The sequence below is a fragment of the Nyctereutes procyonoides genome, unplaced genomic scaffold, assembly GCF_905146905.1.
Source record: "Nyctereutes procyonoides isolate TBG_1078 unplaced genomic scaffold, NYPRO_anot_genome, whole genome shotgun sequence".
Classification (NCBI taxonomy): domain Eukaryota; kingdom Metazoa; phylum Chordata; class Mammalia; order Carnivora; family Canidae; genus Nyctereutes; species Nyctereutes procyonoides.
In genome coordinates, this window is record NW_026575145.1 from 8,312,814 (window position 1) to 8,601,171 (window position 288,358).

The 288,358-nt window shown below is 36.2% G+C and overlaps 1 long non-coding RNA gene across 1 annotated transcript; it reads right to left on the reverse strand.

The window, feature by feature from the left end:
• Nucleotides 1-5,354: 5,354 nt before the first annotated feature.
• Nucleotides 5,355-238,875, reverse strand: LOC129499498 (uncharacterized). The gene is made up of 3 exons (XR_008662393.1): nt 238,823-238,875; nt 204,843-204,954; nt 5,355-5,539 (listed from the first exon to the last, which is right to left on the reverse strand). It is a non-coding gene; the product is annotated as an uncharacterized LOC129499498 (long non-coding RNA).
• Nucleotides 238,876-288,358: the final 49,483 nt, after the last annotated feature.

The window sequence follows — 288,358 nt, forward strand, 5'->3', positions numbered from 1 at the left end:
AAAAAAATGTCCAGGTACTTTAGGAGAGAAATCATGCCATTCCCATGGGGGCTGAGAAGTAAACTTCAGTTGTGTTTTTTTAAAGATTTTTTAAATTTATCCATTTATTCATAGAGACAGAGAGAGAGAGAGAGGCAGAGACACAGGCAGAGGGAGAAGCAGGTATCATACAGAGAGCCTGATGTGGGACTCGATCCAGGGTCTCCAGGATCACGCCCTGGGCTGCAGGCGGCGCTAAACCGCTGCGCCACCGGGGCTGCCCCAGTTGTGTTTTTAAAATGAGTATTTTTCACTCCAGTTGTTTTGTTATCCAAACAAAACGTATGTATTAACAAAAAGTTAACACAAAGATTTAAGATCATTCCTTGATAACCATGCTATCGCAATATCTGTCTCAGAAAGTATAATGTTAAGCAATTAAAATAATTTATTCACTTATAAGCCACAAGAAGAAATGTGACCTGCCTACTTAACGTCTTTAAATTTCTAGTCTTTTTGACCTTAAAACAAATCATACATTTGTCATGCCCTTAATCAAACACAGATATTCATAATATTCAGGTTAAATGTGAGATTTAGGCCATAGGTTAACTGGAGAAAACTGATTTATTTCATTATTTAAGTGTCTGTACTTAATGAAAACACAATACGCAATGGCTACAAGTATAATAGCTATGTTGATTTTAATTCCACTAGCTGATGATATAGTTAAATATTTGGCTAACAATTTAGACTGCTAGCCAAAAGTAGTTTTTACTATTTTTATTTTAGTAAAATAAACAAAAATAAAAAGACTAGTTATAAGGGTGTGCTTATCACACCCATCTGTTTTTACCCAAGACAACATACTCCTATAGTAAAGACACCATTAAAAGATAATTGGATGATTAAATATGGTGCCATGTCTAACTTAAATAGCAGAAAATTCCAATGCTATCTGTTGAGGAAAACCTCAATTTGACGGATAAAAGCAACATTGTTGCAGAACTGCATTATTTGATCAAACCATGGAAATTGTAATTTTCTTGAATCAGTATGTATTTCCATCAATATTTATGAAGTCATCCAAATGTGCCTCTCAATTGAACCAAATTTTGCATTCATAACAGCCTCTCACAAAAGACCTTGGTCAGCAATAATACAATACTATATGCCTCATAATTTAAAGGCATTAATTTAAAAGAACTATAGTTCATAACATAGAAAGTATACTAACTAAACCAGCATAACCTAGAGAGTCATATCATGAATAATTATTTAGATATTCAGGGGTTAAAGCACAGAATATATGGAAGGAAGAAACAAGCTGAAAGTATATTCCATCTAAAGCCATTGGGAAAAGTACAGATATAATTTCTACCACCTCATAAGTTATCTTGTTTACATGCCATGAAACCCACCAGACACATATTTAAAAAGTCTAGTGACTTAAGTACAGCAATAACCACAACACCAGTTATCATAAATTTTAGGAGAAAGATGAATCTGATGATAACATATTAACATTGGATTAAAATACCCCGCAAAATATTTTTTTCATAAAGTCCTTTGCCAAATGTTTGGTATAGCTGGCTACTAGACAAAATTGCTTTATCACAAAGGAAATACTATAGACTTTACATACCTAATACATCCAGAGTCCATTCACTTCTCACTATTTCACTGATACCACCCTGAAACCATCACCATCTTTTACCTATATATAACCCTTCCCTAGCTCTCCTGTTTTAGTCTTATGCATCAGAGAATAGCAGTAACCATGGAATTCTATAAAAAACAACAAAAAAGGCTATTGTCAATAGAGCAGCCAAAATGATCCTTTGAAAGGCAAGTAAGATCAGTTTACTCCTTTGATTAAAACCTACAAATGAATCCTTTCTTACTGTTAATGAGTCAGACAAGGCCCTACAAAACCTACCTGCCCTTCTTTTTTTTTATTACTCTGCTTACATCCACAATCTCTTCCCGGATCCTGACACATGCTGGAGATGGACCTATCTTGAGCACTTATCTTTTCTTCAGCCTGGAATGCTCTCTCCTCATGTACCCACTTGGCTAACTCCTTCTCCCCTGTATATTTATTGACCTCACTTTCTCAGTGAAGTCCCCTGCACTATTTAATATAGCAAACTACCCAGCCCCAAGCCTCTTCTTCCCACTACACTCTTGATCTTATTTATTCCATTTTAGTTTTTCCATAGCATTTATCATCTTTTATAAAAGTATGTATTGTGCTAATTTCTTGTTCCATCTCTTAAATGTTAGCTTCTCAAGAGTACATACTAGGGACGCCTGGGTGGCTCGGCAGTTAAGCATGTCTTTCTTCAGCTCAGGGCAAGCGTGATCCTGGAGTACCAGGATCGGGTCTCGAGTCAGGCCCCCTGCATAGAGCCTGCTTCTCTCTGCCTATGTCTCTGCCTCTCTCTTTCTGTGTCTCTCAAGGATAAATAAATAAAATCATTTAAAAAAGAGCACATACTAACACATAAGATAAAGTTTTTAATTTTCTGAAATGTCCTTCATCATGATGATTTGTAACTCTTGATTTAACAAAAAAACATATGTAACCCTGTATTAAACATTCCTTCTCTGGAGCATTCTTTTCTTTGTGAAGGTTATGTATCCCGGGCAGCTATCCTTATTTGGACTGAAATAAAACTCTTTTTCTTTTCGTTTCTTTTCCTTTTCTTTCCTTCTTTTTCTTATTTTTTTAAAAGAAATTCTAAGGGGTTTCTTAATTTCATGTCAACCCATGTTTCTCTCAGGATATAGAACCATTTGATACAACTTCCCCAGAACTATCTCATTACCATTTCAGCAAAATTCCTCACAAATATAGGCTAGATTCACGAAGTACAAAGTTTATTAAAAGACCATCATAGCTAGAATGAAACATACCAATATATCAACAAGAACATTTTTAATCTTTTTCCCTCTGTATTTTGTATATTCTGAATTTTTTTTAAAGATTTAATTTATTTATTCATGAGAGACACACACAGAGAGAGACAGAGACATAGGCAGGGGGAGAAGCAGGCCCCTCACAGGGAGCCTGATGTGGGATTCAATCCCAGATTCTAGGATCACGCTGGGAGCCAAAGGTAGACATGCTCAACTGCTGAGCCACCCAGGCATCCCTGGTTCCTATTCTAAAATTTATACACTGAGCATATATTTTTCTTATTTTCTTAGGAAAAAAATTAATTGTAAGATGTAACTACAGGGAGAGAATGGCTTTGTGCATTCTGAAGAGTTCCAGGGTTCAAAATGGTGTTCTTTTAGTTCATTGTTGCTGGTTCCTGGTTCTTTAAGCTCCCGAAGTTATAAGTAGCAATAATTTAGAACATAGCTAGCCCTGACTACTTTCAGCAACAAAAATAACTAGTCCCTAGAAATCCTGTTCAACTCCTCCCAATATATGGCTGCTCATTGTGGCAACCTTGCCTCATCCCAGTCCTAGGCCAAACTACCCTGGGAATTGAAACAAAAAGAAAAGGCTTTAAAGCAAATTTGATATTTAAATAGTGTTTTAATCTATCTTTTTTTACCTTAACTTGCTAATTAAAAAGAAAGTTAAACTTAAAATATTATCCTAATTTTTTTTAGAAATTGTCCTAATTTTAGGCTATTAATTATGCTAGTAGAAAATTCATGAATAATTTTAGTTCATATCACTAAAAATTAATTTGCTCTACAACGGCAAGATAAGGATCAAGAATAAAAACTTGTGATTCTGTGAATCATTTATAATTTTTCTGAGGTAATATTAGCATATATTGCTCCCATTTCAAATAAGGTACTGTTTTTTACTGTAGAATCCCACTTAAGTCATGTGTAAGGCACAGAGAGGGCATTCAGTTAGTGTGCTTCAAAAAAAAAATTCTGATTAAAAGCAAAACAGCCAAAAAAAAAAAAAAAAAAGATACCCCAGATTTATCATGACTCTTTTGGCAAGAGACAAAGATCAAGCTGGATATGTGTAGCAGAAGCTCTGAAAAACATCAATGTGAGCATCCATACTACTGGCCCTCACCACAGGTACACTATGCTAGGCTTGCAGGAGATGTTTTAACATGAAGGGCACTGGGTCGATCCCTCGTGCTCAGAGACCTTCAAGTACTGGCAGGTGGCATTTCTCATATACAAAAACACTGTAACACAAGAGTGCACTTCTACAGTGAGAAGGATCGGCTTTCAGAGTCAATGTTACCTCTGCTTCCCTTGCCATGAATAATCATTAATGATTCTGAGGAACTCTCAGCAGGTTTGCAGGTGTGCCTGTGTGCTAGTCAGAGTGTTATATAATCAAAAAGCTGGAAAGGACCCTCAGGACTCCCTAATACTGTGCTACATTTTAGAAAATGAGACCCAGGGAGAGTAAGTATCCTGTTCCTCAAACATTCTGTACAGAGATTCATTATCAATGTATTAAGGTAGTCTGCCTTTTAAAAGAATATTATATGTGATTTTTTTGTGATTGAAAAATGTTAACAAACCCCACCTAGATGCATGTATGATTTTCTCAAAAGCACTTCAACTTCAATATGATAATACCGACTCCAAAATCAATGCATATACTTGAAAACTAAGATTATTCCTTGCTTTTCTAAACTGCCTTGTGGATGTGAAAGCCTACATTATTAATCAATTTGAGAGAATACTCTTATTTTTATATCAAGGAAAATCCCCTCCTTTGAAACATTCATCTTTCTTATTTTAGAGTTCAACTTCAGTTTACAAACAGGTAAGAAGCATTTGTAAACACAGTACCAAGTCTATTCAGTATACGAACTAGAATGCCACAGACTGGCCAACTTTGAATTTAGCAATGAATAAAGTGGTGTGAAAAGAGAAAATTGACATTTTTTTCTCAACTTGTTTTTGCTGGTGATCAAAACTAACATGGGGGCAGTTATCATCTTTCCTAGAGCAAAAACAGACATATCATATACACATAAAATAATAACATATAACATAATAATGAAAACAATGAAACATCTTTCTAATGAACCACAGAATGGAGGATAAAGAGTATATAAGCTTTGCAAAAAAGATAGACTTGGGCTCCAGCACTTATTAGATGTGTGACCCTGTGGAATGTAGTTAACCTCTCACATAACATTTCCTTATCTGTAAACTGACAAGGATAATAAGAATATGACAAAGATGGTCATTTCAAGTGAGATCATATTTCTAAAGTCATTGACCCAAAGAAAGTGTTTAATGTATGCTAGATATTCTTCCTACACATCCCCAAGGATAGGGACACTTTATCTCAGTTCAAAAAGAAAACCTGCATTTGTGTTATATATAGAGTTTTACTGAGATAATATCCACACCATATAGTTCACTTTTTAAAAAGATTTAATTTATTTATTCATGAGAGACACACAGAAAGAGGTAGAGACATAGGCAGAGGGAGAAGCAGGCTCCACGTAAGCAGCTGGATGCAGGACTCAATCCCAGGACTCCAGGACCACGTCCCGAGCTGAAGGCAGATGCTCAACCGCTGAGCCACCAGGCATCCCATACAGTTCACCTTTTAAAAAAAAAAAAAGTGTATATTTCAGTGGGTTTTAGTATATTCACAGAATTGTGAATCATTACCCCAAAGAGAAATTCCATACCCATCAGCAGCAGTCACTCCAGTGCTCTTTCCCCACTTGCCAAGCCAAGGCATCAACTAATCTTTCTGGACATTTACATATCAGTGGAATTATGTATAATGTGCCATCTTTCGTTGTCTTTTTTTGTTAGCTTCTTTCACATAACATGTTTTCAAAGTTCACCCATGCTATAGCATGTTTATTGCTAAATACTATTCTACTGTATCGACGATATACTACATTTTAATTATCCACTCATTAGTTGGAAACGAGTTATTTACACTTGGGGTAATATGAATAATGTTGCTCTGAACATCAGTGTACAGGGCTTCATACTGACAGAGTAAAGTTTGTAGATCTAATCATGGTAACTTTAAGTTTTCCATTTGGAAGAACTGTCAAACAGTTCACCAAGGTGCTGCACCATTAACAATTTCAGCAGCAATATGGGAGGGTACTAATTTCTCCATACTCTTACAATAACAAGTGCTGTTATTGCCTATTACAGTTTTTAATTTTAATTTTAGCTACCATTAATGATGGTGGTTCTAATTTGTATTACTCTAATAATTAATGATGAACATCTTTTCACGTGCTTATAGGTAGGTCACTTCTGTATCTTCTTTGGAGAAATATCTATTCCAAATATTTGCCCATCTTTGAGTTGTCTGGTTTTGAATTTTAAGAATTTTATCCTCTTGACATATACTTTTAAATCAGACATTTGATTTGCAAATATTTTCTCTCATTCTGTACATTGCCTTTCCACTTTTTCTTGATGGTGTTTTCTGAAGCATAGAAGTTTCGTTAATTTTGGTAGAGTTCAATTTATTTTTTGGTCTCTTATGTAATTTTTTTAAATTGGATTATAGTTGACATATAATATTGCCTCTTGTGCTTTTGACTTCATATCTAACAAACTACTGTCTAACCCAAGGTCATGAAGAATTACTCCTGTGTTTCTCCTAAGAGCTATACAGGCTGTTAAATGTATGACTTTGATTTATTTTGAGTCAATATTTTTTACGGTGTGATATAGGGTCCAAGTCCATTTTTTCACATATAAAAATCTAGTTGCCCCAGCACCATTTGTTAAAAACACTATTATGTTCACACTAAATTGTCCTGGCACTCTTTATAAATCAATTGACAAAGCTAAGAAGCTATTCCTGCAGTCTATATTCTATTCCATTTATCTATCCTTGTGCCAGTGAACACACTGTTTTCATTACTGTAGCTTTATAGAAAGGTTTGAAATTGGGAAATGTGAATGCTCCAACTTGGTTCTTTTGTAATATGTTTTGATCTGGGTTCTTTGAATTTTCATATGACTATTAGGGCCATTTTTCAAAAAAGGCAGGTAGGATTTTGATAGAGATTACATCTACTCTGTAGATCAATTTAAGGAATATTATCATCTTAAAACAACAATAAGTTTTCTGATCTGTGAACATAGATTGCATTTTAAGTCAGTTTGAGTAGTTTGTGTCTTCCTAGGATTTTTTTTCTTTTCACAAAGGTTATATGGTTTGTGGCATAGTCGCTCACAATGTTTTCTTATAAATCTCTTCAAATGTGTAGATGTCAGTGGTGATACCCACTTTCACTCCTGACTCTGGTAATGAATCTAGCTCCTTATTGTTTATCCTAGCTAATGACTTGTCAATTTTGTTGATCTTTTCAAGGACCAAATATTTGACTTCTGGATTCTCAATTTTGCCTTTCAATTTCCATTTATTTCTCCTTTAATCTGTAGTATTTCCTTCCTTCTACTTACCTATGGGTTGAGTTTGTTCTTTATATACTGATAGATATCTTTTATGTTTAAGTAAAGTTATATTGTTGTTCAAGTCTTCGTTTCCCTGTTGTTAGCTGTTAATCTTATGGAAGATATCTTGAAAAATCATTTTTTTCTTCCTGCTTTCCAGACTCTTCTCTTTGCCTTTAGTTTTCTACAGTTTGACTATAATGTATCCAGTTGTGAATATCTGTGTTTATTTTACTCGGATTTTCTTGAGCTCCTTAAATATGTAGATTTATAGCTTTCGACAAATTTGGGAAGATTTCAGCCATAATTTTTTCAAGTATTCTTCCTGCCCCTTTTCTTTTCTTCCATTATATGCATATTGGTATTTTTAATGGTGTCCCATGGGTCTCTGAGGCTCTGATTTTTTTCTTCATTCAATTTTTTGGTTACCTAGACGGGATATATTCTCAAATAACCTATCTTTAAGTTCACTGATACTTTCTTCTGCCAATTTAAATTTGTTCTTGGGTACTTCTAGTGAATAGGATTCTAGTGAATGTCTACCGCGTTTATTGTACTTTTTTAAGTACTAAAATTAATACTAAAATACTAAATTAATGCTTACCATTACATTTTAATACTGCAATTTCTATTTGGTATTTTTATAATTTCTGTTGCATTATTATTTTTTTGCAAGACATCATTGTCATACTTTAATTTTTTAAGACATGGTTTCTTTTAGTTCTCTAAACTTATTCATAAGCTTAAAGTTCCAGTTCTGTTAAGTTCATCATTTGGGCTTCCTCATAAAGAGTTTCCATTGATTGATTTTTCCCCCTTTGTATGGATATCTCCTTGTTTCTCTCCTTGCCTGATAATGTTTTTGCCAAAAATGGGTGTTATAATATTATAATGTGGTAACTTTAAAAATGAGATTCCTCCTTACCAACTATTTATTTTCATTGTTACTTGTCGTTTTTTTTTTGTAATAATAATTATTGTTTGCTTGGAACCTTCCTGGACTAATTCTTTATAGTCTTTGTGTGTGTGTTTGTGTGTGTGTGTGTGTGTGTGTGTGTGTAACCACTGATGTCTTTGATTAGCTTAATGGAAAGCTAAAGATTAGATAGAGATTTCCTTAAATACCTTGAACCAGTAAACTCTTACCTTTTGCTGATGGTCTCACTGTGTGTATCAGAGCAAAACTCCAATGCTTTGAAATTTGCAACTCTACCTTAGCCTTTGCTTCCACCTTGTGCAGAACTTTATATTCATCCAGAGATGAGAAATCAGTGCTATTTCAGATCTCTCCAGGGCATGGTTACGGCTCTCACATGCATGTGGACTTTAAGATCACCTGTAATTTCAAGCTTCTAAAAGCCCCCAATGAACATTCTGTGACCCTAATTTTTCATTTAGGTTTTACATTCAGACTCTTGTTTTGGTCAACTGGTATTTTTTCAGATAGCTGGAACACTAAATAATTGATACTGATGACTTCTTGATGGACTCCAAGGGAAAGAGCTTCTCCCACTGAGTGAATTCAGAGTCATATTGAATATAAAACAATTCTGTGAAGGGCTTTCCCAGGGATTTGTTAGGTCAAATTATTAACAATTCTCTTGGGCACCTGGGTGATTCAGTCAATTAAGCATCTGCCTTCAGCTCAGATCATGATCCCAGGGTCCTGGAATCGAGTCCCACATCGGGACTGAGCAGAGAGCCTGTTTCTCCCTTCCCCTCTACCCTTCCCCCGTCATGCTCTCTCTCTCTATCTCTCTCTATCTCTCATACACACACACACACACACACACACTCTCAAATAAATAAAATCCTAAAAAAAAAATTCTCTTGGAACAAGGCATGTGAGAGATATTCAACCCCATTTTTCCTCTTTCTAATATCTCTAAGTTGCTAGATTTCACAGCTATTGTGGCTACAAGGTTACTGGTTTTCAAAAATACCATGGTGCTAGGGAAAAGAGAATGAGAACAGAAAAACTTACAAGGCCACAGATATTGCTGTTCTTACCACACTCAGTAATTTTTCTTGTATGAACACCTTCCAGATCACTGCAATCTTTAATTCTGAGAGTTCTGAAAACCCATTGATTTTCATTTTTTGGGGGGGTGGAGGCAGTGCTCTCGTTGCTTTTACAAAAAAATAGATTTTCAGAGGTCTGTGTTCCACCATGACGGAAATGCCTTTCTGCATTTTTTAAAAGTTGAGAATATTTCATTAAAACAACAACACTCTAAACTCTCCCTCCACAAAAAAAAAAAAAGGAAAGTGTCAACCTCATTCATTTGAAACTGTTTCTATAGAAAGAATGTTTTCACTGTAATACCACAGATTCTAAGTATAGTAGCCACCCAGGTATTTTGAATCAGCCAGCTCTAGATTATAATCCTGTTCCTGTCGCTTAACTTGCTTTGTGAACATTAAACTTCTTAAATCCCTCCAGCCTTTGTTTATAATAATGCCTACTCATAAGGGTCACTGTGTGCATTAAGTGTAATTACACATATAAAAGGACCAGGACCTAATAGACTTCAATAAGTAATAATTCCTGTCCCTCTTCCATTCCTTTCTAAAATGTTCATTTACTAAAAGAATGGCCTATATTACTTGATTCTTTAGTGTAATAATGCCATCTGCTGGAAATGTCAACATGATGATCAGCAAAGAAAATAAATCTTCTTAACAAAGAAACATTATTATGCTCAACTGATGTTCTATTATTTCTGACTTACTGAAAAATACTGACATTTCCTTGCTATATATTTTTCTGGTATATTTATTTTTAAGGATGCTTCAGACCTCCCCACACACAAACATTATTAAGGTGGCTTACACTTACAGCAATTCCTATTTTTTAGGATCTTGAGGGAGAAAATTACTAGAAGAAAACAATTACAGTAAGTTAACATTTTTTTACTAGTAAATTTTCCTAAGAATGGTGATGTGTTTTCAAATGTTTGTTATAAGTCTGTGACTATAGCCATAAATGTGGATTTTTAAAAAATCATATAGGGGCCTACATAACATAAAAAAAAACCTATTAGATCTCAATTTCTTATTTTGCAAGAAAGTGACTCAAAGATTATTATTGCAAGAAGTAAATATAAGTATAAAGTAATATAAATAGTAATTAAACTAGAATTGTAAGAAGTAAACCAGCCCTTGAAAACTTTCTAATTGCAGAACAATAAATAAATAAATTAAATCACAGCACATACTTACAGAATATCCTAGTCAATAATCAAGTCCTCAAAAATACTTAATACATGAAAATCATTGTGATTTATTATATTTAGAATAATTGAATTATAAAATGATTACTACCACTTGATCAAAATTTCATACAGAGAATAAACAAATTACAGGTAGGTTGGTAGGCCTAAATGTTTACCAAAATGTTGACAGTTTTATAACTTCACTGTGAGATTTATTTTTTTATGTGTCTAGAAACATAATTTTTGAGATTTTCTACAATGAATGGCATTTTATCACAAGAATTTGTTTTTTGCTTATAGAGACATATCCATCTGATCTTTTTTCTTGAAATGTTCTGTGGGTATAGTTGGTAAAATTTTACTTAATTACCTTTAAAACATTCTTCTAGTTTCCTGGAGTTTTCTTGGATGAGAGATAATGATTCTTTAATCAGTCTTTCTTTGATTTGCAGCAACCCAAGATTTAATCTGACAGAAAAGAGAGACAGAGACAGAGAAAAGGGAAGAAAGAAGGAAGGAAGGAAGGAAGGAAGGAAGGAAGGAAGGAAGGAAGGAAGGAAGGAAGGAGAGAAAGAAGAGGGAGAGAAAGAAAGATCTGTAAAAGCTCAGAGTTACTGTAGAGGTTTTGCATAGTTAAGTGCTGTCCATCAAGTAATGCTACAATTTTCAAGCTCCTGATTTTTATGTACTGGAATGACTGACACACCACCTAAACACAATATAAAAAACAAGGAATGCCTAACAATGCTCAACATAATGACATAAAGATGCATTTTCTCCCATTTGTTGAAGGGTGGTTCTATGAGATTACAGACAAAGTGACGAAAATGTTCCTATTAGTAACAGGGATTTTGGTTTTACCACTTGTATTTGTGCATATGTGTGTAACCCATTGGATACTGAAAGACAATAGAGGGAATAAGTATATTTTACTGGGGGGAATCCTCCAAGGAATTGTTTTGGGTGGCTAGATTCCAGCTTCACAGCCTGCTGGGAAATTTTTATGTCCTATAACAGGAGCAAGGAGTGGGGCTTCCTAAAAGGATATGGGGACTAACATGCAGAAGTGTTGAAGAATGAAACACTTTGAAGTGGTCCTGAAGAGTAAAGCTGTGAGGTACATTTGTGAGATCTGAAATAAATTTCACCTTGTTCTCTTGCCATGGTTTAGGAGTACCATGGTATTTCAAAGTTGATTTAAAATATATTTCTCTGTCTCCCACACAGTAACTTCTCATAAATATATAAATTCCTCAGTAAAGCCTGTTACACCTAATCTAGACTTTGTAAATTGTAAATTAGAATTAGAAAAGATAGAGTAGAGGCTTTGCCACATTCATTTCATTAAGCCCTAAAGTAACAGCATCATGAGAGAAAAATAGTAGTAAAGAAATTGTAAGAAGTTTCCAGCACTAATGCAGGTTTTTAGCCTAGGTCAGATCAAAGGATAGCTTAGAGCTGACTTAGAACTGGACACATGCAAGTTTTTTCCTCTGGATATCCTAGTGAGAAGTCATCTTTGAAGGGGCTAGAGTAGGAGAGAGGCATGTTAACATCAGGATCACACATACACATTTGCAGGCCAAGTGATCATTTGAAATTCAGTTCAACAGAAACATATTGAATTTCTTCAAATGGTAAAAAGCACTGTGTTTGTAAATGAGAAAATTCCTATCTGAGTTGAAAGATAGGTCAAACAAGCCCTTTGATATAAAACACCCAGATTATATCAGAGGCATAAAGCTGAAAAGAAATTACGGAACCTAATTTCAATTTGGGCAGCCAAAATTTTTGACTTTGTTTTATTACTGCTTTCATGGTCATTAAGAACTCATGGTGATCACCCTTATTATAAGATTTCCAAATTAACTTATTTAACTATCACAAAGAAATGGGTTATTATTTCCACTCAACAGAAGGAAACAGGGATCAGAGAGATTAATAAACATGACCTTAACTGCAAAGCTTGTAAATGACAGAAGTAGAGTTCTAAAACAGGTCTGCATGACTCCAGATTTTCAAAAATTTATCAAAGCTTTGTTTCTTGTATTTACTAAGTCAGTGGGACACACTTCAGATGTGAGAAGAAAATAGGTAAATTGTCTTTAAATTTCTCTACTGTAAATCAGGGACAAAGGGAAAGATGGCATTCTACAACATTTCCTTTCCAGTCTATTATTTGATGTCATATACTATGTATATATCCTGAGGAAATATCTATATTCCTGAGAGTATAGATAGGTGCCACAGAGAGAGCCAAAATATAAGCCAACCCTACAAATTCCTCAGGAGCCACTCAAAAACATTATAGGTACTATAAATGAGTACTCATTTAGGTAAATAAAAATAATATTTAAAAATTTGCAAGTAAAGAACAAGCATAACTGCTAAGTAGATGTTGCAGACAAAAAGAAGGGCAGAAGTCCAAAGGAAGGAGGTGTTAACATAGCTGAGTCAGAGAGGAAATTTAGATGTGGAATAAATTGTTAAGTAGAAAGGGCAAGAGGGAGTAGAGAAGATGAGAACTTGCAGATGGGCATATTTATCATAAACAAAGGAACCATAAGAAAGCTATATTAACGTAATAGACCAGGGAGGAAACTATCCTTGTGTCTATGTACAAGAGGCCTTAAATTGTCAACAGAATAAATGATAAATATGTTGCCAAGAACTCAGGTCTCAACTTCTTGAATACTCAACATGTAGTTTAATCCTACTCCCACTGAGGAAGAAAATATCTAGCTGGAGTAAAAACGAAACAAACAAAAATCTTTGTTGTTGCAGACCCTACTCCCAATAATGTTGAACAGATAACTTGAAGAACATTAGTTTTACGGGATGCTAAATTATTAACCTGCCCTAGGAAGTTCAGTAATCATCTTATATGGGGAAACTAAATGTTCCATTCAGCCTGGCCTGGGAGAAGGAATAAATAGATACAGCTAGAACAAAGTATTGAGTTTAGAATCAATTTGTAAATGTTCTTTTATAACAGACTACTATTTTTAAGCCAACATTCTTTACCTGTACATATCGGCCCAGTTATTCAGAAATAGACTTCCAAAGTATTGTCTACAGGTGTCTCCATTTTGCCTTATGTTTACTTCTCAGTCCATTCCACTCGGGCCCTCAAACAACATGGAATGACTCCTATTAAGATAGATCACCAAAGTCTTCAATGTTGCCAAATTAATGGACCCATTTTTCTGTCATTTTATTTCTTAGCAAAATGTAAGAGTTAGCAGCTCCTTCCGTCTTGAAACACTGCTCATTTGGTTTTAGGGAAAACACACTGGTTGTCCTCCTTCCACTTTGGCTACCTCTATTCAGTCTTCCTTACTAGCTAGCTCCTCTGTCCATACTAGACATCCAAATGATAAGAGTTCTTCAAGATGCTGCATAAGTGTTCTTTTCTCCCTATAAATACTCTGTCTGGCTAATCTTTCCCATGGCTTAAATGGTCCACATGCAAACTGTCTCTCCTATTTACATCTCTAGCTTAAATCTGTTCTTTTCACTCTTGTCTCTTTTATCTGATACTTTGACATCTTTATTTGGATTCTCACCAGAGGCCAAATGTAGTCTATCCAATATCAAATTCTTGATTTTAACTCAAAATTTGTTTCTTACCTACTCTTCCTCTGTCAGTGAATGGTAAACTAAGAACCTAAAAGCCTTTATTCTCCCCTCTCCCTCACCATTCAAATTCCTGTCAATTCTATCACTAGTAATTCCTGTTAATTCTGCCTCCAAATTATATCTTGTCTTTGTTAATTTCCACCTCCACAGCCACTGCTATCGTCCGAGACATCATCTTCCTCATGGAATGTCTCCCAACCAGTTTCCTGTTCCTTCTGCCATTCTCTTCTACTCTATTCTACTCAGAGCAGCACATTAAACTCTTAAAAAAATGTAAATCAAATCTTAACATCTGCTTAATACCTTGCAGTGTTTCTTATTATAACTGGAATGAAATCCAAAGGTTTTACATGCCTTGATTTGTGATTGATTCTTCCCTTAGACTGCTCTTTCTGTTTACCACAAACCAGTCACACTGGCCTTTCTATGTCTAGAACAGGCCAACCTGTGTGTCCAGGACGCTTTTCTCAAGAGTATCTAAATGGCTGGCTGCTTCTCCTCCTACTGGTTTTGACTTAAACTTTATCAGCTCAGAGAGCCCTTTATTGACCAAGGAGAGTCCTATTTCCACATTGTCACCACCATTTTTTGTGAGAACATATGACTTGTTTGCTTCATAGTACTTTGTGTCAAGTTTCACATTCATAACTTCTAATTGGTTCGATTTCCTAACCTCTTATTTCTTAGAAATGATTACTCCTTTATCTCTTAGGAATCTCACCATGTATATTTTATTTTCAGTCTGTTTTCTCTTTTTAAACATTTTGTTCCCCAAGTCCATCTTCATTCCCTGCTCCACCACCAAACAACCATTCTAATGCTTTAGATATGTATCTTATTAATTGCGTATATCCTTTTAAATATGCTGTGCTATTTTGTGGGCATCGATGTGTAATCAATATAAATGCTACTGGTTTGTAGATTTCATTCCACTTCTTGCTGTTTTTACTCAGCTACATGTTTTAGAACTTGAATTATGTTGTTCTCTGTCCATCAAGCCATTGTCCTAAGTGCTACACTCTATACTCTAGACTATTGTATTTGATCTATTTGTTGCCTCATGACAACAAATATGCCACTACCACTAATAAGCCTGCAACAAATATATTTGCACACATGCTTTATGGAATTGTACCTCTGGAGTAAAAAGTCTAAGAATTCATGGGCCATAGGAAACGTCATCATTTAATGTCACTGAGTGCTGCAAAATTGCCCTCTAGGATGCCTGCTCCAATCCACATTCCCACAAGGGTTCCCATAGTCCCATGCCCTAAATGATACTAGGTATTCATTCTGTTTTCCTTTTTTTTTTTTCTCCTGCTGATAAGTATAAAGGGACATTTCGTTGTTTTTTAATTTGTAATTTTGCAGGTACCACATGTTTGAATATCTCTTCTTTATTTGTTGGCTACACATGGAATTTCCTTTTTATTTCTAATCATTATCCATTTTTCTACTGAATTTCATAAACAGGAATGGAACTTTCTTTTAATTGTTTTCTTAGGCCAAGATCTTTTTTTTTTTAATTGGAGTTCAATTTGCCAACATATAGCATAACATCCAGTGCTCATCCAACTAAGTGCCCCACCCAGGGTCTGCCACCCAGTCACCCCCACCCCACACCCACCTCCCTTTCCACCACCCCTTGTTCGTTTCCCAGAGTTAGGAGTCTCTCATGTTCTGTCTCCCTTTCTGAAATTTCCCACTCATTTTTTCACCTTTCCCCTTTATTCCCTTTCACTATTTTTTATATTCCCCAAATGAATGAGACCATATAATGTTTGTCCTTCTCTGATTGACTTACTTCACTCAGCATAATACCCTCCAGTTCCATCCACGTTGAAGCAAATGGTGGGTATTTGTCATTTCTAATGGCTGAGTAATATTCCATTGTATACATAAACCACATCTTCTTTATCCATTCATCTTTCGATGGGCACCGAGGCTCCTTCCACAGTTTGGCTATTGTGGACATTGCAGCTAGAAACATCGGGGTGCAGGTGTCCCGGTGTTCCACTGCATCTGTATCTTTGGGGTAAATCCCCAGCAGTGCAATTGCTGGGTCGTAGGGCAGATCTATTTTTAACTCTTTGAGGAACCTCCACACAGTTTTCCCGAGTAGCTGGGCCAGTTCACATTCCCACCAACAGTGCAAGAGGGTTCCCTTTTCTCCGCATCCTCTCCACGTTTGTGGTTTCCTGCCTTGTTAATTTTCCCCATTCTCACTGGTGTGAGGTGGTATCTCATTGTGGTTTTGATTTGTATTTCCCTGATGGCAAGTGATGCAGAGCATTTTTTCATGTGCTTGTTGGCCATGTCTATGTCTTCCTCTGTGAGATTTCTCTTCATGTCTTTTGCCCATTTCATGATTGGATTGTTTGTTTCTGAGTTTAATAAGTTCTTTATAGATCTTGGATACTAGTTCTTCATCTGGTACGTCATTTGTAAATATCTTCTCCCATTGTGTAGGTTGTCTTTTAGTTTTGTTGACTGCTTCTTTTGCTGGGCAAAAGCTTCTTATCTTGATGAAGTCCCAATAGTTCACTTTTGCTTTTGTTTCGCTTGTCTTCATGGATGTATCTTGCAAGAAGTTACTGTGGCCAAGTTCAAAAGGGTGTTGCCTGTGCTCTCCTCTAGGATTTTGATGGAATCTTGTCTCACATTTAGATCCTTCATCCATTTTGAGTTTATTTTTGTGTATGGTGTAAGAGAGTGGTCCAGTTTCATTCTTCTGCATGTGGATGTCCAATTTTCCCAGCACCATTTATTGAAGAGACTGTCTTTTTTCCAGTGGATAGTCTTTCCTCCTTTGTTGAATATTAGTTGACCATAAAGTTCAGGGTCCACTTCTGGGTTCTCTATTCTGCTCCATTGATCTATGTGTCTGTTTTTGTGCCAGTACCACACTGTCTTGATGACCACAGCTTTGTAGTACAATCTGAAATCTGGCATTGTGATGCCCCCAGCTATGGTTTCCTTTTTTAATATTCCCCTGACCTTTTGGGGTCTTTTCTGATTCCACACAAATCTTAAGATAATTTGTTCCAACTCTCTGAAGAAAGTCCATGGCATTTTGATAGGGATTGCATTGAATGTGTGAATTGCCCTGGGTAACATTGACATTTTCACAATATTAATTCTGCCAATCCATGAGCATGGAATATTTTTCCATCTCTTAGTGTCTTCCTCAATTTCTTTCAGAAGTGTTCTATAGTTTTTAGGGTATAGATCCTTTACCTCTTTGGTTAGGTTTATTCCTAGGTATCTTATGCTTTTGGGTGCAATTGTAAATGGGATTGACTCCTTAATTTCTCTTTCTTCAGTCTCATTGTTAGTGTATAGAAATGCCACTGACTTCTGGGCATTGATTTTGTATCCTGCCACACTGCCAAATTGCTGTATGAGTTCTAGCAATCTTGGGGTGGACTGGAGTCTTTTGGGTTTTCTACATACAATATCATGTCATCTGCAAAGAGGGAGAGTTTGACTTCTTTGCCAATTTGAATGCCTTTTATTTACTTATTTATTTATTTTTGTTGTTTGTTGTCTGATTGCTGAGGCTAGGACTTCCAATACTATGTTGAATAGCAGTGGTGAGAGTGGACATCCCTGTCTTGTTCCTGATCTTAGGGGAAAGGCTCCCAGTGCTTCCCCACTGAGAATGATATTTGCTGTGGGCTTTGGTAGATGGCTTTTAAGATGCTTAGGAATGTTCCCTCTATCCCTACACTTTGAAGCGTTTTGATCAGGAATGGATGCTGTATTTTGTCAAATGCTTTCTCTGTATCTAATGAGAGGATCATATCGTTCTTATTTTTTCTCTTGCTGATATGATCAATCACATTGATTGCTTTATGTGTGTTGAATCAGCCTTGCATCCCGGGGATAAATCCCACTTGGTCATGGTGAATAATCTTCTTAATGTACTGTTGGATCCTATTGGCTAGTATCTTGTTGAGAATTATTGCATCCATGTTCATCAGGGATATTGGTCTATAATTCTCCTTTTTGGTAGGGTCTTTGTCTGGTTTGGGAATTAAGGTGATGCTGGCCTCATAGAACCAGTTTGGAAGTATTCCATCTCTTTCTATCTTTCCAAACAGCTTTAGTAGAATAGGTATGGTTTCTTCTTTAAACGTTTGATAGAATTCCCCTGGGAAGCCATCTGGCCCTGGACTTTTGTGTCTTGGGAGGTTCTTGATGACTGCTTCAATTTCCTCCCTGGTTATTGGCCTGTTCAGGTTTTCTATTTCTTCCTGTTCCAGTTTTGGTAGTTTGTGGTTTTCCAGAAATGAGTCCATTTCTTCTGGGTTGCCTAATTTATTGGCATATAGCTGCTCATAATATGTTTTTAAAATCGTTTGTATTTTTTTGGTGTTGGTGGTGATCTCTCCTTTCCCATTCATGATTTTATTAATTTGAATCTTTTCTCTCTTCTTTTTAATAAGGATAGGCCAAGGTTTTCTACTTTTACTCTATAATTCACTTTTTCACATTGATTTTTATTACTTTTTTGGGGGGCGGGCTGTGAACTCATTTTTCAAAGAGAACTTTCCTGAATGTGTCCTAAGGTTTGGTGGCTCACCACAAAGTTTGGCTGCACCGGTTCTTCACAGAGAAGACATCTGAGGTACCATCCTTAGATTACTGTTGAAGCTTCTACCTGTTTTACTCCACATGATTGTTTCACAGTATTCAGTCCAAGGAGAATTCACTTTCTCGTTTTGAAAAGTGGCTAAGTATCAGTTAACTTTATAAGAATATTTTTACTATCATTTCTCTGGGTATAAGAGTTTGAGCTGTACTCTTACCCATATCTTATAGCTGGCCTTATTTTTAGAAAATCTTTTCTTGTTGGCTTGTTTACTTGTGCATTATCAGTCTCTCACCTAGTAAATTATTAGCTCTGTGAAGGCAGAAATTATATATGTTTCACACGACACATCTTTGTATTATTAGTACCTAAAACCATGATTGCCCTGTAGTTACTAGCAATACATTTCTGAATAAAAATATGAATAAAACATGCAGACAAGCATCTCCTCCAGAGTGAGGGACTCAATGAATGTTAACTCCTTTATTTTTCCTTCTCCCTAATACACAATAAAATCACTGCAACAGTGTATAGAATATATTAGAGGCTTGAGAAACAAAACTAAGGGCAAGAAAACCAAAGTTCAGGGAAGTATACAAACAAGCCAGCAAATGTTTATAATAGAGCATGGTAAGCTTATAATGAAGAAACCACAGGATACAATGGGATCAGGGAAAGCAAAGTCTTATAACATGAGCAGCTAATGAGGAGAAAGTCTGTGGAAGAAAAACTCAACATGTACCAAAAAAGAAGTATCTAGATCCCTTTTCTTTTGTTCTATTCTAATAACATAGGGCATATCTGAGACTGTATTTTATCTAGATTTCTTGACTTTCTATTGGTCTCTATTCCAACCTCTCTTCCCATATCCTCGCTATACTGCACTGACCATACATATCCTTTGTAACTAGTTTATCCTCTAACCACTTCAACTCTCTCTACTTTTCTACCTCCAGGATTCACTTGACTCTTTATATCTTACCACCACCCCCCTTGTCTATGCTTCACCTCCAATGTTTTATGCTTCATAAAGAGAACAGATATTTGGTTTACTTTTGATAATAAACATACTTCAAATTGCTATCTTTGAAAATACTAATAATCTGACTTCAAATTCTCACTTACTAGTGTGATGACTTCACAAAAAAAAAAAAACCAACCCAAAAACAAAAATTCCAGACACTGATGTCAAATTAATACTAAAAACTTTTTAAAAAATCCAACAAGACACAATTTATTTTACAACTCTTTAAATGAATTAATTCTTATAAAGGACCATTGCCAAATGGCCTTTCATAACAACGGATAAAACATGTGAGAACATAGCATAAAAATACTTGTAGGTGTCTCTAATAATTTTTTTCCTATAAAGTTGTATAATGAAACACAAGCTCTGCTAATTTCATTAGGGATCTATTAAGCTAGCAGGACTCTAATATACATATGGAATAATTGTCTTCATCAACAGCAGGAGGACAATTTACCCAAAGAAGAAAACATTTAGATGGCACAATTAAGTTATATTTCTTCCCCTTTTATTCCAGATAAATTAAAAGATAAGCATTAATGTTATTTATGGTTTTCAGAGTTCTCTGTTATTTTCTTTTTTTGCCTAGTTTTACTATCACTTATTGTCAAGCTCCCTCTATATATCAGACACTCTCAGTTACCTACCTGACAGTCATTTCCCCTTTCCTCCTTCTTAATGAACAATGGTCCCTGCTCAAAGGCCAGAAGTGCAGCCTGAATAATCTAGTCAATTGTGGTAGTTCCATTCCCCATTGGCATGGGCACATGTGATTTTGTCCAATGAGACAGAAAAGTAAATCTACTGAAAGGCTTCTGGAAGAAGTTTCCATGGTCAGAAAAAGAGACAAGAAGAAGTCCCCACTTCTGCTGTGGTGGATATCATTGTATCTCCATGTGATACCTGGGACTGTAGCAACCATCTTGTAACCACGTGGGAAAGAAGCCACAATAATGAAAACAGCAGAAACAAGAGAGAAGGAAATTGGGTCCTTGACAACTTCACTATATCCCCTAATTAACCAATTCTGGAGCATTCCTATTCCACATGGCAAAAAAAAAAAAAATGTCTTATGTTCAAACTTTTTTAGAATTGGGGTTTTTCTGTTATATATACCAGAAAACATTCCAATGAAATAATATAGTCTAAATAAATTTTTTTTCATCATAAATTTTGTAGGACATAGTTTGTATAGAATGGTTATATATCAAACTGCTTAGTATTTATTTAATAGAGGGAACTCAACACCATGATGAAACTTCTATAACTAAATTATTTTACTATTTATCATGAACCAATCCAAACCAAAATCATCAGACAGAGGTATAAACTTGTCTTCCAAATACTGATATTACAATATTGAAATGTTTCAACTTTAGTAACTACAGATAAAATAATGATGTGAAGTTGTAACAAGTTAAGGATTTCTAGAGTCAAAAATTATTTCCTTTCAAAAATGAAAACAAATATTTCTGTATTTACATTATATACAAAATGTATAGGTGACATATAAAATGTAGAACATATTTTTCACTAGTCTCAGATAAGAAGCAATGGACTTTAGTAGTCAGGCTAACGGATCTGAACCCATTCCACATTCCCTAAAGTTGCTATTGATTGGCCTTTGAGCCCAAACAGATCAAATTCTAGGGATTCATGGAAAGAAAATTGAGTAGCAAAGACAGTTGCTCTTTGAAATTCTCACTTGTTCTCTGTACTGCTTATAACCAAAAAATGTCACAGCTATGATTATTGTCATTTATAAGGTAATCATGAAAGAGCAGCACTATTATGACAACATATGGGATTCTGAGTTACTGGCAGAAAATCCTTCAGAGAAGTAAATCCATAAGTAGAGATCTAAGTGAGAGTTAGCAATGCTGTGCCACCAACTATGTGAACTTGGTCACATTCCCTTACATCTCTGATCTTCTAGTAAAATAAAAACCTTTGCAGTCCATCTCCACTCTCACATTTCATCACCATTATCTCACAACCACAGAGAGAGGATTTTTAATTTATCCTAGGAACTGGGCTAAGTATTTCATGTTCTAGGTCTCATTTAATCAACCCAATAGTTCTATGAGGCAAGTATTTTTCCCTCATTGTAAAAATTAGAAAACTGAAGCTCAGAGAGGTTAAGTGATTTGCTTAGCACAAAAGTTGGATTGTTTATAATTTCCTATTCCAGATTGTTTACTTCTAGTCAACAACAAACAACTAAGTATAGAACAGGTCTGAAATATTATGATGCACCCCTGGTGTGGTATTTAGCTCTCAAAATTACAGACACCTGAACTATGTCAATTATCTTAAAAAAAAGAAATTTATTATGTCATGTTTGTCAGTTTTAAGTGTAAAGTGGTAAGATCAATTTTCAATTTTAAATATAATTTTAATCAATATATATCATGTTTGCTTATCTGAAGATAAATATCCTTGTGAATTTTTTCATCATATATTAAATATACATCTGACTTCCTATACAGCTCACTGTAATTCTATGTGTTGCTCTTTATGGTCAATAACAAAAAGAAACTTTGAAATAATATATCATTTGATTTTCTGACTTTTTAAGTTTCTAGTTCACTTAACAGTTGGACATCCAACACATATATCATTTTATTTTGAAAAATGAGAGTCTGCTGTAGACACCACCCACTTGCCATTGTAATAGATAGAATTACTGATTATATATACCCTTTTCAAAAGAAAGAGGATACACAATTGCCTCCCATGAATGTGATAGCAAAATGGCAGTTACAATTGGCACCTAGAAAAACAATACATAATTGCCATCCACTAAAGTAACAGAGAGGGAGGGAGGGGGACAGAGAGAGATTATAGGCACAATAGTCAAAGCAATAGAGAGCATAAACAGCCCCTAGTCCTTATTCTGAGAGGATGAGAAAGAAGGCAATTTACACTCAGAAGTACCATCTCAGGAGAAATCTTTTGTTGAAGGATGACTCATTTTATGCCTTTTACAAGTTCGTTTTGCTCAGTCTCCAGGAGAAACAGGAAAAGGTGAATATAAAATTGAAAAGCAAAAGGGGTTTTAGCCAGTCCACAGACACCAGGAGAACAGATGATGATGACTTCACTGGTGACAATTATAAATGACTTTATATACACTGAAGTTTTGGAAAGCAAGACACGAAATTGATATTTCCCTTGGAAGTTTACTTTTTCCTAGGAAATGAGATTTATACCCATAGTCAGTTATTAAAGGTTGGTATGAACTACAAAATAAAAATAGTCCGATGATACAGGTGCTAGGCTACTAGTTATTTCAATGTATAGATTTTAAGGTACTTTCATCTTCACATTTCTCACTAATGTTTGTGTTTAATATTAAGTTTCATCAAGCATATAATTCTTTCCTCCAAATTTATCAATACTTGAGAAAGAAAAACAGGAGAGCCGATGATTCTATTTTTACTAATAGAAATTTATGCCAATAAAAATGTGAGCTCTTAGAGACAGAGATTATGGCTGATTCCTACACCACTGATTGACAACTATAGGCCTGGTAGGGCTGGGTTTATGTAGATATTCTAATAAAAGCAAATAAATACCCACATTTGCTGTGCTTGTTCCTATTTGTGGAAAGTGAAAAAACACACACACAGACTTCTTAATCCCTGGAACACAAAACCCAGCCAAGGCATGAGCAGAATTAGTATTAGTGCCAAAGCCATAGAAAATTTAATCACATATGTGCTATCTCAGCAGCATAATCCATAAGGATGCAGTCTGCACAATTTGCAAAAGCATGAATTGTGTTGTAAGGGAACAATGTTTTTTATAAATTACAGTAATCTGATGTTTGTGGCAGGGCTGGTAGATTGAAAAGGTAGCAAAAGCCCACAAAGAGATAGTAATGTTTCTTTTTTACAAAGAAACTCCATAAAATGAAAGAGACTGTGGTGTGATACATGAAATTCTTAATACTCCAATGACAACTCCTATTATAATTAAACAAGTATCTTTGACACATTCTTATTCTGCCTTTACTTCATGTGTTTACAAAAAACAAACAAATGGGCTGACAGTTCACTCTTATTGAAAATAAAGCTCTTTGTATACCTAAAAATAAAGACAAACAAGAGCAAATTAAGTAAGATTTACAAAGCATTTAATTTTTAAGGTTTTCATCCTATATTCTGATATTTATTTTATGGAAAAGGCCTGGTGCCAGAATCGGAAAATATAATATTCAATACCATATACATATTCAAGACCCCAAAGGAATTGATAATCTCCCCAGTGAATCAGTTTAAATGGAAACGATAATCCTCACCAACATTTATAGGTACAAGTATGTCCCTCTTACCTAATCATCATAATAGACCTTTAAAGAGAATTTTTTTAATTTTATGTATTTATTCATGAGAGATAGAGAGAGACAGAGACACAGGCAGAGGGAGAAGAAGTGTCTCTGTGGGGAGCCTGATGTGGTACTCTATCCCAGGACCCAGGATCATGCCCTGAGCTGAAGGCAGACACTCAACCACTGTGCCATCCAGGCGTCCCAATAGAGATTGTTACTACTATTTGAAAATAAGGAACTAAGGTGAAAATAAATTAATCAGCTTTCCCAAGATGACAACAAGTAGCAAATTATGAAACAGATACTAACTTAATTTTTCTGGTTACAAAACTCATCAAATATCTACAGATCATGTGTTTTCAAAGCAACCCATTTAGGGAATTAAAAACAGATCCTAGGAGTGTTAAAACCAATCGGGCAAATGCAGCATTTCCCAACATGATCATGCAGCATCATTAGCGTCTATAAACCAATGTGTTGACTGGAAAATCAGAGTAGATTAATGACATCACATCTTTGTCATTTATGACATGATATAATAGTTTATAGTTTTCATGATATAATAGTTTTCAGTCCTTAGTGAAAATAAAAGCAGTAGCCATATATCTAAGTATTTTTATATTATAAAAGCATTATCTAAGACATGAACATTATCTAAGACATGAACAAGACATTATGATTTTGAATGTTCCTTAAGACTCAATTCCTTCTACCTAGAGAAAAAGTTTTAACCCTGAACAATTATCATCCTTTAATCAGACACTAAAGACTGAGTTATACAATGTTTCTCTCTGTACTTGGCTACCTAGAAGCTAAGAATGAAGAGCTTTTCCTCAACTGTGACAGCTTCTTCACTTCAAATTTTCTAGTAAAATATTTTCTTCCTATTATGAGATTATGAGGTTGTGATGAGCAAATAGGATATTCATTCATCTTCACTAGGCTTCCCTTCTATCCCCACTGGTTAAATACTGTGCTGGGAAATACTGTGCTCTCCCAAATTCTGACTTATTAGTTTGGAGTGGATGCTGAGAAGTGTGAAAATGCTTCCAGGTGAGTCTAATGTTCAGCCAGGACATAGAATTATTAACAGAGCCCTCTCATATCAATAATTAAACAAAATGCCCAGGATTTCTGTAGGAATAGTTTCAGCTGAGAACAAAACATCAGAAGCCCACTATGTTGCTAACCATCTTTTCTTGGGGCTTATGAAAACAAAGTGTTCCAGCAAATTCTAAAGATCAGTCTCCACATCACCATCCTTTTATATAAAGGGACTAACAGCATAAGGGACACTGCCTTTTATAGAAGGTGAATGTAGAGCATTACCAACTGCTTGTAATACTCATCTTGCTATGGAGAAAAAAAAAAGGGTCATTCAATTCATTCCTTCAGTGAAGGGCACCGTTCCCTACTGCTATGTTGTAAGTGGTACATTTTTCTTGATTTGCTAAGTCATTTGCTGAGTCATGAAAGCTGCCAGGAGAGGTAAAAGCAAGTAAAGCTTAGAGCAGGCATGGCTAAGATTTATGAGAATCTCTTCAATCAAGAGGAAGTAGAAAGGGTGCTCAACAGTGCATAAGGACCCTAGAAGCAAGAGGTCTCATCTTTCTAATCTTTGGTAGCAAGACAATTTACTATGGACAATTGACTGTGTACAACAAAGCTGAGCAGAGCCTCCAAAGGATCAATAACTATACTGCAGCTAAGAATCAGAACAGACTCTGGTCACTCAGAGAATCAATAATCAGGCTCACACAAGTGCAGTGGTGACCAACAGGAAATGAATAGCAAGCTTACCTCCTACTGATTTGTGGTCACATGTGTGTAGATATTTCCAGCCTCACACACAGTCACAATCTAGGCATACATCCTCAGTCCAGGGCAGGAATGGGAAAGCAGGCCCTGGAGCAAAGAGGAAGTATGGGAAAATAACCTTGCAGGTTTACACCCTCAGGAAACTTCCTCTTAAATCTATCCAGACTATGTTGAACTTGAGAAGGATCTTATAAACTGGGAAGTGGCGAAGATTTGGCTTAAAAAAAAAATATAGGATTGAGCTAATATTTAAACTGGACCAACACATAAGCCATCTTCTTAACAAAGACTAGGTGACTCAAGGCCAAGTATAGTTCATGGAGAGTTTCAAATAAGAAGGCTTCACTTTTGCACATATCTAAGGGATGATTATTCAACCAAGCTTCTTCACAACTATTCTCCTTTGCCATTTGTGCTTGCTAAAAGATAAACTGAGGCAAATAAAATTTTGAGTTTATTTGAGCAAAAATTGATTTGAATCAGGCAACGTCCAAACTAGCTGACAGAAAGGAGCTCTGAGGAGCTGTACAAAATGAAAAACTTGATCAGCAGAAAGGACATGTCATACTGACAAAAAAGTAGGTTGATTATTGCAAAGTTATTTTCCTTTAGGAGATGGCAGAGGTCTATCAGGCAGATGACTGAACTAGTGCTATCAAGTGATTTCTGATTTACTAGTTTAAGACTCCATTTCTGAGAGAGTCACAATTGTAATTAAGTCATTGTTTGGTGATGTGGGCCACACCATTTGAAGCCTATTGTCTTGTTTCTAACCTGCTTCAATATTTTGAACTCTTTTCTCATTATTCGTGTTTTTGGGAGTTTGGATTTATGATTTGGATGATTTTTTTTATTACCTTTTAACTGAAAGCTGACTTCAGAAGGTCATGATATATAACATTCTAACATTTATTTTGATTAGTAATGATTAATATGGTGTATGATCAAAAAGCATCTATCGAACACAGCAGTCTATTTACTACAAAGTTATGCTATTCTACAATAACTTGGGATCTTGTGTATAGAAGACACTGTTTACCTTCAAAGTTCTTGAGTTATTGCACTCTTTAGTCAAGGACTCATTCTCTGCATTTAGACAAATATGTATTCAAATACATATCCTACATCAAACTAGCTGTGTGCTTTTGGGTAAGATGTTTAACTTAAGATTCAGTTTCTTCATCTTTAATCAGAAAACTAATAAGCACCTAATTTTTAGGTGGTGGTAAAGATCATACATGATAGTAAATGTGAGAAGTCTAGCCTTCTGGACAGTAATAAGTGCAGTAATATTTATAAGTAATAAATATTATTTATTTATAAGTAATAAATGTGAGTTACTATTATTTCTGCCATTTGAGGCAGCAATAATCCAAAATGAGAGAACATAGGTTTTAAAAATCTGTATGACAAGCTTTGACAGTAGAGAATATAAAATCTAAAACATAAGACAGAAAAATACTGGGTCCCTAAGTCCATACTATAGTTCCCTAAATCTTGTGAGCTAGTGTAGATCACCTAATGTCTCTCTGTCTTTGGTCCTAGTCTGCAAACTAGGGTTGAAGTTAGAGACTATCGTGAGGATTAAATATCACAAAATCTACAAAGTGACTACCAAGATGCGTGGCACATAGTAGGTGCTCAGAGCATGATAGCTACAATTTTTACCTATCAGAGAAGGTCTCTTTCCCCAAAAGGTAGGAGGAAAAGGGCTATAGTATATCTGGATTAAAATGTAAATGTGAGGTCTTAATTATTTAAATGTTCAGGGGAAGTCAATTATATTTCCATTAAAATGCAAATGTACATTTGAATTCCTGCAGGGATACATTACAAAGAGGAATGGGCTGTAGAGAGCAGGGAGAGGAGCAGTGGGATCCCCATGACCAGATGATATGAATGAGTACAAAGAGTAGGGGTGGGTGCTGAACTAAGCTAATGAGTTTTTCAAGAAATTAAAAAGAGAGAGAAGTAGAAGCTAGCAAGGATGTGCTCCAACAACTTGGGAATTGACAAGGGCTAGAGAGACAGAGAAAAGTTAGTCCTTCTACAGGCAATTAGCTCCTCTGGGAATGCCTGAAGATATTGGCTGACTTGGAGGGAATGCCAAGAAGTCAGCCTGGTTGTCACCACCAATCCAAAGGGGTCAGTTGCAACCATGACCTTTATGGCTTTGGCTCCTCAGACAAAGAAAGCAGGTTGAAGGTAATACACTATTAGTTTCTTAGGGACACCATAACAAATTACCGAAAACTTAGAGACTTAAGACAACAGAAATTTGTTCTGTCACAGTTCTGGAGATGAGAAGTCCAAAATTAAGGTGTCAACAGGGTTGCACTGTCTCTAGAGGCTCTAGGGGAGAAGCCCAACAGCTTTCCTTTATTTTATCCTATCTCTGTTCCTTTCAGTACAGACTGGCAATGTGTCTACTGAAATAAGATTCTTATAAACATGGTGGCTCTCCTATGTATATCAGCAGGATTCATGTTATTAGACAAGGAAACACAGATGTTTCCTAGAAAACTCCATTTCTATTTGCAATGTGAATCCATGAGCAACACATGTAATCTCTTCAGCAAAAGGTGGTCCAGCTATACTTTTGGCTTTTCTCCAGAGCATGCTTTCCTAACAGTAAATCTCCTAATATTAGCATTTTTTACAATCTGGATAGGCTTCAAATTTCTCAAGTCACCAAGTGCTGGTTGCTTTTGCCATAACAGTTTCTTCCTCAATTTATCTCTTTCCTCTTGCATGTCACTGTAATCAGAAAAAAGAAAACAGACCATACCTTCAACACTACTTAGAGATCTCCTCAGCTAATTGGCCAAGGCCTTCGCTTATAAGCCCTATTTTGCCTCCTTCTATAGAACACAATTCAGCCAAGTTTTCTTCCAGCTATATAAGATCACTTTTCCTCCCATTTAAAATAATGTGTTGTGGGGCACCTGAGTAGCTCAGTGGTTGAGCGTCAGCTTTTGGCTCAGGTCGTGATCCTGAGGTCCTGGGATCCAGTCCTGCATCAGGCTCCCCGTAGGAAGCCTGCTTCTCCCTCTGCCTATGTCTCTGCCTCTCTCTTGTGTCTCTCATGAATAAATAAATAAAATCTTTAAAAAATAAAATAACATGTTCCCCATGTCCTCACCAAAAACACTTTTAACATTTATATTTCTATCAGCATTCTGCTCATGACAATATATGTATTCTCTAGGGAAATGTTCTCATTCATGGTCCTTACTTCCTTTTGAGCACTCACTGGAATCTAGGTTTGTTTTTGTTTGTTTGTTTGTTTGTTTGTTTTCTGTTATGTGCCTGAAAATTCTCCCAACCTCTACCATTTAATTTTAAGCCCTCATCCACACTTTTAGGCATCTGTTACACCAGCACCAAACTTCCCAGTAACAAAATCTGTATTTGTTTCCTATGGGTGCTACAACAAATTATCACAAAGTTGGTAGGTTAAAGTAATAGAATTTTATTCCTTCACAGTTCTAGATGCCAAAAGTCCCAAATCAAGGTGTCAGCAAGGACATGCCCCCTCTGGAAACTCTATGGGAGAACACACCATTGTCTTGTCCAGCTTCTGGAGACTATCAACAATCCCTGGCTTCCTTACCTTGAGGCCACATTACTTCTATCTCTGCATCTATCTTCACAGGCCTCCTGTTCTCTGAGCCAAATATTCCCTGTGTGTCTGCAGTAAATATCTTTATATACTTAAAGTGCGCGGATGGGATTACCCGGAAAAAGCACAACCCTAAGGGCCAGGTTGTAGGAGTTAAAAAAGAAGGAGGATTTATAAATGAAAAGGAAATAATAACAGCAAACACCAAGATAGGACCGAGAAGCAGAAAAGAGTGCTTGTGCTTTACTGTATCCTATCTTCATTTGATCATCGTAGCACCAGAGACCAGTTGTACACTTCAGCCAACATGGATGTCCAATATGTGGACATCAGGAAATGGTGATGAGGAAAAGAAGGCCACAAAAAAGCAAGACTGAAATGTGGAAAGGTCTAGAACTTGGAGGAATGCATGTAATGGGACAATGTATCCCCTAGGTTCATGCCTTGGAATGGTGGAAGAAAAAAAAAAGAAGAAGAAAAGAAAAGTAATAGGAGATATTCAAAAAGCTAAAGAAAGGGAGCCCACCCAGTTTGGCATGATTTCCTCTTTTCATCACAGCATCTTCTGTTCCTAGCTGAGCAACTTTGCAAATTTTCAATTAAAACTCTCTGAACTAGAATAGAACTATGCCCAAACATTACCTGCCCCATGAAATCCCTACCTTCTGGCAGATTGCTGTACTACTCAGGTTCTCGAGGTACTACTGCTCTCCAGGGTTTCCAAAATCAGATTTTTGTCATTCTTACACTACTTATACTTACTGAAACTGATGATGTGTTTCTTTACTGAAAGTAGAGAATATTATTTTCTGAAGAAGAAAACCAATTAACTCTAAGAATTAACAAGAAAATTAATACCTAAATGACCTTGAATCTTATAAATAAGTGTCTTTTTAAATAAAAGAAACAGTTTTCTCCTAGGTCCCTGAAATTTCAGTCTAGTATAGGTTTTTATGGTCAATTTATAAAGCTACTAAAATAGAATTTACCGAGAAAGCAATAGAACACAAACTCAATTAAGGTAACACAGTCATCTCCCTTAGTATGTAAAGCAAGTACATCAAAAGGCAACTCTACAGCAAGATGTAGGAGAAAGGTCATATCTTCCGAAAGCTAAATTAAGATAAATTTCAAAAGCTCTTTCTTTAACACCTTGCTAAGGAAAATTGCATTTCTTTCTACTATATTTACTAAAGTTGCTGTGCTTCCTGCCTTTAATGACCAACCTCTTTGACCAGGCTCTGCTGAAATCTCATAAAGATGAACTTCAATTACAAGCACAGCACAGTGCCAAGGTTACATAAGCTTACTGCAAACAGCTGTTCAGGGTCCAATGTTTAGATGAGGAAGCCACCTCTCTACTTAGTTCTGTTTCAGAACTACCCTTGAATGAATGGAGCAAGGGATATTATTTTTTTAACATTTTTCTTTTCATCATCTATATATATTTTTACAATGCATACAGAAAGAAGATCAAAAGAGCCGAGGCTTCTTCTAGTCTGTTTGAATTACCCTGAGTACATTGAATGACCTTGACTAACTGATTTTTAATGTTTCTGCTGGCTTAGCACAAAATGGGTGCTTTCTCTCTATAGAAACAGTACGGTAGCAACTGAGGAAAAGTGAATGGGTCTGCTGGCAGGTATTTATTTATTTAAAAATATAACAAGATTCATCAGTTTTCAAGCATCATATGTGCAGTGCAAGATTAAGGTAGATATTATAGAAGTAATGATGCCAAAAAGCCTTATACTTAAAAAACAAGCAAGCAAACACCTGAGCCACTAATTGATATACCTCGAGATTGTCAAGTACTTGCTATCAGTTTAAATATGCTGGGGTATTCAAATATCACTTGCCTGTTGCTGACCTGATATTTCAAACTTAATCTCCCTTATCACTATGGCTCTATGCCATCAGTCCCTGGAATGCAGATCTTCTTATGCCAAACTTTTACATTAATTTCTTCACATTGTGGTTTTTAAAGCCATTCAAGTAAAAAAAAAAATAACAGCACAAAGCTATCACCAATGAAAGAGTAGTAACAAATATACTTGACCTGTGAACTGCACAGGTTCCCCCTTACAGGCAGATATTTTACAGTACTGTAAATGTGTTTTTTCTTCCTTACTATTTTTTTTTTAAGTAGGCTTCATGCCCAGAGCTTGAACTCATGACTCTAATATCAGGGCCTGAGCTGAGAACAAGAGTTGGATGGTTAACCAACTGAGCTACCCAGGTACCCCTTCCTTATGATTTTCTTAATAACATGTTCTTTTCTCTAGCTTCCTTTATTTTTTTTCTAGCTTCCTTTATTATAAGGATACAATATATAATGCATGTAACATACAAAATATATATTGTCAACTGGTTATGTTATTAGTAGGCTTCTGGTCAACAGTAGGCCATGAGTAGTTACGTTTTTGGGGATTTAAATAGATTTTTGACTGCACAGATGGTCAACACTCTTAACCCCCATATTGTTCAAGGTCAATTTAAACAATGGTTAGGTATTAAGACACTTAGAATATCCATTTTAAAATGTCCTTAGATATCATTTTGAAATATCCTTTTTATCACAACTAAATTTTCTATTAATCTGTAGCAGGTTAGATTTTCAATGGGTCCTGTTGCCACTTTGTCTTCTCATATCAACCCATGTCCCTTCTGGTGCTACTTCCCTTGAACATCACTCTAAACATACAAAAACACAGTTGAGGTGTTTTTAGAAAGTGCTCCTTTGCTATTAAAAAAAACAAAGACAAAAACAAAACAAAACAAAACAAAAATACCCAGTTTCTCCAAATATATGTATTTTAATAGAGTGTTGACTAAATTGATACATTAGAGTTATGCCATTGTCTGCCAAAATAAAACTCCATTTTAGTGAATAGATACTGAAAAGTAAAGGGCTGAACTTAGTAGGGAAGAGTGTTTTTGTACCCTTGTCCTTTTAACTTCCCTGCTCTGAAGTATTTGAGAATTTTTTTAGGCTATTGTGAAGTTAAGCTTTGCTTTTAGCTGGAATTTTGGAGATTCTGAAATGGAGAAGGTTGAAGAAACATGTAGGCTCACCATTACTTGATGGTAGAACACAATATTATGGAAACATCATAATGCTCAGCTTATCTTAACTCTTCATTCTTCCTTCCTGCAATTGGCTTAAAATTGGTACCAGCATTTTCAGTAAAGAGTAGGACTATTCACACAGCCAGAAATCAAAGAATTTGCTTTTTACAACTGTCTTCAGAGTAATTTTTGTTACCCAGTAACAAGAGGAATTTCCTTGACTAGTCAGAGAACATGGCCACATTTTATTCTCAGTAATTAAGACTCTAATGATAACATTTATATTTCCAAAGCAATCTTACACTCAAAGCAGATTTATCCAAACTCCAAATTAGATTTCAATAGCTCAAAAGAATATACCCTTTGAATTCACATTTAATCATGAGATTGTATATGTTTAATCAACTTGTAAGCAACAATGAAGTACGGAGTAGTACTCCTGAACTCTATAATTTGTACTCTGAAGATCAACTTGACAATAATTACAAAGGTTGACCAACTAGCTTTTGTAAACTTTGTGGAGATAAAGATAATATCTAACAAATCTGGCCTTTAACAAATTGCTGAGCCAAACAGCTAAGAGTTTTATCTTTCCCCCTACAGCAGAAATCATTGTATTCCCATGTTTCTTCAGTGTCTACACAACAAAATATCTACTGTGGCTTCCTACAAAGTCACATACTGTTTCTATAAGGGCTAAAGATTTTTCAGAGCAGCCCCAGGGAAAGCAATGGTACCATAATCCACTTAATTCTCCTGAAGTCACAACCTAAGAGTCCTCATGTCTTCTTAATTAATGTGTTTACCTCTTTTACTTACTATCTGGATAAAATATAAATTCCTTACAAAAAAAAAAAACTAAACTGCAAATCTGAAATATACAATGTCAAGAGTTATTGGTTTCTAAGTATTTAATGTCTTCTAATATGTTATAAATGTGGACAAGAGAAAAATAGAAAATTAATTACATTTCCATTATACAAGTCTCTGAAATAATATTCAGCATATAAATAAAACAAGCATGAGGCAAAATAAATTACTATAAAAGAGAATTAGAATAATTTATTTTCTAAGCAAGCCATGGAAGATGTGGAATACTGAAAACAGGTATGTTTTGGACCAGACAGCATGACTAGGCAATTCCATATCTGTGATTTAATGTCAATAGAGATTTTTTAAATTCCATACTTCACTGAGATTTTAAATGTATAAATATATCAACCAAAGAAAGAACCAGAATGCATAACCTCTTATTTAAAAGAAGATGCATTTTGCACAAAGACATTTTATGCTTCCCTAAGAAATATCCATTTAATTCTCATTTAAAAATAATGTTTCCTGTATTAAACAGTAAGGCAGTGTTGTAATTAACTATGAGCCCAAAGTAGGAAAATAGTATAGAAGGGGTATCTGGTGAAAATAACCAGCTTGTCTTCCAAATTCAAGCAAAGGTCTTAACATGAGAGATAATCTCATTTTTCTAAGATCCTTTTGGGAAATGTTAAAAGAAGGTTGAGCCATCCAATGATGACCAAATTAATTCCAATCTTAACATGATAGTCACTAAAGAAAAAAAGAAAATATGAAAGAAACATGCTGAAAGTGCCATTCAAAAGAGAAAGTACATAATTTCATCTTCATTATAAGAATCTCAGATTAGCTCAGAGGAAACATCTTAAGTCTATAAACCTCTAATGGTTATGAGAAATAAAATTTCTTCTCAAAATTTAACAATACATTAACTTGCCTTTTCCAATTTACTTGAACTACCTCATTATTATTCTAATTTTATTTTACTCCAATCATTTGCACTTGATTGGAGAAGCCTTATGGTACAAAGAAAGGAGTAATCATTAGAAATGGAGGAGTTATTCTTAAATTTAGGATTCTTAAAGTTTCACAGAAAAAATGCATATTCAAAGTTTTGTCATACCTTTATAGGCCAACTGCATAATGCCTCATATACATTTCATCAAAATATAAGCATTTAATGGTATGTGTCAAAACAAATTTCTTCAGCTTGGAGTTAGTTAAAATCTTCATCAAAATCACAATGATGCCACCATGTGGCAAAAAGTGTGATCTCTTAAAACTTGACATTCTGTGTAGCGTATCTAAAAGCCACATTAAGAAAATTCACAGTTTAAAGGCCAGATTTAATGAGTGATATTCTGTTATTTCTAAGAGTTTGCTGTGTACTTTTGGCTCATTTATGACTTCTTCATTCTTATGACTTCTTCATTCTCAAGTCTTTTCTGAATTCGTTTACAATGTCTATTCTGATTCATTCAACATTTATTGAACACTCTACTCTAGAAACATAGAAATTCATAGGACAAACATTGTCTCTACCTTCACTGTCCTTAGAGACTCACAACATTTTCACCAAATTTGCTGATGTATAACTCAATTTAAAAATATATTTTAAAGCTATAAAATCCAGTTCTGTGAAAGATTAATGTATCAAAATCATCTTTGCACTCATTTCCAACATTCATATATATGAGAAAGCGCTTCTAATTGTAACCTGCAGCCTCCTGGACAAGTGCATAGCAGTTCTTTAGTCAATACTAAAGAAACACTGTGTCTTTTTTTGTGTTACGATTAGGCAATTAAAGATGCACTGAATAATGTGCTTTTTAAAAATGGTCTGTTGCCACCTAAATGATATTTCAAAGTGGTATCGATTTCAGGAGAGTAGCAAAAAGAGGTCATTTTAGCAAAGGAAATTCTACCATAAGTGGATCTCAATGAACAGGCACCTATTATCCTACATATCAAAGTAACCAATTTGGACACTCAATGAATCTTTTTCATTAAAGTGATTCAAAACTCTACTATTATTAGAGTGGCATTATAGGAAACTCTAAATACCATCATCAATCAAACAAAGTTCAGTAAAATGGCAGCAACAAAACAGAATCAAAGGATCAAGCCACAACAGATTTCACCTTGAAACTCATGACCTTGAGACACATGGGTGGAATCTTCCTCGCCAACCAATTCTTGAAAACCTTTTTCAAGATAATTCAATTTCAAGTTAATACCCCTTCAATAAATGGTTAGAGAAGAAGCCAAAAAATCATTACATGACAATCACAAAATTAAATGCTCCAACTAAACACAAAGATACTAGGACAAGAAACTTACATTTAATTTTCTAAGTACTCTTAGATTATAGGAAAACTTGTCTTCCATTGGACTCAAGGGACCATGTATTTTAGGAGGCTGGGAGGGGATGTTAGAGAAAAAAGAAATCCGTAAACAACTGGGGCTTTACCAAATCTATATACAAGTTATGCAAATAAGAAATATATGTGGATATATATATAAATATATATAATATATTTGTATAATCTATTATGCAAATAATGAAGCAATCTCCTTTCTTTTTCACTTTTTTGCATCAGTATTACAACTGTTCTTTAAGTCATCCAGGATTAAAACCAGGAAGTTAGCCCTGATTTCTGCTTCTTTACCATCTAAACCATTTGTTCTGAGTTTGTTTGAATTTACCCTGGAATTGCTTGAGGAGTAGTTTATAAAAGCATAAGCTATGAAGCCACAAAACCCAGGTTCAAATTTTATTCTCACTGCTTTTTCCTATGTAACTTGGGTAACTCATTTATGAAATGAGGACAGGAGGGGCGCCTGGGTGGTGAAGTTGGTGAAGGGGCTCACTCTTGATTTCCACTATGGTTATGATCTCAGGGTTGTGAGACCCAGCCCCATGTGAGGTTCTGCGCTCAGCATGGAGTTTGCTTGAGATTCTTCTTCTCCCCCTCCTACTCATTCTCGCATGCTTTCTAAAATAAATAAATCCTTAAAAAAGAAAGAAAGAAAGAAAGAAAGAAAGAAAGAAAGAAAGAAAGAAAGAAAGAAAGAAAGAAAAAGAAAGGATAAGGGTATTTACCTCATAAAATTGTGAGGATTCAATGAGTGAACATGAGAGAAGTGCTCAGAACAATGTTCACCACAAGATAAGATGTATAGAGACACTGGCTCTGATGATTATCCCGTATAGAGACACTGGCTCTGATGATTATCCCATAGGTTTCTTGTCCTTAGTCTTAGTTACATCCCCCAGGTCCAGCCTTCATTCACCTCATATTTTTAATTGTTTGCCATTCCTTCTTCTCTAAGCCCAGTATATTCTTCTTCCATTAGATCCTGAGTGGTCACTGGTGCCAGGTGATTCTAGCTAAATTATTACTTTTTGCCATTTTACTCAAATCTCTTGATGGTATCAAATAGTGCTTAATTTTACAAACTGTCTATCACCTTATTAGTATTTGGTGAAATCCAACTTAGCCTTTCATGCAGTAATTGCAACATGAAGAAAAGTTCAAAGAAGAATCTTCAGAAAACTTTTATCAAACTATATAGGCCACTTTCCCCTCCTCTCATAAGGAAATCCCAGGGATAGCACTTCTTATTCAATTCATATTTTTTTTCTTCTTTTAGAGAGAGAAAGAGCATGTGTCACATGCAAGAGTGGGCAGGGGGGCAGGGAGGGAGGAAAAGGGAGAGAATCTTAAGCAGGCTCCACATTGAGTGTGGAGCCCAACATGGGGCTAGATCTCACTACCCTGAGATCATAACCTGAGCCAAAATCAAGAGTCAGAAGCTTAACAAACTGAGCCACCCAGGTACCTGCAAGTTATAATTTTTAATTAATATTTATGTCAAAGTTTTCCTGTGTGTGTTTTCTCTCTCCCCATCAAAGTCTGTAAATTCTTTTGTGGCATAACCATTTGCTTTTGCAACTCTTCCCACAATTAGCTGAGTCCTAAGTAAATAAAAGACCTAGAATTTGTTGAGCATGTAGCAAAATGGAAGGTTGAATAATGCTAATAAATATCAAGTTGGAAGTGCAAGGTTAAATTTTTTGATAATCAACTAATTAATGCTCCTTTTCTCCTGGTAGTTTTCTGCTTCTGCTTCCTTACTCTTGTCTTCATGTACAGAGAATTGAAAAACTGCTTGATAGTTTTTCTAGATTTTATTTTCCAGAAAACTTAGATTCTATGAGAATTTAGATGTTTCCGGAATTTGGAATGTAGATATATCTGGAATGCAGAAGAATATTTATTTTGTACAAAACAAACATAGGTGAGACATTCCCAACACTACCGGACTCAAAGAAACATTCCTACCTCTTGTGAGAGAAAGGAGGTAGAAAGATAAAAAAGATCAATATGACCATTGGTCCACAACAAGAGCTTTTTGCTGAAATAGCCAAGGGGGACCTCAAGGCTAGACACATGAGAGGAAATGACTGTATGAATCATAGGTGGATGGAACCACTGACACATTCACAGTGTTCTTTGTTCCAGAATCTGCATAGAAGTCACAGAGATAGTGACTGAAACCAAAGGGCCAAAGTAAGACAGTAATAGTAACTTGGGTAGATACAGAATTTTATGATCAAAGAATGTCTTTCCACAGTCTTGGCACAGCTAATGCCTTTTAGACTCTAATGAGCAAGGAATGAAAATCTGGAGTAGGAGATCTTCTATCCTTGTAGAAAAGACTGTGGTTAGATTTCAGGGTTGTTGGTTTTTTGTTTTTTTTTTTTTAATGAAATTATATTTCTTCCACCTCTGAATTTCGGAGCTGAAATTCAATCCTACTCTATAAGATTTATAGGTGTGGTTCTGAACAAGTTTATGTTCTATCATTATTTATAATGACATTATGTAAATGACAAGCAACATCTCATTTGATTCCCCAGAAAACTATGAAGAAATTGTCATTTTGCCATTTTACAAATGAAGGAACAGTGTCGAGAAATTAAGTAACATACCCATCATTATTTACAAATGGCAGAGCTTGAATTCAAACCTGTTTTACTTCAAAATCTAAGCTCTTCACCATCATCCCTCCATACATCAGATTCCATTATCAGTTATTGATAAAAATTTCCCGATTGTTCACCTATCCACATACATTAGTTCTTACCCTTTATGCATAGTCTCCTTTTATGGGACTACCAAGAATGTTATTAGTGAATTTGTGCCTGGGAGATAGAATTTTCTGGTGTAAAGCTATAGTCAAAAAGGTATCATTCTAAACACCCATGTAAGTGTGTTCCAAAGAATTTTATATAAACAGCAGGCTTCAAATGGATCCTTAGGTTGATACAATTCTAAAACGCTATCAAAAAATAATGTTTTAAATTACTAAAGACAAAAATCATTTTATATAGAACTGTGCACTAAAAAACTACCATACAATTTACCCTTTATGATAATGTCATGGGGAGGGGTATTATCCACAGCTTGTATGGATACCAGGAAATGAGGTTCAGATGAAGATCAGAGAAGATAAACAAAAACCTATATTAGTACTATATTTCAGCAGAATTTTAAAATAGCTATAATTAATACAGGTACTTAGTATCTAAGTAACAAATATTTTAGTATGGTGAGTGGAAAAAATGTATCAAGCATGGGTCCACTGAATGCTTCTTTTCCAATGCTTCAAAAAAGTAAAATAGACCTAGAACATTTGGACATTATTAAATCATAAAAGTTACTTAGCAAATCCTAAAGAGTTGGTTTTAGTCTCACTTTTGCATATTCTCTATATTGTTATCACAGAACCTCTTAGTACAGGCGAAACAGGCCAGGGAGTGGCATTCCACAATTGAGATTACTTTTACCTTTTCCCACAGGCCAACTGTAATTTTTAAGGGTTAATTCATAGAAAAAAAGAAGGTATGCTACTTTACCTCTCCTTACCTCAGCAAATGACTACCTGAAGTATTCAAGGAGAAGGCATTGTTTTAACTGTAAATCAATTCAAATTAAATCCCTTGTACTCTCAAAGGAGCTTCACAGAATCAGGTCAAATGGCCCAATAATTAATTAGCCCCTCCTTCATGAGGCTGGAATTTCCAAGTATAATATCCTTAAATTTTATTTCATTTTCTTCTAAAATACTGTCTATGATGGGTACGTTATTGCCCTTTTACAGATGCAAAAATTACCATTCTTCATGTTGTAACAAGAATCATCTTACCCTAACTTTCAGGTACAGTGAGTATTTAGAAAACATCCACGGTACCTCACACGGAGAAGATTCTCAATAAATATTTATCAGTGAAAAGAACAGTGATTGGCCCTTTTCTCTCCTCTAGAGCCACAGAATAAACTTACTGTTTTACATAATAATCTCTAAGTAATTGAGGAACTCACTCTAAATCTTTACCTCCTTTTTCAAGTCTGGTTAGATTTCATTGGGAAATGATCCTCAGCACTTCAAAGTTAAAAATGGCTAAAATCAACAATATAGGAAACAACAAATGTTGGCAAGGATGCAGAGAAAGGGGAACACTCTTACACTGTTGGTGGGAAAGCAAACTAGTACAGCCACTCTGGAAAACAGTATGGAGGTTCCTCAAGAAGTTAAAAATAGAGCTACCCTATGACCCAGCAATTGCACTACTGGGTGTTTACCCCAAAGATACAAATGTAGTGATCCAAAGGGGTACCATTGTTCATAGTATCAATGTCCACAATAGCTAAATTGTGGAAGGAACTGAAATGTCCATCGACAGATGAATGGATAAAGAGGATGTGTTATATGTATACAATGGAATATTACTCAGCCATCAGGGTGAATATCTACCATTTACTTCAACATGAATGGAACAGAGGGTATTATGCTGACCAAAATAAGCCAATCAGAGAAACACAATTATCATATGGTTTCTTGTGTGGAACATAAGTGGAAGGGATATAGTATTATACTGCATATACAATCTATAAATAAGATTATAAGATGCATACATTATCTAATTTATCTAAATTAAGTATTCATCTCAGTGTTGACAAAAAAAAATTTTAATGACTAAAAGTCAGATTCCAAATTATGGTAACTTCTAACCTTCTAGTATCTTTAATTGATAATGAATATATCAAATCAGATCATTTTTCAAACTAAAAGCAAAACTTAGAATTAAGATATTGATTTTATAAATAAAAGCAGGGCCCACAGAAGCTCACTGACAGCAAGTATTATAAATACTTAGTAACAAAACTGGAATTTAAGTTCAAGTCTCCTGACCACCTGGCCATTAATATTCCTGCTCGGATATTAAATAATCATTAGAACACAAATATATTTGCAGAATAAAATTTGGTAAATTGGAAATGTGGCATACCAGATGACTAGCTGCAAAAGAAATGACTGACTGAAAACTAAGTTATTTATTCATCCCACTTAATGCCAAAATCATGGAAACAGCAGATAGTATAATGTGGCATTTACAGCAATCATCTCTAAAAAGTCCTCATTTGTCTTACCAGAGTGAGATGAAGCACTTTACACAATTGCACTGTAGGAAGAAAAGAATTTCTCACCTGCAGATTGTAACACAAGGACAGTGATAACAGAGAAGATATTTTGTGAACATCTGTAAGAGGAAAATATTCAGTAGCAGTGCATTAATCAATATCAATTGGATATGGTGAGCCAGTAATGCATACTTTATTTAACCACTTAACATTTGACTCCAACCACACAGATTCTTACTGTTAAATAAACTTGGAACACTGCACAGCTCATAAATATAATATTCCCTTGCATGTGCAATAGACTGTTTAAAGTTAATACATTTGCACGCAACAATCCTTTACATTTTGCTATTGCTTGTTACAAGCCAATTTCATGGCATCCATATTCAGCAGTTAAAAGGGAGAACAAAATATGGGCAATTCTAATATCACTCAAGACAATCAAGCAAATGTCAATGCTTATTTGTAAGTGAGAAGAGGGGAAATTTGCTTGAACTTCTGATTGTGTAATTTACAGTTTGAGGTGCAAAGAAGGGGCCATGTTCACATCCCTGGATGCAAGGCTCCAGCACCAAAATAACTATAAACCCCAAGTGTCTCCTTTTTTTACATCCAGGGATTCCCATGTACCACAGATTTACTACAGTGTGCAAGTGTGTGTGGAGCTGGGGGGTGGGGAAGACAGTTGAATAGTGATGAAGATGTGGGCAAGCCATGGAGAAGTGAGGCAGTCTAGTACACTGCATGTATTTAAGGGGAATGAATGGCTGCTAAATAGAAGTCTGTGTTTTGAGTTACATTTAAAAGATGACTGCTCAACAAAGCACTCTACTACAGAAGTAAAGACAATCAGGTTCCATTCTCTCCCAATCAATGGAAAAGACTCTTAAAATACTTGACCCTTGGGGTAAAAACATATGATTTCTGGATTAGGCTACCCTATGTGAAATTGCCCCAAAGTAGAGATCAGAACAAGTTTCTGTTTCTAGACTGCATGTTTGGTGAAGAAATTGTACTCTGGAACTGAGCCACTGTGGGGTAAAATCATGGAGAAGCAGCAGAGGTTGATCTTTCTCCCAGTGAAGCAGGGGTTGTGGAGAAACAGTACTGCTCTTGCTAATGAAACTAACTCTAAAATCTCTATGACCCAAAGATTGAGCTCAAGTATCCCATTCTTGCTGCTACAGAGTAACAGCAGTTCTTCAGGGGTGATCACAGTCATTAGCATAGTTTGCCAATATTTCTGCTGCCTTCTTGAGTGCACGGCCAAATTGCATTTCCTGGCCCCTTGTAGTTTGGAGGCACTACCCGACTACTTTTGATTAGAGGGTTGGGAGCAGAAAGGACACATATCAGTTCTAGGGAAGCACATTTAATTGCAAGCATTGACACCTTTAGAGCTCTCTTTCTTCCAAGATGATCCTAATGACAGGGAGCATAAAGACATATAGGGAGAAAAAGGGTGGGGGGATTATTTTACTGCTTTGAGACAGAGACTGTTTGTTACTTTCATGTGGCTTAGCTTTACTTACTAATGCAGAAAGCATTTTTTTCTATAGTAAGGTTCCATACTTTAGGATCCCTGCACCCCAGAAGGCTAGTTCTTTCAATTTGCACACTCAGCCACTTCTAGACTCAAGGCAACATTTAGGGCACTGAGTTAGACTAACTTTTTAGCATCCTGCACCTCACACACTTATGGCCCCTACTCTCCCTCATCTCAATTCCAACTCAGAGTCAAGACCACCTCATTAACTTTGTCAGGACTAGGTCCAACCTTTCTCATGCTCACAATGACATCATTAGGAACACTATTGTGCTCCTTTATGTTGGGACTTGTTTGGAGCCTTACCCCTTCTCAGATCCCTAATAACACATGGAAGAGCCAGTGTCCATGGTCTAAAAAAAGTCTCTTCCCCTACCCCCAAGGGTAAAGTTCCTGCCATACATATACTGGCATGACTAAAAGAGATCTGCTCCATGGAAAGGTTTTAATAGTTTAACCATCTTTGTTTTCTATATACAAGAGCAATTCCTGGGGAATCCCTGGGTGGCTCAGCGGTTTAGCACCTGCCTTCGGTCCAGGGTATGGTCCTGGAGTCCTGGGATCGGGTCCCACTTCGGGCTCCCTGCATGGAGCCTGCTTCTCCCTCTGCCTGTGTTCCTGCCTCTCTCTCTCTCTCTCTGTTTGTGTGTGTGTCTCTCATGAATAAATAGATAGTATCTTAAAAAAAAAAAAAAGAGCAGTTCCTTTTGTTCAAGAAGGATAAGTTTAATCTATGATAGAATACCTTACTGCACTTTTGAGTACATTTGACCCTGCCTTTTTTCTGGTTCATTTCCACACACAACTTTCAACCTAATCTTCACTAGACGGCCAAAGATATGAAAGTCTTTTGTGTATATATGCATACATGTGCATATGTGTTTTCTGATTCATAGTCTTTCCTACACAATGATACTGTTTGTGGTTCCAAAAATAAAAAAGGTTCTAGAAACTGAATATTTTTGCAACTCATGAGGTGACAAAAACCTGACATGAACTGATATAAGGCTATTTACTGTCTTTAGCTCTGTGTGAATATTCATGATCACTGCAGATATTGTAATTAATCTAGTTACAGACACCACTGGGAACATTATGTAATATACAGTTATAAACCACATTACCATTCAGAAATCTGAAATACACCTGGTCCTGACAGTTCCACATAATAGATTGTGGACCTGTATTTCCTGTGCCAGCTCTCAGCCTTCAGGCTACTTTCATGTCAATAGCAGCTCTCTACTAGAGACCCCTACTAAATCTGACTACATTTGCATAGACACACTCTATAACTTTGACCTTTAAAATTCCAGAGGATAATTAACCTACTCTTTCTGGGCCCTGATAGATCCATTCCATGATCAGAAGGGTTCAAATGGTATGGGATGGTAGCCAGAATGATGGCCCCCAATGATGGCCCCATTCTAATACCTAGAACCTGCAAATATGTACCCTCAATGGCAAAAGAGACTTTAAATATGTGATTAAGTAAAGGATTCTAAAGGATTATCCTGCTTCATCCATTGGGTCCAATGTAATAACAAAGGTCCTTATGAGAAGCAGCCAAGAGTCAGAGAATGAGATCTGATGGTAAAAGCAGAGGTCAGGGAATGCCTGAGAGAGAGAACTATTTAAAGATGCTACACTGCCGGCTTTAAAGATGTGGAAGAACCCACAAGCCAAGGAATGTAGGCAGCCTCTGAAAACTGGAAAAGGCAAGAAAATACATCCTCTCCTAGAACCTTCAGAAGGAATGCAGACTGGTAGACATCTTCATTTTAACCCAGTAATTCCAATTTCAGACTACTGACCTCCAGAACTCTAAGAGGATAAATTATGTTGTTTTAGGCCACTAAGTTTATATATTTATTATAGCAACAGAAAAATAATACAGTGGAAAGGCAGTTAGGATAGAAATACTAACATTAACCACCAATCTGCAGCCAGCCTAAGTCAGTGACAGACTTTTCCCTTACACCATGAAAAAAAAAAATATTTCTCCCCAAAACTTGGATTCCCTTTTCTGGATTTGAAGGGTTAGAAAAGCAATATACTACAAAGGAGGGGCTGGGTGACTCCATCAGTTAAGTGTTTTGCTGCTGATTTCAGCTCAGGTCATGATCTCAGAGTTGTGAGATCAAGCCCCAAGTCAAGTTCTGTGCTAACCATGGAGCCTGCTTAAGATTCTCTTTCTCCCTCTCCTTCCGTGCCTCCCCTCCAGTTCTCTCAAAAATAAATAAACAAACAAACAAACAAAAAAATAAGAAATTAAAATAATAAATATATATATCACAAAATATATGTGATATTTTCCTTCATCATTTATGTATATTCTTTGATTGTCACACGGAAAAAAAAAAACAAACTATTGAAAAACTTTAAAATCAAGGTTTGTAAGAAAAAAAGTACTTTAAATTTTACTGTTTAATCATATATCAAGTAGAATTATATTAGAACATGAAACCATAAATATGTTATAGGAAATACAAAATAAAGATACTTTAAAAGCATCTTCTAATAATTAAGTGGTATAGAGTTGTCTTATGTAATACTTTCCTGAGTACAAAAATAAAAACACAGTTTGTTCCTTTTGCTTTAAACTCTTCCCTAATTCTGAGGATATTAGTATTTAAACAGTATAATTTACCTAATAATAGTTTCATCCAGGAGGTTAAAGGTGTCAAAATTATATGAGCATTCACGTGTGTCTCACTGTGCCAGAACCACTGCTTTGTTTCAACTCCCAGTTTCTAAAAATATCTGCTAAAGGAAAAAGCTGACTTCTCAGAATTATAATGGTTGGTAAGAAACCATTTTCCCAGAATTAAAAAGCAGTTTTATTTTTTTCAATCACACATAGATTTTAAACAATTGTCTTTAAAAACTATACAAGGGGAGAATGATTTTGTAAGTACAATTCACCTTAATCCTCCACCTTTCCTTTCTTTCACAACTCAGTTTATAAGTGGTGATTAGAGGGGAATTGTCTTCTTTATTAAAAATAAAATAGAACCCCATGCCTAGGGAGCAAAAGCAATGAGATGCACAGGTCACACATTTTACCTGTCCCTTGGTATTCCTTCTGTGGTTTCCTTTCAGCACTGACAAACCCAGCTGATGCCTCAAAGAGATGCTTTATGAGATGCTATCTTAGTTTCTAGGGCTGCTATAACAAAGTACCACAGAATGGGTGGCTTAAACACAAGAAATTTCTCAGTTCTGGAGGTTAGAAGTACAAGAGCAAGGTGTCAGCAAATAGGGTTTCTTCTGAGATTTCTTTCCTTGGCTTGCAAATGGCTTCTGGTACTCTGTGTCTTCACATGGTCTTTCCTCTGTTTGCACACATTCTTGAGTCCTTGGTGTCTTGTGGGTCCAAATTTCCTCTTCTTAGAAGGACACTAGTTGGATTAATTAGGTCCCACTCTAATGGCCTCATTTTAACTCAGTTCCCTTTGTATAGGACCCATTTCCAAGTCATACTCTGAGATGTTAGGAATTAGGGCTTTGACACAGGAATTTGGAGAGGAGGCATACACTTCAGTGCCCAATAGATGCTGAGGTGGAAAGGGGAGGAAATAACGAAAAAAGTTCAGAAAAATTTAAGTTATGGACATCGTTGAATTCTGCTTTAGCTTCCTCACTCTTAAAACCTTGTACATTTCATACTTCTGATCCAAAGAAAAGAGAACATCCAGATCTTTGTCTCAGTGGGCTAGTTCAGAACCACTGCTCCATACATTTCCTACTTCCCAGATCCCAGGCTGCCTCGTGTGGAGGATACTTCTAGGACACAGTAGCCTCTTTGGCTGTGGTGATGCCTCATTGGTCCAAGAGTCTAACTCTGACGCTGTCCTATTCTTTTTTAAGCTGTTTGTCTGAAGGAAAAGCCTCTCTCCTAAGTGAACAGCAGGGAGCCTTATGAGGGCCTTATCTCAGGGTAGGGCTAAGCCCAGTCTGTGGAGGGATAGGTCAGATCAAAATCCCAGATTTTATGAAAAAAATCCCTTAATCATACAATAAAACTATATATATATATATCAAAGGAACTATACAAGTACAGATAAGAGTAAGAGCAAGGTAGGAGTTTGATTATCACAACAAAAATTCAACATGTAGACAGTGCAACATTATATTTGTATTACTTTCAAATATTATTTCATATCATAAGTAAATGATGTAAAAACTAAAATTTGAAAATATCATGTGATTTAGTTATGGTATTTCTTTACAACATCAAAATAACCAAAACACCAATATCAAACAAGGTCTTTTGATTTTCTTTTCTCTTTTGCCCATTCCCAAGAAAAAAATATATTTAATCCCAAAGATTTTCCTAAAGCATCAAGTATAAAATGATAAATATAGTAAGCAAATTTCCATAGGCATTAAGGTTTATTTCTAAAAATCCCATATATTCAATACAAGGATTAATATGGATTTCTAGAATCAGGGGGACATCTAGGTGAGACCTCACAAATATGTCTAGATCTTATGACTTTCACAATGATAGATGTTTCTCTTATACTCAGCTTATGCGATATTATTACTGAATATCCAGAGCTGGAAAGCAACTTAATTATTCCATTTCAATCTGTAACGAGTGTGAAAATCTCTGCTATGGAATCCCTGACACATTTAATTCAGCTGCTTCCTGAATGTCACCAATACTGGACAGCTTGTTCATTCATAAGCAACCCATAGCATCACTAGAAGGGAAATAAAAATAAGAAAAAAAAATTATTGAACACTTACTATGTCTAGAGTGGATTTCAAGCAGGTGTCACTTTTGCAACATAAAATATGTATGTGATGGCAACATGGCACACGATTTAGAGAAATAAGGATTTTCAAGTCCAATCAGGAGACTAATATCATAGCATAAGTGATGATGAAGGTTTGAACTAAGCACATGAACAGCAGGGATGAAAAATGTGGAGTGGAAGTTACAGACAACTCAAATGGAATTAGCAGCACTTGGTAGGGTTACATTCAAGCACAGAAAAACTGAGCTGAAATAAAATGTTATTTCCAAAAATATCTGCATGGCAGAGGAGTTGCTCTAGCCTTACTATACTAACTCCAACCCAGAGAACACATTAACAACAATGGCAGTAAATACAATAGTTAACATTTATTAAATGTCTATTATGTGCCAAGCACTCTTCTAAGTACTTTAGATGTATTTTTTAATTGAATCCTCACAACTACCTTGTGAGATAGGTCTATTATTATGCCATTTTATGCCAAGGCAACTGACATACAGAGTTAAATAACTTTTGAGATTACTATTGAAATTAAGTGGCAATTCAAGATTTAAAGCCAGGGAGTCTAAACATAGAGTCCAAGCCATAATTCAGCTCAGGTCCACAGCAAAGGGGGCTATTTCACACAGAAATAGGGACAAAAAATAAAAATCCAACGAAGAGTGGATCATTAACTTTCTCATCCCTCCCCCACCCCCATATTCTTCTTCTTTCTAGTTCATTGCCTATCAGGACACAGAAAGACAGCTATCTTATGCATCTGAATGACTACATTTATCTCTAAGGACATTTCTTTAGGAATGAATGTCTCAAAAGAAACATTACTGTTTATTTTCATTAGAATGCAGCAGGCATAAGTTGACTATATGGTGTGAAGGTTTTTAATAACATTCAAAGGTAGGTGCTACCACTGAAATGAAAATTTAAAAAAATAAAGTATTGTCAGACATTAAAATTGAAGTAGATGGATTTCCAGTCTCCCTACTGTTAACAATTTATTCATTATGATTTAAGATATTTAGCTTCAGGACTTAAAGGTACACTCTATTAAAGAGACTGCACTTATTCTAAGCAGCAGATCTATTGTTTATGGAGTACTTCATAAAAGTAAAATTTCTTAAAATATAAATAATCTTATAGATTATTAATTGTACTCTGGCTATGCAGTAAACAAAGAAGGGAGCAGTTTTATCAAGGGTTCATGCAAAATGACAGAGAATGAGAGGAGAGACATGCACCAGGTGACTGGAATTAGCACCTTAGGCTGAGAAAGGAACTTTACAATGTCATCTACAATGTTCTTGGCCAACATCTCTTCCTGCCCATGCTTTAACATCTGATTAGGAATTTATCATCCCATTGGAGTAAAGTGCCTACAGGTGACAGAGCCTTCAGGCAGGCCTAACTTCCCCAGTACACTACTCACTTTTGAGCTGATTGTTCAACAAAGATTTACTAGATACTTATAAAAATATTAGGAATGCATATGGAAGAAAATCATGCTCCTTACTTGTTTTCTACTGAGGATGAAACAGATTTATAATGTGGCATGGAAAGTGCCATCCTAAATCCACGTAGAAACTGCTGCGGCACTGCAACAACAATTGTACAAAGTCCTCTCAGTGCAGTGGGATAATATTTGAAACTTTTTCTTCATCTCCTTGTTTATTGATTCTAATCAAAAGGGCTTGGCCTTAGGGCAGGCCAACAACTTGGGTGGGTGGAACTTAGGAATGCTTTTTAAGTCAAAGCAGAGATGATAGCAGAGGTTTCCCAATTTATCTCTAAGAAAAGCCAAGATCTTTCCCCAAAGTAACTGAACTTTCACTTCATTCCCACCATTTAAACTCCCTTTCATCTATCTCTCTATGACTGATAAAGGAAAATCCTGAATGAAAGCTGGCTATGAATATAAAAACTGGGATTTCATAGAATATGGAGATAAACTTCAGGATTGAAAAACATTATAAGCCATAGATGTTGTTCCTGTGTCTTGGCAAAGAGTCTGGATCATAGACAAGATTCAGGAATGAACAAGTTTTATTTAGCAGATTCAGGCAATAGACAGTCTACTACTAAAGATGCCTTGCCATGTGCTATCATGTAAAAAGTAAAATATTTGAAGTCAGATGAGCTGGACTTTAATCCCAGATCTACTTACTATTTATATGATCTTGAGCTATGTTTTTAAAATCTATCCAAGCCCCAAGTTTTATTCTCTATTATAAAATAATATTATCAAGCCAGTATATGTTTCAAGATTAAAATAAAATATAATATGGGAGTACCTGAGTAGCTCAGTCACTTAAGCATCTGTCTGCCTTCTGCTGAGGTCATGATCCCAGGGTCCTGGGATGCAGCCCCATGTCGGGTTCCCCCTCAGCAGTGAGTCTGCTTCTCCCTCTACCCTCTGCTCATGCTGTCTCACATGCTCTTTCTTTCTCTCAAATAAATAAAATCTTTCTAAAAAACTAAATTAAATATATTTATATATATGTAAAGTTTCTGACACTAAAGTGGCAAATCAAACTTTTTTCCCAACCACCTACCTCCCCTTGCTGAAATTGTGAAAGATTTTACTTTCCTTTGCATTAAATGACTCCTCATCCCACAAAAATAATTCTTTATCCCAGTAAATTACAATCCCCAGCACACAACAAGGACCATGCAATCCCATGAAAACATACCACTATCCAGACATTCATGCTACAATGAGGATTTACAAAACTTGAGTCATGGTCCTCTGCTTTTAGAGGTCCAAATTCTGATTACCAGGCCCTCCTCCAGTAAACATCAGCACTAAAAATCAGGCCTCTGGTCACTACTTTAGAATTTTAGATCCAACAGCACACATCAGGCTGACGCGAACCCCAGAGAGATTTCGTCCTTATTCATTTCCACTACACATTCCTCTTGGAAAACTCATAACCAGCTAAGTGCACCTTGCTTCAGAGTCCTAATATCCTTACTCATCATACAAGCAGTCCCCTCCAGCAGTATCCACGTCCACAAAACACTCTGGGCTCTCTCCCCATCCCCTTGACTCAACTTCCCATTTTTCTTCCTTTCAAAACTTTCTTCCTTACACTTTGGAGGGCTCATTCTATGGTCAGCGTTACATTTCACTGAATGTTGCTTTCACCTTCTGGGCTAATATGCAACCTACAAGGTTTTCCTTCCCATCAGCACTCCTAAATGAAAGCTACTCCTTCCATATCCATGTCCCTGTGTTTGGGAGATGATTGCAGAGGCTCCTTTATTTCCATCTGGGCTCCTAAGCAGACCTACACCAGGTGGGGAGAGAGCTATTTAAACTGGCAAGTCTCATTTTCATCAATTGCAAACTAGAAATAATAGTAACGCTGTTACAATTAAATAAGGTAATGTACATGATGTACTTTGAACAATGGGTGATAGTAAGCCTTCAAAAAACTAAGGTTATTACTTTAATCATCTGCATCATGCATAATTACCATCTAATCTTTAATTGCTTTTAAAAAGTACAATCTTAGCATAGATGCAGTATATTTGTAGATATCTGAATTCTCCATGGAGAATACTTAACCAGTAGTAAAAATGGAAACCATTTAATTTCCTGATAAAATCCACAGGAATCTTTAGGAAGTTCCACCATATTTTCTCAAAACATTGTAAACTTTATTCGTGAAAGAGGGAAGGAGGAAAATATTATAAGAGAATACATGTGGGGGGTGGAAAAGCTAGAACTCCCTTTCTGGGAGTTCATGAATACAGGTAAGTTTATCTGTACTTTATAAGGCCAAGAAGCAAGTATATTAGCAAACTGATGGCAAGTATGCCTTGCACTTTGATTTATATTCTGAGCTACAATCTGCACATGAAAAGAATCAACCGTGGAGCAGTAATACCAGCAGCATGCAGAACACAGTGAGTACCTCAAGAACAAGTGAGCAAACAAAAACAGCAGCCTGAGAACAGTTAGGTTTTGTTTGTTTCCATAATCATCCCAAGCCATCAGCATCCACCCAAAGGCCATGCATATAGCCTCTACCATGTTTGCATGTGGGTATTTTCTCCAAACCCAACATTTTATAAGTAATTTTTATCTAATATAACTATTTCTTTGATCATAATAGTATTCATCATGCTCAAATAGATGGAACTCTAAAAATAAGTTAGCAAAAAACCTGCCAGAACATCTTTTGCAGAAGAAAACTTCATTAAAGCGAAACAGCTAAAATATCATTTAACTTAAACTGGATCTGGAAAACCCAAGTCAATGAAATGAATTCACCGAAACTATGAGGTAAACTAAGTGGAAAGACAAGACATAAATGGTTGTCATCGGCTTGTTTATTCAATAGCATTCAATAGAAAAACACCAAAGGAAATTGTATTATTTAAAAACATTAACAGCAAAACTTGTGCAATTTCATATTCAGTGTTAAGTTTTTATTGATTATGCATCTTCATTTGGTTTCAATTTTTTAAAATTTTCAACTAACTAGGTTATAAGCATCTTGAAGATAAGGACTTAGTTTTCCTTAACACTAGGCACAGTACAAACAAAAAAAACCCCACATACATTTTAAAAAAGTATTCCCTTCTCCGATTGCCTTACTTCACTCAGCCGAATACCCTCCAGAAACAGCCACGTTGAAGCAATTGAGTGCCGGGCACTGAGGGGGGCACTTGACAGGATGAGCACTGGTGTTATACTGTATTTTGGCAAATCGAACTCCAATAAAAAAATATACATGTTAAAAAAAAAAAAGCATTCCCTTCCTTTATTTCATACAATCAATAGAGGAGAAAAAAAAAGTTGGCAGGAATGTGAGGGGGAAGATACAATACATGTGACTATTCATAGAGATTCACATGGTTACAATGCATTATAACGTACTGAAAAGTCTAACAACCCAGAAAAACCCTCCCTTTTAACCTAAGCAAACTGAGATGGTTGGTCAGCTATAATGAGATATATATTATTATTCAGCACTATTAACTTGCTGACCTATCTCTTTATAGGCTCTTGATTACCCTTTAAGTATCTATTTTTGTGATTTTCTTTGCTTTAAATTAAAATTTTGTGAAAATTCTAATATTCTGAAAAAGGATAATTGTAGTTGTGTTCAACCTCTGATAGAATTCTGCTTTGTCCAAAATGTCCAATTTATTTCAGATCATGCACTGATTTTTTTTTTAAGATTTTACTTATTTATTCATGAGAGACACACACAGAGAGAGAGAGAGAGAGAGAAAGAGAGGCAGAGACATATGTAGAGGGAGAAGCAGTCTTCATGCAGGGAGCCCAATGTGGGACTCCATCCCGGGACTCTGGGATCATGCCCTGAGCCCAAGGCAGACACTCAACCGCTGAGCCACTCAGGCATCCTTCATGCACTGATTATAAATAGACTTCTCTGATCCCATTATTTTGCTCTGCAGAATTTTGGAGCTCTGAAGAGGAAACTAATAAGTCCCATCATTATTTTGAGATGAATTTAAGTCTTTATATAACATGAGATAGGTTTCAAGAATATACCAAGATCTGCCTTTCCAAAAAACACTTCACATGCCAAGGTACTCATTTCCAAAATGGCATTAACCATCACATTTGAAAAAATGGATCTACTACCAAAGCTTCTCTAGCCAGTAGTGGAGCTGGAGGAGTTGACTATCCCTGTAATAGTTGACAGTAATGAGGCCAGAACAAATGTTTGATCAACCAAGTATGCAAGCAGTATTTATTCTCCTGTTGTTACAAAATTACATAGAACATATGGTCTCTGCCTATATATATATATATATATAAATATATATATATATTTATATATATATTTTTTTTTTTTTGCTAATTTCGATGTTGTAACTTGACCATTCAATTACTTCAAGTACCATTCATCAACTTTAAGAATTTTTGGTAGCTTAGATATAAATCATTAAAATATAAGAAAGTGCCCAATTTTGAAGCACTTCATCCACTATATTCAAAATTGAATGTCTGCCAGTTCTCTGATCATTCTCTCCCAAAGGGTACTGGAAAAAATTGGTCAGGTTCAAAGTCCTAGGCATCTTGAGAGTTGGGTTTCCAACCTCTAAGTGTAATGTTTTATCATCTGCCAATATTCTGCCCTTTAACTATGCCAATAAAATGATCTTTGCAAGTTATAAGAGATGAAATTCAGAAGCTCCAGTGACTTGGACAAGAAATTATGACCAAGAAGCATCCTATAATTAGCATAAACTTTAAATTTATCATGTTAGTAATTGATCAATATAAATGTTTAAGAATGCATGATCTAAATCTGATTACTTGGGTTGGAATCTTGCTTTTATTACTATCTCTGTGACACTGAAAAGTTAAGAAAAATAAGGTATAGAGAGTTTAATTATCTATAAGATAGGGATAATAACAGCACCTATCTAGTGCTTATGAAGGATAATTGAGCTAATATAAAACTCTTATAATAAACAATATATAGTAAGCTCTCAGTGTTTTATTTTTTGTTATTATTTCTATGGAATAATATTTTGCGTTTTCGATTAGATTATATTTTTCTTAGTAAAAAAGAGTAGATTTATTACAAATATTATTTAAAATGAAAAAAATCTTTAGAAAAATATGAATTTTAGATACAATAAGGATTAAATACACATATGACAATTACCTTATGGTATATACTGGAAATTAGAAAAAAAAATTTGCCACATTGACATAAAAAAGCTAGTACAGTTAATGAGCTTAAAGTTAAAAGATTTTATTTTTTTAAGTTAAAAGATTTTAGAATTCCACCATGAGTAGACATTTAATTTACAGAAAGAATTGACAAATCAATTTAAAATTCATTTTCTCACCCTTACAGAGAAATTATTCATGTTTTTAATAAAATTTCCAATTCAGAATCAGTCCTGCTAAAACACGCAAATAAACAAAGACACATCAGCATATCAAACAGCATTTTTAAGTTCAGATATGTGCCAAGGATCCACCTACTGAATAGGCTTTATACATTATACTGAACAGTTTTGATTACCACTTTTTCCTACAAAATATAATTGCTTTCTACAGTGGTATAAAACTGTGAAAATATCTTCTGGGTAAAAATTACTGGGAAGATTGTTTGGCAAATGTTCTTGTGAAAAAAAATTTCTCATGGGCTTTTTACAAAAACACATGGGTTGACTGGTCCTTTTCTCCAAAAAGCAAATACATGAGCTAATCACATGGTAGGATTTATTGGGTAAATAAGCACATTTGTATTTTAATAAAGTCTTTTAGAAATAGCAAGAGGACTAACTAAAGAGGAGCTAAACTAAAATCTTTTACCCCTGATGTTTTGGGCAGGTGAACTGCGATTGAGAAGTCAAGAATGAAGCCACATGCTAAACAAATGATAATAAAAAATTATTAGAAAAATTCATATTAATAAGTATTAATACCCAGGGATAATGTTAAAGACTTTGAGAGTAAATCTCTCTCATACACACTCTCTCTTTGCTAATTGTGATAAGATGCTACAAAAAAAAAAAAGTATTCAATGGTTTATAGCCACAGGAATGTATTCCCAAAATCATATGTATGAGGGTCAACTGTGGTTCTGCTGACTTGGATTCTCAGCTGCCTGGAAATTCCTGCTTAGGCTATGGGTTGGAATCTATATATTTTCAATCTAAGGTACAGACTGATAACCTAGCACTACCTGGGGATCTTATGAGGGATTGGTAGAGTACAACATGGAGCAAACACTTTAAAAGCCTCGTCTTGTACCTGTCTGCTAAGCTCTGAGAGACCCCGAAATAACTCATATAACCATACCCAACATAAGTGGGGCAGTTATGAGTTTTTGGTAGCTTTGATATAAATCGTTAAAATATAAGAAAGTGTCCAATTTTGAAGCACTTCATCCACTATATTCAAAATTGAATGTCTGCCAGTTCTCTGATCATTCCCTCCCAAAAGGTACTGGAAAAAATTGGTCAGGTTCAAACATACTCAATTCCCATTTGGCTGGGTTCCTGACTCCCTACCTGGATCTTGCCAGTCCCCCTTACTGGCCTTGTCCATGAATTTCATATCTTTGAAAATTTTCTGGATATTTTTGGAATCATGGTATTAACTTCTGCCCTAAGTCACACATTCTGTAGCCTCATCTTTTTGATAGTGACAATAGCCTGGTTCAAAACCAAGTCTCCTCTATAAATTGCCAAATTTAATATTATGATTCCATTTGATGTCACTTCTGGAAGGGCTAGCCTCAGAGTTATATTATGACAAGCCTCTTCTCCTCCCTTGCTATTTATCTTCTCTCATTAGGTCTGCTGCTTATCCCCCAGAATATACTGGGATTGAAACCTTCAGGTCTAAGAAACAATTACAAATTTTATACAATGTACACCTGGAAATCTACCACTTTCTTAGGCACCTTCTTAGTCAAACTTTCCATTTCACATCTCTTACATGCACCTAGTTTAGTAAAGAATTACTCTTCTTATGGCTAATTTAAAAACTTATCTTTGCAATATTTGGATTAAGGTGAGTAGGGAAGGAGCTGAGAGAATCTAGGTTTTAAGCCACTGGCCCAAGATCATGAAATAAATCAAAAGAAAGATAAAGTGACGCTAAGTTGTTTCCAGTCTCATTCCATTGAGCCTCTGACTCTCCCTGCAACTCTAGTTGGTTTGATATAGTTAAAACCTGGGAAGTTACTTCTTTTTCCCTCAGATATCATTTTCTTAGCATATCCATGAATTAGAAGAGATTAAAGACCCATTTATCAACTTTTTAATCATCTAATAAAATGTGCAGTCTTTAACATGAATCTGATCATACTCATTAATGTGCACTGAAATGAATAAAACTAAGTATTTAATCTTAGACTCTTCTTTCCCCTAACAAGAATTTTCATCTTCACTGACTTGTTTCCACAAATACAACAAATGCCTCATGCCTGCAAAGATTCTCTAATTTTTAAAAAGATTAATCATTAGATATAAAAGTCCAGGCTTTGATATATTTCATCTGTTAATTTACTCATGCAACAACTACTGGCTGAGCACTTTTTTTTTTAATAAGCCAGTGCTGGACACTATGGTTATATTATCAAACACAGAGCTATGGTTTTTAGGTTTATAAGCAGAATCTCATCTATTATAGAATATATCCTCAGCATTGATACAATTTTGAAAGGCTTAGAATATTACTATGTTTGTAACATTTTAACCTCTAGAAATTCTATTTGTCTCCTACTGTTTTATTAACATTCAATATTTCACATAGATATTCTGCTATTGCCCTGGTCAAATTTTATTTCAACTGTATTAGGTAAAAAGCAATTCATTTCACTTCTTACCACTGTCTTCTTATCTAAGTATTATCTTTACCTAAAAATCCATTAAAAAGCTAAATTAAAGATCTTTTAATAAAGCTATGTGGAGAAAAATATTTTCATAAACACATTAGTCACAATATCCTACTCTTAAATGCTTAAACCTACTTTTTTACCCATGGAAGAACAGAAATTCTTATGGCTACTGCCCTCCTTAAATTTTAAAAATTTATATACATGTAAAATTTATGTGTGTATAAAATAATAGTTTTTGAAAACTACTATTCCTTTGGAATTCACTAAAATTCAATATGTGGCATATTAGGAACAAATATGAAAATCAAATGATGATTTCAACCTACAAATCTTTTGGAACAAAAACATTTGACATGGATCACTTTTTTCCTCCATTTATTTTCTATCTTTATATAAAATAAACACTATGACTTCAGAGTCTTATATTTCTCCCTTAAAATAAATAATATTTTTCATAACACTTAAATTTGCTAATATCAAATTCATAAACACTTGTAAAATAGATAATTGCATTATAAACTATAGAAACATCTCTCTTAGTCTTACTTTCATTAGGTTCCTAAAGTAAACATTCAATGCTGCTACATCCTGAATTATTATATAATATGAAGTCAAATCATAAGAAATTGTTTATATTTGACCAGTTTTGATCTACAAAAAGGGCAATTTTCATGTTTCAGCCTAAGAGTTGTTCATTTGTCTGGACCTCTTCCTAGAATATGAGTTCCTCATGACCAGAGACTATATTCCTAAAGAACACCATTTACATAAGTTATATGTGCATAAGTGTCTTCCTATACCTGAAGTATATAGATTTTGCTCAAGCATTCTTTTTACACCCTGAAGAAACTGTCAGTGCTCCTTATAAGATTATAACTATCCAGAATGGGTCACTCTAGCCCTTTCAGGTTGCTCTTATAAGATCCTTGCAAGGAATGACAAGAAAATATGTGAAATCCTGAATGCAATTCCTAGCACATAGTAAGTATACAAAATATTTGTAGCTATTATTAATATTACTGCTAAAATAGGGGCAGGTAGGGGGCACCTGGGTGCCTCAATCAGTTAAGCGTCTGCCTTTGGTTCAGGTCATAATCTTAAGGTCTTGGGATAGAGCCCCACATTGGGCTCTCTGCTCAGTGGGGAGTCTGCTTCTCCCTCTCCCTCTTCCTCTCCCTCTTCCTCTCCCTCTCTCTCTCTCTCTCAAATAAACAAAATCTTTAAAAAATAAAATAAAAAATAAAATAGAGGAATGTACAAAGTATAAGATACAACTTATATGGCATTCTACCAGGAATAATGAGAATAAATCAGCTAAGGCTTCCAGGACATATCTCAAAAGACTGGATGATGGTTTCCACAGATACATGGAGGTGAAGATTAGTGTGGTAGAGCCATGGAAACTAGCTAATATGGCTGGAATCCAGGGAGGGGCTCTGTAGATGATGTTGAAAGGTTCAGTTTAGATTTTAAAGTAGCCAATCTTATTGATATAACTACATTCAAAACTTTCAACATTTAGAAACTTCTCAGTGCATGTAGAAAGAAACATCAACATATCTTGTGTATATATTCCTTCTCTTTAATAAACACAGTTTGTGTTAGGATCCATTGAACTACTCTCATTCTTTTGACTCAGCACCATATGCTTCCATAGATATTTCATACATTGGTCTTTCAAGATTTCAAATGCATTTGTTAATATTCCTATAAAATTTTAAATTTTATAGGAATATTAACATAGGAATGCAGTATAGGAATAGGAATTAACATAGGAATGCAGTATAAATTTTGGGCTACACAAAAAATATAATTCAAGGTTACATTTCCAGTCAACATTTATACATCTCATATTATTATGCCACTTCTGTTGATGTCCTCTAAAGGGTGAAGAACTAAAGACAAATTATTTCTGAAAAGGACCCTTCAAATCATCAGCACTTTGCTTGTCTTATTTCTTTTTAAAAAAATAAGGTAAAAAGAGAATTTTCTTCTTTGAATGAACTTCACAATACTTACTATGTATCAAGGACTGTGCCAAGCAAATTTTATAAATAATCTTACCAAACTCACATACTCACATACTCAATTTGTGAGGTATCATTATCCATTTTACAGATGCAGAAACTTTGGGCTAACAAGTTAGACAATTTGCCTAAAGTCTAACTGTAAGTAGAAGAGCCAAATTTAATCATGAGTATGTCTGATTCTAGAATCTGGGCTTGACCAATTGATGCCTGCAATCAGCTGGCAACTCTGTTATCAATCTATACATATACCATAGCTAAAATTTACTTAAACAAAAGTAGTTAAGAGATCTAAAAATTGAAGTTGTGTTTTTAAACATGCCATAATTCTTCATTTACCTGATTAGAAAAATAACAGATAACTTCAGGCCACAGAAAATGCTAAATGTTTTACTATTCCATTTAACTGTCATTCTCATTTTACAGATAAATGAAAAATCAGAGACTTTAAGTAACATGGTCAGTGAGCAGCAAAGCCAGGATTTAAATTTTGGCCACTTTATTATTGTTTCCTACCCCAAAACTACACTATATAGCCTCTTATGAGAGAAGCATACTTACCATCTGCATGTCTTCTCATGTGTAAAATTATACAGTACTATATTATAGTTTTATTTACACATAGCTAAAATTTTGTTTGACATCATGTATACAGATCTTCCTCCACTTGTAATAGGGTTATGTCACAATAAACTCAACAGAAGTTGAAAATATCCTAACTCAAAAATGTATTTAAGGCACACCTACTGACATCATAGCTTACTCAGCCCTAGTCGACCTTAAATATGCTCAGAAAATTAACAGTAGGAGTAAGGGAGATGGCAGCAGAATAGGAGGGCCCTAAATTCAGCTTATTCCATGAAATACAACTAAGAAACTATGAAATCAAACTATATACCTTAGAAATTGACCTGAAGACTACAGAACAAACTGCACAATTAAAGGTTGAGAAGGGACTACATCAAACAAGACAGAAGTGTAGAGATATGCTCTGGGAGAAAAATTCATCATAGCAGCTACTGTGGAAAGGGAGCTGTGGTAGCAAACAATGTATAAGATAGACTAGCACACCAGGGAGTGCATGAGAACAATGACTCCCCATTGTCCAATTGACTCAAAAAGTGAGAGGGGCTGAACTCTGAGTTCTTGCAACCAGGAAGGCTTAAAGCCTGGAGTTCTAAAGGTCAGTGGGATTGGCTCAATGAGAGCCCAGAGGCATTGGGGAAGCTCCTGGAGAGAAGTCAGGACAAAGCCTGAGGACATACAGCATAGAAATAGCAATCTGAAGAGCATCCAGGGCACACAGTGGGGACATTAATCACTCTTCTGAGAGCACTTCCCTGAGAGATAGTGTTCAAAGAAACACCTCTCCAGGAACCAAAGATGCTGGCCAACCCATTTCCCTCCCCACCCTTTAGAATAAACACAGAGCCTACTGTGGGAACCAGTGCAGCACTAACACTGATTGACTTGCTTTCACCAAGCCCTGCCCTCCTACACCCCATTGGAAGTGCCCTTCCCAGTTACCTTGCCTCAGTCCCAGCACAGTGGGCTCCCTCCCTTAGAAGATTAGCCCAAACCCCTGCTCACACTGTCTCCCAACTTGGGAGTTTTGTAGAGCCTCAGTTCTGGAGGCAGTGGTAACAAGTCTCAGTTCACAAGCAGACCAGATCATACCTAGTTAAAAAGTGCTACATTCAGGACAGGGACTAAACACTGCCCACAAGGGGTAAAAAGAGTCTTTACAGACAGCTAACCTGAAGGATACAGCAGCCAGTATAAAACAGGAGAGCATATGTAGCACACATTAGAAACACTCCCTGAAGTGTTAGGCCCTGGGGTACAGGGTACACCACACAGCAGGGCACTACAGGACCTCTTCTTCAAAAGGCCATTACCCTCACAGACAGAAATAGGTGACATTTCTAACACCTAGAAGCAGGCACATAGACTTAAACAAGATGAAAAGACCGAGGAATTTGTGCCAAGTCAAAGAACAGCACAAGGTCATGGGTAGAGATCTAAGTGAAACAGATATAACATGTCCAATAGAAAATTTAAAGTAATAATCATAAAGATGCCTACTGGACTTGAGAAAACAGTGGAAAACAATCATTTACCAAACATTTAAAGAAGAGTTAATACCTATTCTTCTCAAAATTCCAAAAAAATAGGAAAAGAAGGAAAACTTCCAAATCTACTCTATGAGTCTAGCATTACCCTGATACCAAAACCAGATAAAGACACCACAAAAAAAGGGAACTGCAGGCCAGTATCTCTGATGAATATGGATGCAAAAATCCTCAACAAAATGCCTGCAGACCGAATTTAGCAATACATTTTTAAAAATAATTCACTACAATCAAGTGGGATTTATTCTTTGGTTGCAAGGGTAGTTTGAAAATAGCAAATCAATCAACACAATATACCACATTAATAAAAGAAAGGATAAGAACTATATGAGTCTTCCAATAAATGCAGAGAAAGCATTTGACAAAAAGTACAACTTCCATTCATGATAAAAACTCTCCACAATAGGTTTAGAGGGAACATACCTCAAAATAATAAAGGCCATTTATAAAAATAAATAAATAAATAAATAAATAAATAAATAAATACACACAGCTAACATCATCCTTAATGGGGAAAAACTGGGAACTTTTCCTCTAAGGCCAGGAGTGAGACAAGGATGCCCACTCTCACTACTTTTATTCAACATCGTACGGAAGTCCTAACTTCAGCAATCGGACAACAAAAAGAAATAAAAGGCATCCAAATCAGCAAGGAAGAAGTCAAACGTTCATTATTTGCAGATGATATAATACTATAGATAGAAAACCCTGAAGACTATACCAAAATACTGCTAGAACTGATTCAAATTCAGTAAAACTGTAGGATACAAAATCAATGTCCAGAAATCTGTTGCATTTTTATATACCAAAAATGAAGCAGCAGAAAGAAATTAAGAAAAAAAAATCCCAATTACAGTTGCACTAAAAAATAATGAGGTACCTAGGAACAAATTCAACCAAAAAAGTAAAAGATCTGTACTCTGAAAACTGTAAAATACTGATGAAAGAAATAGAAGATGACACAAAGAAATGGAGAAACATTCCATGCTCATGGATTGGAAGAACAAATATTGTTAAAATGTCTGTACTATCCAAAGCAATCTACAGGCTTAATGCAATCTCTATCAAAATACCAAGAGCATTTTTCATAGTTCCAGAACAAAAAAATCCTGAAATTTGTATGCAACTACAGAACATCCTGAATAGCCAAAGCAATTTTGAAAAAGAAAAGCAAAGTTGGAGGGATCACAATTCTAGGCTTCAAGCTATACTACAAAGCTGTAGCAATCAGTAAAGTATGGTACTGGCCAAAAATAGAACACAGACCAACAGAACAGAATACAAAACCCAGAAATAAACTCACAATTATACGATCAATCTTTGACAAAACAGGAAAGAATATGTAATGGGAAAGGGAAATCTCTTGAACAAATGGTGTTGAGAACACTGGGCAGCAACATGCAAAAGAATGCAACTGGACCACTTTCTCATACCATACACAAAAATAAAATCAAAATGAATTAAAGACCTAAATGTGACACTTGAAACCATAAAAATCCTAGAAGAGAACACAAGCAGCGACTTTGACCTCAGTCATAGCAACTTTTTCTAGGCGGTTCCTGGAGGCAAGGGAAATAAAAAGATTTTACATAGCAAAAGAAACAATCAACAAAATTAAAAGGCAACTTACTGAATGGAAGAAGACATTTGCAAGTGATATATTTGATAAAGTGTTAGTATCCAAAATATGTAAAGAACTTATACAACTCATCAGCTTCAAAAATGAATAATCCAATTAAAAATGGGCAAAAGACATGAACAGACATTTCTCCAAAGAAGACATAGAGATGGCCAACAGACACATGAAGATGCTCACCATCACTCATCATCAAGAAAATGCAAATCAAAACTACAATGAGATATCACCTCACACCTTTTAGGTCGGCTAAAATCAACAACACAAAATATACGTGTTGACAAAACTGTGGAGGAAAAGGGACCCTCTTACGCTGTGAGAATGCAAAGTGGTATAGCCACTGTAGAAAACAGTATGGAGCTTCTTCAAAAAGTTAAAAAAAAAACTATCCTAAGATCCAGCAATTGGGGTTCTGGATATTTACCCAAGGAATACAAAAGCAATAATTCTAAGGGATACATGCAACCCTGTGTTTATAGCAGCATTATTTGTAGTTGCCAAGATATGAAAGTAGCTCAAGTGTCAATCAACTGATGAATAAAGGAGGTGATATGTATTCATATATGATAGAATATTTATTGTCATAAAAAAAGAATGAAATCTTGCCATTTGCAACAACATGGATGGAGCTAGAGAATACAATGCTAAGAGAAATAAGTCAGAGAAAGACAAGCAACATGATTTCACTCATATGTGGAATTTAAGAAACAAACAATCATGGGAGAGGGAGAGAGGAAAATCAAGAAACACACTCTTACCTATAGAGAACTGATGGTTACCAGGGTGGAGGTGGTTGGGAGGATGGGTAAAAATGGTGACAAGGATTAAAGGGTGCACCTGTGATCAGCACCAGGTAATGTTTTAAATTGTTGAATTACTATATTGTATGCCTGAAACTAATATAACATTATATGTTAACTGGAATTAAAATAAAACTTAACATTAGCCTATGATTGAGCAAATCATCTAACACAAAGCCTCTTTTATAATAAAGTGTTGAATATCTCATGTAACTTATTGAATATTGTACAAAACTGAACAATTGTATGGGTATCTAATGGCTGCAATAGGTTGTTTAGCCCCACAGCTGACTGGGAGCTGTAAGCTCTCCACCATTGCTCAACATCACAGGAGAATACTCCTACTTCAGATCACTAACCTAGGAAAATATCAAAATTCAAAGCTTGAAGTATGGTTTCTACTGCATGTGTATTGCTTTCACATCTTTGTATAGTTGAAAAATCCTGGGTAGAACCATCATAAACTGGGGACTGTCCATATATTAGCTGACAAAGGCATGTGTCTTGAAGATTCATCCTTAAGTAATTATATTTTTACTTTTTTCTATTTCTGTATTTGTGTAATATTTTAATAAGAGGCAGGGGGGGGAAGGAATGAAGGAAATGTTTTTATTATCAAAGTGTTTCTTCCAGTTACCAGCTTTCCTCTTCACAAACTACATAAATAAGGACATTTTAATACCCTAATTAATATCCATTTTTAACTCTATGCCATGTTTTTATTACCATCCTCTCATTAAAAATCTAATGAACATTAGCATACTGACAAGGATAATAAATGCCAACAATTCATATCCGGTTATTAAAGCTAATGGTTTTCCCATTGGAACATAATATATGTTTCAGCCTCTTTTGCCAAAAGCTCAATGATACTTTTATCTCTAGTCAACCAATTGCACATTTAATTTAATACCTATTAAATGCAAAGAGCAACCCAGAAATTACATTAGAATTGTTACCCAAGCCATCAGGAGCCAGTAACTAGAAAGTGAAGTTTAGGTAAAGGACTAATGCTAGTTGCAGAATGGAAATAATAAGTAAATTCCTGCCTCAGCAAAGTGGCTTCTTTGAGCAGAAAAAATAAAAATATGACAGACTCTAAGCCTAACAGCAGGACAAATGTAACTGCTTCTCACACAAAGCTGAGAGAAGTATCATTTTAAACATTTTTGTTTCTAAGAACCTTTCTAATGCAAAAATCTTACCTCTGAATTCTATTTTGTTTGGCTTTCCAGCAACTACATTTTTTTTCTTTTTGTTATACTAGTTCTCTGAATTGCTAATTTAGCATGTTGTTTCAAAAGAAAGGGAATTTTTTTTAAATAAAATTAATTAGAAAAGCTACAGAAATTGATCTGGACCCATAGGAAAGACTTTCTACCTGAAAAGCTTGTTGGACATGATATTAAGAAGTGTCAAAGAGGGATCCCTGGGTGGCACAGCGGTTTAGCGCCTGCCTTTGGCCCAGGGCGCGATCCTGGAGACCCGAGATCGAATCCCACGTCAGGCTCCCGGTGCATGGAGCCTGCTTCTCCCTCTGCCTGTGTCTCTGCCTCTCTCTCTCTCTGTGTGTGACTATCATAAATAAATTAAAAAAAATTAAAAAAAAAGTGTCAAAGAGTGTATTGCTTACTGACATAGACATATTGCCTGTCTAAAAAGTGAATTACCACTAAATCTAGACAATGCCACATGCCCACTTAAATATTGTGATATAGTCATGGGTTGGCACTTACACATTATTGCACAAAATATAAAATGAATTGATATACCTTTCTTCAAAATATTTTGTTTTCTTTGAAATGAGCAGTTTCATGATTGATAAAACCTAGATGTCCTTTTTGGATTCAGTCTAGAAATGTCAAGGAAATTTCAAATTTTTTTTCCAAATATTTGAATTGTCTCCTCACTTTACAAATCAATATATAAAGCATTAGAACATAAATTCAGGAAAACCTAAGACTTGTTTTTATTTCTACAAAATTAATACATTTAGAGACAAATCATTTTCATCATAAGCACAAGATATTAACAAAAGATAAGATTGCTAAGAGTTGAGGTGAGTAAACTTGCAGGTGACGGTTATTGGAAGAGATGGTCATCCTTAGACACCTTGCCTGTTGACACATCTTCCTGGGTATGCCAAGGCCCAGACCACTCTTCTACCCAATCCATTACTCAAGGTTGTTATGTACCTGTTTGCTCAAAAGCAGAAGTAATGTCTTCTCTCCACAGCTCTGACAAAGAACAGATTAACTTACTCTTGGTATAAACGTAGTGGATTGCCCAAGCTCAGTATTCCTCAACTGCAACACAAGCCTATTATGTGTAGTTCATCTATAGCTCCCATGGAACTTCCACAGAAGAGCACCCAATATAAATATAATGATGCTCATGTGCCATGAGAATGAGTAATAACAAATTTGGTCTCTGACCCAGGAGTCTCTTACCTTCAGTCAGCAGCTATGAAACATTAACAACCTAACTTCCTAACTTTTAAAGAGGGAAAAATCTAATCCAAGATCTGACAAAGGTTACTTAAGGCAAAGCTAATTAAACTCCCTAAGCATTAATTTCCCCATATGTAAAAAAGGAGACATGATAATGCCAATCTTGAGTTTTTAAGAGTAATATTTTACCTGTAAGGTCTTTAGTACAAAAAAAAAAAATGCTCAGTAGATGTTTGCTTTTGCTTAAGTATTGCCACACAAAAGAGTATTTAAACCATGTCAAAAGAAGGGTTAGTTTATTCTAGGCATTTACTTTTTCCATACTTATTCAAGTGCAACTTGCAATCCTAAGAAAGTTTTTATAGAAATCTAATACTGAAGGGTACCTGGATGACACAGTTGGTTAAGCTGTCAACTTAACAGCTCTTGGTTTGGGCTCAAGTCATAATCTCAAAGTCATGAGATCAAGTCCTGAGTTGGGCTCTGTGCTCAGCATGGAGTCTGCCTGGGATTCTCTCTCTCTCATTCTCTTCTTCTGTCCCTCTCATACCTGCATGTTTCTCTCCCTCTCAAATAAAATCTATAAAAAAAATCTAATATTGAATCACATTACACAATTATATTGAACTCTATTTGATCTCATTATAGCATTTCTTTAATAGATAGCTACATTCCACTTTAATTTTATTAAAAATATTTTTAAATGTGTTATCTATACTCATAAATTCTATCAGCATGCAGTTTTCTATTCTGTAACATTTTATAAAATAAATTGGAGATTTTCCATTATTTATATATATTTTAAAAGAATTTGACAAAGACTGTAATTCTCTCTTTAAAATATGTATTGGAACTCTAAATCTTTCTGAGATGTGTGCTTTTATTGGGGGGAGATAGTTCTCTCACAGATATCTTCATTCCTTTCACTATTGTTGCTATTAGTTTAGATTCCTGTGGGGACAGAATTTGTCAGTAGTTTCACCCACATTCCTTTCTTACTTCTACTTACAGAGGCTAACAAGTTGACATATTTGCCTTCTATCCTCTCTTATAGTTCATTGAGGCCATGTTGTCCCAATTATGTGTGAGGCCTGAAAAAGAAAGGCCAATGATTGTTATGATGTACTGAAGATAGCTAGAGGAGAATCTCCTCTCTCAACACATCTTTATCTATTCTTATTACTGGCCCACTACAGTAGATCCAGCCTTGCATGCCTACTTTTATTGCCAGTGTAAACAACACCCTCTCCTCAAAATCCTCAGCCTTTGGTTTGTTAACTGCTTCCCCACCATTCTCTTAGCTTTCGCTAGTCTGACTTTAGTGGTTTCACGGCACTCTGAGGGAAGCCCACTTACTTTGCCTGGTTCTTTCCTTTACCTCAGTTGAATCATAGATGAAATGGTACCTCCTTCTGTCCAAGCCTATCTTTGCTATGCTTTCCACAATTTCTTCAAAATCATTTCTCTGTTAAAGCACTGATAGCTCACATATCCACACACACATGCATACACATGTGTACACATACATAATTTTGATCATTTCAGTGAGATTAGGGGAAATAGTTCCAAAGAATTAGACTAAAACAAATTTGTCCATCTTATATTCTGGAGGACCAAGAGAATTTAACTCAAAAAGGTTAAGAAAGATTAAAGAGGTCAATGGTAACCTGGGGTATAGAGAAAACTGCTAGAAAACTATTATAGTGATTCACATAAGGCAACTGCTATGAAACTGAGGAGCTCTCTCATGAGAAAAATACAAGGTGGATAAAGTGACAGGATCCATTATAGGAATGGATTGGATATAGGGAAAGATGAAGAAAGAAATTAAAAGATTAAGATTTCAGTCCTGGGATCCCTGGGTGGTGCAGTCGTTTGGCACCTGCCTTTGGCCCAGGGCGCGATCCTGGAGACCCAGGATCGAATCCCACGTCGGGCTCCCGGTGCATGGAGCCTGCTTCTCCCTCTGCCTGTGTCTCTGCCTCTCTCTCTTTCTCTCTCTCTATCATAAATAAATAAAAATTAAAAAAAAAAGATTTCAGTCCTATGGGACACTGGAGAAAAAAAGGCAAATATGTGGCAGAGGAGGGAAGTCTCAAGTATAAAATACAAGGTAAATAGTGAAGACTTTAAAGTTTGATATGAAGACAGAATTTTAAAAGAGAAAATACCCTATTTGTGGATAGAGATTGAGGACCAAATTTTGACCTAGTTTTACAGACCTGAGAGCAAGCACCAACCCAGATGTGTTCTCTGAAGCCCCCAGAACAGATGGCTTTTCTAGGAGAAGTGAAAGGAAAGGGACATGGGACCAAGATCTGAGTTCTCAGTTGCAATCATAAGAAAGAAGGTGAAGCAAAAAATTTAGACCATTTCAAGTACTGGTTTGTACCTTTCTTTTAATATTCTTTAAAGATTTATTTATTCATGAGAGACACAGAAGAGAGGCAGAGACATAGGCAGAGGGAGAAGCAGGCACTCTGCTTCTATATTAAATATAATTGTGAATATAGCTATTCATAAAAACTTCATAAAATTTCAAGATTTTAGTGATATTTCCATTGTTAACCAATATTATATATGTTATATATCAACTGAAATTTTCATCTATTATTTCCAGTTCCATAATATTCATAAAAAGTAATAAAAATGTAAAGCAGAGCTTTCTATTACCTACAATGTAGATTACCTACTTCAACATGTAATATGTATTATTATCTGGTTTGTGATACTTCGGCCAATTTTCAACCTAATTTTCGATGTTTCTCACCAATTCATTTTAATCCACTTAGTAAATAAAATTTCACAGGATAATCTACCATATACTTTACTGAAAATCAATTCTCCCAAATGCTTTTTCTTTTTTATTCAACAATCTTCATATTTTGTCATCCAAATAACTTAGTTTAAATGTTAATTTATGCTCTCTAGCCTTTTTATCTCAAGTCTTTTAACACTAAGAGGTAGTAAGCACAAGATTATTTTAAATATGATAATGTTCTAACAAAGAAGAAATCAGAGAGAAGTAATAAAACTTTAAAAATAGCATAAGGAAAAAATAGTGAAAATTAGCAAAATAGTTTAAAGAAAACAAGAGTAGAAATTGAAACAGGAAAATATTTAAGTAAGTAGCAAAAATGGATTATTTTATTAATCCAAAATGATAATATATTAAGTACATACCAGAGAATTCTGGTTTGGGTGGTTGTGTTCAAAGGCCCAATATATTTGTAAAATCTGTCTTCAGCAAGAAAAAAACAGAGAAAAGAACATGGCATCAGAGCTGCTAAAGCATTCTAAGATTATACCGCTAAATCCAGTGCATTGGATTAAACTGCTATGCTTGAAACCTTAAAATCAAGTTACTGCACCTCATAGCAACAGGTTCAAAAGACATCATTCAGCAGGGAAACAAAAATAAATCTCACCAAAGGCAGCCTGAGATTAAAGTAAAGGTATTAAAAAAGCAAGAAATACAATTCTACCAGCCAGGGGGAGGAAAAGATGCCTCCTGAAACAAGGGGAAAAACATACCAGTTGTACTTAAGCAAAAGAAAACAAAACAAAAATGTAAGTTTTACATCAGTAACATGGGAAGTTGTTTTTTGTTTGTTTTAATAAAATTAGATGGATATTTGCTGTTGCGGAGATCTTAGGGAAGTAGATCTATAAGCAAACAGAATATGCTGAAGATACATGATCACCTACACCCCTAATTCTACAGGCCTTTGAAATGTATGTAGCCATTAGAGGGTACCAAAAGTTGATTTTGTTTTCTCATAGCATAGTACTGAGAATGTGCTCAGCACTGGGCTCTCAGACTGGGCCATAATGATGCCGGTTGTGAGTATGGAATCCAGAGAAGAAAACAGTTAAGCAATACTGTTGTATAATAATGTGAATGTGATACAAGGTGTCAGGGAAGTCACCAGAAGGGATGCCTCCTCCAGAGGCAAGAGGCTGAAAGGCTTTTTGATCAGGAAGCTAAGTCTTCAATTTTTTGATCAGGAAGCTAAGGCTCTCAATTTTTTGATAGTTAGAAGATAGCCAAGCAAAAAGGAGGTATTAGTCAAGAAAGAAGGTACAATCCATCAGTGTCCAGAAGTGAGGGAACACAGAGAAGGCTCAAGGAAATAAAAGGAGTTCAGCATTTCCAGGAAGTAGATGTTATTAGGGAGTAGCAAAGAAAGTCCTCTGGAAAATAGCATTCCTGGGTTTTGGTTTGAGGATTTTTCAGGCTATAATAGTCATCAGTTTTGAAGAAATGATAAATGCACTTTTTTTTGATAATGGGATCTTAGCATATATCCTGAAAACAGATATCCATGTCAACCTGAAAATATATGATTCTGACAAAAATAAAGCATTAATCTTTTTTTAATGAGCAAAATGGCTATAAGCATTGTTAATCAGAGAGACTCCAAGTCTCCCTGCAAAAAATTACCCATGCAAGTTCCATCAGAGAACCAGAGAGTGAGAAGTTTATTTTGTAAATTTGAAATTGGGGAGAAACTGCATAACTTAAATTTGATTTGAATTTGTTATGCAAAAAGATATCAAAAAAATATCATATGGATAGACAAAGGTGCCACAGCAAAGAAAACCAAAAAGAGTAGAGACCTAGATAATAGAAGTGGAGAAAAGGTCCGGGGGGCGGAGGGTACAGTGGGAAGCATCAAGAGAGAGAATATATGAATATGTTCTTTGGATTAGTATTAATAATGGGTTATTCATCAGTTAACAAATGTAGATCAGATCATCATTAGCTCATCTTCTGTACTTTTACTATGCCCAAAGTGCTTTCCCTTTACAGTCTAATTTTTAAAGTAACTCTCTGAGTTAACATCCCAGTTTTATAAACAAGTAAAATGAGACTTAAAGAATTTATAAAACAAGCCTCAAATGCCTGGGTGTTTTCCAACACCTAAACCTATATAAGGTACTCATCCCTGCTGGAAGAGACTATATCACTGAAAAGAGAGACTAATGACATTATCTTAAGATCTGGCCTAAATACTTCTCTAAAACATACCACAGAAGGAAGAGAGCATGACTTTTTTTATAAATCTTTTGGGGACATCCTTGACGGATTGGTGCAGTTTAGCATTCTTTGCTAAGACAAGCAAAGACCTGGATTTAATTCTTGCTCAATCCAATTGTCTTCACAGTTCACAGATTCTAACACTGGTCAGCTGTCTTGTACATACATACTGATATTCATGAGGGAAGGTAGGTAAAGAGTGAATGCAAATAAGCAGTTTCTTCATTTCAGTTCAAAGTCCAGAGGGAGGCCAAAAGCCTCCTTCTGTATAGAGAATTAACTCCGGTGATCATGGGCACCAGCCCCCTGCAGACTCAGAATCCAAGTCTCTCATTCTCAATATACTCCCAAAAATCTGATTCAACTAATGTTGGTGTAGCCCAAGCACTGATAATTTTTAAATCTCCTAATCATGCTAAAATGCATCCAGGATGGAGAGCCACTGAATCAAGCCAATCAAGATAATTCCATTTCCATGTGGCCAGTGATTTCTTCAGGAGCGGGCATGAGACTCAATACTGGCCAATGAAATAGGAGGGAGATATTTTGGATGAACTCTGGAAAAATGTCCCTAGCTTTTACAAATAGAAACCAAAGAAAGATGTATTTCTTCTTTTGGACTTTATCATGCCTGAAATTAATACATGGAGCTATAGCAAACATCTTGGGGTTCCAAAAAAAATAACTAGAAGATAAAAATGTTGAAGAGGGGCACCTGAGTGGCTCAGTGGTTGAGCCTCTGCCTTTGGCTCAGGTCATGCTCCCAGGATCCTGGGATAGAGTTCTGTATCAGGCTCTCCATGGAGAGCCTGCTTCTCCTTCTGTCTATGTCTCTGCCTCTCTCTGTCTCTCATGAATAAATAAATAAAATCTTTTTTAAAAAATGTTGAGGACAAGAAAATGAAAACACTAAAAGAAACAAGGTCCTGGTGATATTATTAATGTTTGGGATCCATCTTGCCTCTGGACTTCTAATCATGAAATATAATAGATTCCCTTACTGTTTTAACCCTATTTGAGTCAGGGTAGCTATTACTTGTCCCAAAAATCATTACCAATCTTGCACATGATACTGATGATTATATATCATATTTAAGTGACCAAATAAACCTGAGAGTATATTAAAAAGTTACCTCAGTTTTTAATATTATTGCTCAAGATTAGTTATATCATTGTTACCAACATTTTGCAGATCATCAAGTCTAAAAATAGAGACAAACCATTTTTTTCTGAGTTTATTCCACTATACCCATCTAGTCTAGCTCAATTCCTAATACAATAATAGCTACAAATAGTTCCAAGAACCTAACAATAAGTAATCTTGTATCTTCTTCATTCATTTATTCAGATAGTCAACAAACACCATTTTTTAAAAAGATTTTATTTATTTATTCATGAGTGACAGAGAGAGAGAGAGAGAGAGAGAGGCAGAGACACAGGCAGAGGGAGAAGCAGGCTCCACGCAGGGAGCCCAACGTGGGACTCGATCCCAGAACTCCAGGATCACACCCTGGGCCGAAGGCAGCACCAAACCACTGAGCCACCCAGGGATTCCCAAACACCATTTTTTTTTAGAGACCAGATGCCATGCTTCTGTTAGGGTACATAGATTTTAAAACAGGATACCTGCTCTTGCAAAGTTTACACTTGCAAAGAGATATATTAATAAGTAATTATAATATCATGTGATTAATTTATCATAGGAATTAAAAACAAGTTTTACAAAAGAGCCAAGGCAGGTTTGCAAGCACACACAATGAGACTTATTAATTCTTACTTTTATTAAATCTCCAAATATCTCTGCTTATAAACAACTTCAATTACTCCTAAGAAAATAGGAAAACATAAGTTAAAAAGTGAAAACTCAGTGGCCAAGACAAATAAAGGGCAAAAATGAAATATCTCAATTGTAGAGTTAGAGGAGTCTAATTTCAAAACAATATAAAAGTACTGAAATGTTAACAGGGATTTTTTTCAAACATCAGGGGAAGTTGTTCTCAAAACTGAATATTTTACATGACTATTTCATTTGAAGCAGAAGGGCACTAATGAAATTGCCTTTTCAGAAAGTCATAAATAAAAGCAAAATACCCCTATATCCTTAGGTATCAATTTTCCACCTCAATCATCTCTGTTTTGCTAGAAAACTAGCATTGCCCTATAGTGCTTCCCATTCTCCAGTAATCTTGATTTTGCATAATATGACTTCAGAAACAACTGTCAAAAGTACAACTGATTTGATTACATCTAGATTTCTAAGTCCAACTAAGCAAGAATTCTATAGAAAAAGTACATTTTATAAAGCTTCAATGTTTTCTTCTATTTTTCTTCTTACTTATAATATGAAAAATATTGGCTATGGGAAAGAAATAATAGACTGTATTTGGCTTTCAGATGTAGGTGCTCTTTGTTACAATTTTAGATCCTAATACATGAATCCCAAAATCCTCTTGTCAGTTCATGAAAATATTTGATCAGACAATTGAGCCTGAGCAATAAAATGGCTTACGTATTTTAACAGCAGTTAATATCCCAATATCCTGCTCAATTTTATAGTTTTATATGTTTTAAAAAAATAGTATCTTGAGTATGAATATATTTTGTTACTTTAACCTCAAAAAATAATAATTTTAACTTAAATTGATTGGTTGCCATTTCAAAAATTATGTTGTATTTGCAAAACATATATTTTGCCTGAGTATGTGTCCTAGAGTAAATTTGATTATTTAATGTTTTCTGATATTCATCCAGGGGAAAAAAATGGTTAGAGAATTTGATTCTCTAACTACAAATTCTTTTACTAACTACAAATTCTTTTACTGCAATCCTTCTCTTCCTGAAATCATAATTCTGAACCTTTAGAAAGACCAAAGAGGATTTATAACTTGGGCCTGATAAGAATGATTTGCCAATTATCCCAGCCTATCTTCTGAGTACCCGGATTGATATGCAGGTCTTGAGGAATCTAGCAAGGCTACAAACTAGACTATTGAAGTTGTCCTAAATTTCTTTTATCTGGAAGATTCAATTAGGTTTATGACAAATCCATTAAATGCAGGAAATAAACTCCATTCTGAGACTGTCAAAAAAGGAACAGAGGATAAGCTAGTTCAGGGAGCCTTGGGCATGCCTGACACTAGTCTGATTTCATTGTCAGGTGACGGTCCCAGGAGTTGTATGGACTCAACCACTGATTGACAGCTCATTGGTAGATGGATCTTGCCATGTGGGAATAGTAGAATACTAGAGCTCCAGGGATGATAGGTAGAACTCTAACATCAATTCACTACTTATTTTACATAGTTATGTGTATTTTCAACTCTACAAACTAAGGATTACCTAGTAGCTTCCTTTATACTGCACAGAGACTATGTGTGCTATTAACTTTCATGACAGACAATAGGATTTGCTCTGTATTTGTCTTAAAGACACTTGATGTCAACTAATTCATGATTTAAAAGCTTTTGACATTCAATTTTTAATAAATATTTTCCCATGAAACTAATGTTTTGATATATTTCATGTTGTTTTTAAAAATTCTATTTAGTAGCCCGTGCAACTTTATCTTTGGTAAATAAACCATCTTATATACAGAACTAATTTTTGAAGTACTAAAAACAGCTCAAACTTTACCTTTCCAAACACACCCCCCCACACACACACCATTCTGTTGTCAAGAAGTCCCAAGAGTTCAGAATAAGAATCTTCAAATATTCACTGAAACTGGCCAAAGAGTACTTTCCCCCTTTATATTGTTTATGTATTCATAGCTGTATAGAAAATTTATGCCAAAAAATCAAAGTAGTTTTATACTTTATTACATCTCTTTCTAGTATCTTATGAATTGGTAGAACTACTTTCCAGTAAAAGAATTATGTTGAAAACATAGTCTTAAGGCTTAGATTTTTCAGTAAATACTCTCCTCCACCCCAACCCCCTCTCATAACCCAAGCAGAGAGGAGATTCCTAGTAATTTTCAGTACATTTCACTGCTGGGATCTTAGTCCCACTCTCTCTTCAGCCCCAGGCCTTGTGTCTTGTCCTCCCCACCAGAGCAGCATAGCCCTAGCTCATGCATTCTGCTCTGGGTTTCATTTCCCTCTTCATTTCTGACAGCTTAGGATTTTTCTCTCTTTCTTGCATGCCCAGCTATGAATTTTAGGACATTTTTTAGAATATTTTATTCAGCATTTCTAGGCCACAAATTTGGAAGATCTTTGCATTATTTTTGTTATCTTGATTTCAAACAAGAAAAGCCCTTGATATTTTACCATGTTTGTGCATCACTTCCACAATCAAAAAAATGATGTTTTAAAAGGAACATGCTTCAATGTATTGCCTAATAGTTTCCCATTTAAACTTGAACTTAGATTTTTTTGAAAAAAAAAAACAGAAAAGCCAAATATTTCATTATTTAATATTAAAAAGCATCAATATTTTTCAAATCTACATAATAACCCAGAAACAATGTAAAAATAAAAAAAAACATTTATCAATAGACTGATTTCTCAGTTCTAATAGTCCATCTAACTCCCTGATGCTATAATTCTTCTGATTCTACTGCTAAGGTCACATAGCTCTCACTTGTCCTACCAAACCTCTTCCCATTCTTGGGGATTTGTTTCTCAAGTGAAGATCTTGGCTCTGGCAAATTTCAACACTCGTCCCTCTGGCCTTCTCCCCTAAATTCCCATATCTCACTGCATAGTCTAATTCCTATGGCCATGAGCTTGGTAAGAGTCCAAGATATGCTTCTGGATTATGGTCTCTATGATTAGGTCATACATCTGCCATCAGATGTCCCAGATACAATACTCCATCCCAATCTCTGTGTCCACTGATGGCTCTTTTTAACCTACTCATGCTGGACTGTTATTTCTTTTTTTCTCTCCAAAGTTTTATTTAAATTCCAGCTACTTAACACTTAGTGTAATATTGGTTTCAGGCATACAATGTATTGATTCATCACTTATGTACAACACCCAATGTTTATCATAACAAGTGCCCTCCTTAATACCCATCACACATTTAGCCCATCTCCCACCCACCTACCTCCATTAACCATCTCCCACCCACCTACCTCTCCCACCCACCTACCTCCATTAACCCTACTTGTTCAATATCATTAAGAGCATCTTTATGATTCACTTTCCACTCTTTTTTACTCTTCACCTATGTTAATGTTTTGTTTCCTAAATTTCACATAGTCATGCTTGGATCAGCAGCACATATACTAAATTCCACATAGGAGTGAAATAATATGGTATGCGTCTTTCTCTGACTTATTTTGCTTAGCATAACACACTCTAGCTCCATCCACATTGTTGCTAATAGCAACAATTCCTTCTTTTTGATGGCTGAGTAATATTACTACATATCTCCTATATATACCATCTCTTCCTTTTATTTATTTATTTATTTATTTATTTATTTATTTATTTATTTATTATTTTTTTGTACATTTTTTATTGGAGTTCAATTTGCTAACATATAGCATAACACCCAGTGCTCATCCTGTCAACTGCCCCCCTCCGGGCCCATCACCCAGTTACCCCAATCCCCCGCCCACCTCCCTTTCTACTACCCCTTGTTTGTTTCCCAGAGTTAGGAATCTCTCAAGTTCTGTCACCCTCACTGATATTTCCCAATCATTTCCTCTCCTTTCCCCTTTATTCCCTTTCACTATTTTTTATACTCCTCAAATGAATGAGACCATATAATGTTTGTCCTTCTCTGATTGACTTACTTCACTCAGCATAATACCCTCCAGTTCCACCCACTTTGAAGCAAATGGTGGGTATTTGTCGTTTCTAATGGCTGAGTAAAGTTCCATTGTATACATATACCACATCTTCTTTATCCATTCATCTTTTGATGTACAATGAGCCTCCTTCCACAGTTTGGCTATTGTGGACACTGCTGCTATGAACATTGGGGTACAGGTGTCCCAGTGTTCCATTGCATCTGTATCTTTGGGGTAAATCCCCAACAGTGCAATTGCTGGGTCCTGGGCAGTTCTATTTTTAACTCTTTGAGGAACCTCCACACAGTTTTCCAGAGTGGCTGCACCAGTTCACATTCCCACCAACAGTGCAAGAGGGTTCCCCTTTCTCCACATCCTCTCCAACATTTGTTGTTTCCTGCCTTGTTAATTTTCCCCATTCTCACTGGTGTGAGGTGGTATCTTATTGTGGTTTTGATTTGTATTTCCCTGATGACAAAGGGATGCAGAGCATTTTCTCATATGCTTGTTGGCCATGTCTATGTCTTTCTCTGTGAAATTTCTGTTCATGTCTTTTGCCCATTTCATAATTGGGTTATCTGTTTCTTTGCTGTTCAGTTTAATAAGTTCTTTATACATTTTGGATGCTAGCCTTTTATCTGATAGGTCATTTGCAAATATGTTCTCCCATTGTGTAGGTTGTCTTTTAGTTTTATTGACTGTTTATTTTGCTGTGCAGAAGCTTTTTATCTTGATTAAGTACCAATAATTTATTTTTGCTTTTGTTTCCCTTGCCTTCATAGATGTATCTTGCAAGAAGTTGCTGTGGCCAAGTTCAAAAAGGGTGTTGCCTGTGTTATCTTCTAGGATCTTGATGGATTCTTGTCTCACATTTATATCTTCATCCATTTTGAGTTTATCTTTGTGTCTGGTGTAAGAGAATGGTCTAGTTTCATTCTCCTGCATGTGGCTGTCCAATTTTCCCAGCACCATTTATTGAAGAGACTGTCCTTTTTCCAGTGGATAATCTTTCCTGCTTTGTTGAGTATTAGTTGACCTTAGAGTTGAGGGCCCATTTCTGGATTCTCTATTCTGTTGCATTGATCTATGTGTATGTTTTTGTGCCAGTACCACACTGTCTTGATGATCACAGCTTTGTAGTACAACCTGAAATCTGGCATTGTGATGCCCCCAGCTATGGTTTCCTTTTTTAATATTCCCCTGGCTATTCGGGGTCTTTTCTGATTCCATAAAAATCTTAAGATGATTTGTTCCACTCTCTGAAGAAAGTCCATGGTATTTTGATAGGGATTGCATTGAATGTGTGAATTGCCCTGGGTAATATTGACATTTTCACAATGTTAGTTCTTCCAATCCATGACCATGGGATATTTTTCCATCTCTTTGTGTCTTCCTCAATTTATTTCAGAAGTGTTCTATGGTTTTTAGGGTATAGATCCTTTACCTCTTTGGTTAGGTTTATTCCTAGGTATCTTATGCTTTTGAGTACAACTGTAAATGGGATTGACTCCTTAATTTCTCTTTTTTCAGTCTCATTGTTAGTGTATGGAAATGCCACTGATTTCTGGGCATTGATTTTGTATCCTGCCACCCTGCTGAATTGCTCTATGAGTTCTAGCAATCTTGAAGTGGAGTTTTTTGGGTTTTCTATGTACAGTATCATGTCCTCTGCGAAGAGGGAGAGTTTGACTTCTTCTTTGCCAATTTGAATGCCTTTTATTTCTTTTTTGTTGCCTGATTGCTGAGGCTGGGACTTCTAATACTATGTTGAATAGCAGTGGTGAGAGTGGACATCCCTGTCTTGTTCCTGATCTTAGGGGAAAGGCTGTCAGTGTTTCCCCATTGAGAATGATATTTGCTGTGGGCTTTGGTAGATGGCTTTTAAGATGCTGAGGAATGTTCCCTCTATCCCTACACTCTGAAGAGTTTTGATCAGGAATGGATGCTATATTTTGTCAAATGCTTTCTCTGCATCTATTGAGAGGATCATAAGGTCCTTGTTATTTCTCTTGTTGATATGATCTATCATGTTGATTGCTTTAGGAGTGTTGAACCAGCCTTGCATCCCAGGGATAAATCCTACTTGGGCTGGGTGAGTAATCTTCTTAATGTACTGTTGGATCCTATTGGCTAGTATCTTGTTGAGAATTTTTGCATCCATGTTCATCAGGGATACTGGTCTATAATTCTCCTTTTTGGTGGGGTCTTTGTCTGGTTTTGGAATTAAGGTGATGCTGGCCTCATATAATGAGTTTGGAAGTATTCCATCCCTTTCTATTTCAGAACAGCTTTAGTAGAATAGTAGTGTTATTAGTAGAATAGAATCTTTAGTAGAATAGAATTTTTCTTCTTTAAACGTTTGATAGAATTCCCCTGGGAAGCCATCTGGCCCTGGACTTTTGTGTCTTGGGAGGTTTTTAATGACTGCTTCCATTTCCTCCCTGGTTATTGGCCTGTTCAGGTTTTCTATTTCTTCTTGTTCCAGTTTTGGTAGTTTGTGGTTTTCCAGAAATGCGTCCATTTCTTCTAGATTGCCTAATTTATTGGCGTATAGCTGCTCATAATACGTTTTTTAAATCGTTTGTATTTCCTTGGTATTGGTTGTGATCTCTCCTTTTTCATTCATGATTTTATTAATTTGAGTCTTATCTCTTTTGTTTATAATAAGGCTGGCTAATGGTTTATCTATCTTTATTAATTCTTTCAAAGAATCAACACCTGGTTTTGTTGATCTGTTCTACAGTTCTTCTGGTCTCTCTTTCATTGAGTTCTGCTCGAATCTTTATTAATGCTTTTCTTCTGCTTGGTGTAGGTTTTATTCACTGTTCTTTCTCCAGTTCCTTTAGGTGCAAGGTTAGCTTGTGTATTTGGGTTTTTTCCAGTTTTTTGAGGGATGCTTGTATTGGGATGTATTTCCCTCTCAGGACTGCTTTTGCTGTATCCCAAAGATTTTGAACAGTTGTATCTTCATTCTCATTAGTTTCCATGAATCTTTTAAATTCTTCCATAATTTCCTGGTTGACCCTTTCATCTTTTAGCAAGATGGTCTTTAACCTCCACATGTTTGAATTTCTTCCAAATTTCTTCTTGTGATTGAGTTCTAGTTTCAAAGCATTATGGTCTGAAAATATGCAAGGGACAATCCCAGTCTTTTGGTATCAGTTAAGATCTGATTTGTGACCCAGTATGTGGTCTATTCTGGAGAAAGCTCCATGTGAACTTGAGAAGAATGTGTATTCAGTTGCGTTTGGATGTAAAGTTCTGTAAATATCTGTGAAATCCATCTTGTCCCGTGTATCATTTAAAGCTCTTGTTTTATTGGAGATGTTGGTGTTTAGAAGATGTCATTTGTAGAAAGCACCGTATTGACATCTCCTACTATAAGTGTATTGTTATCTAAGTATGTCTTAACTTTGGTTATTAATTGATTGATATACTTGGCAGCTCCCACATTCGGGGCATAAATATTCATGATTGTTAGGTCCTCTTGTTGGATAGATCCTTTAAGTATGATATAGCGTCCTTCTTCATCTCTCACTACAGTTTTTGGGATAAACTTTAATTTATCTCATATGAAGATTGCTACCCCCGCTTTCTTTTGAGGACCATTTGATTGGTAAATGGTTCTCCAACTTTTTATTTTCAGGCTGTAGTTGTCCTTATGTCTAAAATGAGTCTCTTGTAGACAGCAAAGAGATGGGTCCTGCTTTTTTATCCAGTCTGAAACCCTGTGTCTTTTGATGGGATCATTTAGACCATTCACGTTCAGAGTTACTATTGAAAGATATGAATTTAGTGTCATCATAATACCTATTCAGTCCCTGTTTTTGTGGATCATTTCTTTGGACTTCCTCTTTCTTTTACAGTGTCCCCCTTAATATTTCTTGCAGAGCTGGTTTAGTGGTCACATATTCTTTAAGTTTCTGCCTATTTTGGAAGCTCTTTATCTCTCCTATTCTGAATGAGAGCCTTGCTGGATAAAGTATTCTTGGCTGCAGGTTCTTCTCATTTAGGACTCTGAATATATCTTGCCATCCCTTTCTGGCCTGCCAGGTCTCTATGGAGAGGTCTGCTGTTAATCTAATATTCTCCCCCCCCCCCCGCATAACTTAGGGATCTCTTGTCTCTCACTGCTTTAAGGATTTTCTCTTTATCTTTGGAATTTGCAAGTTTCACCATTAAACGTCAAGGTATTGAACGGTTTTTATTTATTTTAGGGGAAAGGAATCTCTCTCTCTCTCTCTCTCTCTCTCTCTCTCTCTCTCTGGATCTGAATGCCTGTTTCCCTCCCCAAGTTAGGGAAATTCTCAGCTATGATTTTTTCAAATACACTTTCTTCTCCTCTGTCCCTTTCGGTGCCCTCTGGAACCCCAATTAAATGTAGATTTTTCCTTCTGAGGCTGCCATTTATTTCCCTTAACCTTTCCTCATGGTCTTTTAATTGTTTTTCTCTTTTTTCCTCAGCTTCCTTCCTTGCCATAACTTGTCTTCTATGTTACTCACTCTTTCTTCTACCTCATTAACCCTCATTGTTAGCATCTCCAGTTTGGATTGCATCTCATTTAATTGATTTTTAATTTCGGCCTGATTAGATCTAGATTCTGCAGTCATGAAGTCTTTTGAATCCTTTATGCTTTGTTCCAGAGCCACCGTAGCTTTTATAATTGTGCTTCTGAATTGGCTTTCTGACATCAAAGTGTAATCCAAATTCTGTAACTCTGTGGGAGAGAGTACTGTTTCTGATTCTTTCTTTTTTGGTGAATTCTTCTTTCTAGTAATTTTGCTCAGTGCAGAGTGGCTAAAAATGAGTTGTACTAGAAAAAAGGAAGAAAAAAAAAGAAAAAAGAAACAAACCAACAAACAAAAAAACAAGGCAGGGTATCCTCTTCTGGGGGAGAGGCCTGCTGTGCTGATTCTCAGGTGTGTGGACCTGGGGACCTGCCCCGCCCCCTGCCAGGTGCACGGCTCAGTGGGAACTGTTTACCCCATGAGGCCTCTTCTCTCTGGTGGCCCTGCTCCGTCTCAGGCATAGGGTTACACCAAGAGGAACAGCCCCACTGGCAGCGGCCAGCTCTCTAGGACTGGAGTCAGCTACCGCAGTAACTACCACAGCTCGCAGTCTGCACTGGCCTGGATGCTCCCGGGGGTGGAGGGTACTGATCTGTAGAGCTTGGGAGCGCCTGGCAGCAGAAGTGTCCTCGCTGTCCTGTGCCCTCCCCGCCTCCACTTGTCCTGGGGGTAGTGCAGAACCCTGGGCTGTGTTCCCCAGCGTCCTGGGATCTGGAGCCTGCACCACTGGAATTGCGTTCCCAGGGCCCGCAGGCCCCCCCCCCCCATCGGGAGCTGCCACCTGAGCTGCTCCCAAGGCCCCGCTGGGCTCCCGCTCCAGCCCTTTACCAGGCTGGGCCTGCGGTGTGGGTGCACTCCTCCCGGGGTGCACTTTCTCTGTTAGTGACCCCGGGAACCTGGAGGCTCCATTGCCCCTCCTGGGATCCTGCCCGAGTTCCCTACCAGTGCCTTTCCCTCCGGGAAGAATCCGGTGCAGATTTTTAAAGTTCCTGCTTCTCTGGGACTGGGCTTTCCTCTCCTGGAGGCTTTTGCCGCCTGGCCTTAGCCCAGATCCTCGCCGGGGTCCCCTCCCCCACCGGATTCTTTTTTATTTTATTTTATTTTATTTTATTTTATTTTATTTTATTTTATTTTATTTTATTTTATTTATTTTTTTCCATCTTCCTACCTTGTTAGAAGCGCAAACTCTTCTCTCTGTAGTGTTCCAGCTGTTCTCTCTTTAAATCTCTGGCTGAATTCTTAGGTTTTCAGGATGATTTGAAAGTTATCTAGGTAAATTCATGGGGACAGGTGACTTGGGGACCCTACCCTTGCGCCATCTTGCCCCACTTCCTCTATGCCACCTCTTCTTTATCCATTCACCATCAGTGGACATTGAGGCTCTCTCCATAGTTTGGCTCTTGTTGATAATGCTGCTATAAACATCAGGGTGCATATATCCCTTTGATTCTAAAGTTTTGTATCCTTTGGGTAAATTCCTAGTAGTGCAATTGCTGGATTATAGAGGAGTTCTATTTTCAACTTTTTGAGGAACCTCCATAATGTTATTTCTGAAGTGATACTTAGGTATAGGCTATCAAGGTCTCATCCCTAGAGAGTCTGGCATGCCTCACATAGAAGACCAGCCTATATGCATAGCCTATTTGGTCTGTCTCAGCTGATGAGCTACACAGCCCAAGCAATGACATCTACTTCCTCAAGCAAACATCATCATATCACATCATGCAAGGCACAACTTCTGAATCTGAAATAAACTGACATTTCAAAGCTGGCATTGCTCTACAAATATACTTCATAATAAAGCAAAAGGACACTGCAAAAGCGAAAGGCAATTTTCTCTAACCAAAGGGAAGAATTTCATCTCACTGATACAACTGCTGACGTCTTAAATTATTAACACAAAGAAAAATGAGAGAATGATGATTTGATCAAGACTCTGCCCTTTGCTGGCCATAAAATATCAAAATTTAACTTCACAGAGTCTCAGTTTCATTACCTACCTAAGATTCAGCTGGGAAAAATTGTTAAATAAGATAATGCATGTGAAAATAGATATATAAAAGTTAATGTATCAAATTAAAGTAAAGTATGTCATCATTGACACAATTATTACTAGACCTCTTGGTCAGGGAAGAAAATTGATGAAAGATATGCAGTATTTGCTTCAAGAATTTAAAAAGTTTACAAGAGTCAACAAAGAATAATCTTACCCCTTTAATTATGGACAGAAAAATTCTATGTATTTTTTAAAATTAGATAAAATAGGAAAGAGTTCATAAACCAGAGATTTTTTTATCTAATGTTCACCCAAAATTAGATTAACTTTAGCCCAAAATGTACATTTCTTCTCTATATATTTTCAAACTATCCTCAGCATAAGGTGTGAAATGTTGGATGGTTAAAATGGGTGATACTCTACGATTAGTTCACATTGTAGAATGAATGATTGGATGATGTCTTATAGATGATTTGACCCATCAACCCAAATTAACTTTAAAATCTTTCTGCAGTTTCAAAGGGGTCTTTAGTCTGAACTTGAGCATAGTAAGAGGAAACTCATCCCTGTGACAAAGCCAGTCCATGTATTCATTAGTTTGAAATGGATTGCATCATCCCAAAACTTCTACCATAAAAAATTAATCTAATGGAGGGGAGGGAATGGGGAAACAATTGGATAACAAAACAAGTAATAACATACACTTTTAAACTATACACATATGTTCATGAAAACAACCCATCTAAGTGTTGCAGAAGCTCAGGAAAGTGATATCATGATGGGATTACATAAACAATGAATATCTTCATTTGAAGACTCAAAGTGCTACAAATGTGTTACTTTAAAGCAGAACTGAATGTACAGGACATTAAAAAAATAATTTTCATTGAATCAAAAAATTAGCAGTTTAAAGACAAAACAAATCTAAGCCTTCCCCCTATTGGTTTGTTTCCCCATGTCTCCTTGTCTCCAAGATAAATATCCTATAATTTCAAATATTCTCTTCGTGGTATGGTTTTGATTTCTTATACTATTTCGGTCATTATTCTTTGAATTCTTTGAACACAATCCAAATTATCTCTGTCATTTAAAGTGTGGTGCTCAACAACAAAACAAAAACAGTTCAAAAGTGGTGTAACTAGTAACCTTTGTATTTTCAATCCTAGGTGGCAACATACTTTTGTTCATGAAGTCCAGGGTTGTGTTATTGCTATTTGTGACTACATATTCCTAACTCATGTTGAGCTTTCTGATAATTAAAACTCCTTAATCTTTTTCATATATACATACAGCACCTGTTCATTTGAGTTTGGGGATATGTACACAGGTCCTTAAACATATTCCTGATAATCCTTTACTTTGACAAATGTCCTGTCTTAAAATAACATGGATACTAGGATTGAAGGGGGAGGGGTGGGAAGGTATGTGTTGCTATCTGCCATCAGTCAAGATCCTGTCATACAATATCTATTTTCTGTCACCTAGCTTATTCCATTAGCAAGTTTGAGGATTTAGATCCCTATATCCATATCCAACTAGTTAACAACAATTAACATTTTGAGCTTTAACCATGTGTCGGTAGCTTGATAACTGCTTTACATCATCTATCCACTTAATCTTCACAAGCACCCAGTGAGGCAGATACTATTATTATTGCCATTTTAAAGATGAAGAAACTGTGGCTTATTCAGTTACTTTCCCAAGGTCATACTCCAAAAGTAGCAGACAGGATGTGAGTTTAGTCTAGCCCTAATCATTGTTAACTATATTATACCACAGTGCCTCTGTCATTAAAAAGTGAATATGATAGACTCAAGGACAGAATCCTAAGACATGCCTTTATGAAAACTGCCTAGTGACACTGATGCACTAAATAATCCTCTTTGGAGCTAGTCTTTCAAATATTCACCTAGTATCATTAGCACTTAGCTAATCATTTGCCATCTCTACACGAAGATATCTTGTAAGACTTGACCAATGTCTTACTTTAGCCCAAATATACTATTTTGTGCATTCCTCTGATTTACTAATCTAATAACACCCTCAAAGAAGAGAGTTGGATTACTTTGATAAGATCTCTTCTTAATAAACATACTTGCCTCTAGAGATCATGGCTTCCTTTGCCAGCTATTCACCAACTGTTTCTTTAAGTATATATTCTAAAATCTTACCTATGATCATTTACTTGCTCAGACTACAGTTTATAGGAAATTTCTTTTCCCTTAAGAAGCCTTGCAATGAAAAATTTTGAAGAGAGCAGAAAACCTTACCAGTCTGTTTCAAATTTGTTGTGCTTTAAAGCACAAGGTGACTGGGAGTGTAGCTAATCTTCTGTCAGCAGTACATAAAATATGTGTTTTGAAGTAATAAAAAGATGGCAATGAAAACTATAAAGTTCACGTTTGTAAAATAAAGTAATGAAAAGTAAATTATTCCTCCATCTGAAGTAAATTCATGTAATTCCTTTCTATAAAACCTATGCTTGAAAGTAAGTGCTTATGGCACATTCAAGCTATTGATTTCTGCAAGTTGATAATTTCTACTAGTGGTATACAATCCCTAGATGGCTGGTAAAACATCTGTCAGCCTGTGTCATGTTCCAGAAAGTCAGTCAGTGGGTCAATAAAATTTGTGAGTGTCTTTGGTGTGGAGACCATTCTAGAAGAAGCAGTAGGGAAATGTAAAGAAATGTATAAATTGATTAAGGGACCAATGAATCTCAATGACAGTTCTCTGGATAAGAAAATAGAAAGTACAATTTAGAGCAATTTAATGTTCCTCTTGGAACAGACACCAACTTTTCCCAAAATCACAAGTTAGCTTAAATCTATATAGTCTCACTTACATTTTTCCTGGTAATGGAAAAACATGTTTTAAAAGATGTCATATTTTACTGTAGTGATATATCCCATACCTTTTGGGTTTTAAGCTCTTTCTGAAGGCATAAGGATGTTTACTGAATTACTGAGGGAGTGGCAAGATGTCTGCAGAATCACCCTTTGTGTCATTCTAGCAGAGAAGAGAGTGTGGGAAGTACACCCAGGGGAATACACCAGGCACTCATCTCAAAAGCCAACATAGAAAGATTAAGAAAGGCCACTCTTAAGTAAAAGTTTGGTAGCAGGATTCTGAGAGCCCAGGGGATCATAATCATATTTGAAGGTAACTCTCAGCAAACACAGAAACAAAGATTAAGAACTGGGCTGAACAGCCTTGAGAAGGAAAAACTTGATGTGAGTCATCAAAACCTTATTGGTAAAGTTATTTCAACACAGCTTTTAGTTTTCTTCATTAAAAAAAAATCTTCCAGATATAACATAAGGCAGCTACTAAATGATATCACTATTAATACTCTGGGTCCTAACATAATGTTGCTGGCTTAAGGTTACTTTTGTTTCTCACTGTGGGAATTACAGGCCCCAAAACAAGATAAGATCATTGAAATATCAAGGTTATTTTAACTCTTGCACCTCATATGCTTATTACATAGAACCTTGATAATATCTAATTGATTAATCAGCAGATAATAATATATTTTCATATTCTAACTCTGTTTTATGGGACCATTTCAAGATCTCCCAGAATGTACTCAAATGCACTTGATCCTAGACCAAGAACTATGGATACAGAATCTCCAACAGTAGAGCCTAGGAATCTAAGTTTGAAACTCTCTGTTGTCAGACTAGGCTCTGCTATTTACTTGCCCTGTGACCTTGGGCAAGTCTCATTACTTCTCTAAGCCTCAGCTCCCTCAGTCACACAGCAGTGTGTAGAGTAGTGCCTCCCCCTAAGGTTGCTGGGAAGATTGCATGAGATCATGCTCAAAAAGCACACAGCATGATGCCTGAATCTCCTTAATGCAAAGGGAATGAGAGAGTTATAATTAGCAAATGCCAAATGGAGTTAATGACAAAAGACAGATCACTTCAATTTCCCCCCTCCTCCATAAATAATCACTAATAACAATCATTAACAGTTAGACATTTTTATTAAATATTAACCATGTGCTAAACAGAGTCCAGAATAGTAACATTACATATGCCACATATTCACAATAAACTCAGCATTGGATCTATTGTACAGAAGAAAGCCTCTCAAGTCTTCATAGTTAGAGAATGTCAGAGCTGTTCTTTTCACCCAGACATGTGGTTCAAAGCCAATGGCCTGCCTCTGAATCCCAAAGATGTGTTTGTATCCCAAACTTTTCCTATGTAATAAATATCCTATGTATTTAAAATAAAGAACATTTTCCTTCTGAAGCAGAAAAAGATTTCCTTACAACTCTCAAGGGTAAGATTTTTGAGTGTGTGACAACGAATATTAAAACCTTGATTATTTTTTCAACTCTTATTTAAAGTCCATGAGAACATCCTGAATAAGAAGTTCACTGGCAAGGCTGTCTTGATTAAGATCTCATAGATAGATCTTACCCTCAAATCTGTTGTGCTTTAAAGCATGAGGTAACTGGGAGTGTAGCTAATTTTGTGTCAGCAGTACGTAAATGTGTGTTTTGAAGTAATAAAAAGATGGCAAAAACACTTTCTCCAGATAAAAATACTTGTTAACAACTGAAATTCATTATCTGAGAATTTTCCTCTCTGGCTATTTTTACAAACAAGATCATTTTAGGTCAATAGTATTTATTGAGCACCTGTTAAATGGATATGTCTGGAAGGGCATATTTGTTCAGTACTTTGTAATTAGATTGCAGTCCTGGTGATCCAGAAAAAAAGGAAAGGAAGCTTTCCCACCCAAAAACTTTTCTTTTCTTCTTTTTTTTTTTTTAATTTAAATTTTAGGTAGTTAACATATAGTGCAATATTGGTTTCTGGAGTAGAATTAGGGGATTCCTTGCTTATATACAACCCCAGTGCTCATCATAACAAGTGCCCTCCTTAATAACCATCATCCATCTATCCCATCCCCTACCCACTTTCCACCATTAACACTCAGTTTGTTCTCTATTGTTATGATTTTCTTCCCTCTCTCTTTTTACATCCTTCATCTGTTTTGTTTCTTAAGTTCCACATAGGAGTGAAATCATATATTTGTCTTTTTCTGACTTATTTCACTTAGCATAATACACACTAATTTCCACCCATGTTGTTGTAAATGGCAAGATTCCATTCTTTATGGCTGAGTAATATTCCATTGTATACATATAACATCTCTTCTTTATCCATTCATCAGTAGATGGACATTTGGACTCTCTCCATAGTTTGGCTAAGTTGATAATGCTACTATAAGTATCAGGTGCACATATCCCTTCAAAACTGTATTTATATATCTTTTAGGTAAATACCTAGGAATACAATTACTGGACATTAAGGTAGTTCTATTTTTAACATTTTAAGGAACCTCCATACTGTTCTCCAGACTGGCTGCACCAGTTTGCATTCCCACCAATAGTGTCAGAGGGTTCCCCTTTCTCTGCATCCTTGTCAACACCTATTGTTGCCTGTGTTAATTTTAGCAGTATCTTATTGTGATTTTGATTTGTATTTCCCTGATGATGAGTGATGTTAAGCATCATTTCATGTGTCTGTTAGCCATCTGGATGTCTTTTTTGGAAAAGTGTCTTCTGCCAATTTCTTAATTGGGTTGTTTGTTTTTTGAGTGTTGAGTTTGTAAGTTCTTTGTAGATTTGGGTTACTAAACCTTTATCAGATATGTTGCTTGCAAATATCTTCTCCCATTCCTTTTAGTTTTGCTGATTGCTTCCTTTGCTGTGCAGAATCTTTTATCTTGGTGAAGTTCTAATAGTTCATTTTTGCTTTTGTTTCCCTTGCCTCCAGAGACATGTCTAGCAAGAAGATGCTATGGCTGAGGTCAAAGAGTTGCTACCTGGATTCTCCTCTAGGATTTTGATGGATTCCTGCCTCACATGTAGGTCTTTCATCCACTTTGAATTTATTTTTGTGTATGATGTAAGAAAGTAGTCCAGTTTCATTCTTCTGCATGTTGCTCTCCAGTTTTCCCAACACCATTTGTTGAATGACTATCTTCTTTCCGTTGGATATTCTTTCCTGCTTAATTAGTGGAAGATTAGTGGATCATGTAATTGTGAGTTAATTTCTGGGTTCTCTATTCCGTTCCATTGATCTATGTGTCAGTTTTTGTGCCAGTACTATACTGTCCCAATGACTACAGTTTTGTAATATAGCTTGAAATCTGAAATTGTAATCCTCCAGTTTTGTTTTTCTTTTTCATAATTGCTTTGGCTATTCAAGGTCTTTTGTGGTTCCATACAAATTTTAGCATTGTTTGTTCTAGCTCTGTGAAAAATGCTGGTGGTATTTTGATGGAGCTTGCATTAAATGGGTAAAATGCTTTGGTAGTATAGACATTTTAAGAAAGTTTGTTCTTTTAATCCATGAGCATGGAATGCTTATCCATTTCTTTGTGTCCTCTTTAATTTCTTTCATAAGTGTTCTTGAGTTTTCAGAGTACAGATCTCTTATCTCTTTAGTTAGATTTATTCCTAGGTATCTTATTGTTTTGGGTGTAATTGCAAATGGGATTGTTTCCTTGATTTCCTTTTCTAATGCTTTATTTTTGGTGTATATAACAGATTTCTGCACATAGACTTTATATCCTGCAACTTTGCTGAATTCATGTATGGATTCCAGTAATTATTTGGTGGAGTGTTTGGGGGTTTTCTATATAGAGTTATGTCATCTGCAAATAGTGAAAGTAAGGTAATGCTGGCTTCATAGAATGAGTTTGGAAGTTTTCCTTACATTTCTATTTTTTGGAACTGTTTAAGAATAGCTATCAACTCTTCTTTAAATGTCTGGTAGAACTCCCCTGGGAAGCCATCTGGCCCTGCATTTTTGTTTGCTGATAGTTTTTTGATCACTGATTCAATTTCTTTGTTGGTTATGGGTCTGTCCAAATTTTCCATTTCTTCCTGTTTCAGTCTTGGGAGTTTTAAGGTTCTAGGAATTTGTCCATTTCTTCCAGGTTACCCAATTTGTTGGCATATAATTTTTCATGATATTCTCTTATAATTGTTTTCCTTTGGTGTTTTGATTTCTCCTCTATCATTTGTGATTTTATTTATTTGGCTCCTTTCTTGTTTCTTTTTGATAAGTCTGGCTAGGGGTTTCTCAATTTTATTAATTCTTTCGAAGAACCAGCTCTTAGTTTCATTAATGTGTTCTATTTTTTGCTTGTTTATTTCTATATCATTTACTTCTGCTTTAATCTTTATTATTTCCCTCCTTCTGCTGGCTTTTTTCTAGCTCTTCTAGGTGCAAGGTTAGGTTGTATATTTGACATTTTTTCTTTTTTTCTTTTTTTTTTCTTATGATAGTCACACACAGATAGAGAGAGAGAGGCAGAGACACAGGCAGAGGGAGAAGCAGGCGCCATGCACCGGGAGCCCGACGTGGGACTGGGCCAAAGGCAGGCGCCAAACCGCTGCGCCACCCAGGGATCCCGAGATTATTTCTTGTTTATTTTTTTTAACATTGATTGATTGATTGATTGATGATAGACAGAGAGAGAGAGAGAGAGAGAGAGGCAGAGACACAGGAGGAGGGAGAAGCAGACTCCATGCCGGGAGCCCAATGGGACTCCATCCCAGGACTCCGGGATTGTGCGCCCTGGGCCAACGGCAGGCGCCAAACCGCTGAGCCACCCAGGGATCCCGGTTTCTTGTTGCTTGAGATAGGCCTGCACTGCAGTATACTTCCCTCTTTAGGACTGCTTTTTCTACATCCCAAAGGTTTTAGACTGTTGTGTTTTCATTTTCATTTGCTTTCATGTGTTTTATTATTCTTTAATTTCCTGGTTAACTCATTCATTCTTTAGTAGGATGTTCTTTAACCTCCATGTATTTGAGGTCTTTCCAAATTCTTTCTTGTGGTTGACTTCCAGTTTCATAACATTGTGGTCTGAAAATCTTGATCATCTTGTACTTGTTGAGGGATGACTTCTGACCCAGTGTGTGATCTTTTTTTTTTTTTAATTTTTTTTTATTTATTTATGATAGTCACAGAGAGAGAGAGAGAGAGAGAGAGAGAGAGAGAGGCAGAGACACAGGCAGAGGGAGAAGCAGGCTCCATGCACCGGGAGCCCGATGTGGGATTCGATCCTGGATCTCCAGGATCGCGCCCTGGGCCAAAGGCAGGCGCTAAACCGCTGTGCCACTCAGGGATCCCCCAGTGTGTGATCTATTCTGGAAAATGTTTTATGTGCACTTGAAAAGAATGTGTATTCTGTTGCTTTAGGATGAAATGTTCTGACTATATCTGTTTAGTCTATCTGGTCCAGTGTGTCATTAAAAGCCATTGTTTTCTTGTTGATTTTCTGCTTGGAAGATATGTCCATTGCTGTAAGTGGGGTTTTAAAGTCCCCTACTATAATTGTATTATCATCAATGAGTTTATGTTTGTTATATTTGGGGTCTCCCAAGTTGGGGCATAAATATTTACAATTGTTAGATCTTCTTGATAGATCTCATTATAATATAATTCCCTTCTTCATCTTTTGTTACAGTCATTGTTTTAAAATCTTAGTTTGTCTACTATAAGTATGGCTACTCTGGTTTTCTTTAGATGTCAATTAGCATGACATATGGTTCTCCATTCCTTCACTTTCAATCTGCAGCTGTCTTTAGGTCTAAAGTGAATCTCTTGTAGGAAGCATATAGACAGATCTTGTTTTTTTAATCCATTCTGATATCTTGTGTCTTTTGATTAATGCATTTAATCTATTTACATTCAGAGTGATTATTGAGAGTTATGAATTTAGTGCCATTCTGTTACTTGTAGAGTTGGTGTTTCTGGTGATGTTCTTTGGCCCTTTGTAGTTTTTGTTGCTTTGGTCTTTACTCAGAATCCCTCTTAAAATTTCTTGCAGTGCTAATTTAGTGGTCATGAATTGATTTGAGTTTTTGTTTGTCCTTCTATTCTGCAACCACTTTCTAGCCTTGCTATATAAAGAATTCCTGGCTGCATATTTTTCCCATTCATCATGTTGAACATTTTCTTCCTCTCCTTTCTGGTCTACCAAGTCTCTGTGGACAGATCTGCTGTGAACCTGATCTGTCTTCTCTTATAGGTTAAGGACCCCAGTTTCCATCTGAATCCTGCATTGATCCTGCCCATGTCTGAGCCTTTTTATCTCAGGCACATGACCCAGTTTCAAACCAAATTTCTGGGATGAGATGCCCACAGTAGGGACCCGCACTGTTGCTCTGGGGAGGGTGTCAGCAACCATCCAGGCTCATCCCAGGAAACCAGTCACATGACCATCATGGCATAGTTTGCAGTTTATAGCAGAAAGCCAGCACAAAGACCCACTCACTGTTCCTTGCCGGTTTCCCAGCTCCTGTGCCTAGGAGCAGCACTGCACCTTGGTATCACCCATTTTTCTGTGACCCAGGGGATCCTCAGACCACCTTCTTACTCCTAGGATTCTTAGCCTCTTTGCCACCTGAGCACCTCTAATCCAGGCACACCCCCCAAAGTAGCAAATTTAAACATTCAGATTTTGCACTCTGAGGTTTCTGATACTTTATGGTGGCCTCCATAAGCAGGGTCCCTCCCTGCCACCTCATCCACAGCTATATGTCACTCAAGTGAACTTCAGCGCCTCCTACTTTCCAAAAAGTGATCACTTTTCTACTTGTAGACTTACAGTTTTTATTCTCACAGAACTCTGGATTGATTTCTTGGGTGTTCAAAATAATTTGATAACTATCTAGCTGTGTTCAAGGGACAAGGCAAGTTCTGGGTCCTCCTACTTCTCTGCCATCTTAAATCCTCCTCTTCAACTTAACATTTCTTGATATAACTTTATATTGAGTCCAATAGTCTATATTTTTGTGATTTGTTGACATTTTCTCCTTTTCATCCAGGAGGTAGTAAGAAATTCCCACTTCACAATTTTCTGGTGTTTTGTAGCATTTAGACTCAGTCAATACCTTTTTTATTACTACTTTTAATAAGCTTTTTAAAATTTATTTTTGCTTTAAGATTCAAAATATCTGAAAAACAATACAGTGAAATGTCTTAAGGTGAATCATTTCCTGTCATTTCAGATTTGAATCACCTCTATATGCATTTAAAAGGCTCTAGATATTTTACCCAGCTTCTAATCCTTTTTTTGGTCATAAAAATTCTGGTTAAATAATTCTGTGGGTAAAGTGAAGTTCCACATTGTTTCTTCCATTAGCTTCACTGGTTCCAAAAAAATACTGAATACTTAATAGGGTTGGAATTAGCTAGAATGCATGAAATGACTTCAAGGACATTACTCAGCGATGGGCCTCCAGGTGGGAATATCAGTAGGCAGCATAACTTTGCAGGGACATAAGTTGACTGAAGATGGCACAGAAAAATTCAGAATGAAAGTTGACACCACTTCCCTTTGCTACATCTCCTTTATCCAGCTTTCCTCACTGGGCACAATGCAGTAGTCAGAACCTTTTCTCAATGAAGACACAGCTTAAAAACAGGGCTGAGAGTGCTGCCTGATAGACCTGCTGTTCTGGAAGCCTGAGGTTTCCTTTTTAGCTTTCAATTTCTTTCATATCAGATAGGAACACTGAAGCAACATTCTAATGAGAGCTGTAGCACCTAAGATTAGTGGTTTAAAAGAAAAAGAAAAAGAAAAAAAAAAAAAAAAGGAGCTTGCATTTCAACTCCTGACCTGACAAATCTCATTTGCAAAACAAGTGAAACTAAGAGGACACAGAGAGCCTCACTGGTCAGAGACAGCATTCCACACGTGACATTATTCTAGTTTACAGCCTGACAGTCCATGAAAGGCTTATTAACAAGTCAACAAACTAACCCTCAGTAATCAGTTAATGTTCTGAAGATACTTCTGCTAATAAGGCTTGCTGTGAAAAACACAAGGTATTTTACTAACTCAAATTTTAATTATTCATGCTATAAATATTCATTGAGGGACCCTAAACAGTATGAGAGAGTGAATTGTGTGAAGCACTGCAGGGCAAGACAACCTCATAGTGAAAGATAGTCATAAACCTGGCCTCACAGAACTTCCAGTTTTATGTGAAAGACAAATCATCACTACAAGTTACAAGAATAATATATGAGTTTTATTATAGGGAAGTAAGAATAAGAGACTATAAGAACATATTAGAAGGATCTAATTTTTGTCTTAGGATCAAGGAAAGCTCCCCCAAGGGTGTGAATGAGCTAATCCCTGTGGGATAAGTAGAGATTACCCAATGTGTCAGATATTCTTATGCACAATTTCAGATTCTCTCAATCTTACCCAGCTCTTATTTCAGCTACCATAGAGATGCAGCTTTTGGCAATCTCTGACCAATTTCATGTAGTCGCAACCCAAACTGCTTCACCTCAACCCTGAATGTCTCAACTCCCACACCAGGGCTTCCTTGCTGATCCCTCAGAACTTACTCTGTGACTATATACATGCAGCCTGACGTGCAGGGGATTTAACAGCACATAAGGTGAAACTCTGACCAGTGAAAAAGGAAGGATCATGGATAAAGCCTTCCCTATTCCCCAAACCAATGGACTATCCAGGGAGAATTAGGCTTCTCTGAGTGCTGTCTAGTCTTAGCACTACTTAGCAACAAATTCCCTGAAGAGAAATGGAGAGAAACTTTATTTCACTTCTTTGTTTGGCTCTCCCTCCTTCCTTCTCTGTTTTACCCTGGTCCTCCCTAACTTCTGTTCCCTGGGAGGAGGCTCTCTAGTAAAAGTGTAGCTCAAGAGTCTTTGTTTTAGACTCATTTTCAGGGGAACTTAGGCAAAAAAAAAAAAAAAAATCCCTGATAGAGGAATTACATTCTAGACAGGGAACTGCAAGTATAAAACCCAGAGTTCTAAGAGCCTCTAATTAAAAATTGTTGGAACAAAGAGTAGGGGATGAAAAAGGTGAATAAGGAACTAGCTGAGGAGCCAGATAAAGGAAGAGTTGTTATGTTGGTTTAAAGATGATAGGCATACACTATCCAATATGGTACTACTCTTTAGTGGTTATTGAGTACTTGAAATTTTGGTTAGTCCAAACTGACATGAGTTGTTGTATGTGTAAAATACACACTGGATTTTAAAGACAGCATAATTTTTTAATATCTTAATTTTTGAAAAATTACGATTTTTATCAAAATGGTAACAGATTTTATTTAATCCATTATATCTAAAATATTAACATTTTATGTGGATTTTTGGGTTTGTTTTTGTTTTGATATTTTTTTAAATGTAGCCACTATGAACTTTAAGTTACATATATGGCTCTCATTTCTACTGGACAGTACTGGTTTCAACTTTATCTTAGGGACAATGGGATACCACAGATAGTTTTAAGCAGGGTAGTAACAATGAGATTTGTCTTTGTGGAATAGTACTCTGGCTGTAGCACAGGGAATGGATTTGGGAAAAATCTAGATTCAGAGACTAGTGAGAAGAATGCAAAGTAATTCAGAAGAGGGAGGGAGGGAAGAAGAGAGAGAGGGAAGGAAGGAAAGAAAGATGGAAGGAAAGAAAATAAATTTTGTTCTGAATTAGATGTGGTGGCAGTGAGATTAAATAGATTCAGGAAACAGATTTAACAGGGCTTGATGAAAGACTGGATACAGAGGTGAAAGAAATGTCAAGGATTTCACTGTGGGTTTGTGCAATTGGATTGATGGTATGACATTTATAGAATTATGGAATGGTGAAAGAGAGAAAAGCTAGGAATGAGTTCATATTTGGAAATTTATTTTGAGATGACTAGGGGACACCAAATGAAGATGTTCAGTAGGCAGATTATACATGTCTGGAGGGAGCTCCAAAGACTATCCTAAACTAGAGATCTCATCTTGGGAATTATTTATATTGTAATTGAAACCATGGGAGTAGATAGATTATGGGGGGGGGGATGCCACTTTCTCATAAGAACTGAAACCTGACTGACCGTGAAGATAATATTTTTCCTTTGTAGTGACTTCAAGGAGAGGCTGTTTATTCTCATACATCTCTTATTCCTTGAGGTCCAACAGTGATTCAGAATCATCCATGTGCCTTATATTCACTTCTAGATGAAAACTTTTATTAAAATTTCTGCCCTTTTGAGACTCACATTTTTTTTTATTATAACATGCTCCAGCCTTCCTCTTTGCTGTCATCTAACTCACCTCCTAGACCTTCTCCTCACTTACTGAAGAGTATTCATTTAGGCCTTATCTAGCAATCTTCACTTCCATCCCAACTCTTATGCTGGAAGATTTTAAAGGACAGCACAATGATCACTTGGTTTCTTGACCACCTCATCTTTAATGGCATTTCAGCAGCTCATTCTCATAAATTAACCATGAATCTGGTTATTACCTGTAAAATCATGAATTCAAGTATTTTACTTTCCAACTACAGTTCTTTACATTTCTCTTTGCACAGCTACCTCTCCCCTTGTTCATAATAGTACTTCTTTCTTGATCTGCTTACTTCATTTTTCACTCCTTCCTTATCTTGCTTAAATGCCATCATTTCAATACCCTAGCCTCAACTTTTTATTCTTTCCTCAAACCTGTCTAGTGAAACTCCACACCTGCATGAACCTAAATATGTGTCTTTTCCTCCCTGCCCCCAGAGACCTGTGTACTACTGGCAAAAACCACTGAACTGATGACAAGGCAAACTGATGGCTCTGTAAATCCATGGCCTCAACTCACCTGAGCCCTCAACACTGCCTTTAAATAGGACTACCTTCCTTAGGTAACATTTTCCCCATTGTCCTAGAGATATTTCAACTCTCTCTAGTGTCTCAAAATCCCAAGTTTCTCTACCTCTTTCAGATGATCTCTTGTTCTTCCTCACAGAGAAAATACAGCCATATAGACACTCTGTCAACTTCACATCATAAAACAAAATCCAAGAGCATTCACACACAGTGACCTGGAGAGGGAGAGGATCTGTTCCTCCCTGATAAAACCCACCACTGACCCTGCTCCGGCAAATTATGTATCCTTGCTCCTCCAACCTTTTTCAGAACTTACAAATACTTGCTTTGATATTTTCTATCTGCCATGTGTATCTCTCTAATGAACCCATTAGGAGCCTTTAAGCATCCTTTAGCTCCTTGTATCTAAAAGCAAAACAAAAACCTTCCTATTAATTCTCAAATAATCATCTTAAATTTCTTCATTTTTAATTTGAAAAAGCATCTTAACTGTTCAGAGTTGCTGTATCCATGTCTTCTATTAATTTTTAGCCCACAACCTGGCTTATGTCCTGAATACTCTAAAACCCAGTATGAACACTTGCTGCCCTCCACATGGGTATGTTATTTTCAAACTTGAGATCCTTTGATCTGATTGCTTTTGACATTATGTTCATTTTAATCATATTGTGCTTTTCACTAAATGTATGACTAATTTTTTATCACCTCTTTAATTTTTACTTATTTAATGATTAGCAGGCAGTACAGGGTTATCCACGTCCAAAGGAAACAAGGTTAAATGCATTTTTCCCAGTGATGCAATTTCCCCCACCAGTCTCCTGTACTTCATCTCCAGGTGAAACCCTGAATGATGTCAGCCAATTAAAGAGATGCCAGTTAAATTAAAAACCACTGAGCTGAGTAACTTGGAAGAACCAGAAAATAAATCCATCTTTCCCAGAATAGTAGTAACCCTCCTAGCCTACGGGCAAATCAAGCCTTTATTTTCTCTGGTTTCAACAGCTCTTTATGATGACAGTTATCTTTAACTAGTCTTTAATTTGCCAGCCATTTAACATTAACCCACGACCTAAGAGAAAGAAGCAGTAGAAAATTTTCCTAAGTAGAAGATCTCCCCGGAAAAAAAACCCCTTTGTTAAATAGCTCTAAAACTCTCATTGTTAAGTTGAAGTATAATAGAGTCACTTTTTCTAGATTTCCTTTGTCAACAGCCCTCTACAGTGTAATACCATATGCTATGAATTGATCTCTCATTCTGCTATAAGGAACTGCCCTACCGAAGATACTAATCCATCTTAAAATACTACCGCCATTCCTCTTTGGTGACTCTTAAATTAAGGTTATGTTGAGAATCAACTAAGTTCTGTAGGGTTTTTTTTCTTTTTAATAAATGTAAACATTTTTTTTATTTTTATTTATTTATGATAGTCACATAGAATGAGAGAGCGAGAGGCAGAGACACAGGCAGAGGGAGAAGCAGGCGCCAGGCACCGGGAGCCGGACGTGGGATTCGATCCCGGGTCTCCAGGATCGCGCCCTGGGCCAAAGGCAGGCGCCAAACCGCTGCGCCACCCAGGGATCCCAATGTAAGCATTTTTTTAAGTTTTTGTTTTGTTTTGTTATCTCTACATCCAATGTGTGGCTCAAACTCACTACCCCAAAATCAAGAGTTGCATGCTTTTCTGACTGAGCCAGCCAGGCACCCTTCCTAAGGAACTTTCTAAACTGTTCATAAGTAGTCCCCACATCTAAATATTTTATTTCATTGAGTCTTCAAGTCTGAGTTATATGTATTCTGCACAGCTTCCCAAGGGATTTTGTTATAAATGCTAGAAATTTTCATTTGAATGCTTCAGGTATGCAAGGTACAGTGAAAATCTTTATATATATTGTCTTATTTATTCTTCACAGAAACTTTGCGACTGATGATGTTGATTTATTATGCAAGATGCATTTTCCACCCTTATTTTCAAGCAAAGCTCATTTTGTACAAGTATTCACCCACCTCCAGAGCCATCTAGTAGGGTTCTTACTAATCTTACTGATAGTAATGGGATTTCCTTTCCCTAAATAGTGATTGAGGCTATAAACCAATGGGAGATGTAGTTCTAATCCATAGGGGTGAGAGAAAATCAGCTAAGAGTCTTGAGGTGAATGGGTCTCTACCCTTAAGAAAGAAACAAATATGGGTGGTTTATTCTTTGTTGGGAGGTAGGTTATCATGTCTACCTATAATTCCCATAACAGCTATAGCCATAGTGAGGTAAGGAGAAAAGCTTACCTAAAGGCAAAACTGACAAAAATAAGGATGGCAGAATGGGAAAAAAATGTGTTATTAACTAGGTTCTTAGTTTCAACCAATGAACCAACTCTGGCTGATTTAAAGACCAAGATAATTTGCCAAAATCATTCAGAGTCTGGAAAATTAGGCTCAAAGCTATACAACTAGCAACAAAATGCCACATCCTAAAGCAAAACTGGTGCAGTTAATAAACTGCTGTTGCTGTCACCAAGAACCTCTTGCAGTTAACCACCACTGCCAGCCTGAGCCCTCCCTTTGCAACTGCTATCATCTGCTTCTGTTACTGATTCTAAAGAATGGCATAGTGCATCTACTTGGCAAAGTCTAGGGCTTGGGCCTGAAGCCCAGCAAAAAGAAATGTTTAGAAGGAAAGTAACTGTAACTTTCACTTTGATATGATGAGGTAGGTTCTGCCTCCATTAAGAACACATAAGGTGCTAAATTCCTCAAAACACAGCAAAAAGGTTCAGATGCTAGGAAGCTAAAAAAGATTGCCTACTACAAGTGAAAGAAGCTGGCTCCTACTAGATGTTTTTAAATTACAACAGAAGAGGTCATTATACCATTCTATTCTTACGTACATTCAAAAGTTTGTAAAAATGGAAATACATAAATCCATGGAAACTAACCAACTGTTGATCCTATTATCTTATGTGTTGGTTTCTCATCACTGCTATACCAAATTACCACAAATTTAGTGGTTTAGAACAACGCAAACTTTTTATCTTATAGTTCTGGAGGTCAGAAGTTCTAAAATCAAGGTGTCAGCATTCCTTCTGCAGCCTCTAGGGGAGAATCCATTTCCAGTTTGTAGAGACTGCCTTGTATTCTCTGGCTCATATTCCAATTCCTGCCATGGCATGGCTCTGTCCTTCATTCCCACTGTCATATCTTCTTCTTAAATGCCAACCTTCCTGATGCCCTGTTCTGAGAACTTTGTGATTACATTGGGCCCACATGGATAATTCAGGCTAATCTTACCATCTCAAGATTATTAACCTAATCACATCTGCAAAGTCTCTTTTACTATATAACAAATTCACAGATTCTGAAGATTAGTACTGGACATCTTTAGGGTCCATTATTCAGCCTACTGTATGTGGTAATACTACTTACTGTATCATTCTTACCTAAATCAACATCTCATTTGAGAATCTGGATCCTCTAACAATCCTGCTTTTTCAATTTCACGTGGTCCCATAACATTACCAGTTGAGAACAGACAACACACTCAAATTGGAAAATTTGAGCAAAGTTTAACAAAGGGACTGCTTATGTAGGTGTGTCAAGGGGTAGATAACTATAAGACTGAACATAATGCCCAAAGGACTAGTACAGCAGGTTGTTGCTGACTCTTAGACTCAAAGGTGATCAGTTATCAGCCCCAGAGCAAAGACACGCAATGGGAGAGCTATTGGCAGGAGGTATCCTGATGGTGAGTGATGCCACTAGTGCCTTAATCTAATTAGCCAAGGGAAAGACTTTGGGGCCCTTAGCCCCAGGAGACCTAGATACTAGAAAACATCACAGACTTAGGTTCTCTTTCTCATTGGCCATTTGTCTTATTTAGTGTCGACTTTTGGATCTTCCTCTCTTAGGTGACCTGAGGGGTGACCAGAGGGGTGTCAGCAGTCTCCTAATACCACATTTCATCTTTCTAAGTTCCACATCATTCTACCTTATCTTCTATGGGAAAAACACTAATGAAATCCTTAAAAGAGACAGAGAGTACAACAGGTAGATAGTAGGTCTCGTAGTTTGAATATAATGAATGTGTATTACATAATATTATTCAAAACCCATCACTGATAACCTCATTCTGGCTTATCTAGAAATTGAAGAAATTTGGAGCAAGAAGAAAGCAAATACATCATGCTGTCAATGCACTAGTTTAGACCTAGATAACCAGTGACCAAGAGTGCACAGAACACTTTTAGAAGTGATTTCTAAACCCCTTTCCCCCTAGAATGGCTTCTTCAAGTGAAATATTAAGCAAATCAAGATAAAGAGCTCTAGATTGAAGTAACAGAGCCCTAGCTAAACATTGCCTTTCTCTAGCCCATCATGTTCTGACCACTGACTCGGAGTCAGATTTTCAAGTAGACTTATTTGCTTTCCAGAAATCTCCCATCATAAGCTGTGAACACCTTAAAATTTAAAAAGCAAATTATAATCACATGGCTTTGTTTAGACTACTTTGCTATTTGCTTATTGCTGTCTTTCTAATTTGTTTATTAAATCAATATGAGCTAGGAGCAAACAGACTTTTCTCTAGGTAAAAATAAACTACTTTTGTGGTATAATAAAGAAGCTAATCATGACTTGTTTTCCTCAATGCAGTCTATAATTTGCTCAGATTAATGAGGGAACACTTAGAAATTGATTATAAAAAACACATAATTAGCAACATGTGAAAAAGGACATCAATTTATTCGCAATATATAACAATATGTTCTTCTAAATAAATAATCTGAATACATTATATCATGGAATAAATATATTTAATAAATAAGTAATTTCTTAAACTATAAAACAGAAAACATCACAATTACATACAATAAGAAGATGCACAAACCTGACATAACTAAAATGGTTTCACAATTTGTTAATCTCCTGTATTTTTGATAGGTGTGTTGAATCTCAACACTTATTTTTCTTCCCTCTTTCAGAATTTTGAGGGGAACATAGAGAGCCTTTATTCCTACTTCCTCATATATATATATATGCTCCTACATTCACTCTATGGTTACAGAAATACAAATTATTTTTTTACAAAGAAGGAAGAGCTTTCATTTAACAAATATTTATTTTGTAAAATATCGTTAGCCAGACATTAATAGTCCTGAAGATTAAAAAACTAATAAGACATGATTCTTGCTCTACTATTACAAAAATTCAATTAAAGAGATCAGGTTATGAAGGCACTTCAGCAACAGCTTTGGGTATAGATGGATTTAAACCCACATGTCTTAAGTTGGGAAATTATAAAAGATCTTCCCTTATTTCCATAACATTCCTATTAGATTTACTTCATAAGAGACCTATATATCATACATATAGATTCTACTAATGTTAAGAATTTTTGTTCCTCTAGGGAATATCAAGGAAATTTTTTTCATTAATCCTCATAACTAGTATGTGAATTAGTTTCACATTTGGAAGTAAACAAATGGAGTAAAAACACCTAAGGGATCTAAACTCACACAGCTAATAGCATAGCTAGGTCTCCAAAGAAATGTTATGAGTCCCATGGTGCCCATGCATTTCACCAACACACCTGTTCAAGATAGACCTGCATGTGGACATCCAGAGGAGCCATGTAAGTCCATCAAGAAGTCTTAAATTTAAAACTAGGTGATGTTTACTTTATGGTTTAGACTTCCTACGTTTACTCTGTTCTTGAGATATGAATAAGCAGATTTCTTTTCAATGGTCTATTTAAGAGGCTTTCATGATATACAAATTCTGGTAGTTTCAGGACAGTTATAAGATATGACTTTCCAGAAAATGTTTTGATTTTGGTTTTTAAGAAAGCCATTTACTTTAATGGGAGTTTTATGGGAGACTAGACCTTTCTGTACCATGTATTTGTTAAGTCTAGTGCCTAGAACACCGGTATTCACTGAATGAGTAGATAAAACTCCAAATAATGACTCAAAGATGGAGAAACAAAGGTAATTACAAAAAGGAGGGGAGTAGTTAAATGAATATAAACTACTAGATGTTTACTGAGGCAGATGATAATCTAGCAATCCATAAACTTCCTGTATGCGTAGAGCAAATCAAACATTTTTGCACTGCAGAAAATAAAATTGTCAAGTCCAAAATAAGTGGCTATTGATAAAAATATATGCTCTTGAATGGTATCAAGTTATGATAGTTCTGGAGATAAAAATATACATTTAAAATAGGGCTCCTTGAAGAAGTAGTTGAAACTAGGGCAGGGGCAAGGAAAAATAAAAAATGAGCCTAGAGAACCTTGTGATACTTGAACATAAAGAAATGATTAAAGGCGAGGGAGGGGATGGAGGGAGTGAGGAAACCTCAGAAAGCTATGAGAGCTGATCTGAAAGATCACAATGGCTGAAGTTGGAACAATTTGAGCAAAACTTTAAATAATGATAATACTGAATTCTTTTTTTTTATGATGGTCAATTTAATAATGAGATATCAATACATTTGTCAAATTCTAAGCACATGTTACACCTCTCTGATGATAGATAATAACTGACAGTTGTGGAAATTTAATTTCTCTGGAAATCAAAGGTTGTGTGTTCAAATTTTGAACACATACTAGCTCTGTGACTATGGGCCAACAGCATGTTTCTAAGTTTCTTCACAAAATTGCAATAATTATACAAACTGTATATTCCTCTCAAGGTTGTTTTGAGAAATAAATGATAAAATGATATCTGAAGTTACTTGGCAAAACTAAAAACATCTTTTGGTATGAAATCTTAGAGAGAGTGATATTGTATAGCACATGTGATATGTAATAATTAGGAAATATTACACTATGCTTTAGAATCAAATCCATGTATTTTATTTGGCTTCATTAATAAAATTTGTGCATTTTTATAAAGTGAAAAGTATCTGCCAATAAAAAATGGTGAAAAAAATCCCATGGAATTTGAAATAGACAGTTCTAGAATTTACATTTTTTTCCTTATCAGTAATTTAATAGCTAAGCTTGCATTTTCTTATATGTGAAATATGAGGAGGAGGAGCAACTGAAACTCCTGGTGGATAGCGTTAAAATACATAAAGTAGCAGAACTTCTAGCCCATTGGATGGATTCAGCAGATTTCAGTTATTATTATTTGCCTAGTGAATAAAATTTGATAATACTGAATTCTAACCCAAAGAATGAGTAGTCACAAGTCCAAATTGATATAAATGAATAAATAAATGGACAACTATCACTTAACTATTCCAATTAATAAATGTAGAAGAAACAAGAATTAAAACCCCACCATTACAATACCACAGTAAAAACTGTTGCAGGCAAGATCCACTGATGAATGCTGAAATTAGATGGTGAAAGATTAAGGAGAAGCATGATATTTGCATAGCCTTAAAGTATCTCACCACAAATACTTATCAAAAAGTAAAATATACTGACTTTATAGTGGAGAAACCTAGTAGACACCACCTTAATCAAGTGATCAAGGTTAACTCCCCAATAATAAGACATATAAATATCATGTATCCCCTGATATGATGCCCTGATAAGGGTATTTTATTTTTGTGCCATTCTTCCCAATATCCATAACCTCCACCTAACCAGAGAATACATCTGAGAAATCCAATTGAGGCACACCCTACAAAGGACCCATCCAGTATTCTTCTAAAGTGCCAAGGTTATGAAAAAATAAGGAAAGACAGAAACTGTCACAGATCAAAAGCAACTAGAAAGTTATGACAACTAAATGCAATATAGGATCCTGGACAATACTGACACAGAATAAATACATAAGTGGAAAAACAGGAAATCCAAATATAGCCTATAATTTACTTAGTAGTATATCAATTTGTTATTTTGATTAACATACCATTTATATTCAACATTAATATTAGGAGAAACTTGTCAAAGGGCAAGTGGAAAATCTGTTTTATCTGTGAAACTGTTAAGTCTAGAATTGTTCAAAATAAAAAGTTCTAAAAAAATAATGGCATGAAGGACCTAATTTAGATAGAATGGTTAAAGAAGGAAAGACCTCCCCTAGAAAATTATATTTACACAGACATGAAGCATGAGAAAGTATGACCTTCTCTAAGCTAAACTACCCATAATGGAATATTTCTTTTGTAATTCCAAAAAAATAATTTGTATGCATATTTGACATTAACATTTTAAGTTTCAGAGAATTATTCCAATAATTGTATTAAGATTATAGTGACAATTTGATTAGAAATAATACATTTAGAAAGCTAAAATTATTATGTGTGTGAATAAGATAAATACTTAAGAAATGTAAAAACTTTGGGAACTGTTTTCTTAGCTATATATTCAATCATATATTTGAAAACCATGTATTACTTTATCTTAAATTCTGGTAACAAGTAGCAGGCATATCACAGTAATTTCAAAACTTAGGAAATACAAGAAAAGGAGACAAACTCCTCTCTACTGTTCTCTTATCACAGCCTATTCCAAGTCATTTCCTCATTATTCTCTTGGTTCTTTCCATAATACTATCTTTAAAAAACAAACAAACAATTTTTTCCTAGTACAATAGGACAAACAAATTCAGACAGCTATTGATTAGAAAGCACATGCTATAGTCAGATTATCTAGGGATAAAGTTTGATAACAGTGGAAGTGATTTGGAAGATAAACCAGTCCAGTGGTTCTTAACCCCATGGATCTAACACCTCATTTTATATCAACTATTTAGTAATGGCCCCTTTATTATCTTGAAATGAAATTCAAAAATAATATAACCAACCTACATAGTTTTAAAAGGGTGAGTATTATTCCATACTGTAATGAAATTGAGAATGACAAGGAAATTTAAAATGAATTATGCATTCCAAAGTGTAGATGCTTGAGTACAACTCTACTAGGAAACCCAGCAAAAGTAGTCAGATGCAAACTCTGCATTAATCACTGGGACTGCCACTGCTACAAATGCAAACTGACATAACAGTTATCAGCAACTCAGACTCCATGAGGAGTATTCTGTAGGAACATCATTTCCTTGATGTCATGAACAACTCTCTGAAAATCCCAAAGAAAACGAATGAAAATTCTATCCCAATATACACATAATGAATCCAGTAAAATATAACACCTGTTAGCTTTTGTATTTATATTTCTTAAAACCAAACAAAAAATAATTCATTATAAATATACAATAATTTTATAGGCTCAGGAAATTATAAACAGGTTTTATTTACCTATATGAACGTAATGAGACATTGAAAAGTCATACTGGATACAGGACAATTTTTTGTTGTGCAAGATCCCTTTACGCATTTCAGAATATTAGGTATTTTGGTTTTCCATACAATAAATGTGAGATGAGTTCCCTCAATCATTCTGACAATTAACAACATCCCCATGGATTTCCAAAATATCCCTAGGACATTAAAACCACTGATACAGACCAGCATTCATTTAACACACAAGGAAATAGAGGCTTAGAGCTTGTACTTTCTCATTATTACAAAGCTAAAGCTCAAACTAATGCTGGAATGACATAAGTCTCTTCTTACTGTGCTGTGCTGCATCTCTTCTACTCATTTGGTTCTTGGTATTCAAAATATGCAAATTAGAACTTCCCATGCTCTATCAACACTAAATAACAAAACTGCTTCCTCTCTTGAAAACACTGGTTATCTTCTCCTTTGAGATCCTTTAGCTGCAAGAGCCAAAGGCATCTTTTCTAGCATTCCCTGCGAATCAGGCCCACTCTCCTATTCTTTCCTTCCTATACATCAACCCCATGCCAAGCCTGCTAAAATACTCAGGGATCCTCAACTCAACCCAACTCAACTCAACCCCCTAAGAAGTTAGGATTGTTTTATATCAAATATCTTTAAACACTGTATGTGGCCTTTTCTCTACTACAAGACAAACAGGTCAAGAACTCAGGGTTTCTGATAACATTCCCTGAGCCCTGTGGTCTTGCAATCCTTCATTCAACACAATGCAGTTTAGTTCTAAATCTGAGGGAAAGTTGAAAAGAGGAGGATGTAGGAGGAGCTGTGCAGATTGCCTCATAGCTAATAATAACGCAAGTTGAAATATCACTTCTGCCACTAATTTGAATTTGGTTTTAATGTTCAACTATCTCAAGCACTCTGTACACACTGCATTTTTGATAATTGGTAAGACCATAATGAATGAAGTAATTAGTTCTCCAACTAACCTCATATTGATAGAAATATTTCCCAAAGAACAGGCTTTTGTTACACCAAACCTTTTAAAAATGGACTATTGCTGGACAAGAAAAGCTATTATGCATATCAGTTTCTTTCTACCACTTTTTGGTATTAAGTCACAGTCCTTTATGCATAAAGGAATAGATTCTAGGAAAATGATTTTAATGTTAGCGTTTATTAGCATTCTTTGTATTCTAGCATTCTGTCAATGCTAATAACGCTAAACAACCTGTCAAAATGAAAAGGGCCTTCATCCCAAATGATTCTGTAGACTACTCAGATAAATTAGAAACAAATCCTATTCCACACAAGATAATTAAAAATATCTAATCTAAGGTTCATGAGGTTATTTCTGAAATAATGTCTCATGTGAAATGTAATATGTTTCCCAGAAATATTTTTGCTATATTTAAAACCCATCAAAGTTATAACTTTAGAGATTCCAGTTAAATGACTCTTAAAATTGGAATTCACTTTTTGTTAAGAATATTCAGTGAAAATATTCAAAAAGGTATTTGGTTCAAAGAATGAATGCTTCAGAAGGTATTACAGAGTAAGAAATGAGAAAATTAATTCCCTTTGAAATATAGACTTTGAACAAAACAATGAACAGAAGACCAGATTCTAGCTTTTGGGCTATCTGTACATTTACTAATCTGAAAATTAGGAGAAAATGCTTTTTAAATATTTATTTTTATTTATTATATCTATATCAATATCTATATGACATCTATACCTATATGAGAGAGAGAGAGAGAGAGAGAGAGAGAGAGCACCCACACACACAAGCAGGGGGTGGAGAAGAAGCAGCAAACTCCCCGCTGACCAAAAAGCCTGATATGGAACTGGACCTAGGACTCTGAGATTATGACCTGAGCCAAATGCAGACACTTAACTGACTAAGCCACCCATGTGCCCTGAGAAAATGCTTTTTACACATAATACATTCTTTTTTCCTTCATTTTTTTGTGTGCATCCACTCTACACATATACATACACATACACACACAGACACCCCCAAAACAAGCTTAGTATGAGCTAAATCCATTTCTTTATCTCTAAAACAAAGATTCATTACATGATTTTCCTACTGGATAGAAGTATCATCTAGGAATTTAAGAAAGCTACACTTGGCTACATTCAGCTCTATTCCAGAATTAGGTGAGCAAGGCACAGCAATCTGAGCTCCACCTCCACTAAGGACTTGAGCTTTCTTCTGTATTCTCATCTACATCCACCACAGCAGTAGCCCTCCAGTCATCAACTGGGATTCGTTTTATAGCCTCTGAATGCAAGCTTCTTCTACCATGCCTCCCTCCCAAGGAACTGGAAAGACAAATGAGACATATCTCCTTCCCACATGAAATCCTAACAGCATAGGGCAGAATTCCATCTGTTTAGTGGAGTTTATTATTTAATTACTATGGTGGGCTTTGAGGAAAAATAAGTAGGGTTAGCAAAACAACAATGACTTTAAGCTAACAGAAACTTATATCCTTGTTTATGTCCAGCTTTTACTCTTTAATATGTTTTTACAAACTGACATGTAAATCAGCCAAATTTTATTATAATCATCTGAAATGAATGTTTTCTTATGGTTTACCATGAACACATTATGATGCCACTGCTACAACTGTTTATCTGATATCACCTTGGGTGAAACCCCAGGAACAGCTTTCATCCTATAGTCCAGCCTATCTGTGTTGCTCAACAGAATGAATGTCTGCCTTTCCTCTACTGAAACTATCTCACCATCCCAATGTGCTTGCCACCCAGTGTGTCTTTGCACTACTGATGAACTCCAGGAAGCATCATAATATGATGCTCTCGTCCAAAGGTTGATCTGTTACCTATTACTTGATTCTCTAAAGCATCATTTGGCAGAGTTCTTTACATACCATGCTTGCAGATATTCTGCTAATGAAACTCACCCTCATGTAAAATATCAGAATTAGAAAGCCCAACCACTAATTTTATTAATTAGTTATGAATACAAAATTGTGCTGAGGCGCATACAAACTATGAAATTCCCAACTCAGCTGATTAGAAAGATGTTATCCTTTAAAACAAGAAAAAGAAATACCCATAAAGCAGCACTTAGAACAGAAAGCATAATTGGCTTGCTTAACTAGAAAATAGATGTCACTGTAATCAGGAAAATACATGGTTTTTTTTTTAAGACAAATAAAGTATAACATGTATTTCCTGAAAAGTGATTTTTTTAAACCTATACTGCTGAACTGTATTCTGTTGTTATATAAGCCTTTGTATATCAACTCTGTGTCAAGTAACTGTAACGATGCAAATCAGTTAATGAAGCTTCAAAAAAATTGATCTGGGAATATCATAGGGAAAAAAAAGCTGTTTTTCATCTACTTAAGCAACTCAGTAACTGTATCTTGATTACCACCTCAATGTTAGTACAGTATTTCCCCCAGAATCTGACTAGCCTGGAGGTCTTTAGGTAAACACATGAAATTTTTCATTGTTGCGATCAAAATTTTATAGGGGAGCTAATAACAGAAATTTCAACTCTGCGTTTTAATGAAAAAGATGCCCTAGTTTACCAAAATAAGACACAAATTAGAAGAAAGAGATGCCAATCTGATGTCTTTTGGTGAAAACCAGCAGGTTGCAATAGTAGTACTTCACATACCTACTGTTCTACAGATTTAAGGTGAGAAATCATGGCAACATATTCTTCTAAAGTTTGTGTGTTTGGTTGGTTGCTTTTTTGACCTGCCCACCTCATCACTCTAAGGTAAGAGATCATGTAGTCATAGCCACTTTTAATCTTTGGTTTGTGTATTTTCTGTTTTATAACATTCCCATCACATACTCTAACTCTTTACGTTTTTGGTTCTCTAAATTCTGCCAGTGTTCCTTTCTTAGGAGTTGAGGAATTAAAGACAATAGCCAATAATAGGTTTGAGCAGCTTCCCATGAGACACTCATTTAAAAAAAAAAAGTTTCATAGGTTCTTAAAAATCTCAGGAATGAAATGAAATTTAAGCTTATTCAATCCAGGCACTCTAATAATCCTCACTATGCAGCTAACCTCAAAACATCTGCAGTGGCATAGCTCATGACTTTTTAATCACAGCCCATCCAATTTTCAGCTGATTCTGACTACCAAAGCAAAATTTGATTCCCAAATCTCCTACCCAGTGAACTTAACACTACACTTGAGAACTCCCCCTAAAGGGGTAGGGGAGGTCAGCCTTTTCTTTCTCATCAGGTTTGAATTTTAAGTATTCAAAGACAGCAAATATTATGTATATTTAATCTTATCATTAAGCTAAGTGTCCATTTCCTTTCGTTTTTTCTGTTATGATTTCAAGTGCCTACATGTGAACACCCACTTCTTTGGGGACCAAGAGAGACTTAGAGTCTGGACTGGACCAGGGGATGGTAACGACCCTAAATGGCTCTATGTAGGACAGCTCTAAGCCAAATCCTTTTAGGAGAACTAAGAAGCTAAGTCTGTTATAACCAATATCAATGACAACTCTCAAATCACAGGAGGGTTAATAAGAACAGCCAAACATAAGAATAGATTGGAGATACCCAAGAGGAGGATGTGGAATGCATTCACGTGTTGGTGGTTCATCTTTATCAAGCAGCTGTGTGGGCATGTGAAGGACTACATCAAAACCTGCACACAACAATAAAAGGTACACATCCCGGGGCATTCTCATAAGGTAATAAAAGTCCCTTTCACTGTCAATGGCCCAATATCATAAGGGTAACAAATATATAACTGTTTAGACTGCAAGAAGATATAAAGCATGATAGCACATGAACACAATATTAATCATTTAAATGGCTTATTAAGTTATAATTTATCTTCTGAGACAATGTAAAAATTGCAAAATTTTAAACAAAAACTTAGAATAAACTAGAACACACTCCATAGAGAAAAGCAGCTCTCCCTCAGACTGTGCCATTAGCAACTTTGTAATAGCCCAAACTGGAAACAACCCAGAAGGCCATAAACAGGAATGGATCAACCAACTGGTAAAACTGTACAATATAATACTACACAGGAGGGGGAAAATAAACTAATGTGGTTGAATCTCAAAAATGTGTCTAGTAAAAAAAAAAAAGAAGAGTATATACTGTATGATTCCAATTATAGGAAATTGCAGAAAAGGCAGAATTATAGTATGAAAAGGTGGATCACTTGTCAAGTTCAGGGTTAGGAAGGTGAATTAACTTCACCGGGGCATGAAGGGACTTTTGGGGGTGACAGAAGTATTCTATATATTGATTATGATGGAGGTCATAAGTGAGTCTATGTGTCAAAACTCACTGAACTGTACACTTAAAATAAGTGCATTTTATCATCTAAATTGTATATCATTAAAATTGATTTTTTTAAAAAAGCTATCAGAAAACCAGCTAGATAACTCTTAAACTCCTTGCCCATTCAGGGTATAAAAGGCCAAGGGTGAAGATAGCTCTCTCTATCAAAAAAAGTAGTAAAAAAATGTTGAATTCTGTGAACCCTAATCATCCTTAAAAAAAAAAAAAATCTAGGGAAGGTATGTCTTTCCTTGCCTTATATCTGGTGAAAAAGCTTCAAAAGGACTACTCAGAAAACCTAATAACTGCTTTTTCAGAATGGAAGAGAAATGGACTTGATGTCAGACTCACACTTGAGAAATCTAAGGCCGAAAACTTTTGATGGCAGAGCAAAGGTAAGGTAGCAAATTAGTGATTTATCCTACCTAAAATGCCATTAGGACAAACTATTCTGTGGCATTTTCTGGGAGCTAAGAGAGCACTACAGTGGGGACATTTTAGGTCTTGTCTAAGAGAGTAGACCAAAAAGATAAAGGGTCCTCAGCAGAAATGTAGCTAGATGTGAAGGGTTGAATTCTCAGGAGCTGAAGAAGTAAGTGGTTAAGAGACAAGATGCACCTTCCCTTGTCAAGGTTACTCTAGATAAGAGGTCTCCACAAAATGGAGAGTCTCTAAAGAACTTTAAGTCCCACAGCAGAGATCATCATACTTAAACACTCACCAAGTTTAGAGAACGTGAGGGCAGTTTTTGTAGTACCAGTGAAGGGAAAACGTTACTGCCCTTCTTTCTTACATCATCATTCACCCTCCATTCCACTCCAATCCCAGAGGAATCCAAAATCATGGTTAATAGGCAGAGAGGGAACCGTAAAACACAAAGACATAAAAAAAGAAAAGAAGCTGTCCAGACAGTCCCTTAATAACTACATGCCTCCAACCAATAGAAAGTTTGAGCTCAGGGGCATTTCTGACTGTAAGTCAAGTGTGCAGTTTTGACAACTGTGTAGAATTAGGTAATTAATTTCTGAGCCAGTACTATTCATGTTAGATATGAATAACCAGAAAAGTTGAGCACCTTCCTGACTTCCTTAAGAGTTGCAGGAAAATAAATATTCCCACCAAGTGAAATTCAAAAGAGAAAGGAAGACAAAAGTAAAATTGGTACTATGGGGGCACATCTGAGTGGCCCAGCCGGTTGAGAATCCAACTCTTGATCTCAGCTCAGGATCTCAATTCAGGTTTTGATCTCAGGGTCATGAGTTCAAGCCCTGCATTGGGCTCCACACTGGGCATGGAGCCCGCTTACCAAAAAAAAAAAAAAGAAAAAAAAGAAAAATTGATACTATAGACTGAACGTTTGTCCTCCCACCCCCTTCATATATTGATAACTAGTCCCTGATGTATTGATATTAGAAGGTAGGGCCTTTGGGATGTAATCAGCTTATGAGGGTAGAGGTCTTGTGAATGGGATTATTGCCTTTATAAAAAAAGCCCCAGATGATCTCTTGCCCCTTCCACCATGTGAGAACACAGTGGCCCATGAACCACACACAAGAATTCACTAGTAAACCTGCAGGCACCTTGATTTTGTAATTCCCAGCTTCCAAAAACATCAGAAATAGACTTCTGTGGTTTATAAAGCTCCTAGGCTACAATGTTCTGTTATAGCAATCCAAATGGACTAAGATAATTGCTTCCTGAATTTTATTCCATGAATTGTTCAAAATAACAGATATGCTGATTAGATAGATACCATGGGTAAGAAAGGCTTGTACTAGGCAGGACCACCATGCAATAGAATTCCAGGAGGGGCTATGCACTGAGACAAAATGTGAAAGCCACCCGTGGAGTTGGTCAGCATAACAGCTCTAATGACAGGAGCTTTGCAGACATGATCTCTCAACAACCTATGAGGGGTTAAACAGCAGACAGCTAAAGCCCTCATTTAACAGCTCACAGAGACTAAGCACTAAGTCTCTCTCTTCTCACTGAAGTATTCTGTCAAATTAGTTTAACCTGACCATATCTACACTCAAAGTCAAAGGCTTTTTGTCTTCTGCACACAATATTCAGTAATTAGTTGTTGAATAAAGCATTAAGTGAATAAGTATAATCAAACATACCTATTTCTAATGCCACCATTGATATAAGGTTTTATAGTTCTTTTTACTTACTACTAAATTTGAGTATAGGATTAGATAAAACATCATATTTGCCATTCATTAAGCACCAATTCTCAACAGTTGTCATTTAAAAAAAAAAGTCTATCCTCATTTTGCTAAGCAAAAAGAAATGAACAGAAATAGAAATGCAGATTTATTCACTCATCAATTATCAAATACTCAACTTTATACTGATCTGTCAGGGCTCAATTCTGTCTACCCAACACACAGTGGCTTAGGCCCAAAGTGAAGATATCGACTTAAATGACTGAAAAGGCCCCGACAAAATAGCTTTGAGTTATGGTTCATTAAAACCACCAGGACCAAGTTACTCTTCCCCTTTTGCCAAATTTTGTTTCTTTTGGCATAGATCCATCCTCAGAGGCCTCTTCTCTTATAGCAGAAACATGGCTACAAAGTGTCCTGTGATACATCCTTTCAAGTTAAAGTCTAGAGGCAAGATAGAGCCTACTTCCTTGATACCATTTGTTTTTAAAGTCCCAGAATTTAGTGCCTTCGGATAAATGGTTAATAAAATAATTTCCCCCACCACATGAGATTCTGACAATTGGTCAGATATCTAGCTCTCCTAGCCAATTGATGACAGTCAAGGGTCGACTATTTTGTTAGGCGTTTCTACAATAAAAGTGATCCTTGATTACTTAGAGGAACTATAAATCAACAAAATAGCTGATGAGATTGCCATGCTTTGGGCTTTCCTGAGTTTAGTGACTCTTATAACTGGTACTTCCTTTGCAGAGACCCTGGAAGCTAAGCTTATGCATTCATTCCAAAGATACTGGCTTGTATAGGGCATTACTTCATCACTTGTACAGTGTAAATCTTGTTTTCTTGCACTGGAGCCATACTGCTATTCTAGACTGCTGCAAGTACTCTTGCAGAGAAAGAATGTCTACTGCCACAGGCAAGCTGTGCTTCCTTTCCTATAACCTTCTGAGTAGTCTAGTAGTTAGGGGTGACATAAGCAAGTGACTTTAAATGTTTAGCTCAAAAGACCCTGATAGGTATTACAGTGCCCATCTCTGAAACAATAACTGTAACAAGGGGAATAGAAATGACTGATTGGAATAACCTCAGATTACATGTCCCAACCCTAGAACAAAGAGATGCTGAGCTGCTTCATCCAATGTACAGGGGCTGCAAGTGAAGTAGGAGTGGTTCCCCTGAAGCCCAGATTTCTTTACCAAAAGAAGAATGAAATGCCCAGCAACCAACCCAGTAAATATTTGCTATGTAATTGACTCCTTCCTCCATACCATATCAAAGCCCATGGGATTCAAATTCTTGCTTCAACCAAATGACAAATAAGTACATGTCAGGAACCTATGATTCAAGTAATCAAAAAAAAAAAGTTGCATGTTTAAAATATCAAATGCTAAAAATCTACAATAAGCCATTGTTGTACCTCTTTTAAATGATAATCTGCAACTGAATTTTGGCCTACTATTAATAGGGAGTTCCAAAGGATTCAGCAATTATCAAAATCCCCTGATGTCTTTGTTAGATATTTTTTTACTGTTTTCCTTCCAAATTGTTTAAAGTGAAAAAATTGAAATTAATTCCCATCCTAGAGACAGTTAAACACAGTTAAAAGCATAAACTCTAAATGAAGAATATACAGGCTTGAAGCCTACTGCCTCTAACTTGTTGATTTTGTGCAAAGTTTAGTTCAATCTATGTTTCTCCTAGGACACCTGGGTGGTTCGGCGGTTGGGCATCTGCCTTCATCTCAGGGTGCGATCTCGGGATCCGGGACTGAGTCCTACATTGGGCTGCCAGGGGCCTGTTTCTCCCTCTGCCTGTGTCTCTGCCTGACTCTCTCTCTCTCTCTCTCTCTCTGTGTGTCTCTCATGAATATACAAAATATTTTTTAAAAAAATCTATGTTTCTCAGTTTGTCAATTTGGAAAATGGAGATGATATCCACCTCAATGGGTAATTTTGAGGAGTAAATAAGTAAAAATATATGTAAAACACAATGACACCTAACACAAAGGAAGAAGAAGCAAGTATTACTCAATATTATTATCCTCATCCCTGAATTTTGATATATGTAATCCACATCTCAACAGGACATTTTTTTCCTACTTTAAGAGAATGACTACATGTAATAAAAAAATTGTGACTTTGGGAGAAATAGGCACCAGGAAAGAAAGCTTTATTTATTCATATTTGAAAAGATGGTTAACTTGTAACACCAGATATACAGATATATGAATCTAGAGAAAGTCAGTTACTTGTACAAATATTCTATGCTCTGAAATTTAAGGACTTGGTCAGAGGGAGGGTCTCAGGTGTCTATCCCTGATAAATAGGTGAGGGATTCAGAAAAACTGGGTCTGCAGATCTGGCCCAGGTCCAATAATTAACCTGAGTTACACAGGATAGGTTCCATGTCATTTCAGGAAACACTACGGGCTTGTTCTATATGCTAGGCAGTGTCCTTAAAATGCTCACCGCCTAGTGTGAGAGAAAGACTCAAAAATTAATGTATGCAATGCAATGTACTAAGTGCTATGTGGGAGCATGCATTGGGTGTTCTTTCCGCAGAGGAAGGAGTTAAAACCTGAGATGCCTTTTAGATTAAATTCACTCCATTCCACTTCAGTAGTTTCTCTGTGCCTGTCTGTAAGAACACATAATGGTGAAATACCAGCCCTTCCCACTTTTCAGACAGGCCCATGTGAGCATCAGTGAGTTAATATACATTAAATCATTGAGCTTTTCTGAAATAAGTTACTGTAGAAAAACCCAAGACACTTCACTGAGATGATCACAGCTTCCTGCAATCTGCTTTTATCTTTATCAAAGGAAACTATTTGAGCACAAACATGGCATTGCCATTATTTCAGAAGCATAAAGAAGGTGAATACCACCCAAATACATAATAGCCCACAAAATGAGAACCTACAATCTATTCTGATAAAAGAGAGACTTTCTAACTTTTTTTCCTAATGCCAACACGAAGACAAAAGAATTGCCTCTGAAGAATTCTGTAAGATCTTCATGTTTTGGAAATGGGAGGAAAATAGGTAATAGGGACAGGAATACAAAAGAATTTTAGAACTGGAAGTGAATTTTAAAGATTATCAAATCCACCCTCTTCATTTCAAGAATACCAACAGAGATTAAGCAGCTCACCTAAATTAATGGAAGACCCAGGAATAGCAATCAAGTCTAAAACTCTTCCTTACTATGGCAAGAAACACCCACAATTATTTTAAGATCTCTCATTATATTGGTAGCCCTGTAGTTTCTGTGGCTCAGATTCATAGCAAGTTAAATAACTCTGTTTCCAAGGCTAGGAATCTACCATTTTTAATGTGGCTTCTGTTAAAAAAAAAATATTCTAAATTTCAAGAATGTTTACTAACAAAACCTCTTTAACACTCTCTTTTTAAGTTTCATTTGTTGTGTGTTAATCATACAGATTTTCTTATGTTCCTTCTGGCTAGTAACTTCTTTATTTTTTTGCTAGTAACTTCTTTATTTTTTTGCTTCTTTATTTTTTACCTTTTACTTTTTTGCTCATTATCCTCAATGTAAATACTGGAAGCCTATTAAATAGTGTCAGCACAAATTCGACATTAAGAATTGTCCTGAGGGAGAGTCGTCATGAAAAATGTCAACATGCTATACATTGTACAATTCCAGATCTACTTTCTAAAACCCATTATACTCTAGAATTTCACCGACTGACATAAAACTTGACTCTTTTTCTCTTAGAAACAAAAGCACCTATGTTTTCTAAGTTACATGATGGTTCACCCCACTAAAAATGTTGAAGAATTTAACTGTTAGAGATGCACAGCTTGAAATGCATCATAAACTAAAACCATCAGAGTATTCACTGCCATATTTTCTTCACCTGCTTTAATGGCAAAAGCTTTTGACATTCGGCAATGTGTTTAGCTGTCTAACGGAAAACAAAAAAATAAAAAACAGGAAAATTCACAAGTCACCTTGCAAAGTTACTTCCCTGAACTTGGACTGAAATTCAGTGAAGGTAACCACAATATAGATCAAATATGTTATTTGGAGGCTATATTTAATTTACCTTCGAGAAAGGATTAATTGTTTTCACTTTAGTAACTTCAAATACTTTTGGTCCATTACCCAGACAGAAAAGTGCTTCTTATATTTACTGCTAGCATTATAATAAATATTTTATTGTGCCCATTACTGAGGCCTATTCCAGTTTACATTGCTGTGGTGCTTACCATCTCTCCAAAATATTTTTACAAGAAGTCTGAACTAAAAAAAAAAAAAAAAAAAAAAAAAAAAAGTCTGAACTAGGGAGGTGGACTGAAGCTGCTGAAATTGGAAACCATCGTTTTTAATGCTTTCATCAAAAAAGGTCATTCCATTTTCTCCACATTTGTTTGAAAGTTTGGCACCAGAAACAGAAAAAGCAAGTAGTAGATAATCCAGAGCTGTAAAGTATCAGCAGAAGAATAACTGAAGTTGGGAAGCCTGGGTGGCTCAGCGGTTTAGCACCGCCTTCAGCCCAGGGCATGATCCTGGAGATCCAGGATCAAGTCCCATGTCGGGCTCCCTGCATGGAACATGCTTCTCCCTCTGCCTGTGTCTCTGTCTCTGTCTCTCTCTCTCTCTCTAAAAGATAAATAAAATCTTAAAAAAAAAAAAAAAAGAATAACTGAAGCAATAGGGGCAAAGGCATTGGGGACACTGGGTTGAGAGAGTAGCTGGGGTGTAGCCAAGAAGGAAAGGTGGTAAAATGCCAAGAAGGAAAACTAAGTGAGGAAAATGTGAGGTGATTGAAGGGTGGCAAAGCCTGATAAAATTTCAGAATATTTAGTCCCAGTAAGGAAGAGAAGTGGAGAAATTTTGGTCAGAGTTTGACATTTCAGAGTTTTAAGGTCTTAATAAAGAAAGAGCACTTCCAGAGGAAGGTAAAGTGGAGAGTTGTAAGAAAGGGGAAGTGACTCAAAAAGGACAAAGGTCACAGAACTGTGAAGCCATGTGTAAGATGATTCCTACTAGAAGCATTCTCATGGATCTCCCACATTTCTGCATATGTAGTGAACTGTGTACTAACTAGTTTTTATTCTGGACTATCTTTTTGAGAACCTTTATAATATGAACAACCTTGGAAGACAGAGATAGTATCTCCCTCTGGAGTAGAGGGCAAGCTTGGTAACTGCCCCTATTAACAGATTCAGGCACCTTAAAGCTCAGGGTTTTTTCCTAAATGCAACCCATGGCATATTCAGGCATCATCTGGTTCTCTTTACTATGTAAATTGGGGAAAATACTGATATTCTGGCTATTACTATTAATAAACAGTCCTTATTTCTGACTCAGTGGTGTCATGTCTTCTACCAGCAACCATGAAACTGTGCTATGTTAACTTGCTAGCTCGCAAGTGACTTAGTATCTCAAACTTTTCTATTCTTGATAGTTTGACAGTGAGGATGGAGTGCTGACAAACACAATTTTTGCAAGACAAAAGATGAGGGCACTTAACAAAATATGAGGGAAATCTATGGGAATTGGTAGCAAGCATGTTCATCAAATTGCATGCTCTGTGGGACAGTCTTCCAATACATTGCTTATGAAGAGGGAGAAATCTGAAAGGAGGTTCAAAGACAGCTGCCTGAATGGTGTCTTGAGTGTTGATGATTCTCCTTTGGGTAGGAGGACTTCCTTGCCAATCAATCAGCAATAGTTTTGGGGCACCTGAGTGGCTCAGGTCATTAAGCAACTGACTCTTCCTTTCAGTCCAGGTCATGATATTGAGCCCTATGACATGCTCCTCGCTCAGCAGGGAGTCTGCCTCAGGATTCTCTCTCTTTCTCTCCCCCTCTGCCCCTCCCCGAACTCATTCTCACATGATCTCTCTCTCTCTCTCTCTCTCCCCCCACTCTCTAAAATAAATAAATAAATTTAAAAATCAGCCTTAGTTCTGCCCCACTGTAACAGCTAGTTTCAAAATTTATACTGGTTCCTTACAAATCCTGAATCTCTTAGGGGCAGTAAGAATGTTGAAAAGATAATCTGGAACAACAGGAACTTGGTGCTTCACTCTTCTTATGTGCCCCAGAGACATATGGAGAGTTCTCTTACAACAATCTCCACTTATTTCCATACTACATTGGCTTCTGTCCCATTACTAGACGACTCTGTCGATCACTAGTGACTGAAACCAAATCCATTCAGTTTAATATAACATTTAATTAAGTCTACTATCAATAGAACTTTAAGCAATATCAATCTTGACCATGGTTCCCCCTCAGGGTCCCAGACTCAGTTAGCTTTAAAAAAGAAGAAAAAAAGAAAAGAAAAGATCTGATAAAACACCAGAATCTGCCTTAGGTAGCTTCCTCCTTAAACCTCTGTCTGCATTGACCTTTCTGCTTGCCCCAAGGCACTAATCCATGTACAGCAGATGTACTCCTACTTACCCAGACTCACCTTTGCCCATAGGAAAAGGTCAAGGGTAATTTTATCCTCTAAAACTACCCAGACTTGTGAGTTCAAGTTGGCCTGAATGCCTTCCAGGGATGTGGTGGTACCATTGGTATCAGCCGAAGGGATCAGAGATACATTTTTTTCTTTATTTCAAGTTTTTATCTAAATTCTAGTTAGTTAACATATATGGTAAAATTGGTTTTGGGTACAGAACTTAGTGATTCATGGGATCAGGGATAAATTTTTTATCAGCTTTATTAACTGGATAACTCAAGTTACAGAGGAAATTTCCCACAACATGGACATAAACAGTTAAGGCAGTTATTCCTCCACAAAGCTCCCCAGTGTAACTAAGTGTACTTTCATTTAAGAGAGACTTCTATGGGGGTGCCTGGGTGGCTCAGTTGTTGAGCGTCTCCCTTTGGCTCAGGGCATAGTCCTGGAGTCCCAGGATCAAGCTCCCTGTGAAGAGCCTGCTTCTCCCTCTGCCTGTGTCTCTGTCTCTCTCTGTGTCTCTTATGAAAAAATAAATAAAATCTTTAAAAAAATAAACAAAAATAAAAGAGAGACTTCTACAGTTGTCTGAGGGCTACATACATGATCCACAAGTGTTTCTTTAAACACTCCTGAGAAGCAGGCCAGTATTTGCTTGTGGAGGAAAGCACCGTTATTAATTAATTTTACTTCTTCTAGAACATCACAGTGTAATCAAAGAATATGTACTCCTTTGTGCAAAGGTTCTTTCACTCAACATGTTTTTGAGATTCATCCATATATCATGTATAAGTGTAGCTTGTTACTTTTTATGTATAATTAGTATTCCATTATAGGATTATATTTCGGTTTATCTAATCTCTTTTCATGGACACTTAGGCTTTTTCCAGTTTCTGGCCATTATAAATACCAATATGTTCATAGTAGCTTTAAAGTCTTTTTGTGAAAGTAAGCTTTGATTTCTCCTGGGTAACCTAGGAGTAGAATTTCCAGGTCATAGGTAGATATCTATTTGTTTTGAAAGAAATCGTCAGACCTTTTCCCAAAGTACTTGTATCATTTGTCTCCTATGAAAGGTGGTAAGAGAATTTGGGTACTCCCCACATCTTTACCAACATTTGGTATTATCAGTCTTTCTATTTTGTAGCCATTCTGGTAATTGTGTAACAATACCTCATTAATATTTGTACTTATCATAAAGCTTGTTTCTTTCAATCTTCACTGGAATGTTTAGTGAATGTAGATAACAACAGCAAAACTAATGGTAAAAAAAGTACTGCTTAAATACATAAGCCCTTCCTCCAAACACCATAATCACACAGGGTATTCAGAGAAGCAAGGTGAGATAAACATCTAGAATCTGGGCAGAATAATGCTCACATCCCAATTTTATGAGTTGGTAACTTGGAGATCTCTTAATATATAAAAACTCCAATTCTCAGTTTTCTGATAAAGTCACAGGGGAAAAATTCATCTAAAAACTATGTAAAACAATAAATAAAGAATTATAGTTAATACATATTATAATATGAGGCAGGAGCCCACTAGCTGTGACCTTGCAAATTTTACTTCACTTTTCAAAGAAGGTTTATCATTTACAAAATTGGAAAATAAGCTCATTCATAGAATTATGTTTGGCATGGTGTCAAGAATATAATAGTATCCAACTTTTCTAGAAAACTTACTATGTACTAGGTTAGTAATTATACATGGATCATTTCATTCAAACCTCACCACAAGTTCCATAAGCTTATGAGTCAGGTACATTATTGTCCATTTTGAAAGGGCTTTGAAAGACTTTGTAACTTGTCTCAGCTTTAAAGTAGCCAGACTCTGGAGACTGAATGTATTGCTTCCACAAAAAAAAAAAAAGAAAAATAAATAAACAAAAGTAAACTTTGTTCATTATTATACTGTCAGTTGCTATCTCCATTACCCTTTTTTTTTTTTCTCTTTCTAATACTTCCAAAAAGCTAGAAAGAGTTTTGAATTCAAAGACTGGCTCTTTGGAAAAAAATCTAATTATATCTATATAAATTATATATAACTTTAATTATCTATATATCTATATAAATTATATATAATTTTAATTATCTATATATATACCTATATATTTCATCCTTACGTATGAAAAAGATTATCCTTTCTGAGAACAAGGTTGTAAATTGTTTTCCACTGCCCCTTAGTAACCAATAGCACATATTTTTGAGATAATGGACTCAAATTATATCAATCCTTGTGTTAAATGTCTAACAACAGTACCTTTACCCTAATAGCTCTGCCAAACACAAAGAAAAAAAACACTGTCAGTAAGATGGATAGTTGAAACAAAAAGTGCACGTTGCTGAGAGCCTGACATAACTTGGCTGGTGGGCATCATGGCAACTTGGGAGTCTCTGTAATTTCATGAGCTGCAAATGGGACAGTTTGGGGCCAGAAGGCCCTGGAGCTACTCCATCCTTAACTGAGCTCCTCATCCTTCCTTTTGGAAATTCATATAAACAGACCATCAGCTCCTTTCCCGTGCCCATTATAACTGGATGAGAATGTCATTTTTACCAGAAGGTACTATCCACCATGTGCACTCATCTATGGAATTTCTCATTATATACCATAAAATTGATCACCAAACAGCACCTAAGAAAGTGAAACAAGGGGGGAAATGTACAATCCATTACAGTGCAAAGTCACCTAATCCCTCAAAAAAGAATTGCCAGTTCACTGCTTGTTCTGTAATCCATCAGCAAGGTCTGCAAACTATTTAAGCTCAGTCATGCACAAATGATTACAGAAAGAGCTATACACAAAATAGGATTTCATATTTAAAAGGCTATTGGGAAGTTATGTCCCAGCTATCTTCCTGCTTTTTGATGAGGAAAACACCCACATGAAACATCAGTCAACAGCTTGAGCCAAATGAAAGAAAACGTGAAATAACCGTTTATAAATGAATGAATCCAAGTGGTTGGAGATGAACAAGTAACTTATTTAAAGTTCCAAGGTCTTTACATATGAGAGTCTGATCATGCTGTGAGCAATGATATGAAAGGATTCACAGAGTGTATATTATCATAGAAATGAAGATGTCACTCCAAGGCTAACCCCATTTGGATTTATTGACAATAGTCTTCAATATACAAGGCTAACGCACTTGAATGCTTTAATTGAGTTAGACCCCTGAAAGCAAAAAAGCACGTGATGAAATACTGAATAGGGGAAACTAATAAAATGAGAAAAGGAGAGCAGCTGCTAACAAATTGTGATCTTTGCCTTGTCTTTTGAGAAAAAAAAATCATACTACTCAACATCAGAAACATCTCTCACTGACTTGAAGCAGGAGTTTGGAAAACATTCACTCATCTATGAGTGGAGTTTCAAGTCAAAGCATATATGGAAAGACACTTGGGAAATATCTTCCAACTCAGCCTCCCTGGCATGAATCACAGGTGGTATCCTCTAGGATGCCTTGCCTTCCAAGATTCAACAGACTCATGCTCTAAGGTTAACAGATAACACCTGCTTTGTTTCATTCACAATGTTCCTTCTATTTCCCATCAAACTCTTAACACACTTCTCCCAGAAGCCTCTGCCAGTGGTCCAGGTCAGCGTTGCCATAGTTCAGATGGTCCAAACTATATCAAAGGAATGAAAAAGTAGTACCTTCTAATGTTGAAACAAAGTGTCAGTGTCTGGGATTAGGTGTAAAAGTCATTTTTAAAAATATATTCTGACACAGATCTACATATATGCTGAGCAACTACCAGTTGTTTATCAATGAAACATTTTCTTAAGTTTCATTGTAGGAATTCTTGTATTGCTCAGAAGCTTTAGGCAACTCTACATGCTACTCCCAGTTATTAGGCTCTCTACATTTTTCCTTTTTAATGGGAAGATCAGATAAGAATTTAAGTTATTACAGGATAAGCAGAATATGTTTCATTAGCTGAAAGACCATTCAGGCTACAAATGATGCCACTTGACTCTGGATTTGGGTTTGGATTCTGCTATCTGTAGGAGTTTGGACAAGTTACCTAAACTTTCTGTGCCTCAGTTCCTCACCTAAAGTAAAAACACCAACTTCACTCTTCTTCATAAAGCAGAACAGTGGTTAGCACATAGAATCCACTTAATAAATCTTAGCTACTATTATTATCACTGTTAGTAGTGTTACTTGGGAAAGAAGGGAAGAAATTTTCAAGAAAATCAGATATGCCACCCAAAAAATTCTTAAAGAGACATGAGAAAAATAGGCCAAAAGTTTTTTGAGGCCATTTCTTGTCCTTCAAGACAGAAGAATACAATTTTCAGGTTTCTGCTCTATTACAAAACTTTAATGTGTAATAAATTCACCCCATGATCTTATTAAAAATGCAGGTTCTGATTTAGTTAGTAGGTCGGGGTGGGGCCTGAGATACTGTATATCTAATGAGCTCCTTGGTGATGCTAATACAGCTGGACTACATTTAGAGTAACAAGGTAGAACAAGGCAAGCTCTCTTCTCTCTCCTTTGCATACCATCATACAACGGTCTTGATCCATTCAAGCTGCTATCACAAAATGCCAGTCAGTGGCTTATAAGCAACAGGAGTGTATTTCTCACAATTCTGAAGTCTTAAAGTCCATGGTCAGGGCACCAGCATGGTCTGGTGAGAGCCCTCGTCCAGGATACCAACTTCTCCTTATAACCTCACATGACAGAAAGGGTGATGGAGTTTTGTGGAGTCTCTTTTATAAAATAAGCACTGCTCTCAGTAATGAAGCCTCCACCCTCATTACTTAACCTCCTCCCAAAGGCCCCACCACCTAAAACCATCACCTTTGGGAGTAGGATTTCAACATATGACTTTGGAGGGAAGAAGGGAAGGTGGGGGGGGGGGAGAAGGGGGACATAAACTTTCAAACCATACATAGCAATTACCCATCATATATATGACAATGACAAAGCTATCTCATCTGTGCCTCAGTTTCCCCAACTATAAACTAAGACCGTAAAAGTACCTAACTCTTAGAGCTATAAGGATTAAGTCAGTTAATCAGTTAATATCAAGTGCACAATACCCTTCCTAATAGTAAGTGCTAAATGTGTTAAGTAATTTTTTAAATTGTGATAGTTTTTAGTAAATAACACCCACTTAGTAAAGTTTAATGGAACACAACCCTACACCAGTTAATATCTTACTCATTGCAAACACTATAGTTTTCCACCCAAAGACTTTTCTTCTAGCTTTTCCAGTGTCTTAGCAACTTACTTTCTAGTATTTTGCTTTAGCTTCCAGATTTCCAAGTTAAAATGCTTTTGAATTTAAAACCTCGGCTCATACAGTCTCATTAGGACAAAGATTTCGGTAAACAGAAGACAGAGAAATCATCCACTATTCCAGGTTCCTAATAATACTGAATATAGTCATGGGCTTTAACTGTGTTCATGACCAAACATTTAAGAGTTCGAGGTAGAGGGGAACCAGGGTGACCGAGTCGGTTAAGTGTCTGCTTTCAGCTCTTGTCATGGAGCCCCTTGTTCAGCTGCCTGCTCAGTGGGAGCCTGCTTTCTGCTTCTGCTTCTCTCTCTCCCTCTCCCTATGCTTGTGTGCATGCTTGCTTTATCAAATAAACAACTTTTTTAAAAAGTTCAAAGTAGAATGAGTCATTTTATAAATGCACAGGACTTCTTCAAAGGTTCTGGTGTATCATCAGGAAAGTCTCCATAGTGGAGCTCCACAGAGAGAGTTATCAAGTTAATCAAATGTGATTGTTTATTTTTCTCTTCCCAAAGCTCATGAAAGATTATTGCCCTTCAACATGTCACTGTATAGTTACCTCCCTTTTTAGGCAGAAACCTTTGGGGATTCTAGAGAACACAGTAAAGACAATACCATTCTGCTTTGCCTACATTTATGAGACTGTACTAATATGTATACTGTATACTCACCCCTATGCAAAATTCTGGAAGACTCTGTATACCTATAAAAGCTGAACATCTTGGCTACATTAAGGGAAGAAAGTCTCCCATTAAGAAGTTTCACAATCCTCTTCATGTTTTAATCCTACAATCTCATCTACCACAAAACCCACACTATGACAAAAGGGACATTATCATGATAATAGCAAAAAGCCATTCTCTTCTCCCATGCCATTTAGGCTTTGGAAGACCAGTTTGCCTTCTTGCTTTGAGTATTTTGTAGCATATATCACTCTTGCATGAATAAAGAACAGTGTCTGGGTTGAGGAAAGCTTTGACATCTTGAATACAATATTATTTCTCCCATTTCTGCCAAAAAGACAACATGTCAGAATATGAGAAAGATAAAGACTAAATATTCTAAGACAGCAGAAAACAGTTTCTCTCTTCTTAGCCCTATTTAACATGGAAATAAAGGATGAGAAAGAATAGTCTAATCTGTAAAAACAAAACAAAACAAAATTCTACTCCAGGCATATTTGACTTCAGACACCTTGATATTTAAGAAATCAGCTCTGGGGGCACCTGAGTGGTACAGTCAATTAAGCATCTGACTCTTCATTTCGGCTTAGGTCATGATGTCAGGGCTAAGGTTAAGCCCCTCAATGGGCTCCTCACTTAGTGTGGAGTCTACTTGGGATTCTCTTTCCGTCTCCCTCTCTTCCTCCCCCTGCTATTTTGCACATGTGCTCTCTCAAATAAATCTTAAAAAAAAAAAAAAAAAGAAAATCAGACTGTCAACTAAACTCAGTATTTTTAAATAAGCTGACTTAAGCCCCACTATATAGTAATCCAGTTTTTGTTCAACTGTTAGAAGTTCTTACTTTTTCTTATGTGCTTTCAGTTTCCTTTATATTGAAACCAACAAAATTACTCTAAGAAATTAAAGCTTCTTTATTTTGTGTGTTTTGCTCAGGGATAAATGAATCTCAAGTACATAGAGCACTGCCTGGCTATAACAAAAAATGAATACCATTTCTGTGTGTGGAAGTAATTGATGGGCTTATAAATATTCAAGAGTGTGAAGATAAAGCACATGGCATATTATGAACACAGAGATGCAACAATATTCTAACTTTGGGCAAAATTGTCCTACAAGTGGCTCCAGGACACATAGGTGCAGGTGATTTCTTACTGGTAAGAGGTATTACATTCAATGGTTCACCTCACCTTTCCTCCTAAGATGCTAGTTAATATCATGTCATAGCATAAGAGTTCTGGAATCACAAGAGGATTGAGTTCTGGCTTTACCACTCACTAACTATGCAATCTTAAGGAAAATAATTACTCTTTAAGACCCAATTTTCTTATTTGCGGTATAGAGATAATGGTAGTTCCTATCTTATAGGATTATCAATGAGGATTATACAAGATGATACAGAACTTTTAGTGCCTACACATACAAACACTGAATATACATTTGTTATAACTAATATTAGCTCCCCAGGAGCTAGATTAGATGGACCCAAATATTTAATGAGGGTCTTTCTATATTTGGACACAAAAATAGGGAAAAGAAAAAGATAGCATCTTCTGAGGTATCATTAAATTATAATTACCTTTTAAATAAGGTTGCTTTTTTTTTTCAACATGCACAACTAAACATAACAAAATAGAACCCATAAACTCAATTATTCCCTGGTGAGAAGCATAAAGATTTTACAGGTGAGGGACACCTGAGTGGGGCACCTGAGTGGCTCAGTGGTTGAGCATCTGCCTTTGGCTCAGGTCATGATCCTGGGGTTCTGGGATCAAGTTCTGCATCACGCTCCCTATAGAGAGCCTGCTTCTCCCTCTGCCTATGTCTCTGCTTCTCTATCTCTCATGAAAAAAAAATTATCTTTAAAAAAAAAAAGACTTTACAGGTGAAATTTTTCCACATGTAAAATAACAGTTATTTTAGACACAGTACAGTCAATACAACATCGGTTACACAACACTGACAATTTTGAATGGTCTCACAAAATTTGTGTCTATGTGGATTATTAACTGTATCATCTTCAGGGTTTTCTACTTGGCATATTTCACAGTCTTATTTCTAGGAGGTTCTCTGTCATACCTTGTCTTTAACTTAAATTCAAAAATTGACTGCAACCATTTTTGTTATTTCAGTATTTCATCCTACATTCTTTATTCAGGCCTATCAAGATATCAAATATGGAAACAAATTTTGATATAATTATCTTTAAACAGGAATGATTCTTGGGATAGTATCTGCTAGTTTAGTAACCTAAATAAAGCCTGAACCATATATCTGTGTGGCTAACCCTCTTCAGCTTTTTTCTAAGCTCCCTCACAAACTTCCCAGTGGACACAGTAAATCTGTGCTCCCCCAGGAAGGAACACTACTGCTACTACTACTTCTCTGGAGGCATTTTCATTTACCAGGAACAACAAAGACCTTGAGGGCAATGCCTCATTTTTGTTGAAAGAGCATACGTTATTTGGCTAAGGGCTACATTGTCAGTAAGTACTGAAGCTGGAATTTGAAAGTAGATTGAACAATTCAAAGACCATACTTTTTTTTTTTTTTACGATAGTCTTACAGAGAGAGAGAGAGGCAGAGACACAGGCAGAGGGAGAAGCAGGCTCCATGCACCGGGAGCCCGACGTGGGACTCGATCCCGGGTCTCCAGGATCGCGCTCTGGGCCAAAGGCAGGCGCCAAACCGCTGCACCACCCAGAGATCCCCAAAGACCATACTTTTAACCAGCATTATATTAAGACAATATTCCAAAATTTTGACTCAAAAAGTCAAATTCAGAGGAAGCTTATGGATACTCCCTTTAAAAACACATTGAAACAAACACATACATATGAATACATACTGTGTGTTTCATTTAATTTTAGGGATGTCTATCTGAATTCCTTTTCTAAGTTTTCAATGAAAAAGTAGCAGTATCTAGATTTACTCTAGATATATTCCAGTTGTCCATGTAGAAAACAAATGACACCTGGCTGTGGAACTTAAGATATAATTGTTATGTGAGAAATACCTGACTTGAAGGCATGAAGTACAAGAATAAAGCCTTATCAATAAGATTACTTCAGCAAAGCCAAAGGTCAAATAAGAGAAACCACCATGTTAGCCCTTGGAAAGTATAGCTTCATTACCTAAGTCCAAAGAGTTGTTTTCCAACTATGACTCCAGAACTGGACATCTAAAAGATAATTTCAAACAAAAATTTTCTCATTCTCCTTGGGGATGAAAATGAAACTGGAAAAATTCTCCTGTATACCTTTTTCAATGACTAAATCTACATATCTCCAAGAAATTCTCCATCCTAAAACCATTGATTCTCAGGGTGGTAAGAGAGGTACATACTCACCCTAGGCTTGAAACAACTCATTTTGTTTATGGAGAAACCAATACTCAAAGGTTCAAGCCCAAGGTCACAACTATATTTCAAAGGTTCAAGCCCAAGGTCACAACTATATTTCAAAGAAGTCCAATGTTTCATATTTTCTCAGTGGTTCACAGCTTCAACAGTTGCTTATACCAAAGCTGTTACAATTCCAGAAAGTATTTAGAAGGGCCACCAGAACAGGTGTGTTTAATCGTCTTTGCCTCTCATGCCTAAATTCACCTCGTTTCCCATTCTCTAAGTTATTTTCTATTAGCTTAATTTACTGAAAGGTGATTTGGGACAAAGAGATAATTAAATCACCTTCTTTCAACCTGGATTAGTTTAATCATGAGCCATAGAGCCTCATTCTCACAAAAACAAAATTCTTAAAGTCAGTGAACATCTAGATAATTTAAAAATAATTATATACTTAAAGTATATAAAGTTGATTATCTGACTACTGACCATCAATAATGAGCAAGCTATTAGATTATGCATATGCCAACATTTCTTTTTCTAACCTGAAGTTCTGTTTAACTATTTCCATTGATTAATATTATTTCATCAGTGGGATATTTAAAAACCTAGCCATTATCTACAGAGAAAGCAGGAAAGAGGAAGGAAGCAGTCAAATGGAAACTAAATACAAGAGTGATTTCTCATGCAGGCAAAGTATTCTAATGTACTAAAAGAACTAAGAGCAGTAACCACTGGCTAAATAAACAATTAGACTTAAAATCTAACTCTCAGGACAGGTAAAAGTTTTCCTCAAATTTTGACAGATCTTGGCTTACAGGGGTTTCTAATCCGTATTTATCAGCTCCACAAATAACACTATTTATTATGATCATTACTTATGTATATAGATAGATTAAAAATTCATAGTCCTATATTTTCACCAACATTTGCAAAATATGTTGTTTGTGAAACTGTACTATGCCTGAGGCAACGTGGGTCACACCATTCCTGACTACCGAATGTCAGCTGTTCACCTGAAACTGGTTTCTAGATTGTTTTTATCACATTGTTTAAAGCTTCAGTTTTTCCAAACTACCTCAGCTGATCCTCATTCCTCCTAATTTTAGGCCTTCCACTTTCTCCACTTCATCTTGCTCCTTCTAATCTATCTTACCTTTTGCTCAAATCTTTCACTGGCTTCCTATTCCCCAGTTAACTCTTGACATACATGTGGTAGTTCTAATAATTAGCTTTTTCAAAAGTATTGTGGTATGGGTACTCCCTTTGTATTTCAAATACTGCCAGAAGTCTTTGTGAGAAAAAGGAACCTATCCATGTTCCATGAAAATTATATGGATATGAGGGAGAGTTAATAAAATTTTGCAAGTTTAGAAGCACTTAATTTGGGGGCAATTGCACATGGTGACTTTGACATAAGATTTATATAGAATAGATTCTGCTGGCCTCAAATGAAATTGAGATTGGGGCCAGATGTATACAACCAAGTCTTTTGCCAGTTACATCAGTTTACCTGGACAGTGATGAGAAACATACCTCTGGAACTGGTAGTTTACCTCTGACCCTGGGCACCAAAAATACATTGTTAACATCTCATAAGGGATTAATTCTTCTGCAATGCCCAAACCTCACTCTTATAGGCTGCCACCATATCAAGGGTATTGTGGGAATGTTATCTTTAGTTTATATATTCCATGCCAGAGTCTACTTTGTTCAAGGTGAACTTTTGAAAGGGGGTTGCACAAGTTCGTACAGAATGACACTGCACATTTCTACTCCACCCCATCACTTGGGCATCCTTTTTTTTTTTTAAGATTTTATTTATTCATGAGAGACACACACACAGAGAGAGGCAGAGTCACAGGCAGGGAGAGGAGCAGGCTCCATGCAGGGAGCCCATTGTAGGACTCAACCCCAACACTCCAGGATCATGCCCTGCACTGAAGGCAGATGCTTAACTGCTGAGCCACTCAGGTGTCCCTCACTTGGACATCCTTATCTACACTTCAGCCATGCTGTGAAATATGCCAAAAACATGAGTCCAGTTCAAAAGACAAATGGACCCAGACATGTTTCTTGCTGAATGCCTATCATACCACCACAAACAGGATTACAAGATTCACTTTACATTTATTGCTGATTGGATGAGATGACACTCTTTGGAATGCCAGAACCTTCCGAAAATGTAGAGAGCCAGAAAACAGCGTCACCTGGCTGAAAGAACTATGAGAAACTCCCCCAGGTAAGAATTCAGAGAAGCTGGAACTTCAGACTAGAGCTTAGCACTCCAAAGCAGAGGAACTTCCTTGCCAGAAAAGACTGATTATAAAGCTAGAGTAATTACCAAAAGTGAAAAAATAGAAATTCTTGGGGCACCTGGGTGGTTTAGTTGGTTAAGCACCTGCTTTTGGCTCAAGTCATGGTCTCAGGATCAAGCCCCATATCAGGCTCCCAGTTCTGGCAGGTGTCTGCTTCTCTCTCTGCCCCTTACCCTGCTTGTGCTCTTGTTCTCCCTCTCTTGCTGTCTTGCTCCCAAATAAATAAAATATTTAAAAACAGAAATTCTTACCATTGCAGGTGAAAACAAAGCTAGAAATTCTGAAAATATACAGAATAAAATGAGGAAGTATGGAACAAAATCAGAAAATTTACAGTAAAAACCTGTTGCCCTAGGGCAGTGAATTGGGCCTTCAACTGTCTGTAAGGGTAAGAGCATCAGACCTCAAAAGATCTGGAACTTCAACCTGTGAGTGGTGACCTCAAGAGGACTAGTAAGAATCATTACTCTTCTAGAAAAGATGGAGGTATAAAACACAACCAACATAGGGATGGGTACGAAGCTTGGCAGTGAAGAGCCTTAAATGAGTTAAGTGCTCATGGGGGCCAATTGGCACAAGGCAGCACATCCAGGCAAAAGGAGAAGGCACAAATAGGATAATGAGAATAGAAAATGGGAAGTGAAGGTCACAAGCTGATCTGCATATGATCTAATGCATCTGAAGTTGCATGAACATAAAAATTTCTATTCTTTCACAGGATTCCAATTCCAAGTGATTCCATCCACCCAGTTATGATTACATACCACATGCTGAAGACTCCCAAAATCTACATGTCAAGCCTGTTTTATGTTTTCTAATTTGTTTATTCAACTGTTATCCAACATTTCCAGCCATATCAGTCATTTCTCTCTGTCATATCAAACTTAGTATTTCTGCAACTAATCTCCTCAACACTTTCACATTGCCCATGTCTAAATGCTCCCTAATGTTAGTTTGGGTCCTCCAAGAAGCAGATGCCACATAAGGATTGGAGATGTAACAGCCTATTGGAGACACCTGTGAAGAAGGGCTAGGTCTGGAGTAGGCAGGGAGACCCTTTAGACCACAGTGTAGTTCTGATATGTGAAAGGAGGGACTGGAGAAAGAATTGAACAGAAAAAAGCCTCATTCTGCAGTGTAGTGCTCATAGTCTTAGCCAGACAAATGACAATTCTTTGAGCAAAAATTACTGGTAGAAGAGTCCCACACTAGACATGAATGGCCCAGTAACAATCCTACCATAGTGACAAGGGATTAGATGCTAGGGGTTTAGCAATCACTTGCTGCAGCCAATCCAAAGGTGTTATGGTTGAAGCTATCAGTCACTACAAACCCTGTAACAAGTTCTCTCACTCCTTATTTTCTCTCTTAGCTCATGCTCCTGCCATCTTTCTAATTTAATAACACTAGGAACCAGTAATCATCTCCTCTCCTACCTCCTAAATTCATTAAATTTGCCTTTTAAGCATTTTCCAAATCCATCTTCTCTTCTCCATCACCCACTCCAATTGTCCCTGCTCAAATTCTCATCCTCTACTGCCTGCACTACTGCAACAAATTCTAATTCCTTTACTCATTTTATGTCCCCTCAAATCCACCCAATACATAGGTCTGCCAGATAAATCTATATACTTAAAAAACATAATCCTTCTATAGCTCCCCATTTCCAAGAAAAACAAATATTCATGCACACTTTTACCAGGATATATAAGATCCCCACAGTACAGGATTTCTACCTTCACTCCAGCATGGTCTCCAGTCTTCATGATCCAGAGACATTAAATGTTTTGTACCTCCATGTCTTTGCTCTAATTTTTCCTTCTGCCTAGTATTCCTCTCATTTGGCTCACTTCTAAGAATGTTAGCTCTTCAAGATTAAGCTCAAGTATAACTTAATCTAATAAACTTTCCTTGACCACACTGGGTTATATGCATACTTTCTAGGCTCACATAGAAACCATGCATTTTCTACATTACATTATAAATATTTGCATCTCAAGCCTCCAAAAGACCAAGTTTCTAAAGGTCACTCACTCACTTTGAAACAAAAGCTTCCAGGTTTCTTATTCATCCATATGTTTCCCACACTTAATATTTAAATAATTTATGAAAGAGAAATAGAAGGAAAGTAAACCCCCCAAAAACTATTGAAATATTCAACATTTCCAAATTTCTCTGTCATATCAAACCAGATCTGTTGAGTACTATAAATTTTTATCTCCTTTAATTATTTCAACACCTCTATAAAGTTAGATACTATATTTCCACTAGAAAATTGAGGCTCAGTGAGGTCAAATAAGGTTCTGAGATTTAACCCAGTCATTTGATTCCAAAGGCTCTTTGCTATTTGCTGCCCTTCATAGTCCAATTTAATTCCAATGACTAAATTCAAGAGTATAGTCAATTCCATGGTATAGTCAAGTCTAATTACACTCAAAGACACTATGTACCATACTGGGAAAAGTAAGGGCTTTAGAATTAATCAGATTTGGATTTGCTACTTACTAGCTATGAATATTGGAAAAAAACTATATAGACTTCATAATATTCAATTGTCTGGGTTATACTTTCAAGATTTTCTTATAGTATAGATTTTGAAAAAGGGATCTTCTTAGAAATTTGGTATTTGGAGGTTTCAAAAATACTGCAAAATGGAAGAATCCTACTGAGTGCATTTGATTCACATAATAAATTAATCATTCCAAGCAGGTTATCTACATATTTCTTGAGAGTATAAGACTTGGAAAACATCTTGGTTCTTGGTGCCCTCTTACGTCTTACAGCAGCCTGTTGCGCAGTGAAAATGTACAGTCTTTTAGCAATTCACGAAGATGGGTAATGAAATCAGAATCCTTGCTGCCCCGTTTGTTTATTACTCTATTCATTGTTTCTGTTGGACAAAGAATTTGAAGCCAACCTATACCTCATTTTAATCCAAATCTTGAAACCTCCAAAATATTAACAGATATTCTAAAGCAATTTAAAAATCAATTTGATGGCAAGTCTACAGTGAAAGAGCAGGCCAGACATGCCCAATTATTCAATTACTGTTCAACAGTGGAGAAGCAGGCTGAGGATACAGACAATTTGTACAGGTGCAGGAGTATTTGTAATGCTCTATTCTGTGGCAGAAATAAAGTGGAGATCTTGATCTTTCTGTGAACATTTCTATCTTAATCTTTTCTGTCCTTTGGTTAAGTAAAAATAAATTATTTACATCTTTTTTAAAGCTTCAGAAGAAAGATAAGTAAAGATTCCTTGAGGATGGTTCATTTACTGTGGTTTTCCTGTTTATAAGATTTGGAAGATTATTTATCCTGAACCCTTACTGGAAGCACTAAACACAAAATTACCCTAAAAGTGTGTGCCTATTTATATATTTAAAAAATTGTCCTTTTAAATACTTTATGTAAAAAAATGTTAACTATTTGCTAAAGTGCTTGAGATGTGGTGATAGAGTGTTCTCTGTGTCTCATTATGGACCCATTTGTGCTATACAGAAAGGTTGTCTTTGGTAAAGAATGGTCGAAATGACAGGACTAAAGTGCTGCTAATGATGAAGAGTGGAGCAATTTTATTTATGTATTTTGGTCAGTATCAATCAAGTTTTAGCTTGACTTGCTACCTTGCAACTGAATATTACATATTATTTCTAAGTAGAACATTTTGTTCAAGAGAAAAGCCTGTCTTATAATTGAAGTTGATAGATATCCCTGAATGCTAAAAGGATTCCAGAATTGACTGCCCAGTGGGCATCAAAAGCTTGAGAACTAGCCATCTGTTCATTGATTAAATCACTTTCCTGCCATAGGTTGATTTATGGACACTGATGTCCAGCTATCCTACAGAGCTATATCTGAATCAGGTGACCATACTCTAATTGACCCTGAACAAATGCTATATTTCTGATCAGCTCATTCATCTCATTAGTTTCAGATTAAAGTGGTTTTCAGACTGAGGAATCACGCTGCCAATAAATGTCACAGTAGTTTGACAAAAGAAAAATTTAATTTGCTGGAATGTATTTCCCTTATTAACATAAAAGAGAGTTACACTTTCAAGATAAATTATTTTCTTATAAGATAGCTTTCAGTGAAAATTTGGGACAGTAGTGCATTTCCCAAGAAAACAATCACAGGCCAATAGATGTAAGCAAGGACAACTAGATAGTTACCACTAAATGAAATCTGTATTTATGTGGCCTAATTATGGAAGTCATTTAGAGTAATAAAACACACTACTGATCATCATCACTAGTCTACTAAGCACCAGGATTACAGGTATATTTTTCTGCTGAAAACATCAATTTTTTTAAAAAACATCAATTTTAAAATTCCACAGTGACAATTTAAAAAATATGGCCCTCTTATGATAGAGTTATGTAAAGTCAAAAACACAATTTATTGAAGCACATAAGTCCAAGATACCTTAACATAAGCAAGACCTTCAAATCATTCACTGAGACAAAATTATCTACTTCTATAAATCAGCTTTATTATATTTAGGCAGTAGCATAATATTTTAGTACCTCTAAGAGGATATTTTATGCAAATAAGAATTGACATTTTTAATTAAACCAAAATTAAAGTAGCATTTGGGCCTAAAATAATAAGCATATTTTGGTGGTTTTTAAAATCTGTTGTCTTTTTATGTTATGGATGGCCAACATTTGCAACTGTATGCTTTCTGGGTACTCAATAAAAAAAGACTGATTTCAATTTGTTACACATTATGTTCCTTTTAAGATGATAGTCACTGAGTCATTGTAATAAATTCAGATGATCATAAATTTCTTCCAGGAATTCTATTTCTTCTATACTGTGGTTTACTTGGAAACTATTTTATAATACAGTACTAATCAATATATCCCATTGTATAAAGAATCAACTACAGAACCCCAATTCCCAAGATCTAATTATTAAGTACATAAAACAAATTTACCAATAAATATACTTGGAAAGCTGCTTGAGAAAAGTACTTTTAATACCGTAAAAAGGACTTAAATTACTATGGGGCACAGAGAAGTATAATGTGGCCTGTGTATAGACTTCTGTGAGTCCATTTGAGATGTACATAGTTTTTACAACTGCTTTCAAAGTGTTATCTGCAACAAGGATCCCTTTTAATCTAAGAGAAATGTAAAATCAGACAACAGCAATATTCTTACACCATGTACAATGCAAACAGCATGTACAGACAGAGGTGCTATGCACAGCACATTCTATTAGTTTGGTGAATATGAAGTCAGAAATTTGAGTAAGCATTCTTAGCCAAACAATCGCCAAGGGCAAAAATGCCATTCCATCTATTATGCCCCCTCTTTCCTTGGCTTTGGGGATACCTAACTCTGATTTGCTTTTTATCTAATTCAAGCTCACCTGAAAGGTATAACAACAAACCCCACCTGTATAAAGCACTATGTTAGCCTCCTACGAAAACTCAAAGAAATATCAAATGTAAGGGTGCCTGGGTGGCTCAGTAGATTGAGATGCTGAGGGATCCCTGGGTGGCGCAGCGGTTTGGCTCCTGCCTTTGGCCCAGGGCGTGATCCTGGAGACCCAGGATCAAATCCCACATCGGGCTCCCGGTGCATGGAGCCTGCTTCTCCCTCTACCTATGTCTCTGCCTCTGTGTGTGTGTGTGTGTGTGACTATCATAAATAAATAAAAATTTAAAAAAAAAAAAAGATTGAGATGCTGACTCTTGATTTTGGCTCATGATCTCAGGATCCTGGGATCAAGCTCCACCCTGGTGTCAGGCTCCTTGCTCAGTGGGGAATCTGCTTCAGGATTATCTCTACCTCTGCCCCTTCCCCCACTCTTTCTCAAATAAATAAATAAATAAATAAATAAATAAATAAATAATCTTTAAAAATAATAATAAAAGAAATATCAATTGTAGTCCCTGAATTTATAATAGAGAGATTTCACTTCCAGCTCCATTTCTGAGGGAAGATTTCACGTGTAAAGAATTAGTAAGACATTTACTCTTTAAAAGTTCAAGCCTCTGGACTGTAAGTTCTCAAATGGCTGCACAAATGAATCATGTGGAGAGTTCCAATAACTACTGAGGCCTAGTCCCTATGCCCAGAAATCCTAACTAATTAATGAAGGGGGTTGGGGAACCTTTAGAAGTTATTTTACTATTCAGACAACTTAAAAAAACAATTGCTCTATGTCCTTCGTTTATTTCAGTGGTTCTCAACCATGGATGATTTTGTTTCCCCCTTGGGGTACATTAGGCAATGCCTGGAGACATTTTTGATTGTCATAACTGGGAGAGTGCTACTTGCATCCATTGAGAGACCAGGAATGCTGACAAACACCCTATAATGCACAAGAGAGCCCCCACAAAGAATTACCAAATCAAAAATATCTAGTGCCATGGCTGAGAAATCCAATTCATTCATTCAAGAAATATGAGCCAAAGAACCAAACTCTATGCCAGACAGGGCTAGGATCTAAGAACTAAGAAATGAAGGACTCAGCCTATGTCCTTCAGAATTATCATCCCCAGCAAGGTCAATGAACCAAACCTAAAACAACAGTACAATGTGAGAACTGGGCTAGAGTTAACTACAAGGGAAATATGTAAAACAATAGAAGTAACACCTATGCTGCCAGGAGGGAGGAAGGAGGCTTCCATAAAAAGAGGGCATTCTCCACCACCATCAGCTGCTGTCAGCGGCTGATAGTGGCTAGACTCAAATATTCTGGGTTCAAATTCAGACTTCATCACACAAACAAGCTGTATCTTTGGATAAGTTACAGAATCCTGCTATGCCTCAGTTTTCTTATCCATAAAATCCAAAAAATAGTACTTATATCAAAATGGTAATTGAATGAGTTACTTACTATACATAAAGAACTTAGAACAATGCCCAATATATAGGGGGTACTTAATACTTTATCATGGTTGTGGTTATTTTTGTTGAAGTTTAGAAGTCAGTCAAGTACAGAAGGTAACTCCAGGCAAAGAGAATATTGGGTGCACAATCAAAGGAAACAATGACATATCATTTTTGGAGAACTATGCAAAGTTCACTACTGCCAGGCATAATGATTAAGTTGGGGCTTACCTAAGTACTGAAGATGGAGAGGTAGGCAAGTGTAGTGAACTAGAGGCAAAAACTCCAGTTTTTGTCCCTCCCTATATCCATACACTTTGCTATATGAATTTGTAGTTCCTTCCACTGGAAATCTATTCCTCTACTTCTTGTATCTGGGCTAACTTTATAACTTACCTTGGCCAAAGTAAGCCAAGAGAAATAGCACCTGGGACCAAGCCTAGGATGCAAAAAGACTGTGAATTTCTACTCCTTCTTCTGGTCTTTTGCTCAACAGCCAAAAAAAAGTTTAAAAAAAAATAGCTCTAGCAAAATAGCTCTAGCTAGCTTTCCAGGTAAGCAAACTCATAGTCTAAGCACTCACACCACCCAAGAGCCACCCACTGGGGGCCTGTCACCTAACCACAGATGCATGACATCTACGTAAAGTAAGCTAAGCCTGAACAAGTTCAGCAAAACACCTCCACTGACCTGTGGACTAGTAGAGAATACATACTTGTTGTTTTAAGTCACTGAATTTTGGGGTTGTATTTGCCACATTCTTATAGCAACAGATAAATGAAATATCCAGACACAGAAATATCTAGATTATAGGATATTGTTAGATGCCACAGCATGGAGTTTGAAGTTTTATTTTGAAGTCAATGAGGAATTACTGACTGACAGAAGGAGACATTTAGGAGGAGTTTAAAGAAAAACTATTCTGGCAGCAATGTGACAGAGGGATCAGAGTAGGGCACACCTGGAGTTGCAACTGGAGATAAAAAGGGTTTGATGTCAGAGTTGACATTGCTTAGTCATTGCTAAATCATAGAATTAAGGGCTATGAAGAAGTTTAGTATTTAATGGAAAAAGTAGATTTTAAAAATTATGATCTATTAAATGTATTACTAGTATCCCCCCCCAAAAAAAAAATTCTAGAAAGCTATTACATTCTCTAAGACCATTTCATGCCCAATTAACCTTGCTTTCATTTTGATAGGATAACTAAAATGGTAAAAGAGTTGATAATAGACCTAATATATTTTAATTCTAGAAGTCAGATGGGCTATCTTTTGGAGATGGTATGGAAACACTTCTTCAGTGAATGGGATGATAACTTCTAACTTCCATTTCAACTTTCCTTTTCTAGGGTTCTATTGGGAAGAAGTAAAGTATTTGGAACTGCAGTGCACTTATTTGTTTATCATAGCTTACCATCACTGCTACCATCAAATTTAGAAGATAACCTTTGGTCTCTGGAACAAGCAGGACATGAATTTACATGAAACCAATGTAAAGTTTTATGTATCTCCATATAGAACAACTCTAAGATTTACAGATAAAATATCATTGACCACAGTTTACAGGAAAGTCAGATTATGTGATTCCCAAGGTTCTTAGTGAACAAATCAGAAAAGAAAACAGAACTAAGGTCTTCAGTGATTTTTCTCCCCATAAATACCCATGCCTACTTCTTGCTCCAATACTCTATACTTGGCCATGAGATTCTTTTAGTTTTAGAAAATAACCACTTAGCCTTTACCTAAATTGTAATGAATGTTTTGTGAGCTCTTTCTATTCTTCAGACAGGTCTTTTTCCATTCCATCTCTATTTTACTGTGCTACCCAGGCCACTTCTCACTTTAATCTTAGATTTTCTCCCTTCTGTTTATAAGTTTCTCCTGCCTTTCTGCCACTCATGCTTGCTCAAATGCTTGCTCAAAATGGGAATCTCCTCCTTTCCTATAAAATCCCCAAACCTAGCATTCAAAGTCAGTTTCTACCTGGAACACAAACCTTAGCCATCTGAATGCCTTTAAAATTTCAGTATGCAATCAGAAATAATTTCTCCACACATTTGGTCTGTTTCAATGCTTCCAAAATGACTACAATAAATCTGTGAATCATGTCTAGAACATCTTTTTTTTCCAGATCATGATTTCTCTTATTGCTTTCAAAGTCTTGGATAATTTACCACCCATCCCCTTCAAACTAGCTGTATCTCTCATGGTAGCAAGCAATACAATTGATACAAGCAATACACCGCTCATTTTTTCCCATGAGGAATGGGTTCCCTTTATGTAGCTCCTCATGGATTAATCTTTTTTAAAGGGTGGAGGTCTTTTAATTTCTTTCTCAAAAGGAATAAAAATTTTAAAATTCAGATTTCACTGTCCTCAAAGTGTTCGCTACTGTGAATTATTATTCTCATTTTATAGCCTACAGAGTAGTTAAAAATAAAATATAATTTTTGCAAGACCCAGAAATAGTCTTTAAGTTAGAATTATAGTAATCAACCTTATTCACAATTACTTGAGATCATGAAAAAGATAGGGATCTATAATATAAAGAAGATAGCTTAGTGCCTGCAAAGTTTTCTTAAGTTTAATTTTTGTTATGAAAGTAATAAATATTCTACATTCACAATACAGAGAAAAGGTAGGAAGGAGAATAAAGATCAAAAAGGCTAATGAAGGAATAACAAGATAGCAGCAGAGTCAGAGGACACTAGGCTTGTGTCTTCCCACAAACACATATTTGATAGATAACAATCAAATCATCCTTAAATGCCCTAGAAATAGACTTGGAGACTGACATTACAAACTCCACAACTAAAGGGAGAGAAAAGGCCACATCAAGGAAGGTAGGAATTGTGGAGACATACTGTAGGGAAGAAATGGATCATGGGTACTGCAGAAGCAAGGGAGCTGTGGTCATGGAAAAGGGAGAGACAGAGACAGAATGAGAGAGAAAGAGAAGCACATTGAGAGGTTTCCCCAAAGTCATTAATTCTTGCAACCAGCAGAGTTTCAAGCCTGGTGTTTTAAAGGTCAGTGGACTTGGCTGGAATGGAGCCCAGAGGGCACATCCTGGCTCCAGGAAAGACAACAAGCAAACAACCCTGGGGAAGACAACATGGAAAGAGCAATTAAAGAATGCCTGGAAAACTGTGTGGAGGTTCCTCAAAGAGTTAAAAATAGACCTGCCCTACAACCCAGCAATTGCACTGCTGGGGATTTACCCCAAAGATGCAGATGCAATGAAACGCCGGGACACCTGCACCCCGATGTTTCTAGCAGCAATGTCCACAAAGCCAAACTGTGGAAGGAGCCTCGGTGTCCATCGAAAGATGAATGGATCAAGAAGATGTGGTTTATGTATACAATGGAATATTACTCAGCCATTAGAAACGACAAATACCCACCATTTGCTTTGACGTGGATGGAACTGGAGGGTATTATGCTGAGTGAAATAAGTCAATCAGAGAAGGACAAACATTACATGGTCTCATTCATTTGGGGAATATAAATAATAGTGAAAGGGAATAGAAGGGAAGGGAGAAGAAATGGGTAGGAAATATCAGAAAGGGAGACAGAACATGAAGACTCCTAACTCTGGGAAACGAACTAGGGGTGGTGGAAGGGGAGGAGGGCGGGGGATGGGTGTGACTGGGTGACGGGCACTGAGGGGGGCACTTGACGGGATGAGCACTGGGTGTTATTCTGTATGTTGGCAAATTGAACACCAATAAAAAATAAATTTATTATAAAAAAAAAAAAAAGAATGCCTGGGACACACAATGGAAGATCCCTGGGAGGCAAAACAGGATAAAAACTGGCTTCATGGAATAATTTTGAATGTTCCCTCTATTCCATTATTGTAAGATTTTGATAAAGATGGCCATTGGGTTTTTTGTTTGTTTGTTTATTTGTTTTTTGTTGTTGTTTTTTTGTCTGTTTGTTTTTGTTGTTGTTGCTGTTTTAATGGTAGAATTCACCAATGAAACCATATGGTCTTGGGCTTTTCTGTGCTGGGCAGTTTTTGATTCCTAATTCAAATTTCATTCTTATTGGTCTAAGAATATTTCCTACTTCTTGGATTCAATATCCATTAGTCAATCTTGATAATTTTCCTAATTTACCTGATTTGTTAATAGATAATTGTTTATGGTAATCTGTCATCATACTATGGATTTCTGTGCTTATCTGCTGTATTATTTTCTCTCCCATTTCTCATTGTGCTTTTTGAGTCTTTTTTTCTTAATGTGGTTAAAACATTGCCAATTTTATTTTTGGAAAAATAGGTCATTACTTCCAATGTTATTTTATTATGTATTCTGGTCTCTATTTCTGATTTTTCTTTTGTTATATCTTTACTAAATTTCAGCTAATCTTTTTTTCTTTTTCTAGTTCCTTATACTGTAATGTTAAGAAAAAAGTTCAGGGAAGCCTGGGTGGCTGAGCTGTTGAGCGCCTGCCTTTGGCCCTGGGTGTGATCCTGGCGTTGCCACATCGGACTCCCTACATGGAACCTGTTTCTCCCTCTGCCTATGTCTCTGCCTCTCTCTCTGTGTCTCCCATGAAAATAAATATTTTTTTAAAAAAGTTCAAATAAACAACTTAATACAAGCATTCATGTCACAAATTCTACTCTAACATTGGCTTTTGCTGTATTCCACAGATTTGGAATATTGTTTTCTTTTTGTTTTGAGACATATTTTGATTTCCCTTTTGATTTCTAATTTGGCCCACTGCTTATACAGTAGTGTGTTTAATATTTACATATTTAATATATAATATTTACATCATAGATTTTCCAGCTTTTTTATTGTTGTCTTTAGTTTTGTACCATTGTGGCTGGAAAATCTACTTGGTAGCATTTCAGTCTTCTTAAATTTGCAATATTTGTTATGTCTCTTTTTATGTATTTGTGAATTAACCAGGGATTCTTCTGTGTATACTTGAACAAAATGTGTATTCTATTTCTCTTGGAATATATTTATATATGTCTTTTAGAAAACTATGTATTCTGAAGTATGAGTCAACTAAAAAAAAAATGTTCTTGTTAAAAAACTACTTTAGGGATGCCTGGGTGGCTCAGTGAGTTAAGTGTCTGCCTTTGGGTCAGGTCATGATCTTGGGGTCCTAGGATTGAGCCCCATATCGGGCTTCCTATTCAGCAGAGTCTGAGAGTCAGAGTCTCCCTCTTCCTCTCCCTTCTCCTCCCTGCCCCTCCACTCTTGTTCTCTCAAAATCTAAAAGATAAACAATTTAAACTGAAGTTACTTGTTTAAAATAAAACATCAGAGGGGAGGTTGGTAGGGGGATAGGGAAAAAGGTGAAGAGGAATAAAAGTACACTCATAATGAGCACTGAGTAATGAAATATAGAATTGTTTGATTACTATATGTACACCTGAAACCAATGTAACACTGGGTTTACTGGAATTAAAGCAAAAACTTAATTTAAAAAATGGCTAATGACAACTACTAACATATTACTACTACAGTTGATCCTAGGATTTAGGGGTGCCAATCCCTGTGCCAAAAACCTGGATACAACTTTTGACCCCCCAAAAAACTTAAATACTCCTAGCCTACTGTGAACCAGAAGCCTTATTGAAAACAGTTAACCCACATTTTGTATGTTTATTATATTCTGTATTCTTACAATAAAGCAACCTAGAGAAAAAACGTGAAGAAAATTGTTAAAGAAAATACATTAACAGTATTGTTAAAAAAAAAATCCATTTGTAGGTGGTATACCTGGCTATCCCCCAGATCTAGCTCTTTCTTCAACTGTGTGGAGCAGCAGACCCAGGGATACCCCTTCCTCTAGCCTCCAGTCACCCTCCAACCTCTTTTCTAGTCACAACTCTAGGAACCATCTTCCAGTCATCCTTTGTCTCTGGGACCAGCCAGCACCACTTTTTCAGCTTAGCTTCTTATTGCCAAATTAACCATGAGTTCCCAAATTAGTTAGAATTATTCTAGCTAGGTGGAGGCTGTTAACCACCTAGTCACAACCTGCCTACAGGCCTCCTACACCTACCTCTCTGGCTTCTATTTCAACTGCAATGATGTGGCTCTTAAGGACACAGGCCACTTCTTCCAAGACTTGGCCAAGGAGTGGCTGAGGGTGCCAGGCATCTATAAGATACAAAAACAATGCTGTGGCCATGCCCTCTTCCAGGGCTTACAGAAGCTATCCCAAGATGAATGGTGCAAAACTGTGGACACCATGGAAGCCACCATGGTCCTGGAGAAGAACCTAAACCAGGCCCTTTTTTGATTTGTATACCCTGGGTTTGCCCATAAAGACCCCCATCTCTGACTTTCTCAGTAATGACTTCTTGGGTAAGGAGGTAAAATTTGTCAAGAAGGCAACTACCTGAGTAACCTCCCCAGGCTAACTGACCACCCCCCTCCCTCTGCCAGGCTAGCTGACCAGGACCCCACCACCCCTACCCCCACTCCCGTCTAGCTAACCACAATGTGACTTCCCCAGCACCCCCAACCCTCCTTCCACCCAGGTTGGGCTGAACAAGTATCTCTTCTAAAGGCATATCCTCAAGCACAACTAGGTGCCTCCAGAGCCCAGCAATCACTAAGGGGCTCCCTCTAGCATCCAGGGCTTCTCTGCCTGGGCTTCTCTGCCTGAGTGCCTACAGCTGCTAGGAAGTTGTTGTTGTTGTTGTTTTTAACTACCTTGGAGCCCTTTCCCAAATGGAAACAATAAAGCTTTCTTTTTTGGGGGTGGGGTGGGGAAGACATGTGTAGGTGAACCTGTGCAGTTCAAATCTGTGGATCAACTATAATCATTTTTCTAGTCTTTTATCAATACATTTGCATAATTGATTGTACTTTATATCTAGAACTTTTTATTAGAACCTTTTACTAAGAATTATAGAATAAGTATTACACCATTTTGAGTATAACTTTATTATAATATAATATTTACAGTGTTCTAGATTTTATACTAAGGGATTCACAAAGTGGTTATTTTGATCATATCCACATTTTAAGGTAATCATCCTAATTTTTAAAAATGTAAGGTAATTGTCCTAATTTTATAAGTAGAGAAACTGGCATCCTGCTGTTTTTAAAATATTTTGTAGAAGTATTAATTAGTGTGCTTACTAGAAATACAAATTAACATACCTCTAGTCAGAGCTTCTGAATCAAAATCTCAAAATATACAAATTCAGTCAGCACCCCAAGTGATTTTTCTGCTTTACTGAAAAGTGAGCACTATTGCCTCTTTGTAATACTGCTAGATTTGCCTCATCTGACTATAACCAATAACATATTTACATCATTCATTTTCTGAGTCACTTACATTGAACCATGCATAGGGGTATTAGAGCAAGTCTAATGCAGGATTAGGTTAGGGAGATCTTCTAAAGGCAGCCATGGGGGAGAAAATGAATTCATTTACTGCTTCCACCTGAGGTATTTATAAGGCAGTGAAACCCTACAGCATTCTTCCTATTATAGCCTCTATTATAATGTCTTTTTTTTTTAAAGATTTTATTAATTTATTCATGAGAGACACAGAGAGTGGCAGAGACACAGGCAGAGGGAGAAACAGGCTCCATGCAGGGAGCCTGATATGGAACTCAATCCGGGGACTCCGGGATCATGCCCTGAGCCAAAGGCAGATGCTCAACTGCTGAGCCACCCAGGCATCCCTATTATAATGCCTTTTATCTCAGCTTCCAAAACAATTTCAAGTTCAGTTGGCTTCCACCTAAGTGCTTTAATTTTTTCTTGTTGGTACAGCTGCCTGTTTTATTTTCATCTTCAGACTTCTCACCAGTCTTTTCACTCACATCTGAATTTCTCAGAAAAGAGGTTATTTCTTTTAGAGATTTAGTAGTTCATGTTTCTGTCCATGACAACATGTTCCTTCTGGAGGTCACCCAGACATGCCCCATACTCCAGTATATGCTACACTGTCCATATATTGTACAGGTGGAGTCTGTATGTCTGAAATTGATTCTATTTTGTAATACATACCATCTGAAAGGAGATGGCACACTTAGCTTAGCACACAAAATAAGTTAGAGGTTTTAATAGATCAAATTCAGACTAATGGCCAATAAATCTCATGATAAGACTGAGGCACTGATTTCAGCTCAGTTTGGAGGTTATTGCCAATTTAATTTACCAAAACACAGCAGGCTATTTCAACTCTTTACACTTTCCTTTTTTCTGTAAGGTTAAGCATGTAATTTCTAAGGACACAACCGAAGGCTTATGATACAGTGCATCAACACTGACAATCAAAGTAATTTATTTTCTGAGCCCTCAAAAGGGTATAAAAGTCCATTATCTATCTGTACTATCAGGAAGCCTGAGGACAACATGATTCTCATTTCTTGGTATGGATGTATGGATTTATTAACAGTTATAAGATATCCTCACAGTCTTGTAACTCAAATATTTTGCTGTAGTATTAATAGGTCTCACTTAGATTTCACCTAAGATATAATGAGCATTTCCAACATGGAAGATAAATTTGTTTTATTCATCTACTTTTTCTGAGAAAGATTTTCTTCCATTATGTTTTTAATCCATGCTTCTATCATATTATTCCTAAAACAGGAATATTATTTAATTCTAGAAAGATTTTTTCTCTGCCATACATATGAATCATATTTTAGCTGTACTATAGCTGACAAATATACTTGCAAAAACACTGCTCCTTTTATACCTCTAATGTTAAAAATTAGAAGTGCTATAATACAAGCATTACAATTTCAAAATAGTTATCAAGTAATTGAGAAGCTTGGACTTGAAAGCAAGTCTACTAGGAGTTCATTTAAGTAATGCTAGATAAATATAAGATCTACTATTACTTTTCAGTATGTTAAAGTTTCTAAATTAAATGGCTTAATGGCCACTTAGTTTATCAAACATAACAATTTGACATTTTCATCAAAATCTGTAATTTATGATCTAGCTAAGTTTGATAAAATAATTTATTCTATAATACATAGTTATCAATTCAAAAGGAGGTAATTTACTATAAGGTGAATTCTTAATTCCTGCTGAGAAAATCTAAGTAATAAATGCCCTTACAAATATTGTCAGACTTGATATATATAGTTATGAGCTTGGCAGTAAAACAAATTAGCAGTCTCTCAGTTCACATCTGCTAACAAGGAGTTTATAGTTCTCAATTTATTTTGCTTTCAAAAAGGAATAACTTATGAGAGACTATATTTACATCCCTATAATTCTTACTTGTGATCATTTTCTCTGGCACATAGAGTTATGTAATAGAATGTAGTTCTTTAGAGCTAAAGACAAAACTAGACAACCAATTCAGTATCCAAAGAGTAATTTAAGGTCCTAAATTTTTACTAGAATAAAACAAATATTCTTCACAACAAATAGGAAAACTGATGATAATAAGCTTAAGTTGACATTTTGTAATAGTCTGTCCTTGGTAAGCTAAGGAAGCATTTTTGGAACTTCAATTTGCAAAAAAAAATAAACACACCTAGTTTTGTGAGGCATTAATGGCAATGCTAAATAACAGAATAAGATAACCACAGCATACTTTACAGTGGTAAAATATTTAGAGAACACTATATGCTATATCCCACACTCAGAATATTAGATTACTAGAGCTCTGAAAGTACTGTAATACTAAATAAAACTTATTGAACTCAATATTTTCTAAACTCATAAGTAGAGCTACTTGTTTTGTCACGTATTCAGTAATAACCTGAGTAAAGTTATTCCATGAAGCAATCTTTTAAAAAATCTGACTTAGGGGTGCCTGTATGGCTCAGTTGGTTAAGTATCTGCTTTCGGCTTGGGTCATAATCCCAGGATCCTGGGATCAAGTCCTGCATCGGGCTTCCTGCTCAACAGAGTCTGCTTCTCCCTCTTCCTCTACCTGCCACTCTGCTTACTTGTGCACATGCTCCCTCTATCAAATAAATAACTTTAAAATAAATTTTAAAAATATGACCTAAAGGTTACACTAATTGGCACACTCAAACTGGACAATTGAGGAGAGTGAGTTTAACAAAGGGACTAATTACAAAGGTGTGGATAAGATTAAGGAAATAAGAGATGCTGAATTTTCCAGGGTCTAGCAATATCATAGGACCATTACCACCCATAGGCCTGAAGGAACACAGGGAAGGAGCAGAGACTAGAACCTAGGGCAGGTTGCTATCTTGTGGAACTGTGGCCTTTGGTAGAAGGATCTATCCAACACAATATGACATAGCAAAAGGGAACCTAGGGGAATAGATACTCTTTTCTCTCTCTGTGATCACCTATCCTTAGTCCCCTTGGCCAAACTCAACCAAAGCCAGAGAGTAAGAGAACACATTAATTCTGTCTATAAAGTTCAACTTCCTAAGACACAGAGCAGGATATAAAAGGATAAATAACAGATCTGGATGGGCAAATATCCAGCACAGTAATATTATATCTGAGATCTATTTAGCATACTTTTCCTCCTAAATATAATATATTAGTTTATTTTTTTCCCAAAGATTATGTTGTTGAAGTATTTGCCTATCAATATTTACTAGTCTTCTACTACAACAGTAAACAAAGACAAGCTCCCAAAGGAGCTGACAGCCAAGAAGGCATGAGAGAAACTATGTAAACTGAAATACAATTTGATTAGGGCTATAATAGAAGTATGATTAAATTGCTGTAAGTTTACAGGGGAAAAAAGTAACTAACTCTGGTTAAGAAAGCCAAAAAGTCACTAGAGAGGAAGTGATATTTGTTTGAACAGAGTCATGAAGCATGAATAGAAGATTTTTCAGGGAGGGTGGCTGGGAAAGTCAGGGAATTCATTTCTAATGGAAGGGACAATAGGTAAAGGCAGAGATGTGTGAAAAGGAAGGCATATTTTATGCAGGGCTTGGTAAGAGGTTCTGAATTGTTGATTATGCAGGGCGTACTATGGAGCTGTGGTTTGTAAAAATAGAAGCACTGATTAGGTGCTTGTCATAATTCTAGGACTCTGGGATTTGTTCTATACTTAAGAATTGTTTTCAGTGTCATTATAAGTAAGAAATTAGAGATTGGTAACCATGAGGGCTACAGATGGGGTGATAATGGCTCTGAACCCCAATTCAAATCTATATATACTTATTCCATCCTTCTGAGGCTATGATACTACTTTGATACTATAAAGAACAACTTTTTTGTTTTTGACTATGATTGCAACATGATCAATTCAGTGTAATTTTAGTATGTGCTATCTGAAATTGTGGTTGTTCCAACAGTATAAGAGAACCTACAAGAAAAGAACAGCCCAAATAGTTGTTAGCAGGCTCACTTTCTGATAAATATCACTGTGGTTGTGCTAGATAGTAACTGGCAAGAGCAAACTATCCAAATTTTGCCTAGATGGTTCACATAAGTCCTGAGTGCCAATTTTCAGAGAAACTTAAATTAATCCTTCCTCCACTGCCTTGTCCAATTAACTGTTCTCCAATTAACTTCAAAACAAAATAAGATTTCCAATAAAAGACTTCAGGGCACAACCTAACTTTGGGTGGCATTTACAAATTACTTCCCCTTCCCTGCTTGATTATCATCAGATCAAACTGTAAATGAACCATTCTGAATTATTGAATGTAATGAACCAAAGAAATAGAAATGTGCCTGTGGGGATAAAAGTTCATTCTCCTGAGGTCTTTCTATATTACTGTCCTGTGTGATGTTTCTCAGATCAATGCCTAAAAGAAAATCTGAAAAAATAGTAGCAAATGCTTTAGTTCTTTGTCTGAAATATGTTTTTTCCTTAGGCTCCTGTTCATCTCTGTCTTGGCCATCAAACAGACTGAAATGCTTTTTGATAATCAATATTAAGAAATGTATACGAGGAGTATCTGGGTGGCTCAATGGTTGAGCATCAGCCTTCAGCTCAGGTTAGGATCTCCAGGTCTTGGGATCAAGTCCCTCATCTGGCTCCCTGCAGGGAGCCTGCTTCTCCCTCTGCCTATTTCTCTCTCTCTCTTTCTCTCTCTCTGTCTCTCATGAGTAAATAAATAAAATCTTAAAAAAAAGAGAGAGAGAGAGAAAGAAATGTATACCAGAGCACCTTTGACACTTAAAGGCTATTTGCGTTATAGCTTTGTTTGCTTAGAAGAGATGATTTTTGCCTAAAAAGCCCTTTCCCAATCCCCATTTCTACCTCGATTCCCCATAGTAAAATCATTTTCTTCATTCTTGGTTTAGGTATTACCTATTCTCCTAGCCCTGTCACCCTCTCCCAACCTGTGTATCTCTGTATTTACCTCAGAGCACTTAACATATCAATACAACAATTATTTACCCATATTTCTCACTCCCTTCTGAGACTGTGACTCCTTAATCTCAAGAACTATTTCTAATATAGCTCCGTAATCCCAGAAAGCAGTAAATGAGTATATGATAAATTGAAGGGACCTTTATCATAAATAGCAACTATTGAAATAATATGCAACTTATTTTTCTAGTCCTAATCATACTGCCAAATTCTAACCCCAAGAAATCAATCAAGAGTAGCACCACTGAAAGAGAACTAGAGTATGAAGCTGAGTTGCCCTAAATCATGTTTCATATTGGAATAAATTTCACCTTAACTCAAAACTAGTATATACATATTGGACCCCAAATTCTCCTCCAGATAGACTTTTAGCTTGCCATCCATTTCAACTGTGGTTCTCATTTTGGCTGCCACATCTCCTTGAACCTTAGAAGTACCTGTACAACCCTAAAGCTCAAAGATCTTTACTTATTTTTAAAACTTAGAACTACCAGTTGGAAGTAAACCAGCTATAGTAAAAACATCTGGACAAAATACAGAAAGGCAATTACCTAAAAACTAAAAGGCCGTAAACAGACTGGAAAAAGATAGTCAAAACTTGAAGTGACCAGTAGCTTCCTGGAGTTCTGCCCCCTTCCTTGCTTCACCTGTTACAGATTGAATTGTGTCCCTCCAAAAAAATATATTGGGACCCTAACCTCTAGTACTTAAATGTGACCTTATTTGGATATAGTGTCCTTCCAGGGATAATCAAGTTACAATGAGGTCATTAGGGTGGTCCCTAATCCAATAGGCCAATATCCTCATAAAAGGAGAAAATTTGATCACAGAGACATGCACACAGGAAGAATGCCATGTGAAGATTGGAATTAAACTGCCACAACCAAGGAGCTACCAGAGGCTAGGAGAGAGACCTAGAACAGATCCCTCCCTAGTGCCAGGAGGAGTATGGCCCTGACAACACCTTGATCTCAGAGGTCTAGCCTTCAGACAAATTTCTATTGTTTAGATCACTCACTTTATGGCAATTTGTTATGGCAGCCCTACAAACTAATATACCATCTTTTCTCTCCTGACGTTGACCTGAGGATGGCCCCAGTTATGGAACTGTTCAGTGAGCACAGACAATAAAAATCCCAAAGAGAATTCTGTCTTCCTGGAAAGAGAACAAGGAAAAGTGAATCCTAGAAGCCAAAGAGTATGTGTGAGTGGTGGGAGAGGATCCTGTGAAGTAGACAGATGGAGATGGGAATGCTCTAATTCTATGATCCAGCACAAGTTCTAGGCTCACCCCTGCAGTTACACGCACAATACAAACCCAGAGGACAGCAAAGGTTATAAGAGCTGAATAATACAAAACATGATCCACTTGCTAAAATTAGCCATGAGTGGCATGCATTGAATTTAATCAAAGCAACATAGTAAGGGCTCTGAAAATAAAGCTGATACTGGAAATCAAACCCACAGGAAGGGAGATAAAATGAATGCTCTAAACTTACTCTGATTGTAGGTTGATTACCTCAAAATTTAAGATGGTTGAGGTAGGGAGGTAGGATTCAACATTATCTGAAGGACCAAGTAACACATGATGTGACATTCAAAACATAATAAAAAGTTACTCAATACATAAATATAACACAATTTGACCAACCCTTATTAGAAAAGACAATCAACTAATTACACTCCCAAAATGACCTAGATGTTGAAATCTTCAGTCCAATGCTTTAAAAGCAGCCATAACTGTGTTTATGAAACGTTACCAGGGAGAAATTTAGAACTTGATAAATGCATGAAAAGTAATGGAAATGCTAAACATTTGGACAATATTCTTCTTTTCTTAAGCTCTTTAAAAGATGAATTTTTGATGAAAACAAAATAAACATTTTCTGGTGGTTTCTCAATGTATATAGCTATAATATGTGTGACAACTCTAAAATACAGGGAGAAGGATAAAGGGACCTATGTGATAACAAGCTTCTATGTTTTATTTAAATAAAATATTAATTCTGTATAGACTTTAAAAGGTTAGTTGTGTGTATTTTGTTTCCTAGTATAACTGATTAAAAATATGGAGCAATATAGCCAAAAGCATATAAATTAAAATGCTATCCTGGAAATATGGAAATAATCCAAAAGGAGGGGAGAAAGGAAGAACAGGAAAATCTGAGAGGGAAGAAATATTAAAATGATGCTTCTAAAGTCCAGCCATATCAATAATTACATTAAATGGAAATGGTCTAAACATTCTAATTAAAAGATAGTGTTGGATGGATTAAAAACATTATATCCACTCCACAAAAAACTCACTTCAAATATGACATTAATAGACTAAAAGTAAAAGAAGGGAAATTGCTACACTAACAGATAAAACCTGGAATGATTATAGTAATAAAAATAGAGTTCAAAATAAAGGAATAAAAAAGACTAGATGAAAAAAGTCCATTCATAAAGATATGATAGGATAAGACAAAAGACATAATTAGCTTAAATGTGTATTACCTAAAAAATGGGCTTCAAGATACATTTATAAAAATTGGATAGAAGTGACTGAAGAAATAAATTCACAAATACATGTAGAGAATCCAGCAATCCTCTCAATAATGAATATAGCAAAAAGAAAAAAAGGATATAGGAGATTTTAGCTATGCTATTCACTAACTTTGCTATAATTAACATTGACATTTTATGGAATGCTTCACCAAACAAGAGCTGAATATGCTGAATATATATTCTTTCCTTCCAAGGGCACAAGAAACATTCATCAAGATAGATTATATAGCATAGGCTATAAAACAAATCTTAACAAATTTGAAGAATTAAAATCCTAGAAAAGGATGTTCTGTAATATAATTAATTAATCTTCAAAATAACACATTTAATAAAATCCAAACAAAAATCTCAGGTAATTTTTTTTTTTTTAGAAATTGACAAATCAAAGACTTACATAAAAAGGCAAAAACATTAGAATAGCCGAAAACCTCTGTAAGAGAACAAAGTTAGAGAATACATACTAATTCAATTCAAAATAACACAAGTCAAGAGAAAGTCTCAATTAAAAACTATTTTGAACTAAATGAAAGTATGACATACTAAAATTCATGGGATATAGCCAAATCAGTGCTTAGAAGAATATTTATAGCATAAATGTTTAATTTAAAAACTTACTGTAGGGATGCCTGGGTGGCTCAGTGGTTGAGCATCTGTCTTTGGCTCAGGGCGTGATCCCAGAGTCTGGAATCAAATTCCGCATCCGGCTCTCCATGAGGAGCCTGCTTCTCCCTCTGCCTCTCTCTTTTTCTCTCTCTCTTTCTCTGTCTCTCATGAATAAATCAATGATTAAAAAATAAAAACTTATTGTAAAGCTATAATAATCAACACTGTCATATTGGCAAAAAGATAGAAGTTTCAGTGTAACAGAATAGTATAGAAATTCACTCACAAAAGGAAGAAAAATTGAATTTTAACAGAAGCACAGAGTAATTCAATAGGAAAAATAACCTTTTCCAAAAACAGGGTGAGAATAAGTCTATAAATGCAAAAAACAAAAAAAAATGAAAACTTAAACCCATCCCTCATATCACATACAAAACAACTCGAAATGCATCATAAACCAAAATTGAAAACTGACAACTATGAAACTTCCAGAAAAACATAGCAGAAATTCTTTGTGATCTCATATTAGGTGAAGTGTTTTTAAATACATTAAAATCATGATTCATAAAAGAAAAAAAGATAAATTTAACTTCATCAAAACCACAAGGTTTGCTCTATCTAAGACACTATCAAGAGAATGAACAGATAAGCCATGAAAGTGGGAGAAAATATTTGCAAATCACATCTGACAAAAGATGTAGAATGTAAGAAACTTCTGAACTCAATTACAAACAAAAAACTGGGCAAAATATTTGAATAGATACTTCCATCAAAAAAATACAGATGGCAAATAAGTACATGAAAAGAAGCTCAACATCATTAGTCATTAAGTAAATGCAAATTAAAACAAGATAAGACTACATACCTACTAGAAAGCTGAAAATTAAAACAACAGCAACAAAATGTTGGTGAGAATGCAGAGTAACTAGAATACTCCTACATTTCCAGTGAAAATGAAGTGGTACATTCACTTTAGAAAACAGTTTGTCAATTTCCTATAAAGTTAAAATATAGTTATATATAATTTAATGACATGGTGATCACACTTCCAGGTATTTACCCAGGAGAAATTAAAACAGTCGTCACATCAAAACTTGTATGCAGAAGTGCATCACAAATTTTTAGAACTTCATGTTTTCCTGATGCCTCAACATCCCCCAAAAAGGCTGGTGAGTACTCTACCCAGGCAACCAGGTACACCAAGATGATTAGGCTGGTCCTTGCTGTTATAAGTTCCCTTTCTTGCCCTCCCCTGGCTATGACCTAGTGGCATTCAGGTGTACCAATGAATTCCCTCATACCTTTGCTGGAAACCTCACCCTGACCCCTAAATAAAGGCACTTGCCCCCAGGTCCTCAACTCTCTCAGGTCCCTACTTGCTTGGCTGAACCCATTCCCTAGAAGTTCCTCCTGTATAACCCCCTGTCTCTCTCTCCTAGGGCCTAGAAGTATAATAAGTCTTTCAATTGGTGAATGTAAATAGCAAAGACGAAAACTGACACAACACCATAGATAAATCTGAAGTATACTAAGCGAGAGAAGCCAGAATCAAAAAAACTTATGCTCTACAATTTCATTTATAGGACATTCTAGACAAAGTAAAACTACACAGACAGAACATATCCCTGCTACTGGGAGCTGAGTTAGGAGGAAGTTTTGACTAAACTGGGGCAGCATGAGGAAATAATTTGGGGTAACAAGACTCCTGTATCTTAATGGTAGTTGTTAAGGACTCAGTCTATTTGTTATAATTTGTAGTACTGTACACCAAAAAAGAATTAAGTTTATTGTATGTTTAGTTTAAAAAATATAAATTTTAAAAAGTATTTTAAAGTTCAGATTTCCAGAGTTTTCTGCTGCTCTTAGAAATTGAGTAAAGTATGAAACTATTAGGATACCAACAATTGATTTCTATAAATATTTATGACCTAAGAGGACAAAAATATATTAAGACCCTTAAATAGGTTTTTATATATTACATTTTAATAGCAAGTAGTCTTTTGTGTGTGTGTGTGTGTGTGTGTTTCTACTGTGTGTGTGTTTCTATTGTTCTTCCCTAACTTAACACCATTTGGTAAGATAAGTGGAAAATTCTAGACCTCCAAAACTCTTGTGTTCTTATCCAAAGACAATAACATAAAAAGGAACTACTGAGATATTATGATCTGTAAAAATATTTGTTTGATCCCTGAAATGACAAAAATATAATTCTCATATATATATATGTGGTCCCTGTCCACAGCTCCTGGTTCACAGCTCCCAAAACCCTTGGAATTTCCTGTGATAAGAGCAGTTACTGAGGTGACCTTTGGACCCCACTCAAAGGCAGAAACTGATTGCCAGGAGAACAGGTTTACAGGGTTGGAACTTTCAGCCCTAGCCCCACCCCTAGAGAGGAGAGATGTCTTGGACTTGATCCATCATGAGTGTGTATGGAAGCCTCCATAAAAAAACAAAAGGAGGGGGTTCAGAGGGTTCCAGGTCGGTGCTCAGAGAGGTGCTGGGGGAGTGGTATGCATAGAAAGGGCATGGAAGCTCCATATCCTTTCCTCATATCTTGCCTCACGTATTCCTTCATCTGGCTGTTGATTCTTATATTACTATGTCCTTTAATAATCTGGTAAAGCAAAGTGTTTCCCCCAATTCTGTGAGCTGTTCCAGCAAATTAATCAAATCTGAGGAAGAGAATGTTGGAACCTCCAGTTTGCAACCAGTTGGTCAAAAGCACAGGTAACAACCTGTGGCTTGCAACTTCTGAGGTTGGAGGTAGAGGGAAGTCTTGTAGGACTGAGCACTTAGCCTGCAATCTAATGCTATCTCCTGATAGTGTCAGAATGTAGTTGAACTATCAGACCCCCAGCTGATGTTTGAGAATTATTTTGTGTTGAGGAGGGAAACCCTCCCCATATTCAGGCTGGAATTAGAAGGAAGAATTTATAGAAGTCCTACTTTATTTCTGAGAGTTCTTTCTGCTTATCCCCATTCATTCAAAAGAATTTCCCAACTGTTAACTTTCTCTTTTCTCCTAATTAGTAATGTTTTAGCAAAAGCACTAAAAAGAGGAATGATGAGTTCTAATTACTTTAGGAAAGAGTCCATTCTCTCTCTTCTACCCTCCTTGACATGAGAAGGACAAAGTAGACAAACAGGTATGTAGACTCCTTGTACAAACAAAAACAAACTTATTTTAAGTCTTATTTTAAAGGTTAAAGGAAAACAACCAATGTTAATTTAAGGTATTAAGTTGTTTGCATTCAACTAAATAGGTTAGGTAAATAGTTGCAAAGTGTTTTTTGTTTTTTTTTTTAAGATTTTTAAAATTTATTTATTCATGAGAGACACACACAGAGAGAGAGAGAGGCAGAGACACAGGCAGAGGGAGAAGCAGGCTCCATGCAGGGAGCCTGACTTGGAAACTTGATCCCAGGTCTCCAGGATCAGGCCCTGGGCTGAAGATGGTGCTAAACTGCTGAGCCACCCATGCTGCCCGCTAAGTGTTTACTACAATAATTGTTTACTATTATGTACTATAATGATCTTATTTGAATAAAAGTATCTCTATTGAGATAGCAAAATTAGGATAATAAATTCAGTTGTGATTCTGGCTCTGATGTTTCCTGGGTCTCTGGTACTTTGATATTGATCTGAAGAGCCTTAAATGTGTTGAGTGAATGTAAATAAGAGAATCACTTGCACTACCTGGGAGTTGAAATAAAAAAGTGTGTTCTATCACATACAGATGAAAAGAAGTTAGCAAATATCTCTTTGTTCATGCAGCAATAAGAATACTGTTATATGCAGAGCTTACAGTTTTTGACTTACTATAAAATTTCTCCATAATGGTAATAGTCCACATAATTCAACAGAAAATAGTCTATATGGTCGACATTTATTAAAAACTTTTTCCATCATTTGTATACAATGATAGTGGTTGATATATAAAATGAGGCTACTCGTACTCAGTAAAACCCTGACATATAGCTATAAATGGTGTCCAACAACAAAAACAAAAAACCCTTAAAAGATAGGCCTCCATCATCACAAAGTTAATGAAGTGAGAGACTTATATAAATCCATCTGATCTGGCTGCAGTTTGGTACCTCTGATAATTTTCTGTTACAATTTAAGTATTAAAGGGGCTTCAAAGATGGAAACAGGGATTCCAAGAATATGGTAGTTTAGGGACCAAGGGAGTAAGGAGTGAATTATAACCTGAGCCAAAAAGAATGGGCCCAGAGAATACTAGGAGATGAACATAGGACCCTAACTTTTTTGCTACTTTTGAGGAAGAGGATTGCTGAATGCCTGAAGTTTCCCCACAGGATTTTATCCTCCTGTCCATGTTTCCCCAACAACCTCCCCACTTCCCACCACCTCCACATAACTTTAGCCTACTGCCTTTGCTGAGATTAGGAGCTAGACAAAGGATTGGTGCCAACTGCCAACTGTTGGTAATACTCAAATTCACATCATTACTGTGTTTTTCACATATTGCTCCAGTTGGAAGACTAAAAGAATGCAAGTTTTTGGAGACACAAATCTGATAATACATAATGCATAGAAGCTATTGTGGAGGACTTAGACTTCCATGTAAGAATGCCAAATTTTAATCTAAGGAAAATCTACTGTGCTGTACTAAGCCCTAGAGAGTTCAAAATCTAGCAGAGGAAAAGATCCTCAAATAAGTACATATATATTTTATTGAATTACAATTGTGACAGTGCTAAAACAGTGTGTAATGCCTGGTTTTCATCCCCTGTCACAAAGTGGATCTTTCTCATGTACAGTCAATCTAAACCTATAAAGCACAAGCAAGGAGGAGAAAATCCTATGGCTTCAGATATTTTCCAACACCTGTCTTATAAAAGCATAAATGTCCCATGGGTTCAATAGTAGGTATTTGAACACTCCTTCAAGGCTTACTTTTATTTGAGAGCAGATTGCTGCTGTTGAGCGACTAGAGTAGGCATATGAAAACAAACTCTCTAGCTCTTATGGACTCCTTCTAAGCTTATTCTTGGAAATGCTTCTCTGCCCCATATAAAATAAAAATGCAGTCTTAGGTTCCAAATAACTTTAGAAATATTGTATTACTCCAATCCTGTTAAGTCTGCTATGATCTAGTTTGAGAGTTCATCTAACCCCTAGACTCAAAAGTAGAAACACCTGCTCCTAAAAAAGAAAGAAAGAAAAAGAAAAAGAAAAAGTCTGACAGCTGGGACTTCATTCGAGTTTCTGAAAGTGTGCCTGAAGCACATGAGCCCTGATACATTGCAGAATATCAATACAGCCATTAAATCCAAGAGCTAAAAATTCCACATAGCAACACAGAAAAGGAATCTTCCTAGAGAATATAAGCTCCACAAATACAGGGCTTTGCTAAATTGCTCCCTGAGTTTTGCAAATAAGGCTCTCCGAACTCCAGAACTTTTTATCATCAGTGACTATCTGTCTTTTCCTTCAGGCATCCAACACACTGAGACAGTGTTACAGTCAACACAACTGTTCAACCAAGGCAAAAGCAGCAATTCAGAGACATACCTAACTAAAGGAAACTGCATTTTTACGCAATTACTCATGATTTTGTAATGGTGTAAGTTTTAATGATATCCATCTTATAGATTTATATTGCTACATGGGGTGTCATTTTGAATTATTGCTAGATTAATAAAACTGCAAGACCAGGTTTAAGTGGAAGGTTTATGAAAAGTGTTTATGACAGGATCAGTCAGGCTTCAGGCAGGATTAAACTTAAACCTTTTACGGTTTGGGATTGAATTGCTTAATGAACCAATCAGCATTTTATTTTCTGCCTTCAGCCTTACATTTTTAAAAATGATTCTCAACCATTAATCATCAGTTTAGACTCCCACCAGTACTAAATGTAAACATGTGTGAATCCTAACCCCTCATGAAGGAAAAAAGATCTCAACCTTGTGTCTCAAAGGAAAAAAGATCTGAGAAAAATATCAGCCTAACTCTTCGAATGTGTTCATGAGATTAGAAGTATCATTTTCTCTGTGACAAACTTTTAGGACCAAATATTCAAGTTTGGTCATGAGAATGTTCATATCCACAAAGATAAAATTTGAGTTGTTGCTAATTGCTCTCTTTAAGACAGATCAAAAGCAATTAGCAGGATATTCCCTAACTGACACTTTTAGATGTTCATTAACTCTTTCTGGCAACTGAAGTATCCAAATGGTAGAATGGAAGAATACTTTTATTGCAAGTATTGGAGGACCTAACAAAAAAATAGTTCTTTTAAAAATAGCATATCAAGGAACTTATTAACCTCTAGAACCCAGAAGAGAGGGGGAGTAAGAATAGTTTTTAAAGATCTTTTAAAGAATAATACATGGGATACGAGAGAACTATAATATAACTTCTGATTGTCTGGATTTGAATAAACAATAGGATAAATAATGTTCTTTTTTTTTTAATAATGTTCTTTAAAATGAGTCCTCTGCCTACAGTCACAATAAAATTGTCTTATGTGAAAATGTTTAGCCTATACCATGGTTGACCAAAGCACTCCTTAAATATTTTAAATGCAATATATAGGAAGTCCTAATTCTCAAACATTAAAATTTTAGAAATACAAAAACAATATCTTGTAATCAATGGGATGTTATATTTGTAGAGCATTTTGGTTTTATAAGTGACTTTACTATACCCTATCATTTTATCTTCACAAAAGGTGAAAGAATTGAATCTCAAGATCAAGTGACATCCAATGGCCCAAAGATAGTAAGTGGCAGAACTAAGATCTGAGTATATTATCTTTGGACTATAAAATTTAGGGGTCGGAGTGTATACTATACTCAATATCCCTTACTATAAAGGGCTTACAGATTTGTTACTGGAAAAGTTATGCTAAGCTTCAGTTGCTAAGTCAGTGAATATGCTCTATCTACGTGGATCTTTAGGTATTGCAATAATGCTGGTCTTGAGATTCAAAACAATAAAATTCAGATTCTATTACTACAATTTACTACTATGGGCAACTCATTTTACCTTTCTAAAGTTCTGTTTCTGTAAATATAAGAAAGATCCATAAAATGTGCTATGAAACTAATGAGTTACTGTTAAAGATGCTAGAAAAGTGCTAGAAATATTAAACCTACATTATTTGTATCTAGTTCAATCCGCCTCTTCAAAAGCATATAATACCACACTTTATTTACAACTAGTACATAAATGCTTCCAGGCATGCCAGTTTCCACACAAAAGCACCTAAGCTATTTAATTCAGTGGGAAAAAAAACTACATTTTGAAATATGGTGGAATTCAATTACCATTTTTCTTTTTAAATTATCAGTATAAATGTCAGTAACATACATTCTAGGAACAAAGAATTTTCTCACTTCTTTAAAATATAGTAAGAGATTGAAGAGAAAGTCTGGGACATTCAGAAACTTTAACAAGTTTCTCTATGGGGACATTTGTTAAAGCCCCCTCTTCCAAAAAGAAAGCCAAACTATGAATTCAAGTTACAAAAACATGAGAACAAAACTTGAATTCAAGAATATTAGAAAGTGGAGGAACAAAAAAAAAAAGTTGTAATATCCATAGTGGAAGAAAATATTTAAGGGTTTATGTTTTATCCAGGAATTGCTGAACCACAATCATTCTCTCATTTGAACCTCACAGAATTCCTGTGGGAGTATGATTAAAGTATCTATTTCACAGCTGATGTTTCCAGAGCTAAAATGTTTTGTTTACGGCACACAGCTCAGAAGGGCAGGGTTGATATCTAACCCATTTCTATCCACCATATACTAGAAGATGTGGTTTCCTTCCCTTACTGTCCCCATCACTCTCCCTCCAGTCTTCTATTTTTTTCTCCTATCCCAGGTTCTTTTGGTATACTGATTTTGCACCCCATCCTTTTCTGAAGAAATTGTCTTATTACTCTATTCTAGTACATATTCCCATTATATGCAAAATGTATATACCTAATATACCCTTATTATATGCTAATATGTGTACCCAGTATACACATATACATCTAATATATATATATATATATATATATCTTCAGTATCATCAACATTTTTCATACTTCTTTGCTTCATAAAAGATGAGCAGAGTGATAAATAAAAACAAGATCATCCTTACCTCTAAATGAATATTTTCATTCCACTATGATTTGAGGGAAGAATGTATGGTGACTCAACTACTCAGTTCATTAAAGAATGACAAGTCCCATTCATTAAACTATACTGTAAGCCAGAAACAGGTCCAATCCACTTGCAGGGAAAATTCACAGATACCTATTACCCACACTTGCATTCAGTTCCTCTTCCTTACCTGAAGATCTTTGACTCTGCTTGAAGCCTCTCTTCACCTTATTTTAAACGTTGCAACCTCAGAAAGGTCTTCCCTGACCTTGGCATCTAAAGAATTTCCCCAATTGTTTTCAACCAGAACAATGTTTATTCTCATTGTAACCTTTCAGTTTGTGATTGCTTCAAATATTTACCTCTTACACTTATTATTGCCCTATAAGAAGACAAGGACCAAATTTTTCAAAATGTTGTACAACTGACCTCTTTATCTATGTCCAAAATAGTTCCAACACTCCATATTGAACATCTTTTCTATTCATCAGTTTCTTCCCTCTCCTCTTTCCCTCTACTCCCTGGTTACAACCAATCTGCATTCTATCTCTACGGATCTATCCATTCTAGATATTTTATTTAATAGAATCATACAATATGTGACTTTTCTTATCTAGCTACTTTCACTTAACATTATGTGTTGGAAGTTCATCAACATTGTAGCACACTTCAGCACTTTCTTCATTTTATAGTTAAATATTCCAATATATGTATGTACCACATGTTTATCCATTCAACCATTGATGGACATTTGTGTCATTTGACTATCATGAAGGGTTATTTTTAAGTATGTTAGAGTCACATATTGAAGTATTTCCAGATTTAGTGATAGGATATCTGGATTTTGCTTTAAAACACCTCAGCCAAAAAATAAATAAGATATAAGATGGATATAAGATTGGAAATGAGTACAGAGGGGTTAATTATACAATTCTTTCTATTTTTATATGGGATTAAACAACTCCAAAATTAAGTTTTTTAAAGATTGAAAAATAGGGCAGCCCCAGTGGCTCAGCGGTTTAGCACCGCCTTCAGCCCAGGGTGTGATCCTGGAAACCCCGGATGGAGTTCCGAGTTCCGCGTCAGGTTCCCTGCATGGAGCCTGCTGCTTCTCCCTCTGCCTGTGTCTCTGCCTCTCTCTCTCTCTCTCTCTCTCTCTCTCTCTCTCTCTCTCTCCCTGTCTCTCACGAATAAATAAATAAAATCTTTAAAAAAAAACCTATAAAAAAGATTGAAAATAGAATATCTGAATTACTCATTTTTATGATTTATATTCTAGTATGCCTCTCATCCTCATTCCCTTAAAAAAATGTCATATGCAGAATGAATGCCACAGCTGGCTAGTGAAAGACAATAGTTTAGAAAGTTTATAAAATACTGACTAGAGTCTGTTGGAAAATAGAATTAAGAGCAAATTTTCCTCTCCACCCAGAAAATCTCTCCAGAAAAGTAGAAGAGAAAGAAAAATTTTTGTTGGGATATAACAACGAGGAGCAGGCAAGAAATAGCATACTTTCAAAACAGTCACTTGATTTCAAACCTCTCTGCACTAACTCATCACTCCATGAACCCTCTCATCAAACTACAACAGAATGTAAGACACTGAATTAAAAGAGCTTTTTTTCCACATCAGCTTCATAAGGAATGTCTAATATTCAAACCAACAAAGGTTTTACTTTTGGAAGATTTACTCCATGTTTCCATAATGCTTACAGGAATAAAGGCTGCCCAAATATAGGAAATCAGCTACTGGGGCCCAGAAATTAAGCACCAGAAGTTAATTCCAGAGAAATCTTTGAGCGGCACACACTATAGAAAGTTCCAGTTCTTCAAATTCTTAGTGCTAAGAAAACATAGCAAAGAAAACTTCATAACATTGGATTTGGCAATGATTAATCTTGAGTGCAACACCCAAAAGCACAATAAACAAAATAGATAAATTAGACTTTATCAAAATTAATTTTTTGTGCCTCAAATGGACACTATCAAGGGAGTGGAAAGGCAACAACTCCCTTGATTAACACATGAAAAGATGCTTAATATTGCTAATCATTAGGGCACTGAAAAATCAAATCAAATAACATACATTAAAATGACTATTGTCAAAAAAGAAAAGTGTTGGTGAGAATGTAGAGAAATTAGAACCCTCTGCTTTGTTGGTGGGAACATAAAACAGTAAAGCCACTGTGAAAAATAGTACTGAGGTTCCTCAAAAAGTAAACAAACAAAACTAGAATTACCATATAATCCATCAATTTCATTCTGGGAATATATCTCAAAGAATTAAAGCAAGGTCTCAGACGTATTTGTATACTACTGTTCATAGAAACATTATTCACAAAAACCAAGAAGTGGAAACAACCCCATGTCCATCAACAGATGGATAAAGAAAACATGATATATACATACAATGGAATATTATTTGGTCTTAAAAATGAAGTTGACATCTGCTAAAACATGAACCTTGAAGATGCTATGCTAAGTAAAACAGCTAGATACAAAAGGACAAATATTGTAGGATACTACTTTACAAGGTAATAGAAGAGTCAAAATCATAGAGACAAAGTAGAATAGTGGTTACCAGAGGCTGGAAAGAGAGGGAAATGGGGAGTTACTGTTTAATGGGTACAGACTTGGGATGCCTGGGTGGCTCAGTGGTGGAGTGTCTGCCTTCAGCTCAGGTTGTGATCCTGGGGTCCTGGGATAGAGTTCCACATCAAGCTACCCATAGGGAGCCTGCATCTCCCTCTGCCTAGGTCTCTGCCTCTCTCTCATGAATAAATAACTAAAATCTTTTTTAAAAATGGGTACAGAGTTTTAGTTTAGGATGACAAAAGTGTTCTAGAGATAAATAGTTGTGATGGCTGCACAATGTGAACGTACTTAGTCTGATAAGAGGTTAATATCCAAAATATATTAAAAACTCCTACAACTTAACAAAAAAGTCTGATTAAAGAAGTAGACAGAGGATCTGAATAGACATTTTTCCAAAGACATACACAGATAGACAATAGGTACATGAAAAGATGTTCAACATCACTAATCAGGAAAATGCAAATCAAAACTACAGTGAGATATCACCTTACACCTATTATGATGGCTATTATCAAAAAGACAAGAACTAATGTGTTGGCAAGGATGTTGAGAAAGGGGAAATGCTCATGCACTGTTGGTTGGAATGTAAATTGGTACAGTCACAGTAGAAAACCATATGGAAGTTTCTCAAAAAAGAAAAACTAGAACAACTAATTGATCCAGCAATTCTACTGCTCAGGTTTTAGCTGAAGAAAATAAAACTGCTAAAAAGAAAAGATATATGAAAAGATATATTCACCCCTATGTTCACTGCAGCATTATTCACAACAGCCAAGATGTGCAATCTAAGTGTCCACTGATGAAGATGTCACACACACACACATTAGCCATTAAAAAATAAAAAATAAAAACCTCACCATTTCTAACAACATGGATGGATCTTGAGGATATTATGCTAAATGAAAGAAGTCAGAGAAAGGCTAATACTATAGGGTCTTCACTTATGTCAAATATAACAAGACCAAAACTCATAGATACAGAAAACAGAATATTGTTTGTCAGGGGTGAAGGGAGGTTTTTTTTGGGGGGTGGGGGTGGATGAAATGAGTGAGGAGGAATCGAGAGGTACAAACTTCCAGTTATAAAATAAGTCATAGGGATATAATGTACAGCATGGTGACTACAATCAGTATTGTATTGCATACTTCAAAGTTGCTAAGAGTAAATCATAAAAGCTCTCATTGAAAGAAAAAATTTTTGTAACTACATATGATAAAAGATAATAATTAGACTTATTGTGGTAATCATTTCCCAATGTATACAAATGTCAAATCATTATGTTACAACATTAATTTCAGGTGTACATGTCAATTATACTTCAATAAAACTGGTTAAAATGGTAAATATCATATTTTGCCACATTAAATTTTTTTAAGTTGTTAGCACTAGACCTTAGTAGCCCACATTAGATACCCAAATTTCATTCCCATTCATGCTCAGGGTCAACAAAAGTGGTAGCAAGCTAACCTCTTAGATTCATGTGGCTTAAATACAGGCTCTTAATGATTACTGGACATCACTCAGTCTTATATTGGCTCTGGATTTGGTTATTAGGTTAGTTTTTCCTCTGGCTTTACATTTCAGAGGCCCAATCTATCACTTCACCCTGGGTAGATGAACGAACAAGGAATGAGAATTCTAAAAGTATACCATCTCTGTTGGGTAAAGATGAAATCATTGTAAATTCAACAGTTCAAAAAATGTAATTAAAGAGGACAATTCTTAGACCTCAAAAGCACTATCTCTCTGGAGGCATGTCAACTAAGAAATCAAGGAAAACTAGTAAGATATAAAAATGGACTTCATTCCTACTATCATAGCAGGAACTACAGTATCATGAAAAAGGAAAGGTTAAGAAAGAGGTGGGTTGATAAAACTAGAGGAAGAAAGATTCTTAGAATAAAGGAAAGGTGTGCCTTGGTGGTTCAGTCAGTTAAGTGTCTGCTTATGGCTTAGGTCATGATCCAGGGTTCTGGGATCAAGCCCTGCATTGGACTCCCTGCTTAGCTGAGAGCCTCCTTCCCTCCCTCTGCCTCTTCCTTCTGCATGTGTTCACTCTCTTTCAAATAAATAAATAAATAAATAAATAAATAAATAAATAAATAAATAAATAAAATCTATCTTGAAAAAAGAATAAAGGAGTCTAGACACATGCTAAAGGAAAAGTAATATAGACCAGAATAAGCAGATGTAAAACATAAAAAAAATATCCACCAGCCCATCTTGAGAGAGGCTATCAGTTGTTTCCAGATCAGATATGGTATCTAGGGCCCAAAAACATTTATCAGAGGGTGAGAAGTAGAAGCTCAGCAAACAGATTAGTCACATAAGGCTCCAAGTTTCTGAGAGCTACAAGAATAAATTACATAAAATATAAACAAATTTAAAAGAAGAACACTGAAAGGATCAGTATACAATTTAAGAACCACAAGATATGTTTTCAAATAACAGGAGCTTCTTGGAGAATGTACATGAGCTCAGGAATTTAGAAGTCTAACAAAAGGCACACAAGGAGACATGGTAAAAGGACAGCCAAATAGAATAAAAGATTAAATTAAAGTATGACTTAGATGTTGATCTGATGGGAGACCATCTTTTGATGTAATTGTCCAACTCAGGATGATGAAGTTTGTTCCAATAATAGATGCTTTTGGAAGACACACAACCCTTTAATTTCATCTTTTACTATGAGAGACCCCAGAAATAAAATCTAATGTTTTTAAAAGACAGAGGAAGATGGCAACAAAAGAAGAGGACCTGGCTTTTCCAACACACACAAAAAAAGGTGGAGACTAAGAAAAAATGCCAACATGGAAGAATTCATCCCAAATGAAAAAATAAGATAATGTCATGGTCATGCTGAGAGATCTAAGCAAAATAGATATAAGTAATACTCCTGATATAGAATTTAAAGGAAGAATCATAAAGATACTCACTGGGCTTGAGAAAAGAATAGAAAACATCAGCGAGACCCTTATCACCAGAGGAAAAAGTTAAAGAATCCATCAGAGATGAAAATGTAATAAATAGGTGGGAGGGGCAAGATGGCGGAAGAGCAGGGTCCCCAAATCACCTGTCCCCACCAAATTACCTAGATAACCTTCAAACCATCCTGAAAATCTACGAATTCGGCCTGAGATGTAAAGAGAGACCAGCTGGAATGCTACAGTGAGAAGAGTCCGCGCTTCTATCAAGGTAGGAAGACGGGGAAAAAGAAATAAAGGAACAAAAGGCCTCCGAGGGGGAGGGGCCCCGCGAGGAGCCGGGCTGAGGCCGGGGCGAGTGTCCCCAGGACAGGAGAGCCCCGTCCCGTCCCGGAGGAGCAGGAGCTGCACCAACCTTCCCGGGCGGGCGGAAAGGGGCTCGCAGGGAGTTGGAGCAGGACCCAGGAGGGCGGGGATGCCCTCGGGCTCCCGGGGACACTAACAGACACCTGCGAGCGCAGGAGAGTGCTCCGAGCTGCCTAAGGGCTGCAGCGCGCACGGCGGGGACCGACCGGGACCGACCTGAGCAGCTCGGAGGGGCTCGGGAGCGGCTCCAGGGAGGGAGCTGCAGGGCAGGAGCGCGAATCCACCAGCGCAGGCCCCGGAGCACAGGGCGCCGGGACACAGCCCAGGATCCGGCCTCCCCCGGGACAGGCAGAAGCCGGGAGGGCCCAGGACAGCGAGGACGCTCCTGCCCCGAGCTGAGCAAATCAGCGGCCCCGCCCCGGAGCCTCCAGGCCCTGCAGACGGAGAACCGAGAGCCCCGAGCCCCGTAGTTCCTGCGGAGGCTGAATCCAGGCTTCCAGAGTTGCCATAGCAACTGCGGCTGTTCCTCCTGGGGCCCCACGGGGTAAACAACCCCCGCTGAGCCCGGCAGCAGGCAGGGGCAGAGCAGCTCCCCCAAGTGCTAACACCTGAAAATCAGCACAGCAGGCCCCTCCCCCAGAAGACCAGCTGGACGGACCAGTGATACTCCCCCGTGTTCCAATACAACTTGTTTTTTGGCCACTCTGCACTGAGCAAAATGACTAGAAGGAAAACCTCACCTCAAAAGAAAGAATCAGAAACAGCCCTCTCTCCCACAGAGTTACAAAATCTGGATTACACTTCAATGTCAGAAAGCCAATTCAGAAGCACTATTCTACAGCTACTGGTGGCTCTGGAAAAAAGCATTAAGGCCTCACGAGACTTCATGACTGCAGAATTTAGATCCAATCAGGCAGAAATTAAAAATCAATTGAATGAGATGCAATCTAAACTAGAAGCCCTAACGACGAGGGTTAACGAGGTGGAAGAACGAGTGAGTGACATAGAAGACAAGTTAATGGCAAAGAGGGAAACTGATGAAAAAAGAGATAAACAATTAAAGAACCATGAAGACAGATTAAGGGAAATAAATGACACTCTAAGGAAGAAAAACCTACGTTTAATTGGGGTTCCCGAGGGCGCCGAAAGGGACAGAGGGCCAGAATATGTATTTGAACAAATCCTAGCTGAAAACTTTCCCAATCTGGGAAGGGAAACAGGCATTCAGATCCAGGAAATAGAGAGATCCCCCCCTAAAATCAATAAAAACCGTTCAACACCTCGACATTTAATAGTGAAGCTTGCAAATTCCAAAGATAAAGAGAAGATCCTTAAAGCAGCAAGAGACAAGAAGTCCCTGACTTTCATGGGGAGGAATATTAGGGTAACAGCAGACCTCTCCACAGAGACGTGGCAGGCCAGAAAGGGCTGGCAGGATATATTCAGGGTCCTAAATGAGAAGAACATGCAACCAAGAATACTTTATCCAGCAAGGCTCTCATTCAAAATGGAAGGAGAGATAAAGAGCTTCCAAGACAGGCAGGAACTGAAAGAATATGTGACCTCCAAACCAGCTCTGCAAGAAATTTTAAGGGGGACTCTTAAGGGGGAGAAGAAATGTGTGAGAAATATAAGAAAGGGAGACAAAACATAAAGACTTCTAACTCTGGGAAATGAACTAGGGGTGGTGGAGGGGGAGGAGGGTGGGGGGTGGGGGTGAATGGGTGACGGGCACTGAGGGGTACACTTGACGGGATGAGCACTGGGTGTTATTCTGTATGTTGGTAAATTGAACACCAATAAAAATTAATTTATAAAAAAAAAAGAAAATGTAATAAATAAGATTGGAAACAGGCTTGATGCAATGAACAGCAGGCTGGAAGAAGCAGAGGAATGACTTAATGACCAGAAGATAAAATAACATAAAATAATGAAGCTAAACAAAAGAGAGAAAGAATTCCCCAACGCAAGAATTGACTTTGGGAACTCAGTGACTCCATCAAACATAATAACATCTGTATTACAGAAGTCCTAGAAGAAGAGAGAGAAAAGGGGGAAGAAAATTTATTTCAAAAAGTAATAGCTGAAAATTTCCCTAATCTGGGAAAGAAGACAGACATCCAGATCCAGGAGGCATAGAGAACTCCCATCAAAATCAGCAAAAACAGCCCAACATCAAGACATCCTAAATTTACAAAGCATAGTGATAAAGAAAAATCTTCAAAGTGGCAAGACAAAAGTCGTTAACTTATAAGGGAAAACTCATAAGGATAGCTGGAGATTTCTCAACAGAATCTTGGTAAGCCAGAAAAAAAGTGGCATGATATATTCAATGTGCTGAATGGGAAAAATCTGCAACCAAGAATACTCTATCCAGCAAGGCTATCATTCAGAATAGGAAGAGATAGATTTTTCCAGATAAAAACTAAAGGAGTTCATGTCCACTAAACCAGACCTGAAAGAAATATTTAAGAGGACTCATTGAGCACTAAGGTGAGACCAAAAGTGACAAAGACAACAAAGAATCAGAGAAAATCTCCAGAAACAATAAAACATTGCCATAAAAATGGCAATAAATATATATCAATAAGTACTTTGAATGTAAATGGACTAAACATTCTAATCAAAACACTTAGGGTATCAGAATGGATTAAAACACAAGGCCCATTTAAATGCTGCCTACAAGAGACTCATTTTAGACCTACAGACAGCAGTAGATTGAAAGTGAGAGGATAGAAGAACATTTATTATGTAAATGGATGTCAAAAGAAAGCCAGAGTATCAATACTTAGACAAACTAGACTTTAAAGCAAAGACTGTAACAAGAACCAAAGAAAGGTGCTACATAAAAATAAAGAGGGCAATCCAAAAAGAAGGTATAAAGATTGGAAATATTTACAATTAAAATATTACAATTACAACACGAAAACACCCAAATGTATAAAACAATAACAAAGGAACTAATTGATAATAATACAAGAATAGTAGGGGCTTAACAGCCTGTTTACATAAATGGACAGATCATCTACACAGAAAGTAAAAAAGGAAATAAGGACTTTGAATGACACATTGGACTAAATGGACTTAACAGATATATTCAGAGCACTCCATCCTAAAACAGCAAAACACACATTCCTTCAAGTGCACATGGAATATTCTCCAGAATAGATCACATATTAGGCCACAAAATAAGTCTTAACAACTACAAAAAGACTGAAGTCCTACCATGTACCTTTTTTGACCACAGCGCTATGAAACTAAAAGTCAGCCATAAGAAAAAATCTGGAAAGACCACAAATATATGGATGTTAAATAACATGTACTAAACAATGAATTAGTCAACCAGGAAATCAAGGAAGAAATGAAAAAAGTACATGGAGACAAATGAAAATGGAATTGTTTGCAACCTTTGAGATGCAGCAAAAGTGATCCTAACAGGGAATACATACCATACAGGCTTACCTCAAGAAGCAAGAAAAGTATCAAATGATCTAACCTCACACCTAAAGGAGCTAGAAAAACAACAAGCAAAGCCAAAAACCAGCAGAAAGAAGGAAACAATAAAGATTAAATTTAAAGCAGAAATAAATGATACAGAAACAAACAGAACAGATTACCAGGACCTGGTTCTTTTGGTTGAGCATCTGACTCTGTTTTGGCTCAGGTCATGATCTCATGGATTGTGAGATCACATTCTCTCATTCTCAAATAAGTAAATCTCTAAAAAAAAATAAAAATCACAAATGAGAGAGGAGAAATAGCAACCAATACTATAGAAATTCAAACATTGAGAGTATTATGAAAAACTATATGCCAACATATTAGGCAATCTGGAAGAAGTGGATAAATTCCTACAAACAATACAAACTACCAAAACTGAAACAGGTAGAAATAGAAAACTTAAACAGGCCAAATTACCAGCAAAGAAATTGAATCAGTAATCAAGTCTCCCAAAAATCTAGGACAGACAGGTTCACATGTAAATTCTATCAAATATTTAAAGAGGTTAAATACCTATTCTTCTCAAACTATTCAAAAAAAAAAAAAAAAACAGAAAAGGAAGGGAAATTTCCAAAATTTAAAATTAGCAATAAGGTTTCAAATAGGAGATGAGAAGTGACAAAAAGAGACCCCTCTGGCCCCATAGCCACACCACACACCAAATGTAAAAGCCAGTTAGAAATAATTCCCTGGATGGATATTGTTTTCCCTTATTTGAGTTTAAGTTAATAGATCCTGGATTCTTAAAAATTGGAACTGACACCTAATGCAGGAAAAAAAAAAAATTTCTCCCTGCCTACCTTCTTTTCCTTATATTCCAAGTGAGTTTAATAGTAAAATAGGTTGAACTATGTGAGAAGCTAGCTAGAATTTTTGAGGCTAGGTATTTTGTTTTCTGTGTATTTTGTTTTTTTTATTTTATGGGAGAAGAAGAGCACCATCATATAAATGGGTAGCTTCTGACTCATCCCTATCATGAACTAGGGCCCCCAAATCTCTATGCATGAGTTAAGGAATAGTGGATAAATTATGGACAAAAGGGCATACTAACATAAGCCAAGAAACAATAGAAGAAAGAAGGTGTGGGCCTCAACCTCCTATCATTACATATTGAGACATGTTGGCATCTGGGCCCAGGTTCTACATCCCAGTGAGGGGACTGCTCTTTCCTTGCCCAGAAATTCTTGTCAATGGAACACAGAGGCTGCTCGGTACCAAGCAGTCTGAATTTGTAGGGCCAGCTACATACAAGAGTTCACTGGAATACCTACTACTTGGCAGATAGAGTCCCTGGGCCCTATATCAATCTCACCTATCAGAGAAGAAACAATATAGTTTCATGGGAAGCAAAGTTGGGTGTAAGCTTTCTTATAAGAAGAAGAGGGCCCAGTCCCAGATAACAAGTGTTTCCAAGCAATTCTGCTCATTGAGCCACATAGATGAGGTAATCTTGTGATTCCACTGAATCTCTGATCTCTTTAGAAGTGACACATGAGAGAGAATGATTCCTCTTCTGAGGCTCTGAAAAAGCTACACCAAATCAAGATGGTTTGGGGTATAGCTGCTAAGATACCCCTTCTCATCTTCCCATGCAAACCCCTCAGCTAGGACTGATCAACTAAGAAATTGGAAAGCATCAATCTTTAATTTCTTTGGAATTCTAATCCACATCAGCAAGAAAAGTTGACTTTCCATTTTAAATTTAGCTTTCTCACACTTCAATTTGCAATTTTGCTGGCATATTATAGAATAACTCCCTGTCCATTTCTTTCTAAATGTCTGAGCAAGCCTTAGACAGTGCTAGCACTTAGCCATTGATTAAAACATTTTGATTAAAACTATTTTCAAAAAAAGAGAACTATTTTCATGTGCATTAGAGAATCCAAATTTTTTTTAGAATTAACTGAAAAAATTATAGTCAGTTGTCCCACTTTTTAAACTCAAAGGAGAATTTTGAACACTAATGGCTAAATACAGACATAAGCTCTGTATTTATGAGATCTTCAGCCCCCATTACAGTAAGAGACTTGCTAGTTAGATCCTAACCAGACATAGTTCATCATGTGCCAATTAGGCTGGAAAGATAGTGTAGGCTAGAAGAGAAAGAAAGATTAGTAAAATATTTTGGCTGCCAGAATGCAGTTAGATTTCTCTAGCATCAAAATGTTCATGATTTCTAAATCGGCACTAGATAAGAATAAATTATCTATGAATTGTCTAATAGTCCTGACTGAATTTCAAAGTCAAATATAAGATTATCCACAATTCCCCTTTCCTTATTTAAAATATGTAACACTCATTAAAAATACATCTGATTAAATCATGTAAGAAACACACGTAAACACACCAAATGTGTTTGTGTGTGTATGTGCCTACATTAATTAGAAGATTAGAGATACCAACGTTTTCACAAATATGGGGGGTGGGGAATAAGAACTGTGCTATAACCATAAAAATGTGTTAGGTTAAAAAAATACTAATCCTTTTAAAAATATACAAGGTTTATACTTAGCTATGATTATTCACATTTAAGTATTCATTTTAAGTTCAGTGTGATTATTGTAATAAATACATTTTATTTCTTGCAGTTTAACTAGAAAAAATAAGACTAAGGTCTTATAAAATTAAATTGATAGGATACTACATTCTCATTACTAGGAAATGCCAGTACTCTGTTAGACTTTCTTGTAAAAAGAAAAAGTATTTGTTTTTCATTTTTAAGTAACAATATGAAGAACAAAGAGATAATCTAACACATTTTCACTAAGAAGTTTTGGTAAAAGCCTCAAATTGTCAGAGACTATTACCACAAATGGGGCCTGGCATTTCAAAGAAAGAAAGGATTTAATTTGATTTCGAAAGATAAATTGAAATAGAAACCATGGAGATGGAAATCTTGTAATCTTACTGAAACAGAGGAAGGTTCTTCATAGTAATTATTTTCATTTTTAATGTACTGCATTTTGAAAAGAAAGCATTATCTGTATACCTAACAAGTGAGAGAAGGAAAATCAGCATGCAGGTTTGAAAAATGTTGCAGAAGTTCACTTAAGCTATTTCGAAAGCTGGAAGATATGTTTTCTTTGAGGTCCCTAAAAATGTAATTCTAAAGAGTAGGTTTAAATTAAAAATGCCAGGTTTATAACAGACCTAATTCCTCCAAAATTTTCTTCCTTTCTCCTTTAGTGACACTTGTGGGACATTTTTCTTTAAGACCAACCAACTCCACTGGGATGCGGCAATCACAGTCAAAGCCAGGGGCAGCCTGGGTGGCTCAGCGGTTTAGCGCAGCATTCAGTCCAGGGCCTGATCCTGGAGACCCGGATGGAGTCCCACATCAGGCTCCCTGCATGGAGCCTGCTTCTCCCTCTGCCTATGTCTCTGCCTCTCTCTCTATCTCTTCTCATGAATAAACAAATAAAATCTTAAAAAAAAAAAAAAGCCAGGGTTACGCTCTGGTGTGACTGCTCCTCTAACTTGAAGGTGAGACACATTAAGTGAAACTTTCCCCCATCCCTTTGGCAAGTCCATTTTGGAAGAGGTCTAGAGAGAAAAATCAAAGAAATCATTGTACAAAAGAAACATGAGGAGGAAAATACAAATAGGGTATTTGTTTGGGAAAAGAATAAATTCATTTGTGAGTCTAACATCAAAAGATTAAAAAATGAATTCATTACTTTCAGATTCCCAAAATACCAACTTTTGAGGTGCACCTAAAAGGGAGCTAACCACCACTCTTATGCCCTAAGCACAGGAAAGCAATTGTAGTTGAAAAATTGTAGTCATTACTTTTCAACTGTTTTAAAATAATACAACTGTCTTTAGACATTAAATATTCAAGTCACCATCTTTAAATTTTTCTTTCTTCTACCCACTTGAAAATTATGATGTAGCAAGATACAGATAGAACATCCCAATATTAATAAGAGACAATGAGCAAGTCATTTAAAAGGGAAAGAACGTGGTTATATCAAAGTCATACCCTGTGCTATACTTTATCATGTCTTAAAATTAGAGAACCAAATAATATCTAGATTTCATAGTGGTTAGTGAGTTTGAAATGGTTAAACAGTAAGACATAACAAGTACAACAGCATCCAGGGAGATGACACAGGCACATGAGCAAGGAACACAGTCACAGAAGAGGCATGTAGAAGCATACAAGAGAGGAAAGGATAAATAGTAAGGATACCAAGAAGTTGATGGGCATAACATCAAGACAAATAGGGAACATCCCATATGATCCATATTCTATGTCCACAGTGTAAAAGATGAAGTAGGGAGCAGGCTTTAATAGCTACAATTTGATGAATGAATGCCTACTGCATGTCAGACATTATCCTAAGCATTTTATATACATTTCATTTGATCCTCAGAACTACTCTGCAATCCAGACATTAGCTCATTTTATAAAGAGACTGAAATTTGAACTACTTAAGGAATTTCTATCAAATAGTGCTAGCACCAGGGCACCTGGGTGGCTCAGTGGTTGAGCATCTGCTTTTGGCTCAAGTGGTGATCCCAGGGTCCTGGATTGAGTCTTGTATCAGGCTCCCCACAAGGAGCCTGCTTCTCCCTCTGCCTATGTCTCTGCCTCTCTCTCATGTGTCTCTCATGAATAAATAAAATATTTAAAAAAATTAGTGCTACCACCATGTGATTCTGACTTCACTGGATTTTCCCAGGATATCATGTCCTTTTTTTTTTTAAGATTTATTTTTATTTTTTTAAAGATTTTATTTATTTATTCATGATAGACACAGAGAGAGAGAGAGAGAGAGAAGAGAGAGAGAGAGAGAGAGGAGAGAGAGAGAGAGAGAGGCAGAGACACAGGCAGAGGAAGAAGCAGGCTCCATGCAGGGAGCCCAACGTGGGACTCAATCCCAGGACTCCAGAATCAAACCCTGGGCCAAAGGCAGGCGCTTAAACCACTGAGCCACCCAGGCTGCCCAGATTTATTTATTTTTAGAGGAGCAAGAGACAGTGTGTACAAGCAGGGGGAAGGGCAGAAAGAGAGGAAAGAGAATCTCAAGAAGACTCCCCACTGAGCCTGAGGCCCAGTGTAAGGCTTGACCCCATGACCATAAGAACATGACTTGAGCCAAAATCAAAATCAGAGGCTTAAGCAGGGGAGCCACCAGTGCCCCAGGATATTATGCTACTTTTTAAAGGCTAGCACTTTGGTAGCATTTTGCCATGTGTAGTTATACTACATGTTAGATTTCCACAGTTTAAGATTCACTAAGTATATTTTTCTTGTTGAATAAGTTGGGCACCACTGCAAAATGAAAATCTGTTTTGAGAATTTTTAAAAATTATTGTTTCCAAGCAAAGAAAAATTCCTCCTAAGAAGTATTTTAGAAGCATAAAATGGAGAGAATAAATTTTTCTACTCTTTTTAATAGGGCTTTAAGAAGCCTGAAGTAGCTTTCCTGTTGCTTCTCTTTCCTCTACCCTCCGCGACACTTTTAGTGGCCAAAATAAGAAATAAGACATCAGAAAGTAGAAAAGATGCCTATTTTTCATTATAGTTATTCAGAAATTTTTCCAAACAAAACATAGTAAATAATCCACATCGAGAAAGCATTTCCTGTTATTTAGTAGAAAAAAAACTTAAAAACAAGTTTCTCACCAAAATTTTTTAAAAAGTTAAATTGGTTTATTTACTTGATTTATTGACAAACAAGGACTCTTTCAGTTAGGTTAATGGCAAACATTTTTGTTAGGCTATAATTCTGTTCATAATAGGTAAAATTACAGAGTCCATAATATGGTCAAATCATTTTCTCAAAAATGTAGTAATGGCAAAAGTGTATTGAAATTAATAGATCCCAATCCTTTCTTAATGCATGTAACAAACAAGATACCATTACATAAATTGAGAAGTTATATTTGGAAAACCATCCAGAAATTGAGAAAAATGAATAGTCATAATGACTGAATAACAAATACTTTTGTCAGTTGAGGTTTTCTCCATCCCTCTCAATTCTTGGTTTTCAAAAACACAAAACAAAACAAAAACTGACACAAACCTAATAAGTTGTTGGCCAATTGCCAATTTAGAAATAACCTTTAATGATAGATCATGGCGTGATTTTTTTAGCCTATAACTTGTAAGTAGGTCATTTGATTCTCTGAATTCCTATGTCAGCTAAAGTCCAATCAAAAAGCAGAAATAAAATTAGATATTTCAAGCATTGGTTTCATTTTTGTTAAAGCTATTAGAGGAAAGGAACTTGATGCAGCTTTCTGCAGTTATGTCTGAGTTACTACAACCTCCAGAGTAGATTTACCAAAGGAAGAGGTAGATTTGCCTAAACCTAGAGGCTTAGAAAAGGGGTCCCATTGGACTAGTACATAGACTTCTAGGGAAGAGGGGGTATTCTGCAACCATAGTATCTCTTAGGAGGAGTAGGGCACAGCAGGGTTGGTTCTGGAGTACCACAAACACACACACACACACACACACACACAAAACAAAACTAGAAGATCAACAACCAGTTAGGATGTCACTGATAAGTACAGAAAACTCAGGAATACCCTTTCTCTCCCTCTTCCTTCCTTCTAGTATCCCCCTAGAAGCCAGATGGCAGAGGGGTCTGGGGAATGCACTATTCTGAATCCCCACCTCTGCATCCTACAGAAAAAGAGGAGAGTGAGTTTAGGAATAAGAAACAGTAAGTAAACAGCACTTGTTGTTATAAGAAAACTCTATAACAAAGCTATTCTACTTTATATGAAGGTCTTCATTTGTCATACCTATAGAAATGGAAATTAGTATTATTTATTCTATAAGTAATATTCATTTACAGGTATAAGAGAAATTAACTCATTAAGATGCATTTCCAATAAAATTCTGAATTACTATTATCTCCCAAGTTGGTCATTTATATTTACACTGCTTTGATCAATTGTGAATTTGATGATAGTCAAGAAGACAATTTAGCATTTAGAACCCTGTTGCCACTGGAAATTTAATTTCACTTGTATATGCTTTCATAATTTTCTGCAAACAAAACATAATCAATGAAAGACTTCTCTAAGTATAAATCTACATTACCTTAGGAAAAAAATGGAACAAATGGAATGGAATACAAGTTCAAAAAAGGAAAAGAAATGATGAAAAACTTTTGACTACTGAAGTGAATACAATCATTTATGTATTTCTAAATTACAGCTTAACAATGTTATATCTAAATTTCTTGGATAAATTTAAAAACATTTATTGGAGGGACACCTGGGTGGCTCAGTCAGTTAGGTGTCTGCCTTCAGTTCAGGACATGATCTTGAGGTCCTGGGATCAAGTCCAAATTGGGCTCCATTTTTAATGGGGAGTCTGCTTCTCCCTCTGCCTCTGACCCTTACTCCCAATAGTGCCCTCGTGTGCTCTATTTCAAATAAAAAAAATTAAAAAAAAACATTTATTAGATACATGTAACTTTTATTTGAATTGGCAACATTTATAATATCCTGAAAACTATATATGCGGCTACCTAAATTTATTTTTTAAATTTAGATATGTCTAAAAACATGTGAGAGGGGCCCCTGGGTGGCTCAGTGGTTGAGCATCTGCCTTTGGTTCAGGGCATGATCCTGGGGTCCTGGAATCAAGTCCTGAATCAGGCTGCCCACAGGGAACCTGCTTCTCCTTCTACCTGTGACTCTGCCTTTCTCTCTAGCTCTCATGAATAAATAAATAAAATTTTTAAAAATGAATAAAGAAAATAAAAACATGTGAGAGCATAGTTTCTGGTTTTTTTTTTTTAATTTTCTTTAGAGATAAGCAAGCAAAATGTTCAAAGACCCCAGAAGTAAATAGTGGTTTTTTTAAAGATCATGACCAGGATCATGACCTGAGCCAAAGGTAGATGATCAACTACTGAGCCACCCAGGAGCCCCAGTAAATAGTGTTTATATGATTATTCCCTGGTAGTGTGCTCCTCTTCACATTTTCCAACTTCACATCCCTCATCTCCCATTCTTCCCTATAGACCTTTTTTTCCCTTTCTACTCTAATTTCTATTCTCTTTTTGATTAAAAAAAAAAAGTCTCCTTTTGCCTATCTTCCTCACTTTGCCTACCCACTCAATGCAGTAAGGGAAATTTGTCATCTTATCAGTCGAGAAATATCACCAACTTTCTAGGAGTCTCTTCTCACATCAAAGTTTTTGACCTTACTGATGTGTTTTAATTCCAGGAGAAGGTCTGAAGATGAGAAATTAAAATGCTTAAACATAAGTACTGTAAGTATATGAATATCAATATCCTTGTAAGACAAGACCTTTTAAACAGCTCCTTAAAAAAAGACAATGAAATTTAATCCTTCAAGAATAGAATAGTTACTATAATAATCAGAAGAACAAATTGGTTCTATTAAATAACTTGGCAGTTAATTAGCTTCAGTATCTGTCTAATTCCACTCACCAAAACCTGCCAAATGAGAACTGTCTGAAGAAGGTGAAAAGTTGCAGGATTTCCAGAACCCCTTCAACCAAGAAGCAACAGTGGGTAAATGTCATTTATAGTAAAACTTTTAAGTATCAGTCTTTCAACTCTCATTTTTGTCCAGATGATCTATTCAATGGAATTTCAAATGTAATTATATTGTAGCAGCTAAATGTTTATCATTAATATCAATTCGACTGTAAATTTTCTAAACTATTTATTTGCTGAGATAAATAAATTTACTCAAAACTATGTACTAGAATATAAGCATTTACATCTTAAATTTTCTTTAACAAAAAAGTAAGACTATACTACTACTTTATATGACAGTTCTTTTTCTGCAGATAGTTGCACCTTGAAGCAGGGTAACATATCACATTGCATCTTGCATACAGAGTGTCAAGCTCAAAAATTCATTTTGTGGCAGTACAATAGGTAATTTCTCAATCAGATCTTCTCACCACATCCAAATAGGGAGGTTAGAAATAACCATCAGATGTTTTAATGCTGAGACTATACAATCTTCACCAGAAGGTAAAAGGTAAAATGGTCTAGGGGTCTATAATTCATTTCATTATAATTACATTTCATTGCCTGTAGCTTCTCCAATAATTAAAAGCACAGTGTCAGTATTAAACAAGAGCTGTGAAAAAAAATGTCAGGTACCTCAAAGAAACATCAAATTATAGTAGGAAATTATGTCAAAAGTTAGCTCCCTGAGTGAATACCAGAATATCTGCAGGAATATATGCACTTGTAAAAGTTTATAAAATGAAATCATCTGTGCTGAGATTTTCAAATTTTGTTCACTTTAGGTCAAATGGGTATATAAAAAAATATTTCATCATGCACCTCTCCAGTGGTATTTTAATATTTGTTGAATGAATAATCAATAGCACAAAAATGTCATGACTGGAGTGAGATTGGTATGCTCTCAGAAGCAAAATACTTCTAAGTATTTGGGATTGAATCTCTTTTCAAGTTAATCCCAGGAATTTGTTTTTATGAGATCATATTTTGTTCACATTACTTTACTCTTTAAACTTCAGTCAATGGAGACACGAATTTTAGGAATTCCAAAGCAGAGATAACCAATAATCCTTTCTTAGTGGAAGCAAAAAAATTGGTAAACAGGAATATTCAGAAGAGATTCACTAGACTGAGGAAATGCTAGACACTTGAAACCCAAAAATTAAGGTATCCCCCACAATAAAATGTTTAACAGCTAAACAATGAATCACTTGCTTCCCCCTACACACCCCAAAAAAGTCAAATGTCATCTCACCAAATATCCTGCAAGCAATACAGTCTTTTCCCTATCCATTCTTCATATTCTCTTCCCTGTAACTCATTAGAAAGAAATTAAGCATGAGCTGTTCGGCTTTGTATCTCGTTGAATAGTAAAGAACTAATGTGGGGCAGCCCGGGTGGCTCAGCGGTTTAGCGCCGCCTTCAGCCCAGGGCATGATCCTGGAGACCCAGGATCGAGTCCCGTGTCGGGCTCCCTGCGTGGAGCCTGTTTCTCCCTCTGTCTGGGTCTCTGCCTCTCTCTATGTCTAATAAATAAATAAAATCTTTAAAAAAAAAAAGAACTAATGTGTAGATTCTGCTTAGACAATTGATTTTTTTCATCTGAGCTTTTTGTAAACAACTCACTAAACATGTTCCACATTGAAGTTAGTTGCTTTAAACTCATTTTAACCAGTGTTATCTGGTATTATGGTAGACAAACTCTCAGATCAGTGGTTAAGTTTTTAATAATTATCTTTTACTTAAAACTGTTGCATTTGCCGACTTAAGTTGTACACAAAACAAGTAGGTTTAGGCTTTAACCAGGTTTCCAAGAGGCAATGCAAGGATTATATTAAATGCTCTCGGTGCTAAGCACCTTAAATAGCCTGTGTTCTCTATGTACTAGATGTACCATTTCAGATTATGCATTTAAAAAAATTAGTATTGCCCATCTGTCTCTGAAGGTTGAAGTATATGCTATTCTATGCAAATCCTCCCATTCTCATCCAAGACACTTATTTATCCAGCTACTGAAAGTTTCATCTGTTTACTGTTCACACTCACAGTTGAGTCTTTCCTTCTGAAGTACCCTCCTCCAAATGGTGCTTCCTTCGCTTCTGGAAAGATGGCAAAGTAGGATTCTAAGCTCATCTCACTTAATGGACATACTTAGATAACAGTCACATCAGTGCAACTAACCCTGAAAACAACTTGAGGAGTAACAGAACAGTTATTTCTAGAGTAGAGGCCAAATAAAAAAAGGATGGTAGTTATGGGAACCACAGTCCCAGCTAGATTAACCACAAAAAAAGAAGGACATCACAAGTACAGAGAAGGTAGAGGAGCAGCTCTCACACCAGGTACCCCAGACACTGGGACCTGGGCTGGGAAGACAAGTCCTCAAACATGTGTCTTTGAAAATGACTGGGGCTTAACTTTGCAAGTTTTTACAATCACCGAGGCTTGAACTATGGGAAAGCTGAAGGACAATAAGAAACAGAGTCCCCATCCTTAAAGATAACAATCTCATTGAGATACAGCATAGAAGCAGCAGTTTGAAAAGCACCTAGGTTGTAAAGAACTTTTATTTACTAATTTCAGGATGTGCACTAGAGGGGCAGGGATAATTAGATTTCTTTCTCCAAGAACAAAAGATTTGGCAGTGCCATCTTCCCCACCCCCAACCCAAATAGCCAAACCCTCATGGGAACCAGTACAAATACCCTTCACCAATCTTGTTAATGCTGTGTACCCTTCCTCCCCCCTGTGGATCTGTTCCATCCAACCCATCCTACTCTGCACAAGTACCTCTAAAGTAATGCCTGCTACATCACATCCAGCAAGCAACCCCTGGCAGGGACCAGCACAACTCCAAAGTGACTCCTGCCCCAAGGAGAGGAACTACACACATCAGTTCCACTGCTGCCCCAGAAATGGGCTGGAGGCAGACATCTGATCTGACTGACAGCCTCACCCACCAATTAAAAGCCACTCAAGGGACAAGACAGGAGGAACACCCTGAAGGTCAGTACTATGCAGCCCCAACAGACTTGGGACAGGCATATGGTTTAACTGCAACTGTACCCACCAACAAAAACCCCTGAGGAAACAACATAGGAAGAGTGTCCGGTAGTTCCAGTGACCATAGCCCCAGAAAAAAGGCTAAACACAGGCATCTGCTTGAACAACTGACACTGACCAACTATAAACCTATAGTGGCCCCAGGCTTGCCCCTTAACAGCACAATGACCAAACCCTGCCCACAAGAGGCAAAGTGGGTAATTGCAACCAACTAGACTGAAGGCAAACACAGCTCAGTGACAACAGTAAGGCACACACAACCCATATAGTGGACACCCCTGAAGAACCTGGTTCTAATGAATAGAAAACATTGTACTACAGGGCATAATCACAGAACCTCTTGTTCATAAGGCCATTACTTTTAAGATCAGGAGATGTAGATGATTTTCCTAATACCTAGAAACAGAGTTAGACAAAGTGAGAAGACAGAGGAATATGTCCCAAATGAGGAAACAGGACAACACCACAGCAAAACAGCTAAATGAAAAAAATAAACAATATGCCTGATAATTCAAAGCAATGGTCATAAAGATGAACTTGGGAAAGTGGTGGAAGATCCATGTGAGAACTTCAAGAGATAGAATATATAAAAAGGAACCAAAGATAAAGAATCATTGAAATTAAAAGTACACTAGAGGGAATCAATAGCATATTAGAAGAGGGAGAAGAATGGATTAGTGATCTGGAAGACAAGGTAATGGAAAGCACCTGAGCTGAACAGCAAAAAAATAAAAATGAGAATAGGCTAAGGGAATTCTGTAACATCAAGTGTAATAACATTCACATTATAGAGATCCCAGAGGAGAAGAGAGGAAAAGGGGGAACAGACAATGGATTTGAAGAAATAATAGTTGAAAAATTCCAAAATTTGGGGAAGGAAACAAATGCAGACCCAGGAGACATAGAGAAAACCATCCCCCCAAAAAATTCAACCCACAAAGGTTCATACAAAAACATATAAATGGCAAAAAGTTAGTAATAAAGAAAATTTTAAAAGCAAGAGAATACAAACAAGGGAAACCCCAATAAGGCTATCAGCTGATTTTTCAGCAGAAACTTTCCAGGCCAGAAGAGAGAGTATGATATATTCATGGTGCTATAAAGAAAAAAACCCTACAACCAAAAATACTCTACTCAGCAAGGTTATCATTCAGAATAGAAGGTGAGATAAAAAGCTTCTCAGAAAAACAAAAATTAAAAGTTCATAATCACTAAATCAGCCTTACAGGAAAGGTTAAAGGGCATTATTTGAGTGGGGGAAAAAAAGCCATAATCAAGAAAAGAAAATTGGGAAAGGAAAAAATTTCACAGATAAATACAAACCGAATAAAATTAATTATTTATAAAACCAGTATGGAGGTTAAAGCACAAAACTTATAAAAATCAATTATATCTATAAAGACCAACCAAGGGATGCACAAAATAAAAGTATGACATTATATGCATAAAACTTTGGGGTGAGGGAGTAAAAATATTGTGCTTTTAGAACAGGTCCAAACTTAAGCAACCAACTTAATATAGAATGTTTATGCATAAGATGTTATCTTTTAACCTAATGGGCAACCACAAATCAAAAACCAGTAACAGGGGCACCTGGGTGGTTCAGCAGTTGAGTGTCTACCTTTAGCTCAGGGCATGATCCTGGGGTCCCAGGATGGAGTCCCACATCGGGCTTCCTGCATGGAGCCTGCTTCTCCCTCTGCCTATGTCTCTGGCGCTCTCTCTCTCTCTCTCTCTCTCTCTCTCTCTCTCGGTCTCTCAAATGGATAAATAAAATCTTAAAAAAAAAAAACAAACGGTAACAGACATGAAATAAAGGGAAAGGAATCCAGGTATATCATTAAAGAAAGCCATCAAACCACAAAGGGAGAGAGCAAGAGAAGGAACAGAAATACTATAGAAACAATCATACAACAAGTAACAAGTAGCAATATGTACATCCCTATCAATAGAACTTTGAATGTAAATGGACTAAATGTTCCACTCAAAGATGTAGGGTAAAAAAAAAAAAGATGTAGGGTAATATCAGAATGGATTAAAATAAGTAAATAAGTAAATAAATAAATTAAATAAATAAATAAATAAATAAATAATAATAAATAAATAAAACTCCTCATTATGCTGTCTACAGGAGATTCACTACAGACCTAAACACATATGCTGAATGAAAGTGAAGGGTGGGATCCCTGGGTGGCGCAGCGGTTTGGCACCTGCCTTTGGCCCAGGGCGCGATCCTGGAGACCCAGGATCGAATCCCACGTCGGGCTCCCGGTGCATGGAGCCTGCTTCTCTCTCTGCCTGTGTCTCTGCCTCTCTCTCTCTCTGTGTGACTATCATAAATAAATAAAAATTAAAAAAAATAAATAAAGTTTAAAAAAAAGAAAGTGAAGGGTAAGGAAAACCATAATTTTTCATACAAATGGAAGTGAAAAGAGAGCTAGGATAAAAATGCTTATATTGGACAAAGACTATCATAAGAAACAAAGAAAAACACTACATAATGATAAAAGGAACAATGCAACAAGAGGATATAACAACTATAAATATTTACACTTTTAATATGGAAGCTCCAAAATAGAACTATTAACAAAGAAGTTGCCAGTAATATAACAGTAGGGATTTTATATGCCCCATTTTCATCAATGATACTTATTCAAACAGATAATCAACAGAGATTGTAGTTTTGAATGACACATTGGACCTGATGTATCTAAAATATACTCAGAGTATTCAATCAAAAAAGAGCAGAATGTACATTCTTTAGATGCACATGGAACATTCTTCATAATAGATCACATATTAGGCCACAAGTCTCAAACTCAAAGATTGAAATCACGTCATGTATCCTTTCTCACCACAATAGTATAAAACTAGAAATCAATCACAAGAAAAAAAATCTAGAAATAACAAATAGAAGCTAAATAACATGCTATGGAATAATGGGTCAGCCAAGATATCAAAAGAAATATAAAAAATACATGGAAACAAATCAATGTGAAAAGACAATGATTCAAAATGTTTTAGATCTTCTAAGAAGGAAGATTATAGCAATACAGGCCTACCTCAAGAACCAAGAAAAAAATCTCAAACAACCCAACCCTACATCTAAAAGAGCTAGAAAACACTAAATAGAAGGAAAATGTTTAGAGATGAAATAGAGAATAGAGCAGATCAATGAAACCAGAAGTAGGTTTTCTTTAACAAAAGATTAATAAACCTTTAGTCAACTCATCAAAAAAAAAAGATAAGCAGACTTAAAATCAGAAATGAAGGAGAAATAACAACTGACACCACAGAAATACAAAGTATTATAAAAGAATATAATGAAAACTTATATGCCAACAGACTGGACAACCTAGAAGAAATGGATAAATTCATAGGAACATATAATCTACCAGAACTGAAGCAGGAATAGAAAATTTGAACAGACCAACTAGCAATGAAATTGAATTGTTAATTCAAAAAACACCCAACAAAGTCCAGGACCAGAAGGCTTCACAGGTGAATTTAACCAAACATTTAAAGAAGTGTTAATACTTATCCTTCTCCAACTATTCCAAGAAACAGAAAGGGAGTAAGAACTTTCGAATTCATTGTATAAGGCTAGCATTATTCTAGTACCAAAACCTGATAAAGACACTAAAAAAAAAAAGAAGAAGAAGAAGAAGAACAAGAACAAGAACAAGAAGAACTACTACAGGCCAATATCTGATGAACATAGACGAAAATCCTCAACAAAATATTAGCAAACTGAGTCCAACAATACATTTACAAAATAATTCGCTACAATCAAGTGGGGTTTTTCTCCATAGATGCAAAGCGGTTCAATATTCATAAGTCAATGTGATATATCAGATTAACAAAGTAAAAACCATATGACCATTTCAACAGATGCTGTAAAAGCATTCAACAAAGTATAACGTCTATTCATGATGAAAACTCTCAACATACTAGGTTAAGCAGGAAGATACTTCAACATAATAAAGGTCACAACTCAAAGGGGGAAAACAGAGCTTTCCTCTCTAGAATAAGGAGTAACACAAGGATGCCCACACTCACCATTTTTATTCAACATAATACTGGAAGTCCTAGCCAGAGTAACCAGACAAGAGTAAGCATGCAAACTGGTAAGGAAGAAGTGAAATCTGCTATTTACAGATAACATGATAGTAAAGATATAGAAAACCCTGAAGTTTCCACCAAAAAATTACTAGAACTGATAAATAAATTCAGTAAGGCTACAGTATACAAAATCAATGTACAGAAATCCGTTGCCTTTCTATACACTAATAATGAAGCAACAGGAAGATAAATCAAGGAAAAAATCCTACCTAGAACTGCTCCTCAAATAATAAAATACCTAGGAATAAACTTAACCAAGGAAGTGAGAGATCTATACTCTGAAAACTAGAAAAGACTAATGAAAGAAATTGAAGATGACATAAACGAATGGAAAGGTATTCCATGCTTATAAACCAATATTGTTAAACTGTCCATACTACACAAGTCAATCTACAGATTTAATGTAATCCCTATCTAAATACCAGCACCATTTTCCACAGAACTAGAACAAACTATCATAAAATTTGTATGAAACCACAAAGACCCTGACTAGCCAAAGCAATCAGGGAAGGGGGAGGGAAGCTGGAGGTATCACAATCCCAGATTTCAAGATATACTACAAAGCTGTAGTAATCGAAACAATATGGTACTGGCACAAAAATACACACAAAGATCAGTAGAACAGAGAGTCCAGAGATAAACCTATGTTTTTATTGCCACTTAATCTACAGCAAAAGGAGGCAAAATATACAATGGAAAAAAAATGGTCTCTTCAACAAATGGTGTTGAGAAAACTGGACAACTTTCTTATATGAAACACAAAAATAAACTCAAAATGGATTAAATACCTAAATGTGAGACCCAAAACCATAAAATTCCTAGAAGAAAACAGGAAATAATCTCTTTGACATTAGCTGTAGAAACATTTTTCTATATGCGTCTCCTCTGACAAGGGGAACAAAAGCAAAATTAAACTATTGGGAAACTACACCAAAATAAAATGCTTTTGTGGAGCAAAGGAAACCATTAACAAAACAAAAAGGTAATCTACTGAATGTGAGAAGGAATTTGCAAATAATAACCAAGATATAGGAAAAACTTATACAACTCAACACCAAAGACAAAAACAAGAAAACCCAAAATAATCCAATTTAAAAATGGGCAGAAGACATGAACAGACATTTTTTTCCAAAGATAACACAGATGGCCAACACATGAAAAGATGCTCAATATTACTAATTATCAGATAAATACAAACCAAAACCACAATGATAGATCACCTGATACTTGTCAGAATGGTTAAAATAAAAAAACACAAGAAATCCCAAGTGTTGGCAAGGATGTAGAGAAAAAAAGAAACCCTGATGCACTTGGCGAGAATGCAAATAGATGCAGCTGCTGTGGGAAACAGTATGGAGGTTTCGCCCAAAATTGATAGAACTGCCATATGATATAGCAATTCCACAACTATTTACCCAAAGAAAACAAAAACACTAATTCAAAAACCCCTATGTTTATCATCACATTATTTACAATAGCCAAGATATGGAAGCCACCCAAATGCCCATCAATAGATGAATGTATAAAGATATTTTTACATAACACACACAAACTATTCCTCAGCCATTAAAAAAAAAATTGAAATTTTGCCATTTGCAACAACGTTAATCAACCTAGAGGGTATAATGCTAAATGAAATAGGTCAAAGACAAATACCAGAATTTCACTCATATGTGAAATTTAATAAACAGGAAAAAAAAAAAGAAAGAAAAGACAAAAGCAGACTCTCAAATACAGAAAACTGGTAGCTGCCAGAGGGGAGGTGGGGTGGAGTGGATAGGTGAAATAAAGGAGATTAGGAGTGCATTTATCTTGATGAACACTGAGAAGTGTATGGAATGTTGCATTACATTAAACACATGTAACACTGCATGTTACTTATATTTGAATTGAAAAAAGAAAAAGAAAAAAGGTGCTTCCTTGCCTAAGGTCCTGCCCCTCTCCCTGAGACAAATTTGCATCCACAGCCACACCAAGCGATTGTTATTTACTCAGTCTCTGTTATTACAAGATCCTGTTATTCCCACTACTATCAAGGAGCCCAGTTCTTTAACAGCATTTCCTACCATCAGTTCTGGACCACAGAGAAGAGAGCTTCTCAGTGTTGCTGAACAGAGTGTCTTCTGAGCCTCTTGCAGAAACATAGTGAGATGGTGGGTTTTTTTACTTTATGTAGTTTATCCACCCTAGCATGCTCAATTCTCTGAGCCTTTTCTATCACCTACCATGATGATTCTAGGGTTTCTAGCCTGGTCCACTGATAAAGTAGGCCATATAACCACCTTAGACCAATGAACCCACTTTATGGAAAAGAAGGGCATATGTCCCCCCAAAATCTGCTAATCCTATCATACATTATACCACCCAGAAGCTGCTGGCTTGATAAAACAATGAAAGAGCCTTTGGAAGGAGTATCTTAGGTACCATCTTGGAGAAAATACCCTATGACACATGGATCCATCATCCAGGATGCAAGTATACCATCAAGTTAATGACCATTATTTTGCTGCTATGTTGCCAACTCTTGGAAAATAGTCAATAGAACAAGGGAGAGAAGCAGAAATTATCCCACTTATCATCATTCCTAGGGACATATTTGGGAAAATCCATGCATCTTGTGCTACAACTCTAGGATCTGTGGACCTATAGTTTCTACTTCCACCAGGGCACAGGACAAGAGTTCTATCAAGTTTTTAGCTATATCTGCTGTCCAGTCTTTGTGGTTTCTTGTGTCAGAGGACCAACAGGCGAGGAAAGGAGTCAGCATCCTGGTAGTGGTACTTTATTCTGATCATCTAGGCTACAGTTACCAGAAGCAGAGATGAACATGCTTCACATTCAGAGGATGCACTAGATATCTGCTACTATTCCCTTGCCCGATACAGTAAATGGGTAAGCGAGGGAGGTACTTGCAGAAAAGCACATCCAGGGACAGTCTGGGTTATTCTACCATGTAAGCCAACTGATCAGTAGGGGTGTTAAGTAAGGATATAAAGAATCTAGAACAAATAGTAGAAAAAGATGATTTGAGGTGTTTTGTTAGGATAGTCCTGACACCAGATGCAGTACCTGGGGCTAGAGTACATCTCCATATATCCTTTTGTAAATTTCCCCCACTAAAAAAAAGACCAAGTAGAATTCTGGAACAGTTGATCTCAGGTGAAATAAACTTATTATACAGATCAAGTAGATTTGAGCATCACATTGTGATGGACACTATGGTACACAATCAAGATACTCCCTTCAGGACCCAGCAACTCATTTCCCCAGCTGCTGGTAATGCTTCCCACTGAAGATTCACTGCAGAGTCCTTCTCTAGGGACTTAAAATTATTTATAGAAACTGCTTCATCCAAGATTATCTATACCCAAGGACAGCCCACATTGAATGTCAAGTGGGTTTAGGGATACAGAATCTGGCCCCCTTGCCTCATTTCAGACCAACAATAAAAGAGCATTCAATGCTCCCCTGTGATTGGCTGAAGCCTTTGCTACAATTATTTGAAGCTGCATCATTGTTCAATTTCTTTCCCTGCTCAGTTCTGGCTTCTTCATTCTCACAGGACTTGTTGCTAAGAGAACTCCACAGCAAACTGTACATTAATCCCACCGTCTGTTTCTTTTTTTTTATTTTTATTTATTTATGATAGTCACAGAGAGAGAGAGAGAGAGGCAGAGACATAGGCAGAGGGAGAAGCAGGCTCCATGCACCGGGAGCCCGATGTGGAATTCGATCCCGGGTCTCCAGGATCGTGCCCTGAGCCAAAGGCAGGCGCTAAACCGCTGCGCCACCCAGGGATCCCCCCCACCGTCTGTTTCTTGTGCAACACAGCAAAGGCAATAATACTGTGACGACCATGGTGCCATGCAGTTTGTATTTTACAGTTTACAGAGCATTTGTTACTTGATCACATGCACATCACAATTCCAGGGGACAGGGTGGGTAGATATTATTCTCACTTTGTAAATATAAAACTGAGTTTCAAGGGATTTAATATCCCAAGCAGGCAAGAAACATTTTTTCTTATTTATATTCCATCTCATTTCAGAAAAATATCAAAGTGGCCCAGATTAGTGGAAGGAGAGTTAGGAATAAAAATGCAAGTATTCTGATTTCTGCTTTAGTGCACTAAAAAAATAATAATTTATATGACAGAATTGACTAGTTATTTTATTTATCTGGTTAAGTCATTCACTCCAAATGAATAATTACATAATAACCAAAGTCAAAGTTGATTAGAATTATTAATCCTTTTTTTTTTTTAAAGGAGCAGGTAAATTGAAGTGAACTAGCACTGTACTAAGTTTTGGAGTCTTCTAAAGTGATCTTCCCACATTGCTCTGGAAAGCATTAGCCACTCTTAAAAATACAAATCACCCTGGAACACAACATGAAGCTGTACATAAGTGAAGCCAGACAATCATGATCCATCTGGACAATGTCTGCCTATCTCTGGGGTGCCCCTGTCCCAATGTTGGCCAGAGTGAATTCCCTGTATATCTATGCAGTATTTTAAGTCAGACCATTTTAAGCTAAAAATCTAATGTAGAGAAAACCTCTTTAGTCTTCATGTAATTAAATGAATAGATACAGTCAAGTCTAATTTACATAGATGTCATCTTTAAGAGAGAGCATTCTGGACTTCTGACATCATCTGAAACTGTCTTTTTTGCTTGACAAGCATACGGAAGGCATGCCTTGGGAGTGCTACCTCTCTCATTATTCGGTTTAGAAGGCTGTATTCCCTCCAATGACCTTGATATAGCAAAATGTTATACAGAACTACTCTCCTAGAATGCCTTCAGAACTCAGAGAATATTTTTTAAGTCCTATCACTTTTTTAATTTAAATTTTTGTAATGAATCTCTATCTTGTAAATAGGGATTTAGGATTTAGTTTTAAAACACACAAAAACTATTTTGAGTCAAACCCATTGAATAAGACAAAGGTACTAATATAATCTGACAAGAAGGTCTTGTGAGGAAGTTCTTAAAGTTGCTAATCCCATGCGAAGCAAAGGAATAGAAGTCACCTTGTAAAGAAGTCCTCAGAAAGGAAAACTATCCTCTTAATGGAAAGGGACCTCTACTACTTCACTTAATTCTATGTTCAAGAGAAAGCTCATTTCTTCCATCACTCCCTGAATCCCCAGTGATATTCCCTAGATTAGGAGAAAGGAAGTAATAGCTATTTAGTCCCCTCACTCAGAAATATAAATAAGGAGCAGTCATTCAATAAGATTTCTAATTACTCTTTTATAAGGATTTTGTAAGGATTTTGAAAATTTTTGGAACATTTGTCACTTCTCTTTATTATTTTCATTATTCCTGGCCTGCTTTTTTAAAGCATAGGGAACAGCAAAAGAAGAAAGGGAAGAAGGGTTTCTGGAAAGAGAGAAACCTGGGCATTAGATGATGAGCTAACATGTTTAGTCCAAGAGCCTGGTACAATGAACACAAGGAGGTAGGGGTAGGGCATAGGGAGGAAGGAAGGAAGAGAGAGATGGAAGCAGTCAGTCATTATTCATATTCTCCCAGCCTAGAGATTGTGTAGGACAGCTTATCCTTCAAGCATACAATTTCCTCATCCAATCAAGATATTTGTGGACAAAGTGTGTATCTACTAATTCACACTAATCTATACCCAGTAAGCATGCTCTGCAAATACTATGTACTAGATAAGTATCTGTGTGACTTAAAATGTAACCCTAGAAATGTATATTTACAGTCTTTAAAACTATCATCACCTATGTAGCTAATGTAAAATGTTAACTCTTTTTTTTTCAGTCTTTAGCTCATCTGTTATATGATGGCATGAAACTCCTTTAAAAGTCTTATCAAACTTTTGTTCTTTTTTCAGTGCTATAGCAAATCACTCAGTAGATGAGCTAGGGAGTCAACTGAGCATTTACTTGTAACAGATCCTAAAGGTAACTCAGTCATACCAATCTAACTTCAAAAATTATGTATAACTTCTGTTGCATAGAGTATCTAGATCAGTTGTGCATTAGAGATTAGGTAGGGAACAGATGTCCTGTTCACCAGGGGTTAATTTTTTTTTAATTTTTTTATTTATTTATGATAGTCACAGAGAGAGAGAGGCAGAGAGAGAAGCAGGCTCCGTGCACCGGGAGCCCGACGTGGGATTCGATCCCGGGTCTCCAGGATCGCGCCCTGGGCCAAAGGCAGGCGCCAAACCACTGCGCCACCCAGGGATCCCCCACCAGGGGTTAATTAAACAAGGCAACAGTTCCCACCTGCACTGAAGTATAACTGGGCTTATAGATGCTAAATTAGCTGCTTCACATATTTCTAACCTGCTATGTCAGAACAAGTGGGAAAAGATATAAGCATGTCTATATACCTCTTCTCTGAGACAATTCTGTCTATATTTCTATTATAAAGAACTAAATATCTCCCCTTTAGTAATCTATTTTAAAACAAATGGGAGGGGATTCCCCGGTGGCTCAGAGGTTTAGCGCCTGCCTTGGGCTCAGAGCGTGATCCTCGAGTCCTAGCATCAAGTCCCACATCAGGCTCCCTGCGGAACCTGCTTCTCCCTCTGCGCCTCTCTCTCTCTCTCTCTCTCTCTCTCTCTCTCTCTCTCTCTCTCGAATAAATAAATAATAAATCTTTAAAAAAAATGAAACTAATAGATGGTTCTCACCATCCAAACTTAAGGGCCAAAAATAGTTACTAGATTTTGAATTATTACATCTTGAAATAAAGCTCTAGGGAAAATAATTCATTCACCTAAATAAATTGATCATGTACCTTTTATTTTGCCAGTTTTGGTAGTTTATAGCCAAATTCCCCTTACAAGATTCCAGAAGGAAAAAAAAAAAAAACCCTCAGCAAGCAATGAAAGTATTAACTTACAACTTCCAGTGAATATGGTGAAACCTTAATATTCTATTATTAAACAGTATCAGAACCAAATGGAGGTATATAAATAGTTTAAAAGTATCTCAAACATCAATATTTTGTCAAAATCCCTAAATCTCTAGAATATAAAACATTTTTCAATTCACAGAAAAATATGTAGCACTAGAAATTTAACTCTTAAGTTCTTTTCAAGAAAGTTTGTTGAAATCAGATTTTAGATAGTCACAGTTAGAATTCTCTGGGATTTAGAAGATAACTGAAACCTATTCATTAAAAACAAACTGTTCTAACTCTATTGCATCCCAAAGATTCAAGTTTACCAAATCACATTTACATTTGCAAGTTTCATTTAATGTTGGCTTACTTATCCTCTAAATGCTGTCATCTAGCTAATGCAGTTAGTGTGCACAGTAACGAGAATACCATACTTCAGATATATCATTCACAAGTAGTTCCCTTTCCTGGTCTTTGAGGTGGATATTTATCATTTTGGGGACAGGAGACACACACTCCTATCTGTATTGAATTTTCAAGTGGTTATAATATGGATAGAATACAGTATCCTACTTCTAACCTTGGGAATTTAAGGGAGGAGTTCATATTTATCCCTGGGATCCAGGATACAAACATGGAAAATAGGATCAGCCAATTGAATTATCTGATATTCATCCCCAAGGCTTTAGATATTAGCGAAGGAATGTGAAGATACAGGACAAGTCAGAAATAAGTCAAGTGGAGCTGGCAATAGCTAAAGACCATTATAAGTGGGGCCTAGCCACAGAGGTCCATCAGCAGTGGACATATTCCCAAGTGTAGCATGTAACGAGACTGTTCTAGTGGCATGATGTGACCCAGATTTGGCTTCTCCTGTCGATAGTCATTGCTTATTTTCTGAGTCAGGTGCTCTATCTTCCTTTAAAGTCCATGAGCTAAAAAAATAAAAAAAATAAAGTCCATGAGCTATCTAACATATTTCTAATAGGTATCCTTTCAGCCTTAAGTTATCCAGCCAACTTCTGTTACTGGGAACCAACAGTCCTTGTTGACGTAGTCTTAGGGGCAGCCCGGGTAGCTCAGCAGTTTAGCACCGCCTTCGGCCTAGGGCATGATCCTGGAGACCTGGGATCAAGTCCCATGTCAGGCTCCCTGTATGGAGCCTGCTTCTCCCTCTGCCTGTATCTCTTCCTCTCTCTCTCTCGTGTCTCTCATGAATAAATAAATAAAATCTTTAAAAAAAAAAAAGACATAGTCTTAGAAAATGATTGTTTTTATTTAATAAATTTTTATTGGTGTTCAATTTACCAACATACAGAATAACACCCAGTGCTCATCCCGTCAAGTGTCCCCCTCAGTGCCCGTCACCCATTCACCCCCACCCCCCGCCCTCCTCCCCCTCCACCACCCCTAGTTCATTTCCCAGAGTTAGGAGTCTTTATGTTCTGTCTCCCTTTCTGATATTTCCCACACATTTCTTCTCCCTTCCCTTACATTCCCTTTCACTATTATTCATATTCCCCAAATGAATGAGAACATACACTGTTTGTCCTTCTCCGATTGACTTACTTCACTCAGCAGAAAATGATTTTTTTTTAAAATGCTTTCATATGGTCTTTCTTGGACATTGGAATACTATGAAAGCAATCTCCACTCATCTTCATTTGGCCATGTGGGAATGACAAGCTCTGCCCCCTTGGACATGGTAGCATAAATTTTGAGTCTGGATTTCCTATTTTAAGTACTGAAATATTCTTCATTTTGTTTGTTGCTGTTTTCTAAATGTGTTTTTTATATCTTGTGTTAAAGACCCATGTTTCTTCTAACGTTTCCTACTTAATAGAAAGATACTTAAAATTGTTCTTTTTCTTCTCTAGAAATTGTGTTTCTTTGATAGTAATGAAGTTTTTACGCTGTTTCATTACTGCCTGGTTTCATTTTTCCCATGAGTATTACAACAGATTTCTGCTCAGTTGATCCTGATGATCTTTACTTCAATTCATTAATATAATGGCCACTAAAATAGCACTTCCTAAATCATATTTCATTGAAGTTTCCATAAATAAATGTAATAAATACTAAGTCAACAAAAAAATTAAACACATTGATCTCTGCAACCCTTCTCAGAGCCTTTAAAATACCCCAATGCTTTGTGAATTTCTAAGGGAACAATACAACATAGATCATTTCCTAAGGTCTGCTTTAGGGATCTTTTTTGCCCAGAGAGACTTCTAGTATGATTTCTCAGAGCATGCTTTAGAAATGCTGCACTGGAGAGACCTTTCTAGAATGCAAATAAGATCTTATGTCCTTCCTAATTAGAATTCTTCAATGATAGATTGCTGACCTCTGCTATGGTAGATGATGAACTAAGTATATAGTCCATGGGTCAAATCCATCCTTGCAATCTGTTCTTGCATAGTTTGCAAGCGAAGAATGGTTTCCCCCCAATATTAGGAAAAATATTTTATGATGTGTAGAAATTACATAAAATTCAAGTTTCCATGTTCATAAATAGTTTTTTTTTTAGATTTTTTATTTATTCAAGAGAGACACAGAGAAAGAGAGGCAGAACCACAGGCAAGAGAGAGAAGCAGGCTCCATGCAGGGAGCCTGATGCAGGACTTGATCCTGGGACTCCAGGATCACACCCTGGGCTGAAGACAGGCGCTAAACAGCTGAGCCACCCAGGGATCCCCATAAATTCAGTTTTATTAGAATACAACCATGCTTATTCATATATTGTCTCTGGCTGCTTTCATGACACAGAGATTTATGTCCCACAGAGTCTGAAGTATTTACTACCTGACTTACTGGAGGTAAAAGTATGCTAATCCCCGTACTATAGGATCAAGTCTAAATCCCTTACTAAGCAAAAGACCCTTTCAAATCTAGCCCATGCCTACCTATCCAGCCTAATCTCCCATACTCTACCATGTGTGTTTGAACTCAAGAGAACAACTTCAAGTTCACTATCTTGTTTTCAAATGATTACATAGAGTGCTCTCTTTTCCCAAACACCTCTTGCCCCTCACCAAGTCACTGACAAATTTCCATCCCTCAAAGCATACCAGTTTCAGATTGTGTCCTCCACTTATGGGAATTGCCTTAATACTCATCACTACCTGTCCCTCTGATTATCATGCACTATTGTTTATCACACTGATTTTTGAATATTTAAATTAGTACCTTTTCCTCTCTGAGTTGTAAGTTCCTTGAAGACATTCACCTTTGTTTCCCCAGTGCCTAACAAATGATAGATGTAGAAATTATGTGTCAAAAGGAAAGTGGGGAGGAGAAAGAAGGGAAGGAAGGAGGAAAGGGAATACAAGAGGAATAAGGAGGGAGAAAAAAGAATTTTTTTGCTTCAGAGTATAGTTCATTTGCTACCACAAAAATGTTTAATTAGAATTTAGTTCTCCAAAGTTAGTGATTAGAAAATGCAAAGAGGGCTATTTAAATACAAAGGCTATTAAAAGTATTAAATATAGATATACTTAAAAATCTGTTGACAATGTACACATTTCCATGAAACATATATTGAGGACCATATTTTTTTCTCCCTAAAAAATTAATAAAAGTTATAACATGTAATTTTCAAAAACTCATTTGCTTCCAATCTTAAGATCTAAAGAAGCTTTCTTCTGGGTTAACATTTAATCTGTCCCATTTATTACTTTAGATTGTATGTAATCCTTACTTTATAGAGCTTTTAATATAGAAATTGCAATAGATTTAACCAGTTTAGCAAATTTGCAAAATGTTTTATTTTAAAAACAGATATTGGGTACTCAAAGAACAAAATTTGGGAAGTTTTTTCCTGTAACAAAAACTATTCCATTTCAAAAGATTTCTCATAGTTTGCCAACTTGAAAGCACTAGACTTTGGCTTTTCTCAAAGAAACCACTTCCCCAGATGTTTGAAGATTCTTGCATACACATTTGTGCTTTCAGAGATAAATTTATTGACTACATTTACTGGAAAAAAACAGGCCTTTCACAAAGGGAATGCAAATTTCATGCTGAAAACTCTTACATTTCTTCTTCTAAGGAATTCTAATATTAATTCTTTAAGTTATTGATTAAAGTGGTCAAACGTTTTAAGTTTCCAAATAGCCCTTACCTAAAAGATCATTTAGAAACAGCAGAAATGTAAACATTAGGTGAAGATAGCAATGCCTCAAATTATGCATAGGTAGGAAGAAACTATTCAGCATTTCTGCATGACTCTTCATGGCCTGCCTATTTGGTATGTATTAATCCACAGAGGCATTTTAAGACTCAAAAGCTCTTAGCTCAGTGGCAGCCTCTTTGTAATGTATTTTTCAGACCTTGAGAATGAGTAGAAATACTTGCATGCAGGTCAGAGAATAACCTAGTAATAATATACTTAATGGGGGGGGGGGGAAGACATTTACACATCTGGCATTTTCTCAACATATTTTCTAAACAGAAGTCTTAAATATAGTATCTCAGTTAAAAATCAGATAGTTGGAAATCCCAAGTTTATTTACAAACCAAAATGTCATTTTGCGAATAATGGAAGATACTAAAATATCAAAATATTTCTTCCTACATCTTTATTAAACCTTCCTCACACTAGGAAGACCACTGGAAGTTTGCATGAGGAGGCACAAGAAAGGAAGCAAGGCAAAAACACATAACTTCTTCTGAGAATTACATATGTATATATAATTATTATATGTATTTACCAAATAAAAACCTTTGATAAACTAGTTTGTTATTAACTCAAACTCCTTAGCCTTTTCTCATATCATTTAGGCTTCTCATACTCAAGCTTATGGTAATAAAATTCTATAAGACAGAATTTTCAAAGTGGTGTGGCACAGACCAACTCTTAGAGGATGCTTAATAAAGTAGATACAGGGAATGTAAAGTGGGTGTAGGTATGTCCCTCTTTCCAGATTGGACATCTGTCCATGCTTGAGTTGAATCTTTGTCATTCTTGTTGCACATCTAGAGTCCACAGCTCCTAAGAATGATAAACCACTTTTCTTTGTGGTTGTGACCAATACTATGCTTGCTGTTCCATTCATTTGTTCAATAGATGTATCTGAATCCTTTCAATAAATACTAGGCTGAATCATTTCTAAGACATGCCAGTTTTATTCCATACAAAAGATACTTATCCAGAACCTTTAAAGAATAGGCAGATGTATCCATATTTACAACCATGTACAAGAAAGAAAGGAAAGAAAGAAAGAAAGAAAGAAAGAAAGAAAGAAAGAAAGAAAGAAAGAAAGAAAGAAAGAAAAAGCAGTTCTAGTAAACTTCTAAGAAATAGCTAATCACTTTTCTTCTACCAGACTCCAGTTAGGCTGACAAAATAGAAAGCATGGTCCACCCCACTTTTTAAAGTACTTCTTCATTAGTAGTGATGGTATGGGCAACAGAGCATGTACAGTTGGATGCCAGTGGAATAATGAAAAATAATGAATCATCACTGGACCTTTGCAAAGAAACATATTTTGCAATTAAATCTATTTTGTTGAAGAAGAACAAAACATCAGGACAAAGTTGTTCTGCTTTAGAATATATGCAAAATAGTCTTCTGTAATATAAAACCAGAACACAAATAATACATTACAAAGGAGGTATGTAAAAGACAAAATTACTTTGTATTCATATACTAATAGTTCATTTAGTTAATAAATATTAATTGGGTACTATCCTGTGCAGGCACTGTTCAATGGGGTACAACAATTATTCTGTAATTCCTTTCCTTAAGGAGTCACAGTCTAGAAAAAATGTGGTACAGAGTTATGAATAAACATCATTAATAATAAGAAAAGGAAAGGAATATCAGAGAATAAAGGTAAAAATGGAGGAAAAGTCTAAGTAATGCCCTGTAATGTAAATGTGAGAAATCTCAAGGCTTACGAATTGAATTCGAGAGGCAGAGGGAGACAGATTCTTTCCTCTTACTATTCTGTCACTTTCTCAAATTTGTTTAATCCTCTACAGAAAGCCTAGACAAATTTAATCCATCTACACTTGCTGTAGACAGAAAATATGATTTCTAGCAGTATATTCAAATTTAATAACAAATTCACCTACAAGGAAAACCAACAGTTTGTCATAAAAAGATTTTACTTTTACTTGAAAAAAATTTCAATAAAATGAACTCACTGAGAACTCTCAATCACCAAGATGGTTTGAATAACATAAGCTTAAATTCACATATTGTACACTTGCTCTAACTTTTTAAAAGAAGTTCCTGTTGAAACAAGATATTTGCAAATGACATATCTGATAAAGAGTTAGTTTTGAAAATATAGAGAGAATAGATACAACACTCAAAAATAATCCAATTAAAAATGGGCAGAATACATGAACAGACATTCCTCCAAAGACGACATACAGCTAGCCAACAGACACACATGAAACGATGCCCAACATCACTTATAAGGGAAATGCAAACCAAAATCACGATGAAATATTACCTCACATGTGTCAGAATGGCTAAAATCAAAACATAAGAAACAAGTGTTGGCAAAGATTTGGAGGAAAAAGAATCCTCTTGCACTGTTGGTGGGAATGCAAACTAGTACCACCACTATGGAAAACAGTATGGTGTGCAGCCCCAGTGGCTCAGCGGTTTAGCACTACCTTTGGCCTGGGGTGTGATCCTGGGGACCCAGGATCGAGTCCCACATCAGGCTTCCTGCAGGGGGCCTGCTTCTCCCTCTGCCTGTGTCTCTGCCTCTCTCTCTCTCTCTCTCTCTCTCTCTCTCTCTGTGTGTGTGTGTCTGTCATGAATAAATAAATAAAATCTTTAAAAAAAAAAAAAGAAAACAGTATGGAGGTTCCTCGATGTAAGTGATGAATTGCTGAATTCTCCAGGAATCAATATCACATTGTATGTTAACTAACAAAATCTAAACTAAAAAAAAAAAAAATTAAAATAGAACTACCCTAAGATCCAGTAATCACATTGCTGGATATTTACCCAAATAATACACTAATTTGAAAGTCTATACGCATCCCTATGTTTACTATAGCATTACTTACAAAAGGAAAATTATGGAAGCAACCTGAGTGTCCATTGATAGATGGATGTATAGACAGGTAGATAGATGTATATAGATATATACACACATACATACAATGGAGCATTATTCAGCCATAAAGAATGAAATCTTGCCATTTGCAATGACATGGGTAGAGCTAGAAAGTATGATGCTAAGTGAAATAACTCAGAGAAAGACAAATGCCATATGATTTCACCCATATGTGGAATTTAAGAAACAAAACAAACAAGCAAAGGGGGAAAAAAGAGACAAACCAAGAAACAGACTCTTAACTGTAGAGAACAAACTGATGTTACCAGAGGGGAGGTTGGGGGGAGCGGATATGTGAAATAAATGATACGGATTAAAGAGTACACTTGTTGATACCACCTCACAAGTGTACTATCAGAATAGCTAAAATTAACAGCACAGGAAACAACAGATGTTGGCAAGGATGTTGAGAAAGAGGAACCCTCTAACCCTGCTGGTGAGAATGCAAACTGGTGCAACCACTCTGGAAAATAGTGTGGAATCTCCTCAAAAAGTTACAAATACAACCACCCTATGACCCAGCAATTGCACTACTAGTTATTTACCCAAAGGATACAAGACTACAGATTTGAAGGAGTATATGCACACCCAGTATTTACAGCAGCATTATCAACAATAGTCAAACTACAGAAAAAGCCCAAATGTTCACTGACTGATGAATGGATAAAGATGCGGTATTTATGTGTGTGTGAGTGCCATCAAAACAAATGAAACCTTGCCATTTGCAATAATGAGGATGGAGGTAGAGAGAATTATGCTAAGTGAAATAAGTCAGTCAGAGAAAGACAAATACCATATGATTCTACTCATATGTGCAATTTAAGAAACAAAATCGATGGACATAGGAAAGGAGAAAAAAAAGAAAAGCAAATCATAAGGAACTTAATGATAGCAAACAGGTTGTTGGGGGGAGGTTGTAGGGGATGGGCTAAGTGAGTGATGAGTATTAAGGAGGACACTTATTGTGATGAGCACTGAGTGTTGTATAGAAGTATCACTAAATTCTACTCCCAAAACCAATATTATACTATATGTTAACTAACTAGAATTTAAATAAAAGTTTGAGAAAAATACATTTTATAGAGAAAATAACCACACTTACCATGATTCTGGAGTAATATATAGAATTGTTGAATCACTATATTGCACACCTGAAACTAATAAGCACTATGCTATTTATACTGGAATTAGAATAAAAAAAAACTTAAAAAATAAGTTCCTGTTCAGCATATAGTTAAACATAATCATCAGCTGAGGCCTAATAATGCACAAAGAAGCTGTTCCAGGCTAGGACAGACATACCTGATTTAGATTTAAATTCTTTGTGAGGCTTGTTTCCAACATCAACTTATCTTAACCAGAATTCATTCTATCTTTCAAGGAACTATAGAAGATGCTTCTACCTAAATCCCTACACCCAAAGAATCAACTTATCACACCATGTATTTATGGCATATTGATAGTGCCATACAATTGTGACTTATCTTTCAAAAGCTTATTTCTTTAAAATATGGTTTATCTCCATAGAGACTTCCAAAGTCATTAAAGCATTCCTCAACAGTCAGGACAGAATTAAGCTACAAAATATCTAGGACTGTGTGTACTTCACAGAAAATACTATTCTATTTCTGGCTAGGCACCTCTGCCACAATGAAAATTGGGCTGAGCAAAGCATTTGGGCCACAAGCAGAGGTCTATTAGCTTGTTTGTTGAGTGGGAAGGAAAGTTTCTCTAGTGGGTGTCATCTTCAAATTCACCAGATTCAAATGCTCATTTGCAAACATTTGGAATTTGGAATCTAAAGTCTCTCTCCCTATAGTACTGCCTTTTGACTAAGAGTAAAATCAATCACTGGAAAGAGTACCTACATAATAGAGCAGCACTCTATGCAATGCTTCAATCCTTCAATAGCTCCCTGCTGGAGATGTGGGAATCCAAAGATGCCCAATTAGTGCCCTTTTCCCTGAGTTCTGAACCAGTTGAAAAATAAGGGATGTATAAGGCAAACAGGAGTCCAAAATACTATCCCTGTCATTGGTGAAGGCAGAATTGGAAGATACAGCTTAATGTGAGAACTGACCAGGCCTGAAAACCCTCTGCACTCCAAACTTAGCCTAGAAAGACTACCCATAGGAAAGTTTGAGTCTGTAGAGCAAAATATTTGCGCAAGTCACCATTTTCTCTCTTCCAGTGTGGAGAAAGAGGAGTTTTAAAAAAAAAAAAATTCCTTTCATTTAGGCCTATTGATAGGTTCACTTGGGCAATTGATAAATTTGAATCAATGCAGTTTCCTGTCAGCCAGAAAATTAAATCAACCATGACTAGAAAGAGCAAAGAGTTGAGTAAAAGACATGGCATGTTTAGGGAAACTCCTCCACAGAGAGACCAGGAAAGTAAAATAGTACCTTACATAGTTCACAGTAATCAATACACTCTGGGTTTATATCTTGCAAGCTGGATCCCTTGATTCTACAATACTACCTACACAGGCTTTACTAGAGAAACTTAGAAAGGTCAAAAAGAGAGAGAGAGAGAGAGAGAGAAGACCCCAGTCTCTCATCCTACCATCATCCCTCAGAAGAGTGAGCAAGAATCAGTATGTTCTGCTGCACATGCAGAATGCATTCATGTTCCAGGGGAAGGATTCACACACCCCACCCCACCATCTGTTTTTTTGGGGGAGGAAATATAGTTAACAATGTTCCATTAATTTCAGATGCTACTTATCTCCCTTCTAGGCCAAATATTAAAACAATCTTCTGAAGTACCATCTATTTAACAAGAGTTGCCTGATGAAAGTAGGCTGCCCACCCCTGGAGACCCTATCTTCAGGTATAGATCCTATTGACAAAAGGTAACCAATGGCCCATTACCTATTAAGTTTAGGTGTATCCCCTCCTGCTGGGTGATGGAAGAATCTGGCTCATTGTCCAAACTGCCCAAAGTGAATTCACAAGGTCATTAAGAATTCCGCTGTCTATTGAGGATACCTGGGTGGCTCAGAGGTTGAGCATCTGCCTTTGTTCAGGGTGTGATCCCAGGATCCTTGGATGAGTCCCTCATCAGGTGCCCTGCAGGGAGCCTGCTTCTCTCTCTGGCTGTGTCATTCATGAGTAAATAAATAAAATCCAAAAAAAAAAAAAATCCACTGGTTGTATCACAATTTCCCTTATTTAAGGAGTATATGTAAAAGATATAAAGTTATCAAGTTTTCCTCCAATAATTTCCAGATGTTTTGGAATAGAGGCAAGTTAATGTGAATGTTTAAAATATACTTGATGGAACAGCATTTAATAGGAAGAGTTACTCCTTTAACAATGACAGAACAGAAGGCGTTATCTTTCCTATCAGTAGAAACTGGTTTCTGAGGAGTTTTTTACAAGAAGTTTCTTCAGGTATGTAGAACAGTTCAAAAACAATGATTTGAAAGAGTCAACTCAGTTGTAACTGAATCAGTTGATAACTTACTGAGGAAAAATGAAATAGTATGAAAGTACTGAAAGGCAAGGAAAGTTGAAATGGGGAGATCTTGACCCTTTCATGACAATCTGATCCTTCAATGAAAAGATAAAAAGTTAGCACCTCTTCAAATAAATTAAGTTCTCATAGGTGGTCTAAAAGAGAGGTGTTACAAAAACAATACATAGATGCTAGAAATTTCCCATCACTGAATGGTGGACTCTCACTGACTAACAATGAATTCTCATTATTACTGTTCAGTGAAAATAGGTTTTAATAGCATAATAACCTCTTCAATTAATTCTGCAATCATTTATCGCAGCGTAACAGCTGTCAAAGCAGGTTAACAGTTTAGTAAAATGCAATACTCATTCATTCACTTTCACACAATAGTGAGCTGCTTACACTTATATAATCATAGTAACGCCATTCATACATCCTTCAGTGATATCCATTCAATTATGCAAACCAGAAAACCACAGAGCAGGGTGGCTCAGAAAGGCCAGTTCCACAGAGAGAAATTAAAAAGCAACTTTTGATATCACTCTACTACTCCTTGTTTTTAACTTACCCATTTTTTTTTCTTCTTTTCATCCTTTTATTGCCATCCATTTTCCTCCGCTTTGTTTTCTTCTCCCTCTTACCTATTCATTATTACCAGTCAAGGATTCCAGAAGCACTGCCTGTGTAACATGGTGGATTAGTTAAAAAAAAAAAAAAAAAAAAAAAAAAAAAGCTGATAGTGTCAACACTTCCATCATTGTAACAGGTAAGAAGGCATATTGAGGAGGGAATTCGTGGAACCTTCCCCCAACGGGGAGATATGGAAAAAAAGCCTCAGATGGGTGGCAGAAGACATTGGGTACAGTGATGGGACTCTCCACTTTTTAGCACAGCTAAAAAGAATGGGGGAAATTAGCAAAACTTAGCAGGCTATTTAGCAGCCCATTACTAATGCATAAAATAGCCCCAGCCCTAATGCAGGTCAAGCAAAATTTTTTTAGTGGTCTTCCCTTGCTTAAAGAAAACAAAAGGGCAGCCCCAGTGGCTCAGCGCTGCCTTCAGTCCGGGTGTGATCCTGGAGACCCGGGATCAAGTCCCACATCAGGCTCCCTGCATGGAGCCTGCTTCTCCCTCTGCCTGTGTCTCTGCCCCTCTCTCTGTGCCTCTTATGAATAAATAAATAAAATTTTTTTAAAAAAGAAAAAAGCTGAGGACCCAAAAGTTTTCTGTCGCTCTGGGGAGAGGGCAGTGCTTTGGAAGAACAATGGCATGTTTTATAGGAAATTTGGAAATTCTAAGTGTGTAGATTAAAAAAAAAAAATCCCAAAACATGGCTGATACTTACCTTCTCATGTCCTTATAAAGTGGGGGCTTACCATCAGAGTTAATTTGATTTAAAAACATGAATAATGTAATAATTCTTAAGGAATTATGAATAAAGTTTATATTTCTCATTTCAAAGATAGTCATTAGTACTAAAGACATTGCTAAATGCTTTCTTGGGTCATTAGTATTATATGGTCAATCATCTCTGGCCTGATGTTTAACTCATGACAATTAAAAACATCATACGGTTTCTAACCATAAATGTTATCAGTCCATACCAGAAGATAAAATTAGGAGCCTATACAATGCCCATAGTAGGATTTTATGGCATTACAAGTGTTGATACCAACACCTGAATTCAGTGGTGTCCAAACATGGAATGGTTTCATTATCTTTAAAAACCACCTTTTTGGGGCAGCCCGGGTGGCTCAGCGGTTTGGCCCCATCTTCAGTATAGGGCGTGATCCTGGGGACCCAAGATGGAGTCCCGCATCAGGCTCCCTGCATGGAGCCTGCTTCTGTCTCTGTCTTCTCTCTGTGTGTCTCTCATGAATAAATAAATCTTAAAAAAAAAAAAAAAAACACCCTTTTGAATCTCCTTTTCCTACCTCTTAAAAAAAATCTGAGCCAGAGTCTCCAAGTTTCAAACTTGCCCAAATTTAAGACTTCAATGAACACTCCTCTCTCCTAACTAAGGCTGCTTATACTTTCTCCTTCCCTTTTCTAGTTCTAGCTTTTGCTTAGTTGAAGCAGAAAGTAGAGCTTGGAGATCAATGCCTAAAACATTGTTACCTACCCCAGGCAACTGCAGTTTACTCTCAGCAGAAAACATACTCTGTGGCAGGCACTGAACCACTTGCTTTATTAAGGGGAGGGAGCACAGGTGAAATCTATTGGTGTCTCTTTGAGGCTACCTCCCCACTGCATAGCCTTCTGATGTGAAACATCAGCTCTGACTCACAGCTTTCAAACTCTGCCTCAAATGCCATCAACCGCAATCAGGTACAGTGGTTCCTTTGCATCAGCAGCCCCATGTAAAATTCCACCTCCTTGTGCCTTAAACAATGCATGCACAAACTCTCTTCCTTGCAGTTGCTCTCACTGCAGTTTGCCTCACCATTTACATAACTGTGAAGGAGATCTGCAAAGCTGCCATAGGACCAGTCATCTAGCCAGGATTGAGATACCAATGCCATCCTCTTCCAGGCACCCTCAATTCCTGTGAGGCATTTTCTTTACCACCACTTTCTCAGTTTGTGATGGGACTGCTATCAGGAGTGAAAAGCAGAGTATCAGTATTATTTGTATCAGTGATTAGAATCAGAATCAGTATCATATCAGAAAAGTAGTATTATCAGGCTTAGTACTCCTTGCCTGATCAAGAATTCAAAAACACATTGAATATCATTGAAGCCCAAAACTTTTGCTGATATCCACTGAGGGTGATGGTCAGAGTAGCAGAGCTAACTCAGCTGTCTCTTTTCATGGGATTTGTTTTCCCTTTTTATTGAGGTATAATTAGCATATAACATTATATTAGTTTCAGGTATACAACATAATAATTCAACGCTTGTATATATTCTGAAATGATCACCACAGGCTAGTTAACATTCATCACAGTTAAAATCACTTTTTTCTTGGGGCTCCTAGGTGGTTCAGCTGGCTAAGTGGCCGACTCTTGATTTCAGCTCAGGTCACCATCTCAGGGTTCTGGGAATCTAGTGCCCCACCCATTTGGTTGGGCTCTGTGCTCAGTGGGGAGTCTGCCTCAGGATTCTCTCTCTCCTATCATCCCTAGCCCTGCTTGCTCCTGCTCTCTCTCTAAAATAAATAAATAAATCTTTAAAAAAATTTTCTTGTGATAAGAACTTTTAAGATCTGCTCTTTAAGCAACTTTCAAATTTGCGATGCAGTATTATTAACTATAGTCACTGTGTTGTACATTACATCCCCATGACATTTATTTTAAAACCAGAAGTTTGTACCTTTTGACCTCCTTCATCTATTTTATGTGATTTCATGTAATTTAAAATTATTTTTTGTATCTTTAATTTTTTTTTTAGTCCATGCTATCTCTTAATAGAATACAAAGGACAGATCTCATATCTCTGTGTAGAATATAGAAGCATTCATTTGTTTTCCATTGTGGAGTTTCACCAAAAATTCCAAAATAGGAAAAGTCTTATTCACCCTCCTGTTACACACTGTTAACCAAAATTTGAGGAAGATAAAAAATTTTTTCAAGCTGCACTAATCCCAGAATTACTATTTTCCTTTATAAAACCAGAGAGATTTATAAAACAATTTCACTGCTACACTGAAAGAGACATTTCTAGAGGCCATTGGCAGTTAGGAGTCAGTTCGGTGAAGAGCTATACCTTCATCTTTTCCATTTTGTTCAAGTCTTTGTAAAAGCAAATGAAAATGATTATGTGACTATAGAATCAGCCTCTTCTTTGGGAGGAAAAACATGAAACCAAACTAGTAATTCTTCTTTGAGAAATCTTTGTATTCATTAGATCTGCAATAGTGTTGTTCTGGCTCTCGATTTGTATTCTTATTTCAGCAACCTCTCTTTTCACCTCTTTCTGTTCCTTAATCATCTTATCTTTGAGCCCTGCTTCCAATTAATTCCTATTTTCAGTAAGTTTCTCTAAATTGTAAATCAACAGGAATGTGCTATCTGGGCAACATTTTCTTTTAGACTGGGTCCTTTCTGTGTTTTGTATATTAGTTTCCTTCTCTCTTTCCTCTTGTTATATATGTAGAGATTTTTGTATGTTTGTTTTTGGTTGTTTGCCATAGTTAAAACCCTTTTTTTGTTTGTTTTATTTTGATTTTGCTTAATGTGAGAAGCTCTTTCCAGATCAGATTTGCTCTAACATTATGTGTGTGAAAACTGTCCTGATTTCTCTTCTACCAAATCTGGGATAGTATATTTTGCAGGCTCCATCCACTTCTCTACTGCCTAAAATCATGGAACTAGAGGAGGAGTTGTCTTGACCAGGACCAAGTGCAATCCCTGCTGGGAGACTGCAGGCTCTGATCACACTAATATCTAGTACCAGGGCTCAGTTAACCTACCCAAGGGTTTCTCCCTTTCCTGAGGTTCAGGCTTGTTACTCCAAGTCAGCACAACTTTCTCAATGGAGAGACCTACAGCTATCCCTGCCTCTGTAGATATACTAAAATGCTGTGTAAGGGCTTCTACTTTCAAGGATTTTTTTCTGCACTTCCCCTGGAGAGATCTTGAGAGTAACTATTTCAGATATGCCACCCCTAATACAGAACTGGTGCCGAACTTCTGGCCCTTCTCTATTGACAGTTGCAAAATCTTGACCTCCATTATACTTCATTCTCACCCTAGATTCCAGGACCAATTTTAGGAGAGTGGAGAAAGTAAAAGGATTCAAAAATACATTAAAAGCCTCTGCCAAGTGCTTTGTACATTAGCTAATTTGATTTTCACAATACTCCTTTTCTTTGTACTGAGAAAATGGGAAATTAAAGAAAGTTTTATAATTTGCCAGAATGAGAGAGGGAGAAATAGAATTTTATCCTTGGCCTAACCAACTTCAAAACCATGTTCTATTATACCCAATGGCATACTGATAAATGTTTAACAATGAATCAGAGGGTGGGGCAGGAGGTAGGGCCCTGATTTGTGACATTTGCAATTCCATGGTGTAAATACTCCCACTATGATCAACCACAGGCTAATTGTAACATAGACAAGACTGGCTGTAATATCATATTAACATCTATCTATTTTTAGCAATGAAATAATGTTGATAATATGAGCCAGTTCATATTATACACTAGCCTGACAGATTATCAGTATGTAATGTATACCAAAATACCAAGAAAAAGTTTGAGATGTGAAAACTTATACAGTAGGTTTTTTTTAGTGTTTAATCATAAAGGATTATAATATTCCAACAGGTTCTACTCCAATCATTCATAAATAACATTAATAAATAACAATGCTTTACAGGGCTCCTCTCTGAACCCTCTATGAAATGACAAACATGCTTGCTTGCAAACAACGAACACAATCTCTAAAAAAAAGTATATTCATAAGAATAGTTTGGACTGTCATAAACACATACATAAGTATAACTCACATTCCATAATAAAGATCTGATACCAAGATCCAAATGTATTATGGAATTGAGGCCTGAACAACATCCCTCCTAAAAGCCCTAGACATCTTTCCTCCATTGCATATTGTCATGATACCCCAAGTTGGTGGCACCATTAAGCACCCCAGATAGTACCAGCTAATGAATGTCACCCCATAGTCACTCCACAACCATTCTCACATGTGCAGGAAGTTGTCAGCAGAGACTCAGACTCCACCAGTTACCTGCTGCTGGCTCAGGAAGTCAATGACAAGGAATAGAAACTCCCCCATCTTTAATAATATTACCATAAAATTTCAGTATAGCAACACTTGTGTAATTTTCCATGGAGGTCCCTCTATGAAATTTGACCTGTGACTTGGTTATTTAGATACAAATGCTTAATGCTTTGTCTGATCCCTTGCTGCTGTCTGATCCCTTGCTGCTCCTCCTTCCTTTTCTACCTTTTGGTCATTTTATTGGCATCATTTGCATTTTCCACAGCAGGTAGGAGAAGAAAATACATGTAGTAAAATGTTAGCAAATACATTCAACAAAATATAAGGCAAATATTTCTACCGAGAAAATTTAAATAATTGGCTAACATAAGATTTGTGATGGGATTAATAATTTGAATATTCTAAGGAATCTCTCTCTAGAAAACCTGAATAAAAAGGACTAACTATACATATTGCATATTTTCAAAAGTGTAAGTCTCTATATAAAAAGAAATCTAAAGGGATCCCTGGGTGGCGCAGCGGTTTGGCGCCTGCCTTTGGCCCAGGGCGCGATCCTGGAGACCCGGGATCGAATCCCACGTCGGGCTCCCGGTGCATGGAGCCTGCTTCTCCCTCTGCCTGTGTCTCTGCCTCTCTCTCTCTCTCTCTCTCTGTGACTATCATAAAGAAATAAAAATTAAAAAAAAAAAAAACCTGGGTTTAAAAAAAAAAAAATCTAAGCATGGACATTGTATAGCTATTGTCATAAAAAAATTCAATCTTATACTCAACGATTCTAATTCTATAAAAACGTGCACCATGGAAGTAGGTATAATGATTTCATTTGACTATAAATACGATATATAAATTTTGAATAGCCAGAACTTCAGATTTCTATAATTTTTCAGAGAGATCACTACAAAAATGTAAAATGAGGATAAGAAGAACCAGTCTAGTTTTTATTTCCTCTTGAAAAACAAACAAAAGTCTTAAGGCAGACACAGAAAATAACTAAGAGAAATTACCTTGGACACATCTCCTTCCTCTCTCTTCACTCACAGCTTACTTAAAATGCAAACCAACTTGCCACAGTCCTGACCTACTCGCTCCAATTTCTGAATGTCAAACACTTAGAGCAATTGTTGGCTGTCAGAGTATGAAGTCTGTGGAAGCAGAGAAACTGGGCATTTGGCATTTCAGCATTCTGAAGTAAGTAATTTAATTATTTAATTAGCAGAAGAGAAAAGCATTTACACAAAGATCCAGGCATATACTCTGTCATCAAAAATGTCTCTGAAATGGTAAAACACATATTAAAGAACTGGGAAAAGGGATATTTTGTATAAAACAGTATGAGTGTAAATTAACTCTTACATGTCAGTGATAAACAGAAACCTAAAGTATAAAATGATTTCATTGTTAAGATCCACAAAACTGCTATTTGCCACAGAATACTTTTTATATATTTCTTATGAAGCTATTGAAAGTTTATATTTTATATTGCTCCAAACTAAAAAGCAATCTGTTTGATCTTGTTTTAATATTTATGTAATTAAAATGCATCTATTTCTCTCATTACTTTTCAAACGCTCATTAAACGACTTCTTTAATCATTTATCACTACCATACAGTTCTTCACAGTCTTCAATACAAAAACAATGGCAAATTCAAATATTAATTGGGGAAAATGTCCACTTACATTTTTCCTTGAATATCATTTCATCTGGTCTTATTTCAATAATAAAAAATATGACCTGAACAATACCTATCAATAGCATTGTATGATTGGTCAGCATTTCCCAAAGTTCCTTGGAAGCCCAGAACTAATAAGGATCTCTTATTCAGTAAATTTTTGTTTTTATTTCTGCCTTTTTAGTGTACTTTTTATTTTAGCATGTCAAATGTTCAAGAAAATACATGAATCAAAAATATATTGTTCAATGACCTTTCACAAACTGAAACCAATACCCAGATCAAAATATCATTAGCATCCAGAAGCTTCTTTGAACCCCTTCCAGAGTAACCACTGTTCTGAGATCTAACAGCATAGATTAGTTTGCGGGTTTAAAAACTTTATCATCGAGGGGCGGGTCAAGATGACGGAGGAGTAGGGTCCCTAAGTCACCTGTCCCCAACAACTTACCTAGATAAGTTTCAAATCATCCTGAAAACCTATTAATTTGGCCTGAGATTTAAAGAGAGAACAGCTGGAACACTACAGAGAAAAGAGTTTGAGCTTCTAACAAGGTAGGAAGACGAAAAAATAATAATAATAAATTAAAAGAGTCAAGTGGGGGAGAGGCTCCTGCGAGGAGCCAAGGCTAAAGTGTGGCAGCAAGAGACTTGGGGACAGGAAAGCCCAGTCCCAGAGAAGCAAGAACTTTAAAAATCCGCACCGGATCCTTCCTGGAGGGAAAGGTACTCGCAGGGAACTTGGGCAGGATCCCAGGAGGGGCAGTGGAGCCTCCAGGTTCCCAGGGTCACTAACAAAGAAAGGGCACCCACACCGCAGGCCAAGCTGGGTAAAGGGCTGGAGCAAGCCCGGTGGGGCCTCGGGGAGAAGCTCAGGTGGCGGCTCCGGGCAGAGGGGGCTGCATGGCCCCAGGATCATGATTCCAGTGGCACAGGCCCCGGATCCCAGGGTGCGGGGGACACAGCACAGGATCCTGCGCTCGCCCCGGGACAGGTGGAGGCGAGGAGGGCACAGGACAGTGAGGACGCTCCTGCAACCGGGTGCCCCTGAGCTGTGCAGATCAACGCCCCTCCAGCCCCAGAGCATCCAGGCCAGTGTGGATTGGGAGACAGCAGTAGTTACTGAGGGAGCTGACTCCAGGGCTGAGAGCTGGCCGCTGGCCAGCGTGATTGTTCCTCCTGGTGTCACCGTATGCCTGGGATGGAGCCGGGCCACGAAGGAACAGAGGTCTCAGAAAGTAAACAGCTCCCACTGAGCCGTGCACCTGGCAGGGGGCGGGAATCTCCCCCAGGTGCTCACACTTGAGAATCAGCACAGCAGGCCCCTCCCCAGAAGACTAGCTGGAAGGACAGGGAAAAAGCAAGTTCTTCACTGCCCAGCACTGGAGAGTTCCAGGGGAAATTGAGGGATTTAGAGCATATAGAAACAGAAGATACCCCTCCTTGTTTTTGTTTGTTTCTTTGTTTTTTCTTTTTTTTCTTCCTTTTTCCAGTACAACTCGTTTTTAGCCACTCTGCACTGAGCAAAATTGCTAGAAAGAAGAACTCCCCAAAAAAGAAAGAAACAGTACTCTCTCCCACAGAGCTACAGAATTTGGATTACAATTTGATGTCAGAAAGCCAATTCAGAAGCACAATTATAAAGCTACTGGTGGCTCTGGAAAAAAGCATAAAGGATTCAAGAGACTTCATGACTGCAGAATTTAGATCTAATCAGGCCGAAATTAAAAATCAATGAGATGCAATCCAAACTGGAGGTCCTAACAATGAGGGTTAATGAGGTATCAGAAAGAGTGAGTGACATAGAAGACAAGTTGATGGCAAGGAAGGAAGCTGAGGGAAAAAGAGAAAAACAATTAAAAGACCATGACGGAAGGTTAAGAGAAATAAATGACAGCCTCAGAAGGAAAAATCTACATTTAATTGGGGTTCCAGAGGGCACCAAAAGGAACCAGAAGTGTTTGAACAATCATACCTGAGAACTTCCCTAACTTGGGGAGGAAAACAGACATTCAGATCCAGGATATAGAGAGATTCCCCCTAAAATCAATAAAAACTGTTCAACACCTCAACATTTAATGGTGAAACTTGCAAATTCCAAAGATAAAGAGAAAATCCTTAAAGCAGCAAGAGACAAGAGATCCCTAACATATATGGGGAGAAATATTAGATTAACAGCAGACCTCTCCATAGAGACCTGCAGCCAGAAGGCTGGCAGGATATAGTCAGGGTCCTAAATGAGAAGAACCTACAGCCAAGAATACTTTATCCAGCAAGGCTCTCATTCAGAATAGAAGAAGAGATAAAGAGTTTCCAAAATAGGCAGAAACTGAAAGAATATGTGACCACCAAACCAGCTCTGCAAGAAATATTAAGGGGGACTCTGTAAAAAAGAAAGAAGAAGTCCAAAGAAATGATCCACAAAAACAGGGACTGAATAGGTATTATGATGACACTAAATTCATATCTTTCAATAATAACTCTGAACGTGAATGGTCTAAATGATCCCATCAAAAGACACAGGGTTTCAGACTGGATAAAAAAGCAAGACCCATCTATTTGCTGTCTACAAGAGACTCATTTTAGACATAAGGACACCTACAGCCTGAAAATAAAAAGTTGGAGAACCATTTACCATTCATATGGTCCTCAAAAGAAAGCAGGGTAGCAATCCTCAAATCAGATAAATTAAAGTTTATCCCAAAGACTGTAGTGAGAGATGAAGAAGGACACTATATCATACTTAAAGGATCTATCCAAAAAGAGGACTTAACAATCATGAATATTTATGCCCCTAATGTGGGAGCTGCCAAGTATATCAATCAATTCATAACCAAAGTTATGGCATACTTAGATAATAATATACTTATACTGGGAGACTTCAATACAGTGCTTTCTACAAATGACACATATTCTAAACACATCTCCAAAGAAATAAGAGCTTTAAATGATACACAGGACCAGATGGATTTCACAGATATTTACTGCACTTTACATCCAAACGCAACTGAATACACATTCTTCTCAAGTGCACATGGAACTTTCTCCAGCATAGACCACATACTGGGTCACAAATCAGGTCTTAACCGATACCAAAAGATTGGGATTGTCCCCTGCATATTTTCAGACCATAATGCTTTGAAACTAGAACTCAATCACAGGAAGAAATTTGGAAGAAATTCAAACACGTGGAGGTTAAAGACCATCCTGCTAAAAGATGAAAGGGTCAACCAGGAAATTAGAGAAGAATTTAAAAAGATTCATGGAAACTAATGACAATGAAGATACAACCATTCAAAATCTTTGGGATACAGCAAAAGCAGTCCTGAGAGGGAAATACATCCCAATACAAGCATCCCTCAAAAAACTGAAAAAACTCAAATACACAAGTTAACCTTGCACCTAAAGGAACTGGAGAAAGAACAGCAAATAAAACCTACACCAAACAGAAGAAGAAAGTTAATAAAGATTCGGGCAGAACTCAATGAAAGAGAGACCAGAAGAACTGTAGAACAGATCAACAAAACCAGCTGTTGGTTCTTTGAAAGAATTAATAAGATAGATAAACCATTAGCCAGCCTTATTACAAACAAAAAAGACTCTAATTAATAAAATCACGAATGAAAAAGGAGAGATCACAACCAATACCAAGGAAATACAAATCATTTTAAGTACATATTCTGAGCAGCTATACGCCAATAAATTAGGCAATCTAGAAGACATGGACGCATTTCTGGAAAACCACAAACTACCAAAACTGGAACAGGAAGAAATAGAAAACCTGAACAGGCCAATAACCAGGGAGGAAATTGAAGCAGTCATCAAAAACCTCCCAAGACACAAAAGTCCAGGGCCAGATGGCTTCCCTGGGGAATTCTATCAAACGTTTAAAGAAGAAATCATACCTATTCTACTAAAGCTGTTTGGAAAGATAGAAAGAGATGGAGTACTTCCAAATTCACTCTATGAGGCCAGCATCACCTTAATTCCAAAACCAGACAAAGACCCCACCAAATTGGAGAATTATAGACCAATATCACTGATGAACATGGATGCACAAATTCTCAAAAAGATACTAGCCAATTGGATCCAACAATACATTAAGAAAATTATTCACCATGACCAAGTAGGATTTATTCCCAGGACACAAGGCTGGTTCAACACTCGTAAAACAATCAATGTGATTCATCATATCAGCAAGAGAAAATCCAAGAACCATATGATCCTCTCATTAGATGCAGAGAAAGCATTTGACAAAATACAGCATCCATTCCTGAGCGAAACTCTTCAGAGTGTAGGGATAGAACATTCCTCGGCATCTTAAAAGCCATCTATGAAAAGCCCACAGCAAATATTCTCAGTGGGGAAACACTGGGAGCCTTTCCCCTAAGATCAGGAACACAATAGGGATGCCCACTCTCACCACTGCTATTCAACATAGTCCCAGCCTCAGCAATCAGGCAACAAAAAGAAATAAAAGGCATTCAAATGGGCAAAGAACTCTCCTTCTTCACAGATGACATGATAATGTACATAGAAAACCCAGAATACACCACCTCAAGATTGCTAGAACACATAGAGCAATTTGGCAGTGTGGCAGGATACAAAATCAATGCCCAGAAATCAGTGCATTTCTATGCATGAGACTGAAGAAAGAGATATTAAGGAGTCATTCCCATTTATAGTTGTACCCAAAAGCATAAAACACCTAGGAATAAATCTAACCAAAGAGTTTGTAAAGGATCTATACCCTAAAAACTACAGAACGCTTCTGAAAGAAATGAGGAAGACACAAAGAGATGGAAAAATATCCCAGGGTCATGGATTGGAAGAACTAACATTATGAAAATGTCTATATTACCCAGGGCAATTCACACATTCAATGCAATCCCTATCAAAATACCATGGACTTTCTTCAGAGAGTTGGAATAAATAATCTTAAGATTTGTGTGAAATCAGAAAAGACCCCGAATAGCCAGGGTAATATTAAAAAAGAAAATCAGAGCCAGGGGCATCACAATGCCAGATTTCAGGTTGTACTACAAAGCTGTGATCATCAAGGCAGTGTGGTACTGGCACAAAAACAGACACATGGATCAATGGAACAGAATAGAGAACCCAGAAGTGGGCCCTCAACTCTATGGTCAACTAATATTTGACAAAGTAGGAAAGACTATCCACTGGAAAAAAGACAGTCTCTTCAATAAATGGTGCTGGGAAAATTGGACAGCCACATGCAGAAGAATGAACCTGGACCATTCTCTTACTCCATACAGAAATATAAATTCAAAATGGGTGACAGATATAAATGTGAGACAAGAATCCATCAAGATCCTAGAAGATAACACAGGCAGCACCCTTTTTGAACTTGGCCACAGCAACTTCTTGCAAGATACATCTATTAAAGCAAGGGAAACAAAAGCAAAAATGAATGATTGGGACTTCATCAAGATAAGAAGCTTCTGCACAGCAAAATAAACAGTCAACAAAACTAAAACACAACCTACATAATGGGAAAAGATATTTGCAAATGACCTATCAGATAAAGGGCCAGTATCGAAGATCTATAAAGAACTTATTAAACTGAACAGCAAAGAAACAAACAATCCAATCATGAAATGGGCAAAAGACATGAACAGAAATTTCACCAAAGAAGAGATAGACATGGCCAAGAAGCACATGTGAAAATGCTCCGCATCACTTACCATCAGGGAAATACAAATCAAAACCACAATGAGATACCACCTCACACCAGTGAGAATGGGGAAAATGAACAAGGCAGGAAACAAGTGTTGGAGAGGATGTGGAGAAAGGGGAACCCTCTTACACTGTTGGTGGGAATGTGAACTGATGCAGCCACTCTGGAAAACTGTGTGAAGGTTCCTCAAAGAGTTAAAAATAGAACTACCCTATGACCCAGTAATTGCACTGCTGGGAATTTACCTCAAAGATACAGATGCAATGGAATGTTGGGACACCTGCACCCCAATGTTTCTAGCAGCCATGTCCACAATAGCCAAACTGTGGAAGGAGCCTCAGTGTCCATCGAAAGATGAATGGGTAAAGAAGCTGCGGTCTATGTATACAATGGAACATTACTCAGCCATTAGAAACAACAAATACCCACGATTTGCTTCGACGTGGATGGAACTGGAGGGTATTATGCTGAGTGAAATAAGTCAGTTGGAGAAGGACAAACACTATATGGTCTCATTCATTTGGGGAATATAAAAAATAGTGAAAGGGAATAAAGGGGAAAGGAGAGAAAATGAGTGGGAAATATCAGTGAGGGTGACAGAACATGAGAGACACCTAACTGGGAAACGAACAAGGGGTAGTAGAAGGGGAGGTGGGCAGGGGGTTGGGGTGACTGGGTGACGGGCACTGAGGGGAGCACTTGACGGGATGAGCACTGGGTGTTATGCTACATGTTGGCAAATTGAACACCAATAAAAAGTAAATAAAATAAAATAAAATCACAACTTAAAAAAATGAAAAAGAAACTTTATCATCTAGTATGTACTCTTCCGTGTCTGCCTGTTATCTCAAAATTATATTTGTGAGATTTATTCATGTTATTCCATATTTATAGTTTGTTTATTCTCATTGCTATATCATAGCCCATTGTGTGAATTTATCATACTTCATTCATTCTACTATTGATAAACATTTGAGATGTTCCCAGTTTAGGGGTCCTTAGAAATAATGCTGCTATGAACATTCTTTAATACATATCTTTTGGTGAACATATATATGAATTTTTGTTGGTATATAATCTAGGGGTGGAAATGCTGGGTCATAGGATAAGCATATATTCAGCTTTAGTAATTTCTGCAACCAGTTTTCCCAGTCATACTAATTTTACAATTCCACCAACAGTAAATGAGTGTTGCAACCACTCTATATCCTTGACACACTTGGCATTTTCTGTTTTTATTTTAGCCATTCCTTTGTAATCATACTCTGGTTTTAATTTGTACTTTCCTGATGACTAATAAATTTGAGCACATTCTCATCTCCTGTGGCCATTTAAATATCCTCCCTTCTGACATGACTGTTAAAATCTTTTGTCCATTTTTTCTATTTGATTCTGGCTTTTTGATAGGGATTTGTAGTGGTTTTATACATATTTTATATACTAGTCTTTTGTCTGATATATATAGTACAAATATCTTGTCCTAGTCTCTAGCTCGTCTCTTTAATTTCTTAATGGTGTCCTTTCATGAACATTCTTTATTTTAAATGTGGACATTTTCCCCATTCTTTTTCCTTTATGTGTCCTGTTAAGAAAACTTTTCCTTCATGTCATGAAGATAATCTCCTACCTTTTCCCCAAAAATCCAAATTGTTTTATCTTTCATATGTATATGTGAAGTAAGGTTCATTTTTTTCTTCCTACAGATATCTAACTGACCCAGTACCTTTTATTGAAAAGATCATACTTTGCCCACTTCACTGCAGTGTCATTTTGTTACAGACTACAACGAAGGTCTATTACAGGACTCTCTTCTATTCCACTGGTCTGTTCTTATGTCAAAAACACACTGGCTTAATCAATTAGTTCTGCGAAATCTTAATAGGAAGAGGTTCCTATTAAAATGACTATTATGAAAAGTTACACGGTTTTTGTTGCTTTTGTTTTTCATATACTATTTGAATTATCAGAAATCTTACTTAATACACTAATGTGTGTTATAATTATCTAATAGGTAGATGTATCATATGGTGTTTCCCAAACTTTATGAAATTTTTTTTTCTACAGATGTCTTATAGGACTAGTGTTCTATGTAGCACTTTGGGAAATAAATAGATCTGTTTTCAGGTGGTAAAAGCTGACCTTCAGGCCAACTCCAAGTGGTTGATGAAAACTTATAGCCCCCAGCATGAGATAAGGTTTTTAATTTTCTTCACAACATGCATGAGGTCAATTACATTAAGCTGCACACATCCAGGTGCTTAAAAGAAGACAGATAGCTATATTTTGGAATGCAATAGGCAAAATAAAAAATCCTCTTTCACACTTTTCCTTGCACTCCTAGGTCTTACAGATTTTTAGTGACTCATCCTTGATTCCGAATGAGAAGGTACAATAAAATGAATTCTTTTAATATAAATTTTAGCCACCTGGGCTTCCTGGGTGTCCACAGTTATTCATTCACTTGAGGCATACTAAAGCAAACTCAGAAAAACTTAACACAGTAGCATCACCTGCCTGGCTTCCCATGGAGCTCTAATCTTTGAAGCTCTATTTCTTGTTATTGGAGATGTCAAAGAGTTCCAGAGATGGGAAGAGTTATTATCTATAAATCACGTGACCCTGTACTTCAAGTTTGTTTTATTTAAACTCTAGTCAAGGCTTGGAGAACCTAACATTAAGCCTGTCCTTTCCTCACGCTACCATCATCCAATGTCTGATTAGCAGGGGACCCTTAGACACATTTTTCTGTCACAAGATAATCAAAGTCATAAGGATGTCATGATTAGAGTTCTAAAATTTCTCAGTTTTTACTTACATCTTAGCACTTCATTTGTAAAAAGAAACCAGGGCTATTCTGTGTATATTTAGCTACTATAACAACTCACTAGAAAATTAAAAGTATGTATTTTGCTCTAAGAAAAATAGTATTTTGGAAAATAGAGTGCCTCAATCAGCTGCATGTACTAAATATACCAAATGTGCTGGTTAAAGTGAGATTTATGGATATTATAAGTGTACCTGTAAATACATTAATAAGGTCCTTTTATAACACCCATATCCAATACCTTAATAGGCGTCATACCACTCCTACTGGGGCCAGGATCTTTTAAAGACTAATCCTACCTGAGTAAGTAAGGGATTTGGCAAAGCATGGGGGGAAAAACCTGTCAACAGACCTGAGTTCAAATATTTATCCTACACTGAAAGTCTGTGTGACTCTAAGTTATTTAGACTTTTTGAACTCCACTTTCCCGGTTTACAAATTAATATAGTAATATTATATGTGAAGCACTTAACACATTACCTGTCATATAGAAAATGTTCAGTAAACATCCATCCTCTTTCCTCAGCCCCTACACCAACACCAGGCACTTAATGATGTTACCCAAAGGATCATCACATTTTAACATTTATGTCAGGTTGACCGCCTTCACCTTGGAAATTCTGCGCACCTCTAAACTTTTCAATACTTCAAAATAACCTGAATTTCAAAGAATACAAATATGGCACCATAGGTTCAACAGATAGATTGAAAGTGACTTCATGTATTTCATGTTACAAATTCATGTATCTACATGATAAAAGCAAAATACTAGGTTGACATTTCAGTGCCACCATATTAGTGCTACCAGCATTTATCCAAGCAAGATTCCACCATGCACCTATAATAAACTCTACTCTAACATCAAAGTAGGAATTTTAGGCTTTCCTTAGACTACTTAAGTTTTTATCATTTTATTTTCTTTAGCCAAAGGCAGACATAGCTGAATTACTTCATACTAGAAAACAGAATCATTAGACACCTCCAAAGTGGAAAGCAGTTAAAGGTGTCAGTTCTCAAGCTACATTATAATTAATACAAATAAGAATCTTATCAGAAATATTTCAAGTTTATGGCTAGAACTCTTCTTAACTGTAAAAATCCAAAATCAAGTTTAAGGTTAAAATTGTTAACTGTTAAAGTCCAAAATGTAGGGGCATAGACATTGCTCAAAAATAATATCATCTAAGGATCAGAATCCAGCAGAAATTGACAACTGAATTTCTTCCATTACTATACAAGTAAGATGTCCCACAACTCCTTCTTTTGCTAAGTATTTAAAATTTGTGCTGATCACAATTTCTTAGGGGCCTTCTTTCTCACAACATCTTATGACATTCTTAATTGTGTCATTATGTAGACTATGCTGGCGTCATGTTCAAATATTATTTCTACATGTTTGTCTAATACCTAAGAGAGCAATACTAAATGTAAAAACCCTGAACTATATGCCCCTAAAAATCCCAGATTATACTATTTCCTATATTAGAAGCACCAATATTATAAAAGAAGGGATTGGGAGAGAAATCTTCTGATCCACATCTTCAGACTGATAAAATAGAAAAATTAACATATTTTTCAAATCAGCTTGCATTTAAACTAGAGATAGACAGGCAGGAAACACCAAATGCTAGGCTGTCCTTTTAATATCTAAGGTGGAATGAAAGACTTTTGAAAAGGTGCTATGGCAGCAAATGGTTGCCTTTATCTTATCCCAGACCTTCGGTTATCTAGTTTCCCATCCTTTGTTGCAAATTGTTGACTCTTGGATATAGTAACTCCTTAAATGGATCTCAGTTTTCTTCCCATCCAATATCCATAATACTAAACTGAGTTTATGGAGCAACCTCACTGCTACTAATCATTACCATCACCTCTAGTATTTTACCTCTTAAAATCCCTATTTCCTATTTTTCTGTTATCAGCTTAGTGCTGAAAAACTGACAGCTTTTATGCCTCTCCAACAATACCAGTAGGAAAAGTGCTTAAGGAATTCAAGCTATTCATAAATCATCATTATCAGGAGTGGCCTACCATTAAAGACAGTACCCATGAGCAAATCCCAGCATTCAAATATACTACTCTTACTGCATGTGTAATGAGTCTAAGAATTATAACTATGAGATTTACAGCATTGGCTATAAACTACATCTGGAACCCAAAATGATTCGGGTTATAAAAAACATTGTGAACACTTCTCATTATATTCCACTTCCCCAGTAAAATGAATAAGAAAGTTTGGCTTAAAAACTATATTGATTAGCAATAATCAAAGCCCCAAAATAATGCATATGTCCACCAATAAGAGACTAGTTAAGAGACCATGATAAATTTATACAATGGAACACTACACAGTCTTAAAAAGGAATGAGAAAAATCCTTACATATGTCTATAAAATGACTGCAAGATATATAATTAAGTGAAAAAAAGAAAGATGCAGAAGAATGTTTGTAGCATGTTATCTTTTGTGTAAGAAGTGAGGGGAGAGGGAATACAAATATAAATGCTTACTTTTCAATATTAAAAAATAAAAGGATAATCAAAAACCTTAAAAATATGTATACCTCTGGAGGGAGAAAAAGAATAGGAAAAAAGCTTGTCTTCTGTTAGGTGTATTTTGTTCATAGTTTTGACTTTGGAACCACATCATATTTTACACAATTAACAAAATTTTAAAGAATCAGGTTCCAGTTGAGATAGAATAAACATACTTCATCCTTTTACTTCCACTGAATACATACTATACTTTTATACATGCTATAAAACCTGAACAGAATGCATGAGTACCTATTTGAAGACTTCATAAATAACAGCAGGTGTTACCAAAAATCAAAATATCACTAAATCAGTGGTGAGTTTATCATTTTCTCCTTTGATATCCCTCCATTTGAACTTACCACAGCCAGAAACCCAAAAGTAAGCACTAGGATCCAGACAGACAGAAAAAGCCAACCAGCTTTTGTTTGAGGGTCAGAAAAGGGTACTCTTGACACTTATGGGAAATGTGGAAATTCCCTCAGTTTTTTTTTCCTTTTTCTCCTCCTCTAGCACCTTAGTCATGAGGTAATCCTGTAGCGGGGAATCAGCAACAACTAGGGAAACCCATGAGTGACACAAGAACCCACAGGGCTAAGAAGGCAATACCTCCTCTCAGATATTGCTGCCTTTCTAAAAGCACAGGGCTATACCTGATGGTTTTCTACCTCCCTCCTCTCTCTCTCTCTCTCTCTCTCTCTCTCTCTATATATATATATATATATATATATATATATATATATATATATATCTTACCTCTGCTTGGACCAGGACACTAACTCAATCACAGAAGTGAGCAACAGAACACAACAAAGTAGGGTAACTAGAGCTCTAATTCAGACCCAAGATCAAAGGGGGAAATATAGAAATCAGAAACTTCTTGGGGGAGAGTAAAGATGCATGGGTCTAATTCCAATTAGCATACCAGTGATGCTGGGAAGGAAACTAACAGATATACAAATGCCCAGATTATAGACTGACTGCCGGATGACACATACCAAGGCAGATCTAGAAAGCATTATAAAGACTTTGAAAACTGAACTGACATTGGAATTATCATCCATAAAAGTCATGCTGGAACTTGCAGCCTAAACCTAACCAGGTCTGTTGCCTGCTAAAACAAAAATATTAACATTCTTCATAAAATTTAAACAAGACACACTCTCATAATATAATGTCAAAATATTTAGGATGCAATCTAAAATTACTCAGCATATTAAGACCTACAAAAATTTCAAGTCACATAGAGAAAGGTCATCAACAGATACCAACATCCACACTATTAACATAGATTCTAGAATTATCTGGCAAATCTTAAAGTAGCTATTTTAAAAGTACATTGGGACAAGCAAATGCAAACATTCTTTGCAATGTATGTTAAAATAAAAAGTCTCGGCAAAGAAATAGAATATATAAAGAAGAACCAAATGGAAATGTAAAAAACCACATGGAAATTTTAGAACTTTAAAATATAATAACCATAATAAAGAATTCATTAACGGGACTCAGTACCAGATGATATTAAAGAACTGCTAACAGGGAACAGGACTGCTGATTGGCTCATTCAGTTGGGCATCCCACTCTTGACAACTCAGGTCTTGATCTCAGGGTCAAGAGTTCAAGCGTCATGTTGGACTCCATGATGGATGTGGAAACTATTTAAAAGGAAGGAAAAAGAAATAAAGAAAGAAGAAAGAAAAGAAAAGAAAGAAAAGAAAAGAAAAAGAAAGAAAGAAAGAACAAAAGAAAGAAAGAAAAAGAAAACCTTCAGTGTCCATATTTTGGTTTCTAAATATCATTACCCACTAAAGAAACCAGAAGTTTGGAGAAATAGTTGATTTCAAGTCTGGAAAAGGAAATGTCAAGTTAAGCCTATAATATCTTGCTTGTACCTGAAAGTAAATAGACTATGAAAAATAACTGGGTCATATTAAAAGAATACAGGCAATCATTCTCACTGGCCAAAGATGGAACAATTTGAGCAGCCAAAAGAGAATAATGACTCCAGCACCTTAGCATATCAAACATTTTATATATTTTATCTATTTATAAATAATATATTATATTTGTTTATATATTTATACATAATAAATGAGTTCATAGTGATATACACAATAAATAAGATATTCTATAATGAATAAAACTTAATTGGTCATCTTTAAATGTTGCTAGGGCATCAACTCATTATGCTGATAATTGATAAATCAGTGGAAACAATCTGTCATTATCCTGCCTTCCCACATGGATCATATTTCAGGACGATCAAATGGTTATTAGGAAACAACCTTCTTTATAGAAGAATCAGAACTAATAATTGCAAGAGAAATGGTAGTATTGAATTCAATCTCTATTGAGATCATGGATTCTAGGAATAATCATCATTGTCACTAAAACCTTAGGTGAAAGGTATTTGGGGAATTTTAATGGAGGGATCAGGCTGACATCACCTGAACCTATTTATCAATCTTATTAAAAGCAACAGCAGTATTTATGTACCTCCTCGTGTGGTACAGTAAGAATACAGCATTTTTTAAAGGACCTTAATTTAATCAAACATTGGCATATAATCTAATTTCCAGGAAATTCAGGAAATACAGATATAGTAACATGTGAAAGATACCAGAAGAAATAATCAGCCAAACCCAAAACTTGAGAAATTCTATTGAACAAATGATCTGGTATGCTCAACAAGTAAATGGAAGGAAGGAAGAAAACAAAGAAAACTATTATAAAGTGAAAGGGAAATACAAAGGAGAAGAAACTTAAGAGATATAACAAATAAATGTGAGGTCTTGATTCCAACAAAATGCAAAAAGATATTTTTGAGACAATAAGGGAAAATAAAACATAAACTGGGTATTCAACAATATTGAGAAATAATTGTTCAATATGTTGGATATGTTAACATTACTGTGGTTATATTTTTTAAAAAGTCATCATGTATTATAGAAACACACTTAACTATTTACGTGTGAAATTATTTGATGCCTGGGATTTTCAACAAAATCCTCCAGAAGTATCCAGGCACTACTTATGCATTAAACTACATTACAAAGTAAGTAAAATTTGAAAATCTATATTGATATATTGATTTAATACCACCACCCAAGAAAAAGAACTGTGATAAATAAGTATCTAATGGTAACTCCATATTCCGTAACAAATTTCAATTGGCTACAAATAGTTCTGTACTAATTGTGTGTAATACATGGCCTACCAGATGCCATGTCTGAATTTTTAAGTTCATGGAATTTGCAAATAAAAGCAATCTGAACTACCACACTGCACCCCATCCTTTCTTTGTATATGGTCAGGCTGAAAAGATGGTATACACCACTGGAGATAGTCTTGTTTGGGCTAGCAGGGCACACCTTTTACTGATCTTCCCATTATTCACCACATTACTCTTTGTGATCAGCAGAGTTCAGTAGTGCTGAACTGCCAAGAGGGGCTTAAATTTTCCCCACACGAGGTTCAGAGAGCATATGGATTATAGTGTGAGAGCAGAGTGTGTCACTAACTAATTAAGTCAATTTTCTCTCTACAGCAAATTGACCACCACTGAACCATTAAGACCTTTTTCTCATAGCATCATAGCCAACACATTTCAGGCCAATATATCAAGATAGCCACAAAATGAAGAAAGCAATCCCTACCTATGGGTGACTATAACTAAGGATATGGTCTCCTACTGTTTCAAAACCACTAGAATAAAAATCCACACTATTTGCTGTGTTGAATACAATGTGGTTGAAGGCTTGCTCATTTCTTGTTTGTTTTTATTCTTCTGATCAGTACAACTGTCTGCTTTCTGTGTATATCTCATGAAAATTGGCAGGTGAATGATCAAAACAATCTAAGGGCCTTTATGTATCTGAAGAGGCTATCTCACAAGTTAATAAAGTAATTCTCAAGTTGTCACACACTTTTTCTGTGATAGGCTTGTATGCCTTTCTTTAAGCTCCATATACTAAGGCCTGAAATAATAATGTAATTGAAGCTTGGTTTTGTTCCCAAAATCATTTACAAAATCATTAAGAGCTGGAGCCTACTCACAGCAAAGCAATTTACAATAATATTAACTACCTCCACTTGAAAAAAATCATTATTGTTTAATTACTGATCCTTTACTCTGCATTGATCAAATCTAAAGCCACAGTTTGAGGAACTGAGAATCAATTGGATGTTATTGGATATTCTAATACAAATCATATTTCAAAATATATCTGCCCTCAATTCATAGAGAATACTTTTGGTACATAGTGATCTTATGAGGCAAAAATCCAATTTTTCCTTTCTTCAACAGTTTTAAAATGCTTATTTTAGTAAGGTTAGTAGTTTTGACAAGGTTTGTATTCCCTGAACAAAGGAAGACCTAGTTCTTCATAAATATTTCTTGGTTTGTTGATTTAGATTTGTTATATTCACTCCAAAATCCACCTTACCATCCCACCAAACAGTTCTGTGAGTTTAAGAACATTTGGCCAGGCAAACATATGTGATTATTTTCATGTGAAAACAATTATGGAAGCAGTAGTTAGAAACCAACTTACATGAGTTCTTTCCAACCCTATGATTCTACATCTTATTAATGCCTGTACAAGTAGCTTTGGTTACTTATTCAGTCCATGAAAGAAACTAAAAAACAGCCATTAGACATATCCATCTTTCCAGCTCCTCAGTTTCCAGTCTCTCAACTGAATATGAATCCAGTGAAAAATGTGTTGGTTTTTCTAGAATACTAATCTTAATGATACAAATTCCTTTACAAGAGCTGGCATCACTGATAGACACAGATTTTACTGCAGGATAACCAGGCATGATCTCTCTTTTCTTTTCTCTCCCTTTCTCATGCCATTTTTTACTATCCTCCAATTCAAAGAACAAATACCTTATTCATCTTGTAATCATGAATAAAAAAACAACAGCAATACCTACAGCTGCAAAAATAAAATAGACATTGCTTTTAGATGTCATACGATGAAGAACTGAAAATATAATTACGTGTCAAATATAAACCAAAGTATCACTCTGCAACTGTTTATGGTTTCTCTGATTTCTCTTTTCTTTTTTTGCTTTTACCTGTCTCTGTCCATGTTTAATTCTCCTGTCTCTTCCATTTTATTTCCCTGAATTTTATCTCCTTTTGGTATATGGGGCCTCTCCTTTAACTAGTCATTTATAACAGGGAATGTGTAATTTTCCTCCCTGAAATTTTTCCTATCCTATATTCCCTGTTTCAACTTGTTTTAAGCATGTCATTCAAGAGTCTTGATAGTCTACTACCTTTCTCTTACAAAATGCCCAGATCCAGTTACTGAGTCCTGTTTATTCTCTAAATAATAGAAATATCCTCTTGAAATATCCTCTCCATCTCCATTGTGCATTATTCATCAACTCTTGTCTAGACAATTGCAATATTTTCTCTCCATTTATATTTCTGTCTTCATTCTATTGAGTAACAAGTACAATTTAATCCATACATGCCCCCTACAATAAGTTATTTCTCTAAAACACATAAGATCAAGTCTCTACCATGTTTTAAGTCTTCCAGTGATTCTAAATTGTTGAAGTTTTCAGCATGGAACACAGTATTTACATTTGGTTTATGCCTACCCTTCAATCTACATTCCATACCATTACTTTCAACCCTTCCTCTCCACCCTCCCCAAACATAACCATATCTCTGCACTCCAGAAATCTTCATATCTCCATCTCTGTGTACATACGCATATCTCCTTCTGTGTTTTAATGTTATCACTGTGCTTCACATACCTTGCTGTTACATCATTTATCACAATGAATTATAGTTATGCATTAATATGTATCTGTCTGCTAAACTGGATTCCTTGAAGATGAGGACTGTAACTTGGAAATCTTTATTTTTATATACCTGACAATGAGCACTATGTTTTTCACATTGTAGATACCTGAAAGATATTTGCTGAATGCCCTCAAAATAAAGAGCTACTCTAAACATTTTGTTACTTGGTAAGTTCATCATATAATGGAACTTTCAACTTGAATCTAGGCTGTGCCCACTGTAAGAATTCAGACTTTCGTTGTTCAGATGGGTTTGAGAGAAGCCTATTTGCAAGCGAATTAGGAGTCTTCTGGGAAACAACTCGTTATACCACCAACGAGTCTAAGACCTATCTGGAAATACCTTGTAAACTTGAAGGGATGATTTGACAAGGATTTGTTTGTAGGGGACCAGAAGTATCTCCTGGGAGGGGACAAATTGAAGGGAAGGCTGACTCTAAAGCTAGAGGAAAGTAGTAAATGTGGGTTCACTGTAGTGCACTCTGCCCCATGAAAGTCCTTAGTCACATTCTATAAACAGATACCAAACAAAAACTTAAAAAGTGAATTCACTAAAACTCCAGCAAATCAAAAAGGCACAAGCCATACTGCTTTAAGACCATCTGAGAAAGCATAAGACAAAGGAGAGACAGAACACATGTCCTCCACTTTTCCTCTCAACTGAGGGTCAGCTTTGTCATGGTCAAGACAAACCATCATACTCATCAGAGCCACTGGGGACTGCCAAGCAGCACCCTAGTTTATGCTACAGGACACGACTGCCTGACCACTACCATGGCATCATAGTATCTACCAAGCTACCAAGAAGTAGTAGCACCTGGCAAAGGCATGTACCTGATGGAATAGTGGTGGACACTGGCAGAAAACACAGTTTCAGCAGGACCCTGTGAATGTTGACTTATACCACCATTTATAAGACATGTCCAGGGAATTCCCAAATGGGAAGGAAGGATATTGAAAACTTTTCTTAAAAAAAAAAAAAGACACTTATCCAGGTACATTAAAGCAAAGTAAAAAATACTTAAATATAATTATTATTGAACATTGAAAATAATGTAGGCAGAATAATCATTGTTTTAATATATTTGTAATCTTTTCAGCTCCATCTGTTTCTAATCCCAGGTCAATGAAATTTTTTTTGGAAAAATACATGCCTTCAAAAAGGTTCTATTACCATTTTGTTACATAAAATTGTTTATAATCATCTTAAAATTACATTTTGTGATTAGTACATTTGAAATTGATGAGACCTAAAACTGACTCTTTCTGTAGATAATATTTCATTTAAAAAAAAAAGATTTGTTTATTTATTCCCCAGAGACACACACAGAGAGAGAGGCAGAGACCTAGGCAGAGGGAGAAGCAGGCTCTTTGCAGGAGCCTGATGTGGGACTCAATCCTGGATCCCAGGATCACTACCTGAGCCAAGGCAGCTGCCCAACCACTGAGACACCCAGGCATCCTTGTAGATAATATTTTAATTGATAAGATACTTTCTAGGTATATGCTGAGGTATCTAGAAAAGTCAGATAAAAACAACTCTTCTAGATAGAAAATATTCTCGATTCTAACTTTATGGTTAATAGTTCAGTGTTTAAATGTTTCACCCAATTATTTCTATTGTCTATTTCCCTCCATTCATTTTCTTTCTCCTAAAACTACTTTACAAAAAAAAAACATTTGTTTTTTTGCACATTTCATCAGATATGTGGTAAACTGTCTTCTCCCTTTTATTTCATTCTAATAAAGGATACAAATTTATCCAATTAAAAATCATAGCTCCATCAAAATATTCTTCACATAAGATCATCCAAAGTGCAATTATAGGATTTCAGAATGAAATCATGTATACTATTTGAGCTCTGATTTAGTTTGTTCAGTTTCTTCCTTGCTTATAGGATAAATATTAGAGGGAAAAAACAAAACAAAACAACTGTATAGGCCTGGAGGGAACTGACTGATATATCAAATGGCTGGCACCATCAGATATATTTCCCATTGTTATCCCAAAAGGAAAATAGCCACTCTTGTCCACGTACATTTTGTTTTTTCAGCTTTTGATGCTGTCCTTGAAAGAGGTGGGGTTAGTTACCTTGAGTCTGGAAAGGGTTAGGATAGAAGAGATAAGTTATCACTGGTTATGCTCTCCGAAGTAAATATGTATTTAGGTAAGAATATTGTTCGCTGTAAGTGGGCCTCACACACTATAAGAAACCAAGGCAGAGAGTGGGCATAAAAAAGGAGGTGTTCACCAAATCTATACATGAATATCTACTTGTAAATATTAATAATACTTCATGAAGATTCTGGGAAAGATGCCTCAGTAGGAGGATCCTAAGATCACCACTTGCATGGATACCAGCAGATACACCCACCACCCAGAAAACAACAGACTCTCTACAGCTAAATGTAGACAAGAGGCCATATCAAAGAGGGTACGAAGGGTAGAGACATAGTCTGGAGCTAAACAGACCCATTAGACTGTCTACAGGAGGGAGGAATGGGAGAAAAACAGACCTAAGCATCCCAGGCATGAAAAACTAGCATGAAAACCAGAGGGGCATAATTTTCCAAGTTCTTACAATCAGTGAGGCTTAACACCCAGAACTTTATTTTCTTATTTTTTAATTTTTTTATTGTAGTTAACATCCAGTGATGATGTATTTATAAATGAGGCTATGCTATATACATTTAACTTATATTTTGATTTCTTACATAATGTTATATAGTGAGACTGATGCCATTGTGTAATTTAAAAAACAAGGTGAAAAATTTATTCATTTTTAATGATGGCAGGAATAAAACTTATTCATAAATTATATGCACATATTGTGATTACTGATCAAACCTTGATTACTTTTTTCAACCTCAGTAGATAATTTGGAAGGGAGGATAATGGGTTGAAGTGGAAGGGTGGCAGCACTGGCAGGTGATGCCTAAGGAGATCAAGACCAGTCCAGTTAGGTGTGGATGGCTCATTGGATTAAACATCAAACATTGTGTGTTACAGACCAGATGCTACCAATTACTAACTACAAATTGGGTAAATCAATCAATCAACAACAAAATGTAAATAGTTTCATGCTAATGCATCATTCATCTCTATCAGATTTTGAATGATTAATTCTCTAATAATGGGTATGTCAGTTGATTTCAGTTTGTAACATTTTTTTAAAATATGAACATTGCTGTATATAAATAAGGCCCCAAAGTGCATTCCTGACCACTTATTCCTGAGAGACCATTAATTTCTGTTGTCCTTCCTGTTTGTTCAGCCCTTTGATCTAGAACACCCAGAACTTTAAAAATCAAAGAGCTCAGCTCTGGAAGAGCTAGAGGGCAATAAAAAACTTAATCTCTGCCCTTAAAGAGACAGCACAACAAACAATCCCTCAGAGATAAAGCATACGATCAGCAGTTTGGAAAATACCTGAGGAATAATGTAAGGGGATTTTTTTCCCCTAATCTCAGAGCATGTACTGGAGGGGCAAGGATTGTTAAGAGACTTCTCCAGGAATAAAAGAGCTGGCAGACATCATTTCCCTATCCCAACTGCCAGCCTAGACATATGGACACCTGTGGGAACCAGTGCAGTGCCAACACTGCGTGACTAACCTGCTAACAGATGCTCCACCTCTAAGTTCTGCTGTGGACCTGGCCCTCTAACATGTTCGTGGCCCATCCAAAGTGGTTTCATAAGCCTGGTAGGGTGCAAGCACCAAAACAGGAACCAGCACCACTCCAAAGTTACCCCTACTCCCGGGTGTGGGGCAGATAACCACACACACCAGTTCTATTGAAGCCCCAGAAGTAGAATTGGGGAAGATAGTTGGTCTGACTGCAACCCAACCAATTAACGAAAGTTTCTCAGGTGACAACACAAGGAAAGCACCCAGTAGTTAGTTTGGTGCTACCACATCTCTGGCAAATGCCAATCAGACTCAACTCAATCCCAAGGAGGCCCCCAACTGGCCCATTAACAACAAGGGAACACACTCACCCCAACAAGCAGAGAGAGCCATTGCAGATGACTGCACTGAAAACAAAAGTGGTTCAGCCACAACAGCAGAATGCATGCAACACATATAGGAGACATCCTTGAATTGCCAGGTGCTAGTGAATAGGAACAGTACACTGAACGACATGACAGGACCTCTTCTTCATGAGACCACTACTATCAAGAGCAGGAGACCTATCTGACTTTCCTAACACATAAAAACAGACACAGAGAATCAGACAAAATGAGGACACAGAAGACTATGTCCAAATGAAGGAACAGGACAAAATCATAGCAGGAAAGCTAAATAAAAGGAAGATAATATGTTTTATAAAGAATATAAATTAATGGCCATAAAGATACTACCTAGAATTGAGGAAAGAGTGGAAGACATCAGTGAGACTCTCAACAAAGAGATAGAAAACATAAATGAGTCAATCAGAGATGAAGTCAATAACTGAAATTAAAAATACAGTAGATGGAATAAATAGTAGACTAAAATAAGCAGAAGAATGGATCACCAACCAGAACAGGGTAATGAAAAACAATCAAGCTGAACAAGTGAGGAAAAAAATACAAAATTAAAATAGACTTAAGGAACTCAGCAACACCATCAAGCATAACACTCATTAGGATTCAAGAAGAGAAGAGAAAGAAGGAAGAAACTTATTTGAAGAAATAATAGCTGAAAACTCCCCAAATCTAGGGAAGTGAACAGAAATCCAGATCCAAGAGGCACACAGAACCTCCCAGAAAAAACCAACCCAAGGAAGTCCATACCAAGGCAAATAGTAATTAAATGGCAAAAAAAAAAGTAGTGATAAAGAGAGAATTTTAAAAGCAACAAGAAAGCAGGAGTAAGAAAAGTAGAAAGCAGAAAAGCAGTAAAATTCAGTGTATCTATAAAATCAGTCAATGTGGGGCACCTGGATGGCTCAGTCAGTTAAACATCCAATTTTTTATTTCAATTCAGGTCATGATCTCAGGGGTTGTAGGACTGAACCCTGCCTTGAGCTCCCCACTTGGTGTTGCTGCTTAAAATTCTCTCTGCATTCCCTCCTCTGTGTCATAAATAAATAAATAAATAAATAAATAAATAAATAAATAAATAATTTTTTTAAAGAAATCAAAGGATCCACAGAATAAAAGGATGTAAAGCATGACCATATATGTGAAACATGATGGGGAGAGGAGTAAAGAATGGGTTTAAACTTAAGCAACCATCACCTTAATATAGACTGCTATCTGCAGATGTTATACACAACCATCATATCAAAACCCAGTAATAGATAAAGCAAAAATTAAAGAGAAAGAAATCCAAGTACATCACTAAAGAAAGCCAACAATCCAATAGAGAAGAAAGCAAGAGAAGAACAGAGAAGAACTATGAAAAAACCATAAAACAAGTAACAAAATGGCAATATCTACAAATCTATTAATAATTACTTTGAATGTAAATGGATTAAATGCTCCAATTAAAAGACATAGGGTAACAGAATGGGTAAAAAAGCAATATTCATCTATGTGTCACCTATAAGACACTAATTGTAGACCAAAAGACACATGCAGGTAGAAAGTGACATGATGAAAAGGCATTTATCATGCAAATGAAGATGAAAAGAAAGCTGAGGTAGCATTACTTCTATCAAATAAAATGGACTTTAAAACAAAGGCAATAACAAGCAACAAAAAAGGACACTACATCATCATAAAGGGAACAATCCAATAAAAAGATATAACAATTGTAAATATTTTTGCACCCAAGATGGGAACACCGAAATAAATAAAACAGCTAATAACATAATAAAGGAAGTAACTGACAGAAATGAAATAAAAATAGATTTTAACATCCCACTTACATCAATGGAGAGATCATCTAGACAGAAAATCAATATGGAAACAGTGGCTTTGAGTGACACTTCAGCCCTGATGGGTCTAACAAATATACCTAGAACATTTTATTCTAAAACAGCAGAACAGACATTATTTTTGAGTGCACATGGAACATTCTCCACAAGAGATCACATATTACACCATAAAACAAGTCTCAACAAATTAAAATAGATTGATGTCATACCTATATCTTTTCCAACTGCAACACTATGAAACTAGAAATCAATCAACTGTAAGAAAAAATCTAGAAAGAACACAAATAAGGTTAAATAATACACTACTAAACAATGAATGACTCAATCAAGAAATCAAAGAGGAAGAGCACATGGAGGCAAATGAAAATGAGAACACAATGGTCCAAAATCTTTGGATGCAATAAAAGCTATTCTAAGAGGGCAGTGTATGGTAATACAGGCCTATATCAAGAAGAAAAAAAATCCAATTATTCCCTTCACCTAAAGAAGCTATAAAAGGAAGAACAAACAAAATCCAAAACTAGTACAAAGAAGGAAATAATAAAGATTAGAGCAGAAATAAACAAAATAGAAACTGAAAAAACAAAAAAAAACAAACCAAAACAAAACAAAAAACAAACATACAAAACAAAACAAAACAAAAACAAGAGAACAGATCAAAGAAACCAGGAGCTGGTTCTTTGAAAGAATCAACAAAATTAATATATCTTTAGCCAGAGCCATAATAAAAAAAAAGACATGACTCAAACAAAATCAGAAATGACAGAGGCGAAACAACTGACACCACAGAAATACTAAGGATTATAAGGAAATTATGAAAAATTGTATATGCCAACAAATTGGACAACTTAGAAAAAATGGAAAAATTCCTAGAAACATATAAACTTCCAAAACTGAACAAGGAAGAAATAGAAAATTTGAACAAACGAATTACTAGCAATGAATAGAGTCAGCAAAACAACAAACAAACAAAACACCTCCCAGCAAACAAAAGTCCAGGACCAGACTGCATGACAGGTGAATTCTACCAAACATTTGGGGGGAGGGGGGTGGATTTTCTTTTTTTTTTTTTATTTTTTTCAAACATTTAAAAAAGAGTTAATACCTATTCTTTGCAAACTATTCAAAACAATAGAAGAGGAAGGAAAGCTTCCAAATTCATCCTATGATGCTAGCATTATCCTGATACCAAAACCAGATAAAGACATGACAAAAAAAAAAAAAAGAGCTACAGGCTAATGTCACCGATGAACATAGATACAAAAATCTAGGACTTCAAGTATGATGTTGAATCAAAATGATGAGAGTGGACATTCTTGTCTTGTTCCTGACTATAGAGGAAAATTCTCAATTTTTACTCATTGAAGATTATATTTGAAATGATCATATGGTTCTTATCTTTTCTTGTTGATGTGAGGTATCACGTTGATGACTTGTGAATATTTCAATAGATGCAGTAAAAGCATTTGACAAAGTACAACATCTATTCTTAATAAAATCCCTCAACAAAGTAGGAATAGATAGAACATATGTCAACATAATAAAGTCCACATATGAAAAACCCACAGCTAACATAATCTAGCTACAGCAATCAGACAAGAAAAAAGGAATAAAAAGCATCTAAATTGGTAAGGAAAATAAAATTTTCACTATTTGCAGATAGAATGATAGGATGTATAGAAAACTCTAAGGACTCTGCAAAAAAGAAGAAGAAGAAGAAAAAAAAAAAACAAAACCTGAGAAAAAAGAACTGCTAAATAAGTTCAATAGAGTCACAGGATACAAAATTAATATACAGAAATCCATTGTATTTTTATATACCAATAATGAAGCAGCAGAAAGAGAAATTAAGAAAACAATTCCATTTATAATTGCACCAAAAATAATAAAAAAAACCTAGGAATAGAAGGAGGTATTAACCAAGGAGGAGAAGGACCAGTACTCTGAAAACTATAAAACACTGATGAAAGAGATTGAAGACAACACCAACAAATGGGAAGATATTCCATGCTCATGTATTGAAAGAACAAATATTGTTAACAATGTCCATAATACCCAAAGCAATCTACAGATTTAATGCAATCTCTATCAAAATACTAACAGCATTTTAAGAGAACTAAAACGAAAAATCCTAAAATTTGTATGGAACCACAAAAAAACAAATATAAAACAACAACAACAACAAAAATAGCCAAAGGGAGAACAAAAAAAAAAAGGAGAACAAAACTGGAAATATCACAATTCTAGATTTTAAGATACACTAAAAGCTGTAGTATTCAAAACAATATGGGACTAGCACAAGAACACACACATAGAACAGAATAGAATAGAGAGGCCAGAATAAACCCACAATCGTATGGTCAATCAATTTTCAATAAATAAGCCAAGAATATACAATGGAAAAAAGACAATATCTTCAACAAATGGAGTTGGGATAACTGGACAGCTATATGCAAAAGAATGAAACCAGACAACTTTCTTACACCATACATAAAAACAAGCTCGAAATGGATTAAGGACCTATTCTGTGAGATCTGAAACCATAAAACTCATAGAAGAGAGCACACGTGGTAATTTCTCTGACATCAGCCAAAGCAATATTTTTTAGGTATGTTTCCTGCGGCGAGGGAAACAAAAGCAAAAATAAACTACTTGGGAGCAGATCAAAATAAAAAGCTTCTGCACAACAAAGGAAACAATCAACAAAACTAAAAGATAACATACTGAATGGAAGACATTTGCAAATGGCATATTCTATAAAGGGTTAATATCCAAAATATATATAGAACCTATACAACTCAACACTCCAAAAACAAACGAATTGAAAAATGGGCAGAAGACATAAACAGACATTTTCCAAAGAAGACATACAGATAGCCAGCAGACACTCAAAAAGATGCTCAATATCATTCATCATTAGGGAAATGCAAATCAAAACTACAATAAGATATCACCTCACACCTGTCAGAATGGTTAAAATCAAAACCACAAGAAACAACAAGTGTTGGTGAGGATATGAAGAAAAAGGAACCTTCATGAACTATTGGTAGGAATGCAAATTAGTGCAGCCACTGCGGAAATCAGCATGGAAGTTCCTCAAAAAATTAATTATAGAATTACTATATGATCTAGCAATTCCACTACTGGATATTTACCCAGAGAAAATGAAAACACTAATTGAAAAAAATATATGTACCCTTACATTTATTGCAGCATTATTTACAATAGCCATGATATAGAACTAACCCAAGAGTCCATCAATAGATGAGTGGATAAAGAAGAGATGGTATATGTTTTAATAAGATATTTATTTTTACCTAAGTTTTCACATTGCAAATTTGTTCCATTGTTATTTGGGGGTTTTTGATTTTGGTCTTTGGGGTTTTCTTTCTGATTTTTTTTTACTCATAACCATTGTCACCAATTTTAAAGGTAACATGCGGAAAACAATAAAACATGATGAAGTTTTCAGTAAAAATGCTAAGATTTTGGCAATTCTGGGAAATTGTTTATTCCTCTTCATGTGGTATATAGAATAGGGAAATGGAAAGAATGTTCCACTAGAGAACTTACTGATAATTTTTATACCACATTTTAAAAATTCCATGTGGTTGCTGTCTCTATTAATGTATAGTTAAACAGCTCCAGTTTGAAGACAAACCTTTTTATTTCTTAGAAAATAAATTCTTTGGAGTATCATCAAAGCACTGGTTTTCTTATTGCAGGTGCAAAATGTTTACCTTGGATATACTACTAACTGAGGTAAAATAATTATATTGAACTTAAGAAGTACTGTTTTTTTTTATTTTTTTAAAAGACTTTATTTATTCATGAGAGACACAGAGAGACAGAGGCAGAGACACAGGGAAAGGGAGAAGCAGGCTCCATGCAAGGAGCCTGATGTGGGACTCAATCCCAGGACTCCAGGATCACGCCCTGGGCCAAAGGCAGGTGCTAAACCACTGAGCCATTCGGGCTGCCCGGAAGTACTGTTTTTAAAAGAGGTTTTTCTGGGGGAGCCTGGTTGGCTCAGTCAGTTAAGTGACTGACTCCTGATTTCAGCTCAGGTCATGATCTCATAGTCCTGAGATTGAGTTCTACATCAAGCTGCATGCTCAGCATGCAGTCTACTTGAAATTCTCTCTCTCTCTCTCTCTCTCTCTCTCTCTCTCTTTCTCTCTCTCTCTCTCTCTCTCCTTCTGCCCTCCCTCTCCTACTCTATCTCTTTCAAAATAAATAGATAAAATTTTGAAAAAAAAAAGAGGCTTTCTTCTCTTTTAAAAGTAATTTAAACAGGAATTGTATAACAATGAACACCAAAGCACTGTTTTAAATACTTTCCACATATTATCCCAATTAATTCTGGTGTAACTCTTATAAGTAAATAACTTTTCCAAACCCCATTTCACAGATGAAAAATTAGTAGTACAGAAAAATAAATGGCTTACCTAAAGTCACACAGCTAGGAAAGGGGAAACCAGAACTGAAACTCAGGCATCCCATACTTTTAACTGGCACACAACACTGACCCCACTACCTTACCATGTTCCAGGGCAGAGTCCAATCCTTTCATCTATTGTTAATCTTTAATAAGAGCCTAGAATTTTTTATATCATGACTGATATAAAAGTTGAATTAGTTCAGTAATATTAAATTCAAAATAAAATATATTATACAAGTAAATTGAAACTTGAAAAATATTAAATCATAGCTAAGAGAGATCATTTGTTCTCAATTTTCCCAACAGCTGAACAAGTAATAGATCTCCTTAACTCAGAAAAGAAATGAAACTTTTCATCATTTTTTCAAAGTCATAATAGAAACTCACAAGAAACTCTAATTTCTTTGTACTCACAATCAAAACCTGAGATTTATTAAGAGCAAATTTAGACATATTCATAACTTTTAAGGTTGGTTTGAAACCCAAGCAGCTGCCAACCCTTCAAACTGTAATTAAGCTCTTGGAAATAAAACAAGCCTCATGTTTGTTAAAAGTCTTCAATGTCTACCAGTGCTGGGCTATCAGTACAGGCCAAAGAGCCCAGGATTCAACAAGAGAAGATAAAGGACTGAATCCCATCTCTGTTTATGCCACATCACTTCTCTGGAGCTCAGTACCATAGTTATAGAATATGCACCAACATAGCCTCTTTTTACCTGGCTAAATTATAATGAAGAGCACATGAGATACTCACAAAGAAGAGCTTTATAAAATTTAACCAGAATAGCCAATGCTGCTAAAGGTAACTGTGACTACTATTATTGCTAGGTACTTCTCCTTCAACTGGTCTCAAAATTTTAACCTAAGATGTCCAAAAAATAATTTCTATGGTTGTGTTCATTTCCTATCATTGTAACATATTGCCACAAACAGTGGTACAAAACAGCACAAATCTATAATCTTGCAGTTCTGAAGGTAAAATGTTTGAAATGGGTTTTATTGGTCTAAAATCAAGGCATCATCAAGGTTGTGTTCCTTTCTAGACATTCTAGAGAAGAATCCAATTTCTTGCTTTCAAACTTCTACAAGCCACCTGCATTTTTTGGCTGGTGAACCCCCTTTATATTTATAGCCAGCAATGGTTGTTGGAATCTCTCACATAGCATTCACTCTGTTAATGACTATTCTGCTCCTCCCTACATATTTAAGGACCTCTAGGAGTACAATGGACCCACCTGAATAATCCAGAATATTCTCCTTATTTTAAGGTCAGCTGATTAGCAAATTTAATTCAATCTTTGATCTTAATTACCTTCTGCCATGTAATTTAACATAGTCATAGATTCTGTGGTTTAGGATGACTGGAAAGACATTAGTCTGCCTGTCAAATTATGATGCCCAATTTTAATCTTCAATGGATAATTTGTGGTTTCATTTTGAATTAAATATATCTAAATATCACCCCATAAAAATGAAATGAATTTCATGAATGATTAGTCATTAAAATTTTCTTCATTAATTTCCTTCCTTTGACAATAAGAAGGTAATATGTATTTCTACTATTTTCTGTAAACTAAATTACATCAGCCTATTTCAATAAAATGGTCTAATAAAAGTTAATATGTTGGTGTATATTCTATAATAAATGAGAATATGTTTAGAAGGAAATTGTTAGACAAATGTCAATAGTTTTTCCTTTGTCCTAAGAGTCAGCATAGTATGTATTAAAATATAAGTAAAAATCATTTCCTTAAAATCTCTTTGCTTTGCTTAGCATTTGACAGGATTTTAAATCTTTTTAAAAGGCTAAATAAAATAGATTTACTTTTAAAACAGAGAATTTATTTTTCAACATTCCAAGTAAAAAGGCTGTGAATTTCATATCTTGCAAAGCTAATATAATTTTCATCAGTTGAAGCATAGTTCAATTTCTAAACCTTGAAAATAAATGAAATGATAAATAAATGAAACACCAAATCAATCTGCTTGGTCATGGGAATTCATCAGAATTCAGTTTTATTCTTTGACATTAACCTTTATTGATTTGGCTATTTTAACAAATCAGTTCCTTTTCTCATACATTCAGTTTTATGCTTCACTATTTCTGAGATTAAATTTCTATAAAGTCATAATATCAGATATTTTCTTAATATTTGCTCTATGGGAAAAAATCTATATTATAACCATCTTAGCCTTAAAATTATTCTTTTAGGAAATCTTCGGAAAGACCTTTTGGAAAACCTAAACCTCTAATTCACCTATTTAAACATGCCCTTAAAAATATTAAATTTCTTGATTGGTGAAAGTTTGGGCAAAGATTTATCACATAAAATATATACTCTTTATTTACATAAAAACATTTTCCTATTTTAGAAGATTGACTATTCTCAAAGTATTTATTAATTTAGATTAGCAATGAGAAATTGAACAAACAACTAAAGAATGCAGAAATAACTGAGCCAAATTCTTATTTTATATACAAAACATGAAAAAGATTTCAAGACTTTGTTTTATGGGTTTTCTGCCATTAGAACTCAGTTTTATAATGTCTTTAAAAATTAAAAACTGAGTGTTTCTAAGTCTTTTATTTTTGATATCCTCAAGATTAATGATTATTTATACAGACAGCCTTGTAAAACTAAAAAATGTTCCATCAGATTAACAGCCATTGTGTTAATAGTTACCATTATCCTTTATTTTAATGAATGGTAATAAAATGTAGATTTAGAAATATTATATTACAGTTGAGAGTAAAGTTAACAGCTGTACCTTTTTTAAAAAATAAAGAGTTCAGTTGCGTCAGATAGTAAAAAAATCCAACACTATTATTCATAACATATTAGAAAACCTTAGTGGTCATGAGATATAATGACTAATATATGTTCTCTATCTTTAAGTATATTCTATGTCTGCAGTTGAGAACTAGTTACATGATATTTATAATTTTTCAAGATTCAACCAATTCATGATTTTAAAAAATTATCTTACCTTTTCTTGACTGTCTCATGAACACCACAGACCATGTTATATTCATTCCTTCCACAAGAACTCTTTGCCACTTAAATAGAAAATATTTTTTTAATTACAGTTGACCCTTGAACAATACAGGGTTTAGGAGTGCTGATCCCCTGAGTAGTTAAAAATCCACATATAACTTTGACTTCCGCAGAAACTTAACTACTAATAACCTACTATTGACTAGAAGCCTCATGCCAATAGCATAAACACTTGATTAACACATATTTTCTATGTTATACATATTATATAATGTATCCTTACAACAAAGTAAGCTAGAGAAAAGAAAATATTACTAAGAAAATCATGGAAAAATTCATTCACAGAACTATACTGTAAAAAATCCATGTATAATTGGACCTACCCAAACAAACCCTTTTGCTTAAGAACCAACTGTATTTAAGGCAAGATTCACATATAATATTCTCACTTGATCTACTAAGTATTTAAATATTCAATAATATGTTCTTCCTCTAATCACTTATAGTAACTATCAACAGCACAGCATAGAGAAGGATTCTGAGAAAGAATCCAAGCTTTATAGATAAGTATTTTATACTTATCACCACTTTTAATGGCCACAGGAGCACAACTGGTAGCATGCCTGCTACAAGTTTGCTCTTTCTGCTACAAAATCAATGCCCAAGTATAAAAATATGTTATCTTGACCCTAATGGTAAAGGAGCAAGAAATACTTGGCTAAATGATAACACTAATATAAACATTTCATTTGAAAGTAAGTTAAATTCCCCTATCCTTATCCTGTAATTGACAAAATAATTCGATACGCATTTGTTCACAAATAAATTTATTTCATCAAATGTTTGAGTGAAAATAATATACAAGGCAAGATGCTAGTACTATATAGAGTACAAGAGAGAGGAGACAATCTTGTGCTCTAGTAAACCAACATTTTCTGTGTGTTCTGAAGATATGATAGACAATGCTTTATGAATGTTACATGAATGAACTCAAATGGGCAAACATGTAAGACAGAAACTGAAAATGCTATCACTGAAAAAGAAAATTATTACAGGAGTTTGGAGTCAGTGATTTAGAGTATAATGGAATAAAATATTTAGAGTAGTTATAATAAATAAATTCAAGACAGAATGGTACTGGCATAAAAACAGACAACAGGGGGATCCCTGGGTGGCTCAGTGGTTTAGCGCCTGCCTTTGGCACAGGGTGCGATCCTGGAGTCCTAAGATCAAGTCCCACGTCGGGCTTCCTGCGTGGAGTCTGCTTCTCCCTCTGCCTATGTCTCTGCCTCTCTCTATATATATATCATAAATAAATTTTAAAAATCGTAAAAAAAAAACAGACAATAGAGATCAATGCAACAGAATAGAGAACTCAGAAATGGACCCAGAACTATATGGTTCAATAATCTTCAACAAAACATGAAAGAATATCCAATGGAAAAAAAGGCAATCTCTTCATAAATGGGGTTGGGAAAATTGGACAACCACACGCAGAAGAATGAAACTGAGCCATTTTCTTACACCATACACAAAAGTAAACTCAAAATGGATGAAAGGCCTACATGTGAGACAGGAATCCATCAAAATCCTAGAGAAGAATACAGGCAGCAACCTCTGGGACCTCAGTCACAGCAATTTCTTGCTAGAAATGTCTCCAAAGGCAAGGGAAACAAAATAAAAAATGAGCTATTAGAACTTCATCAAGATAAAAGGTTTTGCACAGCAAAGGAAACAATGAACAAAATTAAAAGGCAGCCTATGGAATGGGAGAAGACATTCACAAATGTCCTATCAGACAGAGGGCTAGTATCCAATATCTATAAAGAATTTATCAAACTCAATACTCCAAAAAACAAAAAATCCAGGCAAGAAATGGGCAGAGGACATGAACAGACATTTCTCCAAAGAAGACATACAAATGCCCAACAGACACATGAAAAAATGTTCAACATCACTTGACATCAAGGAAATACCAATCAAAACCACAGTGAGATATCACTTCACACTGGTCAGAATGGCTAAAATTAACAATTTAGGAAACAACAGATGCTAGAGAAGATGCATAGAAAGGGGGAGCCTTTTAAATTGTTGGTAGTGAAAACTGGTGCAGCCACTCTGGAGAACAGTATGAGAGTTCCTCAAAAAGTTAAAAATAGAACTATCCTACAACCCAGCAATTGCACTACTAGGTATTTATTCAAGGGATACAAACATAGTGATTCAAAAGGGCACATACGCCCCAATGTTTATTGAAGAAATGTCCACAATAGCCAAAATATGGAAAGATCCCAGATGTCCATTAACAGATGGATGGATAATGAAATATTACTCAGACATCAAAAAGAATGAAATCTTGCCATTTGCAATAACATGAATGGAATTAAATGGTATTATGGCTAAGCAAAATAAGTCAATCAGAAAAAGACATGATTTCACTAGTATGTAGAATTTAAGAAACAAAACAGATGAACATAGGGGAAAGGAAGAAAAAATAAAATAAGATGAAAATAGAGAGGGCAGCAAACCATAAGAGATGCTGAACTCTAGGAAACAAACTGAGGGTTGCTAGAGGGGAGGTGAATGGGAGAATGAGGTAGGTAACTGGATGATGGGTATTAAGGAGGGCATTTGATGTAATGAGCACTGGGTGTTATATGCAACTGATGAATCACTAAATTCTACCCCTGAAACGAATAATACAGTATATGTTAACTAAATTGAATTTAAATAAAGAATTTTTTTTAAAAAAATGAACTCATGTAACATGGGAATGGAAGTATGAGAGGGTATGATATGGAAAACTATCTAAATCCTAACTATCCTATGGCAATAATATCATGAATTGGAACATGGAGGAAAGACTAAGTAGAGAGAAGCAGTCAGCATTTCCTAAGCATGTGGATTTAGGAAGGGCAGCAAGCCCAGTCTGATGTTAGATATGTCTAACTGTACATCTTAAAGAAGGTTAGTAGAGGGAGGAGGAGTTTCTGGAAGAGAGCATAGGGCACAGTGGCTTTCACCTTTGCTGAGAAGACCTTGAAGGACCAGAGCTGAATGGAACCGAGTATCCAGTTCCTTGAGGCAAATTTCCAGATCCAAACCTAATGATACTTCTTAGCTGAATGCAAAGAGTGAACTATGGGTCTCCAAGAGACAGAAAGATGGTGAGCAAGAGCACATATTCTTGTGGCCAGAGGACCAAAGGCAGCTGGCACCTATAATGTTCTACTGAAGGAGAAACTAGCTCTAACCAACATGCAAATATGGAAATAATAAATGTGTAAATGATTATGAATGTTAATGAAGTATTGTTCATTGGAATTTAGAGTCCCAGAAATGGTTTCTTCATAATAAATAACAAGTGTTGGCAAAGATGTGGAAAAAAGGGAACCCTTCTGCTCTACAGGAATGTAAATTGGTACAGCCATTATAGAAAACAGTATAGGCATTCTTCAAAAAATTACCATATAACCAAGCAATTCCATTTCTGAGTATCTACCCAAATAAATTCAAAAACATATATGTAATCCTATGGTTACTGCAGCATTATTTACAGTAGCCAAGATGTAAAATCAACCAGTGTCCATTCATGATTGGATAAAGATGTGGTATATATGTACAAATGGAATATTATTCAGCCACAAAAAAAGAATAAAACTCTGTCATTTGCAATGACATAGACAAGCTAAAGAGTATTATGCTAAGCAAAATAAGTCAGGCAGAGAAAGACCAATACCATAGGATTTCTCTCATGTGCAGAATTTAAACCCTTCCTGAACCAAACCCACTGTTGGTGCCTGACTAAAAATGACAGCTCTGAACCTGGTCTAAACTAATATACTTGTTATAAACAATCATAATCCACCATCATCACAAACCTCAGAAAAGCCAGGCAATGATATCTCCCTGCAGTATCTAATTTGGTAAGAATTATAGTCAGTTCTAGACATTACATTTGAATAGGACATTGGAAAAACAAAAGTTATCCAGAGAGTAGCCAGAATGGTGAAAAGCCAAGAAACAATGTGTCAAAAGACAAACAGTTTTTCTTTGCAGATAGAGAATTTATGGGGAACATAATAGTTATCTTCTTATATTTGAAGGATTATCATGTGGAAGAACAAAAGTAGCAATTCTCTTCTGTTTCAGAGAGCATAAAAAGATTAAATCACATTTTAGTTCCATGTCAGACACAATGTTAAAATAACATTTCTATCCAGCCATAAAAGGGCCTTACATAAAAACAAAGTTTTGCAAAGTACTGATCAAGTTAGTTTAGTTTTGTGCCGTGGCAACCAAGAACCTCCAAATTTCAGTTACATACACACAAAAATGTATTTCTTATTTACACTACCTATTCAACACCAGGGGCCCTGCTTACTGTAGTACTCAGAGTCCCCAGATAACAGAGGTTCCACCATCCTACAAAATTGCCATCAGAACAGAAGTCTCCAACAGTCATCATGGCAAGAAAACAGCTTGAATCTCAAATTGGCTCTTAAATGTTCCTGCCTGGCAGTGATTCAAAGCAAGTCTATGACTATGTCTCATTTCAAAGAAATGGGGGAATATAAAACCCCCAAGTGCCTTAAAAGGAGAAGGATATCAGAAGTTTCAGTGAGCATCTATAACAATGATCATAGCTCTCAGTAGGATTTAGTCAGAGATTAAATCACTGCTAGAAATTTTATAGAAAACATTAGATCTCTAAGCTCCTTTAGACTCTAGGATTCTGGATTCTAAATTTATCAGGCTGTTCCTCCATTAGGATAAAGGATTTTGTTTCCCAGTGTCAAACAAATAACTCTAGAAGTCAAAATTCCCCTAAAATAGGAAAATTATTATGCTCAATATTTATACTGAGCTAAGCTTACAAAGACTTGATTTGGAAGGACTAAATATTGGACAGGTCAACAGCTCTAACTCTAATAAGTTTACTGTTTTGGTTTTTTTCAAATATTACTGCATATATTTACCTTTGACTTCTACATCAGAATTGATGATTTTCAGTAAAGCCTGAAAAGAATGACAATTGATAACTGTTTTTCATGTACTACAAAATTTACTTACAAGGTTTTGAGCTACTTTCCTATCTTCCTAAGTGAAAGGGTAAGCTTAGCTTAATAAGTGGCCTTAAATGTGGTCAGCTCTAGTTTGGTGGTTTGTGTCTTTGTGTAAGAGCCACTTTGTACAGGTTATGTTATATGTATTTACAAACTACCCAGTTCATTTTCCTGAAGATATAGCTTACACTGGGAGCAACTACCCAGCTCATTTTTGCTCATTTTAAAGCTACCGTGTATTCAATTTTTCTTTGACTTATGGATCAAATAAAGAGAGCTACACATTTTCAGTATCTTGGCTCTGAAAATGTAGCTCCGGCACAGGCCTTAGACATTGCTTAGTTCATTCCCTTATTTTATAAACAAAAAATTATTAATAAAAAATTATTGAGAGTTTACCAAGTTCTAGGCACTGAAGTAATGATCTTATATGTATTATCTCAGTTTATCTTCACAATAGCCCAATGGGATGGAACACTATTATTATCCCCATTTTACAGATGAGTAAACTAACATTAAGTATAGATCCACTGTTAGTAATTAGGAAAGGGTGATTTTTTTGTTTGTTTGTTTGTTTGTTTGTTTGTTTTCACTAAAACTCCTGCCTGGCCATCCTCCCAGGGACTTTTCACTATTGGATATGGGGGTTGGGAATTTACAGGTATGACTTCAGATATTCAGGCAGTATCTAGAATTTCCCACCACTTCACAAAATCTATATGCTGATTACATAGAAACTCCCTCCCTTACAGTGTGGATGGGTACACACACATAGCCATGCCCTCATAGTACTTAAGACATCCACTGCTACTTGCACACCAGAAACACCATCCATATCCCTGGAAAACAAACTCAATCTTATTTGGAAATAACAATGTGAAACATTTTCCCTTTATCAGATGGGTCAATATAGAAAAAAATTTGATACATCCTAGTGTTGGCAAGGACATGGATAAATAAGCACATGCCCTCATTCACTGTTAAGTATCATGTTAATTTAGCTCAGGCTTTTTGACTTTGAATCTTCCTCTACTGCTCAATAGTTCTTACATATCAATTTGAGAAAAGGTAACAAGACAATAACGAAGTCCAGGGGAAAAATTACATGATCCAATGTATTAAATAAGAAAATGAAGACTGGAGATAGCCTAAACAATACCTAATCCGGGGAAATGATAGGATTTTTTTTCTTTTTACTAGAATGCAGTTTTATTATTTTTTTTTACTTTTACCTAATTGTTTCTATTTTTTTAATTTAAATTCAATTTGCCAACATAAGTATAATACCCAGTGCTCATCCCATTAATGCCTTAGTGCCTGTCATCCAGTTACCCCATGCCCCCTCTCACCTCCCCTTCCACAACCCTTTGTTTGTTTCCCAGAGTTAGCAGTCTCTCTGGGTTTGTCTTTCTATATAATTTTTCCCACTCAGTTCCCCTCCTTTCCCTTATAACCCTTTCACTATTTCTTATATTCCGTATATGAGAGAAACCATAAAAATGATAGGAAATTAAAATTAGTATTGAACCTTGGACCCCAGACTCCCTTACTGAGAAGTTTATGGAATGACTTTTAGAGTCATGTCTGAAATATTTTCCCTGATTCTGATTAAAACCTTTAAACTAATAATGCTTATCTCTGGATGAAAGGGATTGTGTGATTTTTTACATTTTTCTTGATGCTTTTCAATATTGCTTAATTTTCCATTCCAGTGACAATATACTTTATAAAATCAATAAGGAAATTTAAGCAAATGCTTAATTTGTTTGTTGAATAAACTAAACTGGATAGGGAAAAGGTAAAAAGGAACTTTGTGCTTTCTGTGGATCTCATTTAAGGAGCTGTTACACGACTTGCACAGTTGGACTGTCCTCCCATTGCCAGGGGCCTACCACTGGAGCCCATCTTTGTCAACAAGGTTTCTTTGTTTTTTTTTTTAAGATTTTATTCATTTATTCATGAGAGACTCAGAAAGAGAGAGGCAGAGACACAGGCAAAGGGAGAAGCAGGCTCCCTGCTGGGAGCCCAATGGGAGACTCAATCCCAGAACTCCATGATCTTGCCCTGGGTGAGAAGGCACATGATTGCTTAGCCACCCAGGGATCCCTATATCAACACAGGTTTCTACCCAATCATTCAGCTTCCGCCCCTCAAATGCAACCCACAAAGTTCCAGCCTCTGTTCTATACAGGCACCTGTGTCAGAACTCTCTCCAACCCACAAAGTTCCAGCCTCTGTTCTATACAGGCACCCGTGTCAGAACTCTCTCCAGAGATTCTGCATCAAATCCCCTCCATGGCCCATGTGAGAGCCTCTCTCCACCCAGCCCCCACCAGAACTACCATCTACTGTGGAAAGCTGGAAGAGTTCTCCATTCTCAGCCTTGGTGCTGAAGTAAAAGGAAACAGGGCACAGGAAAATGTGCTCTCTACATTCTAAACCAGAGTTCTGAACTAATTCTTCAGAAGATATTAATAGTAAGAGGCTCTGTATCACTGAAGGATGGATGTGCCATGGGTTAAAGGCTTTGGCAGGGAGGACTGGAGACATAACCTTTATTCATTCTGCTATTTCTATGGGAAAATGTGTGGCGTTCAAAACAACTGACCTACAAATGATCTTTAGGAACATAACTCACCTGGAAACTGGGGACTGCTTTTACAACCATCTCCAGCCTGTCAGGTCAAATAGATTACAGCCAAGACAGCAGCATTGATTTACAGTCTTGGCCCTGTTGCTGAACCACTTTCTAAATCACATTTTTTATTCTTAAAATGAGAGGCATAATGTGTCTGTTCTGACTACAAGGTTGTTGAGATAATAAGCACAGCTATTTCTGAGCAAATATGTCACAAAATTGACAATACTTGTGTGTTTACTATTATTCCATATCATATATCACGGAATGCACAACACATGTAACCAGTTATAGGGAAATAGTTTCTGAGATTAATTGGACCACCCCAAAAGTATCATGATAAGCTTCTTTTTTTTTTTTTTTTTTTTTTTTGCCATTTGCTAGTTTTTTTCTTAGCAAAAAAATCTCTTTGTTGCTCTTAACCTATATAGTATTTTTAGAATCTTGGCATTACCCAAAGCCTAAGTTTAGATGTATTAATTGATCTTGAAACTAGGAGATCTCAGGCTTCCTGACTCTTGTACTTTCTCACAACCTCTCACCTTCACCTGGCTTTGGCCCACAATGACCTTCAAACTGAGGTATGGACACAAAGACTTTCCAGAGTGTTAAGTAGGCTCAGATACTTTCAGAGTAAAAGTAATTGAGTGCATGACAATACATGTGTACATGTACACATTTTGAGAAGGTCTTAGAATTTGTCATTTCTCACAGTTCTCACAGTTCTCACAGTTCCAAAGGCTGGGAAGCCCAAGATCAAAGTGCTGGTAGAACCAATGTCTGGTGAAAGTCCACTTCCTGATTCACAGTTGGCTGTCTTTTCAATAGGACCTTACAGGGTGGAAGGCCTAGGGAGTTCTCTGGGTCTCTTTTATAAAACACCAATCCTGTTCATAAGAACTCCACCATCCTGACCTAAGCACTTCCAAAAGGCCCTACTTCCTGATTGAATCACATCAGCATTAGGATTTTAACACGTGAGGGATCCCTGGGTGGCGCAGCGGTTTGGCGCCTGCCTTTGGCCCAGGGCACGATCCTGGAGACCCGGGATCGAATCCCACGTCGGGCTCCCGGTGCATGGAGCCTGCTTCTCCCTCTGCCTGTGTCTCTGCCTCTCTCTCTCTCTCTCTCTCTGTGACTATCATAAATAAATAAATAAAAAAATTTAAAAAAAAAAGGATTTTAACACGTGAATGGTAGTGGGGGCAGGGAGACAGACATTCAGACTATAGCAAAAAGATAATCCTAAAGCTTGCTATTTTGTTGCCCTATGGGCCACTTATCAATTTTACATCTAACCAAGGTAATTTATTCCAACATTTTTTTTACTTCTTAATGTCTTCTCTGATGGATTATATACAGCCTTGCTCCTCAAATGTTCTTGGAATGAGCTTTCCCCTCATATTGGTTCTCATTTAATAATAAATTGGATAAAATCTCTGGCAGGTATTGACTCATATTTGTAAGAGCCATGTTTTTATCTTATTGAAGATTGTATTTTTATAAAAGTGAGAGGCAAAAAAGTAGATTCGTCTTGAGAGCCTTATGAGCTTCAGGAAAAATAAACGCTGAACATTTGCAACTGTCCTTGAGTTTCCACACAGTAATTACTGTCTTTGTGTCATAGAAGAATACAACAGGTGTCCTACCCTCAAACATATCCCATTTAATTGCCATTGATTGGTTTATTCTTATGTTCAAATGCTCTCTTCAAACAGCACCTGGCACATAGTAGGTATTCAGTAAATATTTGTTGAATAAAAGAACCAGTAATGTCTAACTCTTATAACAATTTGCAAGGCAGATACTATTATTCTAATTTTACAAATAAGAAAACTGATGCACAGAAAGGATAATTGGTTTGCCTAAAGCCACAGTGAGTAAGTGGTAGAGCAAGGATTCAGATCCACATGTCTGGCTCCAAAACCTGCTCTCTTTACACTGTGCCAGACAGAAATACAAAACCCAAATGTGCCCCAACATTTCCATTTTCAATAAAAACCAACAGGGAGTCTCAGAATGTCAAAACAAACAAAAAATACTACTTAAACACGAGGCATTAAAATTACAGATCTTGAAACTAGGAGATTTCAGGCTTCCTGACTCTTGTACTTTCTCACAACCTCTCACCTTCACCTGGCTTTGGCCCACAATGACCTTCAAACTGAGGTATGGACACAAAGACTTTCCAGAGTGTTAAGTTAGGCTCAGATACCTTCAGAGTAAAAACGTCTAGTACTAAACCTCCACAAACTTATTCCTAAAGCTGACCTGCCTGCAAATTGCTATCTGGCAATTATTCCTCCCTTTCTCACCTTTTTTCCACTTTACAAAAGAAAGATACACTCTCCCCTATTCTAATGGTATATTTGGTGCATGGTACCAGGGTATAAAAATAAAAATCAAAAATAGGAACAAAGCTAGAGTGCACTTTCCCTCTTAAAGTAAAGCCAAAGAAAGCTTCAAAAAGAAATATTCAGGGCAACCTGGGTGGCTCAGTGGTTTAGCGCCGCCTTCAGCCCAGGATGTGATCCTGGAGACCTGGGATGGAGTCCCATGTTAGGCTCTCTGCATGGAGCCTGCTTCTCCCTCTGCCTGTGTCTCTGCCTTTTTCTCTCTGTGTCTCTCATGGATAAATAAATAGAATCTTTAAATAAATAAATAAATAAATAAATAAATAAATAAATAAATAAATAAATATGTCATAATAAAAAATTCAAAACGATGTAGTTTTAAAAAAAAGAAATATTTAGGAGCACCTTGTTTCATTCAGGAGACATATTCAAGGCAATTATCTATTCATCCGTGTCTTGTTTTATCCACCTCTCTACCTATCAATCAATCATCCGTCAATCAATTAACCTATCTTAGATATGGAGGTGAGAAAATTGTTAGGCAGATTTATGACTGGATGAATTTTAAAATAAAATTATATATTTTCTGATGAAAAGTAACCCTGATTGGCTGATTAGTTTAACAATGATGCCTGATTATCTGAAGGACATGTTCTATAAACTGAATGAGCTAAATCTATAGCTCCAAGATTTGAATAAAAATGCATTTAATGTATGTATATTATATAAAATAAGCCATAAAACACATTCTTTGCAACTACTTATTTTTATGATTTTTAAGCCTATGGTAAATGTTTTTAGATTTCAACTTTAAAATATACAAGAGGTATAGCCAGTGTTTCAAAATTTTTTTGAGAATATGAGAACAAAAAGGTTTAGAGAAAAGTGCCTAGTCCCCCTCTTCAGCTACTTGCTTATACATGTCTCACCTACCTTGTCCTGTTGCATTTCACTGCCAGCCAGCTAGAAATATCTACCATATCTTCTATCTCCTTGCCTAAGCTCAGGTCTTAAGCACTGCTGGAGAGAAAAAAAAAAATTATACCCTTCTTTGTCCTACCATAGTTTTGTGGCATTCAACTTGGACTGAATCCTCCATGCTGCTTGGCAATTTGTGTGTGTGTGTGTGTGTGTGTGTGTGTGTGTGTATTTTAGCTTTCTTCTATTGCACACAGCTACCATACAAACATTTTTCAAGCTCTTCAAACTGCAAATCCTCCCACCATCCCATCCCCCAACTAGTGTACTTTCTTTGGCTAAATTCATACCCATCCTCATCTCTGTACAGCTGTTCTTGGGACTCTATCCTCTCTTGCCTCCTCGGGGATCTTTTTTCTTTCAATTATCCAACCCTATTCCCACCCTCTTACTCCATTTTCAAATTCTTCTCATCTGAATTTGAACACGTACCTGTCTCACTCCTTAAAAGAAGCAAACAAACACAACAGAAAATAAAAACCACATATGCCTTTCCCAGATCCCTTACCTATCTGACACCATATTGTTCTACTCTCCTCACACTCACTTCCCTGAAATAGCTCTCCTTCTCCACAGGCTTGCCACCTAATACTTCTCTTGATTCTTTTTTTTTTAATTTTTATTTATTTATGATAGTCACAGAGAGAGAGAGAGGCAGAGACACAGGCAGAGGGAGAAGCAGGCTCCACGCATCGCATCGGGAGCCCGACGTGGGATTCGATCCCGTGTCTCCAGGATCGCGCCCTGGGCCAAAGGCAGGCGCCAAACCACTGCGCCACCCAGGGATCCCTTCTCTTGATTCTTAATGAAGAATCTGCCCTCACTATTCCAAGGAGGCTGCTCCCTCCAGGGTACTGAAACTACCTTATTGTTAAATCCTGTCTTCAACTCATGACAGAATGGCCTCTACTGAGCATTTCCTTCTCAAAACATTTTCTTTCCTTAGATTACTTAACACCACACCCTCTTGATATACCTCTTACCCATGTCTTCAGTCATTCTCAGTCTCCCTGGCCAATTCCTCTTCTTCTGTCATTTATTAAAAACCAGTGTCCCTAAGGATCACACTATAAGACTCTTTATGTTCATCCTGAGCAAACAGATCAGTTTCCATGGTTTCCATTTCCACCTTTAGGCTGATAATGCTCAAACCTGCATCTTTCATTCAGATCTCTTTCCTTAGCTTTAGCCTTATATATTTAACTACCTCCTAGACAGTTTCAATTATCTTACATGTACCTAAAACTTAACATGCCTGAAACTGAACCTATATTTCTACCTCATCCTGGTCCTCCTTCTTCAGTAAATGGTACCATGTAGTCCATTAAGATTCCTTAAGACTCCATTAATACTCGTGGGAGTCACCTAGGACTAACACCTTGGTCTTTTGTGTACTTCATGTCCAATGAATCACCAAGATCTGGACATTCTTTCTCATAATGATCTCCTTAACCAGCCCATAGTCTCCAATCCCCACAGCCACATCTCTGCTTCAAGTTATGATTATCTCTTACTAGGCTATTGCAACCAGCCTTGAATCTTCTCCACCTGTTTCTCACCCTACAAAAAGTGGGTGTTCTAAAAAATACAAATCTGGTTATACAGTTTCTTTCCTTAAAAGCTTTCAATGACTATTCAGCATTCTTGCATCTTATTACTTTTCCTATTTTAATTAATCTTTAAGGATAAATTCTAAATCCTTTGGCATGACTTTCAAGGACCTTCTGAACCTGGCCTCTGCTCACCGTGACAGCTTCAGCTCTCCCCACTCTCTCCTCCAAAGTGCTTCTAAAGCACTTATAGTTCCAAAATCTATCATGCTTGCTTGCTTGAGTGCTCCTATCTTCTTCTAGTTCTCTTACATTTAAATTAAGGTTTCAGCTCAAATGCTTCTCCTTCTAGAAAAATTTTCCTTAAATCTCAAATCTGGGTCTATATCTTATCTTATATGTTTCTGGGACACATCGTTCTAAGTATATTATAGCACTTACTCTATATTGATTTGTAACTGCTTATATGTCTATAACCCCAAGAGCAGAGAGACAAATGTATAAGGCTAGGGTACAACCATTGCCTGGCACATAGCAGACATTCAACATGTGTTTACTTACTGAATGAATGCATAAAATTACCAAAACTTGAGGAATGGCTTACAAACCTGTTTAGTGAATAAATGCTAAGTTTTCAAGATCCTGTGAAACTACCAACCAGAGAGAAAACACACAAGCTTGATGGAAAAAAAAAATGTTATGGCCAATCTCTTCAGCAAAAGGTATCAAAACCTATGTCCTTACCTATATCCAAATAAACTTATCTCAAACCTAAAGGAGTCAAAAGAAACTAAAATTTCCACTTTTACTAATTCATTCAACAATGAATGGTCACCTAACCGTGTCCTCATGAAGCTTCAGTCCAACATTTGCTCCATGAAATCTGTTGAATCTTGGACAAAAGCTAGGCCATCTTCAGCTTTTCAAATTTTGTTATTTGAGCCATCTAGGAGCAACTGTTTTTATACTAGTAGCAATATTTTTTAAATAGCATTTTTTTCCTTATATGTCAGAAAACCCAAGTTGAAAATAAAATTACATTTCTTAAAACTTCCATGCTCCCGATCTTTTTCTCCTTTTCAGCTGTGCCAGAGGCATGAACTTTTATATCCCCAGCTCCAGTTAGGAAGATGATTTATTAAACACACTTAAATGAAAGATGACTTGGTGTGGATACACATGGATTCACAGTCCATGCCCTGAGGCAGTTTTAGTACCAACTTTCTAACTAATTCAGAAAGGAAAAACTTCTCTCATTATTTCAAGATAAATGACTGAACCTTCTAGCTCTTGTCGGTCTGCAACAAAAGTATCAAAACTAAAAATGGAGATTCTGTTGTTCACATTTTCCTCTAGACTTCACAATGTTTGCCATATGAACCAGGTGCAAATTACCAAATAATGGTGCCTTTTGGCACTTTTAGGTAAAGCCTCCAATATCCATTGTATCAAACTCTTTCCTTTCTTTACAGTGATCTCTGTACAATATCATAACTCAGAAGTTATGTTGGAGAAATTATTTTCAATTTTTTCCTTTGGTTCAAAAAATCTACTTAAATTAAAAAGTCCTGATAAAAAGACAAATATTTCAATTTCACTTATGAAAAGCCCTCGGCCCATTCTTGTGCACAGAGAACAGAAAGTGACCCAAAGAGTTGTCTCAGTTTAGTGACAGAATTTGCACACATGCATTTCATATCCTTAAATTGACCCTAAGAGGTTAGCCTGAAGAGTCAGCAATGTTAAAATGGGGTCTTAAAGGAAACGTATTCATATAACTGAATAAAAGGAGGATGTCATTCTTTCATCATTGAATAGAGAAGCTATTTTTCAATGATATGCATCCTTTACAATGAAAAATAATTTGTACTGAATTCAGAAACTGTAGTGCTTTGTTTGACTTCATTGATTGTATAAAGGACCTGTTTATTTGAAACAGGTGGAGCTCAATGAATTGAAATAGTCCAATATCTTTCCTATGGTGAAAAGTAAATTTAAATTGCAAAAAAATACTTCCTTTCCAAAAATTCCCAAGATTTTTGCTCCTGATCATGGTTCAAAATTCCATGTAGGTTTGGTCTTCATTGTTTCAGAGAAGTCATAAATGGAAATGTTATCCTTATGTTAAGAAATATCAGCATCCCAAATACCAAGATACAGATATGGTTAGGCCTGTGACACTTGTGTCCTTTATGTCTAAGAGAAATTAGGTAAGAATTAACAAGTGTATATAAGTAACAAATTTATCACCTATACAAATGCCTTATATGCTGGAAATTAGAGAAATTTTTCCTCAGAAAGATGATGCTAGGATTAAATACCTAGCTTATACTTAACAAGACAAAAATAGGATGAACATACATTTTTTAATTTAAATTCATTTTGCGAACATATAGCATAATATCCAGTGCTCATCACATCATGTGCCCTCCTTAAGGCCTGTCATTCAGTTACCCTATCCCCCAACCCACCTCCCCTTCAGCAACCCTGTTTGTTTCCCAGAGTTAAGAGTCTCTCATGGTTTGTCTCCATCTCTAATTTTTCTCCATTCTATTTCCCCTCCTTCCATTATGGTCCCTTAAACTATTTCTTATATTCCACATATGAGTGAAACAATATGATACTTGTCGTTCTCCAATTGACTTATTTACTTAATATAACATTGCTCCATTTCCATCCATATCAATGTAAATGGTATATATATTCATCCTTTCTGATGGCTGAGTAATAATCAATTTTATATCACATCTTTTTTATCCATTCATCTGTCAAAGGACATCATGGCTCCTTCCACAGCTTGGTTATTGTGGACATTGCTGTGTCCACAGCAGGTGGGTGCAGGTGTCTCATCATTTCACTATATCTGTATCTTTGGGGTAAATAAACAGTAGTACAATTGCTGGGTCATAGTGTATAGTTCTATTTTTAACTTCTTGAGGAACACTGAGGTGCAGGTGTCTCATCTTTCACTACATCTGTATCTTTGGGGTAAATACCCAGAAGTTCAATTGCTGGGTCATAGCACAGTTCTATTTTTAACTTCTTGAGGAACCTCCATACTGTTTTCCAGAGCAGTTATATCTACTTGCATTCCCATCAACAGTGTAAAAGTGTTCCCTTTCTCCACATTCTCACCAATATTTGTTATTTCCTGTCTTATTAATCTTAGCCATTCTTACTGGAGTAAATGGTATCTCTTTGTGGTTTTGAGTTGTATTTTCCTAATGGCAAGTGATGTGGAGCATTTTTTCATATGTCATTTGTTGGCCATTTGTATGTCTTCTTTGGAGAAATGTCTGTTCATGTCTTCTTCAAGCCCATTTCTTGACTGGATTGTTTATTTTTTGGGTGCTAAGTTTGATAAAGAATGAACATGCTTTAAAACATAGAAAGAGGGATACCTGGGTGGCTCAGTGGTTAAGCGTCTGCCTTGGGCTCAGGGCATGATCCTGGAGTCCCAAGATCAAGTCCCACATTGGGCTCCCTACATGGAGCCTGCTTCTCCCTCTGTCTATGTTTCCACCTCTGTGTGTGTGTGTGTCTCCTATGAATAAATAAATTTTAAAAATAAATAAAATAAATAAAACAGAAAGATTGTGGCAGCAGTACGGTTCTATAGGTTCATATCAAAACTAAAATGAGCAAAGAATGCATATGAATCATTTGTACAATTCATTTATAAACCACAAAAATTGTGAAAAAGTGAATAAAAATAAAATTATTAATAACTTAAATGTTTTCAGAGTGGTTCTGGTTTGTATACTCCTTTTTATTCTCCAGGGGCATGAAAATACTTAAATGTTAGAAAAAGGACAGAGGAAGAAAACAGATCCACTGTAAATAATTCAAATAAAGGGAGAAAAAGGTGGTCAGCAATCTTTACATATTTTTTTCAAAGTTACTTAGATAGCAAAGCAATTTAATTGTGGTTTCAATGTACTTTAAATTCAAAAAGGTAAGACATATATATTTTTTATATAATCATTCAGAGTCAGCAGCAACCAGGCAGCCAGAGACAAATGTGGAAACCACAGGAGAGAACAAGATTATTAAACCAAACCCCATATCAGGCTCTGTGCTGGGCATGAAGCCTGCTTAATAGTCTCTCTCAGCCCCTCCCACCCTTAGCCACTTCCCCCCAAAAAAGTGAAACTAGAAATGGATAACACAAAGAAAATAATTTAAAAAAAAAAACACTATCTAGAGCATTTTTTTAAAAGAGCATTGTTTTTTTATGGGGTCTAGACTTCATCAGGTGAAAACTGGCCAGAGAAACATCAAAAGCATGAGTAAATCCCAACCATAACATCCAAAGTAGCATGTAATTGCACAGTATTTGAAAAAAAAGATATTATTTATTCCACACCTTATGAAAATGACCTTAATGAGAAACCACAGTTTTAAATATCAGATGACTGAACTTAGGTTTTCTTGTACTAGTCTCTTCAGAGTCACATATCATCACATGACATAAAGAAAAATCTTACATGAGTTGCTGTGGTTTTTAAGTTTTTATTTAAATTCCAGTTAAGTAACATACAGTGTCATATTAGTTTCAGTTGTATAATATAGTGATTCAACACTTCCATACATCACCCAGTACTCATCACAAATGCTCTACTTAATCCCCTCACCTATTTAACCTATCCCCCCACCCACCCCTCCTCTGGTTAACCATCAGTTTTGTTCTCTATAGTTAAGAGTTTGTTGATTGGGTTTGCCTCCCTCTCTTATTTTTCCCCCTTTGCTCATTTGTTTTGTTTCTTAAAGTCCACATGAGTGAAATCATATGGTATTTGTCTTTCTCTGACATATTTTGATAAGCATAATACTCTCTAGCTCCATCCATGTCACTACAAATGGCAAGATTTCATTCCTTTTTATGGCTGAGTAATATTCCATTGTGTGTGTGTGTGTGTGTGTGTGTGTGTGTGTGTGTGTACTACTTCTTTATTCATACATACATCAGTTGATGGACACATGGGCTGTCACCATAATTTGGCTATTATAGATAATGCTGCTATAAACATCGAGGTGCATGTATCCCTCCCAATCTGTATTTTTATATCCTTTGGGTAACTATTTAATAGTGCAACTGCTGGATCGTAGGGTAGTTCTATTTTTTAACTTTTTGAGGAACCTCCATATTGTTTTTTAGAGGGGCTGCACCAGTTTGCATTCACACCAATAGTGCAAGAGGGTGTGATTAGTATATTGATGAGAAAATATAATCAACCTTTGGATATGTGACTTTTCTTCAGTTAAATAAGGACGATTAGCCTCTCTTAATGCTGTGTTCAATTATAAGACCTAGCCTAAGATATTTTATGATTTCAAAAATTCAGTCAATTAATGTTTGAAGAATTCTAAGCCACTATTTCTCACATCAAATGATTTAGCTGTTAACTAAAGGTAAACAAGAAATTCCATAGAAAATATTAAGAGATATGTTGGCAAGTTAATGATGCCATTAAAAAGTAAAGTTCAAACTGTAATATGTGGAGTTATTTTAGAATTGACTATCCCAGCTCCAGTCATGATGGTAACTTTTAAGGATATCAAGTAAACAAAGGTACATTCCTATTGATTCTGTTTTACATAAGTGTAGAAAAGTCTTTGAAAGTAATGCCAAAAGCTCATACTGATTTGTTTTTTTTTTAATATATGTTTGTTAAAAGATTAAACCATCAGGAAGATAATTTCTATCTAGTTCTTTGGTTATTTAACATTTCTTTCTCAAATAAAATAGAAACAAAAAGAAAATAGCTTCTGTTTCTGCATTATTTCTGAGGTAACAGTGAGGTTTTAAGAAGACGTCTAATAAGGTGTGACTTGAAAAAGAACAATCCATAGGATCACAATGATAGATTAATGCTGGAAGATAAAGAATTCCTCTGTACCAGCAAAACTCGAGCATCTCAGAGAGGAAAGGGCCCCTAAAAACCGCTCGATCATGTTCTAATGACCAGCAAGAAATCCTGCCACCACTTGCTGACAGGTTGTCATCCAGACTACAGTTGAACATCTGCAGTGAAGTAGAGCTCACCAACTCCCAAGCACCTACTATTTCACTATTTGTCCCAAATTTAACTTCTACCCATATTCTCAGTTCTGTTTTCTAAATACCAAACCCATGTCTAATCCTGCTTTCCATATCACATCTTCAAATACTAGACGCCAACTATCAAATTCCCCTACTGAGTCATCTGTTCCTTTTTAAAGTCAAGATGTACAGGGCAAGGGTATGTGTACAAGTCTATTATGTTGGACCTTCCTATGTAATCTGATGATTAGTTAGTACAATAACTTGTTGATGTATACATCAAATGTGTGCTGAGTGCCTACAAGCTTCCTGACAAGAAAGAAAGACAAGTTCACTGTCCTCATGAGGCCTAAATTTGCATAAGTTGGACAACAAACAAATGAACAGGTAAACAAATAAAATCAAAAGATAATGAAGAGTAAAAACCTACTCATTAGAGAGAGAATATTTAAGATAAGAGGAGGATGAAAATGAGCTAGATATGCAAGGAGCCAGGGAAGAGAACTTGAGGAAGGTAAGTGTAAAGACATGGAGGTAAAAAAAAAAAAAAAAAAAAAAAAAAAACTTGCTTTCTTCCAATATTCCAGGTCAGTGCATCTAAAACATCAGTATGAAAGAAGCTGAAGTAGCAGAAACTGACATAGGAGAAGCAGACAGACCCACACCATAGCATGGAGTATGGACTCTAGTCTATGTAAAATAGGTCTCTATTCTATGTACAATTTTTTTGAACACCAATAAAAAATAAATTTATTATAAAAAAAACACTTTTGAATAAATAACAACAAAAAATCACCAAATTACAAAGTCATTGCAACAAATACACCTAAAGAAACACAGCGGAACACTCCCAATGAAAAATGACCAAAGTGAAAAGAAATAAACCACACAACTTCAATTAAAACAATTATAAAAATAAATAAAAAAATTAAAATGACTTTCCAGGGAGATGAAGCAGGAGGCTAGTGCTGGGCGGCCAGAGGTGGCCAGAGATCCACACCCTCGAGCCATAATCATGAGTTCATAATCATGAGCTCATCAAGTATGAGGGCCACGAAGGGATCGGCCAGAGACCCCCAGAAATGTAAGAATTGTAAGCAGGAAAGATAAATAATTCATTTGCTATTTAAAATACCATGCTGGTTGCCTTGTGGAAAATGGATGAGGGGAGGGCTAAAGCAAACACAGAACGATGATTTAGGAGGTTCTTGAAGTGAAAAATGATGGAGACTTAGTTAAACATAGCAGTAACAGAGATTGAAAGGTGTGAAGAGATCTGTAGCATGTGACTGGAGAAAGTAGAGATAGGAGCTTTTGATGGTGGATGTGGATGGTGAATAAAGCATGACTCCAGGTTTCTAGTTGGAGTGACTCTAGACAGCAGATGAGAAGAGGAGCCAACCAGGAAGAGGTTTCAAGTACACAAATGGATATGTAGATCTGGAGCTCAGAGAGATCTAGCTGACGATGTAAAATATGGGAGTTATCAACACATAGATGGTATTTAAAATCACAGATATAATAAGATAACCCAGGGCACCTGGGTGGCTCAGTCAGTTAAGTGTCAGACTCTTGGTTTCAGCTCAGGTTGTGATCTCAAGGTTGTGAGATGGAGCCTGCATTAGGCTTCCTGCTCAGCGGGGAATCTGCTTCTCTCCCTCTTCCTCTGCCCCTCCCCCACTTGCTCAGTCTCTCTCTCTCTCCCTCTCTCAAATAAATAAATAAATCTTAAAAAAAAATAAGATAAACTAGAGAGAAAGTTTAGAGAGAGGAATGTGAGAGCTCAAAACTTACTCTTGAAGAACTGCAACACTTACAGTTAAGGACAAAGTACAAAGGAAGCCAGTAAGGAAAAAGGAGAGCCAGGAGGGTGTTTGAAAAAGGAAGAAGGGGCCAACTGTGTTAATGGTGTTAAAGAAGTGGAGCAAGATGAGAGCAAAGTGTTCATCAGCATCAGGGAGATGGCTGGTGACCTTGATAACAGCAGTATCTGTAGAATAGTAGCACTAGAAGCAGGTGAAGTGGTTTTAGGAGTGGATAAAAGGTGAGAACATGAAGTGAGGGATGTAAAATACTTGCATGCAGAAATGGAGAAAAGAAAGGGGATAGCGGCTAGAGGAGATGTGAGATGGGAGGCCAGGAAAGAGTTTTCTTCCTTTTTTTTTTTTTTTCTTTTTCTTTTTTTTTTTTTTTTTTTGCTTGTTTGTTTCCTTAAGATGGACACATACTTGCCATAAAAACTAAAATTCAGTGATTAAAGCACACCTGACATGCTCCTGCTCTAGGCCAATGGTTTTCAAACCACTTTCAACAGAAGGCTGGATTTCTGGGACAGTGCCTTCCTTGTGTCTGCTCCAAGAAGCAAGGCAGTCCTCCCTCCCTAACAATAAAAGTAATGCAAATTTAATTCATTTTATATCTGGGGATTTAGAATAAGATGCCATTTGAAAAATCACTGATCTAAGGAGAGCATAGGGCAGCCAAAATATCTACCATATTGGCCTATTAATAACAGAATACCTGATGAATCTGTAGATGGTATATACTCTTAATTATATCACAAAATAGTTCTTCAGGCAAAACATGATGATAAATTGTATCTGTAGCAAAGTCTCAGGATGCTAAACAAGTTTGTCATTGTTTCACAGTCTCTTAGCAATGATAAATTAAGTAGCTTCTTTTTACTAAACTCTTTAGGAACTTCAGAATACTCAAACCTTGATTTTCAATAATTTTAATTAATATATCCCACAGTCAATAGGTTTAATAAACTTGAGACATCTCAAACCTGTTGTAATAAAATTGACTTACAAAATAGAAAAAAATTTCATATAGATATTGACAACTGTGCAGACTAATTCTCTATGTACTCAGTAAATATAACTTTTTCATAAAGAGATTTCCTGAGTTATAGATATGCAAAATAAGACGTGAGCAATAACGGTGTTTATTTTTTTAACCACTTGAGAAAAGCAATGAGTAGGATTAATAGGGAAAATGGATAGATTTGTGAGAAATTTGTTGCTAAATTAGTGAAAAAAAAGTTGTTTTTCCAAAGGATATTTACAATGTTTATGACCTTCAGTAAACTATTATGAATTCATTGTGTTGATTACTAAATATTTGCACTGATTTGATATTATACCACTCTGGCTCCCTTTCTCTACAACAGGATTTCTCAACTTCAGCACTAACATTTTGGGCTGAATTAATCTTTGTTGTGGAGGACTGTCTTCTATATTGAGAGAGTTTAACAGAAACCCTGGCCTATATCCACTAGATGCTAATAGCATTCCCTACCCTAAAGTCACAGCAACCAAATATGTCTCCAGCTGCCAAATATCCCTTTAAGGTCAAAATCACTCCCTCCCACTTGAGATTTTGCTCTACAAGATAATGTGATCTCTTATCCTGGAGTTAAGCTCCTATTTTCATAATTCTCAGGAAGCCACTTGGGCTCCAACTGAACAAAATAAAGGTATTGTGACATTCAGACCCAAATGTTCATATAACTGTAATAGAGGGAAGCAAATATATCTCAAATGTGACTACATAGCATGACAAGTGGCTCAAAAACCCAAGCAGAAAAGTACAAAATCTAAAACAGGTTGATGCCTTGTAACTAAAGCTTCATCATAAAAGATCCAGTTATTGACCTTCATATGAGGAAAATGGTAAATAACACTTTTTGGAGTGCTGCTCTAAGTCCTTCCATTAAAATCAGCAGTGTGGCAAAGCTACATGAAAAACCTTGTCAAGACATTAAAGGCAGGCAGATCATGTTTGGCTGTATTCATTTTACATGTTGTTGTGCATTATGTTACCAGTTTTTAAATGAAATGCCAGTGAGAAAAATACTAAAAGGGAAATGTTTAAAGATGGAGCTAAGCTGCCACCTAGAGAATATACAAATGGCAGCATCTTAGCCTTCTACTGATGAACAATATTGTCCTATGAACTAAAAACAGATCAAATTTAAAATTTCAAAAGCGATGTGAAATTCTAATGTCACATTCTTTTAAGTTAGCTAATTATTCATAAAATATTGAACTTAATTTTCTTTGTTGTACTTTTAAAAATTTCAAAGAGATAATCTTTTAAAAGTTCAAAATAATTCTGAAGTGGTCATTGCTGAACAATAGCGGGGTGCCTACACAGAAAATACTATACTGTTAATGCTGCAATAAAGGCTTGATCAAAATTTAAGTGTTTTTTTTTTTAATTTCCAAGTAGAAAACTTAGTATTGAAATGATTTGGAAGAATAATGAATGAGATCAAGTGATAGACTTTTCAGTGTTTATCACCTTTCCTAACAATCATTGTTTCAAATGAAGCCAATTAGTGAAACAATTATGGTAACTAATATCCAATAGAATCATTAACTGGAGGGAAGGGAGTGCTACTTAGGCAACCTAACAGAAGTGAAATATAAAATATAAGAGAGGAAAAAGCCTGGTGAGAATAAGGCAGCTAAAAATAACCTGACTCTGAGCTAAAGCGTAAAGCTGAGCTACAATTTCTGGGAAAATATGAGTCTCCTTTTCTAAATGTAATAGTATAATTGAATACTCATTAGGTTCTCCAGACCATAAACCACCGCCTGGTTAAGGTAGCCATTTGGGAAGCTACATGAACTCTTTTGGGCCATGAGGGTCCCATTTAGTAAATTACTACTTCAATGTACTGAATGATACCCTTGTGGCCTGGTAGTGGATTCCAAAAGAGCTTAATTTACACACTGGGAGAATCTGGTGCTCATTAGAAATGAGAAGTATATCTGCTCACATATCTGCAGAGAAGAGAAAAATACTATACTCATCTGAAAAGGGGGTATTGAAAGGTGGCCTGGAGATGAAAGTGTCAAATTATCATGCAATGGCATACCCACATGACCTAGTCTATAACTGCTTACAACTTATGATGAGATTTTTTTCTCCCTTTACAATTTGAATTTCTGTTTCATCTCATATAAATTCCCTATGTCATTGCTTTTGCAGTTTTGAGAGAAGAATCCTACTTTCAGCCTTCCCCGATGGTTTTACAGCGTCTTGGGTACTTTCAGAGATGCTTGTCTAATGGTCCACCACACCTGCATCCACCCATATAAGACAGTTAATAAAATCCAATTGTTTAGGGCTGAATTTACTCAAGCTATTTTTTGTCCTACAACATGAACTAATACTATGTTTTATTGAGATTTTTCACTTTTGAACTTGCTACTGTATCACAGCCTGGAAAAACATCTCAAGGTTTCTTTTTTTCTGAAAATTATGTTTAGATATCTATGGGATTTGAATCATGTATATGAATTGCATCCTGCATCATTTTACCTAAAACTGAGCATTTATACAAGTAATCATTTTTATGATTAAATTCTTGCTTGTTCCCACATCAGATCAGTAAAGTGATATTTTACATATATATCTCTTAAAACACAGGCTTCTAATGATGACTCATATGTACTGAATAGCTTGGATGCAATTATAAATCTCAAATTATAGCTATTTATATCACACAATTGTGGCATCTGCCTTAAAGCTATGTATTTGCCTATTTTTATGTGATGTGAAATAGAACCACCTTTTATATGATAAATATATCTAATTTCTCCAATGTGCCTTTCGAATGAAAAAATAGGACATTTGTCATAATGGACATAGTCATAACGGGCCACAAAAACATCTTTGTCAGTGAGAATGAATTTCTAAGAATTTTGGAAGAATGGAACAATAATATATAATAAATATATAGTCAAAAAATTCTGAGGATCATTTCAGAAATGGTAACACCTCTTTATGTCAATATTCTCATTAAAAAGGCAACATTATAATTACTACAAATTACTAGATATAAAAGCACAGTCTTGAAACTCACAGAGAATAAAAGCATTTGGAGGCTTGCCGATCTAGTGAAAGAGATCCACTCCAATTTCTCGGTTACTCAAGTTGGAGAAAAGAACTTCTAACCGGTGAGCATCTACACAGAATATGTTTTTAGGCACTACACAGAATATATTTTTTATTCATTTAAGAGTTAGAAAAATCCCCTTCTCAGCATTAAATGAGATGCCCCTATTTGGCAGATAAGTTTCATAAACATTTATGTCCTAACTGTTATGTGAGTAGAGCCAGGAGTAGGAGTAGTAAACAAGTCTTAGATGGAAGGGATAGCTTGTTCCAGCAGAGAGTGTGTTCAAAGACCCAGAGTAGTGAGGGAATATTTTAACAAAGCCTAATGTTGTTGGAACAGAAGGCAAAGCAGATCTTGAAAGGCTTTAAGGTTATCTTAACATCTTAAGGTTTGGGGCCATTAACCTAAAGGCAAATAGAAGGGATGGAAGAGTTTTAGGCATGAGAGAAAAATGATCAAATGTGACATCCAAAGGATCATTTTGGCTTCGGAGACAGAGTAGTAAGACTCATGGCAAGGAAGTGATTACTCTAAGCCAGTAAAAGGATGATGATGGCCTAAATCAGGATGACAGTAGTGGCAATAAAAGGAAATGGATGTGTTTGAGAGATATTTAAAAGTTATGCATGAGATTTTGTTACAGATTAGATATAGAAAATTAAAGACAAGGGTAATGGATAAATCCCAAGGCTCTAACTTAAAAAACTAGATAATCCTAAAGACTCAGGAAAGAATGCAATGGGGGCAAATCTATAGGAAGAGGGAGAAGATGGAATGATGATTTCAGTTATAAGCATGCTGATGTAGAAGTTCCTGACAAAACGTATTCAAGTGGAAATATCCTGAGGGATTTGGATATATAGGTATAAACCCAGGCAAGAAATACACTTAAGGGTAAATCAGCATATAAATGGTTATTGAAGCCATGAAAGTAAATGAGATTCCCTGAAATTCTGTGTGATTAAGAACATGAAAGAGCCCCAAAGAACATTGAAACTTAAGGGTCAAGAGGAGAAAGATCCAATAAAGACAATGGTAAATGAGGAGGAATATTGCTAGATTGTTGTCCCAGAAGCCAAAAGAAGACCGTGTTTCAGAAAGCAGGATTTGATTAACAAAGCAAAATGTCACCCCAGATGAACAAAATTATGACTGATGTTTTCCCACTGCATTTAATAACACAGAAACCTTTGTTAAATCTAATTTAGGTATATTTGGGGATTCAGAGACTGGAATGCATTGTTATGAATTCAGCAGTAAGGACAAGGTGAGAATACAGGGAGAAAAATTATGGATAACATCTTTTAAGAATTTTGAAAAAAAAAGAATTTTGGGTGTGAAGAGAGGAGCAATGTATGATGACAGCTAAAAAATAATACACATGTAAAGCAAGGAGTTTGGGAATTGACTGATAGTATTTCATATGGGTGTATAATCTCGGGTATCATCTGTGAATGACAAGATCTTATAGACAGTCAAGGACAAAGAATACAGTAGAAAGAGGTTGTGTGAAGGTTACTTTTTTCTTTTTTCAAGATTTTATTTATTTATTTATTTATTTGAGAGAGAGAGAGCAGAGCAAGAGAGAAAGAGCATGAGTGGGAGTAAGGGGTTGAGGAGAGGAATGAGCAGACTCCGCACGGAGCAGGGAGCCCAACGCAGGGCTCAATTCCAAGACTCTGAGATCATGAACTGAGCTGAAGGCAGACATTTAACTGACTGAGCCACCCAGCCACCCCATTTTTTTAAAGTAGGCTCCACACTCATTTTGGGTCCCAAAGTGGGGCTTAAACTCACAACCCTGAGATCAAGACCTGGGCCACGGGGTGACTTCTATTTTCTCTGTAGAGCAGAAAAAAACCAATGTTATTTTCTAAGAGGAAATAGGGAGAGGTAGGTGGAGAGATGAGAAGGGGGGGGGTTGAAATAATCATTGCAGAAAGAAAGAAATTTTAAGAGCCCATCGAGTTGCAAGATTTTCCCACGTGGCCAATAGACCTAGTACACAAGTAAAAATGATAATTGGATTCATCCAGATTTGTGATTTTGCCAGGTCAACAGAAAGACAACAGAAAAGAGGAATTGATGTGGTTATGAGAATAGAATCATTGACTATTAAAGGCAAACAGAATAGGGACAGGGATAGAGAAAAGAGGGGCTGGGAAAAATAGAAAACAAGGAAGTGAAGGGTTTCAAGGAGGCCTAATGATACCTGACACGAGTTCTCCACTGTTCAGCTGCATCAATGCTACTCCCAATGCAAAATTTTCTAATAGATTTACCAAGTATGATGAGGGGGAAGAGGTTATTTCCGGTTGAAGGATGTCTGGGTAGGCCTACTGAGGAGGTGAACACAGCTGCCGTAAATGAGTTACAGATACAAGCTTCAGATAGATTTAATAGCACAGAGAGAGTCTATATGGAGCAAGTTGAAGAACAGAAAATAGTCTTTCTCATATGACAGGGATTTAAGTTTAATGGAGATAGGAGAAGCCCAGAAAGAGGTGAAGAATACTAATAGAGGAATAGTATAGTAAGGGAAAAAATGAAAATACACCTTGTATTTATGTTTTAGGGAGCTTTGGATTTTACTCTGTGTGCTAAAGAGCTATTAAAGACTTTTGACAAGCAGAATGACATGATCATTGCAACCTGTACTTTTCCATCATAATATTTGTAAAGATGGTAGAGAGTGTTTGAACTGTTTAACTAATGGACAGATTAGATGAATTCCTAGAATTTCTCTAAAATTAAATTTAGTACATGAGCTACTACTTTACCTTTAGAAATTAACATTCTTGATAATGAAAAACATTAAAGTCTCCATAAACAAATGTACAGATAAACAGCGATAAACAATTCACAAAGCAGAAATGTAAGTGGGTGACAAATAAAAAAAAATGCTCAATGGAAAAAGCTAAAGCACAAGATTTTTCAGGTACCGATGATATTCACCATTGCCAATGACTTGATAAGATGGATCTCATTAGTACTCATTAATGTACATTGGTATTATAATCTTTGCCGAGAGCAATTTAACAAGAGATATCAAGAACAATTTTGAAATATTTACTCCTTTTAACCAATATTTCTACTTCTAAAAGTAAAATCTAAGAAAATTATCAAAATACACTTAAATATTTATGCATTAAAATATTATTACTTACAAAAATTTAATATAAATCCAATCTCGGTTCAAGAGTTAAGCTTTTCTTGGGTTTTCCAGGCAAAGTTATGGATTCTCTTCTTTACTTTCCAGGCAAAGTTATGGATTCTCCTTCTTTACTAGGACACGATACTGTCCTACCTATGGTCTATTTTTAATATCCTTACACTTTCCTTTTATATTTTCTATGGTTTCCTCCGTCTGATTTTCTAATTTACCATTTCATTTTTCTTCAAATTTATCTTGCCATTTATCTCATTATTTACTTCAGTATATTTTTTATACTTAAATTTCTCTCTTATTGGTTTCTTGTTCTTGCTTCATGTTCCTACTATGTCATCCCATGTCTCGTGGAGGGTCTTTGGCATGGTTATTTCACATTTTTGGATCATTTGTTTCAATAAATCTGCTTTCAGTGTTAAAAAAAAAATCCAACTCCCTTATCAGGGAGTGCTAAATAAGCTATGATAAATCTTATGATGAAATATAATTGGGCTTTTATAAGTGATGTTTACAGAGAGTATTTAAAGATGTAAAAAGTGTCCATAATATAAAGTGAATAAAAACAGTGCAATATGTAAGAAATATAGACAGTATAACCTCAACTATGCAAAGTATGTGTGTGTACACTCAAAAATATTAGAAGAAAATGTACTAGTCTTAACACCTCTTATATCTAGATTTAGGGCTTAAAGATCATTGTTATTTATTTTATGTTTTCTATGCATTATAGATTACTAATGACAAGAATTAAGTCTATAATTAGAAAATAAATATTTATGTTAAATTAATATTTCTATTGTAAAAATGAACAGCCTTAGTATGAAAAGAGCAACATTTATTGTTGCTAACAAAGAATTTTATTTCTACAAAACCCATGTAAATGTATCTCCAAAAGAAAATAGTATAACAAATCTCTCATTATTTCGATTTTTTAATTTTTTTTAAGATTTTTATTTATTTATTCACGAGAGACCTAGAGAGATAGAAAGGCAAAGACATAGGCAGAGGGAGAAGTAGACTCCATGCAGGGAGCCCAAAGAGGGACTGGATTCTGGGACTCCAGGATCACACCCTTTGCTAAAGGCAGATGCTTAACCATTGAGCCACCGAGATGTCCTGGTTATTTCAGTTTTAGAAGTGAAGAGGGCAGAAGTGTGAGTAGACGTTTCTTCTCAGTGTCTCAAGAGTGCCATATGTATATAACATATATATAGGGGTCTTCCAACAACAAATGATTATGAATGATGGCTCCATTTTCTCCCTGAATTTTCCGTGACTGATAAGAGCATTTCCCAACAGCATACACTCTTGAAGCAATGTTCCCTTTTCTCCCCATTTCTCCAAATCTGAGGTCACTCTTCGTCATGACCAGAAATTGCTCAAACTGTAACTATATCCCAGAGAGGACATATATCTGAACCTCCAGTTCAAATAGGTCTTTGCCACCAGACATGAGGCAATATCTAAGCCAAAAGACTGATCAGAATACTACAGGGCCATTTCTGCTGATAAAAAAATGAGAGAGGAGGTTCTCATTCTACAGACTGAAAGGGTCTTAAGACTATATAAACTTTATTAGGGAAAGCAGGCTGAATGTTTTCCTTGTTTTATAATTCTCCTTCATTGGAATGCTAGTGTTCAAACACACAAAATTCAATAGGTAAAAACAGAAAAAACTCCAGCCTTTTTGTCCAAACTTTGATTCCTTAAATCAAGTTTGGTAGATAAGAAAGAGCAATATTCAAAATTGTTCTGATGGAGGATACTTAGTGATTCTTCTTACTTTGACTTGTAAGCAAGTTTGTAAATTGTCTTTCTAGAAACAAATAGAGATATGAACTTGTTAGCAAAGAAAATGTGATTAAATATTCTTATCTACTGAAGTGCCTGTGTCCCCTAATTTTATTTCAGAAAAGCAATCAATTTTACAATCATATTTTGCCTCTACTCTCCTCCAGAAGTTTATATATGCTCTCAATTTATATTATTATTTTATTATTCTTGATATGAAAGGATGATAATATAATCTCAGCTTTCATGGCATGCCCACCAGGGAAGCAGCCAGGTGAGGGGCACCCTGAGGCCACAGTGCCCTTCTTTTTTCTCCTAACAGTACAGACCACAAGGCAGGATTGGCTTCCACACTGGCTCCCCTTGCAGGCGTGGGCCTTCCTGCCATCCCCAGGGCAGAGGCCTCCTAAGTCAGGCGCTCCTGCAGCTGCTGGCAACCAGGCCTGTTTTCCTGCCAGGGAGTGGGGAGTAGAGCAAAAGAGCCTGGCACCCCTGTGGGAATAATTTTCCTCTCTCCCTCTCCTGCACAGCCTGGAGATCTCAGGCTCCCCTCTCAATGGACACTTGCTATGCGCCATTGTCTATATATGCTGTCAATTTATACTATTATTTTATTATTCTTGACATGAAAGGATGACAATATTATGGTTGTCTTTTTAATAATTCATAAATGTCTCATGATATATTTCAGGACCCTTCCATCTTCTTTCTCAACATTTTCTTTGAATGTAATAGTTAAGTATCTCTTTATATGTTTCACTTTCTTCCATCTCCCTATTTATTTTAAAGTTCACCCAGAAAATCCTGCCAGCAATTGTCTCATGCCTCTGATAATTCACTTGCTTAAACAGAAACCCTATAAGCAAACAATAGCTGTTTTCATTCTGCGCAACAAATCAAGTAGTATTCACTGAATTCATTTGTAACTTCCAGCCACAGACACTAGATGAAACATCCATTAATATGATTTTCATATGTCACCCAAATATCTTTCATTATCACATGAGGTGTGACTTGAAAAAAATTAGGCATATTTATTTGTATGTGTGGTTTCCGAAATTAATGGCATTTTGATATGGGCCCATTGTATGGCTAATTCTACTTCTAACACAATATTGTATCAAAGCAACAGGAAATTCCCTGCTGCAAAGATTTCACCAGGAAGTTACAGGCCAAATAAAATCATAGTTAAAACAATCACATACTGCCAAATCAAATATCATTGGAGAACTGAGACTTAGAGGCAGAAATTGAGAGAAAGTAACACTACATTTCCAATGAAATCTCCAAGAAATTTTTGTAACCTGGAGAAAGGCATAGCCAAATGAAAAGGAATGAGAAAAAAATTACAGTGGAATGGAGTAAAGAAAGAAAAGACACAGGTCAATAAAAATAAATCATTTTACATCAGCTTTTGGTTTTCCTAACCCTAAAAATACTAGAATATTTTGAATTTTTCCTATTTGGCAAATATGATCAGGTGCCAGCATTTAGGTTTCTTCAGAATCTCAGAGTATGGGATATTTCTACATGGGATATTTCTACACTTTATCATGATGTTAAATCTAATATGTGTGTCTTTTACTTCTTTTTCCCGTCCACGTCTTAAATATACATTCATATTATTTAATGTAGAGATATATGTATGCATATATATGTGATATATATATGTGTGTATGTGTGTGTGTGTTTGTATTGGGGATATGTAACCATGTATGTGGGGAGGGGGCTGGGGACATCCCCAACACATAGGAGAAAGTGTCACTTTCCCAGAATATTGACTCTATGGAAGGATCAGTCTTTATAATGACCATCCAGGAATATGTGGAGACAAAGCAGACCAAAAGCACTCTGAAGTGGCCCTAGGCCCAGCCAGCCAAGCTGACATCACATTGTGCATCATCATTCCATATTAGAAGACTCAGACAAGGCGAAGAATCTAATGATGCCAGAGTTAACTCTGAAAGATACAGTCACAGAAGATACAATGCACGTTAACACTGTGTATTCATATCTGACATGAGGGACTACATAGATAATAAATGCCCAGGTAAAGAGAACAGGTAAATTATCCCAGAGGGGATGTTTAGAGGACTCAGCATTCATTTAGAAAAATATATGAGAACCTACTATGTGACAGGCAATAATCTGGGCATATGCAGCAGTGAATAAAGTTGACAAAATTCCCCAATGTTCTAAACTATACATCACTATAGGAGACAGATAATAAACAAGATAAATACAGAATAACAGCTTAGGAGAAAATAAAACCAGGAAGAATCAATGTAGCAGATACCCCCCAAAGATGACCACCAACAATTCCTCCTCTCGCTATATTCACTATCTTCTCCTTAAAAGATTGGGTCTATATTCTCCCTCTTTGAATCAGAACTGGCCTCATGACTAGCTTTAATGAATAGAAGAGGCAGAAACACCAGCTCCAGGCCTAGCCCTTATAAAACCTTGAGAATTCTGTGTGGGCTCTGTTGGAATACAGCTGCTATGATGTAGGGAAGTTCAGACTATCCTTCTGGAGAAAGAGGCCACATGCATAGACCCTGGATGATGACACCAAGATGGAGATGGTGATGAGGGAGGAGAACCAAGATGCACCTTTACAGCACTACATACATACACATTTGAGAAAAAATTATAAATAATGAATTAATGTTGACATAACTCAATAAATTTGGGGGTGTTTCTAATATATATGCAGTTTTAGGGAAAAGGTAACTGAAATGTCTAGGAAGAGAAAGTAAAAAAGGAAACTGGCAATTATCAAGATGAAGAACTACAATTTAACAGTAAGATCCTCTATACCTGTTCTGAGAGAAGAGCAAGGAAATCTTTAAATTATATAAGAAGAGAAAGCCTGAAGGTAAGCATACTAAATCCTACTGACCACTGGAAAGGAAGACATATGCTACATTTCTTTTTTTTTCTTTTATAGATTTATTTATTTAGTTGAGGGAGAGAGAGCATGCACTTGAGAGAGTGTGTGGGGGAAGGATAAAGGGAAAGGGAGACAGAGAATCTCAAGCAGATGCCATACTGAGTGCAGAGCACATCATGGGGGCTCAATCTCATGATACTGAGATCAGAACTGAGCTGAAACCAAGAGTCAGATACTTAAACAACTGGGCCACCCAGGCACCCCACCTATGCTGCATTTCTAACCTTGGAGCTGAGAGGCAAAGAATGATCTTGATTCAGTTACAAGTAGCTTTAACTAAATATAGCTAGGGAGCCACAATTCTAGGAATGGTACCTGAGGAATTGTCATGCCTAGACCTAATCTCAATGATATCATCCTAAACCTCAAGCCTAAACTGGAGGCCTCAATGGAATGAGACTCTGAGGAGTCTTCAGGGTGGTCAGTAAACTTTGCAGGTGTGAGGGATATGAAGCACTTGGGGCTAGAGAGCACAGTGGAGTAGACCATAAGTTGATAGCCTCCAAGACAGTTGACAGACCAATGTCCAGCTAACTTATTTCTCCAAGAAACCATACCTCCAGGTGTTCACACACGCTATGTAATCTCCTACATTGATGCTGGCCTTGGCCATGTGAATGATTTGGGCCAATGGGATATTTGCAAGTATGATGTAAGCTGAAGTTGGTAAGTCCATCACCTTGGGGCCTATTCTCTTGGAACACTCCTACTTTGGAGCTACCTTCCATGATTTAAGCAAGACCTGACTATTCTGCTGGAGCAGAGAACCACATGGAAAGACGCTGGAAGATGAGTCATCCTGTAGAGAGGAGAACTGAGATATACCAGCAGAGCTTTCAGCTGAATGTAATTGCTCCCAGGTAGGAAAGAAACATCTATCTACCTGCAGAATTACCTTAAATAATAAATAATTGCTGTTTAAACCACTAACTTTTAGGGTAATCTTTTAAGAAACAATAAATAGACATCTGAAATAAGGGATAAGAAGTAAGAAGATTTCATTGAGAAGATCTAGAGGTGAGAAAGAAGCCTCTAAGATAGAGATAGATAAATGAAAGGAGCATTCCAGGCAGAGGAAACAGCAAGTGCAAAGGCCCGGACGTGGAAGTAGGCCTGGCTTATTTGAGGAACTACAAGGAGGCTTGTATAGGTGGAGCAGAGTGAATAAAAAGAACATTAAGAGATAAAGTGAGAAATAGTAACAGGGGTCAGATCAGCCTGCGCTTTGTAGGTCATTGTAAACACTGACTTTTATCCAGAGGTTGATGAAAAGTTATTGGAGATTTTTATGCATTTTTAAATTCATTCAATAATTATCTATATAGCCTGATGATGGGTAATTTCCTAGTGCTGGCTATGCAATAATGAATGAGGCCTGCGGTGGGTGGGCAGGGGTAGATGGGCAGAGCTACAGGGGATGTTGAGAGGATGAAAGAAGAGGAGCAGAATCACAAAACAACTGGACCAAGGAAAGATGGCTTCAGTTGGCTCAGGCCAACCTGAAGGACAGAGACTCTTTTAGACAAGACCCCTCTTTATTTTCTTCAAAGTCTCTCTTCAAGATAATTTGCTACAGCTTTACATTAAAGCATATTATACCTGCAAAAGAAACCTCACTTCTCTTTTAATGCAATTAAATTTCCTAAAAGCTTTTTCCAAATAAATCATGGCGTTTCATCAGCCACGCACATGTATTCTCAAAAGATCCTGCCAGGCTCCAGTATTCTGTGCTCTAAGTGTGTGTCAATACATTTATAGAAAAACACTCTGTTAAATTTTAAAAGAATCTCTTCAAAAAGACACTGTGTACTTCCCAAAAGGTACTTTACGAATATAGTACTTTACAGATTGCAGTGAGGTTTCAGAGCAATTGACTCACCCCTGCATCATATTCTTACAACCAAACTAAATGACAAAGTAACAAGCAAAGAAGGCATAGAGCTAACATTATTATAGCTTTAAATAAAAGTTCATGAAGCAATTTTCCTTAAGTGTGATGCCATACACATCAAAGTATATTTGGTAGCATAGATGATGACAGAGTAATAAGAGAACTTTGTCAGGCTTTGACATGAGTAGTTTCTGGAAAAAAGTGTGAAGATCTGGGAGGGTGTGGGGTAAATTGTATTCCTCCAGCTGGTCAACCTATCAGTTAACAGTGAATCTGGATGGTCTCGCAGTTCAGGTCTGACTGTATTTAGAGTAACAGTTTCATAGAACTTCTAATCAAACATACCGAAACAGAAGTGTTCTCTTCAACAAAATAAAATCCCTCTACTTATCTTATTTTCCCATGGGTTTATAAAAATGAAAAATCCCAAAAATAAGTTGCTGCTTTAGAACTTACCTATGTCCAGCTAACTCATTTCTCACAGTAATGCAATGAAATGGTCTTTTTTGCTTTATGTCCCTTAACTTCTAATTAATGACAGGATTTCAATTTCCAGATAGCTGATATTTAATGACTTCATCAAGCATTTGTTCTCTGCCAGCAGCTCCTATTTTTTGGACTTAAAAGTCAGAAGCTTTCATCTAAGAAATAGATAAGAAAAAGTTTTTAAAAAAACTAGCATTGTTGTTCTGGATCTTTTAAAATCTTCAATAAGGTGTTTTAGTTTCCATTTTAAATCATTCAATCTCAAAGACCTAGCCTAGCTTCTCTTGAAATATGATTCTATTTTAAGACACATCACAAAATTTCTTGTGTTCTATACCACTATTATATTCTCTGCACCATTTCTGGCTCTACACTTTAATCTCTTCCACAATCTAAAACAGTAATTTCCATAGATTCCAATCAGTCACTTATGTATTTGGCTCTCTTTAAGGGTTTTGGCCAATGTTTCTCTAGGTTCACCTGAATCGGAATCATTTCGTGTTAAAATTCAGGTCCCACAGCTCCACCTCAAACTTACTGATTTGCAATTTCTAAGTGGCCCAGAATTTTTGACAAACATACCAATTGACTCAGATGTACCAGAGGTTTGAGGGTACTACACAAGGCCAATGGTCCTTAAGCCTTATGAGACTCTAATAAATACTTGCAAACCCTTAACCTAAAATGCACAGGGGGAACCATATTTTGTACATTCTCTCGGGAAATTGACAGGAGCCCTAAAGCCTATCAATGGACCCTTTCCTCAGAGTATCTAGATCCTGAGACCAGAGCCCCTTCTTTCATAAATTTCTCTGTGAGGCTTCTAAGGAAATCGGTGCAGGGAAAATGGAATACCCACTGTACTCTGTTCTGTTAAGGAGAGCCATTGACAATTTCTGTCTTTTATCTCAACCTCAAAATGAAGTGTATTTCTTCTCATCCAATTCACCCAAGTATTGTGAAGGTGAAATTGCTTTAAAAGCATTAGAAGAAAAGTACTATATAAATGCAAATAATAGGAAATTTGATTTTTTTAAAAAAAGAATAGTCATATCCAAGTGCACAACAGCTGCCCTATCAAAAATGAGCAGTTTGAGATTTCACTGATACTGTCATTCAATAGACATCAGAGAATAAAGACTATGAAGTGGTTTTCCAGAAGTCTTCATGAATTGCAGGCATATTTTTCTCATGCTATCAAAGTAATATGCCACATAGAGAACTAAAAGACATGAGGAACCATAAATCCTATAGGCTTGCTACTACCACCCCAAAAAGACAAAAGGATAAAGGAGCCCTATCACTGATGGCGAAATGCTCTACAACTTCCAGTTCAACTCCCACAAGGAAACTCAGGGAGCTCTGAAGAGAATATTCAGATCACCACTCTCTCCCTGTGCCAAAAACCATTTTTAACACTTAGCACAAACATCTTTCCATTATATAAATCATCTGTCCACATTATAACTGCTCAGGTTGTCATGTCTACCATGGCCCCTGATCCATCAAGTTGGTTTTTGAAACCAGGGCAACAGTGCTGGTACTCAGCCTAAGGGGATTTGATGGTAGGCTAAGTTAATATAAAAAATAAAAACAGGAGGATATATTTTTTTCTAGATGCTCTGCTGTTTGGATAATATATCTGCAACTATTCTCAGAACTCCTCTGAAACTATCCTTGAAACTGCTTACAATTTAGCCAGTAACTGCCCACAGCACTCCTTCTTTAGTGCTACAAATTAGAGGAGCACTTGGATAAAATATTTCCCTTAGCCAATGAGTGAGTGGCCAACAACATTTTGTAATGCATAGTTCTAATTATAAATAAGATATTAACAGAACCTTGTGAGAGTAATCAAGGACGGAAAAATAACCTTACCTTCAGAACAGCAACCTCTGCATAGCTCTTTTACCTGAGCTCCAGAGCCCACATGTTAAGACTCTTAAGAATTATACATGACAGAAAAGGAAAGAGTGTCAGTCTATCATGACTAAGGAAACTGGAGCCTTATTTCACTTGATATGCATATTTGTGTTCTTTTAGGTCAAAGTATTAATTCTCCTCTTATTTGAAGAGACAGACAGTTGGGATTGCTTATTTACTTTTCAGCAAATCCATAAAGAGAAACAATCCATATTTCTGGACTTAAATAGAAGAAATTGATCAAATACAAAGGCAAGGCCTGATCTAGTACCTACCAGAAGGGAGATGGGAGACAGAAGAGAGTTCATGCTTTTGAACAGAGGGTATGTATGCTATAAACTCAAGGAAATGTATTATTTTACTTTCTTCCCACAGCTCCTCTGCAGGAGGCAGCACAAAACCAAACAGAACAGTCTATATAGCCTAAGATCAGGTTTCAGTTCTAAATGCCTCTTTATATATGTAGTTAGTGGACCTTAAGCAGAGAGAAATTTAATGATTAAAAACAGAGATCATCTTGTATCTATAGCATCTCTTTCTGCCACTTTAGGAAAAACTTCCAAATATTCTAGCACAAATCAAAACCAAAACTCTCATAACCACAGCAGGAAATACTATATAAAGAAGAAAGCTAAAGATTCTTACTTGAACAACTTTTCTTCTCTTCAGATCAAAAACTTTGAGCCCATAGAGCTTTCATGCTCTATCGTTCAATGAAAGGATTCACAGAGCTAAATAGTTCTAATTTTTCAGTCATATGGAATAGAGCTATTGTAGATAAGACTAGAAATCTTATAAAAAATCTCTATCCTATTGGTTACATCAATAGAATTCTTCCATCATAATATCAATGAAAAAATACATCTGCATATGACATTTGGAATAAATGTTAGATCCTTCCCTGAAATTGCCTATTATCTTACCTTTTTAAAACCTAATACATTCCTGCCACAGACTGAGTGTACTATTTTATGATGAGGACAGAAAAGTCCCACTCGTGATAGGACTACTGTATCACTCTTTCATGTTCAGAAATGTTACTAGTGTTGTCCATGCATGTAAATGGGTTTTGAAAAAATGAACAGCAGTTTCTTCTCCACTTGATACATGTAAAATCCATTTTTCATCAACATTTTTTTGAAGAACCTACCACTGATTGCAGCTCTGCTTTTCTCATCACAGTCTGATGGATGTTTTTGCTCAAAATAAGCCGCCCTTCACTGATTGCTGCAGGCTGCGTGGTCTGTCAATTGTGAAAATACAGCATTCCCCAGCTAGACCACATTGCTTCTTGTAATCAAAGAGTCAGATACAAACATTCATTCCAATGATTCTGCGACCCTGATCTCTATTTGCTTTAATGTAGTGTTCATTTTCACTGTGAGGTATCCTCAGAACAAAAATCCCACAGGTTAGAAATCGAGTCGCTCACCCCATTTAAGTTAAAATCTTCCCCTCAGTAAGAGAGTAAGATTCTCGTTTTTCCTAAAATATGTGCAAAAGAAGGGTAAGTTTTCTTTTAAAATACAACTAGGTGGAAGCTGCCATTTTTATGAGGATATAGAGAAGTACAGAGTATGGTAACTACAAACTAAAGATTTGCATCCCTGACAACAACTCTAATTGTTATGAGTTTAATAACTGTCGATCAAAAGAATGTCAGTTAAAAGCATGGTTGCAAAAGCTCAGAAATGAACCCAAAACAAGATGGCCAATTAATCTTTGACCAAGAAGGAAAGAATATCCTGTGGGAAAAAGATAGTCTCTTCAACAAATGGTGTTGGAAAAAGTGGACAGCAATGTGAAAACAAATGAAACTGGACCACTTTTTTACATCATACCCCAAAAATAAATTCAAAATGGATTAAAGACCTAGGGGTGCCTTGGTAGCTCAGTTGGTTAAGTATCCAACTCTTGGTTTTGACTCAGGTCATAATCTCAGGGTTATGGGATGGAGCCCCACCTTACCTCAGGCTCTGTATTCAGCATGGAGTCTGCTTGAGATTCTCTCTCTCTTCCTCTGCCCTTCCCCTTGCTCACTCACTCACTCTCTCTAAAATAAATAAATAAATCTTTTTAAAAAATGAATTAAAGACCTAAATGTGAGACTTGAGCCCATAAAAATCCTAGAGGAGAAAACAGGCAGCAACCTCTTTGACCTCAGCCACAGCAACTCCTTTCTAGATATGTCTCTGGTGGTAAGGGAAACAAAAGTGAAAATAAACTATTGGGACTTCATCAAATATCTGATGGTTACCAGAGGGGAGGTGGGTAGAGGGATGGGTTAAATAGGGATAAGGACTAAGAAGTACACTTGTGATGAGCACCAGGTGATGTATGAAGTGTTGAATCACTGTATCATACATCTGAAACTAATATGACACTGCATGTTAACTAACTGGAATTTGTTTATTATTTATTTAAGACTTATTTATTTTAGAGAGAGAGAACAGGAGGGAGAGGTAGAGTCTCAAGCAGACTCCATGCTAAGTGCAGAGCCCAACTCAGGGCTCAATCTCACAATCCTGAGATCATGACCTGTGCTGAAATCACGAGTTGGATGCTTAACTGACTGAGCCACTCAGGCATCCCAACTAACTGGAATTTAAATAAAAACTTTTTAAAAAGCATGTTTGTGAATGTCACACAAAAATACAGGGAATGAATCTGTTAAACAGAAAGACCCTGAGCTACTTCTTATGTACTGCTGCTAGAAGGAAGATGTGGAGTTTAATGGTGTTATTCAAAAAATAACCACATTATATTCAAATTTATGTGCAATGAAGACTGATTTTAAAGTATATCCAAGTAGGAAATTACTTCTTCTGCCAAAAGGAGTGAGCATTTACGTCAACTAGGACTAGGTTCAGCTATATAACAGAAAAAAGGAATGGCTCAAATTCTTAAAAGAGAGAAGAAAGTTGAGTCTTCTAAGTCTCTTATGCATAAGAAGTCTGGAGGTAAGCAACTCAGAGCAGGAATGATGGCTACAGCATCATCTCATACTCAAGTTCTCATCATTCTTCCCCCATCTTGGAGCATGATTTTCATTCTCAAAACCATCATATGGTCCAGGTGGCTGCTACAGCTATAGCCATTACATCCACATTCCAGACAGTAGGACAAAAGACACAAGGAAGAAAATCTCACTGCCTCTTTGAAGAGAGATTTCCAGGCAGTTCCACACAACGCTGCTACTTACATTTCATTGGTGATAATTTACCAAATTGTACTGGAAATGGAGATAAATAGTTATATTTGAGGCCACAAAGAGTCTGGCTAAAACCTGAGACTCTCTTACTAAGGAAGAAGGAAGAATGAACATAATAGAAAACCAGTGATACTTGCTTCAGCACTCACCCTTCACCAGCATCTCTGCTGTTAGATATCAAATGACCTTGGGCAAGTCACTTAAATCTCTCTGTTCTTCAATTTCTTCAGCTCTAAAATATCTAACTTGTATATTTGTTTGAAACTTAAATAAGATTATATGTGTAAAAGGCCTAGGGCATATAGGTCCTAAGCAAACATTAGCCCCTTCCACATATCAACAGGAGTAGGTTCAAAGGAGCTAGACTGGACTCAAACTGGCAAATTTCTTGGGGCCTATAATTGGAACCACTGTCCCCTCCATCAGGGACAAATAGCATTAGTTCTCCTGGCACTTGATGTTCCTTTTCTTTCCTATACTATGCCCTATATCCAGCCAGTGCCACAGAAGCCTAAGCAGATAACTGGGTCCACAGAAGCTGTGGCAACTGGAATACTTTTTGTATAGAAAGAACTGGATAAATGAAAAAAAGGGAGAACATAAAGGACCCCCCCCCCCAGGAAAAATGGAGGAAATAAATTTTCCACTAAGATTCTGGTTTTTTGACAAAGACAGCAAACCATTCAGATTTCTAGCAGTTTATACTGTCTGGTCAAAAGAAAGTCCTTCTAGATTACTCACCTTTGATTTATTCCTCAAGTCATTGGTCTCGAAGAACCCATTAACAGACTGGAAATGACAGGATAACCCATCACCACTATGGACCAACACTACAAATCCTCCTGATAATTCCATCCATTTCATGGGGAAGCTAGAGGGTTACTGATAAATTGCCTGCTACCATAGGCCACGTTCTCTCCAAGCATATACTGAGGTGGAGTTTGGGGTGCAAGATGTTTGTGAGGGATAACCCCTGTGAATGGAAGGGGTAGAACCATGATTGGGCAGAAGGTGAAGTTAAATTGTAACAGCTAGCAGGGAGCTCTGGAGCAAGAGCTGTCTAACAGAATGTCCCCCATCAGGCAGCTATGGCTTGATCTTTATTACCACCATCACCACCACCCCCACATCTCATGAAATCATTAGTGGTGAGCTGTTCTGGAATGGTAGGACCTCTTCAGATTGTCTACTTCTGCATGGCTGGGCAGCAAGAACTTCCTTGAAGAGGGACAAGGCAGCATAAGTCTAACCCATCTGCCATAGAAACCAATATCCAGAATAAAAGATTTCAGTGTTTTCCTCGCTCTGCTGTTCATACATTGATTTCTTATCACAAATGGAGTTGACAAAAAATCACTGTATTTCACTCCTCAACTCACACATCACAGAGTGTATGTTTAATTGATAGCAGGTTTGAAATGCTATATAAACAATTCAATTAAGATTAGGAAGATTGAAAAGTCAGGCTTACTCTATCAGCCTTCTTGGTGTTAAGATCAATGCATATAAATAAGGATTTTTCAATTTAAAAAAAGATTTGAATGCATTTCATAATCAATAGCAAGAACAGGAAAGATAAGGACTGTGGAGGAAACTGATGTTTTAGCAGATTTCCAATATTTTCTAAATCTTGCTGTACCAGGAAGCAAACTGTTTTAGTACTTATTTTCCAATTTTCAGTTCTACTGAGATGCAATGGATGCTTTCATTTTCTAGTTAAAATGTTCAGTGGTAAGCTAAATTTCCTCAATTCTCAGGGTAATCTTGCAATTGCTGTGTGTGTCCTTCCATGGGGATTCCCTCTAAGAAATGCCAGACACCCTTTATTTCACAAAAATTACCAAACTCTCAAAGAAGCAAAACACACCAAAAGAATTTTGCTGCACTGGAATCAAAATTACTCCTTGCTTAACAAATAAAACCTAGTTTGTCATATTAAGTACAACTCCACAGCAGTCTAAAATACAGACTAGTTCCCTCTGTAATAAATCATTTTGAATTTTTTTTTTATTTTGGTGGGGCATGGTGGAAAGTGTTCAAGAAACTAGAGTAGTAACAGAGCAGATTACCAAAACACTATGCATTTCACATTAACATAGTTTGATTAACTACCAGTTTTGATCTTAGGCTTCCTATGGAGCTAAGGTTCTCACAATAACTAATAAAAATGTTTCTTTACCAGGGAAGTTTACTAGGGAATGTACGAGAAGGAGGAGCTAAGAAGGGAATACAAAAGATGTACAAGAACATTCAGCTCTGTGAAGCTAAGTGTTTAATGAAGAAAGGACCAAAGCTGAGAAAGAGTTTTTGAAAGGACACCAAACCAAGAGAAGTAACTCTAGATCAAGGGATAACAAACCACAGCTCATTAGCTAAATCCAACTCATCATTTGTTTTTGCAAATAAAGCATTATTGCAACACAGCTATATCTACTTGTTTACATATTGTCTGTGGCTGCTTTCGCACTACAACAGGTAACAGGATTCAAGAGTTACAACAGATTATTGATCTACAGAGCCAAGAATATTTACTATCTGTCCCTTTACAGAAAAGGCTGCTGACCCCTACTCTGGATTGTTACAAATGCTGAGTCACAGAGGGAATTAGGCCAATAACTATGATACAGTCTTAAATGGAGAAGTAAGCTTCTTTGGGCAAAGAGAGCTAAGGCAGGGTCTTCAGGACAATCAAGGATCTCTTTTAATGCCTATGTGCCAAACCATGCAAACTGTGTTTACCTGCAAGTAACAATCTTCTGTGGTAATCTCTTAACATATTTTTAGTAACTCTCCTACCTCTCCTTTCCCCCAGCTTTCTCTCCTTATGCCTCCTCTTTTCTAATTCACACTCTCCTGGGCATTTTCATGAACATTTTCAGCACCAAGTAACTTCTGTAGGCTGATGACTCCCAACTCCACATCTCCTAAACCTGAGATGTATACACCCACTACCTTTGGAACAGCTCTACTCATCAAATGCAATACACATAAAAACTCACCCCATCTTTCCCCCTAAATAATACTAGTGATGAATTCTGACTGCTTTAGTTAGATTCCTTGCTCCACTCTTATTATCTCTGTAGCCCTGGGCGAGTTACTTAAATTGTCTAATACTTTATTTCCTCATATGTAAAGCTGGCATAATAATAGTACTTACTACAGAGTATGGGTAGGATTAAATGAGATGGTGTATGTAAAGGCCTTAGAAGAATGCCTTATACAAAGAAATGGCTCAATGACTATTTTAATGTTTAATGTTTTATTTAATGTTTTATTTTTATTTCCAATATTAATAACTAGCACTTCCATTAAATGTTACCTTTTACCTTGGCTCTCCCCCTGAAATTCTGGCTTCTGTATACACCCACATAGCATACTTGCTCCTAATAGATCAAGGATTCAGCATATTGTTTTGTAATTGCTTATTTATATGCTCTCATGCAAGTCAATAAGCAACTTGGTGACAAGCTATGTCTGATTTTACCCTTACTACTGAAGGGATATCACAGAGCAGACATAGTGGGCAGGTGGAGAGATTAGTGAGAGGGTACTAGGTGAGAACTAAAGAGGAGCTTTTAAACTAAGTCACTGAGAGTGAGGATGCAAGGGGATAAAAGGATTTCAGGAAAGTTTAGAAGATTCAACAGAACTTGTCAATGATTGGATATCAGCAATGAAAGAAAATCTCCCATTTTACCTCCTACCAGCCACAAGTTTATCTATTCTTCAAGTAAGAATATTTTCAACAGAGCAAAGTCTGCTTTCTTTAGCTAGGACTCATAGTAAGAATGAGAATTAGATGTGATTTCAGAAAAAAAAAAAAAGAAAAAAAAAGATGTGATTTCAGATTTCCTCTCTGCCCAGCTTTAATGTATTAGTCTTCACCTAGTCTCCTCATCATTTTTCTTATCCATCAACCAGAATAGCACAATAGATGAGAGCAGAGGCTCTGAAATCAGGCAATGCAGGACTTGTGTTTCAGCTCCTCCCTGATAACTGGGGACCATAGGCAAGTAACCTAACCCCTCCAAATCTCAGTGTCTTGAATTTTTTTAATGAAAAATTTTTAATCTATTTATCTATTTACTTATTTATTTTTATTTTTACTTTTAATTCCATTACAATTAACACACAATGATATATTAGCTTCAGGTGTACAATATGAGGATTCAACAATTCTATACATCATTCAGGGCTCATCATAAGTGTACTCTTAATCGCTTTCAACAATTTCACTAATTGCCTCCCCTCCCCCCATCACCTTCCCTCTGGCAGCTACCAATTTGTTCTCTACAGTTAAGAGTCTGGTTTTTTTGTTTGTCTTTTTTCTTTGTTCATTTGTTTTGTTCTTAAATTCTCCATATGAGTAAAATCAGTTTTCTCATCTTTAAAATGAGAGTGATGATTCTATCCACCTTGTTGGTTCATATGAAAATTAAATAGACAATGCATGTAGAGCTTTGGGCACAGCACTCAGCAAATAGTAAATGTTCTATATTCACTTTATTTTATAAAATAAACATAGTGACATAGTGAATCTTTAACTTGAAGACCCATAAATATAAAAAACTCTTAAGACAGAGCTACAATTTTTGTTTCATACATCATAAAATATAATTATATCTCCAGTTTGGAATTTTCTTAAAAAAATAGATATTGAATACCACATGAAGTCAAAGGATAAAATCCTAACCTCTAATGACTATTAGAAAATATCACTAGGAACTGGACTAGATAAAAAAAAGTCAATCAACTGAAATCATTTGACCTCCCTAATTTTTTTCATAATAATAAGAATTTGTACTTTTGCTCAAGAATAAATGATGAATTACCAATCTAACCTTTATCATATAATTGCTCACACAAATTTCTTTACAAGTTATGAATTTATCACCAAACCTTTTAGAACTCAAGATTCTTATTCACTATAGAAAAAGAAAAGATAAAAGACATGTTTAATAATTTCATCCTGCTAACAAATGGAAAGTAAATGTTTTGAGCAGCATATTTTAGTATTATAGCTAACTTAGAAATGACTGGTTTACAGAATTTAGTATTTATTTTTGCTTAGGGACACTATAAAATCCAAATGGCCTATCAAACTCTTCATTGGAAAGCTGTTCTATTTACAAAAGTTGACTACTGTGACAATGACAGTTCATTCCTAATTTTTCATATTAGTCAAGTCACATCATTATCAGTATGCTGCTTTTAAAAAGTTAAGAATGACTTTTAAAATAAAAGCAACTAAAACCTAAGGGCAAGTTCTCCTAATTCTTCTCCCCCTCCAGGACAGGTACTATACTTCCAGGGTTCAGATATCCATTAAATCTCAACCTAAAAGGGTTTGAAAAGATAGAGGCAAGTTTTATGAGCAAAATTAGGTAAAATCAGAAGAAAGGTAGGTGAAAGGAAATTCATTCCAGTTCGGCTTTTGACCCTCTTGTAGCTTCAATTGAATCACTTCTTTCTATACCACTCTTTCCTTATTTCTGAAGTAATAATTGTCATCTCATTATCTTGAAAGTTTGATTTAAGAACTAAATTCTAGGAATTTCTCTTGGCCTCATTTTGCCATTTGAAAAATGATGGAATTGTATCAGACACTTCTAAGCTTGCTTTAGCTTTCAAATGCTATGACTGCAATAGGTCATAGGTTTATTTTCATTACACTTAAAGACAACTTATCCAGAAGACCCCCGGTCTAGTACACCTATGTTATACATATAGATAAACACTTAACTATTAACACAAACAGAATATTAAGATGGATTTCTTTAGGTCCCTAAGGAGACAGAATATCAGACTGAGAAATTTTGATAGAAAGTCAGGAAATGGAAAGGCCAGGAATATAGAGACCTATCTAGAGAGAGGAGAGCCATGTAGAGGGCAGGCTAAGGGGTCAAGGTTAAGAACACTTCCTTCATTATGTATGTTGATGGTAAATTTTCTTGGAAACTAGGAGTAGAGATGGCCAGCTCAAGAAGAGGGGACACTCCAAAAGAGAAATTTGTGAAACATTAAAGACTATTTTATCATGTTGAGTTATTTTGTCTCAAGATCTCATCATCTCCATGATGATTTTTTTTTTTGAGAGAAAGAGAGAGCACATGTAAGTGGGGGGAGAGGTGGAGGAAGACAGAGAATCCTAAGCAGGCTCCATGTTAGGCAGGGCTCAATCTCACTACCCCAAGATCATGACCTGAGCCAAAATCAAGAGTCAGATGCTTAATCAACTGAGTCACTCAGGCGCCCTGATGATGATGATGGGTTTTATAAGAGAATGTCCTCAAAAATAACACTTGTAATCATATAGGAGAAATTTTACCATATGAACAAACCTATTATGAAGCTTAAAGTTGATATAAAAAATACTCTTATAGTGAGGACTTGTTCTGAGCAAGATTATGGTAGATAGAGAAAAAATATCATCATGGCACTCTCCACTTCCCCTGCTACATTTGTCTCCTATCCACATCTCACCCTTCCCTTGGTTTTCTTCTACCATCCCCACTTCTCAGTCCTGAATTCCTCAGGCAGCTCATCATATACACCCTCCCAGCCATGGACTGAGCCTGGAAAT